This window comes from Athene noctua, chromosome 28 (assembly GCF_965140245.1).
Source record: "Athene noctua chromosome 28, bAthNoc1.hap1.1, whole genome shotgun sequence".
NCBI classification, from domain to species: domain Eukaryota; kingdom Metazoa; phylum Chordata; class Aves; order Strigiformes; family Strigidae; genus Athene; species Athene noctua.
Window position 1 is genome coordinate 6,832,701 of NC_134064.1, and position 244,317 is coordinate 7,077,017.

At 48.1% G+C, this 244,317-nt stretch overlaps 8 protein-coding genes and 1 long non-coding RNA gene across 23 annotated transcripts; 3 read left to right on the plus strand and 6 right to left on the minus strand.

The window, feature by feature from the left end:
• Positions 1-2,824: 2,824 nt before the first annotated feature.
• Positions 2,825-4,889, minus strand: NKX6-3 (NK6 homeobox 3). Its single transcript, XM_074928729.1, has 3 exons — positions 4,324-4,889; positions 3,223-3,392; positions 2,825-3,146 (listed from the first exon to the last, which is right to left on the minus strand). The coding sequence occupies exons 1-3, from the start codon at positions 4,703-4,705 to the stop codon at positions 2,916-2,918; spliced, it is 783 nt and encodes a 260-aa protein (XP_074784830.1). The 5' UTR covers positions 4,706-4,889; the 3' UTR covers positions 2,825-2,915.
• Positions 4,890-5,336: 447 nt separating this feature from the next.
• Positions 5,337-73,704, minus strand: ANK1 (ankyrin 1). Of its 3 annotated transcripts, XM_074928383.1 has the most exons (44): positions 72,795-73,704; positions 35,594-35,695; positions 29,961-30,059; positions 29,046-29,144; positions 28,248-28,346; positions 27,949-28,134; positions 27,712-27,810; positions 27,094-27,192; positions 26,669-26,767; positions 26,017-26,214; positions 25,837-25,935; positions 25,401-25,499; positions 25,048-25,146; positions 24,660-24,857; positions 24,392-24,490; positions 24,205-24,303; positions 22,988-23,185; positions 22,659-22,757; positions 22,184-22,282; positions 21,774-21,872; positions 21,580-21,672; positions 21,319-21,391; positions 20,907-20,930; positions 19,906-20,008; positions 19,471-19,618; positions 19,182-19,279; positions 18,874-19,098; positions 18,327-18,481; positions 17,943-18,154; positions 17,586-17,817; positions 17,329-17,425; positions 16,722-16,950; positions 16,438-16,563; positions 16,232-16,351; positions 15,931-16,015; positions 15,608-15,682; positions 14,921-15,052; positions 14,593-14,739; positions 12,439-12,991; positions 11,556-11,814; positions 10,183-10,266; positions 9,752-9,919; positions 9,340-9,461; positions 5,337-7,578 (listed from the first exon to the last, which is right to left on the minus strand). In XM_074928383.1, exons 1-43 carry the CDS (start codon positions 72,918-72,920, stop codon positions 9,363-9,365), a joined length of 5,931 nt encoding a protein of 1,976 aa, XP_074784484.1. In that variant the 5' UTR covers positions 72,921-73,704; the 3' UTR covers positions 5,337-7,578; positions 9,340-9,362. The 3 variants fall into 3 exon arrangements, with proteins under 3 accessions (XP_074784484.1, XP_074784485.1, XP_074784486.1); XM_074928384.1 differs by lacking the exons at positions 11,556-11,814; positions 12,439-12,991; positions 14,593-14,739; ... (35 more) ...; positions 35,594-35,695; positions 72,795-73,704 and adding an exon at positions 10,441-11,423; XM_074928385.1 differs by lacking the exons at positions 5,337-7,578; positions 11,556-11,814; positions 12,439-12,991; ... (36 more) ...; positions 35,594-35,695; positions 72,795-73,704 and adding an exon at positions 10,441-11,440 and having other exon boundaries at positions 9,363-9,428; positions 9,812-9,919.
• Positions 73,705-84,889: 11,185 nt separating this feature from the next.
• Positions 84,890-131,432, minus strand: KAT6A (lysine acetyltransferase 6A). Its single transcript, XM_074928328.1, has 18 exons — positions 131,344-131,432; positions 129,428-129,477; positions 128,548-129,313; positions 108,830-108,938; positions 108,145-108,260; positions 107,841-107,922; positions 106,936-107,071; positions 104,941-105,254; positions 104,299-104,417; positions 103,813-103,928; positions 101,486-101,627; positions 100,898-101,059; positions 99,880-99,973; positions 98,560-98,791; positions 97,235-97,445; positions 95,627-96,319; positions 94,533-94,848; positions 84,890-89,252 (listed from the first exon to the last, which is right to left on the minus strand). Exons 3-18 carry the CDS (start codon positions 129,148-129,150, stop codon positions 86,665-86,667), a joined length of 6,033 nt encoding a protein of 2,010 aa, XP_074784429.1. The 5' UTR covers positions 129,151-129,313; positions 129,428-129,477; positions 131,344-131,432; the 3' UTR covers positions 84,890-86,664.
• Positions 131,433-131,671: 239 nt separating this feature from the next.
• LOC141971301 (uncharacterized) lies at positions 131,672-134,074 on the plus strand. The gene is made up of 3 exons (XR_012635268.1): positions 131,672-131,761; positions 131,898-132,012; positions 133,179-134,074. It is a non-coding gene; the product is annotated as an uncharacterized LOC141971301 (long non-coding RNA).
• A 1,474-nt stretch (positions 134,075-135,548) lies between these two features.
• On the plus strand, positions 135,549-144,452 carry AP3M2 (adaptor related protein complex 3 subunit mu 2). 5 transcript variants are annotated; one of them, XM_074928554.1, is made up of 9 exons: positions 135,549-135,878; positions 138,049-138,220; positions 138,765-138,902; positions 139,423-139,508; positions 140,002-140,135; positions 141,013-141,220; positions 142,065-142,209; positions 142,638-142,750; positions 143,631-144,452. In XM_074928554.1, the coding sequence occupies exons 1-8, from the start codon at positions 135,606-135,608 to the stop codon at positions 142,736-142,738; spliced, it is 1,257 nt and encodes a 418-aa protein (XP_074784655.1). In that variant the 5' UTR covers positions 135,549-135,605; the 3' UTR covers positions 142,739-142,750; positions 143,631-144,452. The 5 variants fall into 5 exon arrangements, with proteins under 5 accessions (XP_074784655.1, XP_074784656.1, XP_074784657.1 ...); XM_074928555.1 differs by having other exon boundaries at positions 143,637-144,452; XM_074928556.1 differs by having other exon boundaries at positions 142,638-142,715.
• A 1,498-nt stretch (positions 144,453-145,950) lies between these two features.
• On the minus strand, positions 145,951-161,942 carry PLAT (plasminogen activator, tissue type). Of its 6 annotated transcripts, none has more exons than XM_074928589.1 (15): positions 161,504-161,942; positions 159,797-159,977; positions 155,470-155,571; positions 154,477-154,516; positions 153,979-154,110; positions 153,488-153,601; positions 152,957-153,131; positions 152,352-152,443; positions 151,919-152,093; positions 151,499-151,584; positions 150,908-151,103; positions 150,287-150,423; positions 150,058-150,198; positions 148,473-148,621; positions 145,951-147,652 (listed from the first exon to the last, which is right to left on the minus strand). In XM_074928589.1, the coding sequence occupies exons 3-15, from the start codon at positions 155,548-155,550 to the stop codon at positions 147,494-147,496; spliced, it is 1,677 nt and encodes a 558-aa protein (XP_074784690.1). In that variant the 5' UTR covers positions 155,551-155,571; positions 159,797-159,977; positions 161,504-161,942; the 3' UTR covers positions 145,951-147,493. The 6 variants fall into 6 exon arrangements, with proteins under 6 accessions (XP_074784690.1, XP_074784687.1, XP_074784688.1 ...); XM_074928586.1 differs by lacking the exon at positions 159,797-159,977 and adding an exon at positions 160,115-160,355; XM_074928587.1 differs by having other exon boundaries at positions 160,115-161,942.
• Positions 161,943-162,011: 69 nt separating this feature from the next.
• IKBKB (inhibitor of nuclear factor kappa B kinase subunit beta) lies at positions 162,012-175,425 on the plus strand. The gene is made up of 21 exons (XM_074928744.1): positions 162,012-162,147; positions 162,231-162,325; positions 163,038-163,155; positions 163,878-163,947; positions 166,648-166,736; positions 167,195-167,284; positions 167,662-167,786; positions 168,123-168,230; positions 168,538-168,667; positions 169,129-169,323; positions 169,574-169,688; positions 170,017-170,140; positions 170,382-170,533; positions 170,645-170,706; positions 171,687-171,796; positions 172,049-172,098; positions 172,611-172,710; positions 172,908-173,055; positions 173,225-173,352; positions 174,079-174,169; positions 174,714-175,425. Exons 1-21 carry the CDS (start codon positions 162,016-162,018, stop codon positions 174,780-174,782), a joined length of 2,301 nt encoding a protein of 766 aa, XP_074784845.1. The 5' UTR covers positions 162,012-162,015; the 3' UTR covers positions 174,783-175,425.
• Positions 175,426-175,535: 110 nt separating this feature from the next.
• On the minus strand, positions 175,536-189,354 carry VDAC3 (voltage dependent anion channel 3). Of its 4 annotated transcripts, XM_074928749.1 has the most exons (10): positions 188,386-188,874; positions 186,367-186,438; positions 185,195-185,244; positions 184,117-184,119; positions 181,132-181,284; positions 179,988-180,040; positions 178,410-178,637; positions 177,369-177,519; positions 176,239-176,296; positions 175,536-176,029 (listed from the first exon to the last, which is right to left on the minus strand). In XM_074928749.1, the coding sequence occupies exons 2-10, from the start codon at positions 186,431-186,433 to the stop codon at positions 175,938-175,940; spliced, it is 855 nt and encodes a 284-aa protein (XP_074784850.1). In that variant the 5' UTR covers positions 186,434-186,438; positions 188,386-188,874; the 3' UTR covers positions 175,536-175,937. The 4 variants fall into 4 exon arrangements, with proteins under 4 accessions (XP_074784850.1, XP_074784847.1, XP_074784849.1 ...); XM_074928746.1 differs by lacking the exons at positions 184,117-184,119; positions 188,386-188,874 and adding an exon at positions 188,939-189,354; XM_074928748.1 differs by lacking the exon at positions 184,117-184,119 and having other exon boundaries at positions 188,386-188,868.
• A 307-nt stretch (positions 189,355-189,661) lies between these two features.
• Positions 189,662-204,919, minus strand: POLB (DNA polymerase beta). Its single transcript, XM_074928745.1, has 14 exons — positions 204,807-204,919; positions 204,670-204,727; positions 204,499-204,565; positions 203,923-203,997; positions 203,355-203,413; positions 201,846-201,895; positions 201,360-201,411; positions 199,798-199,852; positions 199,642-199,714; positions 199,092-199,162; positions 198,280-198,366; positions 196,220-196,284; positions 195,562-195,701; positions 189,662-194,923 (listed from the first exon to the last, which is right to left on the minus strand). The coding sequence occupies exons 1-14, from the start codon at positions 204,865-204,867 to the stop codon at positions 194,829-194,831; spliced, it is 1,008 nt and encodes a 335-aa protein (XP_074784846.1). The 5' UTR covers positions 204,868-204,919; the 3' UTR covers positions 189,662-194,828.
• Between the last annotated feature and the right edge of the window lie 39,398 nt (positions 204,920-244,317).

A 244,317-nucleotide genomic window follows, 5' to 3' on the forward strand; every position in this document is an offset into this window, starting at 1 on the left:
ACCCACACCCTTCCCATCTTCAGGGCCGTGCGCCCCGTGGTCTTATCTCTGGGGGGCACAGGCATTACCCTCAGGCTGGGAAAACACCTGCAGGCACGGGCAGGGGCTCTCCGCAGGGCAGGTCTCATGCAGCAGCACCCGCTCTTGGGCCTGGCTCTGGGTGCCCCCCGCGAGCTTCCCCCCGGCCTTGTCCCAGAGGCCGTGGTGATGTGCGGGAACCTCCCCGTGCCTGCCCACCTCACAGCTCTGCGGGGCCTCCAACGGCCCCACTGTGCTTGGGGACCATCCCCAGCAGCCCCACTACTGCCGGGATGCTCTGCAGCAGGCAGGGAGGTGGCTGGACAGGTTAGGAGGCACACATCCATCTTACCTCGGCTCCCTCCTCCCCATGTCCCCAGTCAATATGTCTCTCTCCGATGAGAAAGTTAATAAATTTAGCTCTAGATTAAAAGTATCGATCATTTCATTTGTAAGCGATAAATAACCGGGGGGAGTGCTGGGCGGCCCATGGGGTAGGGGCTGCTGGCTCTGGCTGCAGCAGCCATGCAGCCCGCTGGGGCCGGGGGCCCTCATATGCATTCTGCCCGGATGCTGGCATTGATTTGCTATTAGTCTCCACGCACCACCCAGTAGCACATCATTCCCGGAGCCGCTATTAATGGCCTTTTGATAAATAATCACTTGTAAGTCAATAAATTTTTATTAAACAGTGTGGCGCTTTGATTTATGAAAATCCGACGGGGTTTGTCTGGGAGAAAAGGGATGCAGAATTGAAGCGGAGCCGCTATCCATCTGCCTGCCAGGCGGCCCTGCCCGCGCTCGCACCCACACACCCCCGGCGCAGCCGGCCCCAAGCTCTGCCACGCTCACCGAGCCCTGCCCACACCCCCAGGGCTGTCCCAGTGCCAGGCTGCAGGCGGACAGCGGGTTTGGGGCGGGCAGAGCCACTGACCAGGCTCCGCACGGCCTGTCGAGACACCAGCGCTGGCAGGGGACGCTCTGCCACAGCAAACCACCCGCAGCAAACCGCAGCAGAAGCGGCTGGCACGGGCAGCGGCGGTGGGCAGAGTGGCGGGAGGAGGGTGGTCCCAGGGCCTGGGGCCCTGCGCAGAGCAGCGCTGCTGGGGGGACCCGTCCGGCTGCGGGGATGCACGGGGCAGCCAGGCTGCGCCTGCAATTTGTCACTCTCCCTGGCTGCAGCAGGCCCTTTGCCACCTGCTTTATTTGTCTCCCAGCCCTGACGTGGCATCAGACAGGTGTTAAACTACTTAATCACTTTAAAATTGTTTTAATTTTCTGTTTTGTATTGATTTCCACAGCACCAATTAATCAGCTCACTGGACCAGGCAGTTAGTACATTAAAAATTGTCAGCCACGCTGGGCAGCTTAGAAAATGTCAAAAAAATATCCCGACGGCAGCCCCTCGCTTCTCCCAGCGTGCGGACCCGGCTCCTGCCGAGCGCTGGCTCTGCCCACGGGCAGTGACGTGGCTCTCCCGGCCCTGCCACGGCGCCGGGGCACGCAGCCTCCACCCCAGGACCCGTCCCCCCACGTCGTTCGGAGGGTTCACGGGCTCCGCTGCCTGCTGGCACCCATCCCACCGAGGCAGCGGAGGAGCTGCGTGGCTGAGGGGGGAGCGTTGCAAGCCCCGCGCTTGCTGGGGGCTGGACGGGGACCCACTGAGGGGGGAATCAGGCTTCCCTGCGCCCTGGGGAAGTGCTGTCAGGGCTCCTTGCAAAGGGCCCCCGGCCCCGCACGCAGCAGAGAGGACAGACTGGAGGGGACTTGAAGCTGACTGTCAGCCTTGCAGCCAGGGCGGACGGGTCACACAGAGACAGTCTCCAGCCCCACACCACGAGGCTGGAGGGGCCCCTGCAAAGCCCAAGCGCTTTGGGGGGTTCAGCCATCCCCGGGGGGGGAACTTGGCCTGTCCTCTGATGCTGCCTGTAGCCACAGGGGAGGGTAGCACCTCCTCCATGCCTGTGCCGCATTGCTAATCCCTATAGGATGGGCCGGCAGCACCTTATCTCCTATCGATTTCCTCCTGAGACACGGCCGGTCTGTTTGCTCACACCTGGCTGGCACCCAGCTGGCTCTCGGCTGAGCAACTGCCAAGCTCACTGGGCCCCCGCAGCGTGCCCACGCGAGCAGAAGTCCCTTGGGCATCCCGAGGGCTGGGGACAGCCAGCCCTACGTGGCACCCGCCACTGGGGTGCAAGGGCTGAGCCACGTGGAGCTGGAGCAGGGACACACTGCCCCACGCACACCCCCATTGAACTGGGGTGCAGCGCAGGGGGGCCCACCAGGTTGGCAGGCAAACACACTGGGGCTATTGACACCACATCAATCCTGCGGCCCCGACAGGTGAACGGGCTCTCACTCACACCATTAAGATAAATGATATTTATTTGCTGCTACGAGGTTCCAACAAGAGGCCCCAACGAGTGACTTTTGAACCAGCACCTCTCGCTGCCGGTGCACGCCTAAGCCGGGGAAAACCCTGGGAAATGTCCCCAGGGCTGCCCCACTGCCGTCTGCCCTTCCTTCCCCACACACAGCACCACAGCCACGGCCCCTTCCCCTGCCTGGCATGCAGACCCTGCCCCGTAGGTGCTATCCCAGCCCCTCCTCGGGCACAGCCTCGCGAGGGCACCCTGACCGCACGCCCATGAAGCAAGCGCTGGGACTCGGCTGGGGCTGGGACCTTTATTTCATCAATGCCGACAGCATGGCTGCGCCTGATGCTGCCCACATGTGCGGCTCCCAGCCCCACCAGCACGAACCCTGGGCAGCAGCCACCAGGAGGGGGGCAGTGGCTGCCCCCTCCCCACAGCCAGGAGCGGGGGTCACCCCCTGGCAGGAGGCGGGCAGCCGGGCCGGGCGCCCTGTGGCCCAGAGGGGGGCTGTGCCGGCCCTCAGCCACTGTGCGTGCCCAAGCCCAGCACCGAGAAGGCGGCACGGTGCTTCCTCAGCAGCAGCCGGATCTTCTCGTCATCCGAGTCGGGGTCCAGGGGCTTGTTGTACTCGTCGTCCTCGGTTTCAGAGGCTGCCCGCTCTCCGCCAGAGCCCCCCGCCCGCTGCGAGGACGAGGAGGGCTCCAGGGCGCTCTTCTTCCTCCATTTGGTCCGTCGGTTCTGGAACCAGACCTGCCGCCCCACGGCCCCGGCTCGGTTAGCAGCCACCACACCACGCACCCCGTGCCTCACGGGGACCAGCACTCACCTTCACCTGGGACTCTGTCATGCCAAGGGAATAGGCCAGCCGCGCTCTCTCCGGACCCGCCAGGTACTTGGTCTGCTCAAAAGTCTTCTCCAGAGCGAAGATCTGGTGCCCGGTGAAGGTTGGGCGCGTGTGCTTCTTCTTGTGGATGCTGTCGGGCAGGTGAGCAGGGGCTGCGGGAGAGGAGGGAGGCGGGTGAGCACCGGGGCTCTCCGCAGAGCATGGCTCCGGGCAGCTCTCCCCTTCCTGAGCATGGCACCAGCACACCCGCCAGCCCTCAGAGCTCAGAGTCCCTCCATGCTGGTTCCCCTCCAGGTTAGAACCACACTCTGGCTTCAAGGCTTCAGCCCCACCCCAGGAGGGCTGAGCTGCCCTCTGTGCTGGCCCCGCGGAGCCAGCGCCGGGCCGTGCACCTCCGGCTTGGGGACAGCACTAATTCGCTGTGCTGAGAGGGAAGGGTCGTTAGCAGCCGTGTGTGACCCCAGAGCCACGCAGCACCGGGCACACGGTGCCCCCGCGCCCCATGCCCTGCAGGATGCACAAGGGAAGGCGGGCAGGGCTGGCCTCCTGACCCCTCTGCTCCACGAGCACCATCGGCGGGAGAGGGGGAAGGGGGCCACGGCTGCAGGTGCTGAGCGGCTGCATCCAGCCCCCGGCCCAGAGCCTCCCGGGGCTCTCCACGGGACAACGGGAGCACCCGTCCCACCCCCTGGCAAGGCAGCAACACGCTCTGCAACCCGTCCTGCCGGGCTCTGCCTTGAGCTGGGCAGTGACCCCAGAGGCTGCAGAGGGACGAGGGACCTCCGAGATGGGATGGCGGGGTCGCCTGCCTGGGGGCTAAGTTAATCTCTGCCATTGGAGCTGCCCCGGCTCTTGAGCTGAAACCTCTGCGGCCAGTTGAGGTCCGGCAGCTCTGGTGCAGGGCCATTCCCACTACCCCGGGGCCGCCCGCAGGGCGACCAGCTGAGCCTCGCGCAGGGAGACGGGGGAGATGCGGCCTGGGCAGCACGTCCCTGCCCTGGTGATGGGGGGTCAGGGCTCTGTGAGGCGCCCACGTCCCCGGCCCCCACCCGCTGCCCACCCACCTCGTCCCGCTGTACTTACGGCCACCGCACTGCCGGCCGCCCCGCCAGTCCGGGGCCGCCTCTGCCCAGCAGCTCCGGCCTCGCGGCAGGTACTCGCCACCGGCCTTGGGGAGGGCCCCCACTTGCGGCCCGTAATAGACACCCGGGGAGCTCAGTCCGTTAAATCCGCCCGCGTGGGGGTAGCCGGGGAGGAGGCTGCTGTTCGGCGTTGCTGCGGGCCGGCCGAGGATGTCGGAGATGCCGTGGGGGGTGCCAGCGGCCAGCTGGGCGCCAAGCCCAGGGGGGCCCAGCTTGTAGAAGGAGCTCTGCACCGAGTACTGGCAGACGGGCGCCTTGGCCTCAGGGAAGGGGCCCAGCGAGGGGCCGTTGAGCAGGAAGGTGCCCGGCAGGTTGGCGTCCATGGCTCCGGCCCTCAGAGCCCCGTTGCCCGGGGGCGCGACGGCCACCCCATCCCCACCGGCCCGGGGGCTACCGGCCCCCCGCGTCCGCCCCAGCCGGCCCCGGCGTCTGGCCAGGGGGCCACGGCCCAGGCAGGGTCGGCCACGGGCAGGGCCTGGGCGGGCGGCCCCGGCTGACCCCGCGAGGTGGCCCCAGCTCCGGACCCTCAACTTGGGCTTGGCAAGAGCCAACATTTCTCTGATAAAGATGAGGCTCGTTAGCATACGCGGCGCCCATTGGCCGCGCGGCCGCAGGTGGCGGCGCCCATTGGCCGGGTCCCCGCGGCCTCGGCCGCCATTGGCTGCGCCGCGGCGCCAGCCCGCGATTGGCCCGGCCCAGACAAATTGCGCTTTGAAAGGCGGCGGCGGGGGGACGCGGGGACCGGGCGGCGCGGGGACCGGCCCCGGCATCGGCCCCGGCCCTGGTCCGGGACCCCCACACCCCTCTCCGGCAGCGCCGCTCCCCGCCCGCCCCGGCGCGGACAGCGTCCGCCCCCCCCGGCCTCCCCACCGGGGGCAGAGCTCGGGCAGCTGCCCGACCCCCCCGGCCCCGCAGCCTCGGCCGCCCCCCGGAGAAGCAGAGATGAGACAGGGCCGGGGTTGGTTTCTTTATTAACTGACAGTCTGACAGCTGGTGTACAGGGAAATGATCTATACATCGGGGGCTAAGACAGGGAGATCCAAAAGGCTTGTTTTCGTAACAATTAAAAAAAGGAAATAAAAGTAATTTTTAAAACTTCTAAAAAGCTTCTAGTGTGCAGCATTCTCTAGGCTCAATGTCGGGTGCAGCCACCCCCTACCAGCCCTACAAGCGCAAAGCGGCGTCACTGCAGGTGCCGGGCGCGGTTGCAGCAGCACATTCCCTACGGCGCACACGAGGCCAAAGCACGGGACCCGCACACAACTCTACGGTGATGCTACGGAGTCAGCGGTCGCAGTGGGCCTACGGAGGTTATTGTACACAGCAAGGGCGACGGATGGAGTCTGTGCCTGTATGGCTCAGCTTCAGGGTGGGAAGGGGTTGCTTTGCTCTCCAAGGCAAAGCTGGGTCGTCCGCTTCACTGCAGCGAGGCTTCTGCCTGACTGCAGGGGAGCCAGGGCTGTCCCCAGCAGCCACGCACCTGCGCAACAGGGGGCTGCCCTGCCAGGGCCACCTCATGGGGCCCGAGGCTGGAGGTAGGCTCATTCTGCACGTGGCCACAGAGAGCAAACTCAGGCCCTGCCAACCAGGCCCATGGCCACCTCCGAGGGAAAGAGCAGGGGGGTCCCACGCCACTGTGCTAGGAAGGCCAGGCCCCCACATTGCTTAGGGAAATGACAGCGCCAGGGACATGGGACCAACAGCACTACCTGCACCCTGCCCTCCTGGGGTCAAGTGCGGCAGCAGATTCCACCCACTGCACACCTCAGAGCTGCTGCTTGCCCAGCACCACTGTCCCACCAGAGCCCCTGGCCCCGGGGCTGCCCTCTCTCCCAGGGTGACTGCGGGGTCCAGGCGGCCGCAGCATGACATTTCACCTGGCCAAAGCGCAGGCACCGGGGGAGCAGCCCCCCACGTCTCTGGGATTGGTCCTGGGAGGGTCAGCATCCACGGGGCCACCGGGCTGTCCTCATCTGTGCCCCAGCAGGGAGGCCAGGGGATCCTGCAAAGCCCTTGCACAGGGTGCGTGGTGCAGGGCGGCTGGCTCCTGCCAGCTCCTGGCTCATCTCCTGAGCAGATATTGTGCTGAGTAGAGCTCGGCAAAACTCCGTGCATGGCACAAGCATCCCCTGCTCTGTCTCACTACTCCTCGTCCCTGGGCCCCAAGCACCTCACTACAGGCCCTCGGCTTCCCCCCAGCTGGAGCCAACACAACCTGGGGCTGGCAACAGGCCCAGGCCCAGGGGCCTGCGCCTGTGGGCCGCTCTCTTCAGGCTGGGAAGGGACCAGGCTCAGCTGGAGGGGTGCAAGGCAGGGGCAGGCTGCTGCCCGTTCGCTCCTGCAGCCTCCCAGCTCCGTTCACCAGAGCTGCTCACGTACTCCAGAGGCTTTGCCCATCCTGCAGCCTGAAGAGGTATTTGGGAGCAGAGCTGTTAGTGCTTTGTACATACTGCTAGAGTGTCCCTAGGGGTTTGCATAGTATTTATTGGTTCATATACACAAGGCTGATTGCTGTACAGTTTACACTTTCAACACAAGCAACGAGCTCAGTGCTCAGCCCAGAGCCCTGCCCTGGCGGGAGCGAAGGACAGCCCTGCTCCAACCCCTCTGCCCAGGGCAGTTGTGCTCCCTGCAACCCTCCTCTCGCACACTCCCTGGCAACTGCTGCCCCCCCCCACCCCGTAACCCAGCACTCACGGAGAGGGATGAGAAGCGAGTCCAGCAGAGGCAGCATGGGCAATGGGGAGGCCAAGCCCCTCTCCTTCCGTGGCGAGCAGCGCCGTGCTGCCCCAGCCTCCCTCTTGCAGCTGGAGCACCGGCATGGGGATGCATTTACACACGCGAATGCGCGAGGATGGAGTCTCCTTCCCTCTCGTTTTCTGCCAGTCCAGCTCTTGCCTCCCAGATCTGTTGAGAGGATGCCCCTGGTGCGTGCTGCTGTCTCTGGGCTCCTGGCAGCAGCAGGGCAGGGACGGAGGCCCCTCCGTCAGTTTTAAGTACTGTAGCTCATGCGTCTTGCAGTCAATCAGTCATGCGGATAGGACGGTAAGTATGTCTCATACAGAAATCATGCCATTAGCCTATAGAAACATGTACAGCCAGCCCTGCTCCCCTCCACTCTGCTTTCCTCTCCTCTCTTCTCAGGTATGTGTCAGATCGTGTGTGGAGTTCAGTGGTTTGGTGTTGAGGTGAGATCCTGGAGAGACACAGAGAGAGACAGAGATGCGGTGACCAGGCATTCGTGGTGGCACAGTCAGGAGAAGGGTGGGGGCAGCCAGGTACGTGGCAGTCCCAGCCCCTTCTCTGCCCTGTACTTGTCCCACATGCATCCACCCTGCCCAGCTACCACAAGAAAAGTTTTGGGGGGTGTCAGAGAGACAGTGACAAAGCACCAATAAGTGTCCTGCCTGGGACCAGCAGCAATGGCATAGATGGTATTGGTGGTGCTGTCCCAGCTTGCAGAGAGCAGCAACAAGCAGGAGCTGAGCTGCACTAGAGGCAATGTGGCTCTGGGAAGGAAATGGGAGGGCTGCTGTACGCTCTGCGGTAGAGGAGGCCAGCCCTGAGAAGTCCCCAGCTGAACAAGGGTGGCTGACTGCACCTCACTCTCACAGCAGCGGGGAAGACTCCGTACATTCCTAATGCACACCCTGGGCCATTTTCGGACGCTATGGAAAACAGCAAGAGCGGCGCAGCAGGAGTGCTGCCCCAGAGAGAGGCAGACCAGGGACTGCTGGGGAGTGGGGCAGGCAGTAGGTGTGAGGACATAGTCTGTGTGAGCACTTACCCTCCTGCGCACCCACAGAGAGCCCACTAACACAGTGCAGAGAGAAAGGAGAGGGAGGACGGAGAGACAGACACAGCCACGCGTGTACCGCGGAGGGCAGAGGACTGATCGCCCCGCCCGGCAGCCTCCTCCCCAGCTCAGGCAGGGCCTGGCAGCGGGTCAGCCTGCGGCACCTTCCCCCAAGCGCTGCACTGCCAGCCCAGCAGCGAGCGTGCAGAGACCAGTGATGCAGCTGGGTCCAAGCGTGCTGTGCTGGGCACCCTGCCCCAAGCCCGGCCTAGTGCCCCAACAGGGAAGGCAGGGGAGAGCAGGGAACACACACGGCTCAAGGGATGATCACATGGGGGATCAATGGAAGACACGTCCTGGGCCCAAGACAGGTCTCCTGCCCTACAAGCATCGTGTTCCTGCACCCTGCCACTCCTGCATCCCTCCTGCCCTGGTGTCTGCCAGCAGTGTCTTGCCACGCCTGCACTCCATTTCCCAGCCCCAGGAGCTCCAGCCCTCCTCACTGCCATCCCCTCCTGCCACGGACTGTGGCTGGCAGCAGCAGCCACCCATGTCCCCAGCACAGCGCTGCAAGGCCGCGGCCCAGCAGAACTGAGACACCTCTCATTCGGCTGACGGCTCCGCCAGCGCCCACCGCAATCTGGGGAAGGGGAGGCAGGGGCACCAGGCTCTCGGGTCTCCTTTGCCTCAGGGCTGACACTTAGTGCTCGTGCAGGATGGGGACAGCCCTGCTCAGCCACCATGCATTGCTATCCGCGCCCTGGAGTGGTTTTGGACAAAGATCATCCCTTTGCTGTAGCCCAGCGTCAGCAGAAGTAACCACCCCGTGTCCCCGTCACCCGAGACCATCACCCCGAGCGCCCCGGATGCTGTGGCCGCAGCGGAGTGCTGAGCACGGGGCCAGCAGCTGGCCGGAGCATTGTTGCAGAGCAGGGCAGCCCTGCCCGCTGCACCCAGGCCCTGGGCCCAGGAGGGGTCAGCAGCAGGGACACACCGCTGCCCACCCCCAGCATTTTGTGCCGCACTGCAACTCCTGTCTGCAGGTCAAGACCTGGGCACAGCCCTGCTACACTCTCCCCAGGAGGATGTGCAGGACCAGCAGCTCAGTGCAGGCAGCAGCATGGGGAGCTGGGAGAGAAGGAAGAGCAAAGGTGGGGTTACCTCAAAAGAGGCCATTTGAGGGGTCACTGCTTCCCCCTTTTCAGGCTGGCTCGTTTCACTATCTGAGCCCCCATCCTGCCCCCGGAGACCTCTGGTTTCGGGACACGCACTCGCACCTCCTCCTGAGGAAGGCGCAGGGGCAGGAAGCAGGACATCAGGCAGGTGAACAGACAGACACAGAGAAGAGGACAGGAGAGGGAAAAGCAGAGTCAGTTGGCAGAAGACACCGAGCAAGAAGAGTGGTGCAGTGGGCAAGAGCTGCCCCTGGAAGCCTTAGAGGGGAAACAGGAGGGGAGAACAGGGCAGAAGAAAGGACAGAGCGTGGCAGAGTCCCAGAGCCTGCGGGTCCTGCAGAGGCGGTGCTGGCCCCGGGCAGGGTGCCTGCAAGGCAGGGCCCTGAGCCACACTGTACCTTGGCCCCCAGACCGTCCCGGTGCAGGATGGAGTATTTCATGAAGTGATCGTCCTCAGCCTCCAGGTCCTGGGGCTCCTGCAGGGAGCCCTCCAGAATCAGCTCCTCCTGCTCCTGCCTGTCATCCCTGTCACCAGGGCCCAGCTGATGCACGACCTTCCGGATGACCTGCGGAGACCCGCACAGCTGGGCATCACCGCTCGCCCAGGACACCACACCTCCCCCCTCGCCCCGCCTGGCCCATGGTGTGCAGCCTCTGCCCCACGCGCCGGGTCCGACCGGAGGTGTGCCGTGACCGTAACCAAAGACGGTGGGACACGGGTGCCCTGCATGGGCCCCTGGGCTGCAGGGGGGAGCGGGGCAGCCAGGCGGAGGGGAGAGGAGAAAGGCCACAGCATGTGCTTGCCCACACCATGCCCTTGATCACTCACCTTCTTGGTGATGATATTGCCTTGATCATCTGTGAACTGCTCCTCAGTCACCTGCTCTCCAGGCAGGTGAAGGACTTCATTCCCCTGCAGTGACAGAAGGGACATCGGGGCATTTCAGGGGTGTAAGGGGAGACCCTTTGCAGGCAGAACAGTACAACTGACATGCACCCCACAGCCTCTGTCTCCCAGCCTGCCCATCCCTTTACTGCTCTCCCCTGCAGAGCCTCGGGGCTGGTCTCTCAGCTCCCTGCTCATTACCTTCACAAGGACCCGCCGGCGGACGACTCTGGTGGAGAGAGCCTCCTCGTCGTCCGCCAGCCCCTGGCTCTCCCCGAGCTCCTTGTCCAGCTCCCGGTGAGCGTGTTTGAGCAGGAAGCGGACAGAGCCCTTGACGATGTGCATGACGTTCTGGCAGCTGACCAGGAAGAAGGCCAGCAGCACCAGGGCGATCAGCAGCTGGGCCAGGAAAGCCCACATCCTGCCTCAGGACACGCAGCTGCGTGCACGCCCCACGGGTCTGAGCCCACCGCTCAGAGCCCTGCCATGCTGCCCGGGACGGGCAGAGCCCCGGGGCGGGAGCTGCGCTGCGGGTCGGTGCCCGGCTCTGAGGGGGCACAGCCGTAACCCTAGCCGCAGCTCAGCTGGCTGTGGGCGGCGAGAAGGGAGCGGGCAGGTGGGGCGTCCTTCGTGCTCACAGCTTTTGTCAGTCATGGGGCCAGGACTGTGACAGCACCACCCGTCCCCAGCCAGGCAGTGACCGGGACAGCCCCGTCCCTCTCCTCCATCAGCCTTCCAACAACCTGCCGTCCTGGCTGTGGCAGGAGGGCAGCACGCAGCCCTCCATCACGGGACAAATGGAGTCCTGGGCAGGAGCCAGAGCCGGGGGGTGTCACTGGAATTGCATGTGACATGGGAGTCAGGCGCTGCAGAGCTGAGCAACCGCTGCCGAGCTCAGCCGAGCTGCGGGGATGGCTGTGCACGCCCTGGCCAGGGAAAGGGGCTGGCCCTCACCTTGTACCCGCTGGCTCTGTGCGGCCATGGCAGGAAGCCCACCACCCAGCCTGGCCCCCAGACCCGCTCTATTTCTGGCTCCAGCAGGCTGTTGGGCTGCTGGCCAGAGCAGATACTCAATAAGGAAGCAGGCAGGGAGGCTGGTGGGGTTATAAATGGAGAGCAAGAGCTGAGGTATCAAGCACAGCCGGCTATTTTGGGCTGAGAGGCACCCCCAGGGGCAGGGGGCAGGAAGCGTCCCAGGAGACCCGTACCTCCGCTAGCACCCGGTCTGCCCGGCTGGCCTTGCGGCAGGCTCAGGAAAGGGCTGTCCAGAGGGTCTCCACCTCTGCGGGGTCGGGTCCCCCTGCTTTTACCCTCACCTGCCCAAAGAAGTCGCTGTCTGCCTCCTCCTGCCAGCCGCCCATGGGGTGCTGGGGCTGCCAGTCGCTGTCCTCTGCGGAGCTGACCCGCATCAGCTCCACGGCTGGCACCAGGACCTGCTCTTTCTCCTGGCCCTGTGCCCCAGAAGCCGTGGTGTGCGTTGGGAGCAGCCTTCGGGTGACCCCCTCCTGCCAGGAGCCCGCTGTCAGGTCCTGTAGGCAGGAGATAAAGGAGCCTTCTGCATTCCAGTCCCTCAGCCTGGGCACCGGAGAGGGACAGGGACAAGGAGAGAGAGACAGAGAGAGAGAGGCCGTCAGCTTTGCCACGGAGTGCTGCACCCTGAGCAGCAGCTACCTCCAGCAGGCACACCGGCGCAGCCTGCACCCCGCCAGGTGCTGGGCTCCCCGGTCCCCGGCGCTGCCAGGCCCCCGGCACAAGCAGCACAGAACACAGATGCACAACAGGCACAGGCCTCCTCCCTGCCCACCCCAATGCCTCTAAGGCTCTAAGGCAATGCTGTGGAGCATCGCTGGGCTCTGCGAGGGACCTCAAGGGATCGATACCACTGGGAAGGTGGGAGGACACAGCCCAGGCTAAGATGGCTCTGCTAAGCACAACCTCCATGCAGGGCCTGGCCATCTGCTGGGGTCCCTCCCAGGTGCTCTGCAAGGAGCACCCCAGGGCATCTCCAGAGAGATGCGAGGCACTCGGCGCATCACTGCTCTGTCTGCTGGGGATGCCCACTTTCCCAAGCTGGAGACCAGCAGGGAAGCAAGCAAAGCTGGGAGATGATTGCAGTGGCCCAGCACAGGGCAATAGCTGGCGAAGCAGTTCTGCTCCCCTCCCACAGCCACCCCAGTGCCCCAGGCTGCACCCCAGTACCTGTCTGTGCTCTTCTCCACAACGTGGCTAACGGTAGGTGATGCCGTGATCCTGGCTTGCACTTTCTGCTGAACTGAAACAAAAGAGGCTTCAGTCTCTGTGTCCTGCTCCCCGGTCTCTGGCTGGCGATCACCGGCTGGCATCTTCCCCTCTGGCCTCTGCCCCTCCTCCTGCTCTAGAAGGTCAATCAGGCCATTCATGGCATCTGAGTCCACTGTGTCATCCTCAACCAAGTCCATAGAGCCCAAGTGCTCTGGGCCATGTGCGTCTGCTAGAAGCTGCCCTGGGAACCGGCCTTCACTTGTGGCATCTGAGTCCTCAGCCTTGCTGCACTCCAGAGAGGAGTCCTCAGCAGTCACCAGCGAGGGGGTGAGCCCCGAGGACCACACCTGCATGTCGGACATCTCCATCAGGGCGTCCTGCTCGGTGGCAGCCATGGGGATAGCATCCATGATGGCCACCTCATTCCAGTACTGGTCGGCACGCAGTGGGGATGGCAGCGTGTAATGCAGGGAGGCAGGGGACAGCAGCTCGTCCTGCAGCGAAGCGTAACCTATATGGGCAGACAGAGGCGACATCTCCAGCAGCTGTCTCACGCACGCACAAGCACAGTGGGGCAAGAAGGGAAACAGCCTCTGGGAGGGTGCCTGCCCCAGGGACAGCAGTGGTCGTGCCACAGACCCCAGCGGCTGCACTGAGCAGCGTGCACACAGCAGCTGCTGCCTTTGCACAGTCCCTACGAGTGCTGCCATGCCTCCCTTCAAGTTCTGGGGCTGGTCTGTGCAGGCCCTGGGGCTGCCTGCTCCCTGTGGGGAGTACTGGCCTGGGGTCCACATGATGCCCCATCCATGCTGCAGGACACAGGGTGCTCTGCTACCCTGCTCCACCAGCCCCCAGGGCCCTGCCCACAGGCCCTGCCCAGCATCAGCTGGCTGACAGTCAGCCCGGAGTTCAGGTGGCCAAGTCTGGCAGGCACCGACTCCCAGAGTCAACCCCTCTCCACAGCAGAGCAGAGCAGGCTGGCAGTACCAGCGTGAGCAGGGAAGGATGGCCCTGGTACATGTCATGCAACCCCAGGGCCCTGCAGGATGCAGCCAGAGCTCTACAACCCTGCTGGTGTCTCCCAGGCTACAGGCAGCAGTCATGTCCTCATCATCACCTAGGCACACACACACACACGGACTACAGCCAAGCCAGGCGCTCCTGCCACATCAGTGGCTTTGCTCAGCCTTTTCCAGCCCTCAGCCACTTGCTCCCTTTCTGCCCCTGTAGATCAGCAGAGAACCTGTTTTGCTCCCCAGGCAGCCAGGGATTGCTAGCCACAGCCGAGACACAGGGGACAGCTGGGACCCCCTGCACGGGGACTACCCCCGCCCTGCACCGGTGCCTGGGCAGGGGCAAGCAGCGCAGGGCCAGTGAGGGAAGGAGCGTGGGACAGTGCAGGAGAAGGCCCGGGGTGGCTGCCTGCAAGCATGACAGCCATGAGAGGGGCAGTCCCTGGTGACGTGCAGTTGCTGGAGCAGGACGTGGCTCCTGGAGGGCTCAGCTGAGGTGGAGACAGGCAGTGGAGAAGATGAGAGAAGGAGAGGCCAGGATGAGCTCAGAGGAGAGAGGTGACAAGACTTGACCCACAGGATGCCTGCACCTGATGGTGCTAGGCAGCATGTTTGAGAGAGCAGAACAAGGGGAGAGACAGAGAGCGATGAGCCAGTGCCACAGCGCAGGGCTGCCGCAGCGCAAAGCCTGGTCCCTGCTCCTCGCTGGCACACACCACAGCTGGCACCGGCCGCGTCCCCACGCCCAGGCATGCTCCGCCTGGGGCCCAGCCCGGGTGCACCGCCACAGCCAGCGTCCCGCGACCTCCCGGGACGCTGCTCAGCTCGCCAGACAGGCAGCTCTCACTGGCATGTTGGGATAAGGAACACGTGTCTGCCCCGCCTGGAGAGCTGCTGGGAAGGTGCTATGGCAGGGCCAAGCGTCCTGCAGCAGAGCCCCAGTGAAGAGGAGGCTGAGTCTGTCGGCAGCGCTTTGTGCCCACTGAGCTCGCAGCGGGGCACTGGCGCGCGCCAGTCAGGCGAGGTACCGGCCCGATCTGCCTGCACAGAGCCTGCCCCCAGGGCCCTCCCGCGGGCCCTGCCAGAAGCTGGGACTCACCATTCATCTGGGAGGGCGAGAGGGAGTAGTCTCTGTCCATGTAGCGCCAGCTGCCCTTCAGGCTGCGACTCTGCCGGCCGGAGCCCTCCAGCGCGTTGACAATCTCGCTGCGGTCGATGTTCCTCAGTGCCGTGTACAGACTCTCGACTGCAGGGGAGAGTCGGTGTCAGCAAACTGTTCGCTGGGGGAACGCAGCCCTGCTCCAGGCACCCTCCAGGCAGGCAGGCATATGTGAACCAGCAGCGTAAAGCCAGCCAGCAACCCCTGAGCTGCTCTGCACTGCCAGCCCTGCCACCTCCATGCCTGTAACAGCACTGCAGATACTCACTCCTGACACTCTTGCCCTCACGGCTGACCCAGAGGTTGAGTAAGGCCATGCTCTGCTCCAGCAGGGAGTTGGGGTTCTCCACACGTATCCTGTTGATGTCATCCACCCCAAACTGCAGCTCACGTGCCAGCTCTGGGGGAGACACCACATCTCAGCATCACACCCTCTGGCACCCACCGCCAGCTCCCAAGCCAGAAAGGTTTGGGGTGTTGAGAAGAGCTCAGCCAGACCCAGCACAGAGCCTCCTCCCCGTCCCATGCAGCTGAAGACGGCAGAATGTGCAAGAGCAGCAGCTGGGATGGAGCTCGAAGCAGTGTCTTGTGCTGAGGAGAAGCGCAGGTACTGCTGATGCGTGTGCGGCTGCAACAACAGTGCTGGGCCTCTACAAACAGCGGCAACACGTGCAGCTCGGAACAAACCCCTCACCCGGTATCTGTGCTGCATGCACAGCTGCAGGAAGGTTCATTTCAGTGCCACGGTACGCTCACAGCCCAGCAGAAGTGCTGGAGCCCAGGCCAACCTGCCAGAGGAGCCAGCGCAGCCTGCACCCACACCGACCGCACCAGGGCCCAGCTCCTGGCGCTGCAAAGCACATTCCCTGCGCCCTGCAGCGCGTTTCCAGCCTCCCTAAGGGTCAGCTTCCCGAGGGGTGTTGAGCACCCTCAGAGCTGTCAGGTGTGGACTCACCGGCCCAGCTGAGGCCCAGCTGTTCTGCTATGTCAACCATCTTCTGGTCTGCCTTGTCCGTGCTGCTCAGAGAGCCTGGAGGAGAAGAGGAGTCACAGCCTGAGCGGCGCAGGGCCCTGCACCAGGGAGGGGAGGGCAAAGGGCGCTTGGCTGAGGGGGTCTCACAGCACTGCCCTGCAGGCAGCGCCAAGGAAACCCTCAGGGAAAAAACGGAAGCTGCCATGAGCGCAAATGCGACAGGGTTAGCCCAGATTTTCCACCGGGCTTGGGCAGCTCACACACAGGTGGTGAGTGGGCTTGAAGAGTCCCAGCAGGCTGCGTACCGAAACTGGTCTCGCTTAGGATGCTGTACCGCTCCCGCAGAGACAACGGCGTCAGTGTCCTCCTCCGCTCCTCACTGCCACTTCCCTGTGAGAGTGGGGGCAAACCAAGGGGTCACCTGCCTGAAAAGGGCAGCAGCTCTGCCCTGGCACCAAGGCTTCTCCTGCAGCCCCAGAGCAGCGTGGCATGGACAGGTGGAGCAGCTGAGGAAGAAAAGCTGACGGGGAGGTCTGTCTCCTGCACCCAGGGGAGGGATGGGCCCCCACTGCCCCCTCCCAGAGGTGCCAGGGACCCAGCACTGACCTTGGTGCAGGGCGGTATGCTGATGTTCAGGTGGCAGAGCACATGCTGGAAGTCCTCGTATTTCATGGCCTTGCGCAAGAAAGACACGGAGCCACTGGCTTCCCGGCTGCTGTCCCGAACCTGAGCACCAAGAGCCCTGTTAGGTGGCCTGGCACAGGGCAGCGCAGGGGCCCCAGCTGCAGCCCAGCCCTGCACCCTGCCATTACCTTGATGGGGATGACAAGACGATTCTCCCGGAAGGACTGGAAGAGGAAGGTGCGGGGCTGAGTGGCCTTCTTGACAGGCACCAGGTTCCCTGAGAGCTCGACGTGCAAAGGCATCCCCTCTACTACCTGGCAGGGAGCAGAAAACAGGCTGAGACCCTGTGCAGAGCTACTCCGCCTGTCCCTGGACAGGGCAGGTAACCTGGCATCAGTTCACTGGTATCAGTCTCCCCTCACTTTGGCAGCCCTCTCCCTGCTGCCCCCCATGCACGCTGCTGGGGACAAACCTCAATGTCTCTGCTGCGGGCCACCTCAGCGAAGTTCTCATGCTGCTCTAAAGTCTTGTCAACCTTGTCATCGGTCATGCAGTAGCAGCGCAGCCGGCCTTCCCGTGCATCATTCATCTTGGCAAACACCACGAATTTGGCCATGTAGGGCATGGCTGTCAGCTCCTTGTACAGCATTGTGGCAAACTGCACAGCCTCGGCTGTGCGCGGGCAGTCGGCCAGCCAGAACCTGTGGGAGGGCTGGGTCAGGGCGCTGCCAGGCAGGTTCCCAGTGGCACCAGGAGAGCTGCCCCTCCCCGACAGCAAACTGCGCTGCAGAGAGTGCCCCAAAGAGCTCCGGGTCCCATCCCTGAGGGGGCCCCACCCAAGCACAAAGAATGGCCCCTTCCCTTGGCACAGCGGATTGTCATGAATGTCTCCTAACACGTGCCAAGGCAGCGATCACACTCCAGTCTCAAGGCTGGAGGCAACAGCCCTGCGTGTGGGAACGGCGCAGCAGCACAAGGAGCACAGGGGCAGGAGGCTCCTCCTGGCTCAGACTGCACCCCAGCAGGACCTGGAGAGCAGCAGATGCCCCCAGATGAGCACACGCTCGCCCAGGACTCACCTGGCAGACACGTTGGTGGTAAAGTTAGCACACTCATTTTCATAGACCAGCTTTGTGGTGCCTGTTATGTCTTCCCACTGGGCTTGGGCTGTCCCGCCTGCAGCAGAAAGCAAGGGTGAGCATGCTGCCCTTCCACAAGCCTGGAGTCTGCGTCCCCCAGGAATCTGCTCTCTCTGCTGCCGTGACCCATCCTTAGCTCCCAGGAACTGCATCCCACTGACGTGCCCCAGCCCATCCCCACCAGAGAGCACACTTGCCTGCACAACAGGGGCAGGCAGCCTCACCAATCACGCTGCAGAGCAGGCGCAGGCTGGTGGTGTCACCCTCGCCGCTGTCCCGGGGATTGTCCTTCCAGGAGGGCGGCAGCGGGATGCGGAGGCCAATGGGACGGTGGAACTTTCTCCGGCGTGGCTCCACCGTGACGATGGGGCTGAAAGTTGCCTGGTTCCCCAGCAGCTTGGTCACCAGCTCGTCGGGCACGGGCTGCGCCTGCGGGCAGCACAAACACGGGCTTCAGGGGCAGCTTCCCCCAGGCTGGGCCACAGCCTGGGCCTGCTGCCTACCCTGGACGGCGGGAGCCCAGCTGGTCTCCGGGCCGGGCGCTCGGGGCTCACCTGCAGGGCCAGCTTCACTCCCTTGGTGACAGCGCTGTCGGGGAAGGTGGCCTGTACCATGGGCACCAGTGTGCTCTGCAAACACCCTCCCTCAGGGCTGATCTGATCACAGTCCTGGCAAATCCGGGACATGACCACGAAGTAGAGAGGGAAGTCGCTGGTGATGATGCGGCGGACCCTCTTCTTCTCCAGCTCTTCCAGGCTCTCCAGCTCTGCGAGGACAGCACAGCCACCCGCACTCACACACCAAGACCCCAGCTGCCACCCATCGCCCCCTCTGCACAGACCACACCATGCTCAGCTCCACCCCAGTGCCCAGGCCAGCCACAGCCCAGCCTGCGGGGAGCCGCACGGTGCCAAGCCCCGCTGGCCTGGCACGCTCACCCTCATCCATGCCGTTGAGCAGCTGGTCCATGTAGCTCTCTTCATAGCGGTTGCAGTGCTCCTTCCAGACAGAGCCATTCTCGCTGCGCAGCACCACCAGCTCACGGTCTCTGCGCCCGTATGAGGCAAAGTGTGGGATCTCCACAACGACGGGGCTGCAGACAGGAGAGGGAGGGTGCTTGCACCCACACACCACCGGGACATGCAGAGCGCCTGCCTGTGATGTAACGCCCGCTGGGGAAGAAGGCAGGACTGCTCACACCCCTCTCTGGGAAACGGGGCTCTTCGCCCAGCAGGACCACGCTGCTCAGGGCTCTTCCTACCGCTGCACGGCCGCTGCTCCCCTATGCTGGAATGACCCACCCAGCCACATGCTGTGCCTGGCCAGAGGTGGGATCTCTCCTGCACCAGACCCCCCCGAAGCAGAGGCAGGCAGAGCTCTTGCCCTAGCTGGCAGAGACTCGAGAGGAGCCCGGATCCATCCCCAGTCCCAAGGGACGGCCCCGGCGCAGGCAGCCCCATCCGCTCTGTTCCCAGCTGTGCTCACCTGAGGAACTGGGCGCCGGCGGGCCCCAGGGCAATGATCCGGCTGGCCAGCGCCTCTCCGTCAGCCAGCTGCGGGGGCGCAGGCAGCTTCTGGGGCTTCACCAGGCGGCAGGTGATGCGGGTTGGTGCGGCGCAGGCGCGGGGCGGGATGACCACGCGTAGCCCATGATGCCGGCTGCCTCGCATGGAGCCGCCGCGGGCGTCCACCATGAAGCTCACCAGGAACCTGGAGCAGAGGCATGGGCAGGTGGGCACCTTGTGGCTGGCTCGGGTGCAGAGCGTGCACATGCCAGGAGGCTGGGCACTCACCCTGTGTGCACGGGGCTGGCCACTGGGCTGATGTTATCTGAGGTCTCGGTCGCAGGGCTGCTGGGGATCAGGGAGTCCTCATCAAACTCCTTGGAGGGCTGTGTAAGGCAGGGAAGAGCCCCCATGGGCACAGGGTCCTATCTGGGGTGCTGAGCCTGCCCACTCCTCCACAGTCACACACCCCACCCTGGGCAGTCCCCACCACCCACCCCACGTTTTGGCTCTGTGGTGGTGGGACTCCCCCCAGGAACGCCTGGGAGGGCTGTGGCAGGCTGTGTCTCACGCTCACCTCCTGCGGGGACACGGAGGGCACATGCAGCAGGCTGACTTGCTCAGCTTCTGTCTCCACGGGTCCTACCTGCTCAGTCTCCTCCGCTCTGGTCACCACAGTCTCAGGGGGGATGCAGGGGACCTGCAGGAAAGCTGGAGACTCCACCCTGCCAGGAGAGGGCAGTGACAGCCACCGAAGTGACAGGCCTGGGTCCTTCAGCCCCTGGCCATCCCCAGGGAGTCCCAGGGCCACTGGACAAAGGCAAACTCAGCAGTGGACCCATGTCCTGGTGCAGAAACACTGCCGACTAGCTTTGCCTGCTCTGCTACCAGTGTGGGCTCAGTGATCCCTTCCTTGTCCAGAGCCATCCCTGCCCTGCTGGCATCCCAGACCAGCACCAGGCCGGCCCCATGCCCTGTAACCCCACCCTCCCCACCATCCAGTGCCTCTTACATTTGCTCCAGTGTCATTGTGGTCACAAACTCCAGCATCTCCCTCTTGCCCTCCTGGTCCCTGGGATCAGGCGTCCTGGGCTTTGGTGCGACCAGTTCCTCCTCTGAAACCAAGAGCTGGCTCAGCATGCAGAGAGGCAGAAGGACAAGGGAGCACAGACATCCAGCCCTTGCCTCATCCCTCCTCACAGCTGGAGCCAGGGCCCATCTCTGCCTCCACTGCTGGCCACACACACTCGTCCCCTGAGTCTTATCCAGCCACGGCATGGCTTTGCCCTCTGCCAGACGGGGTCTGCTGGCAGGGGCAAGGCCCGTGCTGCAGGCCAGTGGGCCAGGAGCTGTGGTAGCTCTCAGGAGCCTTGGCTGCTAGCCGGCCCCTTTCCCACAGCACCAAGCACAGAGCAGAGCCTGCTGAGGACAGCCTGCCGTTGGATGCTGGGGACAGGAGTGCAGGCAGGGCCGGGCCCGTGGGAAGGATGCCCTAACATACACCCCTGGGAGGCAGGAGCCCAGCCAGCGCTGCCTGCTGGCCCAGTTAACATCTGCTGACGAATTCAGCAGGGTTTGGCTCTCACCAACGCCCTACGGGAGGGAGTCCAGCACCTCCCAGAGCAGCGAGAGCACACCAGTGATGCGGAGGGGACTGCAGCAGCACAGAGACCCTCGAGCACTCAGGCTCATCCCTACCCCGGCCAGAATGGCACAGGATGGTGGTGGAGGGGCACTGGAGTTTGTCATAGAACCAGACTCTTCTGGCTACTGGGCACAGGGCCTGGGGCTGAGAGGGAGCCAGGGCTCCCCCGAAGCAGGGGACAGCCCCATTCATGCAGTCACACCACAGCAAGCAGCACAGACACAGATGGGCAGGGCAGGATGATGGGGCCTGCACTGGATAGCACCAGCTCAGCAGCAAGACTCAGCAGATGGATGTGGCGTGCGGATGGTTAGTGGCCATGGGGTGAAATGGGCCGTTGAGCTGGGGCAGGGGGACACATTTCATACCCATTACTGTGACATGAGCAGTGCCTGCAAAGTAAGAAGAGGCAAATGTGAGGTCCCGGTGGGCGGGAGCAGGAGCAAACCAGCTGCAGCTGGGCTGGGAGCTGGTGCCACCCCACAGAGCAGGGCACGGTGTAGGACTCTGCCTGCCCAAGGGCTCTCCGCACACTGTCCCTGCCGCACAGGACCGTGGAGTGGTCCAGGCGTATCCCTCCTGCATAGTGCAAGGCAGCATCTGAGCCAGGAGGTGCCACACCCAGGGGCCTGGTGGGCTCCCCTGGTCCCACCGTGGGGCGACAGAGGTCCCCCACCCCAGCCCACAGGAACACCAGTGCCTGTCCCCAGGGCTGCTGCCTGCCACGCTGGCCCAGCCAGTAGATCTCTGGGATGGTATGACCCAGCTCCAGCCCCTCACCTTCATCCTCTGACACATCCAGAATCTCGTCTACAGTCTCCGGGAAGCTCATGCGGTGCTTGTCACCGACTGACTGCGGGAGCAGAGCAGAGTCAGAGGAGGGCAGCCCTTCACTGAACAGCCACCTGCAGCCCCCTCCTCATGCCTGGGCCAGGCACCCAGCTGTCTAGCTGGCCAGCCTGCACCCAGCAGACCTTTGCCTGGCTTCCCCCAGCCCTGGCCCTCCTCCACAGGGCACTAGTCCCAGTCCCCAGGGCTCACCGGGATGTCGGTTTCCTCTGTGACGATCTTGAGCACATCTGTGACAGAAATGTAACCAAGCCGCTTTGCAATGGCCAGGGGAGTGGTGCCGTTCTGTGTAAGGACGGAGCAGGTCAGCAGCAGCCTCAGGGAAGCCTGGGCAGGCACCCGCGCTTGCCACGGGGTGAGGAGGTGCGGGCAAGCGCTGTACTCACCGTGCTGACCTCGTTAGGAGAGGCACCATGCTTCAGCAGCAGCGTCACCACGTCTGTGTGACCCTGCTGCGCTGCTTGGTGCAGAGGGGTGTAGCCCAGCTGCAGGGGAGGACAGAGGATGCTGTCGTCAGTTCTGGAAGTCTGCTGCCCCAGAAATGCCCCCAGGCCTCACATCGTGCTTCATGCCTGAAGCACAAAGGCAGCTCCCTCCTCTATGGGGTAAGCAAAGAGCTCTGCAGAACCCAGCGCTTGCCCGGGGCTGTAGCTAGACTACAGTAGCTTCTAGCCATGGAGACAGGAGGGGGGAGAAGTGGAAGCAGGGAGGGATGCTAAGTCTTCCCTGTCAGCCTGCATGCATCCCCCAACAACCTGTTGCCCAGGGCAGAAGGGTCCTTGGGACATCTCTGTACCTTAGTCTTGGCATTGACATCAGCCTCATGCTGCAGCAAAAACTTCACCAGCTTGATGTTCCCATAGTGGCTGGCCACATGCAGCGGGGTATAGCCCATCTGAAAGATGAGATCGGGTCTCAGCCTGCCCTCAATGGTGCTTCCTGCCCTTCTGGCAAGCCCCCGTGGATACAGGACTGAGCATGTGTGCAGGTGCTGCCCAGGAGCCCAGGACCAGGGCAGAGCGCACACTGCTGATCACACCATGTTGTGCCCAGGGGTACAGGGGTGAGCTGTGGAAGCAGGCAAGAATTATCCCTCCAGGGAGGTGAGGAGAAGAGGAGGAAGAGTCCCCAAGACACAGACAAGATGGTAAGGATGCCTGTGAGAGGAAAGACTCTTGCACAAAAGAAAAGTAATGCCCCTCCTGGAGCAGGCCTAGAGGTAGTTCCCCCACGTGTTTTGCACCACAGCCATGGTCAATGCACTACTTTACCCTGGTTGTTGCGTCCACTGTGACTCCGTGTTTCACCAGAACATCAGCAACCAGCACATGCCCCTCTTGGGCCACAAGATGGAGAGGAGTCAGGCCACTCTGCAAACAGATGAGGTCTCAGCGTGGTGGCAATGCCATCACCGCAGCTCTACCAGCAGAGACTCAAAGTCAGGTCTCCAGTCTGGCAAAACTGACCGAGATGATGCTGTTGGCCAGCGCACTGCTGTCCGAATGCAGGCAGGTCCCGCGGCCTGGACTACCACCCCATCTGCTCCTCCCTGCTGGGCTTGTTCACCGCCAGCCTGGCAGGACATGCCGGGACAACTTACCTTGTTGCCCAGGTCGCCGTTGGCTTGTTTGGAGAAAAGCAGTGCCACCATGTCCGCATGCCCCTCCTGGGAAGCCAGGTGTAGGGGGGTGACTCCCTGCACAGACTCTGCGTTTGCAGAGGCCCCATACTGCAGCAAGCTGCTGGCCACCTCCATCTGGTTCTGCTTGGCAGCAATGTGCAGGGGGGTGTACCCGTTCTGCAGAGAGAGGGCCATTGCACGCTCAGGCCCTGCCCAGCAGAGCAGCGGGGACAGAAGATGCCACCTTGCACACCCAACCACCTCCCTGACAGCAACCAGACCCCACGCTGACCCACGTCCCTCTCTTCCAGCCAAGTCAGCACAGGGGTTTCAAAGACCACCTGCCCCAGGTCCAACCGGTATCAACTGTTTTCCACACATTAATTCCTACAGCAGTATTCAGCCACCCTGGAGCTGTGGGAGGCCGGGTCAGACAGACACCTCCTAGAACGAGTCTGACTGAGGTGTGGAACAAAACGCGCGATATGCAGGATTAGTATTCTGGCAGAGACTGCAGGGCCCTGAGCGCTGCCTGTGCTGCCACGCCGCAGGAGCAAAGCAGCTGTCAGACCCCCTCTGCCTGGGGTGACGCGGTGACACAGACCAGCCGGGGGGATCGGTGCTGGTACCGGCTGCTCCCGCTGCTGCCCGGCAAGTCTGCGGCAGCCTGTGCCAGGGAGGGCCAGATGGCGAGGGCCGGCACCAGCAGCCACTTGTCTGTTCTGAGGATGCAGCGTCTGCAAACAATGGGGGAACCGAGGCTGCTGGTCTGCTCTCTGGGGAGATGTTCCCCACGCTCAGGCAGAGAGGGGCGACTCTCACGAGCTCGTGGGTTTTCTGACTCACTGCCTCATAGCTGCACGCAAACACTCCTTTGTGGCTTCCCAAACTGCCAGACCAACACACTGCTCCGCAGGGCTTGCCATGGAAACATGTCCCCAAGCAACAGCCACCAGCTGCCAGCAGGGACCATCCCCAGCACAGCCTGTCTGCTGGAAGAGGGCGAGCGCCCGGCAGCCCTGCCCGCCCCACCAGCTGCTGCAAGGGATGGGCAGGCGTGGAGAGCGGCTAGTGGTGATCGGTCCCGTGTCCGCTCCCTGAGCACCAGGGTCGAGAGGCAGTGCTGGCCACGGAGTGGCAGGCACTGGACACACGGCGCATCCCCACTCCCCCAGGGACACCTGGAGCAGCCTTACCCAGGCTGAGCTGTGCGGGGAGCTGCCCTTGGGAAGCAGCAGCTTGACGATCTCCAGGTTGTTGTGGTGCACGGCCACATGCAGCGGGGTCAGGCCATTCTGGGGAGGGGGAGAGGGCACAGACAGGTGAGACAGAGCCTCCCCCTGTACCAAACACTCCTCCCACTGCCACAGGAGCAGCACGCACCTTCCCTGCCGCATTGGGGTGAGCGTCACGCGCCAGCAGCAGCTCTGCCACATCCACCTTCCCGTACTTGGCTGCAACGTGGAGAGGGGTAAATCCTTTCTGAGGAGAAAGGCAGCCCATCACGGGGTGCACAGGGGTGAGGAGGAGAGCACTGGTGCATGCTGCAGCACAGGAGGCAGCTGCCCCCCCTGCGACAGGGACACTGTGCCACCAGCCTGCCCGGCCTTGGCCCGGCTGGGTCACGCATTCAGTGGCCACAGCAGCCCACCTTGGTCATGCAGGTCTGGGAGGCTCCCTTCTGCAGCAGGGCCAGGGCCGTGTCCACATGTCCCTCTCTGGAGGCGATGTGCAGGGGTGTGTGCCCCGCTGTCGTAGCCAGGTTGGGGTTGGCATTGTTCTCCAGAAGGAGCTGGACCATGCTGATGTGGCCAATGCGTGCAGCACAGTGCAGAGGAGTCTGGTCATCCTGCGAGGGAGGCAGAGAAGCTGTTTGGGCAGATCTAGACCAGTCCCTTGTTTGTCAAGCCAAAGGGGCCCCAGCTCTGCTCCTGCTGTTGCACAGCTCCTGGCAGGCCAGTTTCTGTGCAGGCAAGAGCAAAGAAACCAGCACCAGCTGTTCCCAGAGCTGGACTATCACACAAGTTCTCTGTACCCACCTTGGCCTTGGCGTTGACTTTGGCTTTGTTCTGCAGCAGGTACTTTGCCACATCCGTGTGCCCAGCTCTGGCTGCCATGTGTAGGGGTGTCTCCACTTTCTGCACCAAGGACAGGATAAAGTGTCAAGGCCATAGGAGGGGATATGCCTTCCTGCCACCATTCCTCTGGTCTGAGCGCAGGAGAGCAGCGCCCACAGTCTCTTCTGGCCCCTACCAGCTCCTCCTGCCAGCACAAAGTGGGGGGCACCAGGGATTGCTCAGGAGAGCAGAGAGAGCAGGACTCGGGCACTCCCCACCTCCTGATGGACCCCGCCACACTGAGTCCCCACAGCTCCAGCCAGGGTGGGACTCACCACATTGGACACATTAGGAGAGGCTCCACGCTGCAGCAGGGTCTTGACGATGGGCAAGTGCCCCATGAAGGCAGCCACATGCAGGGGGGTCAGGCCAGACTGTAGAGAGAAAGGGGCCAGGAGCCAAGATGGGGTTGATGGCCTTGCCAGCACATCTTCCTGCCCCCTCCCCCTCCCCAGGGCACACTCCAGCACAGAGGCAAACTCTGGGTGCCCAGCTTGGCCCTGACAGCCTGGCAGGTGCCTGACGGGATCACGGAGAGCTGCTGCCGGCCCTGCATTCCCCTGCCCTGCAGGGAGTAAGCTGTGGGGAGATGCTGCCAGGCTCAATGGGTCCTGAGCTGCAAAGAGCTCTAAGCCACGATGAAGGAAGTGCCCGGGGACCCGCAGAAGCACCAGGACCACCTGCACAGCAGGAGTGCTGCAGCCCACCTACCTCCGTGACAGCGTCGATGGAGGCACCTGTCTTCAGCAGCAGCTCCATCACCCGGATGTGGTTCTTCTTGCAAGCAATATGGAGGGGCGTGAAGCCATTCTTCGGATGGAGAGATGGAGTCATTTCTGAGAACACTCTCCCTCTCCCCCACTCCAGCCCAGCCTGCCCCTCCTCACTCACCAGGGCCCGGGAGTTGGGCTTGGCCCCTTTCTCCACCAGCAGCTTGGCCACTCGGTGGTGCCCGCAGTGTGCGGCCACGTGCAGCGGCGTTAGGTGGTCCAGGGTGATGTCGTCGATCTCGGCGCTGTACTGCAGGAGCAGGCGCACGCAGTCCAGGTGGTCGCCCTGCGCTGCCATGTGGATCGGCGACAAGCCGTTCTGCAGCCACGGAGCGGGGCATCAGGGCTGGGGCAGGGCGGGGACCGTGCAGTCCACCCAGCCCCTGCCTCACTCCCCTGGCCACAGCTCTGGGCCACAAGGGACGACGAGGTGTTCCCCGGGGTGCTACCGGAGAGGAGCCCCAAAATCCCTCGCCAAGACTTACAGGGGAGCAACGCTGAGCAGTGGGCAGGGCCTGCAGCACTGCGGCCACAGGGTAGGCTGTCCCCAGGCCAAGCCCTTCCCAGGGCTGGTCCCTTTGAAGCATGCAGCCCTCAGGCAAAGGGCCCAGCTAGGGCCAAGGAGGTCAGAAAGCTCCTTACGCCCTGGCAGGCCAAAAACTCAGCACCAGCCCAGCTACAGGTGACATGCAGCAACTGTGCACAGCTTGTTACCCCCCCGTGCTGCCCTGGAACCTGGCACAAAGCACAAGCCCACAGTGACCTGCAGGTACCTTGGTTTTGGCTTGAATAGGAGCCCCATGGTCCAGCAGGATCTCGGCAATCCGCACGTGTCCATTGCGAGCTGCACAGTGGAGAGGGGTCAGCTCATCCTGGGGAGAGAGAAGGATTCACGGGCTCAGCATGGCCAAGGAAGCACAGGGCTGCCCTCACCAGGAGCAAGAGGGACTTTGGACTTGTTTGCAAAATAAGGCAAAACTGAGCCTGCCCTCAGCTCCCAGGGCTCACCCACTGTAGTCATGCAGCCTCCTCTCGCCTCTGCATGCCCCAGCGAAAACCCTGGGCATGCATCCCCTTAGTGCACCAGGGACCTCCCCTCACACACCCAGCAAGATGTTCACAGGGTATGTGCAGCGTGGCAGTGCTCCCTAGACGCAAGGAGCTCGGGGAGACTTGCTGTGATTCATAGCGGTCTCACCTTGGTCCTTGTCTCTATCTGGGCCCCGCGGTCCAGCAGCAGCCGTACCATGATGATGTTGCCCCGGCGGGAGGCTATGTGCAGGGGAGTGATCCCGTTCTGACAGAAGGAACAGCAGTCTGTTAGAGGAAGCAACCCCTTCTCTTCCCCCCCGGGCTGCAAAGGAGGCAGGGAGTGAACACGGACAGAGGGCAGCGGAGAGCTAAATCCCTGCCCAGAGACGGTGGGGGAACAGCTCGTTTGATAGGGCTGGAGAGAGGGTGAGCACCTGCTCCTGCCTGCAGCTACGGGCTGCAGACAGGAGCTGCGCAGAGCTCACAGGAAAGCGCCAGCTCATGGGTCTGGCTGCACCCATGGGACGGGAAGAGGCACGTCAACAGCAGGGGCTATAAGCTCTGCCCTGCAGTGTCAGCACCAGCTTTCCCTCAGCCTGGACACAAGGTCCCAAGAGCTTCCAGGGGTGTATGGCTGCATTCAACAGAGGGGAGGAGACAGGAGAAAAGGCCCACACTGGTTACTGATGGCAGGTCCTGCTGTACCTATGTGGGAAGGAGGCACAGCATCCTCCCTGGTGCTAGGGCAGTACCAGTCCCAGTGGCCTTCCTACTTTGCACTCACCTGGGGTGTGAAGTTGACACTGGCTCCACGGTTCAGCAGTAATTGGGCCACACTGAGATTCTCATAGTGGGCTGCAATGTGCAAGGGGGTAAATCCAGTCTAGGGGAAAGAAGGAGGGATCAGCCCAGCCAGACACATGCTCCCTGCTGAAAGGACGAATAAATACAGCATACCAAGCTGCTGTTCTCCCTGGGGATGTGGGAAAGCTCCCAGAGACAGGATGGGAAAGCCACACACCTTGGAGAGGACATCAGCATTGGGGTCATTCTGCAGCAGGACGGCAGCTGTGCGAGTGTCGTCGTTGCGGGCTGCAATGTGCAGGGCAGGCAGGCGGACCTTACCCTTTGTCCCATAGTTGATAAGGTGAGCAACCACGTTCTCATGCCCTTGCTGCAGAGCCACAGCGAGGGGCGTAAAGCCGTCCTGCCAAGGAGAGGCAGGTGAGAGGGGGAGAGCCAAGGAGCCGTGGCAGCATATGGCACATCCAACAGCAGCCCCAACGAGCAGGGCCCTAGGGTCCTCCCCAGGGATCTCACCTCTGTGGCTACATTCTGGTTGGCTCCATTTTCCAGCAAGAACTTAACAACTTCCAGGTGGTTTTCCTGCGCCGCCATGTAGAGGGGCGTGAAGCCTTTCTGCAAACACAGGGCCATGCACATCAACGCAACTCCTCCTCGAGTTTCTCAAGCTCCTTGCAGACCCACACCCCATCAACACCCACATCCCCAGCTCATCGAACTGGGGCTAAAGCACACACAGTGTGGGTGGGAAAAAGGAAGAAACTGGCAACAGTGGAGTAATAGAGAGCTGGAACCCCAGACTCCCCACATCCAGAAGGAACCAGGGGATGCTTCACAGCAAGTCCACCCAGGAGGCATGGCCTTCCACTCACTGCCACTACCTCCCTTGCTTCAGGGACGTTTCTCCCATCAGGCAAAAGCTGAAGAGCCTGCAGCCCCACCAGGCCCAAGAAAGAGAGAATGAAGAAGGCACAGTGTACAGAGCTGCAGGGGTTGCTGGACACCTCACTGCTGTACCAGGGAGGCATTGGCCATAAGTCCTCCCAGCTGAGTTCAGCGCGCTTCTGAGTGCTGCCGCAGACTCCCTCAGCAGACACCATGCTGGTGTCCCCCCATCCCTCAAGACTCCGTCCCCACCACTCACACACCCATCTTCTTTCAGAAGTCTGGCAGAGCAGTCCTTGCCCCTGAACAGGACTGGAGAGAAACTGTAAAAGGCTGCTGAAATGTCCATGCTGGGCTCAGTTCCTATCATGGGGACACCACCACCATGCATGTCAGGTGCTCTTCCCACCCCAGCCCAGGTCACTCTACCTGTGACTGCACATTGACGTTGGCCCCGTAGTTCACCAGTTCCCGGACCACGTCCAGTTGTCCAGCCAGGGCAGCAATGTGCAGGGCTGTGTTTCCCTTCTGAAAGACACCACAGAGCAGCACTCGGGCTGGAGCAGCCCAGGATGCCAAGGAAAGATGGGCCTGACACGTGCTAACACACATGCAAACAGAGCAGCTGGCCAGCGGAAGCCTGTGGGGCCATGCAGCCCTTGTTCCATGCCTCATCCCTGCTACAGACCAGGCAGCTGCCCTTCATATTTGCTGGCCAGCAAAGAGAGTGATTTCATCTTCCCCATGAAATTACTGGCAACAGAAGCATTGTCAGGCTCTGTGTATTTCCAGCACTGAGAGATGAGGAGGGGAGGGAGAATGGGGGAGCTGAGCTGGCAGTCTTCAGGCAAAACTGCAGTGTGTGCCCGGGTAGCCAAGGCATCCCAGCAGAGCTAAGGGATGATAAACAGGCTGGAAAATGCAGACACAGGCTCTTCCAACTTGTGCCTTTGGGTGGTGTGGCAGAATGCCAGACTCCGCTCCGCGCCCCGAGCCCTGCCAGAACACTGGGGAGGTGGCAAGCCAGGCCCCCTCCTGCTCTCACAGCCCTTCAGATGGTGCTGGAGGCTGCTCATTTGTCAGCCCTGCTTGCCTGCACCGTTGTCTTTCTTGTCACAGAGCAAGAACCACACCCCACCGTGGTGATGCAAGAGGAGGATGATATGTTATTTACGGAGCACCACAGCTCTCCAGGCCCCAGCCCAGCAGCACTGCCACCAGCACAGCCTTTCCAGGGGCTGAAAGCAAACAGCGTGATTCATTGCTCAGCTACTGCTGCTGTGTCTGGCAGCACTGGCAGGGTGCGGAGTTGTGACTAATGTGACCAGACTCCCTTGTCCTCACCTTGGTCGTTGTCTCCAAAACGATCTCCTTGTGCAGCAGCTCCACCACCATTTTCACGTGGCCCTCCTTGGAGGCCAGGTGCAAGGCGTTCAGCCCATTCTGGAGGGAGCAAAGGTGAGAGAGGGGTATTAGTCACCTGCTGGGGCTGGGGCTCTCCGGGGAACCCCGTTCTCTGTGCAGACATGACTGTGGGCACTTGGCCCACGCTGGAGAAAGTCTAGGCTGGTGGGAGCAGGAGCCGTTGCCATGCCCTTGAGCCCTGCACTGGCATCCAGCACGACAGCCATGGTTAGGTCCACGCTGCCAGGGCAACTGCACGCAGCTGGATGCTGAGGTGCTGACCAGTGCTGGAGGTGTCTCCATGAGCAAAACGTGCAGCCCCCGGAGACAATTTCCTATGGATGGGTGGCACCACAGCTCCGTGTGTGTGTGTTTGGCTCCACAGGCAGTTTCAGTCCTTCCTGCTCATGACACACCCCCAGTGTCAACTCCTGTCTTTGCTCAAGTGACTTTCCTTGGGGTGCCCCCCCCCCCCAATCGCCAGTCTGCAGTCTGGGTTTTCAAACCTAAAGCACAGAGCTGAGCTTTGTGTATGGCCCAGGGTGAGGATGCATCATAGCTGCTGTGTAAATGCACATACAAACCTTAAACTTTAACATTTACACAGACAGAGGTGCAGTGAGAAGCTCTGCCTGGGACAATGATTTTATCAAGCAGCAGCCAAATTTAATTCACAACAGTTCAGGAGCTTCCAGTCCAGCAGCTGGCTTCTTCCTGGACTGACCACCAACAGCCCCATCCCACAGCCCAAGCTCAGCAGAGGGTGAGCTTCACTCCCTCAGAGTTCAGCTGCAGAAAAGAGTGCAGAGAAAGTGCTGACTGTGCTACTGCCAAGCTCTACCAGTTCCAGGAAGCTCCCAAACAACTGAAGAGACTTCTCAGGAACATCTCTGCAAGTGCCCCAGTTTAGCTCGCCTTTTTCCTCAGATGGAGTCTGAGCACTAGGAGCACAGGGCTGGCCAGTGCCCTTTTAGCATCCCTGGGCTGTCAGATGGAGGTGTCAGGCCAGTCAGCACCCTAGAGGCTGCTAATAGAGCTTCTGCTCTGTTATTTCTGACACTTTATTCTGCTTCCCAGACATGAACAAAGGGACTGGGATATTTGCTGGCAAAGAGGTTAAATACTTGCAGGCAATTTCAGATGTCACTCTTTCTCCGTAAGGCAAACTTCCGTCGTCCCTCACTTCTCCCAGGTGGATGCACTATGTTTACTCACCCCTACGCAATGCTGCCACATGGCAGAGAGATGCCAGCTCCTCGGGAGCACACAGTCCTGCCCAAGTACTCCACCTCCCAACCATCTGTTTCGGCTCCTGTGGAGTACTGGAAGGTCACTTCACAGAATTGCTTCATCTCCACCTGAATATAGGTTGGGAAGCAGAAAATGCCCAGGAAGGCTCTGGTTCCAGCCCTCAACACTCCAGTTAAACTCAGAACAGCTTCAGGAGTGTTATCATACTGGAAAAAGGCTTTCCACCCTCTCTCACGCAAAACACCAGCTATCCAGGATCATAGTCGAGAGTCACAGATTCTTTTGCTCAACTCTGATTACAGCATGAAGAACAAACACCTAAAAATTCACAGGCTTCCTCAGCATATCACCTCCAAAGTCCCCTAGAGCCTCGAGCACAAAAGGCCTGCTTCCAAGGGAAAATAAAGTGGGAATGCTGCAACACCCACAGACCAGAGCCACTGAAAGGAAACACTTCCCAGCCAGGCCTGGCTACACTGAGCCCATCGCCTTGGTCAAGCCCAGCTTCTTTGGCTAAGACACACCTGCACAACCCCATACAGATGGTCACTGACACCCTTACCTTCGTGAGCTCACAAGTTGGATACGTGGTCACAGACACACAAGATTTTTCCTGGTTACACTCACGCAACAAACACCTGGAGTGCAAGACCACAGATGCTCCGTTGCTCTCCTCAACACATGCGCCCTTTTACGCAAGGGATTCATAAATAACCTTTTGAATGCTGAAAACCTGTGAGCAATCATTATTCTCTGCCTTTACAGCAATAAGAGCAATGTTTGCAGAAGATTGTTTCCCAGCGGCCCATCGATATTTCTGCTCCAGGAACAATACAGGCTGTTTTGCTCGTTTGCTTTGGCTTGACAGCTCATCTGACCCAAAACTGCCACAGGATGTGCTTAATTTGAAAGGTGCTGTATTCTCCTCACTAAGCACCACAAACACTTCCCAGAAATCCCAGTTGCTGGCTGTCAATGGGACAAACACAGTCCTACAGAAAAACACAAAAGGTGGGACTTTGCACTTAGCCTGTACCAAGACAGACTGTGACTGGCCATGCCAGAGACTATCTCCTGGCACCCGTGTGCTAGCACAGCGCTGCTCTGGGCTGGGGAGGGTCCTGGCAGCAAGGCACACATCCTCAGGCCTCCAGCTCCTCATGGGTGTCATGGGAGCACACAGGAATTCGAAACACGAGTGAGGTGGATGATGAAGACGCTGATGCAGATGGCAGCAATGAAGGGGATGAAATCGGCGGGATGAAGATCAGATGGCATGTCAAGGTCTCTGCACTTGAGTAAGAATACAGGGCCTGTGGGATAGGTCTGACCACATATATCCCTCTTTATTCTATACAGGACATGTGAGGTTGGACCTTTCCCACGGGTCTGATATTCCTCAGAAGAAAACCCCAAAATGCCATCTAACCTCAGGGAGATGGCAGGAACCAGTGCAAAGGTGCCACTGAAAGAAGTGCCTCATACTGCTGTAGCCGTGTGCTCCCTGTCACGGTGTTAAATCCCCTCACCAGCACCAGAAATCTGACTTGAAACAGGACTCGCAGCCAGTCAGTGGAGACAGCTGATGACTGACCATCTCTCTGGAGGAGGAAGTTCAAAGCCATCACCTCTACCTCGTGGCTGGGTGTCCCTGTTTCAGCTCTTTGCAGAGCCCTCTCCAGAACCATTCCTCTACACTAGAGTGGTACAGGAGCAGCGGACACAGAAATCCTCCCTCTGCTTTTAGGCTTGTCATAGGAAATGAGTGAACATCCATGGGGTGCTCTGCTTGTGGAGTCTCCTGTCCCAAGGCATGGGCCAGCGTGACCAAACACAGCCCCACCCCCACCCCTACTTTTGCCCCTCCAGACACCCACAGAAACTGGCAGGAGGACTTCTCGGAGCTGCCGGTGAACGGGCAAAGTAAGATTTTTCCCCACCAGGTTCCACTCCAGCCTCTGCACACAGGACATACATGCATGTGCCACACATGGCAGCATCCCCAGTCCCTCCTGAAGAGGAGAGCAGCACAGACGTCAGCAGCAGAATCTCCCCGCTCCTTGTGACTTGCTTTCCCAGAGGTCTGCACGGGAGCAGTGGGTGCATCGAACACCTGTTCGCCTCTGCTCACTTGTAGCTAAGCACTTGGAAGCAGGAGCAGTGAGACTGCTTCCAGCAACTGGCCCGCTGCTGTGGCTCAATTACAGGGGATCTGCTCCCCCAAGAGAGAGTAAGAGAGCAGCAGTTGGGTTTAACAACTGGCTCAAGTTCTGAAATGAAGCACAACAACTTGGAAGATCCTTCTGGGTGCAAGCACACAATCTGCTCAGTACTGAGTGCAAGCCAAGTCCTGCAGCCCAGTGCTAAGAACGTCACATGGCCTCTCCTCTTTTCAAACCCTGTACATCTCCAAAATGGTTATGGGGTTAGAGCCTCTAACCTACCAACCGGATCCAGGGGAAAAGCTCATCTTCAAAGGAGTCTGAAACTGAGAATTTTCTACCTTTCTCCCTGCAAGAGCCCTCTGATCTAAATCCCCTATGTCCCCACACAGCCCCAGGATAGAAGTCTTTGAGAGTATCTGAATGCTGATAATCAACTAATAATCCAGATAATACAGTAATGAACAAAATTAGCATCTCCTGAGCTTTTCCCAAGCCTCATCTAGTGTCCCAGAGAGGTGAATGCAAGCTGCAGTGTGTCCTGGGGGCCTGCAGAAGCCCAGCATCCCTGCATGGTACCATCAGTCAGAAAAGAAGGAGACAGTTACATTTCCAGGGGGGACCTGTCTGCAGTAACTGCGCTGGCCACTGCAGTGCACAGATCAGTAGCTCTGAACCATGCTTGGTTTGGGGACTTGATACTGAACCGGGTGAATACACATTTATGGTACCTGCTGAGTCAGCCTGCCCAGCATCACTAATGCTCTGGAAAGCAGCCGACAGTGCAGTCTGTCTGTTCCCCCTGCTCAGCCCAAGCCCCCTGAGTCTCTTCCTACAGCACCTACCCCAATTCAGGCTGAGCTACTTGCCTTTGGCAGCTACAGGGATACAAAATGTTCTGTCGATTATGTGCAAACAGTTCCTCTGCGCCTGCAGCTCTCCTCTCCTGAGGCAGACCTGTCTCTGGTCTGGGCGAGGAGGGGTTCCACCTGCCCGGCCTCTCCCAAGCCATCAAGACTGGCATTTTGCAGACATTCCCTGCTTGGGTTAAGCTGCAGCTTCTGGGAATCTGAAAGCCTGAGCATTGCAGGCAAGGGGAATATCCCCAAGAGTGATTCCTGAGATGTTCCAGCCACTGTGCTACACTCTTCACAGCTATCTGCTCTGCCCTCTGATAAGCAGCTGAGCCTCTTCCATCTGTTCCAGCTCCTTGTTCACCCTCAAGGAGCCTCAGATCTCCCTCTCTGCTTACCTGTTAATGCCCTTTGCCATGCTCCAGGCAGTACTGCCAGGCTTCCCAGATCTTTATAGCTACTGCTGCCCTCCCTGCCCCAAAGACAACTGGTCCAGATCTGCCTTCTGGTCAGCTGTTTTCCTCCCCAGCACAGAACCTGTTTCCAACCGGCTCACTGTGGAAGACTCCCCAGAAAGGGACCATGTCACCATCTGCCCTTCGTGGCCTCTCTGAGTTCAATTCTGCTTAGGAGCTCCTGTGCCAGCTGCCTGGCACAGGCAGGGACAAGGGGCTGCAGGTTGCCTGGAGCCTGGCAGGGGGTGGTGCACGTCAGAGGAGGATGGGGTCTGCCAGGACACTCGACTCTGCACCCCTGGGATCCCCCTCCGCACTGGCAGTCACGGCTCCAAGCTCTGCCAGTGTGGCGAGCACCCCTCCTCAGCCAGGCACACTGGAGCTCTGCAGACACAAGCCTGGAGACTGCACCGGCCCTTGCAGGGCAGATCACGCCAGGAAATCACCCCAGAAAATCACCCCCACCCGGCAGAGTTCCCATTGCGCTCCACCTAAGCCAGCACCTCCTCTCTTCCACTCCCAGGTTGGGAGCCAGGCACCTGAAGCACCCGAGGGGCGTGGGGTCAGGACAGGCAGCCTCTCCCACAAAGCTTTTAAACTGCCTCTGCCAGGCAACTTGTTACCAGTCTCCTTACACTCTGCTCTGCCGCAGACGGACTGTGGGATCAGGGCAGGTGCTCCCAATCAGCTCAGCAGAGCAGAGCAAGTGAGCACCCATGGGAACCTCCCTGCCTCTGTCCTGCGGAGCGGTGCAAGGGGTGCAGTGCTGTCGCTGCGCCTGGGGGAGCCACCACAGGGCACATTTTCAGGGAACTAGAGATGGTATCAGAAGCCCTGTGGGTTCCACCTACCTGGTTACAGGTGTTAATATCTACCCCATTCCTGAGGTGATCCAAGGCTTTGTCCAGATTCCCGGATCTTGCAGCTCTCAAGAAACTGGTTGCAGCATCGGCCTTGGGGAAAAAAAGGAAAAGCGTGAGACTCAGCGTGCCCCAGTTCTCTCCCATCACCAGCACAGGGCCAGCTCTTCCCTCGGTTGTGGAGAACATGGCTAGAGAGACCTGGCAGAAAAGGCAGAGGCCAGGCAGGTCAAGGTGGGAACTGCTGGGACAGACTGAAGTGCCCCAGATCAGACAGGAAGAAGCTGGGCTAGGACCTGGACTTAGAGCGAAGAGCATCCAGATGACGGGGCAGGAGAGCCACGCGGGTCTGCAGCTCATCCCAGCACTGCGGGCGGGCTGGGGAGGAGGCTCTAAGGGGACTCCTGCAACCATAACAGCCCCCCTTGGCCCAGGAGATGCCTCTGCGCCCTGGCTGAGAGACTGCAGCGAGGGACAACGTCTAGACTGCAGCTGTGGTGAGCCCACCCCTGCTGCCCCCCAGAAACCGCTGGGCACCACAGCGGTGAGTGCGAGCACCCGCACCAGGGACAATGACCCCAGCTGAGCACCCCGCAGCCAGGAAAGTCGCATCTCTCTTTTCCAACAGAAACAAGGCAGTGCCTCCCTGCACCACAAAAACACAGCCACCACAGGCAAGGCACAGCAATACTTTGAGCAACACTATTTAGCAGGGTAAGGCAGCAAATGAAGACCATGGGATGGCTCACCAGAAGCTGGAGTACAACAGGGTGGAAATGCAGTGATGTGGCTCTGCGAGGCTGGGACCTTGGACCAGTAATTACAGGCTGGTGCCTGCCTGCTAGGTCCAGCCCAAAGGGCCCTCTGCAGCAAAGAGCTGTGGGACATCCATGGCAATGGTGCAGGACACACTCCTCTGCCTTTGGCTCCAATAGAAAAACAGAACCCTTTCCTGTACAACTCACACTGGGACTGACCAGGGGATGTGCTACAAGAGCCTGTACTACAAGAGCCTACATCCTGCCATCACAGGCCATCCTGTAGTGCCCACAGCCTGGCTGTGAACACCCAGGATTAGGAAGCTCCTGGACAGGAGCTGGAAGCAGCACGGCCACAGAGGACACTGCTGGAGGCAGACCTAGGCAGGATGATGCACCACACGGGTTCAGGGCTCCTCTCTTCCCTCCTCTTTGCAGTCTCAGCCGTTCAAATCTGGACTTCAGAGCAGCACAACTTGGCTGCCTCCTGCTGTCTTCCATCCGCCTCCCCCAGCCCACCCTTTCTGCCTGACCCTTCTACCCCAGAGAAGCATAGCCACGTCCTGGGCCCACCACTCTGCTACCACCTGCAGAAGGAAGGGCCACAGACAGGGTGTCCTGGCCCCTGCTGGGCCGGGCAGACCCTGCAGAACCCAGCCCTGGCTCTTGCAGCAGTGGTGGGTGCCACGGCCCCTTCTGGGGCAGCCCTGGGGCCAGAGGGACAGGTGGCGGAGGGCAGCGCCGCCATGCCCTGCCCTGGTGTGTGGCCTCCGCGTGCGGGGGGGACACGTGCTGATCGCACGACCTCCTGTGCCAGCTGGCTCCACTTGTGCCACCTCAGAGGACAGTCCTGTCCATCTGGGAAGAGCCCCCAGATTCAGAGCAGAGCTGCCGGCTTTGTGGAGGGCTGTGAGCACAGAGGAGACGCGACGTGGCGCCTCAGGGCTCTGCTCCTACAGGATGACCTACTGTAAAAGGCAGAAGGCAGCACCAGCACTGTGCTTAGAAATGCACGTTTGCGTACTGAGCCCTGCATGCTGTGTGGGGTCTAGCGAGGAAACACTGACAGCTTCAGGCAACAGGTTGAACGCAAAGCGCTTTTCCAACTCCAGACCCTGCTAGAAGCCTGTGCATCTCGGGTCAGGATCGGTGACAGGGCAGCACCTCAGCTGTCCTGCCGGCATGCCAGCCACAGCACAGACCTTCGACAGCAAACCCCTCGGGAAGTCAAAGCACAGCTCAGCCAGGCTCTCCCACCCATGGGACATGCATGGAGCTGTGAAGATTAAAACGGCAAAACAATACAGGCTCCCGAAGCCCCAGCACACCCAGCAGCAGAGACTGCAGGCAGAAAGCAAGCAGAATAGCAAAGCAGAGGTCTCCGTGGGCACGAAGGAGAAAAGCATTGTATACTCACAGCCACGTCTGGACCGGACCTGCCCTTTCGTGCTGCCATAGTCCGGCACTTCAGCTGAAACCTGAGCCTGGTGTCCCCTCTCTCCCTCCTTGGTTATCTACTCCCCAGGTTTGAGAGAGCCAGTAAGTTACATTGCATTCTATCTAAAAATACAGGCTCCCTCCTCGCTCCAACGCAGACCCTGCAGGGATCGCCAGCCGCTAATGGAATTTGTTCATTTTCTCTCCATTATTGTGTCAGACAGGATATTTAATACCAAGCCGCCTCCGGAAAGCAGATGACTGCTGCCAAATGCAGGGAGCGGGTCAGAGCTGCAGGTACCACCCCAGGAACAGCAGGGGAAGAGCAGCCCCACAGACATACCCAGGAGCCTGCATTTCACAGGTAATGCCTGCCACAGAGAAGGGTCGTGATTCCCTCCTGACCCTCTGGAGGCTGGGGGCCGGGGCCTTGGAGAATGTGCTGAAGCTTGTGTGCTTCAGAGGTACTGCCCTTCTGCTCCCCATGCATAGAGGGATGCCCAGCATGAGACACCAGCAGCCAGACAACACATGCATCCAGAGAAGGGGGGATGGCTCAGCTCAAATGGCAAAAGCAGAGGAAATAATGTGCGGTCATATTGCCCTTCTGATGTCAATGCGCATGTTGGGACTGCCTACCTATCACTTGGGGCATTTGTTCACAACAGCTCGCTGTGCTTTGGGGTGTCACAGAGATCAAGACGACACTAGATTAGCCAGGGAACAGACTGGGTCAATGCCATCTCCTCAATTTCAGCAAAAGGGAACAGTGACAGCAAGAAATGAATAGACCCATGGACACAAATAGATGTGCATATCTGAAAGATACACACACGCATCCTCGTCAGCACCCCAACGTACCTAAACACAGACACACTGCACAGTTACCATCCACTGATAAGCACAAAGCGTGGCACGGGCATGCTACATGCACCCCCCAGTATTTGTGCACACACACACACACGTGCAGCCACTTGCTATCCGTGTGCCCCAGGATGTACAGGATCTGCTTCCAGATGCAGACTGCCTCTACCAGTTTTTTTTTTCTTTGGAATCTGCAGTGTTTCTTTCAATTTTCCTTTGCCTTTCTATCAATTTATGAGGGAGGAGCTATTCCAGGGGAGAATATAAACTGCCTTACTTGCCATTGTATACCTCTTGCACCCTTATACAGCTGCTGAGTCCTACACACAGGTGTTATGCTCCACAGACTGGTGGACACTCAAGCTGTGAAGTGTCAGGAGGCTGCTGACAGCAATTCCCCAAGGGAGAAGCCTCAGATCTGGAGTTTGCAAAGTGCTCCAAGACCTTCTAAAGTAAAAAGCATAGCACAGCACATCAGACTGTACTTCTGTCCTCCTCTTTCTTTTCTTTCAGGAAAAAGCTCCCCTTGTCTGCTGACAACCTGAATTTTTCCCTTCCGCTCTCCTGGCCCTAGTTAGCAGCTTCCTCTGTCGCTATGCACACGTGTCTCCCTGCCCTCACAGCTTGCCCCACAAAGCATTACTGTCCTAGCCCCTTCACCCCAAGATGAGAAGCTTGGACCTGACAAGCCCATTGCACTGTAGCCGTGGCTAAGGCAATAAGCAAAGGAGAAATTCTGCCAAAGCAGAGGCCCAGGCTGGATTTCAAGGGCTGCAGTCACAGGTTCAGTAATCATGCTGTGTCTTCTGGCCTCGGCCGGAGTCCTGCTCTAATCTCTTCTGGCAGTTGCTCTCGCTCCCACCCAGGGAGGAGCTCCCACCAGCTCCTTCTGCACATCACTGATAAAGGAAGGGAGGGTCTCACCATTGCCTCCTTCTGTGAAAGGGGGCCACATTTGTCAGGAGCCCACTGTACATGCTGCTAAATGCTGCATGTAGATGATTCCCAAGTGCAAATGAATTCAGGGACTTGTGCTGATCTCACAGTGTTTTCTGGGACACAAAGACAGGCAAGAAGCAAGTCACCACACTGCTCCAGACTGGCAAAAAGCATGCATGCATCCTGTCTGCCCACTTGTCTCTTCTGTCTGCAGGTCTGCTGGAGCAATGAGGCAGCCTGAGCAGGGACTGCAACTCCTTCATTGTTTACATGGCACCTGGAATGAGGAAGGGCTGAGCTGGCTTCTTGCTGAGGAGCTCCAGAGCAGTTGGGACCCCTTCCCTGCAAGGATGCGCACACAGGTCTGTGGGACTGCCTGGGAACACATCCTGCTATGGACAGGGCCAAAGATGCCAAAAGAAAGGGACTGGGTGCCGTTTCCAACAAATCTCTGAGTCCAGCAGTCCCTGGAGAGCAGCCCTGCCCATGCTGCACAACCACCAGGACGCGGTACAGGCAGGTGAGGGGTGGTGCACCCGGGCAGAGGCTGCCAGCATCCACTGGACATTCTGCCTGCAGAAACAAATTGCTTTGACACCTGAAAGCAGCTGATTCCCTGCTCCATCAGAAGAGCTGCAAGGACTAGCTACAGAGAGGGAAGACTGGGGGAGCTTGCAGTCACTGTGAGGGTTTTTTTAAAATGGGCTGTATCTTCTTCACTCTTTACCCAGAGGTATCCCATTCCCAGAGTCTCGATTCTCAGTCACATCATCCAGCCCCAGCCCTTCCCCTTCCCCAATCTCTGCTGCGTATCTTCAGAGTCTTTGGTCCACCGAAAAACAGTGCTGCTCTTACACCAGAGAAGAGGAATTGCAATGCAGACTTTCAAATAACAAATTACTTCCCATACCCTGGGGAGCAAAGCGCTCTCTGCCAAATGGCAGCCAGACCCAGTGACCAGAAGTTTGGGTCTGCTCTGCTGCTGAGCCATGCAGCTGATGCCTGCATGGGAAGAGAGGGAAGCTGATGGTATGGCGCATTTGCCTTAGTCCCTGCATGTAGGATGCAGACCAGGCCCATGGTACACTGTCCTTGGGGCAGGCACCCTCTTGCCACTTGTTCAGTTTTGTTTCTTCCAGGACTAGCTACTGGAGAACACTGCCAGTGAGGAGCAGTAGGCTTTGCTGCATGAAAAGCCTCCAATGGCTATAGCTTCCTGTAGCAAAGATCTTGAAAACAATTACACCCAATTACACCACTACACAGGTTTCTTGCTGTCTCATGAGTTTTGCCACTAATGATAACTCTGCATCTTCAAACTCTTCTGTGTGCTTTGGAGCCATGTGCCCCTTCCAGCAAGGAGCTTAGCAGCTCCTGCTCTGCACACTACAGGCACCTCTGCAGCTCCGCTGTTCTAACACTCTCAAAACCCCTTATCAGGTGCAGCGTGTGCCACCCTTTCTCTGGGATGCATTAGAAGCAAAATCAGCTGAGGCATCTTGCAAACTGGGATATGGAAGCTGTGTGAACAGCAGAGAAACAGCAACAGGAGGGCCACAGCCCCTTCTGAGAGCCAAGTGCTGCTGCTAAGGGGAAGGCGCAGTTTTACCAGTGGCCCCATTTACCTGGGGGAGGCAGCAGCGACTTTCAGCCCTGCCCAGCAGACACACTTCCTCCTGTACTGGACAGTCTGCCAGTGGACAAGGGAAAATAGAGTCAGACGGACAGGGGCTCATGGAGCAGAGGACAGAGGAGGTCCAGCAAGGAAACCCCTGGCAGGCTGAGCAGCACACAATCAGCCCAGCAGTCAAGGAGCCCCGGGACCGGCAGTGAGATGCAAACCTGAATCCTGACACCAAAGCCGTGTATCGCTATGGGTACCCTACCTAGACCAGTGGAAAGATCCAACTCATGTCTAGGAGGTCATCCAGGCACTTCCAGTTGCTAGTGCCAGGGTGCTGGAACCTAAGGTCAGCGCTGCCAGCTGGGGAGGCAGTGCAATAAACCTTGCAACTGCCCTTGACATTTGCCTTGACATTTCTTTGCTCATGTGGGCTTGTGTCCAGTAGTGGGCATGATCCTCACCTTTGAGGCACTCTTTCCAGTGGAGACAGCAAAACCTTACATCAGTGTAGTGGTTTACTTTCAAGCAATTGCTCAGTCTAGGGTTTTCTCAGGAGACAGAGCTCATTTGGACCTCCCTGCCTCGCAGATATCAAGTGCCCAGGTCTGCAGGGGATAATCTGGAGCCTTTCTCAACAGATGAGAAGAATATGTCAGTCCTGGAAACACACTAAAACAGCTGCTAAGATTACGAGCAGTTAAAGGTGGCACCTAAGGTGTCTCTGAGATGATCAGGAAAGATCAGGAAAATTGAATCAGACATTCAACTCAAAATGCCCAGAAACAGGAATCACACTGTCCGCCTTACAGAAACTTTCTCTCCTATCTGTATTCACAGAAACTTGGCAATCTCGGTGGTCCTCGCAGTGGAAGCAAAACCTACTGGCAGGTTTCTGCCTTCTGAGTAGAAGACAGCATTCAGCATCTCCAGAGAGACCACAGTAGCAAATCCTCAGGCAGGCAGCCAGCAGAGCCTGGAGAACAGGCTACCAGGCACATACTGCAAACCCAGATGAAAGAGAAAAGCAAAAGTACTGGGAAAATTCATCAGATAAAAGGATAAGTCCATATGCCCAAATTCTAGTCTCTCATCATCCTCATCCCTGTCCATGTGATTTAAGACAGATAAATCCATATGCCCAAATTCTATTCTGTATCGCTTCTCATCTTTACCCATATGATTTAGGACAGGTCCATAGAACTTAATAGGACTGATGAGAGTCAAGGCACAAGAGGTCATCTCTGGAAGGCATCTGCCAAGCAAGTTTGTTCTCATTTCATGCACCAGTCGGAGTAAACCCTTTGTTCATGCTCCTTTCTGCTGAATGGAGACTTCACACTAGCCCCAGGCCTCCCCAAAGCATGTACCACGGAGGCCAACGACTTGAATGTCCAGCAGAGATCCCCAGACCATTCTGCAGCAGGTGAATCAAAACATGCAGGAAATGAAAGATCTGCTCCTGTGGCAAGGGGCTGTTAGAGCTGGAGGAGAACTCAGCACAACTGGCAGACAAAAGATCCCAAAGTAAAAGGAGGAGGGTCCCTGGAAGGTGTGTGGGAAGGGAGGGAACTTGTCAATTAGCATCCTGAAAGTAATGAAGAGGGGGCACCAGACTGGCCCCTACATCATGCCTAATCCCCCATCATTACATAATCATGAGAAACTAGCTTTCAGAAAGCCCATTTTTATACGCTCTTAACAGGAGAGGCAGTGCTGGACTTTTGCTGGTGGTGCAGTTCAGGGCCAAGGTTAACTCGGTCCCTGCTGAGCACATTCAGATACAGACAGCATCTGAGTTGCCATTTGGCTGCTTTCTTCCCCCCTCACAGGTCTCTTTTGCTAGATGTTGAAGCTGGAACAGGTTCAGGACTGGGAGGAGGGTGGATATCAGAAACAGCTTAATCTGCATGGAGCAAGGACTTAGGAGCTGCCCCAACACAGCAGACTGATCCTTCTGATAGGGGTCCCCTGGTGCTACACTCCACAGCTCTACAAAAGTCTGCCTCTTTCAGTTCCCACCTACTAATAATAAATTTTCTGAGTAGTAGCATCAAGATCTTGTTCTGTCATTTGCAAACCATCACTTCCCCAATGAAGTACTGTGCCAGGTCCAGCAGCAATGAGTGGAGAGAGGAACAGGGGCTGGTCCAGAGGCCTGAACAGGGATCTGGAGATAAGGACATTGTTCTTTTCCCACAGAGCCAAAGCAAGGCAAGAATTATTAACACAGCTACTGCTCCTGTCAGCTGAGGCCATGGACACCCAGGGGAAAGCTGTCACTCTCCTTTGATGTTAGCAGGAGACTCTGCTCTCTACATATCCTGAAAAAGAAAAGCTATTTTTACCTTACCAGAAAATATATAGACTGCAACTGAAGACAACACATGAGAGCTTTTTGCTCAGGCACTACACCTCTCCTAACAATGTACAGGGTTTACAGCTGCTGAGAGATGCAGCAGCACTTAACTGCTTTTTATCTCCTACTTGCCTAATGCACTTCCTTGGACCATGACATGGCTCAGGCAGGTGTGTGCAGTGAACAGTGGGGAGCTGAGAGGACTCTAGCAGGTTGCCAGTGCCAGGGGGAAATCAGAGACATGGTCTGAGCCCACCCGATGCGAGCCAGGGACTAAGGCACACCTTGCAGAGCAGCCTCCAGCCTGCTCTGGGCTCCGGCAGTGCCCTTGCACTCAGGAGATGTGCTGGAGTCCAGACCGTGCCATCAGGTCTGCCCCAGCACTTTGTGGTGAAACTTCCTTCTCTTTTCTAGTGGTCCTTACAAACTGCTCCTCATTTCTGCAGTCTGTTCTGACTCATTCTTCACCTCTGCTTCAGCAAGGCTAGTCCACACCTGCTTTGGCTGCCTGCATGAGCGAGGGCGCAGAGAAGGGGGCTTTCTGCACGCTGCCAGGAGTCGCAGCACAGCCCCTGTGCTGTGGCTGCAACAGATTGACGGCTAGCAGCCTTCAGCCAGGCTGACCTGGCCAGTGCTCGGGGTGCAGCCTCCGGAAGCCATGCAGGGACAAAAGCATTGACAGGAAAGCACCTGAAGTACAGGCCTGGCAATATATCTCTGCCAGCTGATCCCTGGTGAGGACATGCGAGCAAAGCCATAGCAGCACAGCCACCTGCTCCTCAGCAGAGCTAGTGCAGCACTGTGCCTAGAAAGAAACGTCATCCTATGCACCTGTCCCAGAGCTTCAGGTGGGTAAAATAAGAAAGGTGACAGCACAGAAATCAACCATTACAATAGTGAAAAAACCCCAACACTTGGGGGTACCTTCCTTCTGCCAAAGAAGCAGTGGTGAGGAGGATGAGGCAAGTACAGCACAGAGGGACCTAGCCGGTCTGAATTCAACACCAGTCTCTGCCACTGGCTTCCAGCATGGCCTTAGGCAAGTTCCCAGTGACCTAAGAAGGGCAGAAAACCTTTCCTGCCATTCTGTGGTCCATTTAGTGGCAATCTTTTGGGGACAAGGGCCATTTTCACTGGACCAGACTTAAGTCCATGTTACTGGCCAAGATATACCTAAACGCCAGTGTGCAAACCAGCACACTGATCCATCTCCCCCTAGTGCTGCCCAGCAAGCCCCTTACCATGCCCACGTACTCACCCTCAAGTAATGCAGGTATGGCATCGCTGCAGGAGAAAGTCAGCTCACCCTGGACAGCCAGGGTCCGCAGCTCTGATCAGCTCACTTACACTGAATGTTGCAGCCAAACCAAGTGTGAGCAGCCAGTCTGGAACAGGTTTATCAGTAGCAGGACTGCACCCTATCACCACTCACACGTGCCTGCCTCCATGGGGAGGCTCCTGCCTGGAGTCTGGAGATTACAGGTTGTCCCATATCAGGGGCCTGGGGAGAGCTGCCAGGCTGGACACGAAGTGTTTAGTGCCTGAGGTGCACTTCATAAACATATCTGTGAGCTGTAAACAGGGAGGAGCCCACACACGTGAACCCTGCTCTTCAAACAGTACAAGGGAAGATGGAACTTCAGAAATACAAAGCAAAACGAAACAGCTCTGTGGCCAGAACCACACTGTCTCTTTGTGCTGCACAAAGCAGGCTGGGCCAGAGGCAGTTAGCAGAAGACCCCAGATTGTTCACTGGTCTCTGCAGACCTTGGCTGGGCACAGTCCCAAATGAAGGACACAGAGATGGAACTGAAGTGGCAAATGAGGTCTAGTGACAGCAGCTCCAGGCCCTTTGTAGGGGGGAGGCCCCTCCAGGCCCTACTGCAATACAATGAACGCGCCCCTTCCCCCCTTCTACCTGCACAGCAGACTCCTGCTCCAGCATCCCTTCAGGAGATCCTTGCTTGCAGCAAGAAGGCAAGGGGTCCACAGTGGTTGGTGCATGCCCTCTCTGAAAGACACGCAAGGGAGTCACACCGATTGTTCAAAGGAACAGACCTCCTGGAGACCACTCCCATCCCACCCTCTCCTCGTGCTCTGGCTCAAGGTGACACGTGCTGAGCGACGCTGGCTGGCAGGAGGCATCCTCTGCTGGTGCTTTGCTAACCCCACCTTGGATCCAGATGCTGCTCTGGGACCATCTTGACAAAGCACTGGGGGACTGAAGGGGAGCCACACAGCTTGGTTTCTATTTCTAGCTACCATTCAGTTGGCCCTTTTTGCCAGTTCCAGGTTCAGGAAGGCCAAGACACTTTCTCTCGTGCACTGGGGCCAAACCAGTGAATGCAAGCCCATGAGGTGATCACACCTGGAAAGGCCAGGACAGCATACAGATAAATATGGCTTCTGACACTTGCAGCTTCGGGGAGAAAAAAACCAACAGCTCTGACAGCTGTATCTCCCTAGGGACTTCCTATGAAACAGTCCAGCCCACCACTGTGAAAACTTCTATCAGCTGAGAGGCAGGAAAAGCAGATCAAGAGAACCTGTTAAGATGGAAAAATGCTTTGCATTACACAGAAATTAAGATTTTTTTACACTGATCAAAGGCCACGTTGAAGCATTAGAGCAAAGCAGAGTCCTTACCTCAGTCTAAGGAAAACACCAGCCCCTCGTCCAGCGCCATTCAGCACTTCCCTGGAAGTCTGGGATCCCTCTGGTATATATTTGTAACAGACTCCACCTCCAGTTCAGGTAGAGCTCAAATGTTAATAGTCAAAAGGATGGGCACTGCAACTGCTGGCTGGAACACTACATTTGCTCTAGAAACTGTTGCTGCTCTGAACCTACAGAGCAACATCATCAGTGTCTCAGATCCTTTTTTTCCCCCCCCTGCATAACTGCATGTCATGAATGCAAATACCAGTCCTCTGCACCCTGAAGGCAGGACCTCGCCAGACAGAGATTATGAGCCTATTCAAAGTTGCTGCCTCGGCATAATGCAAACTTTCTCCAGGTCCTGCAGCCACCAGGATATCACACCCTTGACCAAACCCTAGAAACAAGATCTCTGCTCTCCAATCTATTTGGGGTTACATCCAACCACACCTCAGGGAAAAGCAACATAGAAGTTCCCCATGAGATTGCTCCACCTGTTTGCTGAATGGGTCCTGTCCCCCCACCCCACCTATCACAGCAGCTCTCTCAGGCTGGGACTATGATTTAGCTTTGATTTGTGCAGCTTCTGGCGCCAGTGAGCACCAGCAGCGGTGACTTCCACAAACCCATTACAGACAAACTCTGGGATGGGATAATCTCTCTCCAGTGATGCCTTGTCCCCGCCGTGAGGGTGGAGAGGTGAGCCCTGCACAGTGCACGTGGCGCTCACCGTTTGTCTCCAGCCCAGGATTCCCTCATGCACAGCACAAGCCAACAGCCACAGCATGGCTGAGGGAGGGAAACCCTGAGACGGTGTGTAAAGCAGGAAATAGCTGCGGTTACTGTGGGCTACTGCAAGGGTAACCACAGGGTGCTTTGGCACATGCCTACGGGCCACGTGGAGAGGTAAGGAATTGCCCCAGGTCCCCACCACTGAGGTAGAGCCTTTCTGCAACCGTGAGAAAGGAGAAAAGTGCCTAAATTCAAGAGCCCCTGAGAGGAACATTTGCAGGTCAGAGCTCCTCTGAGGGACAGAGAAACTTTACCACCAGCGACAGTCCTGGCAAGTCTGGCCAACCCACGCAGCCTTTGCACCTGCACTGAGACCTGGAGTTTTGCCTGCAAACAGCCCTCCAGCAACTTCTCCATACCTCCGAGGAGGTGCTTGGAAACAGCAAGAGCAGCTCAGGTCACTGAGGTACCCCAGGCTATCCATGACATCCACATGGGCTGGCAGGTACCGGACTGTGGCAGACCCATGGACCAGCAGCTGAGGCAGATGGGCATATCACAGGGCACTAGATATTTGTCTTGGGGCAACTGTATGGAGCTCACAGGGTTAACTCCACTATCAGTCTCATTTCTTAGCTCTAGAAGTGAAGATGATTGCAGAGCATGAGTGAACAGGTCCTGTGAGGTGGCAGGTAGTGCCTGCTTCCTCCCTTCCCTGAAGAAGAGGGAGAACAGAGCACTTTGCCTTGAAGTACGTAGTGCACTAATAACCTTTTCTTTCCTTGGCTGTTTGTGGAGCTGGTGCAGGCTCCATCTCTAAGGGAAGTGGTCTCTTTGATATATTAATTGCTGTCCCTTGTTAATCGTATTTTTCTGAACACTTCCAACTGATCCCTCTACTAGGTTTCATTCACCCATTACCACCTCACCTGAGGCATCTCTGAAGTTCCCCCTATCTAGCTGCAGACAGGTGAGTTGCATGTATCAGTGCTGCAAACTAATACCCTAGAGCAACTTGCTTTACTCGCAGTTTGTGACCGTTATCTTGCCTGTTATACCTAACAGTAACGTCTTTGACGTGCGTGGCTTGCAGTTCTGGAGAAACCAACAGTATGGACACAATCCTGTCTGAGAAATCAGAGCCTGGGAGACCTTGAAAAATGACAAATACAGCTCTAATAAACGACTAGCTCTTAATCTCAAGAGCTCTTTCCATTTCCATGAAAACACCTCAAAATACTAAGGTCTCAGGCATTTCCTTAACAATCACCTGTTTCCAGACCATGAACTGAGATTGGCTGGTTTACTAATTCCCCAAGATTTTATACTGTGTCCTCTCCTTAGTGACATCTGAGCATATTAATGTCCCCTGAAAAGCCTTGGAAATTGTACAGGTCAGTGTCGTACTGCACCTCCAAAAGCTAACACAGAGTTAAATTGGAGCTCTGCAAAGGGAAATGATGTACAATGGACATAACAGGAATACTCTCTAAGAAAGAGCAAACTCATGTTGAGGAAAAGTGGCCAGGCCAGGAGTCACAGTGAATAATATTCCCACTTAGGCCACTGTGCACCGCTGTGGGCTTCAGGGGATTTTTGCAAACCAGGGTTACAAGTATTGTCTTAAGTGCTGTTCCCTGGATGCTGTAACATCCATCATATCCACAGGAAAAATAATTTCTCCCTCTGCTGTCCTGAGATGAGGCTTAGCAGCCCTGGTGCCTCAGTGCCACTGCATTCCAGGTTTACACCTAAGATAAAAACATTGCATTCCAGCAGCAACTTCAGACAGAGTTGGTGGGGCAGAGGGAAGCTCTCTGTCAGAAATTTAGAAGGAAGAGGAGGTCTCTAAAGAAAAGTACTCCTTCACCTACAGAGAGTTCTGGTTTTTTTCAAGATAGAGAGTTCTGCCTCTGACCTTTGGAGAAACTCTTCAACTGCACTATGATGTAGCTGTGAAGGAATGCAAGGCTCCTTCCTCTGCGTTGTTATCTTCCATGTAACTAGAGAAGTGATCTTCCAGCGCCAGACACTCTGCTGGCTGCTCTAGTGTGTCCTCAGCTGTTCGTTTCCTTTCATTTAAGGGAATGGGGAGCGTAGTGTGTGCAGTAGAGAACCCTAAACACATTACCTTGGAGAAGAGTAAATAACTTCAACAGCGGGCTTCAATGTTTTGAGAAGACTGTGTGTGCTTTCGCTCAGAGAATGAAGTGCAGCCCTTCCTGCATTCATCAGCTTGAGAAACAGTGCTGGGGCTGAAGTCACCGAAGGAGAGTGGCTCCTCTCCGAGCACTCACTGTGCCTTCCTGGCACAAGGACAAGGGTGCACTACCTTACTCCAGCATGTCCCCTTTCTGCTTACAGAAGAAACCACTCCCTGTGCTCCTGTTCCCTGCTGAGGCTCCACAGAGCAGCCAGGCTCCCTGGTTTTGGTCAACAAGCGGTTATCTTAGCAAGCGTGAATGTAGTTTTAAAGCTGAGTCAGCAGCAGAAGCTGAATAATTTAAATCCTTAGCAATTCTGCTACTGCTGCCCAGCTACAGATAATGGAAGGTACTCAGATTCATGCAAGGAGCGTGCTGGGATGAAAAACAGTGCTGCTGTCAGGCTGCTTCCATCTGTTAATAAAGAACAGCCGTGATGTAGGCATAAATAAGCAGATAAACAATGCTCTGCAGTGCTGAACTAGACACTGCTGCCCAGAGCAGGCAGTCCTCTGAGCAGAGCGAGGCTGAGGCTTGCTTTCCTGGGGCATTTGTAGTTTCTGGCAAGGTGATCCACAATTTCACAGGAAGTCATAGGAGCTGCTGATGCCTCACCTCTCAGATGGCTAATTCCTCAGCTTCCAAAGTGCTGGAATCATCGGCTGTGAGCAACAGGGGAAGCATGTGAAAGGTCCACACCAACACCTGCTCTTCAGCTTTCTGTCAGAGGAGGAGCTATGAAGCGTTGTATGATGGGAGAGGGGCAAAGATTTGCTGTGCACAGATTTTCCAGCCCTTGCCCTCTACCTAGCTGCCTCTCCATCTCCCTTTATTGCAGGGGGTGGGGGTGAAGCCAATTTACACGTACTTCTCCCCAGATCAGAAGCATGGGACAAATGAAAACTTGCAAGAAATCCAATAGACTGGGCTTGCAAAGCTCAGCAGCTAATGGACATAAGAACTCTCTCTCCATCATACCCCTGATCTAAGAAACTGTTTCATGGTCATCCAGCAATTCAGAACTATTTGAGCTATAATTCCCAAAGGAAATCCAGAAATATAAATTGAATAGATTTTTCTTCAGTTTGTGTTTCTTGAACTGTGCACTGTTGCCTCCAAAGGCAAGATTCTGGAGATGAAGCAGCCTGCTCTCTTACTCCCAAGAGACAGCTGCCTTGTGCCAACGTAATCACTGTTTAGTTCCTGGAGAGGAAGCAGTCTGAGCCCAAAATTGGGACGTTTAAGCAGTCCTTGGCCCCTCCTTGTATGCATAGCAAACAGACAGCTTCATCGCATGTGCCCCTCTGGCATTTTATGACATGAGTCGTAAGGTGTTCATCATTTGGATGAGCCAGGCAATGCAACTGAAAATTTCATCACACTCATTTATTTTATTTATACTCATTCAGGCACAAAAACTTGAGTAGTCAGATTCACAGAGTGAAGACACGAAAAAGTTGCAGAGCTGCCAAAGGAAAGGAATATTCATGGCCCACTGTTTATGCTATGACTTAGTTCTGTGCTATCCTGGCTGCAAAGATTTCTGCACAGATAGAAATTGTTCAGCAACCTCTGCATCCAGCTCTCCTATCCAGTGGACCAGAAGACATCTTGCCTACAGGACTAACATCCACTGGTTTTCCCCCTGTTAGAGACCAGGCAGTTCTGAGAGCAAAAAGCATCACCCAACTCATCCTGAATCTGAAAAATCCCAGTTCTGGGAACTCAGAGTTTGGCATTATGCCCACAATATGGGCCAGGGGCAAATCACTTCTTAATTACTGCTTATGGTGCCGATTTCTGCTTTCACTCAGGCAGGTACCAATCTGAAAGATGTAATGAGAGCCTCACCACGCTGCAGTTAATCCACCCCAGCTATCGATCCTATCGAATCCACGGGTCATGCTGTAACTCCATGATTACAGATCCACTGAGATACCTCAATGCTATGCCTGTCTGGGGATCTCAAGATGGAGAGATATCCAGCACTTGGCTGTAATACATGCCTGGAGGCAGTGCAGACTGACCTCCTGCGAGAGCAGATGAATGCATAGTCCCCACCTGGCAGGCTGCACTCTGCTCCTCTTGGAAAGAAATCTTCTGCTCTGATGATGAGCATCGAGCAGGAGAGCAAGAACTCAGATCTCACCCCATACTTTCAGTGTACCTTTATTCTCAGCAGCCACCTGGTCTCTGAAGTCTGCAACGCAGCCAGATGCTGTGTTCTGCACCAAGAACTTCTCGCTCAGTCATGTTAGTTCAGGCAGTTTGACAAGAACACAGAAACCATTTCTGCAAACCTCTTATCTTCAGATTTGTCAAATATTTTCTTCTGGGCTTGGACCTGCAAGAAAAACCTTCAACCTCCAGGTGCACTGTGAGGTATGCAATCCTGTCACCTGCTTCTCCAGACAACGTGCTGGGTTTCCAGAGTTCTGCATGGAGCTCACAGAGGAGAGGAGGAAGTCTCTATTTTAATATTCACAGCAAGAAAAAAAACTAGATGTACACCTGTGATTTGACACAGACATTCTCTGGAGTTTGATGAAAAGGTTAGATATCAATAACAAGGCAGGAAGGTTTGCACCAAAAATGAAACTAATTCCAATCGATGTTCACACCACAGTTGGCTGCAACCCATTCAGCTTTTTCCTCTTGACAGACCTGGCATGCAGATGGGCAGAATTAACAAAATGAGGAGGATCAGCGAGAAGCTTGGTGGAATTATAAATGCTGCCCAGCCATTTGTAGGCAACACCAGTGACAGTGCTGTGCTGCAGGTTACCAGGAATTTGTGGTCACAGAGTCAAGGTACAATCAAAGGAAAATAAGCCATGTGAAATCTCCATTCTCTGCATATCTCCAAGTGATCTGGGTTTTAGACACTCCTGTCCTTGGAGCTGGATAAGCAACAACTGGGTTACACCATCAACAACAAAGTCCATAATAGGCATTGCAGAGAATATCTGTGAAAACTATAGAGTGCTAACAAAACCTATTTTTCACTAATATTTGCTCCTGCAGATTGTTCAGAGAGAGAGTCACTGAGATTATGATGAAATATTTATGCTGCAGCAGCTCACAGAGCAGGACTTGTTCCTGCTCTTCTGGCTCCCATGCAAAAAAAAACCCACCAGAAAACCAACTCCAAAACAGAAAAAAACCCCACACCCCAAAACAAAGCACTAACTCTTCTCCCAGGAGCTCAGAGCTTCAGGTTCCACCAAACGCAAAGTGCACACTCACAAGATCACGCCCCTCTCTCTTTTGGAGGCGATGTCTAAAGGGATTGTGATAGTGTTAGTACACTCATACTGGTACAGAACTCCCTACAGAAGCAGTCCTCTGCCCCGGTAGCCAGTCTGCAATGTGTACAGAGCTGCACCTGTGCATAAGGGCTCCCCTAACTAAACCCACTTGAGAACAGACTTCCAAGAGAGACCACTGCTGTCTGGGCTGGGGGGGGGGGGGGGGGAATGTGCCAGGGAAGAGTTTCAGGGAGTGGAAAATGGGCCCTGAGCGGTAATCAAAGCTGAATACTGCTTCTGCTTATGGAAGAGACAGAGTGCCAAGGACAGGCCAAGAGAAAATAAAGGCCACAGATGTTGTATTGGCCCCAACAAGACAGAGTCTGGGACAGGGTCCCCATTTCCCACGCCTTTCCTTCCAGTGCTATTTTGATGCTTTGCTATTTAGCAGAAGCATGTGCTACGTGTGCTTGTTTTCACCCAGAGACAATTAATACTTGAACAGAATGAAGACCAACTTAATGAGGCTTTTGAGAGGGATGAAGGTGGAAAAACATTGCGTTTTTACTGTTTCCCAGACTGGAATTGAACTGTTCCCATGTGACTCTCTGAGCTCAAGGCCATGTTTTAAACCACCGCAGGAAGTTGCAAATTAAGGAAGCAGAGAACCCATAGGCCTACTGATCACACACCTTGCCATCAACACGGGTAGGTGTCAGCTGTGTCTGGGTGAGCCAGGCACACACACAGCTTCTCTACCTGCAGCGCCTGGCTCAGAGAAAGGCAGTTTCTGCAAGGGTGGAGCAGCTGACTCTAAGCAGCTTCTTCCCTCCACCAAGAAATCCACTCAGAGCATTAATCCAACTCCTGAGTGGCTGTGCATGACCTGACAGCAAGGCACACTGACCAGCACAACAAATGCTGCAATATTAACAGGCCCAAAAGATGCAATTGTTCGCAGAGAGCAGCTCTGCAGCACGTTTCCAGCCTCTCAGTCCTGCTGTCCTTGCTCTTCCTGACCTGAAGGCTTAATGCAAGCCTTCTGAACTGAAAAATTAATGCCCTGAGGTCTGGAGTGCAACTGCATGTTCCTACTCTTTCCCAGAGTCCAAGCCTGTACAGACATCTAAGAGCTTGGAAGCCTGTGCCTTTGTTAATCACCTTGCTGAGCAAGCGAGAGAGTCACATGCTTTTCTTCAATGCACATCCATCCATGTTCTGATGACTACACGCAACTTTTCATCATGATTAGCTCTTCCAGATACCACTGATTCATTATTTCTTGAGCACCCCTGGCATGCCTGGACAACCTGGTTTGAACATTACAGCAAGAACAACAGCCCAGACCACTGCATCCTGCTCACAGTATGACAGCCTGCACCTTTCTCCAGTTACTGCAATGCTCTGAAGAACAGTTTGGCAGATCAGCAGAAAATCCACTTGAAATCTTGAAACCCATGAGTTCCATTTAAGGGTAATTAATGAATGATTCAGAAGAGATGTGCACATTTGTGTTGTATGCCCACAGCCCTGCTTTCACTGATCAGCATTTAGGATGATTTCATCGCACAGTAGCTTTTCCTAAGGTCTAATTCAATTACATAAGATGCCTCTGGATGAGAGAAGCAGAGTCCCAGAGTCTCAGAAATACTCACTCATACCCTACTTTGGAAAGTAAGCAACTCTGCAGAATAGGAGTGAGGATGGAGCTCCACTGACCTAGCAGGGCTAATGGGAGTCTCAGTATTGTTCTAAAATTGAAGGAGATCAACTATTTTATTTCTCCCAGTGGACCTTTTCTCTGAATGTTTGCAGTATCAGCACTTTTCCCTGGCCTCAGCAGTAAAAATTTGGGAACAAAGCCTCTCTGCAACCTGCCTCCCAAAGCTCTGTCAGCTACCATACAGGACATGCGGGGGTGTTTACTGCTGGAAGTGAACTTTCCTTGCCACCTGCAGAACACCAGTGCAACTGCTCCTCTTCACAGCCTGGATGAATCTTTCTCTGGAAAATGGGATCTGAACAAATCACACTCTCCAGCTCTGCTCTTAAAGGTGCCCACCACACACCTGCGACTTGAAATCTCACAGCGGGACAAAGCTTCTAGCAGTCAACATCACTACAGCACAGGCACAGACAAAACTGTCCTACCACTGGACACATCAGCTGTGCACTCTGCAGAACAGCAGCCATGAACCAGCCCTGTTATATTTGCAACAGCTTCACAATGGCTCATTTACATACTTAGGATAACATTAGACACTACACTGGGAAGGCTGGACCTCTGTGGTCCCCACAGTGTGGTACCCACACCAGTGCTAACTCCCCCAGTGCCACAGAGGGCTGTTCCGGAATCCCTCCCACAAACCTACCGTATGAGCCTCAGGCAACTCTTGTTTAGAAGTCACAGAGCTCTCACAGTTTCTCTTACCACTGTTTCCCTAACCCAGTCCCTATCATTCCTCCCCCAACGTGTACTGTAAAAATGCAGCTCCACAATGTGGGGGACGTAGGACACTGCACCAAGGCCAAAGAAAAGAGGGGAGACTCATCCCATAACTCGCTTAGCAAATGATTTATTGTTCTCTTCTTCAAATGTCATCCAAATGCCAGAAAACAACCTCTGGACTCCTGGAACAGCAGCCTTTTTTCTTTCAACATCAGGCAAATGCTTTTGAACTCATCAGCAGGATAGAGGGGCCATTTGTAGCCTCAGCCCAGACAGCAACATGAAACAGAGAAGAAATTCTGTATGTTACTTCAGAAGAAAAGATCAGGGATCACCATTTTCAGGAAAGGGGTCTCTAAACAGCCTCAAGAGATGGATGCTGTGAGCCTGATATGGCAAGGACCCTGTGGTACCTCCAAAAGAGGCCAGGGGTGAAGTTCAGAGAAAGGCACACTGAAGAGAGAAAAGATGAAGACCAATGACATGCTTACTTACACACCACGTACAAACCCACATAACCCTTCTTAACCAAGGAGTCGAACAGACCTCTGAAAAGCTAGCCATTCTGTGGCCTTTCCCAGGGCAACCTGCTTGGTGTTCACACTTGCCCTGCAGCCCAACGTGCCTACAAAAGTATACATACAGAGATCGGAGCAAGCTTTCAGATTTCTGGGCACGTTACCTTTGTCCACATCCCCTCTTGCCACCCCTGGCAGGATTCAGACCTCTTGCAGTTTATTGCAGAGAGATCATGCATCAGACCGACTGGGACACGTCCTGAAGTCCCCTTGCTTGGGGAGTTCAGGACAGCAGACTTGACTCTCAGAATCACACTTGCTTGAAATTTCCTCTGTCTGAGACATTCAGTGAGTCTAATTCAGCACCTACAGAGGCTAAGCCAGCTTCCTGGAGTATCAGCACTGCCGTACCGAGATCCCTCCAACTGCTCCAGCAAGAGCATTAGAGTTGCCTACCAGGGAAGACATGGGGTAACAGCAAGGACACAGCAGCATCACAGGAGGTAGCCTGAAGATACCTATCTGTTCATTCCCCTTCACTGCTTTCCCAGTTGTGAGATGTTGTCAGCACAGCAGTGGGGAGCAGGCTGCTCTCAGGGCTGGGGCTGGCAGGAATGCTCTAAAACCCACTGGTCTGGCATCAGCTTGTACCCCTCGCTGAGAGCCACCCCAGCAGTACCTGTGAATGGAGGAAGCCTCAATGGAGGTGGCGAGGAAAGACATCACACCCTCACTCACATTTTAATCTGCTCCTGAGCCAGCAGAGTAGTACAGACTGAACATATTCACTCAGTTACCCCCATTTTGCCCAGAGAAGTTGTGGTTGCCCCATCACTGGAAGTGTTCAAGGTCAGGTTGGACAGGGCTTTAAGCAACCCAATCTAGTGAAAGATGTCCCTGCCCGCAGCACAGGGGGTGGACTAGATGATCTTTAAAGGTTCCTTCCAACCTAAACAATTCTGTGATTCCATGATTGTATGATTTTAGAGACAGGGGACTCAAGCACAGGTGGAAGTGAAAAGGAGCAAAACTGGGACCAGAGAATAGTAGTTCCTAGATTAGCTTACCCTGATCTAAACTCTGGAAAACTTGTGCATGTCAGCAGATGCTCTCGGTCCAGCATTGAATTCTGCATTGCAGAGCAGGACTAGGCAGAGGTTAGGGAATAGGCACTGGCAAGTCACCACCACTCAGGCAGCAGTGGAGCACCCCGAAGTGCTCCTATGAATCCATGCTATAGAACAAATGAGGTTTTGTTCTCCCACAGGTCCCCTGCAGCCTGGCAGCAAAATCAGCTCAGAGTTACTTCAGGGTAAATTCACAAAGAGAAAAATGAATGTAATATAATGGTTTTCATGGTCTCTGTTCTACTCCTGTCAAGAACATCCTTTTGCCTGCCTTCTTTCTTCTCTGATGTGCACCCCAGCTCTCTGTTTTGCACTTGCAGGCACAGATCAGAACTGCGACAATACAAATACAGTCTGGGAAAATACCGTGACATGCTGCAGTAAGGAGCTCCTGAGAGTGGATGCCTGCACACACACACCAGACATACCCCAGGTCATGTTAGACGTTCTGCAGCAAATTGCTATTGAAAAAGTCCAATTATGCCCTAAGACAAGCCTGGTTTATAGGCCACAGCTAGTGCTATGGAAGCCCTCCAGAGACAGGAACTTTACCTGACTCTCAGAGATGGACAACAGAAATGCACTGGTTTTGCACTGTGTAAATGGAGGCAATGAAAACAGAAAGCACATTTGGGGGCAGATCAGTTTCTAAGGTGATGGCACAGAAGCTTGACAGTTTGCCACACTCACCACAAACCATGCTATAGCATATTACTACTACCTCATCATCTCCTTTAGTCTGCAGTGGCCAACAGCACTGAGGCCACAAGACTGATGGTTGTCTGTGCTGTGGCAGCACAAGGAGCAGGCAGGGTTCTCAAAATTGCCTACTCTCCTTCATCAAACCACCCAGCTTTTGCTTAGTGCCACCATCACACCCCCAAAGGACATTTGCTATGTGCATGTCGGAGTGTCATACGTGTGCCTATCCCCTCAGCAGACATTAGCTGGAGATGGCAGGATCACCCACCCAAAAGAGAAATGCTCACAAAACAGCACTGAATTCCAAAGGGCAATTTCACAAAACACAATAAGGAGAATAGGGCATTTTGCCAAGGAAACCCAGCTTGACAGACTAATAGAATCAGGACAGCAGACCCCTTGATCATGCTGCTGCAGTGTGCTGCCCAGCCAGACCAGTATCGTATTTTCAGTGTTTAAAGCTCAGGTTTATGTTCACTCCTGGAAATCCACTGGATCCAGCATGTGCAGAGCTACAGGGGACAGAGGAGGCACCTGCGGCAGACATCCCGCGGGCAGGCTCACCAAACAGCGCTAGGCACCTACAGAGTCAACGCTTGAGGCAGGGCTGGCTGTCTCGGCTCCCAGGAGAGCCAGTGGAGAGAAACAAGCATTTCTGAGGGTACAATTCAGCTGACCTACTTCCATGTGCGGTGCAGCATGGGAAAGGCTCCCTCTTTCCCTCCCAGGCTAGAGGGAGCTGAGGTGAGCAGTTCAGCTGCAGAGGTCTGCACCACAGCACCCCTAAGCTGGGCCGGACGGTCCCGTTACTTGGCAAAAGCTCCCCATGGCCACGCACCAGGCGTGCTCGTGTCCGCGATGGCACTGCACGGCGGTGTGTGAGGAGCAGCCCCGCTCTGCCCCAACACACCCAGCAACACAGTCCATCCCAGAAACATCCAAATCCTCTCAGCTGCTGCTGCCATGGCAACGCCAGAGAGAGGATCCGCCAGCCTTTGATGTGCTGATCTCTTTAAAGCATGCAAAATGCCATTCAGAAGCTGGGGAGCTGCATGAAGGAGCACCTGACTGCCCTGAAGATGGAAGGCTCTCCAAGGAGCAAGGATTAATGCACACTGCCAGGCACCGCTGCCATCTCCTGCCACAGCAAGTCATTTCTGTTGTTTCTGTGCTCCAGCTCACCCACTTAGTGAAATTTAATATCAGACAAGCTGCTGTTTCACAGGGCAATTCAGGTTATTAATAAAAAATCCTCCCCCCACCCCGATTCAAAAATAAGACGTTATTGCTCCAGGTTATCAGCGCCGGCAGCAGCTGCTGGGAGCTGAGCACACAGGAGTGCTAGCCACAGAGCAGTTAACGGGGACTCGGGAAAGGCTGTTACAGGCCACAGAAAAGCCAGCGGAGCCAAGTAACATGCAGCATAACACTGTCCTCATCTCCCACTGCATCACAGGCAGAGGAGGAGGAGGTAATTCCAAATGACAGACGGGCTGTGCAAACCACAGGAAGAACAGGCGGTTTGATGCCCTCTCCAGCAGTTCACAGAGATCTCCTGCATTGCAAGGACACCTTCAAGCTCAAAAGGACTGCACGATTGCTTACCTTCAAAGATGAATACTCTTGTAGCGTTTAGCACTAGGATTCCCTAAGGCTCTGCAAAAACACAGAGCTGTCAGTGCCAGGAAATGCCGGACACTGACCCCCGCGGACCACGTCCCCTTTCTGAGCCACCATGTTAGGGTGGTTCAGTACAATCCAAGAGGCTCCCAAATGTGAGGGCACAGAGGCAGATTTGAAACATTCGGGGGGGGGGGTTATGCTAGACTTCTGACAGAATTTGCTTCACAATACAAAACAGAAACCTGACATAGTCTCCTACAGAGAGAGCATCTATGTCCTGCACTCTGCCATTTCCACCACTTTCAAGACTCAGCCTACTCCACAACTGCAAAGTTTCCCATATATTCATTCCCCCTTTCACTAAACTAGCGTTCCCATACGCTGACTAAGAGGAGGCAGCCTTCAGCAGACCATAGAAATGCTACAGAGACCCCCAGGAACTGGAGAAACAAGGGACTTGAAGGCAGCAGAATGCAATTACCTGAGAAAGATTTTGCCTTCAACAGTAAAGAAAATCCTATTAATTATCTCCTCTTTTGGCTTACTCAAGTTCTTTTCAAAAGAAAAGAGGACCCATTTTCACCTGCCAGCAGGCAGAGTTTGAGAAACATGTTTTGGCCAGGATGCCCGCTGTGGCAGAGACCTGCGAGCACGCTGGTTCCATTACAGCTGCTTTGCTGCATTACCTGCTGGCTGTGTTTTGGAGTGTGGGCCTGATGGAAGTCTCCAGCATTGTAGTGTGTTCTTTCACCTCTTTGCAACTCTTAGTGCCACTTCAGAGGCACTACATTCTCTAAACAACCTGTTTGTATGCATGTTTGTTCATCCGGACCGCCAAAAACACAGCCAAAAATACACCCTTGTTTTCATGTTGGGCACCCAAATAGATTCCTTGAATCTCTGTAGTTTCCTGGCAGCTCCCAATCACATCACTAGCATGTCACGTACCTCTCAATTTAAACATAAAAATGATGCGTGCACATTTTCCAGGCACTTGTCATCATTAAACAAGCCTACCATTATCCCAGTAACCTGCGGCAAAGCTTGGCAGTAAGCCACAGGCAGCTTGAGGGTGGGGAGCTAACTGCAGTGGCTGCAGCTCTAGAAAGAGGACAAAAGTGTGTTACTTGGGGTTGTTGTTTTTTGTTTTTTTTTTTTAATCCAGAAATTTCACAAGAACAATAAAGGAAACTCTGAAGTTTTTTCCTCTGCTGAGCAATTTTTTTTCTCCCAGTATATTACAATTATTTCTGTCCAGAACAAACTACAGGTGCATGTGTTATTACTGGGCAACCTCCAGTCTGCTCCTATGTGTGCAATGCTGCATTTATTTCCAGCAAAATGGACAAAACACACCACCTCAGCAGAGATGAAGTCTGTTCAGACTAAAACTCCCAGTACACAATCCCCCTCAGCAGTGACTGCACCTTGTCTTCAAGCTTGGTGAGAAAGTTGCTTCACCACTGCAGCTGTGAGCAGAGCCCCTGGACCTGCTTGCTCCAAGTGTCCTCAGTGTACTCTTAGCTCTAAAGCATAACTTTAAAGGAGAATGAATCAGTGAAAGATGCTCTCTCCTCTGCCCAAATACCTGCAATTTACCCACGGTGTCTGTGGCAGTATGAGAAAGGCAGAATAAACATCCCTCGTGTGACCCCTCTGCTGCTGCTGCTGGTGCGCTGAGAGGCCCCACAGGGAGAGTGCTGCTGGTCCCAGCTGAAATGTTCTCAGGAGACAGCAAATGCCACTGCCTCACACTCTGGATGGAGAGGGGGTGATCTTGTCTATGCCTTACTGAGCTGCTGCTGGCCTTGACGAACTCCTCCGGCAGGCCAAGAGGCATATCTCGCCATTGGCGGGGATGAGTTCACAAGTTCTGAGGAGTGTTGCTGATACAGTACTGATGGGCAGCAGATATTTTATACTTCTGTCGTGTGATACTACAGCTCCTCTTACTGCAATCTCAGCTCCACAGCCCTTTGACAGCAGGCTTGACAGGAAGCATTTTTCCCAGCACTCAGAAAGGGGGTCAGCCTGCTGACCATCATGTTGCTCTTTAACAGGAGCATGTTGCTATGCATCAGTGCGGTGGCACGTCTAAGCTGTGTATAAAGAGAGCTGCCATGCCATGCTCCACTGAGCAATTCTTGCTTGGACCAAATCTACTGTCACTGTGAGCTGGGATGATTCTGCCAAGAAAAGAGCTAAAGAATGAAAAAGCTTAGAAAATTAGAGCCTGCAGGCCAAATACAAACCCCACGCAGGCATTTCCTAGAGCTGAAATACCCCCATGCCAAAGACAGTGGCCCACAGATATAACTTCTGTTTCAGCATTAAAGATGAGAAACAGAACCATAACTCTCCCCACTGCAGTAAAAGCAAGTCCAACGTCAAGATGAGGTAAGTTTTCCCTTTCTGACAACTCTCTAGCACACCACCATGCCACACTCCACTCCCCATGCCCACTGTCAGCTTGAGTACTTTCATCCACCACAGGACAAATGGAGGGGAAAAAGGGAAAGGGATAAGAAAAAGCAAACAACATCCCAAACCAAGAAAAGCTCCATGAAGAGATCTGCAAGTCAAGGACACTGGATTATTGAAGTTTAGCACCTTAAAGAACACACTATTTATTCCTATAACCCGGTCCATGGAAATAATTTACAGTAGAACATTATTGATTCAAACAGCAGAGTAAGAACCTAGAAAAGGAATAGGTGTGCATACAATTACAGCACACAGTAAAAGCTCACACCAGTCATCAACACAGTACTTCTGATTGCCAGGCAGACCAAAGGAAGAGGCCTCTTACTCTATCCCATTCCCATTCAGATGAATGAAAGAGCGAGCTTTGTTGGCATCTCATCTCTACCTAAAGCTCTGGCAGATGCTCTCCAGCGGAAGCAAAGTACAGCCCAAAGCAGCCATTTCCCTGCTCCACCACTACAGCTTGCATGACACCTGCAAAAAGAGGGACAACTGACTTGTAAGAATTTGCCTTGTGTTGCAGTATCTTTTCAGAGTTTTGATGTTGCATGTTACAATTTTCCTTCTCGCAGCTAATACGAGGTGTTAAAAAGGCTGGCAGTTTCTGAATCTTTCCACATGCTGATAACACCAGTTTAACTTTGTTTTTAAAAGATTATAGAGAACAATGGAGCAAAAGGGACTGTCTCGTTTCGGACGCTCCAGTTCCAACAACAAAGCTAGTCATGTTCAAAGTCCATCCAAAGCACCAGCACAAGAATGTCTGTCTTTGCAAACTCCTAAGTCAGAGAGACCAGGCATGCGGCAGAGCAGACTGTCGCACCTCCAGCAGCACAGCCAAGGCACGCTCCAGGAGACGGCACGACAACCTCACCAGCACTTCACCCAGAAGGCTGCTAGGTGAGAGGAGCTAGCAAGTTGATGGGAAATGCCCAGGACCCTCTGTATTTGCACAAGAGATTCCAAAGGCTCTGAGTGCCATTCACAACAGCTGACTTGTAAATAACTTACACTGGACTATGGAAGGAACTAGCACGTACTGCTCAGCAGAACAGCTTCTCCAAGCAGAGCAATGTCTGCATGCTAGGACACAGCTCTGGGGCCTGAGACGCAGTGCCTCCAGCTGGGGACAGAGGAAGGAGAGCTACTTGCTTAAGTATCTGAGAAGACAGTAAGTTTAGTATGAGCATATTTGGAGATGGAAGGGGTCAAATTCTTGGAAAACCTAGCACAGCATTTCCCACAACACTTGCCCAAGGCAAGGCTCTGAGGCCCTGTGTGACCACAGGTTGGTTCAGGCCAGGCGATCAGAGAGCTGAGCAGACAGCTTAGTCCCTGTGAGGAGACAGCACAGACACTAACCTCTTCTCTTTCCCAGTATGTCCATTAAAATAGATGGCAGACCATCAGCATCAGAGTACATCCCATCCAGTGCATTAGGATGCCAGGCATCGGTACTGCCTCAAGGTCCATGGAAGAGCCAGATGACATGGGGGTAGAATTGGAACGAGATCTCGATAGAGCAGTCACCCTGATGGGTCAGTGGCTTTGCTGCCCATGGCCAGCAGTCAGATATCTGCACAGTGCTCACAGGGACATCCACAGACAGAGGCAATATCTTCCCTGCGTGCAGACTTGCTCTGTACAAGTCGGGAAGTACACTGTTAAATCGGAAACTGTCCTCAGCTCACCCCACACCTGTCTGTCTCACCCACCAAAACAGCACATTCTCATAGCATTTATCTTATTCTTTGCTCTGTGCTGTAATCAGCAAGTCCTGGGAAAGACACAGTGCTCCCCATTCCAGGCATGGCATCATGATAGAACTATATGGGCTCTGAATACACTATGCATTTCCTGCAGAGTATCTGGAAGCCTTAGTTTTCTGGACAAATGACACTGTAAAAAGGTGAAAATATTTATTATTTCTTTGCAGAAAACCATCAGATTAGTTGAAAATCTAACATAGTTTATACTCTGCAAAGGGTTTCAGCACTCTGTTCCCTGCATTTCCCATTTAAAAGGTCCAACATATGCATGTGAATGCATCCTACAAGCCCTGAAAAGTCCTGTCACCACAGTGTAGTGAAGGACCATAGCCCTCATTTCTGCTTGTTGTCTTGCTGCAGTACCTTTTTGCTTAAACAGAAGTCTTCTCAGTGACCTGGGGACACACACACAAACACGCGCATGCACGCACACTCTCTCCTTTCTTCATCTCTGTATAAATATAGAAACCTCGTCTGTTTTCTAAATGCTCCCCTGCTGCTGCATTCTCTTCCTCCGCCTCCCAAGACACTTCAGTGAATACCTGCTGCTTTGTTTCTGCTGTAAAATTTTCACTGAGGCTGTAACATTTTGAAGCTGTCAGTTTAACATAGTCCTCTACATTTGCAGAAATGTATGGCTCTGGCTTAATGTTTCACCCAGTCAGCAAAATTTAGTTTGCAAATAGGAAGGGAGCTTGAATTTTGCTGCTGTTTGCAGAGTTGTGGCTCAAAACATGACATAGTTCAGCTGTGAAAAGAAATGTGACTTTTCAGATGGTTCTGCCATACTGAGAAGTGCCCTTAGAGAAGGTGTCAGGAACTTCCCTGCACCCAGGAGGCTGCCCTCTACTCATCCAAGGTTTTAACAAGGCTGGTCTATCCAATCCAGGGCTAATGTTTTCAGAATCTACTCTCATGTCATTTTGAGAGCTGGAGGTGAGGACTGCTAAGAGATAGATATAAGTAGGGCAGGGAACACAGAAATCTCTGCAATCCTTGACCCATCCTTCCATCACGCCCCCAGTGATGCTGCACCTTTCCAGACCGGCACAGAGAGGGTACATTTCTGAAGAACCTTGACATACTTAGACAATTAAAACAAATTAGCATAATTGAGACTAAACTTCTAATTTTAGCACTCTGTAAAGCTGCTTTCCTTTGAGCTCAGATCTAGCTTGCTGTACCTCAGCTTCAGCACACTACAGGCGACTTCCTACCGTGAATAAACCAAGCCCCACAGGCTGTGAAGCACCAGGCTTTCACAAAGGGCACTGTCCTTTGCTTCTTGTCCTCCTGAAGGTGCTTGCTCTAGACAGGGCTCACTCCCTGTACACAGCAAGTGCCCTGCTTGGGCAGACACCTTGGCCAAGGCACCAGGCGCTGAGGATAGGGCACAGTTTGAAAGAACTTGCTCCTGAAACAGATTTCTGAATGCCACAAGGTTTCAGATGCTGCTCACCTCATTCCAGTACCTCGATAACTGGTGGGCTCACCAAGCACATATAGATGCCATTATTATCTGAATGATTTAAGAGCCTGCAGAGCAGCAGTGCAGAATGGCACTAGCTTCCCCTCAGTGCCTCCTCCCCCATCAGCAAGTCCCTGCAGCAGCAGGTCTGCTCCGACCTGGCATCCCTCACATCCAGATGCCTGACTTCTGCCTGGTTCTACCCGCCAGCCACTCCCCCTCCCATCACTGCGCTGCATTTCCCTCCTGCCTGAAAATGTCAGGAAAGGACACAGGCACAGGCTCTAAAATGCCTTGTTAGCTAAGTACTGTACAAGCTGTTCTTCACTTACTTTAGTATTTGTGGACAACTATTTACTGGGAAAGGCATGGACTTCCCAAGTCAAACATGGTTCATTATATATTAGCTCGCATTATGTGAGAGACTACATCCTGCAAAGGGCAAGGCAGACAGTGAAAGAAGAAAAAGGTAAACACCAGAGAGGAACTGCTACCATATAAATGTTCTGATTTTTCTAATTGGGCCATCTGAGAGAGCTCTTGATCTGTGCCCACTGCAACAAACCGTGCTCAGCCAGAAACGCCTGTAACGTCCCCACTGTGGAGGAAAACTTGAGATCTGTGTAATTTTTGCATTGCCATTTTCCTTCCTGCACACAACTATGCCATGCACTGTCCTCTGCCATCCCTCCCCCATACTTAATGCAAACACTGGGAAGAAAATATAAATGCTGGGAACACAGATGCTCCCATTATAACCAGCGCATGCTCCATTTCAACCTAATAGAAAAATGCGACAGGGTGATTGTGAGCAGCAGTGAGTGAAAGTGGACAGAGTTTACTCAAAGGTAAGTTTGAAACAGCCTCTTCTTCCTGCTGAGTCCATACCAGAGAGACACAGAGCGAGATGGAGTGGAAACCTTAGTAGGTTGTGAGAAAAATGCCCCCTTACAGGCCTCAGACAGCAGAGCAGTACAGTACAGCGTAGCACTGATGCTTTTTTTAATCCTGACAGCATTTCTATTTGTACAGGACTCCAGTGGCAGGTCAGATAAACAGCATCAGAGGAAGCCATCGTCACACACAGCCCCTGTACTTCCCAAAGCAGCCTAAAGCAAGAACTAAATATTTATTAAGCTTCTATGAATCAGAGGTCTGAATCTCTCAACAGTGCAGCCAACTGACGTAATCCTCCCCAAATCCTGAATGGAACTTGCTTCCCCAACAACCTTGACAGAGCTTGGAGGGTCACAGTTACCCTGTAGTCACACAAAGCAGTTCTACATTGGCACGCTGAGCAGAGGTGGGATAAAAATCCTCCTCAGGGCACCTCCTCACCTGTGAAGGAGCTCACCATTTGCTCCAATTTGCCAGCAGCTGTGTATACAAAATAACTTCCCAGCTTTACACTGGGCAGAAACGATTCAACACTGTACTGCTGCTTGGAACCTAGCACACACACAACCCACAGAAAGATTTAAAATGGACCTTTGATTTGCAAAATCCGTTTGAAAGCCTACACAATAGATAGCTAACGATTGAGCCCATTCCTAGTCACACATTTAATTCTTCCTCTACACTGTCCCTCTGGTTACACTCAGTGGTAAAAGCTAGGGCTTCCTTGAGTCTGACAGGCTTTAGCCATCCTGATATCCCATGCCCCTTCTTCCTGCCACTGCACAGTAGCATCATGTTCAAGCCAGAAGATACCAATTCCTTTGCAGAAAAAAGTGCCTCAGACAGAGTACTGGAGTCCAGATACCCAATCCTGGCTGCAAAGAGCTGGAGCATCTGGTGTCCTCATGGTCTCACCTAGCGCTGATCTCACATGGTCCCAAAGGTGCCTTCCTCAGTGCTGTGCCAGCTGGTTAACTTCTCAGGGAGGGTGCCTGCAAAGTCATCGCTCTTGCAATGCAAGAAGAGGCAGGAGGAGTTTTGGCTGATGGAACCAGCAAAACTTGCAGTGGAAGACAACAGAAGTGGCAGTTGGAGCTGTTGATCTAGGAGCAGGCAGAGAAAGGAGACAAAGTAGCTTTGTGCTCTGAGACTGCAGGTGGCATGGTCCTTTCGCCTGCTGATGAGCTCCAGCTTGCAGGCTAGATATCAACACAGCGCCCAGCAGCTAGAGAAGCCCCGGGGTGACTGATAGCTATGTCACATCCTTGGCAGGATCTACTGCCACTGAATGCAAGAATCCAGGCAGCCCAATCCAGCAACTGCATCAGGCCAGCCATCCATGGGAGGAATTCACAATGGTGCCTGGAAGTCCAGTTATCCTGGAGATGCTGAAATCATTTGCCCTCCTTCTGTCCATCACTCTTCTCTGCAGTGCCTCTAAACCCAGCGCGAGCTGAAGGCTGCTGTTGAGGGACAGCCCCTGGAAAGGACGGCAGGCAAGCAGAGAGAATAACCCCAGTGGCTTCTCCTTAGCAGTGCTCCAGCAGTGATTGCTCACCCCAGTTTCTCATGTGCTCAGTGCATAATTCTGACAGGGGTGTCTGAATTTTCCCACTCAGGGATCCTAAGCTTGGACTTAAGTTCCACCCCGATACAGCTCATCAGTGAACAGCAGGTGACTGAGCTCTTTTACTTATTACACAACAAGCACAAGCGTGGTCACCCTATGTGACCGTTCAATTGTCCTGCTAAGGAATCATCTATAATTACTCCTCTGATTGAACTTGTGGATGTTGTTCCAAACCCTACTTGACTTGTTCTACTTCCCACATTTCCCTAGCTTCCTAAGCATACAAAATTTCCTTAATGCAAAAGCATTCTTATTAGCATCCTCCACATTGCCTCAATCTTCTCAGAGCTGCTCATCCAGGATCTAGCTGCTCTTCCAACTCACCTCACACACCTCAGCTTTCAGTTTCTTCTGACAGTTGATGTCAGCCAGTTATGTTCACATTTATTCTTTATGTATGCTCGAGAACACAAAGGGGGTCCTTCAGTCCTCTGTGCTCTCTTTGCCCTTCCCCACCATTTCATTCTAGCTGGTGCAAGAGCTTTCTCCGCCATAGCTCCCACCAAACAGAAACACCTCTCTCTCTTTCCCACCGATTTCAAACCCTCTCTCACCAGTTTCTTGTCTCCCTCTGAAGCACCCTCCCAGCATCTCCTGCTGGGATGTATTTCAGTATGTAATAGCGAGCACTAAAATATTTCCTGCTGCAGCATGCATACACTGCACCAGGCATTGGTGCTAGCCTGTACTGTGGAGAGTCATGAACCCTCAAACTGGTCTGTGTGCTGTTTTCAGGAAACAGACAACTAGAAAAAAGGCAAGGAGTTTTATGCAGAGAGTTTCTTATTAGGAATCATTTTCTTTTACCATTCAAGTCTGCATTGTGCGAGATGCTCTACAAATCCATAACAAGAGACTGTCTTATCCTTGGACACTTGCAAGACAAACAAACCAGACAGAAGTGGAAAGAGAAAAGCTGTTTGTTCCTCATTAACCGACACCCCCCACCACTCCGAAAAAAAGAAAAGAAAAGAAAAAGTGGTAAATTCGGACAGCTTTGTCCTCTATTCTTTAGATGTCCAAGCAAAACTTACTCTGAATGTACTGAGAGGATGTATCACATGTTTCACACTTTATTATTAATAATTTATCATTGAAACAGTGATAGCAATTACCATGGGAATTTCCTTCTGAGCATTTGGTTAGATTGTTATTTAATCCAGTAGCCACAGTTACGCTGCACACAGACTGCACATGCACTCACATGGGCACTTGAGGAGTTCTTTGGACATTATTAGCATTGCTGCTGTTACTGAAGTGCCATAGGTCTTATTTGCTGCATAACTCTCTTGTCATAGACTACGTTCCAGCTTCCTGCTCCATGAGTCCTGCATGCTCACTTGCCAGCTGAGGAGCATGGCTGGTATCTGCCTCTGTACTCCTCAAGATGAAGGTCTCTGCCCCTCCTCAAGCTTGACTGGATATTTGGCTGAATTTGGTACCAGAATAAGTATACTTCAATAGGAAGAATGATTTTCATGGAAGTATTAACTTTTTTTTTTTACTTCTTAGTGTCAGCCAAAGCTTGGCAGGTTGCGAGGCACTGCAGGCACCTATCTTGGGGGCACGTGGTACAGCTGCAAGGTGCCTATAGCTGCATGTTTGACACAAAGTGCGAGCCAAGTACCTGGGCCCCAGTTTGGGGATTAGACATTTTGGGCCCTTTGTAACAATCCATTTGGTGAGCTATGCTAATGCTTCCAAAATTCCTGGGAAAGGATTTGGTCCATTTTCTACCTTTAATATATAACCACAACAAAGCCACGTGCAACTCAAAAGGATTCGATTAACTGTGCTCACATAGCAAGTTACAGACCTGCCTCACAAATTGTGTCAAAACACCACATTTTCATCATGAGTTATGCTGCTCCCCACTAACCCTGCAGAAGGCAGGACTGTATCTTTTAAGTCCTCTGCATGACTTCTAAGTGAGGACTTTCTGCCTCTCGAGCTTGCCTGACCACAGCACACCTGCAGTGAAAGGAAGGAAGTGTTTCTTGACCATCACTACCTGCCAGAACTGCAAAAAAAAAAGACAGATAGCTGCATCCAAAGCACTGCTACTGCTACTGTCTGTCACTGCTTGCCTGTGAGTGCAGCTGGCCACATCAGAGACTCGACATGCACTCCAGCAGCTGTAAGTGAGTAGCTCTGGTGCCCTGTGAACTGCCCATCTAAGCAAAATGCACCGAGATTTGAAGCTAGGATACTGCAGCAGGAACAGCAAGAAGCCAACCCAGATGATGATGGGCAAACTCTCTAATGGCAAGTGAACTTCTGCTATTCAATTCACACCCTCCTTTGCTCACGGGCTGCTCTCTGTCACACCTGCCTGTCTGCAGGGCACCCCGAAAAGCCACCAACACTTTATACTAGACCTCATAATTCCTCACAATTCAGCACTTGCACTAAATGTGGGAACAGGCAGGACTGTTGAAAGCTTGCTCCCTGGGGTCATACTCAGACTGAGGCAACCTCCAGCCACGATGCAGAGCCCACAGAGCAGGGGCACTCTTCAGGACATGTCTGGCTGTTTAATGGACAGCTTGGCCCAAAACACAAGTGTGGCTAGGCTGAACAGAGAGCAAGGATGAATGACAAGATACCATTCCTTAATCATTGATGCAGCCCCTGTCAAATGAAACATCAGCTCTCATCATCTGAATTACAAAGGTTGGAGGCAGGGAATACTGGAGGAGCAACAAGGTTATATACCTGGACTGCCCCTGTGCTGAGACACAAACGAGAGGCACACAACATGAAAATGGACACTACAAGGTCAATCAGGTTCTCATTACATGCACTGAATACAAAAGCCAAGAAATTGCAGGGGAAACTAAAAAGCAACAAATATAATCATGGTCCAAGGAGAAGGGTTTTGGGTAACACAGCATTAAATAACAGAACTCACTCACTGCCTCCAGGTATCACAGGACACAAGGTTCTTGCAGGATTCAACTGTGCCGTTCATGGGACACACACATGGCTGGATCCACACAAAAATGGCTGGAAATGCTAAAGGACACAAAGCTCTCATGCCCCAAGACATAACATCAGCTTGCACAGGATGAGAAGAGACTTGTTCTGGGGCCATCATCTCCTTCCTTTGGCCATCTCCACTGCTTGTGTCACGCTCGCACTTCCTTGGATCATAGTTACCCCTCTACGAGTAACTTGCATTGCAACAGTGCATGGTGGGGTCAGTCATAAATCAAGACACTGATATGCTGCAGCATACAAACAGAGCAAATAAACAGCCTCTGCCCAAAAGAGCCTGTATCTGTATATGAAGCAAGAGAGAACAGGCAGGCACAGGCAGAGGAGCAGACACAAGAGTGGTTTCGGTCCATTGCAGTGGCCAGCGCAGGAGCCTTTCAAAAGACAGACTTTTTGCACAGACACAACACGAATCCCATGCAGACTGAAGGACCACTAACAGACACCCTGGCAAACACAGATTAAACCCCCACAAGTGCTGCAGCAAAACAGAATGAGAAACTCCAACATATTGGGTCAGCCTTCAGCTTGGCTCCAAGAAGACACGTACAACAAACTGCCACCACTAGAGGGGCTTTGGGGGCAGGGGAGAGAGAGCTGGCCCAATAGCAGGATCCCCTGGTTTGGTGGTTCTTCACACCAGAACCCCTTCGCAGCTCCCTGGCAAGGTGGGAGCCTGCTCTGTCAGTCATGAGTACAAGAGGCTCTGCAGGGAAAGGCCTTGGGCCTACACGCACTGAGGAGTTATCATGGAAGAAGGCAGCAGCTGACACGACGGTCACCCCACACTAACTTCCTCGCTGCTGTCTGCAGACTTCCCATTTGTCCTGAATGTCACTGGTCTGCCCCTAATTAGCTGCTCTCTGCAGACACAGACCCCTCCTGGGCTGCCCTGGTCAGACAGCCTGGCATTAAGAAAAGCAAACATCCTTACACCCAGCTTTGGTCCCAAGAGGAAGAGGCCAGTGAGCAGGGGCTCTGCCCACCCCGGCTGTAGTCACCAGCTGAGGGGCAGGCAGCCTCCCTTGTCAGCTCGTTCCCCAGGTTCACCACTCAGCAAGGGGTGGCTGAAGACTGACTCCTCGGCACGCCAGAGCCCTGCCCGTGTCTGCACAGATACCCTGCTCAGTGCTCCCCATGCTGTGACAATCCCAAAGCGTAGCTACAACAGGCTTGTTTATCACTGTAAGAGGTATCCCATCCCAGGGAAGCAGATCCCTTTGGGCGTATTCAGTGGTGCTTCTCCAGCTCCTTTATTTGCATCACAGTGTGTCTTGGTAGCAAGTGCAACTCAGGTCTCTCACAAGGAGCTGGTGAGAAGGTGCCCTCTCTAATACCTTCCACATGGGGAAGTGCAAGCACTTTTTAGGTATCTTGGATCTCCCAACCCATCACCAAGACACACATACACTGTGCTGGGCAGGACAGGGGGTGCTGAAGGGAAGAGGGTGGTTCTCACAAAGACTCATGGACTGAGCCTTCACTAGAAACAGGGATGAACGAAATCTAGGAATTCCAGTGTCCAGGACTAGCCCAAACAGCCTGAACCTGCAGTTGTCCAGCAGCGTGTCAGGAAGAATAAAAGCCTGAGGGCTGCTTAGCAGTGCCTGTCCCCAGCACCTCAGCAAGACTCTTCTCAGGATTCTCAGGGTGCACCTATAGAGATGCTCCAAGTAGTAGAGCTCTGCTGTGAGGGTTGTGCTCAGAGGGGGCACTTGGAAATCTCCAAGACGTTCGTTAAAGGCAGAGGAGAAGCCCACCTAAGACATCCCTGTATTGCAACCTCCTCTCACATATATCCTTGATTACCCTTGGTTCCACCTCTCTCCTCACTGCTTCTCTGCATTGATGCATAGCACATACAACCTCTGGCCCTGCTGTGAGAAGAATATTCAGTTCAAGAGGTCTTCAAGGGGCAGAAAAGCTATCTTAGCAACATGCCTGCTCCTGCAGGAAGCTGGTGGCAAGAAAAAACTGGCAGTGACTTTCCAGAGAGGAGCTACATCTTGGAACAGCTGGTGGACCCAAGGCTCCAGGATGTCTGTGTCACCAGAGGGGAAAGTCACCTCTTCTTGCTCCTGATCCTCCACTTACCTGCTGACAGCAAGTAACACACCTTTACTGGGAGGGATGACCTGTGTCCCACTCACAAATATAGCCTGCCCTAAACAGCAGCAGAGCTCACAGTCTCGTGCACAAAACTGCTCTCTCTGTTAGTGGTCTGCTCTTGCTGTACCCTGGTTTCAGTGTTCTGGCAGAGATCAAGCAGGGCATGGAGTGGACATCAAAACTTCATCACTAGAGAAAGGGGTGGGGGTCTCTTCCACCTTTGCTCTGCAAATACAGAGCAACTCTGGGAAACTGCGTGAAGCTAAAAGCCAGCGATTTTTATCTTAGAAATCAAATCTGTTACTGGGCTGAGTGAGACTCTTTAGCTGCCCTGACAAACCCCTCACTTCCTTTCTCCCTTCACCTGGCTTTTTTATACAGCCCTCCATAAGCTGTCAGGGCAAACAGCAGATTCCTGGCCCCCAAAGTTGCCCTCTGTTTGGCAGACTTTTTCTTGTGCTGACTGCACATAGATTTGTACAGGGACCAGACTGCTCCTCTGTCATCTCCCCCTCACCCTTGCCCCAAAACGCAAACAGCATTCACTGCCACGAGCACAGGCAGCTGGATATAGGGCTGCTTGCCCCAGTGCCACTGACCTTTTTCTTCCGGTCCCGAGAGCGGTTCCTGCGCTTGCGATTGGATTCTTCCTTCTCCTTCTGCTCCTGCAGAGCCTGAGCCTCAATATCTTTGATTTTCTTCAGCTGCTTAGCTGCTTGAGCCATGGCCGGTCAGACTGCAGTTCCTTCCAGAGCTCACACCTGCACTTTCCACACAGCACCCTCCAATTCCTGGCCAAGAAAGTCCCTTCCCCTAGCTCAAATGTTGTCGACCCAGATGAGTGTGAAACCAGCAATGAGAAGAAAATAGAAAGCAGTCAGCAAGCCCCAAAGGGCAGCCGATGTCTCCAGCTATTTACTAGATGGAGTCTGGGACGCCTTTATAAAGCATTAATAATCCCAAATCCAGCTGTTCCAGAGGTTCTGTGCACCATTGCAGCAGTCCCTGACTGCACTGGCACATCATGCAGAATCCTCCTTGTGGGACAGGACACCGGGCTGGTGCTGTGCTTTCTCCCTCACTGTCTCTCCTGCAGTACCAGAAGAGATGCAGGCAGTCAGGCACAGGAAGGAAAATAACTCTCAGCAATTAATGCATGATGACAATAGAGAAGCAGTGGAAAAGGAAGCTGATGCATTTCATCCCGACTTCTAGGTTCTCTGTAGCAATGCATAAAGAACAGTAACCTGCATGTAGTCCGTCAGTGGCTTTACCACTGCAGTGCTGCTGAGGCAGGCACATATTCCAGTCTCTCCAATTTTCTTCCTCTCAGTCACTCTCTGTGCAGTAGCCGCATCACTCGCTCAGTCTCTGGGTTATGATTCCAGCTCTTTTCAAGGGGAGCAATAGGGAATCGCTGCATCGGTTAGGAGGCAGGCAGCATCTCTGCTCAGAAAACAGCCGATACTGCAAAGGATGTGCCAAGTACTGGAGCAAAGTGCAGCTTAACAGCATCCTTTCCTCCTCTCTCCGCTGAGTGAGCAGCGAGGGGAGGGGAGGGATCTTGGCTGTGAATGAGAGACAGAAACCAAAGGCTCAGTCTGCTCTTTGACTACACAGCACCAAAAAAGTAAACCAGAGCCACCAGCTCCTGCCCATCCAGGCATCACCAGAGCTCAAGTCCTCCCTGAGGATCCCCAGTCAAGGCTCCTGGAGAGTCAGCCACCCCACCTCCACATGCACCTATACATTTCTCCTGCCACCGCCTTCCAAAAGCACAAACAATTCCATGTTGGAGCGCAGGGGTCAGGCCTGAGGTGTAACTTTGGTTCCTGCACACAGCACTAGCGTGTGAGGGGGCCAGGATAAAACTGGGCTGGACTTGGTGGTGGTGACCATAACATGACCTGCAGCAAACTGTGCTTTACTATGCAGGCAGTTCTGAGCAGCCCTGCCTTTATCATCTCACTACTTCTCCCTCAGAAAAACTGCCCCCTCTGTGCAAGCCCATGGGAAAAACACTAGGAAGATTATCTGCCCAGGTGGAAGCGTTGCACACACTGCACTTTTCTGACACAGTCCCCCCCAATTCTAGATCGACGGGGTCCCTTTTGTGTCAAAAGATGGCAAAGCAGGGATTAATGTCCATTTTTCAGCAACTATGTGACAGTCACCTACAGGTTATTTAGACTGGCAAGAAGCTGAGATGCAGACTTAACTGTACAGACACTATAGGTCACTTTTCTGTCTGACTACATTTTCCTGCATTTCTTTTCCCTTCAAAGTTCCTCCAATTCTGTTACTTCACCCACAGACTAAGGAAGGTGCTAACAACAGGAGACTGGTGTAACATATTGTTTTTAAAGAATATGATGACTGAAAAGATTGAGAAGGTCCTAATAAAATATGAAGAACAGGAAATCATCAAATTTTACAAGGCTTCTCAAGGACAGCTTTAGTTCTGTGTACTGCACCCGCATGGATAAATAATACACTCAAGTCTAGATACAGCTGCACATCTTTATATAGCAATGTCTTATGAATGTCCATGCAAAAAAAAAAAAAAAAAATTACAAAATTAAATAGAAGCTTCATAGTGAAAGGCTCCACAGATAGGAGGTGCCAGGAGCACAGCTGCACTAGTCACCCAAATTGCCTCTCTTCTCACATGAGCACTTTGCAGGACAAATGAGGCAGAGGCCCAACACAAAAAAATTACCTGTGGTCAACAATAAGCACCTAGGAGGCAAAACAGTTGTCCACAATTAGCCATAATACACTGAGAGCTCCTCACTTCTGTATGTTGGACTTTGCATCCTAAACCAGCTTTTTGCTAGTTCAGAATTATTTCTGAGGAATTTCCTGATTTTTTCAAAACAGGGTACTCAGGAATAAACCCAAGTTCTGCTGTAAACAACAGTATCGGTTCCCATGCACTCACTACGTCTGGGCAGCAGCCTCTCAGTGCTGCGGGACACACCGAGGGCGGCTAGCAAGCCTGTAGCAAGGTGCTGCTGTAGCTTTACACCTCACCCCTAACCTGAGTCCTGCCTTCCAGGTTCCAAGACAAAAGCTGGGTCAGCCTTCAGAAACCCAGCCTCGCTACGTCCAGGGTCTGCACGCCTGCACTCAAGGTATAGCTGTGCTACACTCCAGAATTTGGCATAGGCATCCTTTTTTTTTTTTCTTGATGTCAACAAAGCATCTGCTACAGACACAGCTAAATGGCATCAGGCAGTGGCAGTACACTGACATTGCTTCCTCCTACAAACAGATCCCACCTCTTAACTCCTTGTAAGCCAGAACAGAGTGAGCATAGCAGGAAAGGAGCAGTAATCATCAGAGAACTGGCAGATGGGGAAAAAGACATGGAAGTGAGCAGAGTCAAGCTTTTGCTGGTCCAGGGGACAAAACAGAAACGCACCTTCCTGAAACTGTCTGAAAACCTGCTCCCCCCTCAGTGCACACACAGGAAGAAGGAGATCCAGTCTCACAGAAGGAACATGAATGTTTTCATGAACTCCTCAATTCTGAATTCAGGATTCTGCCTTGACACATTACAGCCCACTGGCTGAACTCCTCCATCACAGTCAACCAGGTAGTTAGCAGATCCAATTCACTGCAGATTCCCTTATATCCTACCTACTATTTTCCTGCAGCAGTCTCTGTGGATGCCCCATGTTCGCCACTGACTACATAAAGCTGCAGTCAGGAAAGAGAGGTGGGGTCAGAGAGGACAGGCAAGGCGTTGGGACCTTGCTATCTCTCTTAGGTTTACCAGAAGTTACATGTTTTTTCATGTTTCTCAAAAGCCCTTGATTCTGAAATCAGAAGAATAAAAGTTCTTCAAAAATGGCTCTAAACCCTTAATGATTACAGAGAAAAGCTGAAAAGGATGGGTTGGATGGAACTCACAAGGTAAAGAGCCAACTGCCTATCCCAAAACCTTCTTACTGTGGAATCATTCTTGTATCTTAAAAAGAATCCTTATTAGGACCTGGGGCAATTCTCCAAAACTAGTTGATGAGCCTGCCACACAAGATCCCAAGCAAATAAGGGTACAAGCACTCTCTCCCCCTTTCCCTCCACTCAGGCTCAGAAACATTGTTCGCTTTCTTTTGCTTCCCCTGTATGCTAACTTTATTCTATACCTCAGGCAAAAGTCAGACAGCTCGAGGACCAACAAGCACAACTTTAGAGTGGCCTTTGCCAGTGAGGACTAGATGTGGTCTTTACCAGTGAGAACCATCATCACGGCTTGTGCAGCAGGCATGGTATTTTTCCCTAGCCTGAGGGAGAGTTCTTCTGTCATCTGCACAGCTCTGGCCTATTGCAAAAATTACCCATGCAGCTTGCTGGTGTCAGAAGATGGTAGAATAACACTACGGAATGTGACAGCAACTAGCAATGACTACAGGAGAAAGATGCTGCATGGAACGATACAAGAGGCTTCCGCAGAAGAAAAAAGGGAGGGAATTAATCCTGTATTGATTCAACTCTTCACTCAGAGATCAGATGTGACACTGTTTCTGCAACAACCGTGCCTGCTTCCCATGAAGAGTTTGAAACACAAGAGAGTGCGAGCAGATGATTGCTGCAGCCACTGCTGCCTACACAGGCCCCGCTGCAGGGAAAGGGAAAAGCCACACCAGTTAGCTGAATTCTCCCTCACTCCGGCCCTGTTTACACAGCAGGCCCTGGCTGCCCAGGGACAGCCTGCTCCCGCAATCACTGAGCAGCCAGACTGTCGCCAACAAGACCACATGGAGACCAATGGTCCTAACTTGGTATCTGCGTGGTGAAGTACATCCTCCAGCCTACACGTTACTACTCCCTGTGAGATCAAAGCAGCAATCTGGAGGGTCAATACAGAGCAATCCCTCAAAGCAGCACTGATGTTCCAGGAGCAGAAAGTCACTTTAGCTTGTTCCATTTGAAAGCTAGTTACAAATATCACTGAGAGCCCTGGCACTAACACCAGGACAAGAACCGACCACAGCTTAACACAGCACAGATTTGATGTTTGTGCAGTAGGACTGACATCAGGGGATGCTCAGCAGCTGCAGCACAAACCCAGGCACTAGCACCAGTAGTGAATCATCCTGCAATCTGAGGCCAGCGGGCAGCATGCGCAGTTATAGCACACATCAGCCGTGGCAGGAGCCCTGACACCAGGGCGTAAGAGCCAGTGTCCTAGCACGTGGTCTGCACAGCAGTGCAAGCCCCAACACTAATGCTCATGAGTCAACAGCACATTATGGTTGGGCTGGCAGTATGAACTGAGGCTCTCATGCTCGATCGAGGAGAGAAAGGGACTCTGAAGACTCAGCAGGAGCAATGGCTTTAGCTGCTGATGTCAAACAGTGAAATTCAAGATTTCTACTATAGTGCTTATGCTAAATTTTTCCTTCATGGGCAAAAAACCTGGGACTGATAAAAGACATGCTGAGGCAAATCAGACTGTGCACGCTCACAGCTGCAGAGGACACTGCCTAGCTCTGAGGAGATGCTTCTCAGCTGCTAAAAAGGAAAATTCCTAAGTTTGCTCTGGGAATGATCAGGGCAGCAAGTGAGAGAAAGGCCAGCCCTGACCTCACACCTGCTACCAACACTGTCCATTCAAGGAAGTGGAATGGAGAAGATGCTGGCTAGGGCAGGACTCTTTTGGTGCCCAAGGTAGCACTGTGCAGCAGAAGAGCTAAGAACCCTCATCTCAACCCAGTCTGTTGAGCCTAGGAGTCTCTTGCAGAAGTTTGTTATCTTGTCACTGCTGCTTTTAACCTGCTAATCCATTTGCTGGCTTGTGCATCAGGCACTGTGTTCTTTCTTTTTCCACACAGTGAGAAACATGTGAAGGAGAATGTGTGAGACCTCAGTTGTCTATTTTTCTTTTCCTCTTCCAGGCAGCTTTAGGCAGTGTTGCCAGATGCTCCAAAACAAAGGGCTGCTTTGCTCAAAAAGAGCAGCAGCATTAAAGAATAGGGGCATTTAATGAACTCAGAGGGTAGAATTCTAAAAGCCATCTAAAAAAAAAGTTATTATTAATGAAACAGGCCTGGGACATACTATTACAAGCTAACATCACAGCTCAGAATTTAGAAGCATTCAGGAGAACTCAGAGATATACATGAAAGTGCCTGGAGTGACCATAAGAGAGACATTTTTCAGAGAAGGTGCAAGTCCTATTAACATAGATGTAATTATCTACCAAGTCAAAGAAGGCCTCACACTCTTGACAGGCTATTCTGCAAGTGGAGACTCTAGTAACTGAGTGGCCATTCTTGGGGCCTGGATATGCTTCGGCATAGCTATCCTAATGTTCTTCACCTTTGCTTGCAAACTTACACATGATAATGCCTCCTTTCTTTGGATGCTCAGCCGCCATTCTGTTTAATAAAGCACTCATTCAAATAAAAATAGGGAAAAGGTGCTAACGATTCTATAAAGAGACATGAAATGCTTATAGCAAGGCTGGAAGGAGTCTCCCAAGTACTGGCAGGCAGCTTAGAAAGCAGCTCTGCCAAGCACCACAGAATTGTCTGCACTTCACTTCAGGTGACCCTGCTTGAACAGGGGATTGGACCGGATGGCTTCCAGAGGTCTTTTCCAATCATTCTGCAATTCTGGGATACGCAAAGGGACAGCACATACTAGCACAGAATCTTCAGGCTGAAAGAAAGATCATAAAGAAGCACAGAAAACTGTGACTGATACAGATAACACAAAAAATAATAATAAAAACCATTCATCATTTTACACAAAAGAAGAATCAGAGGCAGCACATTTAAAATAACCAAAAGAACCCCACATTCTTTCTACTCAACATAAAAATGAACCGTGGAATTCACTGGTATGCGATGCTATGAACACTAAGCCATACATGAATTAAATAAATTTGGGAAGAATAGGTCTATCACAGACTAATGAACAGGATGGTTTGGGCCCAGTCTCCTTCTCTGGAGGCCCTTAAAGCACAGGTTTATTAGAATGCAGGGAAGGGATGCTAAAGGGAAAGTGAGCTGCGGAGAGCTTTTCCAAAGACTGTTCCTGGCCATAGCATTTATGCTAAAACCCCCTCCTTGTTGCCCTATGCATTACTGATCATGACTGGAAAACCATTAGACATGTGAATTGCTAAATACCCCTAGTCCCAGCCTGCCCACAAAGCAGAGCAGAGAAGTATCTAGCAAGACTCCAGCCCCAGGTTCAGGCTTCATCTGTAAGTAAGAGGGATTATTGGTTTAATATCCTTTAGGTACACTCTGAAGGGCACCAAAAGCATTATCTGCCAACCCCAGAAAAGGAGGGTGCCCTTGAGCAGTTGAATTGCTCCTACTAGTGCGGCTGAGAGAGAGATCTGTTCTTTCCCAAAGCCAGAAATGTCTTCGGGTTCAAAATCATTTTCCTCACCATCTTATCCCGAGTAATATATTCTTCAGACCCTGACTATAACACAGTGATCCGCACCTGTACATACACTCAAAGCCTCCAGACAATGCTACGCCATAACATCACAATTCTCTTTCTACCTTCCTCCTGCATCAGCATTCGTTGCTTGGACCCACCAAGCCCTGAGCAGTGTTTTTGATGAAGGTTCTCGAGGACAGTGGTCACGTTTCCTAGCAGATCAAAGTGCCTGTCTCACAGCTGGAGAGATAGAGATGATCAAGGGTGTCTGCAATGGCCTGTAAAGACACTGTTTTTTCAGTGTTTACCTTTCCCGCAGTCTTTCAACCATCACCTGCTGATCCTTTGCTGTATATGCCCAGGCAGTTCTGATCACTTTCTGAGAACCAAATTCTGCTGTTTGCTTTGGTCTCAATAGCATGCTCGCTAACACAAACCAAAGGAGGACAAGGACACTCTTAAAGCAATTGCAGTCTTACTTACTTCAGAACGTAGAAGATTTTCATCAGAAGGGAACACAAAGCAGCTTGAACCTGCTGTTCTTGCGAATAGCTCCTCCCAGCAGAACTGACTGGAGCTCTGGTTCAGGAAATCTGCTGTCCAGTAACAATTCAGTTCTTCGTTTGTGACACCCTTTTCCTTTGAGATACCAAGGAGGATTTCATCCCTGTTAACCTCTAGGTCCAGAGCTATGTCCTGGTACAGCCCTAGTTGCTAGCATTTTAAGTTATATATAGCTCCAACTTGAGAGGGAGTGGCATGCCTACTAAATGGTCTTTGGGGTCAGTGGTAGTTGGTTTTGAAACATTTTGTCTTGAATTTTGACAGCATGATTTAAAAGTCTGGGTTAACTGGAGTGAGGCATCTCTGCCATATACATAAGCTTGTTCTGTGCAGGGGCTTACGCTCATGATGTTCTGGGTTGTGAAGCACTTGGCCTACAACTGATATCAAGCTTTTGTGTGCTGTAGGTGTATGGTTGCTAGAAAGGAACTGTAGAGATCTGCTGTACATGAAGAGAAGCTCATCGTTTTCACTTTTCATGCTATTTCAGCAAGGACTCAGGGCAGAACAAGTGGGAAATGGACTTAGTAGTAATTTCACTCAATTTTTTTGTCCAACAGTGCTGTCCAACTCTTCTTTGGAGAAGCTGTTAGGAAATCTGGAATAGTAGATGTGTGATATCTTGTTGCTGTTTGTTCCTATTGCATAAAACGGGGAAACAGATGACAGAATTTCATTAAACAGACTTCCTCCTTTAGCTGAATGGTACCATGTGCATATACTAGCCAACACATTACTAGAAAATAAACTTTTCTAGAAACTTATTTAATTATTTGGCACAAAGTACCATATTTATCACATTTTCCTTGAAAACAGATTATTTGTACTATGATAACTCTCTGGTACCCCAATCACAGACTGGGATTCTACCATGCAACACAACTGACAAGCATAGTGACAACAAAGTCCCTGTTCCAAAGAGTTTACAGGGTAAAGTATTTGGCAAGGGAGAACAAATAGATACTGACAGGGGAACCCTTAGGAAAGTAATCACACAAAATTAACAAGGTCATTATGTGCCAGTTCCACATACCTCCACAGTCCTCCAGATTAGAAACCTCCTATAAGAAAGCAAGCACAGAAACAAATTCTTGTCTCTGCAAGGTGCTGCAGCTGTTTCAAGAGATTAAACACATAGCTGGAGTCCTGCCTTGCTCTAGGCGAAGATCAACGTTTGGTGGAGTTGCTGAGATTCTGTGTTAGGGGCAAAGGGATTTTACATTCAGAGCTCAACTTCAGGCAGCTATTTTTAGGTAAATTATTCTGGCTGACAAGCTGTGAAGATAAAAGATACCACAGGTCCCACCTGAACTGCTGTAAACTTAGACTGAGGCAGACTATCTGCATTCCTCTATTACTGCAGAGATAGGATCTCAGCAAGGAGTTCTCTCCCTGAGTTGGGAACCTAATGAAGATGGTTCTATTCTTTTTAGCATTTTCTTTATTACCTCACTGATGAACTTTCAGAACTGTCAGACCCCTTTAAGATCATTCTCCTTTCAGTTAGTCTCTTTCAAAATCACACCACTAGTCTCCCAGGCAGTAGTTTGTACGTTGCTGTGGGTTGCATTCAAACTCTTCCCTGCATATTGAGAGTTGGTAACATTTTGGTCCACATATCAACTAATTTAGAGCAAACCTAACAACGCTGAATGGAACAACTCTCACCATGTCGGTGTATCATCACAGTACGATATATCACAGTCTGGTATCTGGCTGTGGCAATGCAGACCCTGCAGCAGCAGCTGTTCACACCGTGCTATGAGGTACTAAAGGTTCTTGCACTTCAAGATAGTCTGATTTCAACTCTGTTCTAGCTTGGCAACTCTCTCAAAAAAAGCCCCAACAAAAACCCCTCCCCTATTAAGTCATTCTCTAACAGTGGAATTTGATAGTTCGTGTAGCAAGATTCTAAAAAAGAGGTCACCTTGTTCATGGCTCCTAAATGTGGTTATCATCAAGTTACCACACACAAACAGGTGGGTTTTTTTTAAAACAAGCAGAAACTATTAACAGTGCAGCCTATTTGATCAAATAATGCTTTTAATAAACATTTCTTAAATACCAGTTACTGTTTATCATCTCATTAACTGGAATCACATTTCCATGATCTTGTTTGATTGCCATAAACACTTACCTCGGTTCCTTGGCCCAAAAAGCTAGAAAGTTATTATAAATTGTTATGCTCTTATCTAGACATTTTCTTTTTCTTCTTAAAATAGTTTCAACTACCTTAAAACCTGAGAAATACAAAAGAAGCTTAATTTTAATTATTATTAGCATTGGCTCTGCTCACCCTGGGCTTGTCAGCTCGCAATTCAGCATTGCAAAGATCTCAATTATTTGAAAAGTATTTGATATCAGCATGTGTAACCATAATTTGGTGCCAGGGCATAAGATGAAGATTTTGAATTGCCCTACTGTCCATTTATGATACAAGTATTTTACTGGAATGTAACTATATGCTGCTATTTCACGGAAGTGATTTGCCATCACCAAATTCTAGTTATCTAAAGCAGCAGAATTATACTCTAGTCTAATCACTCATGACATTAATTCTGGAAGTCAAAGCCTTTTGAATTGCTGGAGGACATGCAACTGTTGTCAACTGGCATTTTACTTTTAAAACCCATATTGTATCCTAAAAAAGACAGATGTTTCTGAAAATTGGTAATAAATAAAAGCTGTCAGATAACAGTTCAAGCCGAGCACATTTTAATGGTCAAATTAAATCTGCTAAATTCAGTGTATACAGAAAATAACAAGCAAAACCCAAAAGACCCCAAACCACAATTAAGTATGTAAAAAACAGGGCATGCTGGGGTGGCACCCAACACCTCATAACTTTGCTACTGGACTGTGCCAAAGCTTCCTTTAATAAGCAACTTAAAAAAAAAAGTAAGCTATGAGTGATTGAACGCAGCTTTCTAGCACCAAGTGGTTAATGCAGTCTTAACTCCAGCATTGGGGAAGTAATACACATGTCTGCTAAGATCCTGATGACTCTTACCTGTCACACTGTACTTCACTAGTGACTGAGGTAGTGAAAACCTGAATCACCGGTCACCCTGCCTCTCTCTCCTTCATGCCTGAATAACCTAAAAACTAGGAGAATAAATGCACAAATCACCCAGGAGCGCCCCTGGCATCTACCTCTATCCTGATGTGTTTGACCTGAAAATTCAGGTGCCTCAACAGAACTATAACGAGTCCAAGGAAAAATGTATCAGCTTAAAGGAAGATGCAGCCTCACCCTCACCTGACATAATCTTACATTGGAGATACAAAAAGTGCGTCAAACTCAGTTTTACTACTCCTCAAGGTCCTTCTCATTTATCTACCACGACACACAGACTTCGCTTGAAGACTGGAGACGGGAAAGCCTGTGGGAGGTCCGCGCCGCTCCGCGCCCCGCGGGGCAGCCCGGCCCAGGAGCACTCGCTGCCGTTTGCCTCCATCTAGTGTCTGGGAAGGCCCGAGCTGGCGGGGGAGAGCTGCGCGGGGCCCGGCCTGTGGCCGGGGCTGCCGTGACGCTGCAGGGCAGACTGCTGGATGGACGGCCAGTTCTGCGGAAAATGCTAACTGTAAGGAGAGCGCAAATGCAAGGCAGTAAAAAAGCTTCAAACGCACGTTGCAGCTTTCTAAGTGCACAAGTCAAGACACCCAAGCGATTGCACAAACAGCCAAAAACTGAAGCTTCGGGCAGCCCTTTCAGAGAGGAATTTTACTGTCATGATTTCTGGAGAGGCTTTCAAGTCTTTGGCTTTTCTTCTTATTTTCAATCTTTCTGTGATCAGCAGCTGTAGATAAAAACTAAGATGGACAAAGATCTTGCAAGTAAATTCCAAGTACCACCTCTCTTCCCCTTCAAAAGGCCAACTGGGAATTGCGTTCCCAGGACCGAGGATCGGTGACAAGAGTTCACTGCTCAAAATGGAAGAAAAAAAAAATCCACATCCACAACTAACATCCAAAATGGCTCAACATAATTTATTTTTTATGTTAAAATGTACAGAGTTCTTTTGAAAGTACTTGCTAGAAAGGGGAAAAAAAAGTGATATTACATACAAGGAGAGGAAGGGAGACCATCCAGCCAGGAGCGTATGACATGGAGAATTACAAAGGCATCTAGGCACCCCTTCCCCTTAGCTTACAAGTCACCATGAACAAAGTACAAAGAGGTTACAAAACAGGAAAAGCAAATATAAACAGACAGGAATAGACTCAGCTTCATTTGTACATGCGGCTTTTAGAGGCATCTGGAGCTCCTATTCACACACTCTAGAGATCTCTTTAAAGAGAATTTTTATCTTTCTTAAAATAGTTTTTAATATTCTACAACAAAGATAAAAAATTTTAAAGATGGAATGAAATGAAAAAGCTCTTATTTTTAAAAGGCATCAAAGTCACTAACAGTGAGATTTTTTTTAATTTCTTTTAGAAGATTACCCAAGTTATCTTGCTAAAAATACATTTTTTTTTTTTAAACAGAAGTGAAAAAATGGTTGGTACCAATATTACTGCGTTGGATAATTTCTTTTTATATATAGAAAAGAACATTTTTTTTCTACAATAGTTCTACAGTCACAAAGGCTTGTGGAAAAGGGAGCTGCCCAATTGATAAAAAAAACCATACAAAACCAAACCAAACGTAACGGCAAACAAACTAAATTCACGGCCCTCATTTCAACAGCTTCTCCTCCTGTCTCAGACCCCTACCCACCCCCCCACCCACCCCACCCCTAGCAATCAGGAAGCAGTGACACAGCTGAAGATCTAGGAAGGAGAGGGCAGCACAGTGCGCTTTCTACATGGGTTATTTGGAACTGGAATAGTATATACAGAGAAATGGGGTCCTACACAGCCTTGTACATGCTCAAAACTAAACAAATAAAAAAGTGGAAGTCCTTTGAATTCTGCCTTTCATGGTTAGCAGTTATTGGAGGAAAGTCTATTTTAGTGCATCTGAAGAAACCCCAACTTTCTTTTAGACTCTTTTGGTTTAAAAACAAAAGAAATTAGTCTTATTAATGTGTCTGTATTTCTACTTCATATACAATAAAAAAAGAACTTTACATTAAAGGGTGTCCCTTTTTGTATTGGGTGACATGCCAGCAGTGTAGCCAAAAAGAATGTAAATTGGATTATGCAGTAATAAACAGCAAAATCCTGCCGCCTGCATCCTACTACGGTGTTTGGCCTGTTTCACTCCTGTAAAACAGGCCGATTCCCTTCTTTTCCCACACTAGATCAAAAGTGTGGCTATTCCTATAAGATGGGTCTCAAACGTAGTGGGAGAATCAGGGAAAACATCACTGACTCCCCCAGAGAGCGGCACATTCAGCAACTTCCTACCCCATAATAGGAACGGAAGAGTGACAAGGACACCACAGGGTTCTCATCAAGTCACTTAAAACGTACACTCTATCTTTGAAGATTACTTAAGTAAAGAGATTAAGAGGCAGACCACTGGAAACAGCTGCTTTTGAGTTCAGCCTGACTCAAAGGCTCAGAACCAAGACCCTCAGCATTTCGAAGTACATACTAAAGCAGAATGTGGGATGTCAGAGTTGTGGCTGACTTGCAATTCACCAGAAGAGCCTGCAACCATTTTCTTGTCCTAACAGACCATTAACCACCCTGTCCTCCTCAGGACTGCACAAGGGATGCAAACAGTTCTCTCTTGAGATGCTTCCAGTAGTTCAGAGTGACAGAACATGTGTGCATGCACGCACACGTGTGTGCACATGCATGTCTGGGTGGTGAATGGGATCATTTTAAAGTTACATTATATTTTCAGCATGAAACATACAATTTCAATTAACTCATCTACAAAAACACCAATGTGAATACTTTATTGTTTACACGTAACTCCAAATTTTACTGAGGGCAAGGGAGTCAGGGAAAATTAAAAGATTAAAAATTTTTCCTGACTTGCAGAAATAAAGAGCTTCATTTGTCCTCTGTGTCCCCTTCCAAGTTTCCCAGTAAGTGCCTCCTGCTAGAAGTAGGAAATGCTAGGTGGGGTTTAGAGGGAAGGGTTGTTATTCTTTGAGATGTCAAACATTTTACATTACTGCAGCACTAGAAACTGCATACAGAGGGGCACAGGGGAGGGAGAAGGACATACATTTGCAAAAAAAAATTTAGAAAGATGATTTCACTGTTACACATATTCTGTCCACATTGTCAGCAAAGTAAGGCTCTTTTTAAATTATGAAAAGATTTTGTGCATGTTTTCCCCTCTAAAAAACATCTGTAAATGATTTTAGCTGTAAAATGTTTCAGGATTGTGAAGAAAACAAGAATGCAAGACAAAAAAAAAAGTCCAAAAAATAAAGACCAGGCTTCCTAAAAAATAAAATAAACCAAAGAAAATCCCTCTAAATCTACAGCAATATTTTAACTGGAAAAAGGTCCATTTTCTCTGGTTCGTCAGTATAAAAGGTTCCTTTATTTATATATATTTCAGTTTTTTAGGATGCAAGTTCATCTTGCTCATCTTCTCATGTATGGTCCATTGAGAGACTGCTTGGGCACCCCAGCAGCATTCATATAGCTGTGATGGGAGGGGCCAGTGTACATCATGTTTCCATGAGGATTTGGCTGCATAGGCTGCTGGGTATAGGCCTGGCTCCCCATCATTCCCATCTGCATCTGCATAGGATACTGTGCTGTCTGGTTCATGTAGGCAGGGTTACTATGGTAACTGCTGTTCATCATCGGCTGTGTCATTCTGTAGCTGTTCATGGCATTCAGGGTGTTCATATTCATGGAGTTAACATTGTAAGGGGTGGTTGGCATTAGGTTGACTCCCATGTTCATACCCCGCTGAACAGCTAACGTGCGAGGACCAGCCTGCATGGCAACTGCGGGTGGGCTGCGGCCGTAGAGCTGCTGCTGGTGTGCAGTTGCAGAGGGCAGTGGTGCGGATTTAGAGCGAATGGAAATGTGCCCCTTGACTGGCATTTGCCCCTGCAACCTCTGCGTGTGTGGGATGCCAATATTGGTAGCTGACATGTTACACTGAAGCAGAGGCGACGCGAGGTTCATGGTGGTGGACGCCAGGTTTGGTGGGGGTGTCATAGTGGCTTGTGCTTGTGGCGTGCCTGCTAACGGATGAGAGGGAGCTAGCTGAGCCAGTCCTGTGTTGGACAGAGAAACGCTGGTTGCATAGGAAGTCACAGCAGGAGAATGGCTATAAGGCATGGCATGAGGGTCCATTATGGTGTTTGTCAGCTGCTGCAACTTGGCTAAACTGAACGTGGCTGATGGTTGTGAATAGCTCCCAGCACCAAAATCCCCTGGAATCCTCTCATAGATACTAATGTTACCGGTGCTTCCTGATTCAGGTATTTCCATGATCATAGGTGCTGGGGTGAAGCTGTTGTTCATGCTACACTGAGACAGTGGAGGTTGCTGCTGGGGTGGAGGTGGGGGCTGTGGCTGCTGTGACTGAGGCTGTTGCTGTTGTGGCTGCGTTGTTGGTTGCTGGTTACTTGGAGGCCTTTCTACTACACAGCTCTGAGGTGACTTGATATTGCAGTTTGCTGCAGGCTGGACAGTGTTTTGCTGCATCATGCTGCAACTGCTGCCAATGTTTGCCATTTGCTGAGTGACAACACAACTGTTCTGAGTGAGGCTGCTAGAAGAGGACAGTCCTCCATATGAACAGCTGCTCTGGGAAGAGTTATTTCCACAAATGCTGCCTCCCATAGTGGAGTCGTAGCTGCTGGGGTTTTCATAATTCTCTGTAGTGCTCTCAATGCTGCCAAGGTCACTGAAGCCACTATCCACCACCTGCTGAGAGTGGTCAGATACTGAAGGCACATCCATCATGGGGCTGGTCTCCATGTTCTGCATAGAGGGTGCGGACAGGGATCCTTGTTCAGGACTTATCTGGGTGTAACTGCTCTCCAAAGCAGGCACATTTGGGCTGCTGACAGAACGTACAGACTGGCTGGGGTGGGACTGAACAGAGGATATTGGACTGTTGTGTTCTGAGGCCTGGCAATCTTCAACCATTGATATCTGAGGATCCTCCTCAGTCTGGGTGTAACTTTGCAAAGTCTGACAAGCTGCAAGAGTTTCTTCACAGTCCTGGTAAGCTACATCATGCTCATTGCTTTCCTCCTGTGTCAAGGACTGGACTGCTTGAACAGTTTCAAGATCTAGTTCACTATGAGGAATCTCTTCCTCTTCCTTTAATTCAATTAATCCTTCTTTATTACTTTGCTCTTCTTCATGATCATCTTCAGACCCAGGGACATGCTCTGAGCCCACCGATGTTTCATTGGAAGCTTGCTCTTCCTCAGAATCTGCCTCTGCTTCATCTTTTTCTTTTGCATCTTCTCTACTGCTCGGTATGCTTGTTTCTAAAAAACATTCTTGCACCTGAGGCTCCTCCTTCACCCCTTCTTTAACAGGCTGTTCCTCCAACTCTTTTTTCTTCACAGACTCCAGATGACCGTCATCTTCGTCATCAGCATCATGATCTTCATTTTGATTTGTCACTACTGCAACTTCCTCTTCTTCCTCATGGTCATGCTCAGGTTCATCTAGTTCTTGCTGTTCTTCTTCTGATTGCCTTTGCTCTTCTAAAAGCCGTGGCTTCTCCTCTACCTCCTCTTCTATCTCAGGCTCTTTTACTTCTGGCACCGGACTGCTGTTGCTGTCCACAGGAGAAACTGCTCTTACTTCACTGCTGGCTGTATCTTCCTCTTCTCCCTCTCCTACCTCTTCTGCTTCCATATTCACATCTTCCTCTCTCCTTTCCTCAATGAGAGGCAGCTCTTCTTTCTGCTCAACAATTTCTTCTTTGTCTGAAATTTTGGGCTTACGCCCCGGTTTTGAATTAACCACCACTGCATCAACTCCTTCGTCCTGAACTGATGGTGGCACCTTTTCCCGGTTCAGTTTAAAACCTGGTTTTCGACCAGGTCTCTTCTTCCAGTGGACTGGTTTTCGGCTTTTCCCTTTTGGCCATCCCTTCTTCTTTTTCATGGGTGTAGAAGTGTCTGGCTCAAGTGAAGAATCCTTTGCTTCACATTTTCTCAGCATAGATAATGGTTTCAAAGTAGGGTTACCTGAAAATACAAATTGAAAGATACTGTTCAAACATTTTTGTTTGACCTCAGCATTCATGGAAGCTTTCCCAAGCATTCCCATCATGTTTATCAGCTTTACGTAGCAATACTAGCTTAGAGATTTATTGTGAATGGTAACAAGAAGGATCAAGGTCTGCTCATTAGCAATCACACTGCACATTACATTTTCAGAGAACACCAATGCTTTCAAGATTTTGCATGGTCAAAGCTCTGAGCCTTTAATACACAAAATTAAATTTAAACACTAGGCTATGAAGTCCTGAAAAGACTCACCACCCTTTTCAAGTTTTATTTATACAGTATGTTCACAAATTAAAATGTTCCAGTATAGGGGAACACATGAAGTTGCAATAAAAGCATGTTTCCATTTAGATCTGTATTTTGTGCATCTGCTGAAGAAAGGAAATATTTCCACTTTTTTCATGGCTTATGCTTTTAAATGCCAACATAAATACATACATGATTGAATTTGGCTAGAATCTTTTTTTAAAAAATCTGAGAAATCATTAAAAGGAAGCTGAATTTCTCTCTCATCTGACTTTTATTTGATGAAGCAAGTTTTGCATTTCATTGACTTTCCAAACATGCACAGGTTCTGAGCTTATACAGCCAGAAAGGAATGTGATCATTCACTGAGAACTTACTGAATCTGTAAGGCATCCCCTAAATTAATTTTGGTTTGAACTTGTCTGTTAGCATAGTCAGTGACATTTTACACAACTGTTGGTAAACTACTGCAACAGTTAATCATTGACACTCGATATTCACACTTTACCATCTGAATTTCTGTCTTCAGACACTGAATTTACTTAATCTGCTTTTGTATTAATTTTCCTTTTGTCTGCTAGGCAGAAAATCTCTTTTACCAAATAACAGTTCTCAGATAAGAAATTTTTAAATTTATGAAGTCACCCCTTTGTTTAAATCTATCATTACGGAACATTCGTTCTAGTGTCTTAATCAGCCCACAACAGTTGTTTGAACTAATCCAGTTTATCAGCGCTTGCAAAACTTAAAGAGACAGCAAGTGTCAATAACTGAGTAAAGATGGTTGTAGTAGTTTCACCAAAGCTGAAGAGATGACAGAATGTGTCTACTCCTCTTGATATTCCCCTGTTTAAGGATTATCTGAATCTGTTTGGCTTTGAGTTCAAAAACCATGCTAATTACTGGACATGACCTTCAAATATTCTCTCATAGACTTTGTTAGTGAATTGCCCTTTACTTCATTTACCGAAGGCCCTCTTTTTCTGTCAGCTGCTACATTATTTTTTAATCTATCCACAAAATAGCAGTACAGACAGACACAGGACCCAGATCAATCTCCCTTAGAATAGAATAGTTCTGTCGGAAGGGTCCTACAACAATCAACTAGTCCAACTGTCTTACACCCCACTAACAACAAAGCTGCTTAATTACTCGTTTGCAGCTTCATTTATTTAATATGTATTAGCTTGATTCTGTAACATTTTAGCTTAAGCAATTGGTTTTGATTAAGTCAAATACCTCTCAAAATGATGAGTAGATAACATCAATTATCCTTGTTAACCAAGCTGTAGGTCTTGTAAAAATATATCGTTGTCTAACAAATACATTTTTCACATATCAGTGTTTATTAGTATTGAGCAAATAACACTCCCTGGACTTTCTACTGAGTAATAAGCCAGCCATTCTACCATTCAAATTGGGATGAATATCATACTGATGGGCCTGTAATTGGGTTGGTCATTCCACTATATGGATATAAGATCAATTTCCCCCAATACTCAAACTACATTTATTCACATTTCTGCTCTTTATACCATCTTACATAAATTGTTACCATGCTATGAATTTCTTTCCCAAGAAGAGCTGTTTTAAGTCTACAGTTATGCAATGAACGTAAAAATAAATAACGTGCTCCTAGTAGTTCACAAACGCTTCTGAAAACCTAACCACAGATCAGCTGAGTTACTCTTGCCCTTTGCTCAGACAAGCATTGCCCTAAATATCTCCAATAAGCAGCATTCTGAAAAAAATAGATCTGAGTATTAAAAAATTAATTTAAAACAAATACTGAATTCAAAATTCAACAACTCTTTGAAACAAATATTTGGAATGTAAATGAAGAAAGGAAGGGGCTACCACAGTCAGCATATCATTGGGCAGAAAGAAGAAACACAGTATTTGTTAAAGCATTAACACTTAAGCCCTTCCCAAAAAAAAAAAATCCACCTCTCTACAAATAAAAAAATTTTTAAAAATGGCTATTTCTGTTCCCCTTCTTTCACATTTCCTATTTACTACAGAGGATTAGGTTTACCACCTCTTAACCCTTTGCTTTTATCTGTACTGTCATGGATTTAGTATTTTTAAGAATACCAAAAAAAAAAAGTATATTATCTTATGATGAGAAGCTCCCCTTATAATAATGTAATATTAAAGGTGTCCAGTCTGGGCTCCCTCAGCAAAAGACAGGCATGAAGCTACAGGAGAGAGCCCAGCAAAGGGCCACTAAGATGCCTAAGAGGAGACTGGAGCATCTCTGATGAGGAAAAGCTGAAAGAGCTGGGACTGAAGAAGAGAAGGATCAGGGGTCGATCTTACCGATGCGTACAAGTATCTTAAGGGTGGACGTAAAGAAGATGGAGCCAGGCACTTTTCAGTGGTGCCCACTGCCAGGACCAGAAGCAACAGGCACAAACTGAAACACAGGAGGTTCCACCTGAGCATCAGGAAACACTTTAACTGAACACTGGAACAGGCTGCCCAGAGAGGGCATGAAGCCTCCCTCCTTGGAGATATTCAAAAGCCATCTGAACATGGTCCTGAGCAACTGGCTCTTGGTGGCCTTGCTTAAGCAGTGGGGCTGGACAAGATGACATCCAGAGGTCCTTTCCAACCTCAAGAGACTGTGATTCAATGATTTTTTGCCTCATGGACTTGACACAGTCTTCACAAAAGAAGATGGATTTGATGACCACTCAAGATTTCACATGCATAATTTTTTAGGATACCGAGAAACTTATGTATGTGCTCATTCAGTTGCACTTAAACATTAGTGTGCATGCAAGCTTGAACTGAGGATCCTTACAGTATTCACATTCACAGTAAAACTTAGATGTAGAAATAGGAAAAGCAAATTAATACAGCCCAGAGTATTAGAGCTCCATCTTCCTCCACACCACACTAATCAAGTTGCACAGAACTGGTGTAACAGAGAGACAAGCTTTATTTGTTTTCTACATGACAGAACACACTGTCTTCTAGAACACCTAACCCTTATTAAATACTGGCCTCAAATCACCACACCACACTATCTATTTTCACTAGATCCCTGACACCAATCAGAACCAATTCAAATTCTCATCAGACACAAAATTTAAAGAGACTGCAATGTTACAATTCAGAGCAATCATAAAACACTTTCAGTGCATTGCCTCAGCTAGAGATTAAGTTCTCAGGGAAAAATCTAACCCAAACCACCCTTAGTCAGAAAGTTTAAAAAAAAAAAAAAAAATTACAAGCGGGTTTCTGTAGTGATGGGAAAACTATCAAAAAAATCTGCGCTTCCTATAAACATTCCTAACCCGTAGTTATGATTACAATAGTCTATATCTGATCCAAGTATTAATGACTACAATACTGTATTACTGAATTGTCATAAGGCAGTGCTGCCCTGTTCCACCCAGCTTAATTTTTTATCAAAAAAGTCCAGCTGTTTATGATGACTAATTATCTCTGTGGGCTAACATGTTCAGGTAATTGGAAGTACATTGTATTTTTTTTTTTTTTTAAGATTGTTACAGTTTTACTATGTATAGGAAAAGACACCTTCATTAAAGGTATAAGCAGCCAACATACCATTTGATGTCAGGAGCAGCAATACCCTAAAACAGTGTGCTTACTACTTTATTACTTCAGAGGTTCTGACAAATTTGCAGGAGTTCAGAAAAAAAAGAAAGCAACACGAGTGACACAAGGGAACAGAAAGCACTAAATTACAAGTAGAGAGTAAGAAAGTAAAGTATTTATAAAGTGAGCAAGAAATTTATCACTGTAGTATGTAATGGGTGTGAGTTAAAACAGTAGCTTTCTAAATACCACTTTTGATCCCTGGGCACTCTGTGGACTATTTGTAGTGTACAAAAGACTGTTAAAAATCACTGATGTATTTTATAAAGCAGTATGTGTGTGGAATCTCTAAAGGGATCTGCATCTCCACCAGAAAACATTCAGGAGAGCACAAATGAAAAAGACTGAAAACCACTTAGCTAACAGATGCTCTCCCAACTCTATAGTCGTACTAATGGTGCTGGACTACCTAAAAATGTATTTCAGGGGTAACCTGATCACAAAAGAATTAAAAAACCAATGGTATAAGCTGACTGTGCATATATTCCACTAAGCAAACTTAATGCCGCATCAACATGTATTTGCACTAAATTTACATAGTTATATGCTGCTATAAGCATTTAAGGATAACTGATGCTAAATGGACAGTATACATGGCTACAGTCATATTGATGCTTTCAGTATTTACATACTTTTAAAGAAGAACCCTCCTCAGCTAACCACAGGCTAGTTGAAAGCCATAAATTACTGAGTTCATTCCAGCAACGATTTTTTATTGTGGTCTAATGGCAACATAGTTCTCTTTCACACAGTTCTTTGTTTTCCTTTGGCTGACTGCCTTACACTATGTTGACCAGAACATGTAACAGCCATAATGAAGATTACTAATGGAGCATCTGAATGACAGATGTTTCTTTTGAATTATCAGCACACTCTAAGTAACCAGTTCAGTTCCAACCAAATAGTTTTATTTTATGAACTGAGAACTTCAAGAAGATATGAGAAGCTGAGAGGCAGGACATGCAATGTGATGAAGAACAGGATCTCAATAGAGCCAATTTATATTTCTCTTTGCTATGAAAAACTGAAGGCTCTCCAATTCCCTTCTGTTTTATTTCTGTAAGTGACTCTGCTGCAGAGGTTCTTCCACAATCACAGATACTGATTCCATTAGGAAAGCTGAATCAAAAGGACACCCTGTGATCAGGACATTGCTAATAAGATAGTTAAAAGCATGCACCACATTTTTGTAAGACTTGGGAACGGTTTGAGGCTGGTTTGACTGGTAACTTATGCCTAATCTTACATTTTGGCTAGAAGTTACAAGACAAGGTAATCAGCTTGTTCTGTCATGAGCTAGTATCATCTGACACTCACTGAAACACTATCTATATCAAACTTTCAACAGCATACCACCAAACATACCATTAGTGTCATCAGACTCCTCCTCATCTTTGGACTTCCTCTTAGAAGAGGGTCTATGCCTGAGTGTGTCTGGTGGGGCTAAGTGCCGAAAGTATCCAGTGGGCAAAAGTTCATTCTCCTCCTCTTCATCCTCCTCATCCTCCTCTTCCTCCTCAATCTCAAATGTAGGCTCTAATCGAGGCATTGGTCGTTCAGAGTCTGAGTCCTCAAATGGTTCATCCAGCACTTCTGTGGTCTCTGAGATTGTTTCAGTGACAACACTGCTGTTGTGGTGCTTACGCTTGCGAACTCGCCTCTTCCGATGAAGAATTGGTTTCTGAAAGTGGAAGGTGAGAGAAGGAGACATTATCACACACAGTAGAAATAAAACACTGATAAATAGAAAACATGAACAGCAGAGTTCAACAGTCTAAGCAGGACCAGACAGAATCTGGAATCCAGACTTCACCAGAAATAGTGACAGGCACCTGCCTTCAGTTAGACAGACGTCAAATAGACTGCAAGACCACCAACTTCCATGAAGACTGCTAGATTACACTTGTGTAATAGTATAAACCATTAAACAGCTGAGGCTAACAGCCCATCCACAACAGCTGAAAGTTCAGAGACTACAACATAGATGTGAATAGTTTACAATAAGCTACAAAGATGGTATAGAAGAGAACTTTTTAGTGTGGCATCCCATGAAGAGAGGATTTTCTTGGTCACATTGATAGAATTCACATCTCCATGCTGTGATTTTAGTTGTTTGGACAGCATTTGTGTTTTGCAAGCTTCTTTTAAAAGTAGGACCATATCTGTTCCTATTTTGTGTGACTGAGTAAAACTTTAATAACCAAGATGGAAAAATCAAAAGCACAATGCAGAAGTTAGAACTAAAAAACCCCACAAACTACCTCTGATTGAACAAAAGCCGCCACTACAAAAAGGCAGCAGGAAGTACCCTCCGAGACTGAGTTCTGGAACACTGAACAGACAGTACCTGTACACTTAATACATACCTCATGAATTGCACAATCCTTCAGAAAACACCGACATACCGACAAAATAGACTCCATGATACAGTCAGAGACACCAAGAAATAAGGCACACACCTTTCGTTTTAACGTTGGCTTGGTGAGAACAGGTGGAGAGCTTGATCGAGGACTCACAGGCTCATCGTCTTCCTCTTCACTGCTCTCACTAAAACACCTCAGAAGTGCCCTATCACTATCACTGTAGCGGCGGGGTAACCTGTCGCAGTCCTCTGGGAATCTACACTTCAGCGGCTCTGTGTTCTTTTTCAACTGCCCTCTCCACCTTTCCATACCTTCACTGTACCGTCGACGGGGAATTGCAGATTTTTCACCTTTGCCATACTGTCCCTGGGAAACTGCAGATTTTTCCTCATCTTCAGTATACCGGCCTCTTGGGGCTGGAGACTTCTCCTCACATTCACCACATCTTCCTTGCAAGGCTGCTGACTTCTCCTCACAGTCACTGCACCGGCCTCGTGAGGCTGCTGATTTCTCCTCACATTCACTGCATCGCCCACTGGGAACTGCTGTATTGTCCTCAAGGGGCAATACTGGCTCTTTCTCACAAAAGGGCTCCCGAAGTTTTTTGCCCTTGCGGTTCCATCGACCTCTTCGTGATGGCTGACTGTTTGCAGGAAGACTATCCAGGGGAAAAATGTGCTTGTTTGGCCGTGCAGAATTGGCTGGAGCAACAATGTCTGGTTTTTTTTCACTCTCTGTAGGTGAGTAAGGCTCTTGCTCTTTCTTCTCCCATGACACAGATTTAACCATCTGATTTAAATAAAAACAAATAGATATCACACTTCCTATTTAAGCATGCATGTCTATCCTGAATTAGAATCCACAAAAGCTTTTAAGCAAGAAGTCAGAAAAGTTTAACCAGAATGACTTTTAAGAATCTGAGAATAACAGAAGAATTGACCTTTATGAGAGTCTATATTAGTGCTAACTGCTACTCCTTTCTTCCCAGGTGATAATGTTCCTCAATTAGCTTCCCCACAAGTGACTTCAGTCAGGAGCAGCCATGCAGTGGCTGCTGGAATGCAAACATCATCTTGCTACATTCAAACACAGTATTTGCATAATTTTCAAGAGGAAAGTGAGACAAAGTTGAAGCTATTTTTCCATTAAAATGCACAATTAGTTTAATGTAAATACAGTAACAGCACATAATTCACCTCTTAGTATTCTAGTCATTGCTTATCACCTGATGTGAGAGTGCAACCCTTCAAGGACAGCAGCCTAGATTTCAGAAACCACTGCTCTGTGGGTAGTAATTCTAAAGCTATTAGTGGTTTTACAAAAGTAGACAGCAAAAACCTTTAGTGAAAAACATTAAAAGTTTTTGTTGATTAATTTCCATTTGTTATTGTCGCTTACAGAAATACTGGGTCCTTCAAATCTAAATCCATTTCAATGATTTGATGAGAGAAACCATTAAGGACAGAAAGAGCCTTTTTATTCTTTTCAAGATAGTCTTTAACCTTTCTCTAGACTATGCCTCAATGTTTTTGCTAGTTTTAATTTCTAACCTGAAACTATAAAGATACATAAACTAATCATGACTGCATTGCTTTCTACGATTATGCCTAATGCCCAAGCTTGGCATTTGAAATCTCATTAGCCTTGCCTGCAAAAGCACTGAGTGTAAACTATATGCTACACAAGCAACAGATTCACTCTTACACTGGTCTCTGGATCCTTTTCTTTCTGCTGTTGTTGCTCTTCATTTTCCCCATCCTCTGTCTCTTCTTCTTCATCTTCAGAGACAACTGAGTTGGAAACTATAACAGGTGTCCAACGCAGACATTCTGCATCCACATCTATAGGTCGGACATTAGTTCTAAGCTTTGCCATATGTTCCTGGATAAGTTTCTCCCGACGAATGATCACAAATCTAAACAGTAATAATACTCTGATCAGCAACAGGCTACATACTGTACATGTCATGTGAAACAGATATAGGATATTACAGAAAAATCTGCATACTCTCTATCAGTGCTGCCATGAACAACTTCAGAGGGGACAGAAAGCTTATTAAAATTGTACAATTTGCAGTACTGTCAGACTACCAGAGAAAGCATCTTAAAACTGAGAAAATGCTGTTAAATTCTTTCCACTTCTTATTGATGGTGAAGCCATTATCCTTCCACGAGTAACACTGAGCTGCAGAGTATCACTTTTTTTACATGTTAAATGGACAAGGGGCATACCATTTGGGGAACTGACAACAAAAGGTGAAAGACACTGGTAATAAAAGGACTGCTTAAAAAAGTTACAATCCCACTATCAGAGTGGATTTTATTCAGGCAGCTGGGAGTAATATCACTGATTAAAGTATACTGTGAAACAAGGACATAAACCTGTTCTCAAATCACTTCAAGTATTCCAAATAAGTTCCAAGTCTAACACAAAACAATAGAACACAACGCCACTCCCAAAACTGCTGTTGTCTGAAACGAGACTAATTTCCAGTATTTCACCTGACTTGTACATTCAGCTGGGCAAGCAGACTACCTCTATTCTATATCTGCACACCTAATTTCTCCCAGTGATCATCCCACTGTTCAAGCATTCCATGTTAATCCACACAGTTAATGGCATCTTTGAGACACAGAGAAAAAAGGGGGGAAACAACTGTCTGCTCAGTGACTGGAAAAAGGAACAGATTTCCCTCTAGAGAAGGGAAGTTGCTGTTCTTTGCTCTGTTTTGTGAGCATGTTAGACTGATTATGCTGAGGGACCCCAAGAGAACATGGCCAAGAGACCAGTTTGCTTTCTCTAACAGCTGCAAATTACTCAGAAGTTCCACAGCTACAGAGCTACACAGCTGGAAATCTGATACAGCTTTGGTACTGAACAATTCTTGCATCACACATGAGCGTCATAAAACTCCACAGCCAGTATTTGGACACTTAAGTCGTAAATAAAATTAAGTCTTCAAACACCGCTGAATTTAATTAAAATACATCTGAAGCTATTTGGAAATACAGCAGGACTCCTGTACTCACTGATCACTACGGAAGTCAAGCATTCGTAGGTGATGTAGAGTGGAAGTAATATCTTGAGGGCAGATTCCAGTCAGCTTACTCAATTTCTTGATGCTTAATTGCTTGTCACGTTGATGATAAAGGCACTCCAATATTACACTTTTCCAATAAGCCATATATGAGAGGCGCCCCAGGTCCGACAGGGGCTTCTCTGGTGATCCTGCTTGACCCTCACGCTTTGAAAGCAAATAGCCTAAAGATATACAAGAAAAGTTTTTCAAAAGATTAGCATGTATAGCTTCTGTTTCCACCCCAACTTCTACAAAGGCATTTTTCCAGAAAGTAGCTGAATGCTGCTTACAAGATAATAGATTATAATTTTGAAGAATATATTGAGTGCTCTGGACATTTTTTGTTGTTGTTGTTTAAACTCCTGTTACCCAATGACAGAATATGAGATTTCTAAACTACGTTGCTATCAGACATTGGCTATGGGCAATGCCACAAGATGGCAGCAGTTGCCTGCCTAGAAACTACACTAAGCTTGAAGTACAGTCTGCTGAGCACCTTCCAATTATAATAGCAATTCTGAGGATAACAGAGGGAGAACATTTAAAACTAATATGGCAACCAATTTTCTTGAAAATTCTCTACTGTAAAACTTCAGGGTCATACTGGAGAGTACCAAGTTCCATTTAAGTTAATTTAAGACTGTGATACACTGCACAAGTTCAATAAAGACTGAGAGGTTATATCTTCCCCCGTATGAAAAGGGAGGAGGGGGGGAAACAGATGACAAATGTGGACTATATTAGAGCAGCAGTGAGAAGACACATTTGTTGATTTCTCAATATAGATCCATGTATGAATCTGAAAATTGTTTGAGTATTCAGAGCCTGTCTGGCTTTACTGCTTTCAAAGCTAAATTAAAATGTAACTATGACTAAGACATTAAGTCTTTTGCTTAAGACATTCATTCACTTAATCAAACTGCTGAACTGAAGGTCCCAAGAGATCATGCAAGTTTTAGGGTTGACTTTGTGCAGAAAGAACTGCATGCACAAGGTAAGCTGCTAAAAACACTGACACATGCCTATAGTTTCCACCATAAGTTGCTTACACAGAAAACATGAGAATTAGGGGAAAAATGATCAATTTGTCTTTAGAACTGAAGTCGTCCAACAATAAGAGTAAATTGTGAAGTTCAGATGATTTTGTCAACTTTAGAATCCTTTGTCCTGAGATTTTTTTAATTTGAAAAATATCCTCTTCCAAAATTAAGCCTTTCTTTAAAATATGAAAAGACAAAGACTAAAAAAAAGTGAAGAAAAAGTTCCTTACTGAAGTCAATTAGGAACCTGCCATAGCCCTTACGCTGGTATTGTGGAAGAATCATTATACAGGAAACATTGTACTTCTGTTGGCAGTGTTTTTCCTGTTGGAAAAAAGCAGCAAATTAAAAAAAAAAAAAAAAAGACCAGTGAGAAATAGAAGTTGTTCCGTACAAGTCCCTAATTACCTCTATAGCAAGAGCTGAGATAGAAAGCCACAGTCAAAGTTACTCAGGAAGAACAATGTACATGAGCCAAGGAAAGACTTTAAAAGACAGAGTAATATTAAAACTCTATTACCACCATTTCAATTCAGAAAAACAAGAAGAATGAAACCTTGACATAACTACCACCTTCTGCTTAGATACAATTCCATAAAGAACATGAGCTGCATAGCAGATAAAGTCCAAAGCATAAATCTGAAGACTGCTCAATTCACTGAAAAAGACTGCAGTATTCCAGTGAATCTTTAAATGGCACAACATACTAAAATCCAATCTCAAATCTGCTGTTCTGCTTCAATTAAAGTTATTTTTAAATAACTAAAACAATTACAGATAAAATGCTTGCTTAAGGTCTATCTGAAATCTTGGCCCTGTTCTGTCAGAAAAATGAAAGGTTTGAAATGAAGTGCAAAACCGACAAACTTGTTTGAAAAACAATGTATTTACAGAAGGCAAGATGAGGTAGAACTACTGGGTAACAATGCTCATCTCACAAACTGTACTACTCATCACCACCAAAAGTAAGAAGTCATTTGAAAAGCTGGGGGTATTTTTAGCTACTAGCTATGGTACAAGCTCCTTAGAGAATATAAGCTATTTGACATTATGAGGCAGCTTGGTTTTTAGTTGGTGGTCTCCAAAAGTGACAAAGAAAATCCGGTTGCAACAGATGTCTCTATATCTGTATTACATAATGTATTACAGAAAATGCAAGGGCCTAAATTACAACAATTGAAAGACTCTGAAGCAGCATTTCTCACCACAGCAAATGCATGCCCAAGTCTGAAGTACTCAAATACTTGCCTTGGAAAAGTAGCCAACAAGGTGACAGCCCTTGACATCATTCTGTGTCAGCACGTAGAAAAGAAATGGCTCCACATCGTAATAGAGAGTCTTATGGTCCAGGAAGAGTTTGGCCAACAAGCACAAGTTCTGGCAGTAGATAGTGCTGACGTTGCCATCAACCTAAAAGAGATGAGGAAAATTTTATCGCTCTATTTGCTGTCATGCAATGACATGCTTCATCTGAGTATCCCTGTATGTTTGAAATGTCTAATGTGAGAGGAAGACCTCTCTGTCTCAGGTAGCACCTCAAAGGACTTACAACTTCCACAGCATAAAAGCTGTGGCCAGGTCACTGTTCCACTCATCAGTTTAAGAGAGAACTTAAAATTCCTTTTCCTAAAATGAAAAAGCATTTTTAAAAAGTGAGCCTCCTCATATGTTTTATGGATAAGGTCAGCTTCCAGTGCTTTTTTGTAGTTCTTCACTCTTAGCAAATAAATGCTTCAAGAATGAAGATCTTTAGGGCTATGGAAAACTTATCACATGATTGGGTGATAAAGACACTTTTATAGATAAAAGTGAGTGGGGCTTAGTTTTCTAACTTACCTCAAAGACTGAAATATTGTTTTTTCTGTAAATTTCATTGGCTGGAGGATGAAACCAGCCACATTTTTTCATATGCTGTTGGAGAATAGTTCTGCTTTTCATATACTTTAGGCAAAATTCACAAAGGTACAACTTGGGTAGCCTGTAATCAAAGATAAAGATTGAAGACTGAAGATACAGACTTTTGTATAAAATGCCTTACTCCTGCAGAAAGAGTACTTGATGAAAATAAACCCAGTATATACTGACCTTGTGTATGTGCTAATCAGACCAAAGACACCTTACCATACTTAGTGATGGCACTTACTCTGTAATGAATGCATGTTAAAAACAAAAAGTACTTAAAGTAAAAGTAATTATGCAGGGCATTATGTCAGAAGAAATACATGCATAGATTAAAATCCTAGAAAATGTAGCAACTCCCCCCCCCCCCCCCCCCAGTTTTGCACAAGTGATGCTTCTCCCTTCCATCCTTGTAACAGACAGCTGTATACATCCCCAAGCAATAGGTCACAACACCATCTCTCTATTTCTTTAAAACCACTCTACATACTACATTGACATGAACAAGTTGGATGCACATGTCCTGATATTGTGGTGATGTAACTCCATTTACATACTCTAACTTGGGCAGGGATGCTATTTTCAGTCACCTTAAATGCCTTTAGCAGAGCTAGAATAATTCCTCATGACAGACCACATGCTCTTATTAAATGGCAGAATAAAGAGTTTTATTTAATTATGGCCCTTAGATGCTATTCCTCTTTCAAAATCAAGTTAAAGATCGGGGAGTTTGCAGTTAGTTTGAAAAGTTCTTAAGCAAAAGAAGATCAAAACAAATATACATGCATCACAATAGAGCAATCTTTCAGATTCCAAACCACATAACATTCAACATTCTTCTTTAGCTGTGTTGAACTACACACAGCATAAAAACATTAAACTAATTCCTATGAAATGTGTATTTGTTTTTTTCAACTCCCATAGATAGTATACAGCCATTTCTAATCATATCACTTAATACAGAGTTAACATACTATTCCCTAGACAGATTTATTATTTTTTATCATGAAGAGTGCTGCAGTTGATTCACTGGAGGGAAAGGATGGCATCCAGAGACCTTGACAGGCTGAAGGAGTGTGCCCATACGAACCCTGTAAGTTCAGCAAGTCAAAGTGCAAGGTCCTGCACCTGGGTTGGAGCAATCCCCAGTATCAACACAGACTGAGGGATGAAGGGATTGAGAGCAGCACTGTGGAGGAGGACTTGGAGATAGTGGTGGATGGAAAATTGCACACAAGTCAGCCGTGTGCACTTGCAGCCCAGACAGCTAATTGTATCCTGGGCTGCATCCAAAGAAGCGTGGACGGCATTTCAAGGCAGGCAACTCTCCCCCTCTACTCTGCTGTTGCAAGACCCCACACAGAGTACTGTGTCCAGCTCAGATGTCCTCAGTACAAGACACAGCCCTGTCAGAGTGAGTCCAGAGGACGGCCACAAAAATGATCCAAGGGCTGAAAGCACCTCTCCTGTGAAGACAGGCCCAGACAGTTGGGGTTGCTCAGCCTAGCGAGGAGAAGGCTCTGGGGAGACCTCACTGGCCTTTCAATATATAAAGGGGGCTTATAAGAAAGACTCAGAGAGACTTTGCACTAGGGCATGTAGTGACAGGACATGGAGCAATGGTTTTAAACTTAAAGAGGGTGGATTTAGATGGAACAGAAGGAAGGTTTTTTTATGATAAGGGCAGTCAGACACTGGAACAGGTTGCCCAGAGAAACTGTGGATGCCCCATCACTGGAAGCATTCCAGGTCTGGCTGGACAGGGTTATGAGCAACCTGATCCAGTGAAAGATGTCCCTGTTCATGGCAGGGGGGGAGTTGGACTAGATGGTCTTTAAAGGTCCATTCCAACCCAAACCATTCTACAACACTACATATGAAGAACCAACGTACATTGAGAGTTGGATACTCTAATCACTTATGTGCTTAGTAACAGCCCAGTACTAGGTCATTTAGCTGAGGCTGTTCCCTCCTCAGTGCATGGAATATGTCAGTTCTTTGGGAATCCATTTAATCATGTATTCCTGTGGCAGATCGAATGCTCAAAGCATATGCAGATTGTTGCAGAGAGCTTATCAACTTTTTGACTCAGCCTAAAAAGACCTTAAGACATCTAATAACTACCATGAAAAGTATCTGAATTATGTGTACTTTGCTTCTGTCCTACATTCAGATAGAACCTTCTTAAGATTTCTACGCCTGCTGGAGTACAGCTTTCCCACAAATACCGAAGCAGAACAAAGGAAAAGAATGTTCAGTCATACCTCGAGTATTCCTGTGGATATGGGGAGGAGTACCAGGTCTGGATTTCATACTTGCCAAATTCAATGACAGAAGGGCATCGGACTTGTGGATCAGGAGGCCCAGTCACCCCTACTTTCTATGCAAAGGGAAAAAAAATATTTTCATGTATTTTCAAGTGAAAGACTTCCAAGCTGAATAAATTAAAACATTCTTATCTACACAGTCTGTACTGTGTGAACTCACAGAGAATTAGGAAGATGCAGATGTTGCTTTCTGACATTAAAAACTACTATCAGTCACACTTCAAGTGAGCATGTGATTCACAAAAAGGAAGAATTAGTAGGCATTTGTACCACATACCTCCACTACCTCTCATGTTGTAGCTTTAAATACAAATTAGTATACAGCAAAATTTAACACAGTCTTTTTTTTTAGCGTTTTGGGTTTGTTTAAATCTCTTTTACAGATTTGGAACTTACCACCAGACACTGAAAATTTAACTTTACCTGCAGTGCTTGTTCCTGAATGTCTCTAAACAGCTCCATGTCTTTTTCAGTTAAGACATCCTGGCTCCCAAAAAAACGCTCCTCATTTTCCTGTTTTCCATCCCAGCCATCCTGATTGTCTGTAAATGAGAGAGAAAATTCATCTACATTTACAAAGGAGTACTTGCTTTTTAGTACAGCAACAAATATCTTCTGGCAGTATTCAGACACTGCGACAAGATCAGAAACTCATGGGTCTGTCAGGCTAGTTTTAATTATCTGTTTCCCATTTCACACTTCTACCTTGTTATTCTTATTTTCGTTGACCACTCCCTATGTTACTTCTTTCAAATGTGACATTATTTAGCATATTACCTAGGTCTATCTGCAAGCCCCTCATTCCCAAAGGGCATTTTACCTCACAGCAATCATCTAATCCCGCATCACACCTTGCCATCATATATAAAGAAGCAAAGGTCTCTAGAATCGCTTCCTTTTTCCAACTGGTATTTACCTCAGTGCTTCAGAGATAACTGCATTTGAGTGTTAACTTTCAGCTCGAAGTTTCCAGTCTCTAACAATTCTAGTCACTTCGACACCCTAGCCTTTGAACATTTTCTTGGTGTACAGGATACTTACATTGGCAGGGTGAAAAATCTTTACCTGTGGGCCATTCTGAAGTGCTAGATTTCCTGGTACCCTTTTTCCTGATCCTATACTGCTGAGAATAGTCAACCACTTCCCCTCGAGCTTTTCGTCCATCAGGGGACGGAGTGAAGAATTTAGTAAGGCCATCTATAAGCCCTTTGGTTTTCTTGTTAAACTTCAAGGTGGTGCTGCCATCTCTGCAGAAGTCCAAGACATCTGTCTGCTCCAGGTATCCTCTTTCTGATGATGCTGACTGGCTGGACAGAGCGATCTTACGCTTCCGACCCCGACCAGGGCCAGTTCGAACTTTGCTGAAAGGGCCTTTTGATCTAAAGAATGAGAAGGCAAAAGATATGGTAAGGTGGCTTGTTTAGGGTTGCAAAGCAGACTACCATCTTCCCTACCTGTTTATCAATCACACCGAAGCTAATAATGAACTGAAGAATTTAATAATAAAGGAGTATTCAAGAGCCAGTGTACCACAGAGGAGCCAGGTTTTTAAACATCTCAGTAGAAGTACTGCACTATTTCTCTCCACACTGAACATTATGTGCAATTAATCTGAGTATAAACAATAGATTTTCACCAAATTTAATATAACATTCAATTTTAAAATCAGTAGCCAGAATGAATACATTGCAAAGGTTGCAATTTATATAATCATTAACATTTACACTTGCCATTTGTCAAAGTTTTCGTACTAATAGGAAATCGTCATAAGAACTACACAGAAAGTTAATGCATGCAGGACACACACGTTAGCTAAGAACCTATACAACTATGATCATCCTAGCAGAAAACAGTGTTGACCTCCAATCAGCTGCCATCTTTCAGGCTGGAAATTTTAAAACTCTATTGAGATAACTGAGTAACGCTTCTCAGAGGGATTGCCATAGACCAACTGCTGTTTCAGGAAACTATCTGTTTTTAGCTACAATCTCTGCAAGTACAGAGGATAGAAACAGACTGTTTTTTCCTAAAGAGACAAACTAAGCATCTGTGCATAATTTTGTGGATATATTTTGCAAGTTGAATGATAGAACAAAGGCAATAAAATTGTGAATAAATAATGAAGTAAAAGTTAAAAGAGAAAAACAGCAGTAGCAGATAGCTAGCTTTCCTTTTGCCCCTCTGAATTATGTTGGGAGTTCTTCTACACAGAGGTATCACACAGACTGAAAAAAATCAGGATGTTTAAGAGAGACATTCCCTCTACATCTTCCTAAGCATTAAACTTTGTAAGGTTTTTTTCCCCCCAGAACATCTGTTGGTGCTATTGGTTAGTATCATGTGATAGTTTGGCGCTTTTTTTCCCAGCTGATCTGATGCCCAAAACAGAAGTTCCGTTCCTTCACTGTTCTGTCACCTGCACAGTCCTGTATCACAACAAGCACTGCACAGCTGTCTTAATTCAAGAAAAATGCTCTGGCTGAACAGTTATCCAAAGAATTCCCACCCACCCAAATCCAATTCATTGACAATTGGCTGCCCCACAACCACCATCACAAGGCCACACAGTCTGTCCCAGCCCAGCAGAGTGCTCCACAAACGCAGAGACATGTGGCAGGGAAGCATAAAGGGCCCGAATATTTTCTGGTAGCAGTGTCAGATTAAATATACATCAAACAACACCTCACATGCTTTATTCTTGATTACTTAGTTACTCTAAACATTAGAAAAGGTTCTCCAGAAATGCAAAGCAAAACAATTATGCTGGAAGAAGCAGTCATCCAGCAAAACAGACCTGACACAAACAGCAAACTTAATCTATGACTACAAGGAATAGTTCAAAGCTAAACAGTAGATTATTACAAAGAGTCAAAAATTTAGGCAAAAAGCAGCACTGAGATTACTTCTAGTCTTTCACGGAACTCTTCAGAAATTCTGTATTAAATAATAATGAAAAACTGTTCATTGTAAAAGAAATCTCACAGAGTAGACCAGACACTTCAGAAATACCTACTGCCCTATAGAATGTCACACCTTACTCCTCCTTATGGAGAGACTTACGTTGTATTTTGATTCTTTAACCTGTTTTTGGGACGTCCTATTGGGTTAGCATAGCGTCGTTTTATCTGTGCTGCCTTCTTGTGTAAAAGTTTTCTTCCTTTCTTCCGTGGCCGACATATTTGACATATCCACATACCTGTAAGACACAAGTCCCCATCACTGAATGCAAGAGACATCTATATAGGACAAAAAAGGAGAATTACAGGCCCCAGGCCTTCCAACAGAAAGGGTAGGAACAGTACCAAAAGCCCCAATTATCACATACACATGCAAGAAAAATTACGAGTATGTTCCAGCAATCTAAACCCAAGTTCAGTTGATTTCCCACCCCATCCCCTCAGATATACTTCCCACAACCATGCAGGAAGTTTCTTTAATTCATACCACAATATCAGAAAACCTTAAAAGAGCAACACATTTAATTATCCCATATCCTGCTTACAATTACACAACTTCCAACTGTCTTTTATAGGAAAATTTTATTCTAACTACCAAGGAAGAATCTTTCACAGATAACATTCTTTCTGATGAAAAAGAAAAGTTTTGTTGTACTCCAGGATTCTCCACTGTCCAAATGGATATGACTTCAAAAACGTAGGAGCCCATCTCTTTCTTCTGTACAAGGCTATTCATTCAAATGGAAGCCAATAATTTTAATCTGCAAGAATCACTTCTGTTCCCTCAAACTTTAACGATTTTTTTCAAAACTCTTCAGAGATAGTAATGGACAGGAAACAGTGGAAAATCTGGATGTGAAGCTCTGTCCCTCCTCTACAGCATGAAAAACATGCTTAAAGAACAAGTTAAATGTAGCTAAAAGAGGACTAAATATGTAGAAGCACTTTCTACCTGCTGATCTCTTCCAAAGCCATCTTAAATTACCCTTTTCATCACGAAGTCCTCACCTTTTGGCATCCTGGTAAGAGGGGGGTCGCAACACTCCATGTGAAAGCCACGGTCACATGAGTCACAAAATAGCATGTTATCCTGTTGAAGACATACAACGTTAATCTTTCTTTAGATGTGCATTAGCATCAAGCACAGTTTTCATCTACAGACATATCATGGTATTTCACAGGTCTCAGAAAGACTACCAGACTCAAACAAAAGCTGCAAATATTTGACTCTAGAATTATTTTATTTGTAGTTTAACAGAACAGCCACAAGACTGATATCCTCCTCATTCAGTCCATATCCTGCTGTACTCACAGCATTTTTGCCCTGATCTCGACAGGAACTGCATGTTTTGCACTCAATACACTGCCATCGCAAGGCTTTCACTCGAACTGTCAACTCTGGAGAGAACTTCAAACAGGACGGATGACCTACAGAAAAAGAAGAACATTATACCAGTAGAACTATTCCACTTCTGTTAATGCTCATGGATAGCTCACAGAGAGATTACTTTATCAATCATGTATTCCCATGCAGAATTTTGGTTATCCAGATACTCCTATTTTTTAGGTGCTTCTACTCTTACCTACTTATAACACAAAAACAAATACCCTGGATAGGAAGTAGCAGGCTCACATACAGAAGAACACCAAGATAATTTTTCATAACTGAATTGCAAAACATGGTAAAACTGGTCATCATTACCACATTTTTAAGGAAAGCTCCATGACCTAAATGAACTATTTAAGGTAGGTTAACTTAACTGTCTCCCCTCTGAGAGCATGAGATCTGCTGAACAAACTGGATTATACGGCATAGATGCATACTTCTCATACGTACTGGTCAGGAGTAGTCACTATACCAGACTTCTGTTTCAAGCAGCCAGGTTATTATTAGATGCATACCCCTCATATGTATGGGTCAGCAGCAGTCACTATACCAAGCTCTTCTGTCTCAAGTGGATGGGTCATTACTAGCAGCACTGTAAATGGTCACCTACCACTGTTGCCACAGTCAGCACAAGAGATGAGCTCTTCAGGTTTCTTCTCCCGATTCTGCTCTTTTGTACCAAGGCAGAAACTGCAGATTGGAATTGGTTCAGCAACCGGCTGTGAGGAAACAGACAATAAAAGCACTGAGTGTATCAAGGGAGCAAACCACGATACACAAAATCACACAAGACATATGGCATGTAAACAGTATGTAACATACACTGCGTCTCACAGATTTTAGTTGGTTCTCACCACACAATACTGCATTAACTGTAACCTGAATACAAGTTAGAACTTCAAAGACAAGGGACATAATCCCAGGTACAAAGGAAAAGAGAATGGAATTCCAGGAGTAGGGGAAACTTGGAAAAACAAGCTGGGAAAGAGGGCTATAAATTAATACATAACTGAATACAAAGTTAGAGAGAGTTGGTGCCTTAATTTGTCAACAAATGAATAAGCTATGAGGTGATGCAGTGGTGGAAAAAAGGCAGAGATGACCCCATAACACAGTAGTCTTAGAAATCCCCATCAAGCATCCAGAAAGCAACAGTCCATCATCAAGAAGAACTGCAATACATTACCTGGAATAAAATGTATTATAGAACAACAACTGTCCAACTATTATAATGGTTATGAGAAATGAAAATTATCTTGTAAGAATTTATGTGAGTATGCTGTTTAGCACTCTAAGGCAGCAGATGAAAAGGTTTGCGCTCTCTAAAAAAGTTCAGGGGGCTTAAACACCATGTAGAGAAAAAGATGTATTTAAGATAAGGCACAACCCTAGTGAAATAACAAATAGATATTAACTAGCCAACAATACATTTGGCCTGGAATATGCAGGAGGTTTTTAAACCAAAGGACTGACATTCTACAACAGCCTCCTCAAAAAGGGAACAAGTGCAGTAACTGATTGCTTTAAAGTGGCACTTGATCAACTAAGGAGAGGGAAAGGATAGTCTTATCTCCAGTAATATTAAGGTTGGATTTCATAATCTAGCAAGTTCTCTCTAATCTGATTCTGCATTTTCCAAGACAAGTCTGTGATTTATAGTTTCCAGAGCAAGTATGTAAGCAAATTAAAAAAAAACAAAAACCAACCACATGCTAAAAATCACATTAAAAACACTGGAAACAAAAAAATGTTAGGTTATGGTAAGTTTTGAGACACATTCTTTATACAGCTGTATCACATTATAGTTAATGATTTCACAAATACCTTTTTCAGAGTATATTATGCAGCTACATATGCACATACCGTTAATTATTGTATGGAAGCATATGCCAGAAGAACTTCAAGAAGTCTTTACTCTGGCTAAGCCAAAGCAAAAGCTATATGCAGAACAGTTTCTTGCGGAGATCAAGTTGGTTTATAGTAATATAGAAACTGGAATTTTCAAGCTGTATCTTTACTGGCTCTGTACACCAAAGTATACTTACAGACTGAGGTGTGTTCCTTAAAACATCCACTAGATGGAAACAATCAAAACATGTCAGGAAATTTGGTATTTCAAAATTAAGCCACAGAATGTGAAACAACTACTTGGGAATGAAAGCCTAACATTCCTCATCTGAACACAAGTGTTTATCTTTTAGTAAATCCCAGATGATGATGAAGTGTAAACTAATACAAAAATCACCTGCCCGTCAAAATATTTCAGCCTGAAATACATTCACAGGTTTAGTTAACTGCAGGATTCCAGTTTCTGCTCCTTTTGAGAAAGGGAGAAAATAAGACAATTGTAGACAGTTATGCCAAGCATACAAATCATTAATATCCAAGTGGGAGGAGGAAACTAGCATCTTCACTTCCACAGGAAGTTAGGATGTATCTTTCCAGCCACAGTCACCATAGTAACGTTGGCTAAAAATCAGCTATGTAGAGATCCCCCATCCTCTTTTAACAGAGAGGACCAACTGTACACAGATCCTTCTCTTCTTGTTCATGATTGGATCCTAGGTGTCAGACAGCTAGCTGCTCCCAGTCAGTATGACGTTTACTGGGGAGAAAAGCTGTATTAAGGGTCTGTCAATGCTTTGACTTCTTTGGAATTAAGATTTCAGGAATTACATTTACCCTCCACCTTCTGAGAAACATTCACTTGTCTTCTTACCTTCAATCTCTTCTTCCTGAGGAATACTTACTACCTCTTGGAAAAAGTTATTATTAACCTTCATCCTGCCTATAAGATAGTAACTGCTTCATTTTTTGCTATTTTATTCGTATTTCAATACTACACAAAGTAGATAAGCACCATTATTCCCATTTTAAGATGAGAAACGGCTCAGAGAAAATTCCTTGACTAATGTCAACAAGCAGATCAGCACGAAAACTAGAGAATGCAGTGATCCCTGTCTAGGCATCTGCTGGTCTTCTCCGAAAGAAATGCAGTATCTTGAGCCACCACAAAATTGCAGTAAAAATGGTTAGAATCCTTTAGAATCCAGCTTGGCACGTTCGTTCATTTTTTATATTTGGTCATATATCACTTCAGTCAGTTAAAAATAAAAAGTTACAAAACTCTTTAGCTTATTTTAAATAAAGCAAATTGTAACTTCCACAATATTAGAAGTGCAGTTTTGCCAGAAATACTCAGCAAACATAATTTCACAGCTCAGAATCATTTTTTTTCCTCTCATTTCAGTCTGAGGTTATCATAAAGTTGCATATAGAATCTCAACTATGTTGTAACAGTCTTTCAGACACAAGGTAAAAGAGGAACATTTGTTCTTTCTAACAGTTAAACTTTAATGAGACTGAACATTCAACAGCATCAATTTCCCTGGCTAAATCTTACTTGCTGACACAAACAATTTACTGATTTTTAACTCACAGTAAAGAGCTAATGTGCCATTAAAGCTGCACTATCAAATGCTGAGATTTACATCTGGTATTAAAAAAAACGAACAATGAAGCAGAGAAGAATGGTTAAGACTGACAACCAAGCTCCGACAAAAACATTTATATTACTCTACACACTTCTGTTGGCTTTGAAGTTACCAATTCAAAGTATAAATAATTAAGCAAATGAAGATTGCCAAAAATACAAAAAGAAACCATGATCCAATACCCCAGCACTTCCTTGCTCTGAATACAGAATAATCTCTGTGATACTGTAATAGAACAGAACAGGCACAAAATGTTGTTTGTTTTTTCTTAATTCAAAAGGGATGATAAACTTTCAGAACTGAAGCAAATTTCCATCTAAATCGCTCATGTATCTCAAGAAAACATTTATGACTTTAGTTCAAAGGGCTGTAAAATGATGAGTTAATTCAGAGATTTGACATAAGCCTAAAATACCTACTCTGCAAACCTGGATATATAGAATCAAACTGTTGAAGGTAAGTACTAAGAAGTGCTGTCAACATACAGTCACAATTAAATAATCAGAAGAATTTTGTTTTCTATTTTATATGTAATCACAGTAGCACTTGGAGAGACAAGAAAATTGTAAGATTTTTGCCAGCAGTATTAGGTATACATGAAAGGCACAGTAAGAATTTACAAATTATTATTGGGCAGCAAGTAAGAAAAATAAAGAGAACGGAACAACCTACAAGAAGGGAAAGGGAGAAAGAAATAGCAACAGGCTCCTTGCAGGGAGCAGAAGATAAAACTGTAAATGATGGAAAAAAAAGGAATAAGTATTTCTGATCTATTTTTGCTTTACATGATTAAATATTAGACAAATACAAGAAGAATATAAAATAAAAATTAGATTATTGAGACTATTATTAGGATTGTATGTCTAGCTTCAATATTCACATAACAGCAGGATATGGAAATAGTTTTCAAAATAGATGACCTACAGGAATTAATATACCCAGGATTTAATATACTCAGGAATGACCTAGAAATGAACTGGACACTAAATGTATTTATACATGGGAGAACTATAAAGTATGAATATAGAGAAACCTTTCTGACACAGCAATAGCAGATGAACCAATTCCTGACAGTTAGATAGGCACAGCCTTAAATTATTATTTTCTATATGCAAGTCAAGTAACAAAGATAAGAGAAATCCACAGCCAGCAGATGTACAGATAATAAGAATCTCTTTCAAATGTATTATGGGTAAAGAATCCCAAGCACAGCTTTTCTTACAAAACATCATGGAATTATTATTGAAAACATGAAGAAAGGCAGAAATAGTCAACAAATATTTATTCTTTGTTTTGGGAAACAGCTACTGAGGTAATCCTACCACACGATGCCAATGAGATGCCCTCTTTGGCAATCCTAAATTGTTCCCATTTAAAAATCCCCGAGTTACAGTTCATATGCCAACAGCTGATACCTCTAAGACTTCCAGTCTTTCTGACGTTTACTATAAGATCTCTTTCTGTACATTTTCCTAAAGAACAACAACTAGCAGCTTAGATGCATTAAATACATCTGTTCTGCCAATTCTTCCTTACATATTGGGAAATCTTGTGGCACTGAATGCTGCAGTTCTAGATACTTATTAATCAAAGAACAATAGGATGGTAAAAGGAATTTAAAAATTGGCTGTTTAAATGTATTATAAAGAAATATTGTGCATTTAATCCTACTGTATACTTCAAGCAATATTTACTACACTACATCAAAATTCACCTGTTGGTCCAAACTTTCATTTAAATTATGTTAGACTCTACCATGAGTACTGTTTGATAGTTTTAGATGACTTACACATGCCCACACATATAAATCTCTTACCAAGTACGTGCAATTTATTCATACAAGAACAGACATTTCACAAGTGACAGCAGACATTTCTGGATACCAGTGATACTATTATCCACTGAAAGTATCAATCCCTTCAACATCAACTACATCGTCACATCTTGCTGGTCCAAAGCTGTGGTTATTTTTTGTAGAAGTAATTATAAAATAATCAACTTGTTAAACTACATGCAGAGCACATCAGAATAGTTTTTGCAGTGCAGAGTAAGACTGATGGCAGTTCACTCCTGGCACAGAAAAACCAGCAGCAATGAACAGCAATATCACCCACTACACTGTATACAAACATGTAAGTGACATGTCAATCAGTGTAATTTCTGGAAGCAATCTGATCAAAGGTCTGAAAGATGTCCAAGCTCAAAAGAGATTGTAGGCAGCTATGCCCCTTTGACCAATATTTATAGCTACCACCTTTCTCCTGATGGCAAAAACCACTAATGCCATCACACCCCAAAAAGAGCACCCAGCAAGCATCAATTCAACAGTGAAGGCTGCATTATGAGCACCAGTGAATGTTGTTGGGACCTCTGGTTTTTTGATCCGAGAGACTACAATATTTCTTTATATTTCTTTTCCCAGGAGGAAACTATACACACTTTGACCTACTGTTTCTTTTTATCTGTCTCAAACCCATCACTTTTTTCTTTTTGGTGCAAACCCTGTAAGACACTGCCACAGTTCTTGGAAATCAAACCCTAGGAGTTAAATCACTTATATAATCTGACATGCTTTAAAAATGTCTAGTACATTAATGAGGCAGTTTGCCTTTGGGAAAAAAGATAAGACTACCATACCAGATTTATAAATTTATCTTTTATAAACATATCTCTAGTCAGTCAGTGGATTGCCATCAGAATGAAAACTTCCTGAGCTTCAGTCCTACATTTTTTTAAATATGAAAAACACCTGCTACTCTCCAAGCCTTTTCGTTGAAGGTAGTTTTACTAGTATATCCTAAAGAATATGTCAACTTCCTTCTTCTTTAATTTGCTCCCTCACCTTCCATGAGAAAGGACAGTACAGGAAGAGACACAGTGGAAAAAAAAATCCAGAACTTTAAACAAAAAACAAGGACTTTTGTTTAAACTAAGAAGTGCTCTTAAAAGTTAATATTTTATAATAGACAGTTAGCAACATGCCAATCTCAGAGACACTCCCTGACAAAAATCTGTCAGAGCATGAATTATGTAATCTACTAACCAAGGAATTATATTTTCCTTTGGAGCAAGAGCTTACTCCAGGCAGCAGCATCCCAAAGTGTATTTGCTCTTTCTCCTGGCAAGCCAGGACACTTCCACCTTACCAACAACGGTGTCAACAATAATCTCCACTTTTGATTCACTTGGCTGTAAAAAGGAAACATTTCCCTTTCTCAAATTCTGATATTAGAGTTCAATTTCAGCATGATTACACTGAAACAGAACAACTTCAATGTTTTCATTGTCATTTCAGCTATTTTCATTTACCTGTGTGTATGCATTACTACTAGATGTTAACTGGAATGAGTAAGGAAAGAATTATTTTTCTTTCATCTGTTTGACTTGAAGGGAAAACTTCAAGCAATTGTGCAATCTAGGGCAGCTGAACATTTTACTGAGGTGTTTTAGAATATTATTTTAATGTAACAGCAACATGGCACTAAAGAGCAGTGAGCATGAAAAAACAGGTACAACCAAGTGAGCTTATGTCTGATGTATTTCAGACTGCCATCCTGCTTCACTAAGAACAAGCCTCAAAATTACTTTCATAGTCCACGCTTCTGCTTGCATGCTACGCTGCATGTGTACTTGCCAGTCACCTAATATCAAACTGCAGTTAACTATGCTTCTGTTCACCTTGTACATGACTCTATCCAACTTCACCTCCAAAATCCTCATGTAGCTGCAAAGTATATGACATTAGGCAGAAGAAACCTAATTTGTAGGAAAAGATGACCTACAAATAAAGTTCATTCAAGTAACGTACGTAACCAAACTTTAATGATACTCCCACAACTGCCACCCAATGTTGCCAAGACACCCAAGAGTCTTCTACGACTGCTTCACTAGTTGTAGTGCAATATACTTCGTTCTTGTGTTAAAAAAGCAGTACTACTGTGGCCCCTACAGACAAGTCATGGGGAATTTACTGTATTAATAGCTCACATCTGAACTGTTTCAGATTCAATGATAGCTTCCTATGATTACATACATTTTCCAGCTACGTGAATGAGGTAGTTACAGAATGCTTTTATGACTATAATAGCTGCATATTCCTCATGAAACATTAGAAGACATGAACAGTTATATTTTTTTATGGTTCTCCCTAACTCCTATTTTTCTATAGGCTACTGACTAGCAAATCTCAGCAGTGAATTTCATTAGCTGTCTTGCAATTAATATTTTTTCTTGAATATAAATACTTTCCTGCAAACAGGAGCAGAAAGTGTATACCGTTTCACTGAAAAAAAATGCCCCAAGCACAGCTGGCATTATCTAACAGTGGCTATAACACCTGTGAAAGCAAAGTTAGAACATTCTTACAACTTTTCAGGGAAGAAGTAAATTATTTCATGTATGCTCTGCAGGAAGTACATGAGCAATTAATTTAATCAAAGAGGATTTTATAGAACCTCTGTACAGCCAACAGTCTAAGGTTGTCTTTCTTATCTCTTCTAGCCAGTATTTGTGCACACCCTGTTCATCCCCATAGTCCTTCAAATTTGGATGTCCACACATAAACAGTCTAGCTTTGGAAGAACCAGATCAAAGACTATCTTTCACAGCTTCAATGTTTCCTGTATTTACCACCTCTGACAAACTGCAAACACTTAACTACATCTAAAAAACAAATCAGCTAGAGTTTGGGGAACTAATGAATAAAATTCTACTAGAATTCAAAATGTTTTAGAATAATTTAATGAATTAGAATAACTTTGAATGTGGAGTTCAGACCACTCCTCCAAAGCTTCTCTGTGAGACTGTTATGCTAAGTAGGGAGAGATTTCAGTGCTGCTGTGTTTGTTCAGCAAAGAACATCCTGGCAAGTGAAAAACGCAAGCACACAATGAAAGATTCGTGAAAACAAGACTGGAAGCAGCCAGCTCAGTTTCATACGAAAATTTCTGGCAGACATTCAACTCCTTCTGCTGTTTTTCTCGCAAGCACATCTATTTGTGTGATGTCACCAGATTCAGCGACGGAGCCTGAACAAATTGGACTGACAAGTGTCTTACAGCCTGCCAGCGTCTCAGCACATGTTGTTACTATACAAAGGATGTCTAGAAACCAAACGTGCTCTACAGATTTCACAGACTGTAACCCCTCCTAAAGGCGACTACAGAGAAGTGCCTATGGAGAAAGGGGGCGGGGGAGGGAATTTTAAAATCTCAGTTTTGGCCAATCCATCTGCTTTGCAGTCATCTCAATTCAGAAAAAGTGAGGCAGAAAAATGCCTCAAAACTCACAGCCAACTCTGTAGCCCACACTGACACAGCGATCACCATCAGTAACCTGAATGTACTTTTCTTCCTGCAGATATTTTAATACCATCAGAAGCTCACTGGATACCAGGACTGTCTCTTCCCCATCATCACACATCTGCCTGTAGTAGTTATTGTGGTTGGAGTCGATGAGGTGTAAAATTAAAGCTAGTGTAAAAGAAACACATACAATCACACCAACTTTTTCAGGGTTTTTTTTGCTTTGCTCTTTGAGACGTCCTGAATGTGAGCCCTCCACAGAGAGAACCTACCACAACTAGGATTTACAGAACCACCCCCACTACAGTACATTTGTTTCTTAGCTAGGAAGTTATGATCCAGGAGCACTGATAGCTAGCTTCTGAGAATTCATGCTAGGTAATGTTTTTTTGTGTGTCTGTTTTTAAACAAGACACAAATCATTACTCCTCACTTCAAATAGCCCATGCTGTTGCAAAGGTCTGCCCCAAATGCTGAAGGTACTGGAAAGAGTAGATGAACCAGAAAAGCCAGAGGGGAAGTACAACCTACACCACGTGAAGAAAATTATTTCAAACATGAAGAAACATGTTTCAGTGAGTGAGTGGGGCATCACAAAACCTAGATTCCATGCCTTTTGGATCAGTGGCTAGGGAAGAAAATTGCTTCAGTTCCATGCCTCAATAAAACCAGAACTAATGAATTTTATATTACCAAAGTAATTTTTGCTGTATATAGGGAAAACAGCATAATTTGGGAAATACTATTCAGTAGCATCAACATGTGAGAGCAAGGGGTTCAGGCTTTTTGACCCGGAGAACGACTCACCCTTCTGTTTCTACCCGAGTTACCAAATGATAATTCTTAACACTCTCTCCAGAGAGTATGGTAAAGAAAAAATACAAAACAACTGAAAGTAAAACCAGAAATTCCTTAAGATACTTTTTATGTTCAAGAAAACACTGCTAAATATATTTTAATAGACACATGAAAAACTATTATAAACACATATATGTTTGCCTGTGTCAATGGATATTTTGTCTCCAATTCACTTAGTTGAGTCTCACTTGAAAGAAAGAGGCATATTTACATGGCAGAATGATGGCCTACATTAAAACAAGGGTAAGGGAGAAAAGATAAAGAGTATACAGAAGAAAGGACAAGCATGAAATACATACCTGTTCATAAGAGAAACATAAAAGGGTCATTTAAAAAGAAAAAAAAATAAAAATCAAAGGACATTCAAAGTAAGTCCTATGATTTCAGGAAGGACTCAGAAAGAACATCTGAAATGCTGCTACAAGTGCAAAGTGAAGTGTGAAGGTTATTAGTTTATACTACTGCAGTACATACAGGCTGAATTCTATGCAGTTGTTATGGCATCTGGAGACCTACCAAAAAAAAGCAACAGATTCTACTGGCGACTGACATTCCAACTGAAGAAATTGCCTTAAGAACTTTACAGAATGACAACTGGAAATATTTACAGAGTCAACTGTTAAATAATCTTCCCAGAGCTAACACGTCCTCTAATTCGAGGATTAAAACAATTCAAGATTTGTATGTCACAATCAGAATCACATGCCAAGACTTCCTGCCTGCAAACTGGGGGTTGGGGGTGGGCAGGAGGGAAGGGAGGCTCAAATTTCTTTATTTGCAGTATAAAGAAACCCCCTTCATTTGACACTGATTCAGGAACCTGGCAGTTCAAGTTACTGAAGCTATATCCTGTAAGCTCTCTTCTATACTTTGGCAGCTTCCTAATTTTCAAGAAAATAAAGGATGCTGTCTTAGAAGTAAAAGATTATTATATAACTCAATTTTAGATGAAAAAGATGTTTCTAAAAAGTCATAGACTTTCACAGCTAAAGTCAAAACACATCCCTCAAATTAGCAGTAAACTATCTTAACTCCTCCCACTGAAAACAGTTTGCTTTCCATGATACTTCAATCTTCAGAGAAAAAAAAAAAAAAAAGAGAACTTCAATATTGACTTTGATTTCTAAAAATTACAAAAGCCTCTTCCCCAAAGTAATTTGTTAACACCTAAATAACTTCTGTCCATATAGGTAATACTCCATCTTTAAATACTGCTTTACTTCCACATTAGCTGCATTCTTAAAAGAAGGGAAAATACTTCAGTTAGAAAACAATCATGAATGAACAAAAATATTTAACACAGTGCAGGGGCCCACATAAACACGGTAAGAGAGAAGGCACAAAAGGAACCGTGGATGAGAACTGAGTGCACATAAAAACATCTATCTGATACAAGGCTGTTATTTGTAGTTTGCCCTGGATACCCACACAAGTGCAACTGCAGGACTAAATCCTACTTATTTTTTGAAGCTCTACCACCTTGAACATGAGATTGGAGAGGAAGAAAAAGAAAATAAACATTCTGCATATAATTCTTTACTATCAAAATCCACTGCTCAGTGTAACACTCTTGATGGTAAGATTTAACAGAAGTCCCACGTTCTTGACCCACAGTCCTCTCACAGCACTCTTCCACACCCTTTGCTGTCTGCACAAGCACAGATCATTCCCACATGAGCAGCCTCATACAGCAAGCATGGCAAAAACCCAGACAAGTGCAGACAAAACCTTTTCTAAACAGCTCTGCTGCCGAGAGACTGCCCATACACAGGTACCCTGAATTTGCAAAGCCAGGTGAAGTCTGTGCTGAAGGCACTCAGTCACTGTATGTTTATGGATGTATATTAAAAAAAATAAAATAAAATTGGTAGCAGCATAGCAGCACAAAGCAAGTGCATCTACTTTTTCCTGAGATCACGTTAAAGATTCTGCATGCACCTTAATGATTAGCAGTTTCTAAAGCTTAGTCATTGTAACACTGAGCAGCAGAATTACTTTCTTCTCTTCCACACACACCTTCAAGGAATTCACTATGAGTCCAGACAAGTTCAGAGACCCAGCACTCCAATCAAAACACCTCATTACTAAATATCCAGGATTGAGTCTCAAGGACTGAGGACAAACCTAATGCCTGGGAGAGGCTGTATATTGTTGAAGAATTTTAAATGAAGTCAAATGTACACACACACGCACATGTAAAAGCTGTATCCATCACCAACTTTTCTGGATTTTTAAGATTAGATGGGACAGTTTAACAGAAATGGGAAAAAATGCATAGAAATGTTAATTTCCTTTATAATTCAGAACACCTTTAGTTCTGACGTAATTTCCAGTTTACATATGAATAAATGGAGACAGAATGGTGACTCAACTTGCTGATGAAGATAAAAGCAAATATTCCAGAAAAGGAAGAGCTCCATTCTCATATTTTTAACAACACTTGTACAGGTCTTTAGCTGTATACCAAGATCCATAATTTGTTCTATCCAACTTTCATAAATACAGTGAACTGACAGAGGTATTGATAAACAGAAGTTTTAATAATTCATAGGTCTTTATAGAAACATTCTTGAAAGATCCAGTATTTTCAACCCAGAATTCACTGTTCATAGATGGGTCCACATGCTGAACTGGCCTTCAAAAGTAACTCAAAACAAGCAAATATGTTATCAATGGGATTTTGTCTGCTGTGCAGGGGCCTTTCTTTCTGGACACCCTTCTCCCTCCCTTCTTTTTAATCTGACTGTGAGACCAGATTTACTACAATAGCAGTAACAATGGAAAGACTGTCAGACTGTCGGACAATGAAACAAGCAATGAGCTACAATTTCTCATCCAATACCTGAAGCGGCACTAATAGCTGTTCCAAGGAAAGGTGTTCACACAGTCAGAAAAAATTGATGAGGACGGAAAAATAAGTCAGATTTACACAGCAAATAAAGAGAAATTACAAATAGGTGGAATGAAGACTAACATGACTTGTAACTCATTAGGATAAATTTACTCTGAAACCCTTTAACGAGGCAAGGAGGAGTAAAACCTATCTATCCACCTACTCCACAGAGGTTGAAAGACTCAGCAGTCTGTCACACAGGATTTGTTTGCCAGATTTTCTGTTGATTGCATGTTTGTACTTATTTTAAGAACATGGAACCTATCTTTCAACTGAAATTACTTAATTTAATATTTATACCTTTTTAAACTGTTTTTCCTACCACTACTATGACTTTATAAGATAAAATTGCTGTGAGACTAGAGGAAGGGCAGGGACAGAATTATCTGCCCTCATTCTCTCTGCTGTTTCTTCCCTTGCTAAATAACAAATCTAACACTGTAACCAAGCTGTTGTTTATTTAGCAATGTTCTCCACCATCCACCCTCCTCCCTATCTGACAATACTTTAAAGCTCTGTAGTAAACAAGGTTCCTTTATTAACCAAACTTAAGAGATATGTCATTCCGTATCTGTCAACAAGCCCCAGTGCAGAAAGGACTAACAACACGGATCCAAACCAACATACTGGACTAGTCTCCTCCTTTTTAAGCACCTATCCTATACTCAGCTTCTGCTGAAACTGTGTCAGAGAATGCCGTTAAAAACACTTCCTCCACAGTAGCACCCCACTGACGCTGGTACTCATCACAACATCTGATGTCTTCCCACAGTCACAAACTTTGACTTCCAGTTACCACTTCTCCAAATACTGCCAGAGCCGCTCTTGGTACCATTCCACACCATTTCACCCTGAATGCACTGTCTCATAGCATCCATTCATAGCTGTCCATCCCAGTAACATTTCTGACATGCTTACTCTTACTCTATTAACTAAGAGCTACTTCACCTGTTCACTAATTGAGTGAATCAAGTGAAAGTAATTTTTTAGCACTTGAGTTTCCAGAGTTACACAGAGTACAGATGGAGGCCATCTGTTATCAACCATGATTTTTTTTTTAGATAGAACTATAGCCTTCTCTTCCACACAACCTGCTGGAAAAGAATGAATCCTAATCCTCCTCTAGCTGGGAGCCAAAGCTGAAGAGCACCCTTGGAGAGCAAGGGTGAGCTCTCAAAATGTAATTACAATGCTCTGGTTGCAGATCATTTATGTACTCCACCCAGAACAAACCAATCCACAAATAACTTCCTTACCAGTAATGGGGCAGTCCTTTCCTTTAAGACAAGGAATTAGCAGTTATTAACCTAAACCAGGCATAATATAGCAATAGCTATTGTATGTTTAAAGGTTTACAAAACAACCATGATGCCCTCAAAGCATATGAGCTTTCTAAAAAGATACAAGTTTGGCTTCATGTGATAGACACAAGTGCACACTGGGATCTAGAACTATTATTTTCAAGAGGGAAGTCCTATAGGAGGATGCATGTGTAATCAATCACCATAACTGTGAGTTATAAGTACTAACAGATATAAATAGCAGCATAAAACTAGGAAACAGACATGCCATAAGGAACACACGAGATACCAGCACAGGTAATCTACTTTAAATATTCCTCCTCTTTTTCAGCCACAAAAATTTCCCTCTTTTTTTTTTTTTTTTTTTTTTTTTTTTAGGAAGCACTTTCAGAATTTTATTTTTATATACTCTCAGTTGTACTGCAGGACAATATAAAGAAATTTAACTTAAGGGTTGCTGCAGCCCTATCCACTTTTAACTGACATAAAAGACAGTTTCAAGGAAAGTGCAAATGGAGATCAATTAATACCATCTGTATTTTCCTTTTAATTGTGGAAGAAGTCCTACTGTTGCTCTGAGATCAAATTACAAGTGCTCTGGAAACTTCCAACATGTAGATCAATTATTTCAACTCCTCCTTCATTTAACTGATGTGATAACATCTTTTTTTAATAATAATTTTACAAAAATTCTTACAACCTTTTTAACCTGTGTTCTGTAACAAGTAGCAACAAAAGCAGAGCAAATTGTTTTTATCTAGAGCTTCCAGCCTTAAGACCTGCATCTTACTACAGCTTAGTTCCTCACAACAATGTACCAAGAGGTCTTTGCTCTTAAACAGTACTCAGCATTATTGTATTGTAGTAGTCTTGTACTAGTGCAGTAATTCTTGCTTTGTAGCAATACTATATTAATATACAGTACTTATTAATTAATTGTAGTCATACAGAAAAAAAACCCACCAGACATAGACCATACAAATGGTAAATTTAATTCGTATTTGTTAAATATGTTATTACTGTATTTGTTGACAATGAATACATAAACAGAACATGCAGGGTAATGAAACTTCAGCACTCTGGGAATAACAGCTTTAGCATTTATCAAAACCTGCTGCATTAATAAGGTAACACAGTTTGCCTGGACTTTTATACAAGTACTATGTTCTGATCTCCCACATCTCCATCGGTTTTTGACTAAAGCTAGTATTGAAGCTGTGGCTGTGTTACTCCTTCTAGCTTGACCAACATACTATACAATTTTAAAATAATACTAAATGATTCCAAAGGAAGATATACCCTGCAGTAAGTACTTCCATAACACACAGTCATAACTTTTTGTAATCTCAAAACCATGAATGCATATGGCTTACAAGGACTAAAAGACATGATTAAAATTTTCAGCATGTAGCTAATATACATGACCGTTATTTGTTACATAGATAGTATTATTTTGTGCTCTCCATCTCATGAGTATTGCCTTATTTCACACTAAATGCCAACTTTCTAAAACAAGATGCTTTTCAGTTACACTTTTGTACAGTGCCAACACAATATGACTTGAACTACTAGGTACCACAGCCCTACAAATAAAGGCTACTGTACTAGTCACAACTGCTCAGGAAGTCAGCCCAGGGCTTTCCAGACTAACATAGGTTCAGTGAGCTCTCCTCTTTCAAACAGGAAAAAAAAAGGCAAAAAAGCACGTTATTTATTTCAAAGTTCCTGATCAAAAAAGACACTTAAAAGTATTGTAATCTGCAATACTTTCCCCCAGCATTCTAGAGATGCAGCACACAACTGCATAATAAGTTTCTCACAATTAAATATATTATATGCATTTGATATTCATACATAAGCATCAGATACTCATTACTTTCTGGGCTTCAAATGCACAAACAGATTATCTCAAACTAAGTGCCTATAAGAGAGAGAAATCAGTCTTTATTGTCTGGCAAATGCAACCCACCTTTTGTGACAAAAGGTAAGCAAAGAACTAAAGGTATTAGTGTACAGATAACACAAAGGTATCACAGGTTGCATGACCAACTCAATAGCATTGCAGCCAAGGCCTCTGATGATGTGCCAGTTCACAACAGAGATGATTAAAGAGGCTACTGCCCTGTCCTGCCCTCTCTGTCCCTTCACTCTCAGAGATTCTCTCCCTCCAGCAGCAGCTGAATTTCACAACACAGAACATTAACTTAAACCAACAATTTCATTTAATAGTAATAAACTGTGCTACAAACCACAGCAGCTGAGGAGCAAAACACCACTTGCTTTATCTTTGCAATGGCTATGGTAAACTCTGGCATAGATGCAAGGTGTCCGTACCATTAAATTAGCTTCCTAAATCATCTCCACAGCACTTGCCCCAGTCATGACACCACCACCCCCATAAAAAAAACCAAAACCCTAAAAACCCAATCAAGTAGTGGGAAAGTATCCTGGAAAATCTCATCAAGATACTAAGTTTTTTTCTGCATACTCATGTCAAGCCTTTCTATTCCCAAAGACATCTCAATAGCCAGTATATGTTAAAACTGTACCACTGTTGATCTGTTTAGCTGTTAGGAAGATGAAAAAAATTTCTGTCCTCAACTATCTAAAGATACATGGCATTAATTTAAAGGTAAGTTATGGCTTCCAAAGCAGCACCAATGAATTTTTTTCTCTTACCTCAGAAAAAGCATTTAAAAAAAAAATTAGTAGGAAGTTTCAAGAAATGAAACAGTTCCTCTCAACAAACACTAACATACAGTAATTTTTCCTCAAGAAAAACTTTAAAAAGTTAAAGTCCTGTTTCAGTCTACAAGCATACTAATTACACATGAAACAGAAGTGACAGTTATACTTTAAAGAATTATCTCATGCATATTTAATCAGGGCTTTACTATAGAAATTGCACTGTAATAGTGGGATTACTTATTTTAGAGTCGTTTGCACAGTATTGCTTGTTCCCTACAGATGTCACTGATGGATGGTAGACTCAGCATGGAATTTCTTTGCTCCACACTTACACCTCTTTGGCTGACCTAGTACGGGAGGCCTGACACCTACACTTCCTCACTTCCAGATATGTTAAAGGGCTAGTGCTCACAACTCAACCACCCTCTCTTTCACTACAATTTCAGTGTGAACTCCCTTTTAGGTATTGCAAAAATTTGCCCGCTCCCCCCCCCCTTTCTTACTGTCCACAACAGGGGTAGGTATTGAATCTTACCAGCCTGACATCTATCTCAGAAACACCACCAGAGTCAAGGGCAGCATCCAAAACATCGCAAAAATCGCCCTTAACTGCAATTCCCATTTTAGCCTCTGAACTACAAGAAGTTGAAGAGAAAGAAAAGGCCACTTCCCTAAAGCCTTCACATGAGTGAAGGCACACATAGTGCTTAAAACTGAAATTAAAAGACAACTCTTCTTTGGTCAGCCATCGTCACTAACAGATAAGCAAATTTCAGCACTGAGCTCTGCCCATCAGCAGGTTTTTTTTCTGTTTGCTTGTTTTTATTCAAGTAGTGCTTGTAGGCCAGGGATTTCAAAACCATAATGTCAGCAGCATGTCATTACTACCTGGTAAATCATGATAACTTGCCATTTTTTTTGCCCTTGAATGCTAGAATGTGGTGTTCACAGAACTCTGAGATGAAAAATAAGACCAAAAAAAGAGCAAGTCATGTTTATTTAAAAAAAAAAAAAAAGCTCTGTAGTGCTGCTTTATGTTCATTTTGTTTAAAAAATTTAAGCCTCAAATTTCATAGATCTCTTATAAGCTACTCAGTTTCATAATACACCAGAAAATATCCAAAACTGAATATTCACTTCTAGGCATCTAAAGTGACACTACTATGAAACAGACAGGCAAACACTTGTAGCTGAGTGGAAGCTCTATTTGAACAAATGAAAGGAAAAAATATTATGCCTTTAAGATTCATAAATTTGGATCATATGATATATAGAGAGTTCTTAAATGGATGTTAAAGACCAAACAGTGCAAGGATAAAAGATTAACAAGAGCAAACAAGAGACAGGTCATTAGGATTTCTCAGGTTTGGGAGGGTTGAGCTTTTTTTCATGTTGTTGCCAAGGCTCTTCTAACAATCAAGAGAAACACATTGTCACAATACTCCCAAAGAATCTGTACTGAATAATTCCATTTAAAAAAAAAACCAAACCCCAAAAAACTCTAAAACAAACCCACAATACCAAAACACCCCACAAACCCCAAAATTCCTTACCACTCATTCAGTAAGCCAAGAAAATTACTGCAACATAGTAAGCCTTTTGCACCTGCATAACTGGTTGAGATTTAACATAGAACAGTAGAGTGAAGGAAGATTATCACATAGTGTCTGCATTTAAAAAAACCCCAAAACATACTGATATAGATAACTGATACAGAATAGTAACCAACCTTGTCCCTTCCACTAACTTGCCAGTCAATTAACACTGGCAAAATCTACATAGTTAATATTGTACCTTCAAAATGACTTAAAAAACTAGTATGAAACTCAGCACTGGTTACATTGCACATAGATGGTACATGAAGAGCAGAAATTTAGGATGTTAGTTTAAAACATAAGCCCCCCCCCCCCCCCCTAAATTTCATCAAGAAATCAGTTGCAAAATTTCTACTATAGCTACTGTGCATTCTAATGTTACTAACAAGCCTTTTAGCGTTCAAGCTGCTCAGACTTGAGCAGGTAGGAAGGAATTAGGGAGCATATCTAAGCGCCCAAAACGCACATACATATATACTTGTGTTTATGCACACTTGCACACACAAGAACTTCATACACATACTTTTCTAGGGGACAAAAAACAAATCCCAGACCAAATTCAGTATTTACAGTAGTCCATATTATCATTCAACACTCTGATATAACCCATTTTGAAACCTCAGGGAACACTTCATCTGAAAGAATATCAAGCTGGTCCTGAGTTTTGGCACACTACAAGACTGAATAGTCTGCAAAACATACTGTGTTAATAATATGCACAGCTAGTATTTTCCACCGTTACTACCACTCTCAATTCAGCTGCCTCATGTGCCAGGCTTGTTTACATCCAGTTTTCATACCATTTTGCAGCTATATTGATTTCATTACAGATATAGTTGGAGAAGTACATAGGAAACGTTTGTAGACAGAACACTTGAAAAAAGGATAGAGGAAGCTGCTGGAATTTCCAGCACAGTAATACTTACTTCCTACGTTCCACCAGCCCACAACACAATGCTCTGACTAGCCAAGTCCTACATCCACAGTAGAGCTCCAACACTTAAATGAGAGCTTCAGAGAAACTTTACTGGTGATAAAGCAGCTGTGAATAATTTTTTTTTTTTAGGAAGAAGACTCCTACAGTACTTTTAAGTCTTCAAATCCTAACAGATCATAAAGCAACCCTCTCACCAGAGTAAAACTGACTTGAAAAAACACAAGCAGTAGACACTCAAAGAACTCATCCCCAAAGAGGATATTTACAACAAAAAAACTTTCCAACACTGCTGAAAAATGTGTCTATTATGGATAGAAAAAACAATTTTCACATTCTATAAGTCCTGGAGACTAGTAGTGCAAAGATATGAATTACTGGAAAATCGGTCTTCAATAAACAAAGACAGACTTCCTTTTTACGCTGCTTCCACAGTAGCACAAGGACAGGAAAGATACTGAGTGGGTACAAATTTCACTCCAACAACTTCATCTTGAGGTTGGAGTGGAGGATCAAAGACCTTAGGCATGCAGAAGTATGTAAGAAAGGAGGAGAAAAAAAGCATAAAAATAAGAGAAATTAATATAAAAATACTTTGGTTTGTATAACGAACTGTATTTAAAAAGGGTGGGGGGAGGCACACAAAAGGGAACAGAAGTCCACGAGTGTTCATTCTAGCATTTCCATACTTTCCACATCTTCCGATTTCACTCTTTTCAACAGCTATATCCTATATACCTTTTCTTCCTATTTCACAACAAAGCTATTCTGGAACAAAGTGAATTTTTCATTGTGAACAAAGAAAGCCTCTACAATAGCATTAGGTGGCAACTGCTAATCAGCGCTTCACTATATTATATGTATTCAAATAAGAAGCTGAACTGGCAGTCAAATAAAAATGAGAAAATAAGAGACAACCTCAAGTTTGCTTTGCAAATCCACCTCACCTTAAATTGAGGAGGCTTACTTCCTAAGTTTGGCTAACATAGTAACTATAGTAAGCCTGTTATTATACATTCACTTTCACTGTACAGAAGCGTTAAGAGGTAAATTCCCTACAGTAGTTTGTTCGCAGTTTTTAGGTCCAAAGTACAAATTATGATTTATTACACTTAGAGATTTGGACACAGTAGAATCCTAAATGCACATCAGTCATGTCCAACTTACAAGATGCATGTTAAACAAGTCATTGACCTCAAATTGCAAGTGTATTGACACATTTCATCCATCACAAGAAAATGCCCATGCAAACTAGGTCTTACCTTATCCTTTTCATGGGGAAGGAGACACACTGGAGGGAGACAGGAAAGAGACTCAAAACTCTCCTTCCCATCAGCATTAGTGGTTGCTTTAGTGTTGAGCTGGTACAGAGGTCCATCTTTAAGGAGCCTACCATGGCCAACAGCACGTTTGACAGCTAGTCGTAATTGCTGGTGAAAAATGGAGGCAGCGCTACCTCCAAATAACGCAGACACATCTTTCTGACCTTTCAGAAAGCGCTCGATGTTCTTCAAGGATGAGCCACTAGACTCAGCCAAGCCCTCAATTGCCCGTTTGATAAGTTTATTCCAGTCCACATTTGGTTTACCATCCAACTTGCCATGGTTCCGAGGCTTCGGAAGTGCTATTCTCCCAGGATTATCTGGATCCTTGTAGGAGTTGAGACCCTTGTTGGAGACTTTTAAAATAGTTCCATCTTTAACACTCAACTCCAACTGTTCCAGAACAGTTTTGCGGTCCAAACCATGCGAAGATGACACTGCATTGCATATCCTCTCCTCTGAAGGACGCTGTTTTTGCTTCTTTACCTTTTTGATTGCCTCCAAAATCCACTCTGTATACAGCGGGTTGGCGAGTTTTACCATGGTGAAGAATTCTGTATATCCATAGAGTCGTTATCCTTTATCCCGATGCTGAACAAGTTTCACACGATGAGAAAACAGATTCTCGAATGATGGGAACCAGCTAACCATAGCATACACGTTTTCTGTTCTGAATTACTCCTCCTTTCTCAAACATGTTTTCACACTAAAGAGAGCAAAGTAAAACAATTAGAAATTTCCTTATTCTTTCCAATAAATCCCATAACAGCTTCAAAGAAGGTTTTTTCCACAGAGGTATAGAGATTTTAGCGTATCTCACCTCAGCTTCTGGTCTGCGCACTCACAATCGGCAGAACTGTAACATTAGGCCTGGAAGAAAACAAGAGAGACATTTCCAAAGAACAGTTAGAAAAATGAAAGAAGCAGCAAAAAATCAGCAGCCAACATTAATTCATTAAACACATTAGTTTTAATCCACTACTAGTGTTCAGAAACCCTTAAGTAATACTTAAGGTTTCATCTTCACTGCTAACAAAAGCATGCTTTTGAAAGTATGCACTGAAATAACTCCATACAACCTTGAGAAAAAAAGCGTGCCCTTTTTATTTCCATCCATAAGTCAGCATAAATTCTATACCGAGTTTTACATCATTACTGGGCACAACCTAAATAAGTATTTGGGAGGTAAAAACCACCACAATAAAGATCTTAAAAAAACCAGCAACTCTCTTCATTTCTACATATGGAAGACACTGTCTGAAACTTCAACCGAAAGCACCAGGAATAGCTAAGAGTCTTAAGCAAACAGCAAGAAACTTTCAGCGCTCTTCTAGGAGCGTAATCATAGGTCTGATTCCCTCCTGCTAAGAAAAGCTATGACAGTTGTTCCATCAAGGAAAAAAGTGAAGAAACCCAGCTGGAGATTGTAATTAAATGTTCCACTTTCAGAGACCAGAGAAAAGAAGAATACAACATTATAATCTTCAGTATAGATGAGACACACTGAAAACACTTGAGGACAAAGTAACAGGTGACCATACACAATGAAGAAGGAATGCTTACGACACTGCTAATTAAAGATGTAGATGGAAGGGTAGGAGGCTCTACTTCACAGCCTTTAGTTGTTTTTAACAAAGACTTTTTCTAAGTATGATAACAGTACATTGTGCTGAAGTTCTACTGCAAGAGTACACTAACCAAGAAGTATTTGCAAATTATTACAAGGAATAAGGATTTTCTGCAAGGGAACTTTTAGTCACAAGCTAGTAATCAACACAGTTCTCCCATTCTACTTTCTAGTAAGTACTGAAGAATTTATCAACACAGAACACATTTGCATACAGATATCAAGACTCGATTGCACAGCTCCATACAGCCAGTACTGGAAAGATTCAGAACTACTGTTTAGACCAGAAGGGACGCAGCGCTTGCCTAGCTCCTTTAGCCCATGAACAACAGATGCGAAAAGAAACACGGTCCCCGAGCACTGCCCGCTCGGCAAAGCGAAGCTGTGCTCCCGGGGTGCCCAGCACGCCAGGATGCCGGGGCCAAGGAGGACGCAGCGCCCTGTCCCCAGCAGAGCTCCGTGCGCAGGACGTTACGTAACCGCCCAGCCAGGCCGGGGCGATACCGGGACGGTCCCAGCCCGGCCAGGTCGCTCGCTCGTTCGCTGTCTGCGCGACAAGCGGCCCCTGCACCTGCCACCGCTCGTCCCCATCCCCATCCCGGACAGGCCCCGCACACGGCGCCCCGAGGGGCGCCCAGCCTCAGCCGAGGGACTCACACCAGCGGCATCAGGAGAAACGAGGTGCAGGCCGCAGCTCCGGCGCCCAGCTGGGCCCTACACAGTTCTTCACCCTCACGGAGACGGGCAGCGCAGCGCGGCTCCTCGCACCGGTTTGGCCGGGCCCGCGCCCGCCTCAGACGCGCTCTCCCGCGCCAGGGGCGGAGAGGAGCGAGGAGCTCAGCCCGCGGCCGCCGGCCTGCACCGCCCGCCTCATCCGCGCCGTGCCGTGCCCGCCACCGCCCCGCGGTGTAGGCCCAGAGGGCCTCAGGGGAGCGGGCGGCCGGGTCCGGGCCTGGCACAGAGCGGCGGCGGGGCCGGAACAGGCCGCGAGCCTGGAGCGCCCAGCGGGCCTTCCCCTTCCCCAGACCGCGGAGCTCGCCAGCCACCTATCACCGGGTTCCCCAGCACCAGGCACCTGAGTCAGTGGGGGTCCCGCCGGCGCTACTTACCGAGGCCCGCGAGAGACGGGAACCGAGAGGCAAAGGCCGGACGGCGGCGAAGCCCGAAACTGACACGGCGGCCATCTTGGGTCCGGAGCTCTGCGGCGGGGGGAAGGGGGTGTGGGAGGGGAACAGCCCGCGGCGGGCGGGGGCGCGCGCTGGGAACAGCGCGGAGGGGCGGGAGCGGCAGCCGCCGGGAAGCGCCGCGGGGGCGGGGCCAGGCCGGGAGCGCGCGGCGGCAAGGGGCGGGGCAGCCGCCATGGGACAGAGCGCGCGGGAAGGCGGCCGGGGCCGGGGCCGGGACCGGGGCCGGGGCCGGGGCCGGGGCCGGGGCCGGGGCCGGGGCCGGGGCCGTGTCGGTCTCTCTCTCTCTGGGGGGGTAGTGGGGGGATCCTCCGCGCCTCGGACCGTGGGTGTGCAGCCGCTGGTAAGCCGGCGGGAGGGCTTGGGCGGGCAGCCGTGCCCGGGTGTCTGTGGTTGTGACCTGTAAGGTGGAAAATCCGGCTCTTAGGCTCAGTTAAACTTGCGCTTGGCACAGTGGCTCTGGGTTTTTCTGGCTTCAGGGCACCGAAGCGGCATAGAGTTCCGACACAACGACGCCCTTGGGCCTGGAGAGCGGGTGTGCCTCGCCTGTGCCTGCACGTGTAAGACTGGTCGGTCCTTGGGCATTTTTGTGAGGTAATGTCTGTAACTTTCTGACATATTTGATACGTTTGTAGTTTGTAGAGTAAAAATATGCGGCCAGAACGTTAGCGGTTCCATGCGGAAATACCTTGGGAGCTGTCTAGGTACTTTGGTCTGGTTTCCGCGGAGCTGGCTGTCACTGAAATCAAAGGGAGTCTGTCCGAGAAGAGGGCTCCATCCTTGGCTAATTTAGACAACTACCTGGTTCTCTTCTGCTCTGCAGAGGTACGGTGTTGGACTACCGTGTCCTGAAAGTTGGCAGAAATGAGCAAAGGGCAAATTCTCATTTTACAGCATTCTCTTCTAGGTTATGTTTGATTGAAAGAATCTCATTTTGTTACCCATCCTGAATGGCTGTGTGCTGCATGCAATTCTCTGATCATCTCTATCTAACCTCTGTCTCATTTTACTACTTGTGTGTATACATTATAAAGTAGGCATTTTTCACCATTGTCTTATAGCAAAACTGATGTATAAAGTTTCATGTGAGTTTGCCTTTAAAAAAAAAAATCATCTTAAGAAACATTGTGGAGACAGACTTGATAAATTTGTGATGTTTTTTGAATGGCTTTGTTTAGCCCTTGTCTTGAGGTGAGAAATTTCTCTTTTGTGCAAGAGGAACTCTTCTGATGTTTTAACAGAATAGGTTTTCGGTACAAAAGTTAAATGTTCTCAGGGAATTACTTATTACATGACACCAGTGGAGTTTGAGATGCTGTTGTGCAAGGTACTGTACAAACAATTCTGTTTCTGCCATGTAGATTATGGAGTTCTGGCCTTGTCTGAGTTGGATTCTCCCTACAAATGAATCTCTTCTTCCACCTGCTCCTGAGTCTTCAAAATTTGTCTGGTTCTACACTGCGTGGTTTCCAGTCCCTTAAATTCCCTTAAATTACAAGGCTATGGTGCTGTATTCAGAAGAGCTAATGGAGATATAAATGTAATTTCCAGATTAGAAAGTAAAGCAAGACTAAGAGGATTCAGTACATAACAGTGAAAGACAATTGTGTTCCTACAATAGAAAATATCAGTCTGTAGACTCTATTCTGTTTCAAAATTGTCAGTGGGTTATTATTAGCACTCTTGCAAAATTAATTGTTTTGGCTATTATAAATTTTTAAATGGCCTATTTTCTTCTACTCTCTTTTTCATTTTCACAGCACAGGCTAACAGTTAAGTCATCAGAATTCCTGCATATGGCAAAGTACAGATGGTAGGGAATTGTTTTATCATAAATGCAGCGCACGGTTTGGCAACACCATTTTGTAGCACTGCTCTTTGACTGTACTTAGGCTTCTCTGGGGGTGAACGTACTGAAACTGATGTATAGTCCCCTTTAGTAAGCAGTTTTCAAGCTGTCACTGAATTAACCAGCAAGATGAAGTTCTGTCCTAGCAGCATCTTCTGCCTTGGTTCTCCTTTTAGGTTCCAGTTTATATAAGCTCCCGAGCCACTGTGGAGGCTGACTTTCAGAACAAAACGTGATCTTTGTGGTAACAGTTTGGAAGCAGCCAGGTAACCTTTCTGCAGCAGTGAAGAGTGGTTTAACAGCAAATTGTTCTCTGCAGGTGTCAGCAAGACACGTTAATAAACCTGTCTGATTTTAAAGCAGAAATGTATTTCCGCTTTTTCCTCCACAACCTTCTCCTTTGGTGTGCAGAAATAATTAATTACCTTCTTGTTGCTTTTGTATTGGCACTGGTGGTTTTGATGGCTAAAGAAACTGAAATAACTAGGAAAACTATGGAAGTGACAACATCATGAAGTGTATAAAATACTAACAATTTTGATGATGGGTGCTAGCAGTCAGAGGGAAATGGCACTTTTTAAACAATGTATAATACAAACAAAACTGAATTGCATTTCATGACACAAAGAAGAAGTGTCTGTATTGAAAAGACATATCCCGTGAATGTTGATCTTCCAGGTTAAAATCAGAAAGTTCTGAGTTTCTCTGAAAACCAAATGTATAAAGGCTTTATGTTGTTGGTCAGTTTAACTATATGCTGCTGCTTTCTGTCTAATACCTGTATGACTCCCATTAAGACAGCCTCCAAGAGCCTCACAGACTGATAAAATAATCTTTACAATACCTTTGTGTTAAAAGTAAAGTGATTATATTAAAATAATAATTATTTTAAATTTAGAACTGCTGTAATTAAATGACATTATAACCCCATTGTTGCTCTCAAATGTGCAATTCATTATGGTAATTTGAATTAGACATTTAAAAAACATTGTTTGATGTTTAAGAATGCATTTGATATAAATCATGACTGTAAAAGAAAAACTAATATTTAGGTCATTTCTCCTTATTTTCTGCTATAGCAAAAAGCTTACCTAGTGCATGTTGATTTATGTAATGCTTTAAATAAGGATGTCTGCATAAATAAGGATGTACTGCATACAGTAGTACTAAAAGTTAATGTCAGGGTAAATAAACTGACCTCTGCCCCATTTCTTGGGGATAATATCTACACCATACTCATAGAAAATAAGATCTAATATACATTTGAACTGGGCAGTTTTTTGAGTTCTGACATGAGTCCATTCAGCTTACTCCTCATCCAGAGTTAAGTGATACCACTGCTTAAAAGATTTGCCCACAGTCATGAAGCATAGTCAGGTGTGAAGACTCAGACCCTCATCTTTCAGTGCTCGTGCAGCAGTGCTAACGAGTAGGCAGTTGCCTTCCTTCCACGTAATAGAGGTCATGCACTTAGACAGCTTATTTAATGGCATGAAAAAGACGTATTTTCGTTGTTATTTGTTTGTTCCCGGCAGAGTAGTAAAATTGGAAAATTATTCTGCCTGACTCAGAAGTCCAGATACCTGCTATATGAATGTGAAACACCTGTTCTGATTATGCAAAGGAATTGCTTGGCATGGAGTTTAGATACATTTTGCATGACAATTGTCACTTTCCTGCCAGCTGGATCGTGCTTTCAGTAGTGTTATTACTCTGTAGTGAACAAATCGGCAAAATAATACATTGGAAAACATCCGACTGGCTGCTCCCCAGGGCAGCAATGGGGTTACTTCATTCTATAGACTATACCGAGAGGTCTACCCTCAAGAAGGGTACCCTTGGAAAAAAAAATAGAAGCAGGCATCGTTTTTAAGGCCTCGGGCTCTGTTCTGTCTCGTGTGGAGCTCAGTTCTGAGCACCCCGTCGGGAAAACCTTCGAGAGGGGAGAAGGGGCCGTGCAGCAGCAGCCTCCACGCGCGAGGCCGGACGGAGGGGAGCAGGGACGAGCCCCGGCTCTGCGGCGCCCCCTGCCGGGCTCGCCGCCGGGGCCGGGGCCGGGCCGGTGGGAGCTGCGCGTGGCGTCCCGTGGCGTCACGGCCCGCACGCCTCTCCTCGGCCTATCGGCCGTGGCTGTTGGCGGGTCACCCAATCAGAGCGCTCGCTGCTAGGCCGCGCCCGCACAGGTCAGGGGGCGTTTCTCGCGGGCCAATCTGCGCGCCCGGGGGCGGAGTTTGTGGCTGCAAGGACGCGGGCGGGAAGGGGCGGGGCCTGCGGGGCGGCGGAGGCGCTCGGAGGCGGCTGCCGGCCGGGGCTGTCCTGGGGCACGCCCGCTGCAGCCATGATCCACAGCCTGTTCCTCATCAACGCCTCGGGGGATATCTTCCTGGAGAAGCACTGGAAGAGCGTTGTCAGCCGCTCCGTCTGTGACTACTTTTTCGAGGCGCAGGAGAGGGCCTCGGAGGCGGAGAATGTGCCGCCGGTGATCCCCACGCCGCACCACTACCTCCTTAGCGTCTACCGCCACAAGATTTTCTTCGTGGCCGTTATCCAGAGCGAGGTGCCACCTCTTTTCGTCATCGAGTTCCTGCACCGCGTCGTCGATACCTTCCAGGTACAGCTTGCGTGGCGCGGAGCGGCTCTGGGAGCTGCCGTGTGCCGAGGAGCTTGGAAGAGGAACCCGGGTCACTGCCGTGTAGTGAGGGAGAACGGGGGCGAGGGGGGGAGAAAAGGGAGACCTTCGAGTTAACAGCAATTAGTTTTCTCTTTTTCCTATCTGTTAATCCTTACCCTGCACCTGTGAGGATCTGGAGCAGGTCTGAGGGCTTGCGGTGATGAGGAGTGTGTTGCCTGGGATGACGATGGGTTCAGGATCGGCCTGTACTCACAGGAAGGACCTTTCAGCAATCGAGATGCATGTTTCTGTTTTGTAGCCTTGTCTGTTCAAGGAGCTGTGAACTAAGACCAAACCGTTCTCACAGGGAGTTTTTGCGATTCATTGCCATGTGCTTTAGTCGATTAGTGGCACCCTATCTATGGGTTTACATCTAGTGAAATTCCTTGGAAACGTGTTTGCTTCCTAAAGGAGCGTCACAGGAGATGCCCCAGAGCAGCCATATTCCCTCTGTGCTATGGCTGACGTGACTGCCACTCGGTTTAGGGGAATAGTGAAGGTGTCCGTCTCTGCTTGCCGGCAACAGGATCGTGTAGTGAAAGGATTTGAAATGTCTTGTGACCAGCATCCTACCAGAATACAGGAAATGTGGATGCTTGGTCAAGCAAGCATCATGTGAGCTTTTGCTTCCAGGTGCCAATCAGAATGTGAGTGTAGGCTGTTGTGTTTCACTGAGTTCAGGGAGCAGATTGGCTGTTCAGGCCAAAAATGTACTATGTCAGTCGCCTAGGTCTTGTTTTTTCTGAGGGGGCAAGGCGTGAGTGTGTTGTAACTGGTTTGGCTGTATGTTAAAATCTGGTGTATCTGAAATAGTGCTTGTAGTGTAGGACTAGGAGTTCTCTAGCGTCACAGTTCATGTATACTCATGCTTTATGCAGAATGCCTGATCTCTTTAATTGCTGTAAGTAACCAGAAGCTCAGGTTTGTGTCTGTGTGTGCTCGCTCTCCAGAAAGATGCACGAAGTTCCCATAGAATAAAACTGTAAATTATATGTTAAATTTTCAAAATTGCTGAATTCGTGGGACTGCTTCCTATAACATATGCTGAATCTTGAAATATCTTATTTTTCTATACCTACATTGCATTACAGATTTACAATTTGATTTGGTATATATTTACTGCAAACTTTAATATCGCTCCTTATTGATTTGGAGTAGGAGCTGAAGAAACAGTAGAAGAATCACGCTGGGGAATAAACTGGTCTGTGGATCTTTTATGATTCATGTTCTAAGGTTCTGCTTTATACACCTCTTAAATTATGAGGAAGGAGGGTTTGTTACATGCATAGAATTATTTTTCAGACTTTTCAGAGTACTGAGCTTCTGTTATTAGTCTAATACATCTTGGGATGTGTAAGCAGTCTGTACACCCCAAGGGGTAGCAGAATGAAAAAACCCACACGTAGTGTGTTAGACAGACTTCAGAAGTGGTTTGCTATAAAGCAAACCTGGACTTACGCAGAATATGCAGAGAGTTTGAAGCCATGTTTCCCCTATATCAAAATAAATTCCAAGAAAAATATTTACAGAACTGAAGTTGATAATTTTATTATTTTCTATGTGTATGCAAGTATTATAGTGAAAGTAAATTAAAATCTTTGATGAGGAGAGGTTGAATTCCTTAAATAGCAGTGCTGCACAGTTAAAATATTGAGAGTACTGTAGGTGAAGACTAAGGCAGCTGAGGAAGGATGTATAATACTGGGATCTAGTGAAAGGTATCACTGCACACAAGTCAGTAGTGGCCCCTGGAAGTAGGTTTTTTTTATTAATATTGCTGCTTAATCGGTTGCAATTGAGCCATTTTCGAGTGCTAATTAAAAAAAAAATCTCTTGACTATCAAAGGGAATCTTGTTATATAGAAAGGAAATAAGAGCATATGATGTTGTGGTGATTTGCCAGCTTGTTGGGGCAGTGGCAGAGAGATGCTGAGAGTTGTGCATGTCAGTTGGAGTGGTCAGTCTGTTCAATGTGCTTGTACTGAGGTTCAGTGTTGTTTCACCTCCTCCAAGAATAGGCTTAATTTATTTCTGTATGGGAGGATACTGAGCTGAATAATCACTCAGACTTTTTTTCACAGACTGTTGAGTAATTATTTCTTTTGCACAGGATTATTTCGGCGTCTGTTCAGAGGTGATGATCAAGGACAATGTTGTGGTGGTTTATGAGGTGCTGGAGGAGATGCTGGACAATGGCTTTCCATTGGCAACAGAGTCAAATATTCTTAAGGAACTGATAAAACCTCCCACTATCCTGCGAACAGTTGTTAACACCATCACAGGTACAGGGAAATAAAAAGTAGATTAGCTGGGGAGGCCATGTGACAATATTCCTGCATAAGTAAATGAGGACATGGGTGAAGAAAATTTGTGCTGTCCCATACCATTCTAGACCCCAGCAGAAGTGTATTTAGGGAGACCTGTGTTAGTGCTTTGCTTTGAGGTTCCTTCCAGTTCCAGTATCAGCTGCACTTTTTTTTTTTTAAACCAAAACAGACAGATTACATTTCCAGTTACAGCCGTGACATGACTTCCTGGATGAGTTAGTTTGGTGTGGGTTTTTTGTTGGGCTGGTTTTTTGTTTTTTTTTTTTTTTTTAGCTACACTTCCCTCTTCCCTATGCCTTATTGTGGTATGTTTTAGAGTAGGATATGAGAGAGATGTAAATTGTAGAATACAGACAACGAGTCTGGAAGAGTACTTGCTCTCCTACAAAGAGATAGACATTCTCAGGGATTAATTAACATTATGTTATATGAGGCCAAGGACTTGTTCTGGAGCAATGTATGACTTTTGTGGTTGTTGTGATTGCCTTTCTTTTTCCAGGAAGCACTAATGTGGGTGACCAGCTTCCTACCGGACAGCTGTCAGTGGTGCCTTGGAGACGTACTGGTGTAAAATATACCAACAATGAGGCGTATTTTGATGTGATTGAGGAGATAGATGCAATCATTGACAAATCAGGTATGGAAGTTGCTTCTGGTTAAGGTGAGGGTAACTTGTCCTGATAGTGCCTGAGGAGAGATTTAGGTTTTCAAAGAGCTCCCTCATCTAAGTGTGGGACTCTATTCTTACCCTGGAATGTTGCCATCTTGTAAGTGCTATTGCTCAGTATTAGAGAGGTACCGAGGTTTTAACTTGTCCTTGCTTCTGAGGTCTTGTAAGCAATTCTGTATTGGGAAGATAGCAGGTGAGTGAAAATTGTTCATAGCACTATCTCCTTAGGTTTTGTATATCTTAGTCTTGTAAGAGTTGGGAGCTATTGTCATTTGCCATTAGAATGGACATTACTGGTGTCAGTGGTTCTTATTTGTATGCATCTTCTCTAGAAGTTGTTGAGAATGAGAAAAATGTTGAGGGGGCAACATAATGAGCCATGACGTTTCATAAAGATAGAAAAATTTCCTTCCTCCCCATTGATAGCTTTTCCACACTGGGATTTTTTTGATCAGGTTCACATAACCTCCTGTGTTTATTTTTGCAGGTTCTACGATTACTGCTGAAATCCAAGGGGTGATTGATGCTTGTGTCAAGCTGACTGGGATGCCAGACCTTACCCTCTCCTTTATGGTAAAGCTCAAGGATTATCTTTACTTAAGTATCTTTACTTCAGCCCTGCTACTAGGATAGTCTCACGCTGATGGATTAGAGTAGAACAGAATCTGGATATGCCAAACAAAAAGGGAAAGAATTGACAATGGAAACTCATAGTGAACTTCAGCAACTTCGAGCCTAAAGGTTTTATTTTCAGATTCTTTGTTAAAAGTACTGTTAGTGTGTGCTGTGACCAAGTTTCTGAGATACAGTGGTGCTTTAGGCAGGTGTCCTAAAGGGCCGTCTTTTTTGTGAGTATGCATCAATGTAATTATTTGACATGATTAGATTTTCTAAAATAGGGTAGAGGTTATTGAGTACTGCTGTCGCACAGATGTAACACCAGTTTAACATGTCTGAATGTAGATACATTCAAGTGGACAGAATGTTAAGCCCTTCATGGGTAGAAGATTGAGAAGAGGTTATTTTAAGTAGTACTGCCTTCACTAACCTTGTGACTTTATTTCAGAACCCTCGGTTATTGGATGATGTCAGCTTTCATCCATGTGTGCGTTTTAAGCGCTGGGAGTCAGAAAGAATACTCTCCTTCATTCCACCTGATGGAAATTTTCGCTTGCTCTCCTATCATGTCAGTGCTCAGAAGTAGGTGATTAATGTAGTGCTGTGAATTACAAAATTTGGACCTTCCTGGCTAGTAGGGAAGGTAAAAAAAAGGGAATTGCTTTTAAAGATCAGGTGTCATGTTATGCCAAAAGAAGTAGAGATGCATGGTGACTTACACTCTTCCTTTTTTTAAAACACGTTTTCTCCTTATTTGGAGCAGTGATTCTGTCATTTCTTTTTGGTCAGCAGCATTTTTCAAAGACCAGTAGCAGATGAATAAACTAGAGAGGGAAAGAATTAGGCAGTATGGAGTAATCAAGCTGTTGATTTCCTGTATTTATAAAAAACTTTTAGAATAAAGCAAGATAGTTTGATAACCTTGGTTTTTTGACATTTCTCTTAATAGAACTACAAGTTCTTGTCCACTTCTTGTGCTCTTTTCTAGAATCAGGTTACCAACTACTAATGGGGGTTACAGATGTTAAAGCATTTTGTTAGATTTTGTCAGCCTTATCTGAGGTAGGTGAAAAGGAGTGGGAAATCCAATCAAAAGCACAAGCATGAATTTCAAGTGCCACTGCACTGCCTGGAACTATTTGCCGGCTTGGTTGTGAAATGCAAGTACATTCCTCATCCTTTGCTCAAGTCTTCTGTTATACTGGATATAATTACCTGTCCTGTAGAGAGGTAGAAAACTAGGATACACCAAGCTTGATTAATAAAAGAAGTGTAATTAAGACTTGAGAACAGGATTCTGACTTTGCTCTTAAATCAAACAAGCAAGTGTAGGATTTCCTTCTCTTTTAAGGAGATTGATTTCCAGTGTTCTCAGTGTAGAAGGCAAGAACTGCATCAGGAAAAGCAAAGATGAAGGCAAGAGATTGACAAGGACTTTCTGTTCATGTCTTCATTCTAGCCTTGTGGCAATTCCTGTCTACGTTAAACACAACATCAGTTTCCGTGACAGCAGCTCATTGGGACGTTTTGAGATCACAGTGGGGCCGAAGCAGACTATGGGGAAGACGGTAGAGGGAGTGATGGTCACTAGCCAGATGCCAAAAGGTGTCTTAAATATGACCCTCACACCCTCTCAGGGAACACATATCTTCGATCCAGTTACAAAGGTGAGAGGAAAGAGAGAATTTTTTTTTTTTTCCTTTCAGCAAATGAAAGTTTCTACCTTTCAGCAAATGAAGGTTGAGCTGTTTGTGCTTACATGACCATTTCCTTGACCAGTGTTTTTCTGAAGGCAGTATCTTTTCTTGGAGTGAGAACTTTTTCTGGACTATTGCATCCTAGTTGTCTTAATCTTCACAACAAATAGCTCAGTGTCAGAGTAGATTGTAGTTCTAGTTGCTTGGTGCATGCAGAAAATCCAAGAACTGGTAATGTGTGATGAGGTGTTAATCTGGTGGATGCTTTACAAACTTCTGTGTATCTAGTTGTCATGTCTAGTACTGCACGTTAGACTTGGTCCTTTGCATACACTGAGGATTTGCGTTGGTTAGTGGGTTTTGATTTTATTTGGGGTGTTTTGGTTTTGTTGTTCGATTCCTTCTCCCCCAGCCCAAGTTATTTTCTTCTTTTTTTTTTTTTTTTTTAAATTGTAAACTTAAATTTGATGATTTACCCACAGTAGAGCCTCAAGCAACACTGCTTCGGGTACTTGGAAAGGAGGCAATTCTGCATTATTTTTGTCACTGTTACACATAGGAAATGGGGCCTGCAGCACAAGTAGTTGAAATACCATTCATGGTAGGCTTTTGGGGAACCTCAGGGAAAGAGAGAGGGAGAACAGAGGTCTGAGGCAGCTGCTTCTTAAGCCTGTGCTGTGTCTGTCCAATATGAGTTACTGAGACAAAGACCTTTTCCGTAAAGAAACATAAAAAGCTGTCATTGGAAGCGGACTCTTGTTTAGAGGGTGTTAGAACATTTCTTTTTCACTACTGCATTTTCTGTTTCTTAAAGCTGCTGTCATGGGATGTGGGGAAGATAAACCCCCAGAAGCTGCCAAGCCTGAAGGGGAGCATGACCCTGCAAGCTGGGACTTCAAAACCAGATGAAAACCCCACCATTAACCTGCAGTTTAAAATTCAGCAGCTGGCTATATCTGGTAGGTGACTATCAGGTAAAGAAGCTGAATATTCTTTGCTGTGTCAGTGCTCACTCTGTATGTAGCTGAAGTGACTCTGCAGGCCTTCTGAATTTTACATTCTATCTGAAACATGTTCTTAAGTAAAAAAAAAAATAGTGTGCTTTGACTACAGATACATGGATTTGTTCTCTCTCATGCTCTGTGAAACAGCCTATCTACATTTCCTTGCATGTTGTGCTTACAGACTTAAAGAATTTTAGGGGATGGATGTGTTTGTACAGAATGATTCTGACAAATATCCATTGTCAGTTTTTTTCCATTCTTACTGCTTGCTAAAACTTTCCCTATACTTTCTGCACTTCTGGGATAATCTTCTGTTTCTTTATCCTTAAGACCCGTCTGTTTGTCAGAACAGTCAGTCTTACGCTGTGTTTGTTTGCCTTTAGGACTGAAGGTGAATCGCTTGGACATGTATGGGGAGAAGTACAAGCCCTTCAAGGGGATAAAATACATGACTAAGGCTGGCAAGTTCCAAGTCCGAACCTAGAGGATCCTCATAGTGAGGAAGAACACTTTCCTGTTTCTTCTGTCCATGGCTGTTGGATGCAGCCTCTTACCCTATCCATCTGTTTAGGATTGCTCCCTTGCCTGTAGTAGCATGAGCAGGAGAGCCAGTGCTTAGGGTGCTGGGGAGCAGGGAAAAGTAAGGTTGACCTGAAACCATCTCATCCCTAGCTGAGTCTGAAGTATTTGGAACAATGGTAGGTGGGAGAGGAGTTCAGGTCCCTTGGGATTAGTAAGTGAGCTGTGTAAGCTTGTATCACCTTCATTTTGCTGTGTTAAAGGAAATTCTAGGGATTTATTGCCTTTTCTAAATCCTCTTCCTTATATTTCAGTTGACTTTTATCCCTTTGTAGATGATACAAAGCTGAATTTCCACAAACTTCAACTCCAGTGTGATTGTCTGGCTTTTGCCCTTCTCCATCATTGGGCGTTAGGGCGGAGAACTCTATAGTTCCTGGCAGCAGAGAGATCATCTAGCCATTCTGCCTCAAAGGGACTGGAAGAAGTGGAAGGGTAGATTGTCCCACCCAGAAGGGGAAGTTAAGAACCCTGAGATTGGGGACGCTGCCACAGAGGGAGGAAGGGAAGAAAGGGATGCCTTTTTCAGATATTTCATAAGCCGTCTTGGTCATCAGGTATCTTGAATCTCTGGAGGTAGACTGGAAACCCATCCAAATCTTTGTGTGGGTTCCTATGAAGGGCTGACTGTAGCATATGTGACCTTGTAACTGATGGGTGGTGATATCTGAAAGTAATTCTGCTTCTCTTATTTCATCAGTAATTGAAGGTAGGGATTCTGCTAGCTTCTTTGGTGAGGCAGGGAAGAGACAGAGGCAGATTTTTGATTTTTTTTTTTTTTTTTTTTTTTTGTGGAGACCTAGCACTCTGATGGAAACTGAAGCTGTGGCTAAATGAAGATGATTGCTATGCTACTAACTTGTTGGAACCTCCTTTTGTCTCTGCCTGCCTATTACAAATGAAGGTGATACTGCTGTTCTCCTGCTCACTGATGTCTGTCTTTGAGATAATTGTGTGCTGGTACCTTTGTAGTGTTTCTGGCTGTCCTACCTCATTCTAGTTTCTGTACCAATCAGCTGCTGTGCAGGTGGATTCAAGCCTACGCTGGATTTTTCACTGGGACCATCTCTTCTGCAGGACCTGTTGCTGCATCTGCCCGTTCCAGTCTGTGCTGCATCTCTCTGTACAGCATAAATATGAAATGAGAGGCATTTGCACTGTTCTGTATTGTCTGTAATATGCTCTTTGGCCACTAGATGCCAATGTCTTTCTCTGTGGTAACAGAACTTGTCCCTAAGCTGCTGTAGCTGCGACTACAGCATCGGTCAGGTGGCTGTGGAGTCCAGCACGTACAGTTCATACTTGTGAACAGAACAAGCTGACCCTAAGCAAAGGATAACATACTTTCTGGTTTGCATGTGATGGATACTTGCAGTGGGTGAGTGGCATCTTGCGTGTGGAATTGCAAGTTCCAGTGCAACTGATGAATGCCATAGCAGGTGGCCTTACTGCTGAGCATGTTCAGTGCAAATATAACCTTGGGCAAGGGCATCAATAAAATTCATTTTTACATGTCATCTGTGTCATTTCAGAGTGGTTTGTGTGGGCTTTACGTGAAACACAGATGACATTTGAGAAGGACAGTAAATTATGCCAGTTGGATTGTGGATGCCTTAGGGACATAAATGTCTTTATGCAATTGGGATTGTAAGCTTGGGACTAAGTCACTGTCTAAAGAGCTAATTAATTACTTTCTTGTTAATTTTTCTTAGTGTTTCCCAAAAGGAGTGCTGAGCTCTTTCTAGAAGCTCAGTGAAACTGTCTAGGAATGCAACCAAACCATTTTTGTTTACTAGGTAGCAGGCTAAGGGCTGTGCTTTAATTATGAAGACAATTAAATAACTTCACCATCCAGCTCCTCAAGTACCGATAGTGTCCTTTGGCTTTGTAGCTTTGTTTTTTTAAAGTATCTTTTCTTTCCTGCTAAAGTGATTCATGTTACTCGAGATCTTCAAAGGCTTCTTATATGCATAAGGGTGTCTAGCCCTTACAACAAGCTTTCTATATCAGTCTGAGATGGCTGCAAGTTCCTATGGAATGAAGGATGAAGCAGGGCAGAAGGGGGAAGCAGGAAAACAACATCAGTGAGAGAACTTCGTAGATGAGGATATAAGGACTGTTTGGGAAAAGTGTGAGGTGTAGCTGCGTACTTCAGTTACAATAAATGCTGATGTTGACTCAGGTTCTGAAAGAACTTGAATATGACAATATCAACTGCAAAGTGAGAAGAAAAGTGAGGCAGGCAGATTGCAGTCATTATTGTCTTAGACCTTGTTTCAAGATGGTGCTGTGCTACTGTGTGCTGGGAGAGGACAAGTAGGGAAAAAACCAGGATATGAAGAGGAAAAGCTGATGTAGAGATGGAAACCATTCCCAGGGATTTTTATCAGGGAGGGATGTAATGGGTAAACAAGACAGAGAAACACAGTTAAATGCACTGAGCTAGCTGGCAGCAACTTCTGAGACATACAATGCAAGAAGTTAAAGCAAGGCTGGAAAAAAAAAGTTCTGGTCGCTGGACTGGGATTTGATAAATCTCCCAGATTAAGCATCTATTACAAAATCAGGGATAAAAAAGCATTTAGAAAAACCTTGGAAGTGATTCTGGACCCTTGTTTAAGTCAGCTTCAGAGAAGATGTCACAGGAGACAGACCAGGATGGAAGGAAGCAACCAGTGGAGAAATGGCAGCTAAGGCTTGTGTGGCTCTCTTGTCACCTTAGATATTTCATGTAAGGGTATTTTCAAGGAGCTGGAAACGGCTGCAATGTAAAACTGTTCTCTGCAACTTACATTTTTTTAGGATGCATTTTTCTAAAAGATCAGTATCAGGTGTGGTTCAGTTACATTTTACTGGCGGCTGTTAGATCACATCAAGTGCAAATAATGTATTTTATAGACTGAACTGTGGAACAAAAATTGCATTCCTGAGGATGCTTACCTGTGCTACAGGATCGGGTTTGGGTGTTTTACAGGCTGCAAATATTTGGCAGTCTTGTGAATGTCAGGATAGTGAGGCACAGTAGCACTTGGAAATGGGTTTAGGAGAGAGGAATGGAAGTTAACTTGTCTTTTTCTCAAGGTTAATACTTCATAAAATACAATTAACAACAACAAATCACACCAAAAAATTGAACTCTCTTTTAATAAACATCTTGGGGTTTTTTTTTCCCCTTCCATTGGTTGGAATATGGGACTCATTGCTGAAGCTAACTGGACTTAACACTACCATTTATCTGAGGACATTAGAGATCTCCTTGAGGTCAGTTTCGAAGCTGGTAGCTAGAAAGACATGGACCAAGTTGCCATTTACAAAACCCACCTGAGAAAGTAATAGGCATCCTTACCAAATCTCTCTTCTGTACTTACTTATTGTATAAACTTCTCTATTTGACTAGAGCCTGTGCTAGTAGATCATCAGAGAGCTCCTTACAACTGTGAGAGTAAACATTTTGAGTTACAGTGTTTTGAATTCCCCACATAAAACAGACTAGTTTTCTAGCTACAATGCCTGATAGATACTAAAGCTAAACTCTTTTTGTAGCCCCAATATAATTTACATTTTTTCCGTGAAACAGTAGTCACACCTGCTCTCCCTTGCTTTATAAAACAGCTGGACAAGAATCTCTCAGAGACTTAATTTCTTAGGACATACATAGATACTGCTCAGTGTCACATGGCAACTGCAATGCAAGCAAGTAATGCTTGACTACTGAGATTCTAGTTCACGATGATGTGGTTATACCTGTCCTGACTTTTGTTAAAGGACAAATGTAGCCATGTGACAATTGACTTGATCTTTACTTGTGCATGTAAATCTAGTAAGCACCTAAAACTGTTACCATTGCACTTGTCCTCTCTTCTGCCCTCCCGCACTAAAGAGAGAGCTTTTGCTTTCATATCAAATGATAATGCACAGAAATTTAATAGACAAAAAGTAACATGTTGATTCTGTGGTAGATACGGCTGGTGTTGAGATTTTCAACTATTCCATATTTATTTAAATATTTAAGTTCCTACCAGGAGGAAAAGTGGAAGAATAGAATGTCGTAACAAGCGTGCCATCCTGGATTTCCTCAGAGAGTTTAAGCTCAGACTCTGTTAATGAATCAGTTTCAAACTGAAAAAGCTAGTAGTATATTGATACAGAAATAAGCAGCCCATGCCTACAGCTTTGCTCTTTCTACTGGAGTCAAGGTGAACCAGCTTAAATAACAAAGATAAAATGTTATCTTAAAAAGGACAGAGATTAATGGGAACGTTGTTTAAATTTACAGTCAAAGAAGGAGGGAGATGAAGTTTTCAGGAAATTAAATCTGTCCCTTCTGCCTTCAGTTCATGCCCGTTCCTAAAACAACACAGCTGTTCATGGCATGCATGATGTTCTCTCAGTTTATTCTCTTGGGCCAAAGTTTATTTTTAATTGTACTCGAGTGATTTGATGCAAGAAGAAAGCTTGGGGATGTGGAGGAAAAGAAGTGTTACCTTCTGACAACCTGTAATAAGGAGAGTAATTTGCAAATGTACGCTTCCCGCACTTGCGGTTTGTTTTCCTCCTGTACTGTAAGCATCTGGACAAACAGGACGCCCGGTCAGCAGCCTTAAAGCACCCAGAAGGAAGCTGTGAGGGCCACAAATTGTGGATAGTTCATTTTGCTTTCTCAGGGTGTCATGTTGTCCTGAATCCAGTCAAGATAACGATTCACATTTGTATAAACGCCAGGCATGTCTTTGCGGCCACAGCCTACTCCCCAGCTGATGATTCCAATTAGATACATACGATCATCCTTCATGCAGACCAGGGGCCCTCCAGAGTCACCCTACAGAGAAGCAGCAGTTAACAATCTCCTTGTTTGTTTGTTTTTGTGCTGTTTTCCCCCCCACACTGGCTTTAGTTGTGCACTAGTGTCTACGGAAATATCCTATGTAGTATGCTTGCAAATCAAGAACTCTTAGTAACGGCGCTTTCACATAAGCCGCTTCCATGTTCCAGAATCCCTTGATGTTCCTCTTGGAGAGACCCCAAAAAATCTAACGCTAGGGTGTTCTAACTTTGTATGGCACTCATTTGTGAACTGTAGGTGAGATGTTGATAAGAACAAAAAGAGGAATGCTCTTATCCAAGATATAAAGATTGAGGGCGATTTATACTGCTGTGTGTAACAGTAAAGCAAAATTATTAGAGCTGTTTAAATGGAAAGATGTGGATTGAATGTGTGCCCTTGTCATGCTACAGAGGCTTGTTCTCCACTGTCTTTTGCCCCTTAATTCTTTTCTCTACTTTTCAGTAGAGCAGCACCCCCTTCCTGTTACAGAACCTCCTGCTGAGTGTTTTGCATGCTCACATAAGAGAAAATATTAGGAAATGCTGCAGAGGTGGGGTTTCCTCTCAGTTTTGTGGTATTTCCTATATTTGGGATTTTCAGTCTGTATTGTTCTGGTTTGCTTAGTTAAGTGTGGCCTGATTTCCCAGCTATGAGAAAAAAGGAGGAGCCAGCAGTTCTGTTCAACAGAAGTCTACTAGAACTTCTACGTAGCCAAATGCAGAACTTTAAAGTATTTTCTGAAGCTTTTTGTTTGGTTAGCTCAGACTATCAAGGACAGACCTAAAAAGAAAAGAGGAACAGACTTGGGGTTTACCTTGCAGGCATCATCAAGGTGCCTTGTGTCTCCTGCACATAACATATTGTCTGTAACTGTCCTGTTTTCTAGATGCTGTGTTGTGCACCGACTGGCTGGAAACAGTCTGACATGACCTTCCTTCAGGTGCTCTGAATAGAATGGAGAGACTGGAAGAAAAAATACTATATAAATACATTATATGTCATATGTGTATATATTTTTTTTTTAAAAAACCTGCAGTTCAGTTTCTGTAGTTTAGGGGAGAGTAAACAGAAGTAACTGGGGGTGAGGGATGGCTAAACTAATATTTCCTTGCCAAAGGGTCTTTTTTTTAATTCTTGGGGCTTCTGCTTTGTTAGTGAGAACAGCTCATGTCTAGTTGAGAGAGAATATTCCTTCTTTAACAAGCTAAAAGCTAAAGGTTTTTGTAGGCCCCAAAATAAGGACTGCTGGGTTTCTTGGATGGATAAGTTGTCTTTGCATAGTTACATCAATCAAAATGAAGTCACAGGAAGTGCTTACGAAAATCACAAAGTCTATGAAACAGGATCTTTTTTAGTATTAGACTTGATGCTAACAAAAATCAGATGCCTTGTGTACGCAATACTGAGTAACAGGATAGGAATGTACGTTCTTGTTATGTTGGAATGGAAGGGATTTTTTTGTTTGTTTTGGGTGTTGGTTTTATTCTCCTGCATAGCTGCAACTTGCACAAAGCTGGAAGTTGGCACGATTTTTGTTTTTCAGTCTAGTTTTGAATTATAGCTGCAGCATACTTTCCCTCTCAGTTTATCCTGTACTCCCTGTAAGCAGTGATAAGGACTAGCTTTAAAAACACTCTGAAAATACTTTATGCCACACTTATATGTTAAATCTTCAAGTCTGTTCCAAAACCATGATTAGGTCTTGTTTTGATGGATGCTTCACAGTCTCTGTCTCAAAGAGTTTACAAGTTAGAGAATAGAAAGAAATTAGTAGAAAGTGTGAGTAAAATAAGAGCTGTTGGGGTTTCTTTTAAATATAGGTCAGCCTGGGTATACCTTTTGGACAGGTTTTATTCCTGCTGTTTTATTGCAGCTCACGCTAAAAACCATTTAGCCAGCCTTTTAATATGTATCTGGGATTGTTATTTCTTTAGCTTTTTTTTTTTTTTTTCCTAATCACTGCACAGCCAATGTGTTTTTCAGAATAATACAACTAGCTGCAACTGTATATTAAATCGTGATAGAAATGGATTTCTGTCAGAATGATGATATCTAAATGTACTCAGCACAACAGAAATGTGGCAGCCCTGATTACAAACTTTCTGTCCTGCCTTATCCATTGTGCTTTTTTTTGCATTTCTGCTGTTGGAGAGTATCAAGGAATACTCCACTAGCCCATGCAGCTGACAGAACTCAGATCAATGAAATAACTTACAGCAAAAATTGATTTCATGTATCTCCCACTTACACATGTTTTGTAGTGCTGATATAAGCCCATATAATAATTCAGGAGGTTACACATTAAGCGATCCTAAAGGCTTGAATTCTTTGAGGGCAGGGGACCCAACCTTTGGACATAGTATCTTCTACTTACATGTAGACATGTTATCTCTACTTACATTCTTCACTTCTGCCATAACCAGAGATCTCACATTCAGTCCAGTCAGGCAGCTGCAGTTCTGGTGTTGGGAGGCAGGCAGCACGGACAGTGTCTGTTTCAGTAGCACAGTCTTCTGCATCTGAGTTCAACTGCAACAGAGCTGAATAGGGAAAAAAATCCCCACTTCATTAATCGCAAACTCGAGCCAACCGTGAACTTTCCAGTCACAAGGTCAGAAATGTTCTTACCAATATCATTGTTGAAATTTTCTGAGTCAAATCTTTGATGCACAGTGTAATGCTTCACTTGAAATGTCTGTTCATTTTCCTCGGGAGTTGCACGGGAAGTCCTACCCAGCACAATCTTCAGCTGATTTGTACTAAAGCTGAAGAACAAGAGTCTGTCTTACTTCCTGTGTTAACTGGATTGGATCCCTTCCCTTGAAGATGTGCTGTTGGAGCTTCTGCTTTTCTTAGCACTATTATTACTTCATTACCCAGGCAGTTTGACCTCAAGTGTCCTATTTGCCTTTGTTTTTGTGCTAATTGCTTACAGCCATCATGGCAAAGCTCTTCTGCGAGCCCCTTGCTGTTCTTAAGTTTCAGATAGCTCTGCATGTGTATTGACAACTTGTTCTTCAGCTATTTCATATTCTGCTGCGGTACCTCAATGCCATGCTGCTAGTTCACCCAATGAAAGCCTGTCTGTAATGCTCAGCACAATTAACTCAATAATCTTTAGTGTAGTGTAGAATTACTTCTGGGATAAAGCGCTTTTTTCCAAGTCTTTTACCATTCCAGTAAGGCTATACTGGATGCTTCCATTTTTCAGATTGATTTCCCCCAGAGAGTACTGAACCCTCAACTTACCCTTCCTCAAAACAGTGAGCAGCTGACAAAACCCAGCAGGAACTGATCAGAATTCCTCCACAGAGGAAGTGCTCTCCTGGTGCTCGTCGATACTTCACAAAGATGGCAGCTTGCCATGGGTGAGCTGCAATGTCTGCATAGGAGCCACCTTTAATCCTGTACTGGCGTACTCTTTGCTGCCGTAAGCCACAGGTGGCTGTGGATGACAAACCCAGAAATAAACTTTCTGTTCAGGCACTCTTACTATGAGTTTGGGTTAAGAGCCTGTTAGTCGTCAGTATGTGCTGAGGCAGCCTGGCATAAACTGTTTAGTATCTGACTCATTCCTGTTTCCTAGGAAACTTGTATTCTGATTTGAAAAATACAGTGAGGAAACCCTGCCTTTTCTGTGCTCCATTTCTGCAGTCTTCCCTTCTGGCAGAGAAAAGGGCATTTCTCTGAGAACGGAGCCACAGAACCTTTTTCCACTCCAAAAAGCTGCTTTCCCCCCAGCTCTTATTTTACTGTAAGAGGCTTGCGTTTAACACAAATGACATGCAGAAGAGTAATGCCTCAAAGAAAGAGAAGAATCAGGAGTGCTAGGATCCTTACAGCAAGTAGGTACATTGCAGTACTCCCATGTGAGCTGATTTCCTTTCAGTACATGGCACCAGGGCTTGCTGTCATTGTCAGGATTCCTGCAACACAGGAAAAAGAAACGGTATTTGTATTATCAGTTCTGCAGGGAGTCTGGGGAGACCTAAAGGTGCCAGACTGACCTGAGTATACTCTTCTTGATTTTTCTAGAGATACAGAGGGCCCTAGGGGAACATGGAATTTGCATTTATGGAGTCTGATAGAGAAGCATAGATAGGTCAGGTGGAATAAAATGACTACTCTCTGTGAGCTTCATTCCCAGCAGTAATGTATTTCCTGTGTTTTAATAACCCATGTAAAAGACTAGAGCCCTGCCTCAAAAGTACCACAAGAAAGTTTGGTGGGATTTTAAAAATTCTATAACTGACTACATACCGGCAGAAATTGTGACTGCCAAGGCCCAGTGGGTAAGCATCTCTTCTCCAAGCAGTATATAACTTGTTGACAAGGATTCGAGAATTCCACCTCAAACAGGTAGCTCCAGAACTGGTAACACTGTGGCTGCCTCGGTAATCTGTGCCTCTTCCAGATTTGCAGTTCATGTTCCCAACTTCAATAAAAAAGCTGCATGTTAACCAACATATGTGAACCTGTCAGCTGCTCCTAACTGTGATTTCTGTCAAGGCATCTGTATATTAGCTATACTGATCTTGGTCTCTCAGTGTCATAAATATGAAAAGCTTAAACATGATTTAATGTAAGTCTCAACTTTTCAGGCTACAAAAATAGTACAAGCCAACAGACAACCCTTATGTATGCAGTGAATCATGGAAGCTCTGAAGTCCATTCCCTGTCCCACTGCATGTACCTTTTGAACAGGAGGGCACGCTGCAGTGTTCCCAGATGTACCTTCCCCCTTTATAGATATAGCACCAAGGTCTGGAATCCTCATCTGGGTTTCTGAAAGAGTTATGGTATTATGCATTATTATAAAGCTATTCTTACTAGTCCCATGTCTGCCATCTAGTTTGGTAACTTAATCCTGCTCTGGACTGAACCATCAGAAGTCACTTGGATTCCTACATGGAGGTGAGGATGAGACAGCCAGTAGCTAGTAGGAGTGAACAGCTTGCTTGTGCAGTTTAGTTCATGTGCAGGAAGCACTATATTTTTAGAGTTTCGAGCAGGATCTGGAGCTGCAGGAAATGGGCTTACAAAGGGAGTTTTAGGCACTGAGAAGGGAAAGACTATGGGATTAGAGATGTATGCATTTTGTAGTCTGTCATAAGCATCCAGTCTAGATAGATCCGAAGTTTAGAAATGTCTACAGAAGTTGCAATTGCTGCTCAAGGGCTGTGTTGTATTTGCACCTGTGCAGAACGTTCTCTGCTTGGTATGAGGCTTTCCTTTGCTCCAAGCTCTTAGAATGGGCTGATTCCTGTAGCTCTGACCTGTGTGCCATCGGCCCCTCACCTGCAATAGTTGTGATTGCCCAATCCCAGCTCAGCAGCATCCTCTCTTCGACCGCTGTATGTCCGGTCCATCAAGCCATTGCTATTCCAATTTAAACATTTGGTTCCGCTCTTGGTCATGCTCCATGTACCCCTGTATGTTACTCCAGTGTCTTTGTAGCACTTAATTTCAGTATCTGAACAAAAGGGAACAAAATGTTACTATAAGGACAACATCCCAAACTCTGCTTCCCCAGTCTGTTCCGTTTAAATTTGGCTCCCAGATGTCTCATCTAGTAAACTGGTGAAAATGCCTTGCCAGGCAGACTGTAAGTATACACAAAGGTCTGCAGGTCCAAAATTTAGAGTTTTATTAAGAGACATTGAGAACAGCCCAGGTGGCCTTCTTAAAAGTTCTTTGTAGTATTAGCTTTAGAATAAAAAGAGGCAACTTAGAGCCTAGCATACAGTAGCAGCTTCTGGGTACTGTCTTTCTGCACTGCATAGCTAAAACCAGTAGCATTGTTCACAGTAACTGACATGGTATACTTGCCTATTTCACACTGCTTCCCAGAGAAACCTTGGTGGCACTGGCAAATGAAGAGCTGTGGGGAATAATAGGCCTGTGAACACTGGCCGCCGTTGTAGCATTTATTTCTAGTGCAGGCTGTGGAATAAGCAAAAGCCAGGAAATACTGTTAGATTTCACAGAAGTAAGAAGCTGGCAATGTATACCAATCTTTTCTCTTCTGTTGGTCTCCTTTAGCCTGTTCTGGTTTTCCCTGGCTACGTGTTATTGTCATGTGCTTACAGTCTTTTTGTGTAGTGAGTACATTCTTCCTTTGCTTCATTCTCTCCACATATGCTATTAGGAGCCTTCCTCAGTCCTGCCTGAGTCGGTATATATTAGTATTTTCATTTGTATTCTAAGCCAAGTTTTCTGTGTGGTAACGCCTTCCCTGACAGTGGAGTTCTTCTGTAGCATTAGATGAACAGTCTCTCATTCCCCCACCATTTCCTTCTCTTTTTCATCTTCATACTCACCTCTGACAGGCACGGTGTGGCAGCGACTCCAACCGCTGTCGCACCTACAGTATTCTATTCTGCTCCCTGAGAGCCTTAGCCAGGTTCCCCTGTGCTGGTAAGTTTCTCCAGATGAATTGTCTGTGCAAATGGCTGTAATTGGAGAAAGGAAATCCTCTTTTAGAGAGTCAGGGAAAAGACCTGGCTGAGCTGAGCAAAAGAACTCCCTTTTTCCAGGAGAAAAGTATCCGTGAAAAGGATGCCCTTTTTCCTCCTCAGACCACAATTGTGCCATCTCTCTCACTGCTGTGTTGCTGGATGTACTGTTCACTATTGAACGGCCTCTTTTTCTTCTTTGAGTTGTGGGTGGTATTAATGGTCTGGTGTTTAGCCTCCTGAATCTCTCATCCAGATAACCATGACAAACAGCTCTCAGGCTTCATTCCCTCAGTATCATCTGTCTTGCCCTCCTGTGTTCATAAAGTTGCAGGTAACACGGTTGTATTTTGCCTGGCTTACCTCTAGATCTGGCTCCCCGTTTGAAACGCATGCGTAAGCCCTGCAAGCAAAGAAGGTTAATTCTGTGAGTAACTGCTCTCTCAAGAAAACTGAGAGGACAAGTGCCTCCAAAGACCCAGCCCTCTTCTTGAGGAAATCAGGGGAGCTGCTGAGAAACTCTCTGCCCTCCTTATAGGATAGTAGAGTGAAAAGTGCCACATCATTGAGTTGCCACAGATTACTGGGTGATGGATTGTCATCTGAATGACATAAATTTGGGATGAGGTGATTATGTGTGTGCTCTTGAGGCATTGCAGGTGCTAACTAAAGCTTGTCAGCTTTCTGCTATTTGAAGGAGGTTCAAGCAAATAATTTCCAAAGAAGTAAATGTGAACGAGCAGTTATTTTTGCTCATTGACCTGCAGTTTCCCCATAAACCTTTGTGGCTTGTCTGCTTTGCGAGATGTGTCTCCTGCAGCTAATTAAATATTTTGGATAGTTTTAAGGAGGAAACCAATTTAGAAAGCTTCTTTGATCAGGCCACAAGACAGAAAATAACATGAAAAGAAAGAATAAGGCTGGGATAGCAGTTTTCTGAGAAAGTAAACATTTTAGAATTGTGTAGGGGTTACTCAAGCTGTGCAATGTAAGGCTTAAAGTGAGGGGCCATAGCAACCATTGACGTCCAGTTGTAGGTGAGAGTAATGATGAAGGTAATGACAATAGAAAGAAAATTACAGGGTAGTCACAGTGGAACTCTTACTAATAGTGAAAGGTGACAGTGAACAGATAGACCAAAAAGATTTGGAGAAGAATTGCTTACTGAAATGAAAACCAGCCAGGATAACACACTACTGGAAATCTCAGCTTGTAAGGTTTTTCTTTCTCTGGTTTCTAGTCATATAACCAGATTCTCTTTCTGTCTGATGCAGACAGTTGGAGTCAATGGGAAGGAAGAGCTGCTGAAAATGCGTGAGGATGGCAAGAGCATTATTTGATGCATTAGCCTTTTACCTGGCATTGAACAGTCATGATTGCTCCCACCAGCAGGAGGAGACATGGGAGTTTGCCCTCTGTTCTGAGTATTTTCCACATCACCTCCAAATCTCAAGTTATCTATAAAGGCAAAAGAAAAAATAACAAAGAACAAAGGCATTTTAGAGTGTGAATGGAGTCCAAGGTTGTGAGTTTAAAGAAAAGTTTTAAATTATGAAAATTATGTTAAAACACACTTTCTACTCTGTGTTCTTAGCCATCTGACCTAGCTATCTTGGTGTCCCTGGACAGGGAAAACTGCCAGGCTGGATCCAGATGTGCTTTCATTTGATAAACTCAGAAACCCAACAAGCCAAAGCACACCCATTTAGGTCTGGAAGAAACTCAGAGTGTTTCCTGGGGAATAACACTGTTAGAAGTAAATTCCAAGTCCTTTTTACCAGGGTTGCTGGAAACCAACAGTATCACATGTCATTATTAGAAAGATGGACTTGAGTAATGAGGGAGTGCAATGCTGAATGGAAAGCGTTAATTGAGATTCAGGTCACTGAGGCCTACATAAGATATCTCTTGCAGGGGCACAAAAATCTGCTGAAGGGTCGGTCTGTGATAATAGTGGTTAAAGAGGATTTGCATTTTCTGCACAGACTGCTTCTTTTGAGAGTGGGGGCTTTTGTGTAGAGTATGCATCAGCAAGGAGACTTCAGTTGATCATAGATGAGGACAGCACTGCTATGTCTTTGATTTTAAATATTTCTACAGCTTCTCCCCAGCTGAGCTTTTAGTTTCTACTACTGTGATATGCTTTTGCTAAAAAAGGAGAGCAAATGGCTGGCAGGCTAGCTTTTGGTCTGGTGTTCTCACTTATTCATTGCAGCATCTTTCTGTGCGTCACTTCTGTGCAGTCTCAACTATGCCTTATTCCCTCTAATCCCTTCGGTAGCTTTACACTTCAGACAAAGCCCTCTTCCATCCCACATGAAGAGTTTCTGCTTCCTCCAGACTGATTTACAGCCTGTCTCTTACAGCAGTAGTCTCGGGAGAGAACCTCCAATGATCTCTTGTGGGAGTTCGCCAGCTGGTATGGTGTGGCTGGGGTTAAGGATGAAACTGGATTGCTGCCTCCATTCATCTCATTTGCTTTGAAAATCTGCTTTTCTCTTCACAGGTTAATTTCCTACCTGGTGAAACAGCTGCTCTGACCTGGCCACAGATAGCTATAGGAAGGACATGTGGGTACTGTGATCCATCTGTATTTCTTCCTACTGTAGCAAAATTTATTTTTGGCTGGCCTTGAACAGGCAAGTTTCTTGGCAGAAGTGTGAATTTAGATGCCTGTAGCCACTGACTGCAGCAAGACATGCCCCCATCTCATGCCCTGGTTTCCCCTCCCCCTGTTTTTTTCCTGACAAAGGAGGAAAAATTATTTCTTTCACCAAAGCAGAGTGCCTTGTGTGAGCATTGACTGGTTTAGGACAGCAGGTGGGCAGGGAGAAAATTCTGAGCAGCCAGGGGCACGCTCATAACACAGCGTAATCTTGACCATATACAAATTTTTACTGCTGAAATTAAGTAATGTGGGTTTTTTCCCTTGCTGTACTAAGCACCATTTCTAATCTCATCCTCATAGCAGAAAAACAGACTGAATGTGACAAAGGTAGTGAAGGGCTTTCTGAGGTGGTCTGTTGCCTACAAAGGCAATGAGGCAATGCACTTTGCTTGTGGGTTTCTGGCTCCTCTGTTAATCCCTGTAGAAAAAAATCCCGGAGAAGATGGATTTTGCTCATTCTTTTATCTTGGTGACCTTGTAGTAACTGTAAAAGATCAGACAAATGTATCTATGTAAAAGAACTCCAGTAAAGCCTGACCTTAGCAGCATGTGTGGTAGCTAGCAAAGTTCTATTTTATGTTTAGAAATGCTTCTGAACTTGAGGATTTCAAATAAGGATTATTGGTACATCACCAGGACTCTCTGTTGGGGCAGTGGGGAAGGGGCAGGGGAGGCTGTTGTCCATGGCAAAATTTAACTTAGTAAGACGGATACAAACAGTCATACAGTGTCAGAAGTTTAGAAATGTAGTGCCTATGGGAATTCTTGGAAACAGGGCATTAAATAGCAAGGTCCAATACATCTATTCAAAACTGGGAAGGTATTACTGATTTTCATAGTTGAGTAATAGCTTTTGAGGACTGGAGTTGTCATTATTATGTGATCTGAACTCTTACAATAAGGCAGATAACTTTATCATAGGTTTTCTGATTTGAACCCATAATTTTCATGCTAAAACTAATAGTTACTCGTGCATGCAGTAATAGTAGCTCTTCTTTACAATCAAAGGAGGCATAAGTAATCACCAGTGTGAACAGATTTATCTTGAACCTCTGTACTAATCAGGACTGCTATAGCAGTCAGTCTAGGTGGCTGAGATGATGAATCACAAGTGGGATGTAGACAGGAAACCCCCCTGCTTGGAACAAGTCCAGCACCAGAGGACCATTTTCCCTCTTCCTTTAAAAATATAATGCCTCCTATACAAATCAAGAGTTGGGAGTGAAGTAGAGTAGCAGGCAAGAAGATACAACTTCATTCCCAATCTCTAGGCCTGCTCTGCAGTTCCAAATTCTTGAAATAATATTCAGGGGCTGTCTCCCACACTGTCAGCTTTTTATCATCTACATTATATGATGCCTGAGCAAGTCAAAAGCTAACCGCCAATTATTTGAGAAAACTACTACTTCCAGAAATTAGGAGCTCAGACCCTTTTTATATAAAACCAGAGAAGGCAGCTGGACAACAGCTGGTGAAATTGGTAAGTATGACAGGTGAATGAGTCATAAATTGGGATTCAAGGCTAAGAAAAGGAAGAGAGTTTGTGTGGTTTTTATTGTGTTTTGTTTGGTTTGGTTTCATTTTAAAGGTCTGTTCAAAGAAAAAGCAAAAGGTACAAATACTCCAGTCTCTCAAGCAGAACTGGGAGTACAGCAGGATAGTTTAGGCTGTGGCATTTCAGTCTTGGAGACTGACATGAAAGGAGGACTCCCTATTTAAAGAGCATATACATGGTTTAATTAAGTTTATGGTTAGAATCAAGTTTATTCCATATAGTCTGCTATACAAGCAGATTCTAATCTTACACAGCACATGCTCATACTGCAGAATGCGACAGTCTCCCTAAAGTTGTCTTGCAGTGGATGCCACATCCTTTCTTCCACTTACTTCTCTGCCCCTGTCCAGGCTACCTTATCTTGTAATGCTGCAGCCCTTCTCCCATCTTTTCCACCTCTCCATGGGGGGATGTCGGTCCATCCATTGGTGGCTACTGTCCCACTATGCATGGAAAACTGGTAACAGATGTTGCCAGATGTTTATACTGGGAAAGGTACAGTTTAGGCCAGTCAATTGGAATGTTACAAATGATAAGCCCTATCGAACTGAAACCATATGGCTGTTTGAAAAATACCATGTTTACAAGACTCCAAGCAGAAACCTGCAAGAAATGTGCCTTCTGGTAGGGCTCCCCTAAACAGTTTGTGCCTTCTGCTCTCACCCTTTGCTTCTTCTCTGATCAGGAATACTCTAGCCTAGATGTGGTGTTCTGACATTTTGATTCTACACTTTCAGGTACATTAGGACATAAGATATACAATGCCCTAAATTTATCTCTCTTTGCTGAAGCATCAGCAGCAGGAATACTTTAAATCCCACATAATAATTTATTATTAATAACAGCTCTTCTAAGCAGTATGAGTATTATCTTACCAATGAGGAGTAAGACCTAAAAATTGGATTTATCTTACCTAGGTTGAACAACAAGTCATTCACAGAAATTTAAAGTAGCCACCCCTATATGCCTCCCAATAACCTAGTATGTCCATTCCAGAATAGTTTGATTCTGACTCTACAGTACTAATAGTTTTCTTGCTGGATGGCTATCTTGCTAGTTCAAGCGAAAGACTGCAGATCTTTGCTGCCTTTTCTTGCCTTCTGGAGAAAGTGCTTCTGTATTGCTTTTCTAAACTGAGCAGATGAATATCAGACTCTTACTATTTCTCTTTAAAATATAACAACGGACAGACCTCTGTTTTTGGAGAAAAAAAAAAAAAAAAAAGTAAGATTCTGTAGTCCTCGAAGGCATCAGATGAAATGGGTATTTCAAACTCTGGCTTCGTTTTGGGAAATTATTATTTCCTGTGGTTTTGGCCACATTTGAAAAGAAGCATGTTTAGGGGGAACTGAAGACCCGCCCTCCTCTTTGTCCCTCCATTATACTGGTTGGGAGCCTGGGGTTAAAGGCATAGTCTGATCTCCTCCCAGGAAAACAGCTAGCTCTCTGGGTCTCCTTACCATCACGATAGCTGTCGAGATTGTCCTTTGTTTTAAGTTACTCTGATAAGGTTCTTTGTGCAGGAGACTCCTCCCTGCTAGGTCAGAGCCTGAGGCTGTCAGACCTTTCCCTGGAATAGCTGAGGCTTTCTTGAAACAACTGAAAGCGAGCTGTACCCAGCATTATGAATCTCTTCAAAAGCTGAAAGGCAATAGCTCGGTTAGTTAACTACCATGGTGCTTCAGTGGGATTTATTAAATAATAATATTTAATGACAATACTATTGATGTTGAGAACGGGAAATGCACTTTTTGAAACAGGTGGAGAGTAGTACCTACCTTTTTGCTTTTTCTGTTCCGTATTTTGCTGATGATTTCCTTTCTAGACCAGTCCGGTTTTGTGCTTTCTGCGTCTCTGCTCCGATCTCTCTGAACAGCTCCTCTCCTACTTAAAACTCCACTCGAGGGGTGGAGACTCCAGAGGGCAGTAGGGCGTCCTTTCCCCCACCCCCACCCTTCCAGAGGATCTGGGGATGATCCAGGACAGGGTGGTTTGTGTCCAGAGTATTAGGGAGTGAGTCTGTGCAGGACAGGAGGAGAGCTTGCTTGATGAAGTGAGTGGGGCATGCTAGATTTTACAGACAGTTTTGTTTGTTCTTTCTCTCTTCCAGTCAGCAGATTCAGTCTTCAAAACAATCTTTCACCACTGAATACCTTAAGCTCCAGTGACAGTGAGAATAGTATGTATCCCTTATGATGAACTGTCACATCGTGCTTCTAGGAATGTGAGGGGGTGTATTTCTAACGTGACCAGAGGTCTGCAATCTGTAGTCTTAGTCCTGGTGCTGAGAAGCACCTAGTACTGAGAAATGCCTGGCAGAGAGACCCTGACATGTCTGTGGAGCAAAGCATGCCATGAACAGTGCCACTCGGAAAAGAAATGGTCGGAGGAGCTCTCCAGTTAAGTGGAGACAATGAGCAAAACTTCCAAGGATCCTTACACAGAAATAAGGAATAGCATGTTGAGGACTAAAGAGTTAAATGTTTGCTGATGCTGTCCATTCTGGAAAATGAAGATCTACTCACCAGGGAGTGTTCACGAAGTACTAGGTTATCAAAAGTGTGGCAGACAACTCTGAAAAATCGTTTTCGGAGCTGAACTTAGGTCTAGGTTATGAAAATTGTCAGTGATGCAACTGTTAAAGTAATGGATGTACCCCAACTTTTAGTAACTGATTCACTAGAAATCAGGTTCCAGATACAATTAAGTATAAGCACAGACGCAAGAAACGGTGTGTGAGGGACCTCCATCTTCAGGCTAGCTCTTCTCGCTATGGAAATCTTTGTCGAGATTATTACGTTTTTCTCTGAGAGACACAGTGCTGGTGATAACATTACTGCCATAAATGTGACTGAAGGGCAGCTGCATTTGTTTCCAGAAGGGACTCCCAGTTGTTTAGAAAAAGATAACTGGACACTGCTGAGCGAGCAGGGGCTAATTACATTATTTTTAAACCTAACCGCTATTTGCTACCGGACTTCTAGTTTAAAGATGCTAACAAAGTAATGGCTGTGGGGGAAGATTTCAGAAGTTACTATTTCCTGGCTTTTCACAGCTTTCTAGCTGTCTAAAGAGTGTGGTGTGGGTGGCAGCCGTAATCCTCAACATACTTTAGGAAAGCCAGCAATAACAGTGTCTCCTCTCTCAAGCAACATCTACTGGCCTACCTCTAAGCTGACCCCGTCTCAGGACGGCGTTTTGGCAGGACTGTTTAATGTCCGCGATGAAGCGTGCCGTCGTGCCTCCTGCGGCTGGCCCGGACGCGTCCGTGCCCGGGGACCCCGGCGGGCGCGCGGCCCTCGCGGTGCTGTCCTGCGCCTCAGCCCGCCCGAGGCCAGCGACGTCCAAACCCGGCGTAAGCGCTCTGGCCCGGGGGGTGCGGTGCGAACCGGGAGGAGTCCGTTCAGTACGTCTAGCGGGCTTTCAAGACGCCGCGGGAAGGAGACGGCAGCCCTACTGTAGCCCTGCTGTAGCCCTGCTGTTGCCCTGCTGTTGCCCTGCTGTTGCCCACGAGCCCCGCTCGCCCGCTGCCCCGGGACGGGCGCTGCCCCGCGGCGGAGCGGCCCTGGCGGCAGGGGCGGCAACCGCGGCGATACGGCCCGACGGGCAGCGCGGCCCCTTTAAGGGCGGGCGGGCGCCCGCGCCGGAGCCGGAAACGTCGTCAGGCGCGGCCCAGACCATGGAGCCGGAGCGCCGCGGCCCCGCCATGAGCCGGCCGCCGGCCCTGCAGGCGCAGACCTGCGGCCCCTGGGAGATGAAGGAGCGCCTCGGCACCGGCGGCTTCGGCAACGTCATCCGCTGGCACAACAAGGTAGGCGGCGGCCGCCCCCCGGCCCGGCCTGGCCCGGCCCGGTCCGGGGCCCGCGCTCAGCCCAGCCCGCGCTGTGTCCGCAGGAGACCGGCGAGCAGGTGGCCATCAAGCAGTGCCGGCAGGAGCTGAGCCCGCGCAACCGCGACCGCTGGGCGCTGGAGATACAGATCATGAAGAGGTGAGGCCGGGCCGGGCGGAGCCCGGGGCCCGCTCGCGGCGGGGGCGGCCCTCGAGCGCAGAGCCAGCGGCTGCGCCGCGGCGGATGATGGCGGAGGCGGCCGCCGCTTGCCGCCTCTTCCGGGAGGGTGTCCGACCCGCCACGGGGGCGAGAGGGTGGAAGCACACGCCAAAGAAAACCTGGTGTGGTGTTTCGTCAGAGCCCCGGGTTTCAGACTTCCTTTTTCGGTGCTTCTGCTGCTGCCTTCAGCGTTACCACAGTTATGCTACAGAGCTGTTCTTTTTGCCTAGCTTAACGTCCGTGCTGGGTTGTCCTTCGGGGCGTTGGATTGATTTTGTAGGATGCAGTGGGCCGATTGCAGTTTGAGTCTTTTCTGGAGGGTGGCAACAGACTGCGTCATGCTGCTTCTCTCGCAAGGCAGGTGCCTGTAGCTCCTCAGCAGATCTGCTGGGCGTGTGCGTTGAAGGAATGGACTGACTGCCTGTGAAACGCAAGGAGTTGGGATGAATCTAGGTCTGTGACGGATGGATGAGTTTAGAAGATGGATGACCTTTAGAATTCACTAGTTAAGTTTTTCTAGAAGGGTTAATGCCCTTGTAGGACTTTGTGTGATGACCATGAGCATGTGAAACTGCTGTTGCAGAACAGTCATCTTTCAGGTGTTACCCAGGTTCCGCTCATCATGTATACTTGCCTCATTTCCGCTCCTCAGACTGAATCATCCCAATGTGGTGGCTGCCCGTGATGTCCCTGAAGGGATGCAGAAGCTTGCACCAAATGACTTGCCGTTGCTGGCCATGGAGTACTGCCAAGGTGGAGACCTCCGCAAGGTGAGGTCTGTGGGATAGTGACCAAGGACTGGATTGGCTTCTTGGTCATCTGAAGGTTTCTATTGAAGTTTCCCTGTAAAACCTGTTTTCACATCCTGATGCTTCCTAATTCTTGTCATGGCACCAATGGGTTAGTCCTCGATACTACATTCAGCTTTTGAAGACTTAAGTGCTTTCCGAAACTATTCGTATTTGTTTGGCTGCAAGTGACACTGGAGGAATTTGCACATAGAGGGTGAGGGATGTGCAACAGGATGTGAGTATGGCCAAGATCATCGTAGGGTACATCTGTGGGCTGTACCCTTCCTGAAAGTGTTGAACTCCTATGTGTCATAGGAAAAAATAACGTTAATTCTAATCTTACTGTTTTTCTAAGCTTTGCTGTAATCTACCCATAGATAAAATGCAAAGCTTAGAGCTGAGATTTGAGCTGATGCTGCCAATTACAGGGCAAATGGCTATGAAGGATGGAGCAAGTAGAAGGAAGAGAATGGGTGTGACACTGATTTCTTTCACCCACTCTCTTCTCCTCCTGTGTGATTAGACCAAAGCCTGAAGCTGTAATTGCTGCTACCAGAGGTCACGATCCCATAGAGTTTTGTCCCTCTAGAGAATTTTGTTTCTGTCACTGGAACTTCTTGCATCCATGAGAGTTTGTGGGACTGTGAGCCCCACTCAGGATACAGGAGGGAAAGACTATATTCTGTTTTGTTTTCTTGCAGTACCTGAATCAGCTGGAGAATTGCTGTGGCTTGCGGGAAGAAGCTATTCTCATCTTGTTATCTGATATTGGTAAGCGGTATCAGTATCTTCAGTTGTCTGAACTGAAGGGGTTCTTTCAGTGCTGAACCCACTTATAAGGATATACAGCAGTCGTCTTAATGACTCCATCTTAGACTGACCTTTGAAGAGCGTACTTGTTTCCTGCCCTGCTCTCCCTGTGGGAGAGCCAACCTTTGATTTTTGTTCTCAAAAATTTGGAGACAGATTTTTCTTGCCCAGCAAAAATGCCACTTAAGATTTCCTGGAAGGTTCTGGACAGCTGAACACTTGCCAAGTGTCTCTGGTTTATGTTGCGCATCAGTCTTCACCCTCAGCTTAACAGCTGATCATCAGGACTTCAGAGTGTGTGTGATCAGTGGGTTTCCTTCAGCCTTTGGGCAACCACTATGTGGAATTTTAGATGGTTCTGGTGCAAAGATTGCCAAGTGCTGTCCAGAAACTTCTGGGTTAGAGTTTTTTGGTCAAGTTACGTTGTGATCTTACTGAGTTGCAGCTGAGGATGGGCATTTGGGGCGTACCTACGTTTAGAAAGGGAGCTTGTGGCAAGAGGATAAACGTGCGTTTGTCGTTACTGCAATTGTATCTCCCGCCCTTTGTGTTCCCAGAGTGTTTGTATTCTGCTGCCTCATCCTTATATTCCTTAGTGACTGGGAAATGATACCAAGTGCTGGCCAAAGACAATGGCAGATCATGTTTAGAGTGAGGCTTGTGTTCACATGCTTGTGCATGTATGGAAAGAGGGACAGACCCAATTTTTCAACTGTATGATCTGAACTGTAGCAGATAAGAAATATTTTCAACTGTTGATGTAACTTGTTCTCTGGATCACTTACCGTGCATGCATAGTTGGTCTTTCTAGGGTTATATTGTTGGTAACTCCTGAAAGTCTGGCTGGATTGTTTTGCACTGAACAAGAGAGCTCACTCTGGGAATGCAGCACTGTCAGAAGGGACACAAAGTCTCAGAGAGCAGAAAAGTGAATCCTTTTGGTTCAGGTCTGAATCATGGCAAGTTTAGTTTTCCCTAGCGTCGTGATTTTTCTTTTTATCCACAGGAGGGGAGATATCTTAAGGTATTACATTGAACAAGTGTGAGAAAATAGGGGGCATTTATTCTGCCTTTATGTATTCTTAAGATGAGATTTTTTGTCTTTCTAGTATAGATGGAATTCATTAGTCTGCCAGTTGTGGGGTCTTGATGGTTCTGAGCAGAGAAAGTATGTTTCATAGAAATTTCCTATGAAGAATTTTGCAGGTGAAATGGAGAGAACAACACCTTGTGGACAAGACAGAAAGAACAAAGTGATGGGCAGAGCAGCTTTTGGATTCTAGGTTAGGAAGGTTGAAGAAACAGATAGGTAAAGAAAAGCTGAGTATAGGCACTCGATCGCCCAGCCAGGATGTTGACTTATTCTCTAGGCAACTAGGAGAAATTTCTGGATTGGTAGCCATCATCCTTTACGGGAGATTTCAACTTCCCAGACATCAGCAGCGCATATCGCACTGCTGTGACGAGTATGTCGTGGAAATTCTTGAGGTTTGTGGGAGATAACTTCCTGTTACAAGTACTCAGCCAGCTAGGAAAGGGGCCCTCCTAGACGTGCTGTTTGTGAATAGAGAAGGACTTGTGGGAGATGTGATGGTAGGTGGCTGTCTTGGCCACAGTGATCATCCAGTGGCCTAGTTTAAAATTTTCAGTGTAATAAGGAAAAAGGAGCAGGGTTGCTACCCTGGACTTCAAGAGAGCCAACTTCAAGCTATTCAGGGAGCTATTTAGCAGAGTACCCCGGGAATCTGCTTTTGAGAGCTTGGGAGTCAGTGAGTGCTGGTCAGTTTTTAAGAACCACCTTTTAGAAACATAGGAGCAGGCAGTTCCAGTGTGTCGTAAGTCAAGCAAGCAGGGCAGAGGACCAGATTGTCTGAACAGGGAACTCCTCATGGAGCTCAAGAGGAAAAAGCAATAGTGTGATCTCTGGAAGCAAGGTCAGGCTTTGCAGGAAGATTACAGAGCTGTGGTTCATATATGCATGGAGAAGACATGAAAGGTCAAAACTCAATTAGAGTTGAAACTGGCGACTGTTGTGTCAGACAACAAGAAGGGCTTTTTGAAGTTCCTTCATAGCAAGAGGAGGTCTAGAGAAATCACTGGCCGTATACTTGTTCAAGGTGGTCACCTGCCTAATAGGGATGAAGAAAAAGTGAAGGCATTCAATGCTTTTTTTGCCTCTGTCTTTAATATTACTTACAGACATTGGGCTGTGCCTGGTCCTCTGAGTTGGAGGACAACGAGTGCGGAAATACTGACTTTCCGTTTGTAGACACTGAAATTGTAACGGATCAGCTGAATGTTCACAAGTCCATGGGGCCTGATGGGATTCACCCCAGAGTACTGAAGGAGCTGGTGGATGTTACGGCAGGACCCCTCTTGATCGTCTGCCAAAGGTCTTGGGAGTCTGTGGAGGTCCCTGCTGACTGGAAGCTAGGGAATGTTATTCCAATTTATGGAAAGTGTTTGAGGGAAGATCAGAGAGAAAACTCTGTTTCTGAAAGTGTTTGATGCTGGCTTTTGCACTTGGTGTTTCATTTTGTGTTCGATTGCACAAGATTTGACCCAAAAGCCATGCTTATACTAGGTGAAAATGAATCCTTAGTGAGCACATGCTAGGTACTGTTAGGTACACTCTTACAAATGGCTTTTTCTGTGTCTCAGCTTCTGCTCTCAGGTACCTTCATGAGAACAGGATCATCCACAGAGACTTGAAACCAGAGAACATTGTGCTGCAGCAAGGAGAGCAAAGGGTAAGCAGGAACCAGGTGTGTCTGCCTGTGCAGACAACATGCATGTGCTTCATGCAGTTATAGTGGTCTCTCTGCAAGAACACTCAACCCAGGATGACAGCTAGGTCAGATCCGTGTGTCAGATGAACAGTGTTCTGCATGCAGCTGAGGTGAAAGGTCATATTAGACTTCTGGTAACACCTGACAATTTGACTTTCAACTCCTAAGGGAATAACCAGACCGTACCGGTTGATCGGTGATCTGATTAGCAGTAGTGTCTCCAGCTCTGTGTGTATCAAGCCAATGACAACTTTACATTGTGATTTTTAGGAATCTACAGGAGCCTCCCATTTCTGCTTCCATCTCTTTGTTGGTACCTTTCCTGCATACCTTTTGAAGAGCTGAACCTTTTCTTTCTCTGCTGTATGGTGTGCTTTTAACAGGACTTCTCTAATGTTCTTCTCTGTTGTGTGTTTCAGTTAATACACAAAATCATTGACCTTGGTTATGCTAAGGAGTTGGATCAGGGTAGCCTGTGCACATCCTTTGTTGGGACTCTACAGTACTTGGTAAGGAAAGAATTAATCTAGAAGAGCAGCTACTCCTTTGCTGTAGGATAGAGTTAACCATTATCAAGCTTTGGGCTGGGATGAAGTACTTTTCCTGTTATGGGGTGTATTTGGGGTGCTGCAGCTAGCAAAGGTGTCGTTTTTTTTTTTTTTTCTGACACTGGGTTTTCACAGTGTCTGCTAGCTGTGTCTGCTATACGTAAGAGGCAGGAGTGCCAATAACTTCTGGTGCTCACTCTGAGGGGATCTCAAAACTCACAAGAGGCAGAGCATTCAGCACCATCTCGAATCTGTTGTATGAATGTCAGTGAGCTCTCAAGGGATAGAGAGACTAAGAGATGGGTGGCTTTGTCTCATGTGTGTGTAAACTGTCTCAGGCTCCAGAGCTGCTGGAACAGCAGAAGTATACGGTGACAGTGGATTACTGGAGCTTTGGCACACTGGCCTTTGAGTGCATTACAGGCTTCCGACCATTCCTGCCCAACTGGCAGCCAGTGCAATGGTGAGTGAGCTGGGGCCAGGTGATAAGAAGGGTGCACGCAGTGCAACTGTCCTGTTTACAGGGAGTACAAGTGTGGTCCCTTGATTCTTAAGGGTAATATCCCTATGTTCCTTGTCCCGTGGAGACTGACTCCCTTCACAGGAGTCTGACCTACCCGAGCAAGTTCAGCATTCCTGATACTTGTGCTTTGGGATCAGGACTGACTCCTGCAGGGCACGTAGCAAACCAAAGCGGCATCTATTGCATCCATCAAGAGTACCTTTTAACAGCCTAATAACATGCAAGCTGGGGAAGGCAGGTGGTTATTTCACCGTTGTACTTGCTTGAATTCATTAGGCATACAAAAGTGCGACAGAAGAGTGAGCTGGATATTGTCGTTTCAGAAGACTTATGTGGAGAAGTCAAATTTTCTAGCAGTTTACCCCGCCCAAACAATCTAAACAGGTGAGGACTAGAAATCTATTATGCCATGCTGGGATAAACTGTTTCTTCTGCAAAAGGATCAGGTTTATATTATATGCCTTACTATGTTACTCTGAATAAATTGAGTGCATGACACAAACAAGCAGTGGTTGTGTCTCTTGTCAGACTTGTGTGGTTGTGAGTCTGCTTCTGCTTTCTGAACACTGCATTTGTGATCGAGGGGAGGGTGGGTAAGTTGTTTGTAAGTCCTTCTGCAGAGTCTGGGCTGTATGGTGACTGCAAATGCATTTTTACCGTTTGTGATCCCCTTCTTGTTTTGGTCCTTCAGTGTTTTGGCTGGGAGGCTGGAGAAATGGCTGCAACTCATGTTAATGTGGCACCCACGGCAGAGAGGTACAGATCCTATATATGGACCCAATGGGTGTTTCAAAGCTTTGGATGACATTTTGAACTTGAAGGTGAGAAATAGGTCTGTATTACCCTGAAAAGTTTTCCGGAGAGCACTTGCTTGTAACCCATGAGAGAAGCTTGAGTCATAGACCTAGGAGGAGGAGCAGCACAGAATCTCATTCAGCTGTCTCTTGACAGCTAGTGACAGGTGCTTTCCTCTTGCTTATTTGAGGACAGGTACTCCCTGAGCTTGTTGGGAGTAGCAAATAGCTTCTGTGTGTGGTGGGTTCCATATTCTGGTAGAGGATTCTGCAGCTGAAGCTGTTTAATTGCTGTGTTGCTTCTCTTCCAGTTGATGGAGGATAAGAGCTTTGGTGTGATGTTATGAAGTAGCTGTGAAGTGACTTCTTGAGCCCTGCGAGTGCTTTGAACGGTTTATTGGTGGCCAGCATCTCAGTCCTGGGAATCTCTGCTCAAACATGACTAATGTATCTTCAGCCCTTCTCATGTCACGCTACTCTTCTTGTAGTTGCTTCATGTTTTGAACATGGTTACGGGAACTGTGCACACCTACCCTGTGACAGAGGAGGAGACTCTGCAGACTGTGAAGGCCAGGATCCAGTCAGATACTGGAATCCCAGAACAGGACCAGGAACTACTGCAGGAAGCTGGACTTGCGTTGTTTTCTCAGAAGTTGGCCACTAAACATATAGCTGATAGCAAGGTGAGTCTGGATACTCCCTTGCTGTTGAGTGAATCAGCTGGCCCCACTCTTACTCAGAGAGCGCAGCACTCCCTGCTGATCTGGCAGGCTTTTGTCATAGTAACCACACACACCTAATAGCCCTTGCAGAAGAGGCACCCTGTTGCCTTTGGTGTTTGGTCTTTGGCCGAGGAGGAACATTCTGTTCATGGTGTTACTGAGGCTCGCTTTTTTTGAGAGAACCTTGTCTTCTGTCTCTTGTCTTCTGCAGGTGAATGATACTGCTGCTGCAGACACAGATCTCCTCTTCCTCTTCGATAACCAGAAAGTTGCTTATGAGGCTCAGGTTGCCTTGCGTCCTCATCCGGAAAGTGTTGACTGCATCCGTAAGGACTTTCTCTAGCATGAATGTGAGAGGTTGTCTGCATTGAGAGGGATGCCTGTATTCTGTGGTCTGTATTGTGTGCAAAGAGTAGAGAGCTTTTTCATGTTGGGGCTGAAGAAGCAGTAAAATGGACCGGCAAAATAACCGAGGAAAGGAAGTGTTTGATTTTGTTATACTGGGGAAGCCACGTAGGGTTTAGCCAACTATAGGCTTTGCAAGAGGCAACACGCCCCTCCAAAGGAGTGATGTTTTGGTATATTTTGTCATGTGATAACTGTACTTCTAGGTTTCATGCTGATACACGTTTTCCCCCTCCCCTCTGTTTCCAGTTCAGGATCCAAAGAAGAATCTCCACTTTTTCCAGTTGCGGAAAGTGTGGGGTCAGATCTGGCACACGATTCGGATGCTGAAAGAGGACTGTAACCGGCTTCAGCAGGGGCAGCGAGCAGCCATGTACGGTGGCAATTTCTCTGGAATAATTATCTCTGCCTTTGTTCCCTGGTGAAAGGGAAAGGACAGGAATGGGGAAGCCCACGAGTGGAGCCATTAATGATTAATGAAAAGCTGAGAGTTCTGTCCTCTGACAAATGCTTTTGTGCTCACTGCTACACTCTGAAGTATCTACTTTTGATAAAAGTGGAAGTCTGCGTTTTTAGTTTGGGAGGGTAATAGGACATTCTTTTTGTCCGTGCAGGATGAATCTGTTGCGTTACAATAGCACCCTCTCAAAGATGAAGAATTCTATGGCCTCCCTTTCCCAGCAGCTGAAGGCAAAGCTGGACTTCTTTAAAACCAGCATCCAAATTGATCTGGAGAAGTATAAGGAGCAGATTGAATTTGGAATTAGTGAGTATGACATGGGGCAAGCAGAGATCTTTTTGTGCCTCTTAGGCCCACAAAGTATCTACCTTTTCCTGTATGAACCTGAGAAAAGCACTCACTCTTTCGTTCCTGTAGCTTCTGAGAAGCTGCTGTTTGCCTGGAGAGAGATGGAGCAAGCTGTGGAACTTTGTGGGCGGGTATGTTTCTAAATCTAACTGGTTATCCTAAAGATATTCTTCATTGTCCTCCCTTTAGATAGTAATTTCCCATGTCTGGGTTGATTCCAGATGTCACATTGCCTTGGTTTGGGTGGCACCATTTTTGCCAGTACTTCATGAAGCTCACTGTGTAAGGTATAGGGGGAAAAAGGGAGATCTTGGGGAATGTGAGAGGAGATTTTTGCAGTGGTTGCACTCAGATGTCCTGTTAACTCAATCCTGGAGCCAGGATAGCTGAAAAGAGGATATGGAACACAGGTTAAACTGAATGGGAAAGCGAATGATTAGATGATCAAACAAGAATTTTAAGCATCAGTTTTGAACTTTGAAAAGACAACAATTTCCAGTTCTTAGTAAACATTCCGCACCTGCTCCCAGTAAAGCATTCAGCCATTTGACAGTGTAACCCCTGTAGGGCCAAGGACCATCGCTTCCAGATGAGCAAAAGGTGACTAGTCAATACCGTATTCTCTTCCAACCCTTGGTCCTCCTCTACTGGGAGGAGGTAGAGGGCAGAATGACTTTCTAACAGCGGCAGCTTGTGCATATGAATGAATTCAAGGGAAAAGAATTTGGGGTGCTATGAGTGGATGTAGTTGTGTGCTGAGGGAAAAGGGGAAAAGTGGTGATGGATAGGGTGAGAGAAGAAATCTGGAATAGTCAAGGAAAAGGAAGCCCGATGGCCTAGGAACCAGCAGTACATTTGCTACAAAGTCTGAACCTTCAGTGGCTCTTTGTCGCAGGCTGAATTTTTTATCAAAAAATTATTGGAAGTTTTTTTATGCCAGAGCACTAAGCTTATTTCCTTGCATTGAAACTACTCATTCTCATTTGTCTTTGTGCAAGGCTGCTGTTTGCATCTTGCTGACATGTTTAGAAACATGAGGAAGAGCCAGTGTGAGTGGTAGTGTCTTGTAGTATGAGACTGTCCCAATGCTTATGTTCTGCCCTGCTTTCAGGAGGATGATGTGGATCAGCTAGTGAAGAGGATGATGGCCCTGCAGACAGACATTGTGGATCTGCAGAGAAGCCCACTAGGTCGTAAACAAGGAGGAACACTGGAGGATTTGTGAGTTGAACTACCCTGAACTTTATATGCAGGAGTATTGCTAGCTAAGCTTATTCATTGCAGGACAATGAAAGTGCTATGTGTTCAGCCCAAATTATGTGGGACTGGGAAGATGTTGACACTAAAAGACAGCTTTGACTCCTAATCTGTCTTTGGTCTGAAACGACAGACTGGTATATACAAGATCAGACTACTTGTTTGTAATTTAGGTTCTAGAGAAGTCCTTTGTGTTCTGTGCCTTTTTTCTTCTAGAGAAGAACAAGCCAGAGAGCTGTACCGGAGATTGAGAGAGAAGCCAAGAGGTAAAAGACACTTTAGCTCAAGGTCAGCTTGCTTTGTGTGGATAATAACTTTGCAGATGTCGTAATGAGCACTGAGAAAACTTTCTCTGTGTTCTAGGCCTGCCCATATGCTAGCTGCACATGACTCTACTGCTCTTGGAGAGAGGAGTCAGGGAGTCAGTTTTAAACTAGGCTAGCCTTGCTTGCTTGGAGCTTTTTGAGCTCTTCTTGAAACTCCTCTGGAGCTCTTTGTAGTAAGAATGTTCTGTGTAGCAAGAATGAAAGATGTAGATGTTCCTTTGAGCAGCTATATAGCCCCAAGGCATTAGACCCACCCACCAACTCTGCTTTCCAATTCTCATAATTTTGAAGGGGGCTACAATCCAGTGCAATTCATCCCACTCAAACTTGCGTGCCCTGGACTTTTTATGTTTTGGGATTAAAGAAGCAGCAGCGGATACAAGCCACTAAGAATCTTCTCACTCTGTCCTATAAGCCTACCTTTCTGTGTAACGCTCTCACTCTCATTCCAGATCAGAGGACAAGTGGTGACAGCCAAGAAATAGTACGACTGCTCCTACAGGCAATCCAGACCTTTGAAAAAAAAGTCCGTGTCATTTATGCTCAGCTCAGGTGAGCTTTGTAAAGTCAGCTTTTACTGAGGGTTCAGAAGAAGCATTTTGTCTTTCAGCAAGAGGTTTTGTTCTAGAGATTTAAAACCCAGTGAGCACAGAGAATGAAATCTCAGTGTTACAAGAAATAGGAAACTTGAGAAACATTCTCCTACTGCAGTTGCCCATGTGTGATCTGATTATTATTTTTTTTAATAGTAAAACTGTAGTTTGTAAGCAGAAGGCACTGGAATTGTTCCCCAGAGTGGAGAAAGTGATGAATCTGATGAACGAAGATGAGGAAACAGTTGTTAGGCTTCAGGAGAAACGACAGAAAGAACTGTGGAACTTGCTGAAAATTGCTTGTGTAAGTGATACAAAAACTCCAGAGGTTACTGACACAATAGTTAATTTAGTCTGTCCTATGATTCTCTGTCATTTTCAATTGGTATTAAAGCCAAGTTCACCAGGCTGTCTCATACTCGTGGCTGTTTAGTGGAAATAATTGCAGTCTGAGTCTTCTGTGTTTTCCTCAGAGTAAAGTACGCGGTCCCGTTACTGGCAGTCCAGAGAGCATGAACACATCACGTCTTGGTAGCCCTGGCCAGCTGCTGCTGCAGCTCCCTTCTGGAACCTACAATTTATCAGAATCTGTCAGGAAAAGGTGAGTCAGACTCTGAAGTTCTGTAGCTGCTCATACCAGCACTACAAAGTTGGGACTCCTGCTTTGTGCAGTAATGACACACAGGCTTTCTCACATTCTATGCTTTGTGTGTGTTCAGCTTCCATTGTCCGCAGTCTTTTCCACCTTAGTAGCTGGACTTTCTGGGACTTGTGAACCTTCCTTCTGAAAAACTGGGAATAATGTATAGCTTTACTTCCCCCTGTCTCAGTAACAAATGATTTATTTTATATGGCATGGTTGGGCTTACCTGAAGTACGCTGACAACAGGAATTGTTGGAGCATTGTCATATGAGGTGATAGTAGCTGAGCTGTATCATAAAGGAGAGACTGCGTAAGCAAGCACGTGTAGTTTTGGCTTGCTTAAATGAACTGGGTCACCAGTTGGAATGACAGACCTTAGTTTGTTGCTTATTCCTTCATTTTATAGGCCATTCTGGAACTTTTCTGTAACAACAGTGACTGCACATAGTAAAAACATAGAAGTTGGAACATGCTTCCTTTTCCCTGTCGCAGTAAATCTGGGGCCGTCACCAATTTTTGTCAGTTGCAATAGGAATTACTACCTTATGCATTGACTGGCAAAGGTTTTAATATTCCTCAGCGCTCTGCAGCATACCTGCCAGAAATGCTTGTTAAAGGTAGAGGCAGCATCTCTTTCAACAAAACTGCCATGGAAAATAATTGTGTAATAATTGTCCCTTTCAGTGAGGAGCTACTGCTGGAATCACAGAAACTCTGTAGCCAGCTAGAAAATGTGATGCATGACACAATGAAGGATCAGGAGCAGAGCTTCATGGTAACGTATTTGATACTTTTCTATAAAGGGGCTGGGGAAGCTCAGGTCTTCAAACTTCTGCTTGTGTAACTGTGCCACCAATAAGTAATATGGCTAATAGAAATCTGCATATTACTCTTGGACAAGGAGAGAGTTGGAGCTGTGGAAGATAGACAGCACCCACTCCCCTCCTTGGAACTGCTGACTGACATATCCCCTGCTTGCTGAGAACAGGAGCCATGCGCTGGGGACTGAAGTTGTGCTAAACAATAGAGGATGGGGGAAGGCACTTGGCCGCTTTACAAAAGCGCTGCAAAACTGCATTGTTAAAATTGGGATGGTCTTGTGGTGGCAATACAAGGGTGGACAGGGATGCTTATTTAATCATGCAGAATATTGGAGAAAAAAAAGTAAAATATTAGAGAAAAAGCTTAAGGGCTTCCTTCACAGCAGTCACATGGTTCATCACAAAACTGCAGTGACCAACTTGTTCACAGTAAAATCTTTAAATCTTTTAAATTGCTTCCTCTGTACTCTGGAGAAAGCTTAACTGTTTATGCTTTAGGCTCTAGATTGGAGCTGGCTGCAGCTTCAGGTAGAAGAAACAAACAGTCCAGAACAAGCCCAGATGTAAAATTCACTTTGGTTGCCTCTGAAGACATACTACTTCATGAAGCCAACTGTGAAAAGCTGCTGCCTCTGAGAAGGGATGTTCAAGTGCTGCCGCCTCCCATCACCTACTGCTTATGTGATACACATGGCCTAGCTTTTAGTATCCACCTCTTGGACACTTTTTTTCCACAAAGACATGGTAGGAAATGCCTGTTGTAACTGCTTGGAAAGAGTTCTTAATCATGCCATAAGACAGCAGATATTCTATCCTGATGTATCTTCCCTTAAGCATCACAAAATCATGGTGGTTTTGCTGCCTTTTAGGCTTTCTGACAAACAATGGACAATGCAGGCAGTCAGCTTGCGCAGTCACTAGTAGATGTCACCTTCCTAATATACTTGAACTGTGAACTTAATTTCTTAACTTTGCCGATTTGCACTTTTTTCCTTAAGTGTAACGGTTGTACTTACCTAATACTTGTTTCCTATATGGGAACGAAATTATCTAAAACATGTAAACTTTTGGTTTGCTCTTTTTGATACCCTCAATAACATTTTACTGAAAAAGCTGCTTTTGCTGTGCAGGTCTCTAAAACGTGAGAGGTGTAAAAATGTTATAGAGACCACAGAGAAGGAAATCTTCAGTGTACACATACACTTTAACAAAGTATTTGCAGATTATTAATGAACCATGCTTAAAGTTGTGCCAAAAAAATCACATCTGGATGGAGCATAGCTTTTCTGAGCCTTACAACGAAGACAAGACACATCAACATTATGTTCCAACTGTGACCAATTTATTTCATTCTGATGTTAACCCAGATTTCCACTACAGCACAAAGACCACCTTTTATAAAAGGTTGTGAAGTACAGGACATGCAGGATGCAATACAGTAATGGGGAGAGGTGGGATCATCTTCTGTCTGTAGGAACAGATTTTAAAATATGGGAAACTGAAGTGAAATGTGGCACAAACATCACAGCTTCCATGCATGCCTTCAGGTATCTTCCTTTGATGTGCTGGCACTCTCTGGACTTCAGTATTGGGTTAAAATTATTCTTTGGAGGAGTAGAAAGTTCACACTTCTTGAATTTTCAGAGTAAGATTAAGGCCAAAACACACTGGGTACACCTTTTATCTTCCAGAGCACCACCTGTTATTTTACTTAAAGCTGCATTAAGCTTCCAGCTCAAATCCCAGGCCAACTTTGTGACCTCCAGCACTGAAATTCTTGCCATCAATCAAGCCTGAGAGCGTCAGCTTTACACCTAGGAAAGGAAGTAATGAGACTCTTCGTACACCAATACCCCTGTATGCCCTCCCTCAAGTACTTGAGCCTCACTAGTGTGTCTTAGTTGCTACAGGAACTTCTGTACATACACTTTACTTTGAGCTTACATAAGATTTCTAGTTATCTAGTCTGTTCTAGAGATGACAGTAAAACACCCATAGCATACTACCAATTAGACTTACATACCAGGTCGGAGAGCATGAGTGTAACCGATTCCAATCAGGCTGGCATTATTCACTTTAGCCTACAGGAAAAAAAGAAATCAGAGTACTTATACGCTGTGTATAAATATTCAGATAGAATTGTCCCAGTGCCCTGAGAAGGTGGCTTATGCATTAACTTTCAACTACTTGCAGACTAGCGCCTAGCAGAGGTGTATTCCAATCTTTTCCTTTTCTCCTCAGGAGTTTCCAGCTTAAGCTGTAACAGGCTTAAGTAATAGCTCCAATCTTTCCCTCAAATTGTGACCCACTATGCCTACATAAAATGCCACTGTGTCCTTCACTGACTGCAGCATTGTCTGTTTATATAACCTTTAAAGGGCTAATTACTATAGTCCCTTAGTAGCCAGTCAAGTCTGTGTTGTTCACAGATTCCTGTTCACAAATTGCTTAGTAGTGATTTTTTTTTTTAAAGGAGCAATAAATATATGAATATGCAAACCCATTTTTGCATTACTAAGTTTTGAGCTCTTGACAACAGTATTTCCTATCTTTAACTTTGGCTGAACTGTCCTGGAACTAATTCTTGTGAAGCATAACAAGTGCTTGCCACTTCAGTTCTTAGTGTCAGAATGCACACAGTTACTGTTATTCACTGTCACTTTCCCATGGACATATTTTTTCTCCTGAAAACTTTCTCTCTCCCTATTTAAACCACCTTCTTTTTTGGCCCTAACATTTCTGCAAGAATTTGCAAGTGTCAGTAGCAACACTTACCTGAGGACCTCTACTGACTTTCAAGGGTTACCCAATTGTTGGAGGGCTGTAAGCTCAGCTGAACTTCTGTCATTTTACTATAGTACAGTTTTACATTGTGCATCAGGTGACAATTACCTTCCAAAAACACATTTTGCATAGGCTCCAAGCATGCTAGTCAAACTAGTGACTATTTCACCACAGCGCTTCAGATTTTTTTAAATAGTTTCACAAATATGATGACCTGTGAGATCCCAATTTAGATCTGAACCACAACAGAAGCCACAGTTTGCCACCTACCATACTTTCTCAGTACCTATTTAAAGCAACAACTTCATACCACAAATTTTCAGTATTTAAGGGAGCTTGAAATACTTGTTCCTGTAACGAAATTCTTACCACAATGGAAGTCTTCTCATCCAGCTGGTACTTAGCAGCAATACCAAAACGTGTGTTGTTACTGCCAGCAGTCCATGCAAGATTGACTGACGTCTCAACCTTCTTATTAACCTTCTGATAAATAGACCCACCAAATTCAGTGCCATCATTCCTGTTTGTAATAGATAAAAGTGTGTCAAGTCTTGCCTTGTTTAGTAAATAGTAACTCTTTAGATTAACCCTTCTGCACAATCATTTAATCGTTATCTCTTAAAATGAACCAAGAACTTCAGTACTTCCCTGTGGATCCATGTTCATCTACTTCCTAGCTGAAGGTGACAGACTCCTGTATGTTTTTAAACATGAACATACGTTTTGCTTGCAGAATGGAACAAGATGTTCCAACAGCTAAGGCCTACGGTTTGAGATTCTGACCAAAAAAAAAAAATTCAGATAAAAGTTGCTTGCTTTCTTAAGACAAGCCTGCACTAATGCATAAAGGGACAAATCCAGAAGAGACTTAAGTTGGTTATGGGAATGATGAGGCTGGAAAGAATGTTAACTGCATTGCAGTTGTGTAAATACACCATCTTCAAAGACTCTCAGAGCATCTGAATGCCAAGACTAGAGCTGCACTGCAATGACAGCTGAAAACAACAACGCAATAGACACCTCTTCACCTCGGGCATTTCTGAGCCAGAAGCTTTCTGTCTCGTGGGGAAGGTACAGTAGCTTATCAAAGGCTCTTTAACTTCTATTTTGGTGCTAGATAGAAGTTTACAGATTTTCATTCCAACTTAACGTTATAAAGTGCCTTTATGCCCCTGTCATATATACAAAACCTAAAATTACCCTGAAACAGGATCTCAAAAGACAAGCCAGGAGTTGGAAAGCTGCCCCTGCTTTAGTTGTACTGAAGATGAAAACACCAAATATAAAGTATTTTGAAACAAATCAGCATCCCCTTCCATCCACCCACATTTTATCTAACTCCATTAATGCTCACTATTCATCTGTTTTGGCTCCTCTGATAATGTTTTTTGAGGCTCAAATAACACTTACACATTAGTGTGCAGCTGAAAGTCTCCCGCCTTATAGCCGAGGGCAAAGTTATTTTGTGAAAGCTTAGACTTGGCTGTATCAAAAGCCATCTGGTAGCCAGCAAGCCAGCCTTCATAGCCCAACACTGCCCAGCCATAGATGGTTGGTCCAGAGAGATCAACGTCTATGTTGCAGCCTAGATTTACATATTCTCTTTTGTAGGAGGTCTTCAACTTTCCACTCTTCTTCCTGCAGAGAGAAATGTGCCATTTTATCCCCGGTAGTATACAAGTATGTATTATATGTGGTTTCATTCATGCATGTATGTTTCTTAAGGCCAGTTAATTAAATGACTGTAACGCCTACTCAACAGCTGCTGAAGAGGGCATGGGTTAAGGGTACTATTGCAATTATGTAGATTTACGTGGTGCCACTTTTTCCTCCGCCATCTCAAACTCCTTAAAATCCACAAGAAGCAAGACAAAAGCGTTTCTGCTTAATGGTCTGAAAACTATCAGGTTTCAAATTTTCTTCTCCACAAGCGAGTACAATGCGTTACGGCATCATCAGTTTCTTTCAGGAGCATCCCTGACATCCTGCACCAATAGCTGGCCTTTCTGTGCCTCAGTGACATTTTGTCTGCTCGGTTCTCGCCACCGTTCGTTCATGTGCAGTGCTTGCTTTCCTTCCTCCTTCACTGCTGGATTCCAATCTCTATCGAAAACGAATTTCCTCATCCTCCAGACATCATCCACTTAGCCTTTTTCTTGTCCCTCCAGAGAATCCTTTTCCTCTCTCTCTACTGGGTCTTTGTGCTCATTTTGATGTAAATTCAAACAATATCACTGAGACAAAATTCTACCACCTCCTTAATGCCCTCTGCAGTCTCTGTTCTCTCCCTGAAGATACAGCAGCCAGGGCTCCAATCTCATTTTTTACTTAGCTTCTAATTCCTTACATCCTAGAAGTCTTTCAAACTCTGATTTTTCTGAGAGGCTCTCCCCAACAATAAATAAATACCAGTTATTATTTACAAAGCAGTCTCAAGCTTTGTGCATTATCTGAACCTAAACACCCCGCCTTTGCTCTGCTGCCTACCAAAAATAAATACATGATAATCAAAAAAGACAAAGAAGTGCTATTCCACTTCCTGTCATAGTACCTATGCAATAGGTACCTACCTCCTCATTCAGCTGTGCATAAACATCTGCCCAAAAGCATCAGGAAAGAAAGATAATTTTGCTTTTTTTTCTTAAGACACTGTGTTGACAGCAGTAGGACTGTCAATACCATGACAAAGATGACACAAGTTAAGTGGTCCATGTAAGACCTAACTGTTTAAGGGGAGAGTTACAAACATATAATACCTACTGTACAACAAAACATTTGCCAGCGGACAAAAAGCTGAAGAATCACTTTTAGCAGACCTTGTCCTTCTGAGCCCCGTATTATCCATTGCCTTCAGAACATTCTACAGTGTCTGCAGAATAGCCTATGGTAAATTTTAAGCATTTACACAGTGACCAGAATAAGTATTTCTAATTAGAAGTTATGGGAAACTCTAGCACTCCTTAGATAAAGACAACAGGAAATATTTACCCTGTGTTTGGTACAAACGTAGTGTCAAGAGCCACCTTCAATCCTTCAGCCAACTGCAAATAAAAACAAACACATCTGCTCAGAACTCCGCTAAAACGTGATTGGTTATATTCCACTACTATAGCACTACTTCCTGCCTAAAGAGAAGACAAAACACAACCAAAATGTCTCCCACATGTTTTACAATGAAATCTGAATATGCTGCATGATGACCAATTAAAATTTGGACTTTTTCTCCCCACGATGAGGCCCTGTAACAGTGCATGCTTTGTAGACACGTTATACAGAAGATTTCCATTCAGTTAAGTGTTTGCTTACTCCCTGTAGTTCCAACAATGCATATGGTAGCTCAAGAATCTCTCTCAGAATCTATGGGTACTCTTTTAAGACACAGTACTACTTCACAGATCGAGCCATGAACCTGCCTCAGCCTTCCCACCCTTGTTTTGAGCTGGACATCATCTTCCATTTTAAAGCACAGGTAAATGTGCAAAACTGTAACTAGAAAAATTGATGGCCATACATGGCAGAGGGTACCAACAGAACTTTCACTACCTTTAGCGCCATTATCTTACTCTTCAGGCATTAAGTGAAAAGCATAAAGCTATTTTGAAAAAGAAATGAGTGTTCTGAGAGCGCTGTGTGCTAGAGCAACCCTTTTTGTAAGCAGTGCCAAGGCACAAACGCTAATATTTCTTTCAACTTTACAAAATATATTCAATCTCAAGGCAGCCAAACTTAAGTCCTTATATATTAGGGCATTTAAAACTATGAGACCCCTCTTTTGTCTTGCATGATTGCAGCAGTGGCAGTTCTGCGCAGCTAGAATATATCTTTAAACAAAACCTATTTGGAGTGGATAATAGCAAGATTCCACCAGCTAGCTAGGTTCACATGCCCATAACCTCAGTAACTCTGTACCTGTGGATCATTACGTAGCAGCACATTGCTGTGGGAATGCTTGTGCTCCCCACCCCCAAAATTCATGATGCTCTCAGCCTGCGCGTTCTGCAAATATACAAAACTTCTTTCTTTTTAGTACCTCAGAGAGTTTTGTGCAACTTTCACTCTTCAATGTTTTCTGCTCAACTGAATACTGTCTCATAGCAGCTGCAGAAGCATCTTCGGGGTATCTACTTCTTACCTGATCCTCCATGGAAACTTCTGTTCCCAATGTGTTGTCGGTGTTCCACTTCTGGGTGAATGTAAGTCCATAGTCTTTTATCTTATACTTGGTCTCTAGACTGCCTGAAGCCTTGCCCGTGTCTGTGTTGGAAGAACCAGTTGCAGCGAATTCCTGCCAAGAGCACAATAGGAGTTTCAGCACTCTGGTATTTAAGTGGAAAAACTGAATGTGATTGTCAAGTGCCAGCAGTCACACTTGCTACCCTTAGGCCTTTTGACAGAACCGTCAAAGTCCTCTTATTCCATATCTCCACCAAAAATAATTATTTTTGCATCACAAAATTCTTCCATATCTCCACCAAAAATAATTATTTTTGCATCACAAAATGCTATTTCTTTTGGTATCTCTGTTCCAGGTATTTATTTTATGGAGGTGTGTTCATAGAGTCCTGGAACTTGCTTAGGTTGGAAAAAGCACTATTACACAAAGACCCGACATCTCCACTTACTTTTCATCTGCATTGTGATTTGATTACCTGCCTCCCCCCTCTAATTTTTACCACGCTTTTTTCCTAAGTTATCCACCAACCTCCCCTGCACCAAAAAAATCTTTTTTCGACATCTTTTTTCCAGCCCAAAGTGGCAACTGTGATTTCAACATTCCCTAATTTGCTCTGTACCTTGACATGGATCCATACCCAGATACAAAAGGATACTCATTTGGGATACAAAGCTGCTTATATCCTCGGATTTTTCCTTGCAGTCTCCTCTTGTTCCCTGTATCATCTTACCAGTACTGTCCCAATTGTGCATGAAATCGCACCCATTATAGTCCTTCTGGAAAACCACTCTCCCTTAAGAAAAGCAATCCTACATGCTGCTAGATGAATAGCAAAAAAACCAAACGACTGATTTTTCTCTCATTTCTCCAAACACTTCATGTGTTTCTTCCTTTTTGTTCTTTATTTCCACCTTTCAGCAGTGAAAATGTCTTCTGGAAAATGGTCATTGATGCTTTTCACACTTACGACTGTATCCCAACATTGTTGTTCCCTGTACTCTTTATGCCATTGTCACTTAAGACTCTTCATATATCATGTTGATGACTTTAGTGTACCTTGTCCCTCAACGTTACTTCTCTGTCATTACTTCAGCTAGCAACTACAGTTTAGAAGCTAGGTCACCCATCTGTAAAGCACCTTAAAATTGTAGACCTTTCCTCCTTTATGGTATCAGAAAATAACCTGACCCCAGCGGCACCTTGACATCTCTCCATCAGGCTGGTCCTCTACTGACAAGTGTAATTGAACCAACAACTTTGAATTTTGTATAATATATATTTTGTAACATGCTGTTCTATGCTGCTTGGACAGTCCCCCACACATCCCCTGTTATTCAGGGGACTTTATGACTCAATAAACATCTCTCCTCCTCGAAGAACGCAGAGGCAGCCTACTCAGAGTTTCATGCACACACTATAAAGCAATGAATAGGCATATTTTCACAGCATTAAGCTCAAGGTGTATGAGCTAGGTTTTAAGATGGATCTGAGAACAGATCTCATTTGTTGTCCTCCCCTCTCAAATATTTTCCTTCAAGAAAGATAATTAATCTGCCATCACATTTCCAAGTTACACCTCTTCTGGAATTTAAATATTGAAAGATACAGTGCCTAAGAGATGGCTGTTATCCATTGCCAACACATCCAAGCTTTGGAACCCTGACTTTTCAGATCCATCTCATTCCAGGACAGTATTCCTGGGATGCTCCATACATTACTTTCACAATTCTGTACTCCGCAGAGTGTACAAAGACTGTCTTTAAATGGTTTTGAAGTACCAGGGAAATACAGCCAAGTAACATTCCTTACACACCATAGCGGGGAGGCGGGGGGGAAGATACTCAAGCTAACGCACTACTACAGCAGCACAGGAGTTTTGTAACACAGCCAGTTAACAAAAATACATGACGCAAGTCAGGACACAAGCCTGTCCTTTTAAGACATAATTGCTACACACTGCTCTAATGTCACTTCCACAAATTCAGCATAAAGACATCTTAAACCTCCATCAGAACTCAAAACTGTCTTCTGATTTTAGGTCAGGTAACTGATTAAAAAGGCTTGATTTGTTTCTCAGACTGAGCAGAGGAAAGATTGTAACTGTTTTTCTCACAGCCAAAGGGAAAAAAACTCTGTGCTGTCATATGATCAAAAGCCAAAGGATTCTGCCAAGTGTCAGAACTGGATCTGCTTCTAGAAGCAGAGGGCGCACAGTCAGCATCTGCTGCCATCAATCTAACTGACTAAACTAGAGAAGTCTCATCAAACCATCCTGTGTAAAAGCATTTATTGATTTTTTTATAGCTGAAAAATCAAACTCATTCTGGTTCCCTGTCACACTCCAGTCTGAATCAGCAGTCGAGCTCAGCTTCTCATTGACCTTCTAGTTCACAGTGGCTGGCACCTTCAGGCATGCCATGCACTTAGTACGCCAAACCACCTGCACTCCATGAAACAATTATAATCAATAGACACTACCATTGTTGTTTTCTAAGTCCACAGGAAATACACCCAAAACATTTCTGTACAATAACAATTAGATGTACTGTTAGTACCCAAGTACAAATTAGATCTCTCACTTTGTTCCTAACCCCATCTCCATCCCCAAAACCCCATTCTGGTGCAGCAGAATGCTTGTTAGAAACACTAACAAGCACAAAATCTGAAGCAAAAGCCAACTGTATCAATACCTTATCTATCTTGTTTTCCCTCCTGCTGTTTTTACAGTGCTCTTACTGTAGATTGTTGGACAAAGATTGCAAATGGCTTTACACACATGGATCATACAGCAGATTAAGAGCTATGGACACAGTCAAACTTCATGATGTGGAAGATCATGACTAAAAATAATGGTACAGTTTATGAACCACAGTATGCACCACAGAAAACTTTGCTAGACAAAGCAATAAAGAGACAACGTGCCAAAACAATCACTGTTCTTACCAGCTGGATAAACATCCAACACAAAAGTTGCATGGAAAAGGAAAAGGCCATTTTAGAACTTAATGTGTTTGTTCACATCCTGTCGCATTCAGAATATTTAACCGTTATCATCTTATCCAAGAATCAAAACTTACAGCAAGGAAAACTGTGCATATCACGAGATGTCAGAAACTAGTGGCAGTCACAGTACATAAGTCCTTGTGCCTACATGTTCCTGGTGTACAATGCAAGCATCAAAAGCTCAATTGAGACAGTAGTAAAAAAGGAATGACTTAACACTATTTGCATGATAAGAATGCAAGAGAAGGAGGGAGCTAAGGCAAATACAGTTATTAAGTAGGCTGAAAAGCAGCACAGTTTATCAACTAGGACAGCCTCAAGTGGTAGCACACACAGAACTGAGACTCAGTGTAAGACTAAGCTTAGCTAGTAAACAATATATGCCTGTGGTGAAAGACCAAAATGATGAAATCCATTCCTGGTTTTGCCAGCCCTCCTGTGAAATCACGAGGAAGCTCCACTTCTCCATCATTCAGTTAACTGAAGTGCTAAAGTTTAAATAATGTCTATAAAATGCCCTCAAACTGTACATAAAGGGTACTGCAGGAGGACTACTTAGTTTTAATTAAGTCTTGCACTGTAAGCACAGTGGATGTGAGTGAAAATGAAGTTAAACTGGCTCTTATTTGCCCCTTGGCCTTTTGGATAAAAAGTCAGTCTGGACTCAAAATCCTGTAAAAACCAACGACAGCAGAGAAACTCAACTTCATTCATAAGCAGAAATTAGAGCTATATAATTGGGTGAAGAAACTCTTCATGTTTGGGATGTGGCAAAGGGAACGGGGAGGAAAGCCACACGTCCCTGACAAAACACATGAAAACTCTAGCACACCACAGGAAAAGAAATACCGCTACATCAGTTCCACACCAATGAAGAAATACCTCAGTCAGCTATGGATTTTAAAATAAGAACTGACAGAGAAAAGCAACACCTGCTAGCAAGTTGTTACCACCAACCAGTTCAGGAATTTGTCCTTCCATTGCAATGCTGGTGATGCTCAAAGCCCCCAGTACTTACCACCCCACTGGAAGACTTGGTCTTCAACTCTAACTTGACCATTCCAAATCCTGAAAATAGAAGTACATAGCATCTGTTTCACTGCAATATACAAGCAAGGCTTATTTCCAACACACCCAAAGTACGGCAGGTAGGGTACATGGACCTGAAACAGCCTACGTTCATGTTTCAACAGTTGCTGATCTTATTGAGGAATGACTGACGGAATTTTGACAATTCAAAGTGGGTGGCCTCATAATTTCATGTCCTAACAGACATCCGTCATCAAGTATCTCCACCTTCTGTAGCTACCTGCAGTCTAGGACCAATCAATACACTTACCATTTCTTCAGATTTACTCAATTTACTTTTATATTTCTGATTGCAGGGCAGGAATTTTTATTTTCCCCTTCTCTGAGAAAAATGTTTCAACTTACTTTGACCAGTGCTGTATACAAAGATACCGTTGCTTTCTTCCTTTTCTTTCTAATCTGCTATGAGTCTAAGGAAATACCTGGCCCATGCACAGAGCAGTAAAGTCTGAAACAATTGACACTAAAGTGGGGAACGTGAATTCTAGCAAAGCCTGAACTCCACGGTGGCAGAGACCAGACCAGAGCGCTTTTTAATTTTATGAAGCATATGGATTTGGAATACAAATGCAATCTTTATTACACATGCACAAAACCAGATTGAAAACGTCAACATTCTTAGTACTGCTCCCAGAAAAGGGACTAATACCAGAATTTCTCCATTTAAATTCCTTGAAGAGAAATGCAAATATTGTGAAATTATTTCCACTATAGCTATGACAATAGGCTATTCTGCTTAACATAAAGATCACTCCACCTCAGGAACCTGTTTGTTGCCACATATGGTCTCCTATGGCAATCTGTGTGAGTTTGATTTAATGCCTCTAAAGGTAAAAACTGGAAGGTAAAAACTGCAGCATTCTTCAGAGACTGTTCTGAAGTGCATCTCAGGGTCAAACTCATAACTTTCCCCTCTAACTCTTTGCCTACTGCAGCATTTTCATGACACATGTCTAAATTTCAAACTCAGAAAGAGCTAGATGATCTAGGCCTCTGCTGAATTCCTAGCACAAGGTATTTAGGGGATCTCTGGCATACTAATGTTTTTATTGTAATTTCTCAAGATGCCCAAGAAAAAATACGAAAGGTCATGTTACTTACCGTATCCCTTGTTGAATACATCCCTGGCAGACTTTCCCAAGTCACTGTATGATGGTGGGAAAGCCATTGGATCTGAAACACATTGGAAGCTGTAAGAATCTTAGGTTTAACAGCTTAAAATCTAAACTATACCCAAAGTTTTACATTGACAAATGCCTGTGACTCGTACCCTCTGCATACCTCACCGATATGAACTGCAAGACTTTTGAAAGTCGCTCTTGTGTCATCATTACTTTGCCAAAACCAAACGAACTTCATTTCAAAGAAGTTATGAAAGCCAATCCATTATTTGTAATTGCTAAACCCCAGGAGAAGTATTACACTCAACTACATATGTATGCCTCACATTCTTAGATTGCTAAAAGAGCTCACAGGAGCCTTACTGCTGTTCCAATGGAGGGAAAAATTACTATCAGTGAATCATTAAATTGATGAAAGAGAAACAGACCGTGCACTTTTATGACAGCACAGTTCAAATTATTACAATAGTTTTAGCAACACAGCTGTGGAACAGAGCATATCTTTCTTTTAAAATGTTTCTTCACACAAATCTCTCAATTCAGCAGTTTCAACTCACATTTAAATTTGGGTTCTGGGGTTTCTGAGTTTGGAGAGTTTTTTTGGTTGGTTGGCTTTGGGGTTTTTTTTGTGTTTCATTATGTTTTTTCTAATAGGTTTGTCAGAATAGTTCAACTTCCTGATTTCAAAAGATTAGTAACTCAGGTTTTTGGAGCAAGACTGATGCTTGGATATTTTAATGTATAACACATGCAGATTTTTTTAAAAAAAGCTCTTTAGTCACATCCAGCTTCCAGGGGACTGTCCAGCTGGATAAACATCCAACACAAAAGTTGCACGGAAAAAGAAAAGGCCATTTTAGAACTTAATGCGGTTATTCATGTCCTGTCGCATTCAGAATATTTAACCGTTAGCATCTCATCCAAGATCCATAGTTGTACGTATTTGTAGCTGACCTCCAAACCACATAACCTATTTTCAATTACAATTTTGACAATCATCAGTGGTGAGCCGCAACACATTTTGGGAGTAAGGTCTGAACTACTAAAGAGTTTTGAAGACATCGGTCTACTCTTAACATTCAAATTACATGAAGATGTTACATCAAACAGCAAGAGCTTAGATAACAATCCCCTCCTTTCTGAAAACATGCCACACCCTCCCTCTTTCATGCTTTGCCAGCTGTCTCTCAAATCTTCCTAACTCCCTGCACAGAAGGGCATAGGCTTTAGAAAGAAAAATGGAACGGAGTTGACCACCAAATACTCGTGAGGCTCTCCTCACCAGCTTCACTGAAAATACTTCAAGTAAACACGGACTTTACCACCCCGTTAAGCACATTCCCAACCTAAATCTCATCCTCTGGGCTGACACCCTGTTCTGTTTATACCTCATTTTCATAATGCTATTGAGACATCTTGAATACTGTGACCCTCCTAACACGTCTCCCCTCTTTACACTATATACAGCTGTATTTTCTATATTGTATATGTTTTAACGTGTATGTTAAATATCATTAAAGGATTTAAACAGCATTCTAAAAAAAAAAAAAAAAGGCACGAAAAAAGATTTTTCGGGTTAGCTCATGCTGAAATACATAAATTCTTTGCTAATAACAAGCAGCTCTACTCACAACCCAGAACTGAGCTCACAGTTCCACAACCATTAATACTAAATAGGTCTCCACCAACCAGATGCAACAACAGCCGACAAAACACAATGTAAAATCAGACATCTACAACTAAGCCACAGCACTCATTTTAACCGCTTTGTTTTTAAACAAAGCCTCCTTAATCTTGTGCTTTGCTTTTCCCTCCTACAACAATAAAATTAGTACAGCCACCGCAGGAGTAAATACATCAAGGAATAAAAGGTTGGGAGCAACTGATGACTAACGTTGCCATCTTCAGCTACTGCGCACCGGAAGCCATCGCCTAAGAACTGAAACAGGTAACACCAGGTGGAAAATTTCAACGAAGAAATAAACACGAGGATACCCACGTCGGTCTGTGGCGTAGCCGCGAAAAAACCGCCACCGCGCCGAGAAGGGCGAGAGCCGCCGCCTCCAGGTATCGGCGTCCTCGCGCCGACGGGCCCCGCGTCCCGCCCCGCGCGGCAGCACGAGCGCGCTCACGAGCCGCTGCTGACGCGCGTTACGCAACGGATAACGGCGCGCGGCCCGTCGCCGCCTCCCCTCATCGGTGAGAGGGCGGCGCCGCGGGAGCGCCCGGCCGCTGCCGGCCCCAGAGGTTCGCGCTTCCCGGCCGAGAACCGCGGAGCGCGGGCAAGGCCCCCGGCCGCCCCCCAGCAGAGCGAGAGCCGGCCCGCGGCCGCGTCGCCGGGCCCGAAGACGCGGAAGCGCCGGCCAGAACGAGCGCCCGGCGCCGCCTCGGGGCCCCGGCCCGGCCCCGCCACGGCAAGGTGACTCGAGGGACGCCCGCCTGGGCCCCGCCGGGGGCCGGAGGACGCCGTCCGCCTGCCCGGACGGCGCCGCGGAGCCCCGGAAAGGCCCCTCCCCGCGCCCCGCCGCCGCCACCCCAAGCCCCGCCGCTACCTGCGGCCGCGCTGCCTCCGCCGAGAGGTCTCGGCGCCCCCAGCCCGCATGCGCCGTCGCCGCGCCTGCGCCCCGACACGCTGCCGCCGCTCCCGCCCCTCTACCCGGGTTGGCGGGCGCCCTCCCGCGCGCGGCCCTTGGCCGGAGCAGCCGGGCCCGAGCTGCCTCTGCGGGAAAGGGCGGCGAAGCGGCCGGAGACGAGTCCGGTCTCGGCGGCCCGCAGGAGGCCGTGACGCCCGCTCGAGGGAGGAGGTAGATCACCGCCCCTGGTACCAACCCGCCCCGGGCCTCCCGCCCACGGAGCTGCACGTCAACTCCACCCCTCCGTCAGGGCAGCTATAGCCCAGAGGCAAAGGCAGAAGACGGGCACGGCCCACCCCGAAGTGAGACCTTGCACTCAGAACAAGAACAGGGATGGAACGGTGCAGCCACTATCGCTGATAAACCCCATGCGCAGAAGGTTATGGATGTACAAACAGTAGTTTAGTACATGTCCATTTACACGGATTCCCCATGACAAGCACAAGGTCTGCAGCTGTTGCCTCTTGTGATTACCAGACAGTTTGCAGTGCAGGTCTGCAGGAGGAGGGGAGAAAGAACTGTAACACAAAGCAGCCCAGATTAACAGACTAAGGGCCAGTTAACAGGGGCCGGGGGGTGGTGGTGGTGGTGTGGGAAAGACACATTGTCTATTTATATAGTTCAAGGAAAACAAACAAGCCATTTTACTTCCACCTAGGAGAATGCATTGTTAAAGAGTAACTGCAAGTCCAGCAAATTCTTCTTCAAGTCCCAAGACAAAGTAGTCTTCTGGGCTACCTGTTGAGGATCACAGAGAATGCATCAGGACAATGCTGTGTGCTGCCTATGAAACATTTGCGAGCATGGTTAAGCTTGTGTTACTGTTTTTTGATGTTCTTAAAATTACAGCTAAGAAACCCCAAACAGGATTACACATCGATGATGGAATTCTCTCTTTATTCCCACTGATTACTGAAGAAAACATTAAAGACATCAGCTATATATATGAAAACATTGAAGACATCAGCTATATATATGAAAACATTGAAGACATCAGCTATATGTATGTTCACTATGAGGCATCAGAAGACTTCACATAGTAACAAATAAACTTCTAGTCACCTTACATACCACTGCGTGCATTAGGGTTGGGGAACATTGCCAGAAAAGAATTGAACTCCCAATAGGAAAACCAGAATAAAATAAAGGTATAAGCTATAATCTCTATTACTAAGACTGATCAACAGTAATTATATAAGTAAAAATGTAGCTGTTCTGTAGGCAGATAAAAATAAGAACCAGTATTACATCCATCTTTGTTTTATCTTTGTTTTACAATTCAAGTCAGGTTAAGTAGTCTGACAATATAGATGCAAACTCCCCTCTGCCCCCATAAAGCCTGATAGAAGAGCTAATCATTAACAAATCAGGAAAAGTGTTATATAATTAGCAACAGCCAATTTGACCATGTATAAAATAGTCTTGCCTTTTCAAGGTTGCAATCCTGTAATACATTTGCCTTATATTCCTATGAGGTATTCAAATACATTAGCAGCAATATATTCCATGCTGATGCTCTATAATATGTTGAAGTTAGTAGTTTACTACTTAAAACTAGTTAAGTTAACCAACAGAATCCCTGTCCCAGATACAACTAGTGATGCAATTTTGATGGGACCTCCTCTCACATCCAAAATAGTTATTACCTTTCACAATGATTGAAGACGAGCTATAAAAATCAGAGCTGACACAGGTTTGCATACAAAAAAGGGCAGATTGACTCTATAGGAGTGGTAGAAATGCATTAATCAATCAGACCTGTCTTCTGGATAACGGCAAATTGAACAAAATATAGAACACTGAAACTGATAGATACAGACAGCAGTTGAAAATGGTATTCTTGAGGAGTACTCCAGGACGTTGCCAGCTTTTTCATTCTGGTGTCTACACATACGTAAGATACAAAGAACTAGAAACAAATCAGAAGAAAGATCTAGCAGACTAATATGCAGTTCTGAGCAGGCAAATGCCTACATCAGTTCAAAATTTCAATCTCTTTACCAGAAGGCTGATTAACCAAGCAAGGAGGTGTAGTCTCTTCAGAGGCAGAGTTTTTGTTGCTAGATTAAACAGCTGTCTGTTAAAAGCCTACATCAGACAATTTTATATGTTATTTAATTTGGGTGGTTGGGTTTTTTTGGTTATTTTCATTTTTCAAAAAACCACTAAAACCCAGAGACTTTGCTTATTCTTCATCACTCGACATTTTTGGATCAAGGCTTGATGTCAAAAGGGAAAAAAAAAAAAGAGTAACATTTACATAAAAAATAGGGTCTATGACCTTCATGAAGAATGGATCTTTCTGTCTTGAAAAATATGTGGGTATAAATCTCTGAATGTTTAATAATATCAGTAGAAAGATAGGTCGATTTTTCTCTCAGAAGTATCAGGACAAATGCACCACAAGATGAAGTAGCAATACTATTCAGAGACTGCACAGTCTCTCATTAGAATTCTCATCCCCTTTCTCTACTCTCTAGGGAAACTCAGTGCCATTTCTCCTCTGCCTTCCACAGCATCTCTGACACACATGGCTATTTGCTCTCAGCTACCTCCCCTGACACTGAATTAGTATCAGAGGTACACCCACAGTGCTGTTCCGTATCAGCATTTCCTTTACTTTTTAAGTAAAACCAAGGTGCATCCTGGCAAGAGCCTACATCTACAAACATAACCTCCACCTTGTGTCACATGCAATGACAACATTCTTTTGTTTTAGACTCAGTTATGAGGAATGGGATAACTGCACAATTCTTATAACAGTAATCTAGTTAATGTGCATAGCGATGTTCTTAGATGAAAAGAAACAGGCCGCTTTCTGCTATTGCCATCTTTGGGCAATACAAAGCTCTCGGGAGCGCCTGACAATTGCAGTCAACCTCGTTGCCATACCATTCATAAAATCCATTATACTAAGAGCTACGCACATAAAATATGAACTGCAAGCACTCACGCGCCTGCTTTCCCAACCGGAGAAATGGATACATAGAAAAACTATTCTGGAGGACTTTTCCAAGAAGCTCTCCAGAATGTGCAACTGGACAATCAAAGACACAAAGAGCAAAGACAGAGGCAACTGCATAAGAACAATCTCTACACAAGCACACATCCTTGTGATTTTAAAAGCCACAACAGCAGATTTTTCAGCCAGTTTCATTTGGACAAACTCTATAGGGAAGACATCAGTAGATACATTATTTAGTAAAAGCACATTGCTTTTAAAACAGCAGCCTCTACAGCAGAGCTGTAAAACACTGTACAACAGTGCGGACGAGGCAGAAAAAAAACCCTTTTATGTACATCAAGAATTTCCGCATCTACAAAATCTCTGCATACTTCACCAAACCTGTAATAAATACTTAGGCAGTAAACAAGTGTTACTTTCCAGGTAAGAAACATCCACAAAGGAGACACAAATTTGTTCAGAATCGGCAAGGGAGGGCTCTGGTCTAAAAGAAACCACACTTCAGCATGTACGATGGTGTAATGTTCTGCATTCCTTACGCAGGAAAACACAGAAACCTTAGGATTTGCTCTGGACCTCTTAAATCATTTCAGGAGGACATGCAGGGCTGAATAAAAGGAGAAAGCCAGAATGAGGCTGGGAAAAAAGATCACTAGTCCATGGCCAGGGCATGCTGAACATTGATCTGCCACAGAGAGAGCAGCTAGGAGGAATCTGTGGACAAGATAGAGTGGCTGAAGAAAGGACAGAAGGGCGGATCACATGCTGCTTGTAGGTCGAGAGGGAGAAAGCTGCCACTGCACCTCAGGCTGCGCTTCTGGGCTTTACTGTGCGCATCATTTCCAGACCAGAATCTGCAAGTTAGTTCTCAGTGACACTGTCTTCTGGACAACATCCAGAACTTTTTGAGCACTGTGACTGTGGCTTCAGTTAGTTTTATCAAACACTAGTCAGTACAGCGGCACAATTATCGCACCTGAGCGCCTGCCAAAGACTAAGAGATATTAGTAATGCAAAGCAGTATAAAGGGACATGCATTCAAATCTAGAGTTACTTGTGTACTGTGTCACAAACTCGGGTCTCCTCTTCCACGAGCTAACATCAGTGACCAAGGAAACAGCAGCCTACAACGCATAAGCACCTAAACACATTTATTTCAGTCCATAACCCTGAACGATAAGCAAGTGCATCCCATAGGCTGACCCAGTGCTAGGAGATTCCGCTCACTTCTCCCTAAGCAAGTTAAGAGAAGATTAGTTTATTTAAGAGCTCAAAAGAATGTCATGTACCCCGTTTCCTTTTCCCATTTGCTCCAGTTATTGCAGAGCTTGAATATAACATCCTTGTCCAATTCTGAACTTTAAATCCTATGGAAAATCATTAAGTTATGTCTGGCTTGTCTGTCACACTCATTCATCTACAGTCACATAAAAGCATAGTATTACATTAGCACCAGCAATGGCGACTTTGCATTCTGTACTCTGTGCTGAGCTGCAACCTCAGCACTGGAATTTAACACATCTCTGCCTTTCACATTTCTCACTAGTCTTAGGTGTTCCAATGATATATTTTAAAGCAAAAAAAATACCAGAGCAGTTTGCTATGCAACTAAGCACATGGGCTGTCTTTTTTTTTTTGATTTACATGTTCTGAAAAACCTGCTTCAACATGTTTGCAGGCTAGTGGGGAATCATAATACATTGTTTTGTGTAACAAGTATTAAAAGTTTTTTACACTTTCATCTACTCTGTGAGGGTGGGAAATAGACTTTTAGGTGCTTTTTAACCCACATGCCCCCCCCCCCCCCCCCCTTCAATTATACTTTTGAAGAGAGAGATATAAACATACAGAGTCTGAGATCTAAGTGCCACAAGAGTAGTCTTATAATAACTATGGGACTTCAGTACCATAAGAATAATGCTCTCCTAATACAATTCTTCTAGTCTCCCAATATATATGAAACAAAGTGGTCTCATACTGAAGTTTCAGAACTATTTTTTCTTAACTGCACAGTGCCAGTACTAATTCACTGCCACGGCCAAATCTGATCTATCCCTGTTTATGAAGCGTCTGCTGCTACACACTGATGCTGTAAATACTCAAACAATTGATGTCAGCAGCTTTTATTAGCAAAACATTAATTCAAGCATTCCAAGATACTCTACGGACATAATTACTCAAGCTGCATTTAAAAAAAATTAAAAATCATACATATTATTTAATGAGATAATTTGCAGTGACTATGGGCTACTAAAATTATTAGGAAAAAACCTAATAGCTTGATCACCACAGGTATTATCAAATCAAAGTACACAGCCTTTTATAAAGGGCTAATATTGTTTTGTAAGACTTTCCAGTGACACCGAAAAAAACAGCATTAATTTTGATTGACAGCCACCACCTTCAAACCAAGCCACAAGAAATTTAATAAGGTGAAACATTTTGACTTCATGTCAGAACTTTCTACTCCTCAGGGGTTAAACAGAAACCTGTGATTTATTGTCTGATAGCTTTTTTACTAAATCCCAAAGCAAAGACAATATGCATTCTCTAAGGGGTCTGACTGTCAAACCACCTTCCCCACAGGTTTTTCTCGTATTGCAGCCCATTCAGTTAAAAACAGTGTTTTAATCAGCTTTAAGGAAGGGGGAGGGGAGAGAGATACCAAAACGAGATCTTACATGACTACATCTTCACTATACATTCTGCGCTAGTCCCATGGACTTGCTTTAACAATCAGTAATGTATGCTTCTTGCAATAACATCCAAAGAAAGAATATGCACTTTGTATGTTTATAAGAAGCTATGAAAACATCTCTCTAGGTTACAAACCTAGACAAGCAGTTATTCACTCCGATCCTTCGGCTCTCGGTATTTCCACTGGATATAGTCAAAGATGTCCTTTTCACATTCTACTGGTAAGGCCTCCCCAGCAACTCCTGCAAGCAAATTATAGATGCCATTTGAAAGGTGGAAGGTCTGTACAACCCTGACATGCCAAACGCATTGCAAGATTATGACAAAACTGATGTAAGTAAAACAAACCAAGACAAAACACCCCCCACAGACCTTTTCATACAGTGTTTAGGTACTGATTCTCATTAGCATCAAAGGAAATAAGGTAATTAATTAACTTTAGGCCCAAGTGGTTATACAGTTGGATATATTTATAGTCATATATAGGTATGCATAAATATATATATATATATATATAGTCAGCCTCCCTCCAAAACAGAACAAATGAAGGACATGACACATTTTGTTAAAAGAGTGGGAAACCACATATATGCCGTGCACGACACCGAGAAAACAATCTTTAGGTCAGTAAGACTTTAAAGTAGATTAGGCGGCCCAAAGAGGTAACTTTGTGCCACACTGCTGCCTATACATAAGTAGGCTGCCTCTTCCTGATATAATGGTGTCTAAAACAAAAAAGGACACAAAAAAATTTTATCAACCACAGTATTTATCAGAAGTATTTCCGGTACACCAAGAAACTAATTTAAGGAGGAGAAGATCACACAAAACATGTAACATTTAACTAGAAAGAATACTCTGTGCAAAGGCCCAGACTGACCAGTGATACCCAAGGGACGGATTGTATACTCATTGATTGTGAAGCCCATTTCCAAAGCATGTGTTCTCATGTTCTTATTGAATATATCACTTCCTGTGAAATACAGCACACCACAGTAATACTGATCTTTGGGGATAAGCCTAGAATAAAAGTGGAAGAAAAGTACAGATTTAGCACAAGGATGTAACAAATAAAGTTACAAGCCATCTGTAATTCCACCATTCAGATACTGTTCTAGGCGCACACATTCCGCACCTCTGCACATTGGATTTTCCCACAAGCCAGAGATGCAAGAATGAAATGAATTGCATATCAAAGAAAGGTTCAGCACATCTACCCTGACCCAGAAGTTACTGCTGTTCAGTCACTACACAACTACGGTGCTCACACTCCTGCCAAGAGTTAAAGCAGTACGATAAAGTGGGTCGTGATTCTGAAAGCAGATACAAAGTCATGATTTAAAATACAGCATTCTCACTAATAACCTCTTGTAGATACTGGCAGTTGTACAGTGGCTTTCATACTGCAAAGGAATTAGAAACCTAGCAAATGCCATGTTCTGAACGTGGAAGTAGAGATCTGAATGCAGAATGCGATGCAAATGCCCACAACGTAGCAGAGAGCTAAAGTAAGGGGGGGAGATGTTGGGTGCATGTACCGGATATCAATTCTCCTATGCGGATAGGCTGTTCCATCTTCTTTATTTGGCAGCTGACAGACACCCTGTGAGGAGGTAAGGAAAGCAAGAAATTCAAAATTAAATTAAACAGATTTGAGATCAACGTTTACCTCCCCACCCCTACACAATCCTCAGTCATCCCGGAGAGCAAAGTTAAATTCCTTCTGAACTGATCAAGTATTTCACTAGAGCAGATGGATGTCATAATACTGTAAATCACTATTTTACACTGCTAAGATGTAGCATATACATTTTATACTAGCTCAATGTAGCATGTAATTACAGCAGGAAGGATCACAGGACTTCTCATTTCCCACTCCTCTGCCCTTATTATCAGGCTCTTCAATATGTATAAACATCAGCAGGTTATGGAAAATGCAGACAAAGCTCAAGCTAATAGAAATTTTAAAAAGTTTTTTTCTTGAGAAATCCTCTGTCAATCTTAATTTCTATTTCGTAATCTTCATGCAATTCCTCTACCAGCCTTTTCCTTTTTTCCCTAGTCTATGTCCTTAAATGACAATGCAGTAAGGGGGAGGGATATGAACTGCAAGGAATGATGAGAAATGTTTATATACTAAACCATTTCACCAACTGCAGCTTCATGCTGAGACTTCTCCTTCTATTATTAGCATTGTTTTGAAAGCTTAACGTTTCTTACACTTATAAAGTTATGTTGTCCATCTCCTGACTTAGACTTGCTTTTCCCAGATTCTCAGCTTCAGTCGTATTTCACTTTTTACATTACTTCCTTAATTTTCACTTTGAAGACAGAAGCTATTCCACAACTATTTAAGACCGACAGGATTACACAGAGCAAACGATCAAACTAAAATGAGCTTGTCGAACTGTGAGCGCAAACTGGGAATGCAGCGTCTCTGCTTTTGGCTCACAGATCTACAATTGGCTTTCAAACCATACGGTATTTGCACTTAAACCATTTGGCAAGAATGAGAGTGACTTTCTCATTCCTCCTAAAGATAAAGCCAAAAAACCGCCATCAAGTTTCATTCTGTCTCAGAATGCAACACAAACCAAACTGAAGACAAATTCTGAGAGTTCTTTTAGCGCTTATTTTAAGCAAAACCAAACCAACAAAAGTTGGAAGTGCTCCAACAGCCCCCTTTCATCTTGAGAAAGCAAGCATCTTTAACTGCAGTATTATATATTCAAGTATTTATGCCTTCCAAAAGATTAGCTGAATATAACAGTATCTCGATTCTTGAATAGAAATTCAGACGTCATGGACCTTTGGTGAACCCTTGCGCAGGACCTCCGAGCTTCCAAGGAATTCCATAAAGACAGTTGGAGTGACCGACAAGAACTAACCAGTCCTCATTTTCACTCAGTATTGCTTATGTTTCTAAACTTCTGTTACAATTAACTTTTAACCAGCCTGTAACACCAGGATGCCCGAGGCCTGTAAAGAAATCTAAGTGAAGCAAGGTAACGCCCAATCCACACGTTTAAGAAAAAGTTCTCCTGTGAGCAGGGGACCTAACAAAATGAACGTTCCTGCAATTCATTAATTTCTTCAGGTATCTCACATATTCCCTATTACAAGCCTAATCTAGCAGCTTATCTGTTAGATCTGCTCTGCAACAAATTGACAAAAAAAGGAGACAAAAAGTATATTACATATTAGACAAAACAAGGTAAGCATAGGCCCAAAATCAAAGATATGTTTCCAAGATCTTGAGGACAGAGTTACAAAAGTGGTCAGTGGTGCAACTGAAGTAGTGAGGTGGTGCTAAGGTTCTGGGAAAACATCAAGCTCAACAGACATCCAATTGGCACTGTGTGATGAAGTTTATGTCAGTGGGGTTCAGCACTAATCTAAATATTTTCTAATACGTGAGAGATTCACTAAGAGTCAACTACAGAAAGTTTTTAATGGGGGGAAGGGGGGAAATAAAAAACCCCCCACATTTAAGAAGATCACAACTCCAGCAGTCCAAACAACCTATCTTGTATACATTCTAGCTTCTGTCAGGAAAGGTAATCCTCATCAACATCCCTCACCACCAAAGCAGCCTTACCATGAATTTGGTGTCACCTTTAGACAGCATATCTGTGACAAAGTGGACTTTTTCCAGTTGTTCTACAACTTGATGCAGAAGTTTTGACTAGGAACAGTGACAACATAGAAGAAATTATTTCACATATAACAAGAATATCTTACCCATTTTCCAAACAATGGCCCACATAAGTACGGGACATCATTATAATTATACGTACATTACATCTGAACCAGAGGGGAAAAAAGATAATAAAATTATAGTTGTACAATGTAAAAAAAAATTTCCACCAAAATCCCCATGTCAGAGTGACAAAACTCATTTCTTGGCTTGAGTTTTCAACTTTTAAGCAATTAATCTATAGAAGCAACACAAGAAATAGAAACTGCCATTACGACTTCTCCAGTTAGTCCCAAAAGATTGTAAGGGCAGGAGGACATCTGCTTCTCGTCCAAAAGATTACAGCTACATAAAGAGATACTTACTCTACCTTTAATCCCTGCTTTACGCAGCTAGCTATTACAGTTCTACATTGTAAAAGCACATGAATACGAGAGGGTGGGGGAAGCACGCACGTGAAGAGGAGGGACAGAAGGATAAGAGTGAACGTATCAAATAGGTCTGCAAGAAGAATGCAACATAATAGATGGACCTCAAAAGTGATGATAGCTCCTCAAAATAAACATGGTGATCCAATAGAAGAGTTTACTATTACAGTAATAAAAAGATGCAAGAAGCTGCAACGCAAGTCCGAGACTACGTATCTTCAGAATTTAAACATATCCTCGTGGAAGCAATGCATGGTACCCACCCATAGTAGCAGAGAAACACACCTGTTTGGATGACTCAGATGTGAAACTCGGATGGGTTAGGAGAACATCCATATCGCCACTCGACTCTGCGCCTAGGCAAGTAAGAAGCAAAGAAAAAACCCTCTGCATATGACAAAGTATACTAACATTGGTGAAATACCATCTAACCTGTTCCTATAAATGTTTGTCTGGTAGAAAATAGTCACTATTCAAGGTATTTGAAAAAAAACTATCTTAAAGAGAACCTTGTTCTTCCATGAAAAAGTTTATATCCCTGCATATTGCAGAATTTCATGAATTTCTTGCTATACTGTACGGCAACGAAGCACAAACATTAACGTAAAAACAAAGCAAACAACTCACACATTACAATATACTACTCTTTGTGGGAGCAGGGTGGAGAAGCAAGGATTTACGCAGGAGTTTCATCACTGAACTAACCAGTCAAGACAATACTCACAGGAAAAAGCCAGGTTCTGGCGTAGACTTCTTCTCTAGAGAAACAATATCTGTAATAACAAGTCTTGCTTATCAGCCCAAAATAAACACAACAAGATCACAGAGTACCAACCTCGTCTAAAACTGCCACAAACTGTAGCAATATAGTTTGGGTCCAGCTTCTTTACCTCTTCCAGCACAATTTCCTATGTAAAAAGGAAAGATGCATGTTTAGAGGCATGCCTCATTGGCCATCAGTGCCTCACATCCTCTCTAAATAGATTCTTACCTGCATTTGCAGCATTTCTTCCCTTGGGATTCTCTTCTCAAAATCCTCAAAATATCTGCATATATAAAAATAAAAGTGAAAGAGTGGCAAGGGTAGCATCTTAATATTTTAGTCAATTAAACGTGTACCAGAGGAAAGAATACAACTTACGTTACTGTCACATCACAAAAAGCTCCCTGTTCTCACCAAATGTCTTAGAAAACGTCTGCCAAGCAATAGTAAAAACTCACAACTGCAAGTTTGACAATGTTTAGAAGATGGTTTCGTTGCATACCATTTCCACTGTGTATGAAGAGCTGCCACAAGGTGGGAGTAATATTACCATATAACCATTTGGTTAATGTTTACACAGCCCTCTGAAAACACAAAAGGTTCCTCACAAAACTCAGTCCAGCAAACAGGAGGAACAGGTCCCTCACCCATGATCAGATGTGATCTATGCTGGAAAGAGCTAATGGAAGCTCACAAGTCAAATACAGCTCCTAATATCTTTTCAGAGAGCTGTAAAAGACAGACTGGCGGCACATTGCTTGACTGTGGAGAAAAAGAGGTCAGGTGAAACGATGATGCACCTGACCAGCGGGCACATTTATCACCCCTCCAGCACCAGAACCATTGCCAGCAGACACTGGCAGCCCCCGAGCCACACATTCCCAGACACCCACTGCCCAACCACCCCAATCCCAAGCTCTGCAGACAGAGCTTCTGGAACTAGGGACAAAAAGACCACCATAGAGCACTGAAACCATTCCTTCAGCTCAGCACTTACTGGAGGTTCTGAAACATCTGAGCACAAAGCTGGAAGCAGACTCAAGGGCAACGTGCGCGCTAGCAACACAAACAGGTCAGCTGAGTTTTCTTACGCTCACTTAACAGCAAAAGGTTTTCTCTTGAATGCTCGCACATACAAAGGCAGGGATGCACAGTGGATACATGGCTCAGATGTGCAGCGGGAAGGCGACAATCACCATGTAACCCTTCTCACTCGTCAGCAAGCAGTTTGTCCAGATCGTGTATTTCCACATCCCCGCCGCTGATGTGGAAACACTGTTACTGGCCCCACACAGAACCAATTCATTTATAGGACTTTATTTGGTTCATCTGCAGCTTCTTGAAAACCCGGTTATAGTTTGCCCAGAACTAGCACACTGGAACGGCCACTCAGCCAATAGCATTCAAGATGGTAAATACTGAGGGAGAGACACACATTCTGCATGGCATTCTCAAGGTCAGACGTACAAATGTCTTACCTTGCTCACAGCACATAACAAAAAATAGCCTGGGCAACTTTTATGTAGATTCCCAAGAAACATCACTGCAACCTTGATAAGTGATGCTCCACGAGCTAACTGAAAGAGTAATTTGAAATTAATTTCCTTCTGGATGGAGCCTAAGCCTACTCAATTTCAACCTCAATGAAGCAAAAGCTCTGATAACTGCTGAAAAGCACGTAGAGCATGCAGAGAGAACAGGACCTTACTTGACCTGTGTATCCTTACATTACATCCTGGTGTCTGAAGGAGTTATTAGAAATTCATGCACTTGCACCCAAGAAAGCTTACTTTAACCCAATTTGCTGGTGATGGGTCAACTTGTGCTCATTTTTTCTTAGATCTAGAAGAAGTAAAGAAAAAAAAAGTTACTCGAGGCCTAAAATTCTCACAGTAAGTTTCCACCAATACAAAGATGATGCACACAAAGAATATGTACCAAGAAAACAGCAACCTCAAACACAAAGGAAGAGATTTCAACGTGACTACTCAACAGCTGATAGGACAAGTACAAAGGCATAGAGCACTTCCTGATAAAGACTTCAACAGACCATTCACTTCAAAGCCAAAATCCCTGTTATTTTCCATGTAATCTGTAAGCACCTGACTTTGGATACGTATGTAACGCCTTTAGCCTACGCACTAACTTTAGCATCTTATATGCTTTCCTTAAAGCATAGGGCATATCTGCTATCACAGTACCACTGTAGAAGAGGCAGCTTGACAAAAAAAAAAGCATTATTGGAGCATGACCCGAGGATCCAAAGCTACACTTACCTTCTAAAGTCTTAATTCCTTCCTCGACAAACTTCCTAGCAGCAGCAGGACTGCAAAGAGATAAGGCAAGCTATCAGGAACAGCAAGAATCTTACAACGCTGAAAAGGACATTAGAATTCACTACAAGCGCCTAGGTTCTTCAAGGCCAGGACTGAAGTCACTTCTGATGCTTATCCTCTTTTCAGCATACACATTTTCAGTTTGTACTTTCAATTGGCAGAGATGGCTATCCAAGGCTTGGCTTGAACATTTTTTAGCGTTGATATAACTATACAGAAATATATAATCATAAAAAATAAAATCTCATCAAATAGGTAGTATTGATTTAGACAATAATACTGAATGTGTGATAAGAACTACTTTAACCACAAGCAGTCTCAGAACTGGGTTAAGGCAACAGCAACACAAAAGTGTCTTTAGACTTGCACTTCACAAAACCCAAGGAGGCTCCAGTCTGCAACCTACAGTACAGTAAAGCAGCAGCAGCTCCAGTTTTGTTGGAGGGTTTGCCTTAAGCACAGCAGACAAGTGAATGGCCAAACCTTTTTCCCCTTTAAGGGTTTTTCATTAATCTACGTGACTCACTGGGGAAAGAACACTGTTTCAACTGTGAGACAGGCATGCAGGTAATGTTATGCCCAGATACCTATCCAATATCTCAAAATGCTGAGAACCATAAGCCTGGAAGGGCAGTCCTTTCTTGGGGAGCTACTCTCCATCTGTTCTGGAATCTCACGGTTACAACTCCACCACCCTTAAAGACTTTGAATCCACTTCCTCACAAAATTCTTACATTACAATAGAATTGCCAGATCTTGACTTGCCATTTACTTCCTTTCTTATCCTTCCCTGCATCTCTTGCTGTACTCCAGACCAAGGCAAGCAACTCCCACTGTCCTGAGACAGGACTGCATTCAACCTTCTCCTTCTGCATCCCACCCTGATTTCTCAAAACCATTCTCAAATCCCAGTAAAACCTCAAACTCTGAGCACATTTTCCCTCAGAATTACTTGAGAAAAATCACATTCCCTACCCTCAACCTCAAGGGTTTCAAACGTTTCACAAGGGCCCTGGTGATTTTTTGGATTTTTGTTTGGTTTTGTTGCCCATTACAGGGCTCTGCTTCTCCTTTTACAAACACGTGACAGAGCACCATTGTCACTGGGCCCAACTTCCCACCAAAAGTCCCAAAGGGACTTCTCACTTTCACTCTTCTCAGTCTTTCACAATTCCATTCTTGACAAGCTCCTCTCCTTCTGCTCTCAGTTTGTACACAGGAGCTTCCCACTTCCACTCCTCTACCACAAAGTCTGTAACTGACAATTCTATCTGTACCCTTTCTTCTCAGTCAGTCGTGCCACCGCAACTACAGTGTCTCAGTATGGTCACTACAGCATCAGCTCAAACTCATTCTCTTCATTACTTGCAATCACTCATATTTTGTTCATAGCTCCACCAAATAAACTGAAGAAAAAAACCCCAAAGCCAACAAACTAACACACTTTACCCAATGCCGGTAACCCGTGTCAAGAGATTGATAGATGCACTCGTATCATCTTGTCGAATCTGCAAAAACAAACCAACACAAACCAAGCCCTTCTTTACTCCATTTGCCATAAACAAAGAAATCTTGAGAAGATAAAGCAGTTCAGTCAGACTCTGCTTCGGAGACTCACTGTAAATCAGCACAAGGCAGCACCAAGCGTAGTACCGTGTATTACAATAATACCATATGTACTAAGCCTGAAAAACCACATAACTACTCATGCTAAGGTGAACAGCATGGTTAAACACAAAACTCCGCTGCCTTCCAGAGTCAGAATTCAACCTCTCCCAGAAGACGTTCGTGTGCTGATCCTGTAACCTAACATCTTTTCACAGACAGTTTTGATGTTTTGCCTGAGCTTCTCATTCCCTATTTTCTACTCACTATAGACTCTGTCTCCACCATTTTTAAGCTTGACATCAGTCCGTTCAGGAACGACAATGGAAATTGCACAAAGCAATTAGGCTACTCTCCAAGTTATAAACAAAATCAGCTATGGAGAAATAGAGCACAAGGGGACGAAACCCACCTTTTCCAGTTTGCGTAGTTTCCCAGTGGATAAGAACTCATCTATCTTCTCAGCTATTTTAGCACCTACTCCATCCTAAATATTGGGGGGGGAACAGGGACAGAAAACAAGTTAACTTCAAGATCATCTAAGGCCATTATATCTAGAAAAAAAAAAAAGAAAGGTCTAAGAAGTTAAGAGTCATGAAAGAACTGTGAGATCACCAAGACCATGATAAAATAATGGACCATAAGGGAGCGCAAGAATTCAATGGTACAACACAAGCAGCATAAACACTGTAATTCAAGGGCTGTATTAAAAGTTCCCCCAAAACAATAATTTTGAACAAGGCCTTATTACTGCTCACGTTCTCCGAATTTAGGGAAGCAGCACCAGAGCAAAGGTGAAACCTGCCAAAACAGAATCCTTTTACAGCTGGAGTCCCCAGGTCGAGCTATGAAACCCCACGAGCAGACACACGGCATCCCCATCCCTCAGAGGATCTAGGACAGGCACGCTCAGCCCCGTGCTGCCTGGGAACCCCCCACGGCGCTCCCGCTATCCCCCAGCCCTCCCACCGGCAACACCGGCACCTACCAGCTTCTTGGCTTCAGCTCCGCTCCGTATCTTGCTAGGGTACCGGGAAATCACCGAGGCCGCCTTCCTGCGGAACAGCGCGATCAGCGCCCAGCGGCGGAAGGCGCTGGTCGCCCGGCGGCGGGATGGGCCCTTAGACGGGGGCGCCGGCGGGGAAAGGGAAGGCGGTACCTGTACGCGTTGTACTTGTGGATGGCCCGGTTCACGTTGCGCTCGTAGTTGGCTAGTTCTGCGGGGAGGGCCCGGTGAGGGCGGCCGGGCCAATCCGGCCCCACCCACCGCACAGACACAGAGACAAACAGACCTACCGGTAAGAAAGTCGGTGATGCCCTCGTTGGGGCTCTCCTGCGGAGCCTTCCGCTTGCTCATGGCCGCGGCACCGGCACCGCGGTGGAGCCCGGCTCGGAGATGGAAGCGAAATTCTTCCGGTAGTGACGTCACAGATCGCGGCCAGCACCTGCAGCACGCATGCGCGGCGCCGAAAACACGCATGCGCGGCGTCATCAGGAAGAGGCAGCCCTGGCACTGCGCATGCGCGGCGGCGCCTCGGTTTGCGTTGGTAGGGGCGAGCGTGGCTGACGCTGTGGTCCCTGTGACGCAGCGCAAGGGATGGTTTTGTTGCCGCTTTCACGTGGGTTCCTGGGGGCTTCCAGCTGCTCCCCAACAAGCGTCGTGCCCGTTCCTCGAGAGCGTGTGCGCCGCGCCGCGCCGCCCGGCAGCCGAGGAGCAGCACTGCCGCTCGGCCGCCCGCGCTCACCGCTGCTGCCTGGCAAACGCCACACGGTGCTGCGGTGGGCGACACAGAGGTGCCCCCGTGCCCCACGCTGCCACCCGCCAGTAACGTCAATGCAATGCTCCGATGCCCTTGGGGGGTGCGGCCACGCTCGGTGCCCCCTCCTGGTAAGGAAATGCTGCCGCCACCCCACGTCACGCTGCCGGCGGGCCCTCGGCGTGCAAAGGGCAGGACTGCAGCGCCAGCCCCGCACAGGTGTGCGGCACCGCCAGAGCCGCCTTCTTGCTGCCGCAGCGTGAGGCTTGCTGGGTGTGATTCCTGGTGGTGGGCAAGGGCCGAGGGTGCCGGTGAGACCAGCCAGCCCCTTTGGCAGGTGTGGGGGCCCTTCCTGCCCACTGGCCACACGGCAGTGGTGGGGCAGGCAGGAAGCTTCACACCGCCTGCTGTGTCACGCCTCCGCTCTGCCGGAGGTGATCCGGTCCAGGGGAGCCCCAGGCAGTTACCTGAGAGCTGGGACAAAGGCAGAGGGGAAGAAGATGGGTGTCCCCTGGGGGTTGGTGCTGGGTGCCTCCCCAGCTTGCCAGAGCTCCCCTTGAGCTGGTTCTGGCCTCACCTGCACCGTGCCCTGGCCCCAGCTCTTGCACCTCCACTGAAGCCTGTCCCATAGTTCCAGGTCACCCCCAAGGCCTGTGGGGATGGCAGCAAGCTGGCCCTTGGCGCCTCTGCAGGAGCCCCTGTGGAAGGAGGGCTCTGGCCAGTGGCAGTCTGTGGTAATAATGGCAGTCCCTTCTGTGAGAGATGAGAAACCAGGCCCGTGAGAAATTAAGACAAACAACCTGGGAAAGCAACAGTTGAGCTGATTGAAGAAATGCTTCAAACACTCAGAAGAGAAAACTCTTGAGTCACAGGGTGCATTCTGTGGAGGCCGAAGCTGATAACGCTGCTCGATGTAGCTGGGGGAGAGAGCCCTGTGGAGACAGGACGGCTCTGCCCTGGGGCACCTGGAGAAATTTCAAGGGCCATGTGTCTGGTGAATGAACTTTGCTTCATTATCCACGAAATGCATATTAAAGTTAACACCCCTCAATATGCTAACGAGGGCTGTCATGATCATGCTAATTACATCATCCCATGAAACACCTTACCCCTCCCCGTACATGGGTATACGTAGCTCTGTGGGTCGATGTAGGGTATGGACCTAAGGAAAGTGGGTATAAATCAAAGGGGAGAAGAAAGGGCTCACTGCCCCTCTCCCTGCCCCCCCGGCCGTCTGGAGAGAGCAGTGAAGCGAAGAAGACGGATGCCAGCGAAAAAGACAGCCGCCTCCTGGAACCCTCGCCGGCAGGGTCAGCGCAGGAACCCAGACCGGTGATCTGTATTCCCCCATTCCCTCTATCTCCCTCTTTTCCTTTTTCCATTAAGAAATGCAAGGCATATTATATTGCTCGCCACAACTTGCTCCGTACTTGGCCAATTATCATGGGTTCAATTAGTACATTGTAGGTAGTTAATAAATGCTTGGAGACTTGTTGTCCACTCCAATTGGGGATTTGCAAATCTGAGTCACTTCTCCCCCTTATCTGAGCGGGACGTGACACCTTCATCTTTCCTTCTCCCAGAGGCCTCACTGGGGCCATGCTTGCCTGTTCCTTCCCTGGGGATGCTGCTGACTGGATCCACTTCAGAACTGTGTGGGGTGTCTCTGCCTGGCCTTGTGCTCCTCACAGCATAGAGGTGAAAAGGGACAGGCCCCTGGGATGTTTTCTCTCTGTGAACAGGAGCTGCCGCAGCTGAAGCTGGAGAGTCCGGAGAAAGGGAATGAAGAAGAAAAACAAGGCAATCTGGGCAGCACCTTCCTCCCACTGCCTGTCCCTTTTTTCTGCTTCTGTCTATCCTCCATTCTCACACGAACATTTTGCCTGTAGAGCTCCATACCACTCACTGTGGTGGTCTTTCCCACTATAACTCTGTGCCCAGCTCCCTATGCCATTCTCTCCTGCTCTGTGGCCTTTCCCCTTTCATCTTGTAGCCCATCCCGATCCCTCTCCCTCTGTCCCTCTCATCCCCTCAATCCCTCTGCCTTCTTGACTGTCTCTTGCTCTCCCTCCTTCCCACCTTCCTTTCCCCCCACATTTGATATATATCTCTCTGTATTTCTAGTCTCATCATTATCTCTCTTCCTGTCTTGCTCCCTGACCCTGTTTCTCTTCCACCATGCACCTGCAGGACTCCTCATTCCTTTTCTAGTGATTTCTCCATCTCTAGTTCCCCCATGGATTCTTTTTGGATTCCCAGCCCTTTTCAAAAACTCTAATGCCCATCAGAACTTGCATGCCCTTCCAGCATCCATGTTTTCTAGGCCTATATTTGCCTGTAGCCTCTACTTTCCTGCGGCGTCCCACCCCTTTTGCTCCTTTCACACTGTTTTGGCCTCCACTTTTTCCTGGATTCTACTTCCCCCCAGCTTCCCTCTGTGTTTCAGCCTCCCTCCCTCTTTGAGCCTCCATGCCTGTTTCATCTTCGTTGCCTGTTCCAACCTCCCAGACTGTTTCTTTCAGCCTCCCTGCCTGTTTCATGCTCTGTCCCTGTTTCAGTCAGCCTCTGTACCTGTTTGGTTCAGCCTCCTTCCCTGTTTGTTTCAGCCTCCCTCCCTGTTTCAGCCTCCCACCTATTTTTGGCCTCTGCTTTTTTCTGGCCTCTACTGCCCTCCAGCCCCCCACTTCTTTTCAGCCTCTGTGTTGGTTTAAGCCCTGCCGGGACCGGAGAGCACGTTGCTGTTGCCCTTCCCCCACCCTCAGCTGGTCGGGCTGGAAGTTAGGCACAAACCCGGGTTAAAATACGAATAAATTTAATACAACAGTGTGATAAAACAATCTGAACAAAAACAGTGGCAATGATAACAACAATAAACAGCAATAACAGTGAACAAGACAGAAGATATACAGAGAAATACCGCAAATGGTCAGGGAACAAAGCCAACGCGTGGGTCCCACCACCAAAAAGCCAAAGAGAAAGTAAAATCAAAGTTTCCTGCCCCTGGACCTGACTGTCAGCATGGTATGAATAACCCAACTGGAGATCCCCTACCCCCCTCTCTCTGCTGGGGAAACTTAACCCTATCCTAGCTGAACCAGGACAGCCTCCCACCCCTTTTTGGCTACCACATTTTTCTGGCCTCTATTTCCCTTCCAGCCTCCCTTTTTGGCCTCCGGCAGCTTTTTGGCACCCAATTTATTCAGGCCTTGATGTGCTCTTTGAAGAATTGAATCTATTGATTGCTTCAGTTCTCTCTCTTGTTCTCTCTTCCTGTCTTTTCTCGTGCTCCACCTCTCTGCCCTTCTCTCTGTTGCTCTTGTTGGTTCCAGGCCAGCATCCTACTGCCTCTCTCGCTCTTCCGCAGTCGTCCCCTGCTGTCTGCCTCCCTGTCGCTCACCTCTCTTCTAGATGCCTCTGTGCTGCCTCCTCTCTTTGCTGATCCCCCTGCCCTGCTCTCCATCGCTTCCTTGGCGCTCTTTCTCCACACCACTCCTGCCCCAAAATACCCTGGAAATGCTGACCCCACAAATACTGCCCCCCCCCCCCCCAGGCTCCCCACAGAAACGGCCCCCCACAAATAATAATAAAATTGTGTCCTCTCAAATAACCTACCTTGAAACACTCCCCATGAAATAGTTTCCTCAAAGAAGTGCCCCTGGAAATAATCACGTGGAAATGCTCTGACCCCAAAATATACCCCTGCGAAATAATAGTCCTGTCACCTTGCCCACCATGCGAAATAATACTACTCCTCCCGCGAAATAACACTTCTCCCCCCCCAAAAAAATCCTCCCCCAATAATACTCCCGCACCCATGAGAAATAATAATACTCCCGCGAAATACGGCTCCACGACCAAAATGGTACTGCCACTGAAAATATACCCACCTCTGAAATGACACTCCCCTACATGCTCTTCCCCCACCCCTCATGCTCATCCTCCTGAAATAGTCTCTCCAAAACCGTCCCTCCCATAACACTCCCCCAAGGAACAGTCCCCAATAGTACCGCTGAAACAGTTTTCCCCAACAAATAGTCCCCCCGAAATAGTACCTGCTGTAACTCTCATGCCACAAAATACTCCCCCTGGAAAATCTGACCCCCAACAGTACTCCCCCCAAAAATGTTCCCCCCATAAACGGTCCTCCCCAAATCCTTTCTCCTAGAATAGTCTCTCCTCAAATGCTCTCCCCTGAAACACTCCCTCAGCAATCGATCCCTCGAAAGAGTCCCCCTGGAAATAATCCCCCTGTAATGCTCCTCCCTTAAATATCCCTCTGAAATTCTCCCACTGAAATACTGCCTCCAAAATACTCCCCTGAAAGAGTCCCCAAATAGTCCCGCTGAAATAGACCCTCCCATACAACTTCCCCCTGAAACGATCCCCCCCTGAAATAGTTAGGCCCCCAAACAGTCCCGGTGAAACAGTCCACCCCCAAACTGTTCCCACAAAATACACTCCCCGTTATTCTAAGGTCGACTTTTCTGCGGCCTGCCACACATTTTGGTCCTTCCACACCTTTTGGCCTCCAAGTTTTCCTGCTCTCTAGGGTTGGGTTAGGGGTTAAAGCCATTAGGGTTAGGGCCGTTAGGGTCAATAGGGTTAGGGTTAAAGTGTAGAGTTAGGACACCATTAGGGTTAGGGTAAGAGGGTGCCATTAGGGTTAGGGTAAGAGTTAGGGCGCCATTAGGGTTAGGATGCAATTAGGGTTAGGGTAAGATTTAGGGTTAGGGTAAAATTAGTGTTAGGTTTAGGGCCTAGGTTTAAGGGCCTAGGTTTAGGGTTAGGGTGCAATTAGTGTTAGGGTTAAGTTTGGGGTTAGGGTTAGGGTAAGGTTTAGGGTTAGGGTGAAATTAGTGTTAGGGTTAGTGCCTAGGTTTAGGGTTAGGGCGCAATTAGGATTAGGGCCAAGGTTTAGGGTTAGGGTTCAATTAGGTTTAGGGTTAGATTTAGGGTTAGAGTTATGGTACAATTAGGGTTAGGGCCTAGGTTTAGGGCCTAGGGTTAGGGTTATGGTTAGGGTTAGAATTAGTGTTAGGGCCCAGTTAGGATTAGGGCTTAGGGTTATGGTTAGGATTAGGGTTAGGGTTAAGGTTTAGCGTGCCATTAGGGTTAGGGTTAGGGCCTAGGGTTAGGATTAGGCTATGGTTTCGGGTTAGGGTGAAATTAGTGCTAGGGTTAGGATTAGTTTTAGGGTTAGGGTTAGTGTGCATTTAGGGTTAGGTTTAGGATTAGGACCTAGGTTAGGGTTAGAGTTAGGTTTAGGGTTAGGGTGAAATTAGTTTTAGGGTTAGGATTAGGACCTATATTTTTGGTTAGTACTTAGGGTTAGGTTTAGGTTTAGGACCTAGGGTTAGGATTAGGGTTAGGGTAAGGTTTAGGATTAGGGTGAAATTAGTTTTAGGGTTAGGATTAGGGTTAGCCTTAGGGCCTATTTTTATGATTAGTGTTAGGGTTAGGGCCTAGGGTTAGGGTTAGGTTTAAATTGCAATTAGGTTTACGGTTAGGGTTGGGATTAGGGTTAGGTTTAGGGCCTAGGCTTAGGTTTAGGGCCTACGGTTAGGGTTAGTGTTAGGGTTAGAGTTAGGCTTATTGTTAGTGTTAGGTTTATGTTTAGGGCACCATTAGGGTTAGGGTAAGGGTTATGTTTAGGCTTAGGGTTAGTGTTAGGACCTAGGGTAGGAATTAGGGTTAGCGTTAGGGTTGGGGCGTCAGTAGGGTTAGGTTTAGGGTTAGTATTAGGGTTAGGATTAGGGTTAGGTTTAGAGTTAGTGTCATTAGGTTTAGCATTACATTTAAATTCATTAGCTTTAGGTTTAGGGTTAGGGTTTGGGCCATTGGGGTTAGTCTTAGGGTTAAGGTTAAGCTTAGGGTTAGGGCCATTAGGATTATGGTTAGCGTTGGTTTTCTAGAGGACTTTCTGCGAGGGAATGGACGTGTGAGCAATCCTGCGTGAGAACAAGACTGATAAGAGCCTCAGCAGAGCAAGAATGCGTTAAGGATGTGACCCTGAATGAGGGGGGAGAAACTCGACGAGACAAACAAACCCCAAAGGGGTTGGGACGGAAGAGGAAGTTCCACAAAGCAGGAAGCCTGGCAAGGCTGCTGTGGCACTTTTTATCCAATCATAAGAAGGTTTAAAGCACGGGCTAAGTTAACTGTCCAGTCTTGAGGACTTGTACTGCGTGTTACTCACGTGTGCGGGAGAACGTTATAAAAGGGCTTTCTTAGTTGTAATAAAGGGGCATTGCTTGATGACATCGGTCGTGTGCGTGCTCAGCTCTCCCGCAGAACCAGAAGAAGTATGTGCAAAAGCTGAAGTTTGCCCCTTTCTCCGTCAAGTGCAGGTGAGCTCTCAGCTGCAAAAATAATCTGTAGAAGTTCTTGAGAGAAAGGAAAATGTCTCAGTGGTTTTGAGAAAAAATTGTTATACTGGTCTTGGGCCAGCAGGACGACTCTCCTGGTACAGACTGCTGGTTCAGGAGCAAAACTGACTTAAGCTTTTATTAAAAGAAGTTAGAAAAGCAGTCGTGGAGGCGGGTTTGCTAGCCCCATTTACACAGTCGTTGTTAGAAAATGTGCTGTGTGGACAACTTGTGACACCATTTGATTGCATCAATTAGCAGCTATAACACCAACACAAAAGCCATTGTGGAGAGATAAATATATGGAGTATGCCGAAGCTAAGGCTGTAGAAAATTTGGAAAGGCAACCAGGCGATCCTTTGTATGGTGTAGGAGTACATCATTACACGGGAACGGGAGTGTTTGCCGATCCACAGGCAGGCAGGCAGGCGTGGCTGCAAGAGGGAGGCAGGCAGGCGTGGCTGCAAGAGGGAGGCAGGCAGGCGTGGCTGCAAGAGGGAGGCAGGCAGGCGTGGCTGCAAGAGGGAGGCAGGCAGGCGTGGCTGCAAGAGGGATCGAGGGAGGCAGCAATGGCTGCAAGAGGGTGGGAGAGAGGCAGGCAGGCGTGACTGCAAGAGGGAGGGAGTCAGGCAGGCAGGCGTGACTGCAAGAGGGAGGGAGTCAGGCAGGCAGGCGCGACTGCAAGAGGGAGGGAGTGAGGCGTCAGGCAGGCGCGACTGCAAGAGGGAGGGAGTGAGGCGTCAGGCAGGCGTGACTGCAAGAGGGAGGGAGGCGTCAGGCAGGCGTGACTGCAAGAGGGAGGGAGTGAGGCAGCAGGCAGGCAGCCTGCAAGAGGGAGGGAGTGAGGCAGCAGGCAGGCAGCCTGCAAGAGGGAGGGAGTGAGGCAGCAGGCAGGCAGCCTGCAAGAGGGAGGGAGTGAGGCAGCAGGCAGGCAGCCTGCAAGAGGGAGGGAGTGAGGCAGCAGGCAGGCAGCCTGCAAGAGGGAGGGAGTGAGGCAGCAGGCAGGCAGCCTGCAAGAGGGAGGGAGGGTGCGAGGCAGGCAGGCGTGGCTGCAAGAGGGAGGGAGCCCGGCAGGCAGGCTGCAAGAGGGAGGGAGGCAGGCAGGCTGCAAGAGGGAGGGAGGCAGGCAGGCTGCAAGAGGGAGGGAGGCAGGCAGGCTGCAAGAGGGAGGGAGGCAGGCAGGCTGCAAGAGGGAGGGAGGAGGGAGGCAGGCAGGCTGCAAGAGGGAGGGAGGAGGGAGGCAGGCAGGCTGCAAGATGCAAGAAGGAGGGAGGCAGGCAGTCAGGCAGGATGGAAGAGGGAGTGAGTGAGGTAGGCAGGATGGAAGAGGGAGGGAGTGAGGTAGGCAGGATGGAAGAGGGAGGGAGGCAGATAGGCATGCAGCAGGAGGGAGGGAGGCAGATAGGCATGCAGCAGGAGGGAGGGAGGCAAGCATTCAGGCAATTGTGGCTGCAAGAGGGAGGGAGTGAGGCAGGCATGGCTGCAAGAGGGAGGGAGTGAGGCAGGCATGGCTGCAAGAGGGAGGGAGTGAGGCAGGCAGGCTTGCATGCAAGAGGGAGAGAGGGAGGCAGGCAGGTTGCGAGAGGGAGGCAGGCAGGCAGTCAGGTAGCAAGAGGAGGGAGGCAGGCAGGCTGCAAGAGAGAGGGATCCCGGCAGGCAGGCTGCAACAGGGAGGGAGCCCGGCAGGCAGGTGTGGCTGCAAGAAAGAGGGAGCCCGGCAGGCATGCTGCAGCTGCAAGAAAGAGGGAACCCAGCAGGCATGCTGCAAGAGGCAGGGAGGCAGGCAGGCTGGAAGAGGCAGGCAGGCTGGAAGAGGCAGGCAGGCTGGAAGAGGCAGGGAGGCTGGAAGAGGCAGGGAGGCTGGAAGAGGCAGGGAGGCTGGAAGAGGCAGGGAGGCTGGAAGAGGCAGGGAGGCTGGAAGAGGCAGTCTGCAAAACGGAGGCAGACAGGCTTTCAGGAAGAGTTAGAAAGGCATGCAGGCTGCCAGAATAGTGGAGGGAGGCAGGCATTGCTGCAAGAGGGAGGTAAGCAGGCAGGCAGGCAGGCTGCAAGAGGGAAGTAGGCAGGCAGGCAGGCAGGCTGCAAGAGGGAAGTAGGCAGGCAGGCAGGCTGCAAGAGGGAGGCAGGCTTGCGGTAAGTGAAAGGAAGGAAAAAGTGGAGGCCAAAATAGAGTGGAAGGAGCAAAATGACGGTCAGGCTGCCGGAAAGTATAGGCCTAGATGACACAGGGCAACTATCTGCCAGGAAAAAGGGGATGCTGGAAGGTGGTGCACGTTTTGATGGGCATTAGTGTTTGAAAAAGGCTGGGAAGCCAAAAAGGTATGAGAAGCCGTAGTGGAATTAGAGATGGTGAAATCAGTAGAAAAGGAAGGGGGAGACCTGCAGGTGCATGTGGAAGAAAAAGAGGGTCAGGGAGCAAGACAGAAGAAGAGAGATAATGATGAGTGGAGACTACAAAGACAGAGAGAAATGAGCTGTGGGAAGAGGGAGTGAGGCAGGCATGGCTGCAAGAGGGTGCCATTTAGGAAGACATCTAGAAGACACTTGAGCAACAGGGAGCCAGAGAGCAGGACACAACTGTGGAAGAAAGAGAGACAAGGAGTAGGATGCTGGCCTGGAACCAACAAGAGCAACAGACAGAAGTACAGAGAGTTGGAGCCTGAGAAACAACAGGAAGAGTGAAGAACAGAGAGAGAGATTAAGCCATTAGTAGATTCAAATTCTCCCATCGATGCAATTCTTCAAAGAGAACATCAAGGCACCACTATAAAGAGTGCAGAAAAGCTGCAAAGAACCTAAAAGAGAGGCTGGAAGGGAAATAAAAGCCAGAAAACTGTGGTATCCAAAAAGGGGTGGGAGGCCGAAAAGAGATGGGAGGCTGGAGGGCAGTAGAGGCCAGAAAAAAGGAGGCCGAAAAGAGGTGGGAGGCTGACAGGGTATGGGAGGTCAGGGGGAGGTAGAGGCCAGAAAAAAGTGGAGGCTGCAAGAGGGAGGGAGCGAGGCAGGGATGCGTGGCTGCAAGAGGGAGGGAGCGAGGCAGGGATGCGTGGCTGCAAGAGGGAGGGAGCGAGGCAGGGATGCGTGGCTGCAAGAGGGAGGGAGCGAGGCAGGGATGCGTGGCTGCAACAGGGAGGGAGCGAGTAAGGCAGGCTGCAAGAGGGATGGAGCGAGTAAGGCAGGCTGCAAGAGGGAGGGAGGCAGGCAGGCAAACAGGCTGCAAGAGGGATGCAGGAGGGAGGGAGGCTGCATGATTGCGGAAGGGATGCAGGCTGCAAGAGGAATGGAGGGAGGGAGGTAGAGTTGGCTGCAAGAGGGAGGGATTGAGGTAGGCAGGCTGAAACAGGGAGGGAGTGATGCAGGCAGGCTGAAACAGGGAGGGATGGAGGTAGGCAGGCTGCAACAGGGAGGGATGGAGGTAGGCAGGTGTGGCTGCAAGAGGGAATGAGGCAGGCAGGCTGCAAAAGAGAGGGAGTGTGGCCGGCATAGCTGCAAGACGGAGGGAGTGAGGCAGGCAGGCTTTCAGCAAGAGGGAGGAAGTCATGCAGGCTGCCAGAACAGTGGAGGGAGGCAGGCAGGCTGCAAGAGGGAGGGAGTGAAGCAGGCATGGCTGCAAGAGGGAGGGAGGGAGTGAGGCAGGCGTGGCTGCAAGGGGGAGGGAGCGAGACAGGCATGGCTGCAAGAGGGAGGGAGGGAGTGAGGCAGGCGTGGCTGCAAGGGGGAGGGAGCGAGACAGGCATGGCTGCAAGAGGGAGTGAGTAAGGCAGGCATGGCTGCAAGAGGGTGTGAGTGAGGCAGGCTGAAAGAGTGAGGCAGGCAGGCGTGGCTGTAAGAAGGAGGGAGCCCGGCAGGCAGGCGTGGCTGCAAGAAGGAGGGAGCCCGGCAGGCAGGCGTGGCTGCAAGAAGGAGGGAGCCCGGCAGGCAGGCGTGGCTGCAAGAAGGAGGGAGCCCGGCAGGCTGCAGGAGGGAGGGAGTGAGGCAGGCAGGCTGCAAGAGGGAGGGAGTGAGGCAGGCAGGCTGCAAGAGGGAGGGAGGCAGCTAGGCATGCAGCAGGAGGGAGGCAAGCAGGCAGGCATGATGCAAGAAGGAGGGAGGGAGGCAGGCAGTAAGGCAGGATGGAAGAGGGAGGGAGGCAGGCAGGCTTGGATGCAAGAGGGAGAGAGCGAGGCAAACAGGCTGCGAGAGGGAGGCAGGTAGGTAGGCAGGTAGCAAGAGGGAGGGAGGCAGGCAGGCTGCAAGAGAGAGGGATCCCGGCAGGCAGGCTGCAACAGGGAGGGAGCCCGGCAGGCAGGCGTGGCTGCAAGAAAGAGGGAGCCTGGCAGGCAGGCGTGGCTGCAAGAAAGAGGGAGCCCGGCAGGCAGGCGTGGCTGCAAGAAAGAGGGAGCCCGGCAGGCAGGCGTGGCTGCAAGAAAGAGGGAGCCCGGCAGGCAGGCGTGGCTGCAAGAAAGAGGGAGCCCGGCAGGCTGGAAGAGAGAGAGAGTGAGGCAGGCAGGCTGCAAGAAGAAGGGAGGCAGCTAGGCATGCAGCAGGAGGCAGGCAGGCAGGCTTGGATGCCAAAGGGAGAGAGGGAGGCCGGCATGCGTGGCTGCAAGAGGGATGCAGGCTGACAGGGAGGCTCCATGATTGCGGAAGGAATGCAGGCTTCAAGAGGGATGGAGGAAGGGAGGCAGAGTTGGCTGCAAGAGGGAGGGCGTGTGTAACGCAGGATGCAAGAGGGAGGGATTGAGGTAGGCAGGCTGCAACAGGGAGGGCGTGATGCAGGCAGGTTGCAACAGGGAGGGATGGAGGCAGGCAGGCGTGGCTGCAAGAGGGAGGGAGCAGGCAGCAGTGAGGCAGCCTGCAAGAGGGAGGCAGGCAGGCGTGGCTGCAAGAGGGAGGCTGGCAGGCTGCAAGAGGCAGTGAGTGAGCCAGGTAGGATGCAAGAGGGAGGGAATGAGGCAGGATACAAGAGAGAGGGAGCCCGGCAGTCAGGCCGCAAGGGGGAGGGAGCCCGGCAGGCAGGCGTGGCTGCAAGAAGGAGAGAGCCCGGCAGGCTGCAAGAAGGAGAGAGCCCGGCAGGCTGCAAGAAGGAGAGAGTGAGGCAGGCAGGCTGCAAGAGGGAGGGAGGCAGCCAGGCACGCAGCAGGAGGGAGGGAGGCAGCCAGGCATGCAGCAGGAGGGAGGGAGGCAGCCAGGCATGATGCACGAAGGTGGGAGGCAGGTAGTCAGGCAGGATGGAAGAGGGAGGGAGGCAGGCAGGCAGGATGGAAGAGCGAGGGAGGCAGGCAGTCAGGCAGGATGGAAGAGCGAGGGAGGCAGGCATTCAGGCAGGATGGAAGAGCGAGGGAGGCAGTCAGGCAGGATGGAAGAGCGAGGGAGGCAGGTAATCAGGCAGGATGGAAGAGCGATGGAGGCAGGTAATCAGGCAGGATGGAAGAGCGATGGAGGCAGGCAGGCAGGATGGATGGAAGAGCGAGGGAGGTAGCTAGGCATGCAGTAGGAGGGAGGGAGGCAGGCAGGCGTGATGCAAGAAGGAGGGAGGCAGGCATTCAGGCAGGATGCAAGAGGGAGGCAGGCAGTCAGGTAATCAAGATGCAAGAGGGAGCGAGTGAAGCAGGCAGGCTGCAAGAGAGAGGGAGTGTGGCAGGCATGACTGCAACAGGGAGGGAGTGAGGCAGGCTGTCTGCAAGAGGGAGGGAGTTTGGCAGGCATGGCTGCAAGAGGGAGGGAGTTTGGCAGGCATGGCTGCAAGAGAGAGGGAGTTTGGCAGGCATGGCTGCAAGAGAGAGGGAGTTTGGCAGGCATGGCTGCAAGAGAGAGGCAGGCAGGCAGACTGCAAGAGGGAGGCAGGCAGGCAGTCTGCAAAAGGGTGGGAGGCAGAAGGCAGGCAGCCTGCAAGAGGGAGGCTGGCAGGCGTGGCTGCAAGAGGGAGTGACTGAGCCAGGTAGGATGCAAGAGGGAGGGAATGAGGCAGGATACAAGAGAGAGGGAGGCAGGCAGGCATGCCTCAAGGGGCAGGGAGCCCAGCAGGCAGGCGTGGCTGCAAGATGGAGAGAGCCCGGCAGGCAGCAAGAGGGAGGGAGTGAGGCAGGCAGGCTGCAAGATGGAGAGAGGCAGCTAGGCATGCAGCAGGAGGGAGGGAGGCAGGCAGGCATGATGCACGAAGGTGGGAGGCAGGCAGGCAGGCAGGATGGAAGAGGGAGGGAGGCAGGCAGGCAGGATGGAAGAGGGAGGGAGGCAGGCAGGCAGGATGGAAGAGGGAGGGAGGCAGGCAGGCAGGATGGAAGAGGGAGGGAGGCAGGCAGGCAGGATGGAAGAGGGAGGGAGGCAGGCAGGCAGGCAGGATGGAAGAGGGAGGGAGGCAGGCAGGCAGGCAGGATGGAAGAGGGAGGGAGGCAGGCAGGCAGGCAGGATGGAAGAGGGAGGGAGGCAGGCAGGCAGGCAGGATGGAAGAGGGAGGGAGGCAGGCAGGCAGGCAGGATGGAAGAGGGAGGGAGGCAGGCAGGCAGGCAGGATGGAAGAGGGAGGGAGGCAGGTAGTCAGGCCGGATGGAAGAGGGAGGGAGGCAGGTAGTCAGGCCGGATGGAAGAGCGAGGGAGGCAGGCAGTCAGGCAGGATGGAAGAGCGAGGGAGGCAGCTAGGCATGCAGCAGGAGGGAGGGAGGAAGGCAGGCGTGTTGCAAGAAGGAGGGAGGCAGGCATTCAGGCAGGATGCAAGAGGGAGGGAGGCAGTCAGGTAATCGTGGCTGCAAGAGGGAGGGAGTGAAGCAGGCAGGGTGCAAGAGGGAGGGAGTGTGGCAGGCATGGCTGCAAGAGGGAGGGAGTGAGGCAGGCTGTCTGCAAGAGGGAGGGAGTGAGGCAGGCTGTCTGCAAGAGTGACGCAGGCAAGCGTGGCTGCAAGAGGGAGGGAGGCAGGCAGGCAGACTGCAAGAGGGAGGGAGGCAGGCAGCCTGAAAGAGGGAGGGAGGCAGGCAGCCTGAAAGAGGGAGGGAGGCAGGCAGCCTGAAAGAGGGAGGGAGGCAGGCAGCCTGAAAGAGGGAGGGAGGCAGAAGACAGGCAGCCTGACAGAGGGAGGCAGGCAGGCGTGTCTCCAAGAGGGAGGCAGGCAGGCTGCAAGAGGGAGGCAGGCAGGCTGCAAGAGGGAGGCAGGCAGGCTGCAAGAGGGAGGCAGGCAGGCTGCAAGAGGGAGGGAGTGAGCCAGGTAGGATGTAAGAGGGAGGGAATGAGGCAGGATGCAAGAGGGAGGGAGCCCTGCAGGCAGGCGTGGCTGCAAGAAGGAGGGAGCCCGGCAGGCAGGCGTGGCTGCAAGAAGGAGGGAGCCCGGCACGCAGGCGTGGCTGCAAGAAGGAGGGAGCCCGGCAGGCAGGCGTGGCTGCAAGAAGGAGGGAGTGTGGCAGGCATGGCTGCAAGAGGGAGGGAGTGAGGCAGGCTGTCTGCAAGAGGGACGGAGTGAGGCAGGCTGTCTGCAAGAGGGACGGAGTGAGGCAGGCTGTCTGCAAGAGGGAGGGAGGCAGGTATGGCTGGAAGAGTGACGCAGGCAAGCGTGGCTGCAAGAGAGAGGGAGGGAGGCAGGCAGCCTGCAAGAGGGAGGGAGGCAGGCAGCCTGCAAGAGGGAGGGAGGCAGGCAGCCTGCAAGAGGGAGGGAGGCAGGCAGCCTGCAAGAGGGAGGGAGGCAGGCAGCCTGCAAGAGGGAGGGAGGCAGGCAGCCTGCAAGAGGGAGGCAGGCAGCCTGCAAGAGGGAGGGAGGCAGCCTGCAAGAGGGAGGGAGGCAGCCTGCAAGAGGGAGGGAGGCAGCCTGCAAGAGGAAGGGAGTGAGCCAGGTAGGATGTAAGAGGGAGGGAATAAGGCAGGATGCAAGAGGGAGGGAGCCCTGCAGGCAGGCGTGGCTGCAAGAAGGAGGGAGCCCTGCAGGCAGGCGTGGCTGCAAGAAGGAGGGAGCCCTGCAGGCAGGCGTGGCTGCAAGAAGGAGGGAGCCCGGCAGGCAGGCGTGGCTGCAAGAAGGAGGGAGCCCGGCAGGCTGCAAGAGGGAGGGAGGCAGGCATGGCTGCAAGAGGGAGGGAGTGAGGCAGGCATGGCTGCAAGAGGGAGGGAGGCAGGCATGGCTGCAAGAGGGAGGGAGGCAGGCATGGCTGCAAGAGGGAGGGAGGCAGGCATGGCTGCAAGAGGGAGGGAGGCAGGCATGGCTGCAAGAGGGAGGGAGTGTGGCAGGCTTGAATGCAAGAGGGAGAGAGTGTGGCAGGCAGGCTTGGATGCAATAGGGAGAGAGCGAGGCAGGCAGGCTTGGATGCACGAGGGAGAGAGCGAGGCAAACAGGCTGCGAGAGGGAGGCAGGCAGGCATGTAGCAAGAGGGAGGGAGGCAGGCAGGCTGCAACAGGGAGGGAGCCCTTCAGGCAGGCTGCAACAGGGAGGGAGCCCGGCAGGCAGGTGTGGCTGCAGGAAAGAGGGAGCCCGGCAGGCAGGCGTGGCTGCAGGAAAGAGGGAGCCCGGCAGGCAGGCGTGGCTGCAGGAAAGAGGGAGCCCGGCAGGCAGGCGTGGCTGCAGGAAAGAGGGAGCCCGGCAGGCTGGAAGAGGGAGGGAGTGAGGCAGGCAGGCTGCAAGAAGAAGGGAGGCAGCTAGGCATGCAGCAGGAGGCAGGCAGGCAGGCAGGATGCAAGAGGGAAGCAGACAGGCAGGATGCAACAGGGAGGGAGGTAGGCAGGCTGGTGTGGCTGCAAGAGGGAATGAGGCAGGCAGGCTGCATAAGAGAGGGAGTGTGGCCGGCATGGCAGCAAGACGGAGGGAGTGAGGCAGGCAGGCTTTCAGCAAGAGGGAGGAAGTCATGCAGGCTGCCAGAACAGTGGATGGAGGCAGGCATGGCTGCAAGAGGGTGGGATTCAGGCAGGCTGAAAGAGGGAGGTAGGCAGGCAGGCAGGCTGCAAGGGGAGGCAGGCATGCAGGCTGGCTGCAAGAGGGAGGCAGTTTTGCAGTAAGTGAAAGGAAGGAAAAAGTGGAGGCCAAAATAGAGTGGAAGGAGCACAATGACTGGCAGGCTGCAGGAAAGTGGAGGCCTAGATGCCACAGGGCAACTATCTGCCAGGAAAAAGGGGATGCTGGAAGGTGGTGCACGTTCTGATAGGCAGTAGTGTTTGAAAAAGTCTGGGAAGCCAAAAAGGGATGAGAGGCCGTAGTGGAATTAGAGATGGTGAAATCAGTAGAAAAGGAAGGGGGAGACATGCAGGCGCATGTTGGAAGAAGAAGAGGGTCAGGGAGCAAGACAGAGGAAGAGAGATAATGATGAGTGGAGAGTACAAAGACAGAGTAAATGAGCTGTGGGAAGAGGGAGTTAGGCAGGCATGGCTGCAAGAGGGTGGCATTCAGGAAGTCATCTAGAAGACACTTGAGCAACAGGGAGCCAGAGAGCAGGACACAACCGTGGAAGAAAGAGAGACAGGGAGTAGGATGCTGGCCTGGAACCAACAAGAGCAACAGACAGAAGTACAGAGAGTTGGAGCCTGAGAATCGACAGGAAGAGTGAAGAACAGAGAGAGAGATTAAGCCATCAGCAGATTCAAATTCTTCCATCGATTCAATTCTTCAAAGAGAACATCAAGGCACCACTAAAAAGAGTGCAGAAAAGCTGCAAAGAACCTAAAAGAGAGGCTGGAAGGGAAATAAAGGCCAGAAAACTGCGGTATCCAAAAAGGGGTGGGAGGCCGAAAGGAGGTGGGAGGCTGGAGGGCAGTAGAGGCCAGAAAAAAGGAGGCCGAAAAGAGGTGGGAGGCTGACAGGGTGTGGGAGGCCAGGGGAGAGGTAGAGGCCAGGGAAAAAAGTGGAGGCTGCAAGAGGTAGGTAGGTAAGCAAGCAGGCTTGGATGCAAGAGGGAGAGAGGGAGTCAGGCATGCGTGGGTGCAAGAGGGAGAGAGGGAGTCAGGCATGCGTGGGTGCAAGAGGGAGAAAGGGAGTAAGGCAGGCTACAAGAGGGATGGAGTCAGGCAGGCAAGCAGGCTGCAAGAGGGATGGAGTCAGGCAGGGAGGCTGCATGATTGCAGAAGGGATGCAGGCTGCAAGAGGGATGGAGGGAGGGAGGCAGAGTTGGCTGCAAGAGGGAGGGCGTGTGTAACGCAGGATGCAAGAGGGAGGGATTGAGGTAGGCAGGCTGCAACAGGGAGGGAGTGATGCAGGCAGGCTGCAACAGGGAGGGATGGAGGCAGGCAGGCGTGGCTGCAACAGGGAGGGATGGAGGCAGGCAGGCGTGGCTGCAACAGGGAGGGATGGAGGCAGGCAGGCGTGGCTGCAACAGGGAGGGATGGAGGCAGGCAGGCGTGGCTGCAAAAGGGAGGGAGGCAGGCAGGCAGGCGTGGCTGCAAAAGGGAGGGAGGCAGGCAGGCATGCGTGGCTGCAAGAGGGAGGGAGGCAGGCAGTCTGTAAAAGAGAGACAGGCAGAAGTGAGGCAGCCTGCAAGAGGGAGGCAGGCAGGCGTGGCTGCAAGAGGGAGGCTGGCAGGCTGCAAGAGGCAGTGAGTGAGCCAGGTAGGATGCAAGAGGGAGGGAGTGAGCGAGCCAGGTAGGATGCAAGAGGGAGGGAGCCCTGCAGGCAGGCGTGGCTGCAAGAAGGAGGGAGCCCGGCAGGGAGGCGTGGCTGCAAGAAGGAGGGAGCCCGGCAGGGAGGCGTGGCTGCAAGAAGGAGGGAGCCCGGCAGGGAGGCGTGGCTGCAAGAAGGAGGGAGCCCGGCAGGGAGGCGTGGCTGCAAGAAAGAGGGAGCCCGGCAGGCTGGAAGAGGGAGGGAGTGAGGCAGGCATGCTGCAAGAAGAAGGGAGGCAGCTAGGCATGCAGCAGGAGGCAGGCAGGCAGGCAGGATGCAAGAGGGAGGGAGAGAGGCAGGCAGGCGTGGCTGCAATAGGGAGGGATGGAGGCAGGCAGGCGTGGCTGCAATAGGGAGGGATGGAGGCAGGCAGGCGTGGCTGCAATAGGGAGGGATGGAGGCAGGCAGGCGTGGCTGCAATAGGGAGGGATGGAGGCAGGCAGGCGTGGCTGCAAGAGGGAGGGAGGCAGGCAGTCTGCAAAAGAGAGGCAGGTAGCAGTGAGGCAGCCTGCAAGAGGGAGGCAGGCAGGCGTGGCTGCAAGAGGGAGGCTGGCAGGCTGCAAGAGGCAGTGAGTGAGCCAGGTAGGATGCAAGAGGGAGGGAATGAGGCAGGATACAAGAGAGAGGGAGGCAGGCAGGCATGCCTCAAGGGGCAGGGAGCCCAGCAGGCAGGCGTGGCTGCAAGATGGAGAGAGCCCGGCAGGCAGCAAGAGGGAGGGAGTGAGGCAGGCAGGCTGCAAGATGGAGAGAGGCAGCTAGGCATGCAGCAGGAGGGAGGGAGGCAGGCAGGCATGATACACGAAGGTGGGAGGCAGGTAGTCAGGCAGGATGGAAGAGGGAGGGAGGCAGGCAGGCAGGATGGAAGAGGGAGGGAGGCAGGCAGGCAGGATGGAAGAGCGAGGGAGGCAGGCAGTCAGGCCGGATGGAAGAGCGAGGGAGGCAGGCAGTCAGGCAGGATGGAAGAGCGAGGGAGGCAGGCAGTCAGGCAGGATGGAAGAGCGAGGGAGGCAGGCAGTCAGGCAGGGTGGAAGAGCGAGGGAGGCAGCTAGGCATGCAGCAGGAGGCAGGGAGGCAGGCAGGCGTGTTGCAAGAAGGAGGGAGGCAGGCATTCAGGCAGGATGCAAGAGGGAGGGAGGCAGTCAGGTAATCGTGGCTGCAAGAGGGAGGGAGTGTGGCAGGCATGGCTGCAAGAGGGAGGGAGTGTGGCAGGCATGGCTGCAAGAGGGAGGGAGTGAGGCAGGCTGTCTGCAAGAGTGACGCAGGCAAGCGTGGCTGCAAGAGGGAGGGAGGCAGGCAGGCAGACTGCAAGAGGGAGGGAGGCAGGCAGGCAGACAGCAAGAGGGAGGGAGGCAGGCAGCCTGAAAGAGGGAGGGAGGCAGAAGACAGGCAGCCTGACAAAGGGAGGCAGGTAGGCGTGTCTCCACGAGGGAGGCAGGCAGGCTGCAAGAGGGAGGGAGTGAGCCAGGTAGTATGTAAGAGGGAGGGAATGAGGCAGGATGCAAGAGGGAGGGAGCCCTGCAGGCAGGCGTGGCTGCAAGAAGGAGGGAGCCCGGCAGGCAGGCGTGGCTGCAAGAAGGAGGGAGCCCGGCAGGCATGGCTGCAAGAGGGAGGGAGTGAGGCAGGCTGTCTGCAAGAGGGAGGGAGTGAGGCAGGTATGGCTGGAAGAGTGATGTAGGCAAGCGTGGCTGCAAGAGGGAGGGAGGCAGGCAGGCAGCCTGCAAGAGGGAGGGAGGCAGGCAGGCAGCCTGCAAGAGGGAGGGAGGCAGGCAGGCAGCCTGCAAGAGGGAGGGAGGCAGGCAGGCAGCCTGCAAGAGGGAGGGAGGCAGGCAGGCAGCCTGCAAGAGGGAGGGAGGCAGGCAGGCAGCCTGCAAGAGGGAGGGAGGCAGGCAGGCAGCCTGCAAGAGGGAGGGAGGCAGGCAGGCAGCCTGCAAGAGGGAGGGAGGCAGGCAGGCAGCCTGCAAGAGGGAGGGAGGCAGGCAGGCAGCCTGCAAGAGGGAGGGAGGCAGGCAGGCAGCCTGCAAGAGGGAGGGAGGCAGGCAGGCAGCCTGCAAGAGGGAGGGAGGCAGGCAGGCAGCCTGCAAGAGGGAGGGAGGCAGGCAGGCAGCCTGCAAGAGGGAGGGAGGCAGGCAGGCAGCCTGCAAGAGGGAGGGAGGCAGGCAGGCAGCCTGCAAGAGGGAGGGAGGCAGGCAGGCAGCCTGCAAGAGGGAGGGAGGCAGGCAGGCAGCCTGCAAGAGGGAGGGAGGCAGGCAGGCAGCCTGCAAGAGGGAGGGAGGCAGGCAGGCAGCCTGCAAGAGGGAGGGAGGCAGGCAGGCAGCCTGCAAGAGGGAGGGAGGCAGGCAGGCAGCCTGCAAGAGGGAGGGAGGCAGGCAGGCAGCCTGCAAGAGGGAGGGAGGCAGGCAGGCAGCCTGCAAGAGGGAGGGAGGCAGGCAGGCAGCCTGCAAGAGGGAGGGAGGCAGGCAGGCAGCCTGCAAGAGGGAGGGAGGCAGGCAGGCAGCCTGCAAGAGGGAGGGAGGCAGGCAGGCAGCCTGCAAGAGGGAGGGAGGCAGGCAGGCAGCCTGCAAGAGGGAGGGAGGCAGGCAGGCAGCCTGCAAGAGGGAGGGAGGCAGGCAGGCAGCCTGCAAGAGGGAGGGAGGCAGAAGACAGGCAACCTGAAAGAGGGAGGCAGGCAGGCTGCAAGAGGAAGGGAGTGAGCCAGGTAGGATGTAAGAGGGAGGGAATAAGGCAGGATGCAAGAGGGAGGGAGCCCTGCAGGCAGGCGTGGCTGCAAGAAGGAGGGAGCCCTGCAGGCAGGCGTGGCTGCAAGAAGGAGGGAGTCCGGCACGCAGGCGTGGCTGCAAGAGGGAGGGAGCCCGGCACGCAGGCGTGGCTGCAAGAGGGAGGGAGCCCGGCAGGCTGCAAGAGGGAGGGAGTGTGGCAGGCATGGCTGCAAGAGGGAGGGAGTGTGGCAGGCATGGCTGCAAGAGGGAGGGAGTGTGGCAGGCATGGCTGCAAGAGGGAGGGAGTGTGGCAGGCATGGCTGCAAGAGGGAGGGAGTGTGGCAGGCTTGAATGCAAGAGGGAGAGAGTGTGGCAGGGAGGCTTGGATGCAAGAGGGAGAGAGTGTGGCAGGCAGGCTTGGATGCAAGAGGGAGAGAGTGTGGCAGGCAGGCTTGGATGCAAGAGGGAGAGAGTGTGGCAGGCAGGCTTGGATGCAAGAGGGAGAGAGCGAGGCAAACAGGCTGCGAGAGGGAGGCAGGCAGGCAGGCTGCAACAGGGAGGGAGCCCTTCAGGCAGGCTGCAACAGGGAGGGAGCCCGGCAGGCAGGCGTGGCTGCAGGAAAGAGGGAGCCCGGCAGGCAGGCGTGGCTGCAGGAAAGAGGGAGCCCGGCAGGCAGGCGTGGCTGCAGGAAAGAGGGAGCCCGGCAGGCAGGCGTGGCTGCAGGAAAGAGGGAGCCCGGCAGGCAGGCGTGGCTGCAGGAAAGAGGGAGCCCGGCAGGCAGGCGTGGCTGCAGGAAAGAGGGAGCCCGGCAGGCAGGCGTGGCTGCAGGAAAGAGGGAGCCCGGCAGGCAGGCGTGGCTGCAGGAAAGAGGGAGCCCGGCAGGCAGGCGTGGCTGCAGGAAAGAGGGAGCCCGGCAGGCTGGAAGAGGGAGGGAGTGAGGCAGGCAGGCTGCAAGAAGAAGGGAGGCAGCTAGGCATGCAGCAGGAGGCAGGCAGGCAGGCAGGATGCAAGAGGGAAGCAGACAGGCAGGATGCAACAGGGAGGGAGGTAGGCAGGCTGGTGTGGCTGCAAGAGGGAATGAGGCAGGCAGGCTGCATAAGAGAGGGAGTGTGGCCGGCATGGCAGCAAGACGGAGGGAGTGAGGCAGGCAGGCTTTCAGCAAGAGGGAGGAAGTCATGCAGGCTGCCAGAACAGTGGATGGAGGCAGGCATGGCTGCAAGAGGGTGGGATTCAGGCAGGCTGAAAGAGGGAGGTAGGCAGGCAGGCAGGCTGCAAGGGCAGGCAGGCATGCAGGCAGGCTGCAAGGGCAGGCAGGCATGCAGGCAGGCTGCAAGAGGGAGGGAGCCCGGCAGGCAGGCTGCAAGAGGGAGGGAGCCCGGCAGGCAGGCTGCAAGAGGGAGGGAGCCCGGCAGGCAGGCTGCAAGAGGGAGGGAGCCCGGCAGGCAGGCTGCAAGAGGGAGGGAGCCCGGCAGGCAGGCTGCAAGAGGGAGGGAGCCCGGCAGGCAGGCTGCAAGAGGGAGGGAGCCCGGCAGGCAGGCTGCAAGAGGGAGGGAGCCCGGCAGGCAGGCTGCAAGAGGGAGGGAGCCCGGCAGGCAGGCTGCAAGAGGGAGGGAGCCCGGCAGGCAGGCTGCAAGAGGGAGGGAGCCCGGCAGGCAGGCTGCAAGAGGGAGGGAGCCCGGCAGGCAGGCTGCAAGAGGGAGGGAGCCCGGCAGGCAGGCTGCAAGAGGGAGGGAGCCCGGCAGGCAGGCTGCAAGAGGGAGGGAGCCCGGCAGGCAGGCTGCAAGAGGGAGGGAGCCCGGCAGGCAGGCTGCAAGAGGGAGGGAGCCCGGCAGGCAGGCTGCAAGAGGGAGGGAGCCCGGCAGGCAGGCTGCAAGAGGGAGGGAGCCCGGCAGGCAGGCTGCAAGAGGGAGGGAGCCCGGCAGGCAGGCTGCAAGAGGGAGGGAGCCCGGCAGGCAGGCTGCAAGAGGGAGGGAGCCCGGCAGGCAGGCTGCAAGAGGGAGGGAGCCCGGCAGGCAGGCTGCAAGAGGGAGGGAGCCCGGCAGGCAGGCTGCAAGAGGGAGGGAGCCCGGCAGGCAGGCTGCAAGAGGGAGGGAGCCCGGCAGGCAGGCTGCAAGAGGGAGGGAGCCCGGCAGGCAGGCTGCAAGAGGGAGGGAGCCCGGCAGGCAGGCTGCAAGAGGGAGGGAGCCCGGCAGGCAGGCTGCAAGAGGGAGGGAGCCCGGCAGGCAGGCTGCAAGAGGGAGGGAGCCCGGCAGGCAGGCTGCAAGAGGGAGGGAGCCCGGCAGGCAGGCTGCAAGAGGGAGGGAGCCCGGCAGGCAGGCTGCAAGAGGGAGGGAGCCCGGCAGGCAGGCTGCAAGAGGGAGGGAGCCCGGCAGGCAGGCTGCAAGAGGGAGGGAGCCCGGCAGGCAGGCTGCAAGAGGGAGGGAGCCCGGCAGGCAGGCTGCAAGAGGGAGGGAGCCCGGCAGGCAGGCTGCAAGAGGGAGGGAGCCCGGCAGGCAGGCTGCAAGAGGGAGGGAGCCCGGCAGGCAGGCTGCAAGAGGGAGGGAGCCCGGCAGGCAGGCTGCAAGAGGGAGGGAGCCCGGCAGGCAGGCTGCAAGAGGGAGGGAGCCCGGCAGGCAGGCTGCAAGAGGGAGGGAGCCCGGCAGGCAGGCTGCAAGAGGGAGGGAGCCCGGCAGGCAGGCTGCAAGAGGGAGGGAGCCCGGCAGGCAGGCTGCAAGAGGGAGGGAGCCCGGCAGGCAGGCTGCAAGAGGGAGGGAGCCCGGCAGGCAGGCGTGGCTGCAAGAGGGAGGGAGCCCGGCAGGCAGGCGTGGCTGCAAGAGGGAGGGAGCCCGGCAGGCAGGCGTGGCTGCAAGAGGGAGGGAGCCCGGCAGGCAGGCGTGGCTGCAAGAAAGAGGGAGCCCGGCAGGCTGGAAGAGGGAAGGAGTGAGGCAGGCAGGCTGCAAGAAGAAGGGAGGCAGCTAGGCATGCAGCAGGAGGCAGGCAGGATGCAAGAGGGAGGTAGGCAGGGTGGTGTGGCTGCAAGAGGGAATGAGGCAGGCAGGCTGCAAAAGAGAGGGAGTGTGGCCGGCATGGCAGCAAGACGGAGGGAGTGAGGCAGGCAGGCTTTCAGCAAGAGGGAGGAAGTCATGCAGGCTGCCAGAACAGTGGATGGAGGCAGGCATGGCTGCAAGAGGGTGGGATTCAGACAGGCTGAAATAGGGAGGTAGGCAGGCAGGCAGGCTGCAAGAGGAGGCAGGCATGCAGGCAGGCTGCAAGAGGGAGGCAGTTTTGCAGTAAGTGAAAGGAAGGAAAAAGTGGAGGCCAAAATAGAGTGGAAGGAGCAAAATGACTGGCAGGCTGCAGGAAAGTGGAGGCCTAGATGCCACAGGGCAACTATCTGCCAGGAAAAAGGGGATGCTGGAAGGTGGTGCACGTTCTGATAGGCAGTAGTGTTTGAAAAAGTCTGGGAAGCCAGAAAGGGATGAGAGGCCTTAGTGGAATTAGAGGTCGTGAAATCAGTAGAAAAGGAAGGGGGAGACATGCAGGCGCATGTTGGAAGAAGAAGAGGGTCAGGGAGCAAGACAGAGGAAGAGAGATAATGATGAGTGGAGAGTACAAAGACAGAGTAAATGAGCTGTGGGAAGAGGGAGTTAGGCAGGCATGGCTGCAAGAGGGTGGCATTCAGGAAGTCATCTAGAAGACACTTGAGCAACAGGGAGCCAGAGAGCAGGACACAACCGTGGAAGAAAGAGAGACAGGGAGTAGGATGCTGGCCTGGAACCAACAAGAGCAACAGACAGAAGTACAGAGAGTTGGAGCCTGAGAATCGACAGGAAGAGTGAAGAACAGAGAGAGAGATTAAGCCATCAGTAGATTCAAATTCTTCCATCGATTCAATTCTTCAAAGAGAACATCAAGGCACCACTAAAAAGAGTGCAGAAAAGCTGCAAAGAACCTAAAAGAGAGGCTGGAGGGGAAATAAAGGCCAGAAAACTGCGGTATCCAAAAAGGGGTGGGAGGCCGAAAGGAGGTGGGAGGCTGGAGGGCAGTAGAGGCCAGAAAAAAGGAGGCCGAAAAGAGGTGGGAGGCTGACAGGGTGTGGAAGGCTAGGGGAGAGGTAGAGGCCACAAAAAAAGTGGAGTCTGCAAGGGGTAAGGAGGTAGGTAGGCAGGCAGGCTTGGATGCAAGAGGGAGAGAGGGAGGCAGGCATGTGTGTCTGCAAAGAGGGATGGAGTCAGGCAGGCAAACAGGCTGCAAGAGGGATGCAGGCTGACAGGGAGGCTGCATGATTGCGGAAGGGATGCAGGCTGCAAGAGGGATGGAGGGAGGGAGGCAGAGTTGGCTGCAAGAGGGAGGGCGTGAGTAAGGCAGGATGCAAGAGGGAGGGAGTGATGCAGGCAGGCTGCAACAGGGAGGGATGGAGGTAGGCAGGTGTGGCTGCCAGAGGGCGGGAGGCAGCTAGGCATGCAGCAGGAGGCAGGCAGGCAGGATGCAAGAGGGAGGGAGGGAGGCAGCCTGTCAGGCAAGATGCAAGAGGGATGGAGGCAGACAGGCAGAATGCAAGAGGGAGGGAGGGAGGCAGGCAGGCAGGATTCAACAGGGAGGGAGGTAGGCAGGCTGCAAAAGAGAGGGAGTGTGGCTGGCATGGCAGCAAGATGAAGGGAGTGAGGCAGGCAGGCTTTCAGCAAGAGGGAGGAAGGCATTCAGGCTGACAGAACAGTGGATGGTGGCAGGCATGGCTGCAAGAGGGTGGGATTCAGGCAGGCTGCAAGAGGGAGGTAGGCAGGCACGCAGGCTGCAAGAGCGAGACAGTCAGTAAGGCAGACTTGGCTGCAAGAGGTGGACGTGAGTAAGGCAGGATGCAAGAGGGAGGGATTGAGATAAGTAGGTTTCAAGAGGTAGGGAGTGAGGCAGGCATGGCTGCAAGAGGGAGGGAGTGAGGCAGGCAGGCAGACTTGACTGCAAGAGGGAGGGCGTGAGTCAGGCAGGATGGCTGCAAGAGGGAGGGATTGATGTAGGCAGGCTGCAACAGGGAGGCAGGCAGGCAGCCTGCAAGAGGGAGGCTTGCTTGGGGTAAGTGAAAGGCAGGAAAAAGTGGAGGCCCAAATGGAGTGGAAAGAGGAAAATGACTGGCAGGCTGCAGGAAAGTGGACGCATAGATGCCACAGGGCAACTATCTGCCAGGAGAAAGGGGATGCTGGAAGGTGGTGCACGTTCTGGTGGGCATTACTGTTTGAAAAAGGCTGGGAAGCCAAAAAGGGCTGAGAGACTGTAGTGGAATTCGAGATGATGAAATCACTAGAAAAGGAAGGGGGAGACATGCAGGCGCATGTTGGAAGAAGAAGAGGGTCAGGGAGCAAGACAGAGGAAGAGAGATAATGGTAGTCACAAGGCCAGCATGACCTTGCTCCCTCTCCCCAGCACCCAGTAGCGCTTGATCTCCTTTTGTATTTCTAATGTTCTCTTAGATCCTCCCTTCTTTCTTTGCTACACAGCACTCCTTTGTCATTTGCCCTGCTGTCAGGCCTGTCTCCGTTTGGTCGTTCACTCAGTCATCTGTAGTTTGCCTAGATGCCCTTGCTGTGTCTCTGAATCCTCTTTTCTTATCCTGCCCCTTCCGAATTACTCTCTTTTGTGTCCTTTCACATACTCCATGACAGTATTGTAGCACTTTTGCTCTCTTTCAATTTTATTTTTTTGTGCTCCTCAGAACTCCATTCTCTTACTTTTAACTGCTTAGCATGCCTTCATTCAGCCCCCGCCCCCCCAATGACTTCTGTACTTTGTTGAAATCCTCTTTGCAGTTCCTCATTGTTATCTCTGAGGCTTTTTTGGTCTCCGAGGCTCACTCAGGACTACTCCACTCACATTGCAGAGCTCTCACAAAGGCTCTTTCAGCTCCTTTTTTTTCCCCCTTGGGAACCCTCTCTTTGTGTGCATCTATTACCCCGCTTGCTCTTTCTGTCCTCCGACCCATTTGATGCACCTCCATTCTGATCCTGGTCCCCTGAAGACATCTGTACTTTGTTAAATTCCATTTCGAATTCTTTGTATCCCTGATGCTTCTTTGGTCTTTCTAATCCCTGTGATGCTGCCTCTCATTTTGCCAGAACCTTTTCCAAAGCTATCTTTGTGCCTCCGAGCCATCTAGTTGTCGTACATCTTATCGTATGTCTTTATTTGGTATCTGGTATACGAAAGATGGGTGTTGTCAAGTTAGATATTTTCTTGAGTTTTTCAGAGAAGAGGATCACCTCTATCTATTATCTCCTATGGTGTTTTCTGTCAAGCTTTGCTCCGGTGGACGGAGGAAGCAAGCTGTCGATTCAATAGGAATGATAGACCAAGCTTCAACTTTATTGAAAGAAACCATACATACTACTCACAAATCTATTGGATACATCTAAAAGGCTACATTATAATATCTCAGCCCCTTGTGGCATTTCAGGTATGTCACAACATCTTCCTTCTTCTGGCTTGCTTTCTTTCCAAGGTTGTTTTCCATTATAATCAAGGCCACTCTGTACCTCAGTTTCTCTCTTTGTTAACCTAACAGTCCTTCGTTAGCATAACTGAGCCCTGAATCTCCTTCCTTGTTAGCATAATTGTACCCTGGGTTTTTTCCATTGTTTACCTCAGATGGCTGTAATCAGCTCCTGCACAGACCCATGACATTGCTCTGCAAGCTATTCTCCAACACTTTGCTGCTTTTTTTGTATAGCAAGTTAGGTGTTACTTAGTCTGCCTCATACACTTTCTGATATATGTCACTCTAAATTGTTGACATGTACAATAAATTAGTTATATTGGAACCAGTGATATTTTTGAGAAGGAATTCTGATAGCATCTAATTCTGTTTTGTTTTTTAGTCCTATCCATAACAAGGTTCTGTTAGAAGTTACATAGCATGTGTGGTCTTGCTAGAAAATAAAAGTAACCCTGTAGAATTTTGGGTTTTGCACAGGAAATTAAAGAACATTGGTTCAGATATTGATATTATCATTGCATTTAGCCAACTATTTCCCCATGTTGCTTCTGTCTTTTTCTATCTGTACCCCAGAAAACAAGAGGTTTCATTCCTTACCAGTTACATCACCAGTGCAATAGATGCAGCAAAAAGCAGATATTGTTTACAGCAAGGGTCACTTTCTTCATTCAGCATTTTGCAGGCTGTAAAGTTAAGGCAGAGGAGAAGTTGCTGCTGCTCCCCTGGGTGCTTTTATGCCTTGTGGTGGTGAGCCCCTCCCCTCTCTCAGGTGATTGTGGTCTGGGTGGTGGGTGGGGCCTGGGGTATATAAGCCACAGCCTCTCATCAGGGAGATCATTCTGCTCTCAGGCCTCTCTGAGGTTAGTGCTCCTTAAGTCAATAGCAGCTTTTGAGCTGTTGAAGCTCTTTGTGCAGATGCATCTCGTTAATCACAGAAGCTGCCGTACCTGAGGTAAGAGTTTCAGCATCAGTCAAGGTTTGGCAGTGTATATAATAAGTACACTGACAGGTAGCAGGCTTTTTCAGGTGAGTGAATCTGTATCAGCTGGATGGAGCAGGTAAAAGGGTTCAATTGCATACACTTACTTTTTTTCTCTTCATTTGAAATGCATTACACTTTCCTGGTTTTTTTTCTGACTTTAATGAAGATGGGACCTTGTTTTTTACCTAGCATTGCTATCTACATTGCAAATCATCTGGGTAAATAGGACCAACGGTGACATGACAGAGCAACGGTTAGAGAAACATCTCTTATGTATCCATGTGCGGAGCTTCAGCATTTTCAAAGAAAGTAGCAGGCACGTGAGGCACTGCATCTTTCAGGATACAGGACAGCCTATCCCATTACCTAATTGCACACAGAGCACCATGTTGTTTTGTCGGTGCCACATAGGCAGCCTTTAGAATAGGATGAACGTCTGAGGTGAACCGGGGTAGTAGAGAAGAGGAGCACGAGGCCGGTGCTTTCACACAAGCACAGGTATAACCTTCTGCCTCTCAATATCATAGGTGCCACGAGCGATGCCGGCACGGAGCAGGCGAGCGGAAAGTACGACGCTTTTGAGGAGGAGACCGTCGCAGAACAGGGCCACGTCAGCCGACACAGTGCCGACCACCAGTGCCATTTTTGTGCAGATGACGAAGAGGAACCCGGCATCTGTAGGAATATCCCAGTTAGCTGATGGAGCGGCTGTCAAAGATGGCTTCAGACACCCAGGCTACAGATAAGTCGAGGGACCGGTGTTTCAGAGAGGGCTCTGGGGCGAGCTCGAGGTCGGGAATCGCAGGGAGGGGTTTTCAAGCTAGCGTAGGGGAGAGGACCATCCAGGCACAGCGCCCTTTCGTTAGGGAAAGGGAGCACATTACTTTTCTGCACGAGACCGCCACGTGCCAGGCAGGGCAGTTCCAGCCCACAGCTGCGTTGTCACGTAGTTTGCGTTTTCTGCGTCTTCGAGCTGCCTTAGGTCACAACATCCTCATCGCTCTTTGCGCCGAAGCAGCACAGCGTGCGCTTCGGCGACCATCGCTAGGGCGTCAAAAGTCTGTAGTCAGCGTCACAGCGCCGGTCGGGCGCTTCTTCTATCTCACGACAAAGACCGAAGCGTGGATAGGTCTCGGAAGTTTCGGGTCGCTCTGCTTTAGCAGCACCTTTCCAGGCTGCATTAACATCTCCGATCTTGCGCGGTCCACCTTTGCCAAGACCTCTTATGAGAGTTTTTCCTGCATCCTTACACACTTTGATCTTGAAGTAAGGCGTCTCCTATGTGACTCATCTCAGTTTTTGTTTCCAGCCGCAGCATTCAATTCTTCTCTTCCTGCCACGGATTATTCTTCTCAGCACTCTCGGTCTTCTCATCCGGTAGCATCTCCGGTCAAGGAGTCATTCTTAGAGATCTTGTTTTAATGTTTCGGTCTCGGCGTTTGTCTTTGTGTGCAGTGTCGGTCTGTGCGTGTTTGTGTCTGGGTTGGAGCTGCTCTGCCTGGAGACACAGAGCAATAGTCCACAAAAGAATAGCAATAGCAATCAAAGGCTAATGGGATCATAAGTAGAGACTTGGTAGGGAGAGGACATACAGTCCATTTCAGGGCAAGCAGGTATATATGCAGGAGGCGCGTGAGTTTTCTCCGTAGCTTTTTTTGGAGATGCCGGGGCTGCGTTTAACGGCAGGTCGCAGTCAGGATCTAGATGGTGTACTTAAAGGAGGCTTCTGGAATCATTAAGCCATCAGTTAACATACAGGTGACTCATTCAATGCCGTTTTTTGCCGACGCAGAGGGGCGATCCACGCACCAAAGGTCGACGGAGGCGGTGAGCGGAGCACCGTAAGAAGGTATTTCCATGTGTGGCATCAGAGGGAAGACATGACGGACGGTTATACGAGTAGCCTATAAGAGCGTTTTATTACGAAGGCGTGAAGCAAGATAGCGGCACCGCAGGCAAGTCAAGCGAGGTGAGATACTACCAGCGTGCTCGAGTAGCAGTTATCGTTCGGGAGTCGTAATGTCGGTGAAGGTAGACGTGTCCCTTGTCGTTTGCGTTTCAGGTCGTAACCGAGCCTCCACAGGAGACTTCCCCAACCGCAGAGGTAGGGCGGGCGATCGCACCAGGTAAAGGAGCGGGAGAGGGTTATAGCCACCGGCAGGCTGTAGTTTTGGGTAGCATCTCACCCGGCGTTACTTTGGTTTTTGCAGGCGACCGACATAGCGTCGGAAGGGTGCAGTCACACACGGGAGGAGCAGCCCGAGGCGAGGCGGCGTCGGCCAGGTCCCCGTCGACGTGTCGAGTATCCCACGGCATCTAAGCGAAGCGTTTCTCTTAGGTTTTGCGAGCGCCGTCCAGGCAGCCTTTTGAATCGGATGAGCATTTGAGGCGAGCCGGGTCAGTAGCGAGGAGGAGTAGGGGCGGGTGAATTGTCAGAAGCACAACAGCGATTTTCGTACGTCTCGGTTTCTTAGGTACCGCAAGCGACGACGGCAGCACCGTCGTCTCCGGAGCGAGTAGGGGAGAGGCGCTTTCGAGGGCGGCGGCGCGGAAGCTGTCGGCATCGGCAGGCTCGACGCCGACCGGTCGCACGGTTCGAGGGTGTCTAGGAGACGATGCGGAGGAACCGGCGAGTCCGGAACATCCTAGCTAGCCCATGCGGTTGCTGCGGAAGATGGCTACGGACCTCTGAAAGCTAAGTTGAGGGTCGAGGGTAGGAGGGGTCTGAGAGGAAGGGACAGGGTTGGGAATCACAGGGAGGGCTCGTCAAGTCAGTACGGGGGAGAGGGCTGTCCAGGAACAGCACCCTTAGCGCCCATAAGGGGTGGCGAGTTACTTTTCAGCACCGGACTACCACGTTCTGGGCAGGGCAGTTCCAGCCTGTGTCGTTGCGTAGTCTACTGCATTCTGTATCTTATAGCACACCACCCTCAGGTCTTGATGTCTTCGTAGCTCTTTGAGATCAGCAGGCATCTCCGTAGCCCTCCTGAGAGCATCGAGTACTAGGCTTCATCAGCATAGCGCCGGCAGAGCCCTTCTCGTCTCGCAATTATAACCCGAAGCGTGGATCCGTCCATCGTGTCTTGCATCGAGGATGTTCTTGATCGGTCATCTCTCGCAGGGATGAGCTAGATGGCACCTGGAGCTGTGCTTTTGAGAGTCATTTTGGCACATAGAAATCTTCTGGGGTTTCCTCCCCAAGTCTTAAGTCCTAAAGCCCGACTTCTCACCCATCCATCGTTCCGGTGTCACCGGTAACTTTGTCTCACGGGCCGCAGCGGTCGCCTCTCATTTCGGGCCCGCTCCGACGCATCCGTGCCATCGCGTCACCGTAGGGCTTCTCTGCCGGCAGCATCTTCCCTACGGTCATCGTTCTTCTCGCTCACGGTCTTCTCGCATCTCACCGTCATGTCACTTGCGGTGTCTGTGCGGTGTATGTCTGTGTCAGAGCTGGACCTGTCCTGCCCAGACACGTGGCCATAGTAACGACGAGGGGAGCGTAGGCTTATAGTCGTGAATTAATACGTAGATGTGCCCCGATGCTTTTGGCAAAGACCATACGGTCCATCTCTGGGCAAGTAGCTGTAGACAGCCGCCACAGAGTTAGTCTCCTAGCGTTCGACAGGCGCCAGAGGGCAGACACGCCGCAAGCGGCGATTCGCGCCCTAGTCGTGCGGGTCGAATGAGCCTTAGTTTGTACGTGGGGTCAATATTTAGGGTTTTGGGTGTTTTAGCAGTAGTCGGATGGGAGTTGGAAACGGAGAACAAACCTTTGCTCTCACGAAAGTCTTTGTTAACAATGGGGTGACTCGCTCGTCCGGTTTGGGTTGTTTAAAAGCAAAGGGAGAAGCAGCTCACCAAAGAGCAACGGAAGATGTCAGGGGATCTGCGTGACCGGCGCCTCCGAGGCCCTCAAGCTCTCGCGGTTTTATTTTATAGGTGTCGATCGCTGCGTCACGTGGGGTACCCGCACCCTAAGACTTTGCCAAGGTGAGAGATGACCAGCGTGCCAAAGCATTAGTTTTTCGGGGGTGTCATAATATCGTCGTAGCTCAAATCACATCCCGTTTGTCGTACAGGCGGCGACGAGGCATCGGCACAGCGGAAGGAAGAATCGTTCTGCGAGCAGCCGACGTAAACGAGCAGGGGAGAGAAAGCGCCGCGAGCGAGCTGAGGATCGGGGAGGCTTCTCCATCCCGTGGGTTTACCTCCCTTTCTTTCGTAGGAGCCGTTCTCCTTCCCTGAGGGTTCACGCAGCAGAGTCACAAGCACTTTGAGAAAAGGTGAGAGAGGCAATAAGCGGTTTGCTCAGACCTAAATTGCCGAAGATCACGCAGCACTTCAAATGACCATTTCTCTTTGCTTTTGCAGGCATCGTAAGGTCTCCGCTCAGAAAGCGGAGGAATAGAGGCGAGTAGGCGGAAGAGCGGAGCAGCGGGCCGGGAGCCACCGAGCATGCGATAGCTTACGACTAGTAGAGGTGCTGTATTTCTTCAGTTTCTTGGATTTGCGTGCCTCACGAGACGGGGGGGAGTCGGGGCGCGTGCAAAATAAAGGTATCGGGAGCGGTACGGCTCTTCCGAGGAGGGCGTCGGGACGGTAGATGCCGATAAGGGTCAACACGCCCACAACCGGCTGCGTTCTGCTTCGCAGGTGACGAAGAGGCACCCGGCGAATGCAAGGAAACGCCAATTGGACGATGTGCTCCCAATGAGGATGAAATCTGGACCGTGCTCTCTGAAAGATAAGTCACGGGGCCAAAGCAGCGGGTGGGGTGGTGGCACAAGAATTTAGTGTCAGTGGGGGGGCTCTTTAGGTTTTGTTAAATCTGCGGGGGGGAGTGTGTGTGTGTGTCTTGCAGCGCGCCTCTCTGCCGGGGGGGTGTGGGGGGCGGGGGGTGTCGGTCTTGTAGCGTGCCTCTCTGCGGGGGGGGGGGCGGGGGGTGTCGGTCTTGTAGCGCGCCTCTCTGCGGGGGGGGGGCGGGGGGTGTCGGTCTTGCAGCGCGCCTCTCTGCGGGGGGGGGGGGGGGGGGGGGGGGTGTCGGTCTTGCAGCGCGCCTCTCTGCCGGGGGGGGGGGGGGGGGTGTCGGTCTTGCAGCGCGCCTCTCTGCCGGGGGGGGGGGGGGGTGTCGGTCTTGCAGCGCGCCTCTCTGAGGGGGGGGGGGGGGGTGTCGGTCTTGCAGCACGCCTCTCTGAGGGGGGGGGGGGGTGTTGGTCTTGCAGTGTGCCTCTCTGCGGGGGTGGGGGGGGGGTCGGTCTTGCAGCGCGCCTCTCTGTGCATTCGCGTCCCATTCCCTCAGCGCTCTCCAAGTGTGCTGTCAGGCCCTGTCTTTAGCTTCAGCATTAACTCTACCCCGTGCGGTACTCTCGTGTCTTTAGGTCCCGTTTGCGGCGCATGTATATGTGTGTGAGGCGGTGTCACTTTGTGTGTTTGTAGCCGTTGTGGAACGGTCGCAGAAGGGGATGATAATGTGGCAGTGAGCACAGGCCATGTGGCTGGAGGTCACCTAGGCCAGTTTTGGGGACGGCCAGTTGTTGTCACCAGGCAGCCTCTAGAGTTTCTTGTTTTGTCTTTTGCAGGTGTCATAGGATCACCAGGATTCCAGAAGGGAAATCTCTGACAATGTTCGCCGGAGGGTACAAAATGAAGAAGGAGTAGTGCCACTGTGTAATGTATAACTCTTCTTCCAATGATGAGGACATTCAGTGTGGGTCAGGGGGAGCAGCAGCGATGCAGTTCTAGGCACAGTGGCAGAACTGTGGCGATCTGCCACTCGGGCAGGTGATGGCTGCACAGAGTGAATGTTGAATGAGTGTTAGTTTTGGAAGGTAACCTTGTAGGTGAGGATGTTATTCATTTCAGGGTATAATGAATGTAGAGTGAGATAATGTGTACTTTTAATTATAGCAAAGAAAATGTTGAGCAGGGAGATTTCTTTTCTCTCCCTGACTGTTTATTGTCAGTTAGTCCTGGCCAGTCTGTAACGTTCTGTTCACAGCCAGCATTTGGGCAGAGTTTAGTTTCAGGCCACGGTGTCTGCAGGGGCAACGATCGTTGAAGTCTGTGGGAACACTTTTTGAGGAGAGATGCAGCGATAGGCATAGGAAGCGTCGAGGGGGTCGGGCGGGTGGGTGGATTTGCGGAGAGCAGGGGGTGGTCAGCGGGGTAGTGGAATGAGCGGTGTATTTAGAATGTCTCCGCAGGTGTATGACTGTTTAATGTGCCAGAATTGCTTTTATTGCAGGTGGAATAGAGTTTGTTGAGTAGTTAGGGCAGAAAGAAATACAGAATAAAAAACCCCAGCCGGGGGATTTTTTTTTCCCCGTCCCCCGGCTGGGTTTTTTTTCCCCGGTCCCGGCCGCTCTGCGAGGCGACGTTCGTCGCCTCAGTTCGGGCGCAGGGCGTCGCAGGGACGGGGTTTTTGCAGGCAGGGCCAGCTCAGAGGTCCCCGGGAACGGCGTTCCCGAGGAGCCGGGGTCAAAGGCGGGTCGTCTTTGTCGTGTAGCGGGGCGGGTTTGCCGAGAGGAGGGGGCGGATAGGGGGGTAGTTGAGCGTGCGGTGTGCTTAGACAGTGTCTGGCTGAGCGTGACTGTTTAATGTGCTGGCATTATTTTTTTTGTTGCAGGTCTAGTAGAGTTTGTTGAGCAGTTAGAGCAAAAAGAAATATAGAATAAAAAACCCCAGCCGGGGGATTTTTTTTTTTCCTGTCCCCCGGCTGGGTTTTTTTTCCCCGGTCCCGGCCGCTCTGCGAGGCGACGATCGTCGCCTCAGTTTGGGCGCAGGGCGGCTCAGGGACGGGGTTTTCGCAGGCAGGGCCAGGTCGGAGGTCCCCGGGAACGGCGTTCCCGAGGAGCCAGGGGTCAAAGGCCGGTCGTGTTTGTCGTGTAGCGGGACGGGTTTGCCAAGAGGAGGGGGCGGATAGCGGGGTAGTTGAGCGTGCGGTGTGCTTAGACAGTGTCTGGCTGAGCGTGACTGTTTAATGTGCTGGCATTATTTTTTTTGTTGCAGGCCTAGTAGAGTTTGTTGAGTAGTTAGAGCAAAAAGAAATATAGAATAAAAAACCCCAGCCGGGGGATTTTTTTTTTCCTGTCCCCCGGCTGGGTTTTTTTTCCCCGGTCCCGGCCGCTCTGCGAGGCGACGATCGTCGCCTTAGTTTGGGCGCAGGGCGGCTCAGGGAGGGGGTTTTCGCAGGCAGGGCCAGGTCGGAGGTCCCCGGGAACGGCGTTCCCGAGGAGCCAGGCATCAAAGGCCGGTCGTGTTAGTCATGTAGCGGGACGGGTTTGCCGAGAGGAGGGGGAGGTCAGCGGCGTAGTTGAGCGTGCGGTGTGCTTAGACTGTGTCTGCCTGAGCGTGACTGTTTAATGTGCTGGCATTATTTTTTGTTGCAGGTTGAGTAGAGTTTGTTGAGTAGTTAGGGCAGAAATAAATATAGAATAAAAAACCCCAGCCGGGGGATTTTTTTTTTTTCCTGTCCCCCGGCTGGGTTTTTTTTCCCCGGTCCTGGCCGCTCTGCGAGGCGACGATCGTCGCCTTAGTTTGGGCGCAGGGTGGCTCAGGGACGGGGTTTTCGCAGGCAGGGCCAGCTCGGAGGTCCCCGGGAACGGCGTTCCCGAGAAGCCAGGGGTCAAAGGCCAGTCGTGTTAGTCGTGTAGCAGGACGGGTTTGCTGAGAGGAGGGGGCGGATAGGGGGGTAGTTGAGCGTGTGGTGTGCTTAGATTGTGTCTGGCTGAGTGTGACTGTTTAATGTGAAGGCATTATTTTTTGTTGCAGGTTGAGCAGTTAGGGCAGAAATAAATATAGAATAAAAAACCCCAGCCGGGGGATTTTTTTTTTCCTGTCCCCCGGCTGGGTTTTTTTTCCCCGGTCCCGGCCGCTCTGCGAGGCGACGATCGTCGCCTCAGTTTGGGCGCAGGGCGGCTCAGGGACGGGGTTTTCGATGGCAGGGCCAGGTCGGAGGTCCCCGGGAACGGCGTTCCCGAGGAGCCAGGCGTCAAAGGCCGGTCGTGTTAGTCATGTAGCAGGACGGGTTTGCCAAGACGAGGGGGATTTCAGCAGGGTAGTTGAGCGTGGGGTGTGCTTAGACTGTGTCTGCCTGAGCGTGACTGTTTAATGTGCTGGCATTATTTTTTTTGTTGCAGGCCTAGTAGAGTTTGAGTAGTTAGAGCAAAAAGAAATATAGAATAAAAAACCCCAGCCGGGGGATTTTTTTTTTTCCTGTCCCCCGGCTGGGTTTTTTTTCCCCGGTCCCGGCCACTCTGCGAGGCGACGATCGTCGCCTTAGTTTGGGCGCAGGGCGGCTCAGGGACGGGGTTTTCGCAGGCAGGGCCAGGTCGGAGGTCCCCGGGAACGGCGTTCCCGAGGAGCCAGGCGTCAAAGGCCGGTCGTGTTAGTCATGTAGCAGGACGGGTTTGCCAAGAGGAGGGGGAGGTCAGCGGGGTAGTTGAGCGTGCGGTGTGCTTAGACTGTGTCTGGCTGAGCGTGACTGTTTAATGTGCTGGCATTATTTTTTTTGTTGCAGGTCTAGTAGAGTTTGTTGAGTAGTTAGGGCAAAAAGAAATATAGAATAAAAAAACCCCAGCCGGGGGATTTTTTTTTTTCCTGTCCCCCGGCTGGGTTTTTTTTCCCCCGGTCCCGGCCGCTCTGCGAGGCGACGTTCGTCGCCTCAGTTTGGGCGCAGGGCGTCGCAGGGACGGGGTTTTCGCAGGCAGGGCCAGGTCGGAGGTCCCCGGGAACGGCGTTCCCGAGGAGCCAGGGGTCAAAGGCCGGTCGTGTTAGTTGTGTAGCGGGGCGGGTTTGCCGAGAGGAGGGGGTGGTCAGCGGGGTAGTTGAGAGTGCTGTGTGCTTAGACTGTGTCTGGCTGAGCGTGACTGTTTAATGTGCAGTCATTATTTTTTTTGTTGCAGGTCAAGTAGTTAGGGCAGAAATAAATATAGAATAAAAAACCCCAGCCGGGGGATTTTTTTTTTTCCTGTCCCCCGGCTGGGTTTTTTTTCCCTGGTCCCGGCCGCTCTGCGAGGCGACGTTCATCGCCTCAGTTTGGGCGCAGGGCGTCGCAGGGACGGGGTTTTCGCAGGCAGGGCCAGGTCGGAGGTCCCCGGGAACGGCGTTCCCGAGGAGCCAGGGGTCAAAGGCCGGTCGTGTTAGTAGTGTAGCGGGGCGGGTTTGCCGAGAGGAGGGGGCGGTCAGCGGGGTAGTTGAGAGTGCTGTGTGCTTAGACTGTGTCTGGCTGAGCGTGACTGTTTAATGTGCAGTCATTATTTTTTTTGTTGCAGGTCAAGTAGTTAGGGCAGAAATAAATATAGAATAAAAAACCCCAGCCGGGGGATTTTTTTTTTCCTGTCCCCCGGCTGGGTTTTTTTTCCCCGGTCCCGGCCGCTCTGCGAGGCGATGTTCGTCGCCTCAGTTTGGGCGCAGGGCGGCAAAGGGATGGGGTTTTCGCAGGCAGGTCCAGCTCGCAGGTCCCAGGGAACGGTGTTCCGTGGCCTCATGTATGTTAAAGTAGTTTTGAAATCTGGTCAATGAAGGCATTATGCTGAGTGATAGATGTGATAATATGATAAATGCTTTTAGAGATAATGGTGGTAGGCAAAGCACTCATCAGGGCTTATGAACCCTATTATGTTTCGTTAATGTAGTTTTGTGAAAATGTATTAGGTCTTTGTTAAGGTGTGTAAAATGTATGTTAAAGCTATGTTGTAATGAGGCTTGAGTGGAGGTGTAGTTGTAGTGTTGTTAATTCAACAGTTCTGTGTAATCAACATGACAGGAAAGTCTAATTATTGATTGTAACTTGATTTAAGAAGCAGAAGCTGTTCTGTAATGTAGATGCAGTGAAGGTATATTTTGTTGGACAGGTTCCTGTGTGGTTTCCATAGAATGTTAATAAAGTTGTATAATGTGGGGTAGGCTGTTGTGTGGTTTTTATGGGTGTATAAGTTTGTCTCTCTCTTTCCACAGGTGTTACTCTGTCAAACTCGGTATTTGTCAGACTATGTCACTGTCGGTTGTGGATGTGGAGTATGAGTTAGTGCAGGTCGGGGAGCGGGACTGTGCGTACGTGTCAGTTGTGGACTAGGACTCTGCCATGTTTGTTGTGGACATGGACATAGAGATGCAGGTTGGTGTGGCGTCTGTAGCGATGGACTGTATTTCTGGGTTCTTTTCTTGGTGTTCTTGTCTGAGGTAGTATGTTTCTGACTATGTGTATTTCTCAGTGTGATAAACTAACTTTGTGTTTGTGGGTATTTGTTAGGTGGTAGTAAGCAGCAGTAGAACATCGCTGGTGTCTGGGAGCAATGAACAGAAAAAGAAAAGTAATGGTTTTAAGGAAATACTGCCAGCTAATTCCATCACGGTCTAGGCCGCACCACACTTATTTGTAGACATCAGTGTTATGACTCTACAGAGCAGAAAGACAGTACTACTCAACCACCTACCAAATATGACTGCAGCCTGAGGTAAGGGTTTTGGCTTGCAGTCACGAGGGAGAGCACATATGGCTTTGAGATAGGGCAGATAGATAGATAGTTGTGAATGGGATTCAGTAGTGAATGGGATTCAGTAGTGAATGGGATTCAGTAGTGAATGGGATTCAGTAGTGAATGGGATTCAGTAGTGAATGGGATTCAGTAGTGAATGGGATTCAGTAGTGAATGGGATTCAGTAGTGAATGGGATTCAGTAGTGAATGGGATTCAGTAGTGAATGGGATTCAGTAGTGAATGGGATTCAGTAGTGAATGGGATTCAGTAGTGAATGGGATTCAGTAGTGAATGGGATTCAGTAGTGAATGGGATTCAGTAGTGAATGGGATTCAGTAGTGAATGGGATTCAGTAGTGAATGGGATTCAGTAGTGAATGGGATTCAGTAGTGAATGGGATTCAGTAGTGAATGGGATTCGGATTTTAGGGTTTATGGATTTTAGGGTTTATGGATTTTAGGGTTTATGGATTTTAGGGTTTATGGATTTTAGGGTTTATGGATTTTAGGGTTTATGGATTTTAGGGTTTATGGATTTTAGGGTTTATGGATTTTAGGGTTTATGGATTTTAGGGTTTATGGATTTTAGGGTTTATGGATTTTAGGGTTTATGGATTTTAGGGTTTATGGATTTTAGGGTTTATGGATTTTAGGGTTTATGGATTTTAGGGTTTATGGATTTTAGGGTTTATGGATTTTAGGGTTTATGGATTTTAGGGTTTATGGATTTTAGGGTTTATGGATTTTAGGGTTTATGGATTTTAGGGTTTATGGATTTTAGGGTTTATGGATTTTAGGGTTTATGGATTTTAGGGTTTATGGATTTTAGGGTTTATGGATTTTAGGGTTTATGGATTTTAGGGTTTATGGATTTTAGGGTTTATGGATTTTAGGGTTTATGGATTTTAGGGTTTATGGATTTTAGGGTTTATGGATTTTAGGGTTTATGGATTTTAGGGTTTATGGATTTTAGGGTTTATGGATTTTAGGGTTTATGGATTTTAGGGTTTATGGATTTTAGGGTTTATGGATTTTAGGGTTTATGGATTTTAGGGTTTATGGATTTTAGGGTTTATGGATTTTAGGGTTTATGGATTTTAGGGTTTATGGATTTTAGGGTTTATGGATTTTAGGGTTTATGGATTTTAGGGTTTATGGATTTTAGGGTTTATGGATTTTAGGGTTTATGGATTTTAGGGTTTATGGATTTTAGGGTTTATGGATTTTAGGGTTTATGGATTTTAGGGTTTATGGATTTTAGGGTTTATGGATTTTAGGGTTTATGGATTTTAGGGTTTATGGATTTTAGGGTTTATGGATTTTAGGGTTTATGGATTTTAGGGTTTATGGATTTTAGGGTTTATGGATTTTAGGGTTTATGGATTTTAGGGTTTATGGATTTTAGGGTTTATGGATTTTAGGGTTTATGGATTTTAGGGTTATGGATTTTAGGGTTTATGGATTTTAGGGTTTATGGATTTTAGGGTTTATGGATTTTAGGTTTATGGATTTTAGGGTTTATGGATTTT

Excerpts from the sequence above, each read along its gene's own strand:
- NKX6-3 (XM_074928729.1), bottom strand. The coding sequence starts at position 4,705 with ATGGACGCCAACCTGCCGGGCACCTTCCTGCTCAACGGCCCCTCGCTG. Across the intron at positions 3,393-4,323 it reads CGGCCGGCAGTGCGGTGGCC|CCCCTGCTCACCTGCCCGAC; the intron begins GTAAGTACAGCG and ends CCTCTCCCGCAG. Across the intron at positions 3,147-3,222 it reads TGACAGAGTCCCAGGTGAAG|GTCTGGTTCCAGAACCGACG; the intron begins GTGAGTGCTGGT and ends GTGGGGCGGCAG.
- ANK1 (XM_074928383.1), bottom strand. The coding sequence starts at position 72,920 with ATGGCTCAAGCAGCTAAGCAGCTGAAGAAAATCAAAGATATTGAGGCT. Across the intron at positions 19,099-19,181 it reads GCCAGCCCCGTGCACACAGG|GTTCCTGGTGAGCTTCATGG; the intron begins GTGAGTGCCCAG and ends CCTCTGCTCCAG. Across the intron at positions 12,992-14,592 it reads CTCGCCCTCCCAGATGAATG|GTTACGCTTCGCTGCAGGAC; the intron begins GTGAGTCCCAGC and ends CTGCCCATATAG.
- KAT6A (XM_074928328.1), bottom strand. The coding sequence starts at position 129,150 with ATGGTAAAACTCGCCAACCCGCTGTATACAGAGTGGATTTTGGAGGCA. Across the intron at positions 105,255-106,935 it reads TTAAAGAATCAAAATACAAC|ATCAAAAGGCCCTTTCAGCA; the intron begins GTAAGTCTCTCC and ends CTCATTCTTTAG. Across the intron at positions 94,849-95,626 it reads AGCCAACGTTAAAACGAAAG|AAACCAATTCTTCATCGGAA; the intron begins GTGTGTGCCTTA and ends TTCCACTTTCAG.
- AP3M2 (XM_074928554.1), top strand. The coding sequence starts at position 135,606 with ATGATCCACAGCCTGTTCCTCATCAACGCCTCGGGGGATATCTTCCTG. Across the intron at positions 135,879-138,048 it reads GCGTCGTCGATACCTTCCAG|GATTATTTCGGCGTCTGTTC; the intron begins GTACAGCTTGCG and ends TCTTTTGCACAG. Across the intron at positions 141,221-142,064 it reads TCTTCGATCCAGTTACAAAG|CTGCTGTCATGGGATGTGGG; the intron begins GTGAGAGGAAAG and ends TGTTTCTTAAAG.
- PLAT (XM_074928588.1), bottom strand. The coding sequence starts at position 155,550 with ATGTGGAAAATACTCAGAACAGAGGGCAAACTCCCATGTCTCCTCCTG. Across the intron at positions 153,602-153,978 it reads CCACACCGTGCCTGTCAGAG|CCTGCACTAGAAATAAATGC; the intron begins GTGAGTATGAAG and ends CTTATTCCACAG. Across the intron at positions 153,132-153,487 it reads TGGGAAGCAGTGTGAAATAG|ATACTGAAATTAAGTGCTAC; the intron begins GCAAGTATACCA and ends CCTTTTGTTCAG.
- IKBKB (XM_074928744.1), top strand. The coding sequence starts at position 162,016 with ATGGAGCCGGAGCGCCGCGGCCCCGCCATGAGCCGGCCGCCGGCCCTG. Across the intron at positions 170,141-170,381 it reads CAGGGGCAGCGAGCAGCCAT|GATGAATCTGTTGCGTTACA; the intron begins GTACGGTGGCAA and ends TTGTCCGTGCAG. Across the intron at positions 173,056-173,224 it reads ACTTGCTGAAAATTGCTTGT|AGTAAAGTACGCGGTCCCGT; the intron begins GTAAGTGATACA and ends TGTTTTCCTCAG.
- VDAC3 (XM_074928749.1), bottom strand. The coding sequence starts at position 186,433 with ATGGCTTTCCCACCATCATACAGTGACTTGGGAAAGTCTGCCAGGGAT. Across the intron at positions 180,041-181,131 it reads AAGTTTCCATGGAGGATCAG|TTGGCTGAAGGATTGAAGGT; the intron begins GTAAGAAGTAGA and ends TTTTATTTGCAG. Across the intron at positions 178,638-179,987 it reads ACGTTTGTACCAAACACAGG|GAAGAAGAGTGGAAAGTTGA; the intron begins GTAAATATTTCC and ends TTCTCTCTGCAG.
- POLB (XM_074928745.1), bottom strand. The coding sequence starts at position 204,867 with ATGAGCAAGCGGAAGGCTCCGCAGGAGAGCCCCAACGAGGGCATCACC. Across the intron at positions 203,414-203,922 it reads AACTACGCAAACTGGAAAAG|ATTCGACAAGATGATACGAG; the intron begins GTGGGTTTCGTC and ends TTGTTTTTGCAG. Across the intron at positions 199,715-199,797 it reads AAGAAATGCTGCAAATGCAG|GAAATTGTGCTGGAAGAGGT; the intron begins GTAAGAATCTAT and ends CTTTTTACATAG.